General features: G+C 34.6%; 4 protein-coding genes across 7 annotated transcripts; 2 read left to right on the forward strand and 2 right to left on the reverse strand.

Annotated features, from left to right (window-relative positions):
- Positions 1-19,140: 19,140 nt before the first annotated feature.
- On the forward strand, positions 19,141-173,488 carry LOC123536112 (LIM domain only protein 3-like). The gene is made up of 5 exons (XM_045318936.2): positions 19,141-19,938; positions 36,887-36,937; positions 164,173-164,404; positions 166,617-166,742; positions 170,078-173,488. Exons 1-5 carry the CDS (start codon positions 19,728-19,730, stop codon positions 170,265-170,267), a joined length of 810 nt encoding a protein of 269 aa, XP_045174871.2. The 5' UTR covers positions 19,141-19,727; the 3' UTR covers positions 170,268-173,488.
- A 13,204-nt stretch (positions 173,489-186,692) lies between these two features.
- LOC123536191 (uncharacterized) lies at positions 186,693-194,072 on the reverse strand. The gene is made up of 7 exons (XM_053528304.1): positions 193,956-194,072; positions 192,672-192,833; positions 191,980-192,161; positions 190,975-191,046; positions 189,907-190,006; positions 187,649-188,328; positions 186,693-187,118 (listed from the first exon to the last, which is right to left on the reverse strand). The coding sequence occupies exons 2-7, from the start codon at positions 192,820-192,822 to the stop codon at positions 186,978-186,980; spliced, it is 1,326 nt and encodes a 441-aa protein (XP_053384279.1). The 5' UTR covers positions 192,823-192,833; positions 193,956-194,072; the 3' UTR covers positions 186,693-186,977.
- Positions 194,073-194,170: 98 nt separating this feature from the next.
- LOC123536190 (protein YIPF3-like) lies at positions 194,171-215,764 on the forward strand. Of its 4 annotated transcripts, none has more exons than XM_045319148.2 (11): positions 194,171-194,317; positions 196,787-196,859; positions 197,155-197,252; positions 198,598-198,704; positions 198,935-199,073; positions 201,766-201,897; positions 202,460-202,582; positions 203,083-203,206; positions 206,115-206,213; positions 209,538-209,723; positions 211,614-215,764. In XM_045319148.2, the coding sequence occupies exons 1-10, from the start codon at positions 194,282-194,284 to the stop codon at positions 209,702-209,704; spliced, it is 1,098 nt and encodes a 365-aa protein (XP_045175083.2). In that variant the 5' UTR covers positions 194,171-194,281; the 3' UTR covers positions 209,705-209,723; positions 211,614-215,764. The 4 variants fall into 4 exon arrangements, with proteins under 4 accessions (XP_045175083.2, XP_053384281.1, XP_045175086.2 ...); XM_045319149.2 differs by having other exon boundaries at positions 194,296-194,419; XM_053528306.1 differs by lacking the exons at positions 209,538-209,723; positions 211,614-215,764 and adding an exon at positions 208,098-209,518.
- Positions 215,765-218,648: 2,884 nt separating this feature from the next.
- LOC123536545 (uncharacterized) lies at positions 218,649-231,732 on the reverse strand. The gene is made up of 3 exons (XM_045319817.2): positions 231,234-231,732; positions 229,066-229,413; positions 218,649-223,354 (listed from the first exon to the last, which is right to left on the reverse strand). Exons 2-3 carry the CDS (start codon positions 229,239-229,241, stop codon positions 222,070-222,072), a joined length of 1,461 nt encoding a protein of 486 aa, XP_045175752.2. The 5' UTR covers positions 229,242-229,413; positions 231,234-231,732; the 3' UTR covers positions 218,649-222,069.
- Between the last annotated feature and the right edge of the window lie 9,324 nt (positions 231,733-241,056).

Below are 241,056 nucleotides of genomic sequence, written 5' to 3' on the forward strand. Positions count from 1 at the left end.
TCATGTGGGGTCAAATGCTAGATTATCAGGTCAAATCACAGAAAATACTCACTTATACTCAAGATTATAGCTCCAGTTTTAATGATAATTGGTCAGAATGTTTATTTCCATGAAATCACTAGGTCAAACATGTTTACACTGTTATTTTGTGTTATGGTGTGTTTCTCAGGTGATTTCATTACTTGAAAAGTATTAAAGGGCCAAAATTTGCTATTTTGGCTTTTGCCACTATATAGAGACTTCATTTATGGTTTGATTTGATACAAATTTGCAAAATATCTTTAACAACAATAGATCTTGGATTCCATGATGAATAGGTCAGATCCAATCATAGGTTCAGGAGTTACAGGCCCTGATTGACTTCTGAAAGAGCCAAAATTTGTTAATTTTTACCTTGTGAAACACGATAGAAGTGACACTTTACATTTTATTTTAACTACACTTACACACAAGTCATAATAAGATCTTGGTTCCTTTGAAAAGCGGCTAGATTCCTTTATAGGTTCTAGAGTTACTGCCCCTGATAGGGTCAAAATTTTCTATTTTGGCCCTTTCAGCCATATAGAGGTTTCATCTATGCTTTGATTTGACACAAACTTGCACAGAATGTTTATCTTTATCTAGGCCAAGTTCAAAACTGGGTCATTTGGGGCCAAAAACTAGGTCACCAGGTCAAATCAAAGGAAAAGCTTGTTAACACCCTAGAGGCCACATTTATGATCCTATCTTCATGAAACTTGGTCAGAATGTTTATATTGATGATTCCTATGCCAAGTTAAAAACTGGGTCATATGAAATATCCTGACCCTCTTGTTTGGAAAATATAAACTATGATTCAACTGCCTGCTAATGAATGAATTTTAAGAGTTTAAATATTGCACTACAGTAGTGCTGTTTTTCACTTATGATCTAAATAGACTTTTTTGTTGTGAAGATAATATGGAGAGGGTGTTTGTTAGTGGAAAGGCATTAATTAGGGAATATACGGTATGTGATGATAAGTAGCAGTACTGTTAGTACCTGAATATTCTACACCTCAGCACAATTAGCTTATAATCCATAGATATAGATATTTTTAGAATACTAGAAATACATTAAACTTGAATATATATAAAGAAAAAGGGTGTATAAAAGTGGACAAGACATTAGGAAACTATGTAAATGATCGAGCAATATTCCCACCAATATTCAGTCAGATGCTCAAATGTGAAAAGCCAGATAAACGGTTATGTTATTTTTTAGTGCCCCCTGGCTTGCTGACTGACACATCGCATACTGATGAAAATGAATGAGTGGTGAAATTTTACAGATTGTTCACAGCTTAAAACATTTTTTTTGCAGTTATTCACGCATGTTGCAATGATTAGTTGTTTTTTTTATAATTTTTTTGTCATATATTAGAATTGTTTGCTCACTTAACACCATTGTATTATGTAAGACAATTGACACACAGGTACGTCTCATTTATGTATGGAAGTTGTCAGTTACCGTAAATTCAGAATTTTTTCTGTCTGTAAATGCTGTATATTCCCTTTTAAACATTCACAGGGGGGATGGGGTTGATTTTGTGAAAGTTGAGGGAGCGGGGGGGGGGAGGGGGGGGGGGTTAATTTTATGGAAGTGGAGGAGGGGGGTGGCATTTATTAGGGGGAGTCCTTTATCAGGAAATATGTGCTGTTACTGTGTTAATAGACTAATGTGTTTCACAAGATTATCCTGCCAACTTTTAAAAGATAGCCTTGTCATAGAGCACAGAACACAAGAAGGCTGTCTGGTGTTGGAGGTAGCAAAAAACATCATAAAAACAAAATTTTGGGAAGTTAGGATAGATGAATTGCCATATCGAACTTTCTGTATTAAACACGATTGCTGGTAAGCCTTGCTGAAAAAATCGATAATCTTGTAACTTTGATCATTATCTTCCGTACATTTACCTCCATCTCTGAAATTCAGTGGGGGGGGGGGGGGGGGGGGGGGCCATAAACCTTGTTTTCAATAAAATCGATATTTATTGCCTCAAGCTATATCTAATTAATGGCTCAATGGACACTTGTTTTTACTGGTGGTAGAAAAACGTCAGTAAATATGTAGGCAAAAACATCTTACTGAAGCCATGTTTTTCTCTGTCTCTCTCTTTTTAGCTCACCTATCACATAGTGACAAGGTGAGCTTTTGTGATCACCCTTTGTCCGTCATCTTTGCGTGCGTGCGTCAACAATTTCTTGTCTGCAGGATAGTGGTTTCATTTATGATTTTATTTTAACCAAACTTGCACACAACTTGTATCACCATAAGATCTCGGTTTTTTCTTGAACTGGCCAGATCCCATTATGGGTTCAAGAGTTATGGCCCCTAAAAGGGCCAAAATTAGCTATTTTGACCTTGTCTGCACAATAGCAGCTTTATTTATGATTTGATTTTTACCAAACTGGCACACAACTTGTAACACCATAAGATCTTGGTTCCTTTCTTGAACTGACAAGATTCCATTATGGGTTCCAGAGTTATGGCCCCTGAAAGGGCCAGATTTAGATATTTTGACCTTGTCTGCACAATAGCAGCTTCATTTATGATTTGATTTTAACCAAATTTGCAAACAACTTGTATCACCATAAGATCTTGATTCCTTTCTTGAACTGGCCAGATTCCATTATGGGTTCCAGAGTTATGGCTCCTGAAAGGGCCAGATTTAGATATTTTGACCTTGTCTGCACAATAGCAGCTTCATTGATGATTTTATTTGAACCAAACTTGCACACAACTTGTATCACCATAAGATCTTGGTTCCTTTCTTGAACTGGCGAGATTCATTTATGGGTTCCAGAGTGATGGCCCCTGAAAGGGCCAAAATTAGCTATTTTGACCTTGTCTGCACAATAGCAGCTTCATTTATGATTTGAATTTAATCAAACTTGCACAAAACTTGTGTCACCATAAGATTTTGGTTCCTTTCTTGAACCGGCTAGGTCCCATAATAGGTTCCAGAGTTATGGCCCCTGAAAGGGCCAAAATCAGCTATTTTGACCTTGTCTGCAAAATAGTAGCTTCATTTATGATTTGATTTTAACCAAACTTGCACACAACTTGTATCACCACAAGGTCTTGGTTCCTTTCTTGAACTGGCCAAATTCCATCATGGGTTCCAGAGTTATGGCCCCTTAAAGGTCCAAAATTTGCTATTTTGGCTTTTGCAGCCATATAGAGACTTCATTTATGGTTTGATTTGATACAAACTTCCAAAATATCTTCAACAACAATAAATCTTAGATTCCGTGACAAATCAGATCCAATCGTAGGTTCCAGAGTTATTTTAGATTTGATTACTTCCCCTGATTGTAAACAAAATGGATTTATATCAGTAAGTACTTATAGGACTTATTTGAAATTTCATTATTGTCATGAGTTGGACTGAGGCAATCAGGGTAGATAACTATGGACTGATTTTATGTCAAATTACCTCCCTTTATTTCAAATTAAAATGGGTATATCTCTGTAACTAATGAAGATACTTCTTGTGTTCACTTACAATAATTTTTTTTTAATTACTTCCCTTTTACATTACTATAAATAACTTATTTTTAGTAACTTTTTTATTATTGGCCGTAGGGAAAAACCGAGACCACTTTTCTGTGGTACAACATGGATGGAACCTCCAATTTTTAGGTGCATTTTGACATTTCTGTACCTTGTAAGAATTGTTTTTTCTTTTTGGTTAAATTTCTTCCTTTTGTTGTTCCTGTCCTTTGGACTTAGATATTTTTTCTGAGGACCTTCTTGTCCACAAGTGCAATGATAACAGGTGAGCAATATAGGGCCATCATGGTCCTCTTGTTTGTTTTTTTTTTTTTTTTGCTATAACTATAATAACTATAGATATTAAATTGTTAAAAACACGTTATCTACCTCCTTCTTTTTCGTTATTTGTATAAAACAAATTCTATTCTATGAAAACTTAACTTGAATAATTCTTCTTTTTCTCTTTTTAATTGATAAAAACACGTGCATAAACTGTCTGCGTTGAAAAATGAAGATTTATCAGGTTCTAGCTTTTGCATACAATAAAATCAGTTACATCATTTATTAATAATACTGTTGGTTTAAACGCTTTCTTTTTCATGTTTTAATTAAAGTGTCCTAACAGACTTATTAAAAAAAAAAATTATAAAAAGCAATAGATCTATTTATATGCCGATAGATTTATTCGTTCCTTCCACATTTATTTCTATAACAATAAGCGTAGGTATGATTATGAGATGATTAAATCCAGATCTTGCAAAATAAAAAAAGAGAATCTTTTCATATATATCAGAAAATTACTACTTTTTTTTCATAAGTTATGGAAACATACAAGAATAAGCTGCATTTAGAATTGAAAGGCGTTTGTAATGGGATACGCAGGTAAACTGCCTTATAATCATAATACTTTTTTTTGACATTTTTAAGATAGTCAAGAAATAAAATCTGTGTTTATATGTTCATCATATACCAGTATTCACTTTTAAAGAAAGATCATTTAATTTTTTAGCCTAAATCTTGAAGCCAGTGACTTTAGATTTGACATAATTATGTCATTTACTCCTTTGCAGTAGGATTATGTTACTCCGCATTATATAATTTAACATGAGCATATATTATTTAAGAATCTTTATTTGTTGCGAGGTATAACTCTAAAATTGAAGTAGCCGGCGAAAAGCATAATTTGTTTAATTAAAGAATAAAACATTACCATTACTATTTTATGGATTTTTATTTCATCGCTGCAATTAAATATTTCCTTTCTTTCAACGAAACATGTTCATTGTGTACAGTGTCATAAAGGTGCAAAATACCCGCTCTTAGTCCCCATCCTTACAATTTACCCCTAATATGGTTTCTAGATTATTTCGGCAAAAGGTAATAAAAGTAACAAGCAATTGATCACTAATTAAGTAACAGTGCGTAAGCAAAATTGTGTTTGATTTGTTGTACCTGTTTGGAATATTTAAACATTTCAACAATTTTGACAAAACAATAAATTGAAAATGAAAAATTATTTATTTGTCAACTATGTTGTTTGAAAAGTGGATAATTTACACAACATCTTAAAATTCATCAGATACATAATTATATGCCCGATTCGGAAAGCAAGAATAGTTTGTTTAAACAAAGAACTATAAAATACAGTTTTATATTACATTGTTATATTATATCATTTTATTGCTCTTTGGTTTAAAATTGATAATTTAGATAGATGTCTCACTGCCTATACACATTTTCATTTTTCGATCTCTCTAGTTGTGGAGATTCTAATGTACATGTGAACATGCTAATGATACGGTTCAAATATAATCCAAAATCAAACGAAACTTACCTTGTTGATGTTTGGTTGGGATTCTGTGTAGTCGTACTCACACACTGAAGGGCTTATATGAGATGCGCGCCAAACCGTGACCGTGATAATCAGTCTTTAAAGCACAGAGTAACACAAAAAATTGTTTACCTGTACTAGAAAAGCAAGTACTTAAAACAAGTACTTAACAAACAATATTATATAATAGTACAAATCAAGCACTAAACAAATAATAATCTGTAACCTTGTTACAGAAGGGAGATCTTACTGGGTGGGATATAAGCCCTTCAGTGTGTGAGTATGACTACACAGAATCCCAACCAAACATCAACAAGGTAAGTTTCGTTTGATTTTGGATTCTGTTACGTCATACCACACTTCCGTGCTCATATGAGACTTCAAAGCCCAAAAAAAAATATATAATTTTTTGTGCAATTAACAGAAGTACAATTACCTTTACAAGGTTTTTCCCAAACTACTTGATATCACTGCATCAGCAAAGTCTGGTTCATCCTGTACAATGTTCTTATCATAAAAGTTAGCAAAGGTCTGTTCACTTGACCATCCTGCAACTCGGAGTATTTCATGAATTGGAATGTTACACATTTTTGCTTTAGATGCTGCCGCACTCTGAACACTATGTGATTTAAATTTATTACAGTCTTTTCCTGCAAGTTTCATTAAACTTTGTAACCATCTGCTTATTGTAGTGGTACAAACTGGACCATATGGTTTCAGATAACTGACAAAAAGAAATTTGGAGTTTTTCCTCAAACTCTCAGTTCTTTTCAAGTATTCACCCAAAGTACTATACACACAAATTCTTCTATCTGGAAGATATTTCTTCAATTTTACAACTGGTAAAGGCCTACCTGGCCTTGACTGTTTCAAAACACTATTGAACTGCAAAACATAAAAGTCTGGACCTTTCCTAAGGCCTTCCATGGACTACAAATGTAAAGACTGAGAGCGGCTGGCCTGTGTGAGTGCAATTAACATTGCTAATTTAAACGTCAATAATTTCAATGACAAATTCTCATTTTCTGACAAGGACTTAATGTATGAAAGTATGACTGATACGTCCCATATTTCACTGTATCTAGATTTTGGTGGTCTTAAATTAAAAACACCTTTCATAAATTTTATCACTAAGGGATGTTGACCAACAACAAATCCATCCAAAGTAATTCCCAGTGAAGATAACGCACTAGGTACTGTGTTCATAGTTCTATAGGCCAAATTAGTTTTGAAAAGATCAGACATAAACTGAAGCACAAATTTTAAAGTTGGCTGAATTGGATCAGTCTGTTGTTTACCACAGAAAACAAACCACTTTCTGATGTAAACAGAGTACTGAGACTTTGTTGAATCCTTCCAGGCTGCCATAATGACATTGGTAGCCTCTTCTGGAATCTCTCTGTTTCTAAGTGATTGCCTGATAAACGACATGCCAGTAATTTCAGTTTGTTCTGGAGAGGATGCACTTTGTTTGTGTTTGGAATTGTCAAAGTTCCTTGTACTACCTTGAAAACACGAGGCCTGTCTGTTAACAGTTCTATTAATGCACTCCACCAATTTTGTGTTGGCCACAAGGGAACTACCATGATGCATTCTGCTTGGTCTGCTCTGATCTTCGCAATCACACGGCCAGTCAAACTGAAAGGTGCAAATATATACATAAAATCATTTGACCAACTTTGTGAAAAAGCATCAATGTATTCCGCTTGAGAATCAGGCTTCCAAGCTACATATTTTTTCACCTGCTTATTGCACCTAGAGGCAAACAAATCAATTGAGGGTTTCCCCCAAATGTCAACAAGTTTCTTGAAAATCTGCTTATCCAATTTCCATTCTATGTTATCATTAAAATGGCAGGAACCAAAATCAGAAATATTATCTCTACCAGCTACATGACAAGCTGAAAGCCAAATATTCCTTTCAATGCACCAGTTCCAGAGGTCTACAGCTAACTCATTCATTTGTAATGATTTGCAACCTCCCATTTTATTGATGTAAGCAATAGCAGAGGTGTTATCAGACAAGACCTGAACATGCATATCTTTTCTAGACTTACAAAACGCTTTAACTGAATGGGAAATAGGTAATAACTCTATATAGTTAATATCGGTAGCCACATTCCTCAGCTAACCACCTACCTCCACTCTGCTCACTGTTACAAATGCCTGACCAACCCAAAGCAGATGCATCAGAAACTATGGTCAAATCTGCATTACCTCTGTCTATAACACGCTTCTGAGAATGCAAATTCTCAAACCACCATTTTAGGTCTATTTTCATAGCCTCAGTAACACACATTATGGCATTGAAATCACCTTTAGAAACTTTTAAAGCCTGTATTTTTTCTCTTTCTAAATTTCTATAATGCAGAGGTGCATAATCCACAGCTGAAAATGTGGATACCATGAGACCTAACACTCGAGCTTGTTGTCTAATAGATACAAATTCAAACATTCATTCATAATGTTTTGCACCTTTTCTGATGGCAAAGTGACAATCATCTTTTCAGAGTCTATATCATTGCCTAGAAAAGTAAGCTTCCATGTAGGTACAAGTACTGACTTCTTTTCATGTATGATAAAACCCAAACTTGTCATAAGATCAAATGTATCTCGGACATTTTGAACACAGTTCCTGAAAGTACTGCCAACTAAAAAGGAATCATCAATAAAACCAGAACTCGAGTGTCCCAACATTCGTAAGGTGGCATACACAGGTTTCATCAATTTTGTAAACAGCCGAGGGGCACTTGCCACCCCATTAGGAAGTGCAACATACTGGAATAGTTTTCCTGATTTTTCAAAGCGAAATTTCAACTGATGAACTTCTGATATGAAAATTGAATAATAAGCATGCCTAATATCAATCGAGGCAAGCCAACAATTTGGTTTAACTAATTTAATAGCGGATTCAAAAGTATCCATTTTGAAATGTCTATAAACTATGCTTTCATTCAATTCTTTTAGATTCGGTATCATTCTATATTCACCATTCTTTTTATTTACCAAGAAAATTGGAGAAATGTACTCATTTGGGTCATGATCTACTTCTTTGATCACTTTCATGTCTAACATTTTCTGAATTTCTTGATCTACTAATAAATCCTCACTTTCTGAAAAATAATTGCTTTTTCAAATAGTCTGAATTGGGTTCATTCCATCATAAAATTCAATAGGACAATGCCTCACAATGTCCAAAATAGTTTCATCAGAAGTGATTTTTCTCCAATTTTCTTCATAAAAACGAAGTCTACCAGCTTCAAACTTATTCTGTATGTTGCTTACCTCATTATTTACTTCTTGTGCCCCACTCTGCTGTTTTTTGTCAAAAGTGATGCCTGTTCCACACCATCATAACTCCGGTAGAAACCTCTACCTCTTCCAGGGCGAGTCATTCCACGTCTACCACCACGTCTACGACGATTGTAGCCTCTTCCATGAAACTGTGGTACACGACCAATGTTTCGACCAGTCTTACTTATGTCCTGAATATCTTTCACATTTTTGTTTATATCATCACCATACAAATTTTCTGTGTAAGGCTGACTTGATGAAGTCAACGGGTAGAACTTTGGGTCCAAGTCATTGCGGTGGCTCTCTTTGCGTTTATGGCTGATAAGTTTAAAAAGAATGACCCAATAATGCAAGTGCATTGGTTCCCCATTCCACTGAATTTGTATCTAAATTCTCACTCTCTTTGTCTAGCTTTTCGGCAACATTAATTGACGCTTTGACAATAATGTTCTGAATTTGCTGAAATTTAACATCATCACTTTGTGTTTGAGGTTTAAGTAGACGCCAGATAGCATTATTTACTTTTGTTTTCGTTAACGCCTCGCAGTTAACTGGTCTGTTAATGTCCTTCAACAATTCAGACAAGGTTTTCTCATTCATACCGTTGCGAAAAGCATTGTTGACAAAGATCGAGAGATCTTCATTTACCTCATTATCAACTTTTTCTCTACATTGGAATTTCTCTGTTAAATCTTTAAATACAGATGAATCAGTACGTTGCCTTTTTAAAGGTGGCTCTGATCTGTCAGTGACTTCAGAACCTGGAGAATTTTGCAAAAAGAGATTGTCAGCAGGATCCGGGATCTCAGAATCATTATCATAGTCAAAACTGTAAGAATCGTCATAATCATACAGCTCGTCAACTTTCGGAGAAAGTGATGCTAACTTTTCCCCTTGCTTGTTTACGTTAGAGTCCAGTTCTTTCAAAATTGAAAATAACTCTTTGTTTAGTAAAGGACCGGAAGTATTCGTTCCTGGCTGATTTTTCCGACCCTCGGACGAAGAACCAGAACTTCCTTGAGATTGAGAATTAGCAACGGTTTCTTGGGTTTTCTTACCACCTTTCTCCGGTGCCTTTTTAGTTTCTTTGTTAGCATCTTTCACCACATTCACATTTGACTCTGACTTTTTCTGCAGCATGGCGTCCGCCATGATTTACGAAACTAATGGCGAAAGCTAGCACTCAAAAATAACACAGGATAAAATATTTGATTTTCTGCCACGCAGAAATTAATTTTATCAAAATCAATATTTTTTCAATAAATTTAAGAATAACCACGTTATCCTAATAAAAATTGTACGCTAGGTTGAAAAAACTAAAAAGTTTATTCAACGGTAGAAAAAAAAAAATCTACGGTCACTTGTGCAAACCACATCTGCACTCGGTAAAAACCTACAGCGCACTGATTATCACGGTCACGGTTTGGCGCGCATCTCATATAAGCACGGAAGTGTGGTATGATGTAACAGAATTATATATCCATGGGTGATATTTTGACGGTCTAAAGAAAACAAATAAAATAATCAAGGTGACACTTCCTTTTAAGAACACACAACTTCATCCTTGTGGGTGTAATTTTTTCACTAAAAACCTGTGTATATCTATTGTTCCTTCTTTCAGTCGAAATATGTGATGATAAGACATTTTGTTTTCAACAAGTTTAAATCAGTCTAAAAACTGATAAATAATGATGATCTAAAACATTAAATGACTGGGACATAGACATTTATCTTTAGATCACAAAGTGTACAGGTTAAAATTAAACGAGTCGTCTGCTTAGATATTACCTCTCGCATTCGGGAAACTTCGGAAATTTCCGAGCCGGTCCGAGTCTCAATTTTAAAAGTAATAGTGATTGTATAAAAAGCACAAAAGGTAAGCGAAATAATGGAAATATTAATTTTATTTATACACAGTTGAGTCGAGCACTAATTTTTCTTTGCAACATCACCGAAGCAAAAACGATTATTTTTTTCCGCTTTCCTAATTTTGAGCGATATATCACTGAAAATGACCCTAAATTTTGTCCAAAATTAGACTTTTACTATTGACTTCAATGGATAATAAGGGTGGTAACATAAATGGTTCAAAAGGTAAGTGAAATAATAAACTTACAATTTTTAAAATTATATCATCATTTAGAGAAAGATTAAATCAACGATTGCCGCCAAAGCAAATTCATTATTTTAAACCATTTAAAAGAAATAACGAATATTCAAATTTATCCTTCTTTATTTAATGTGTCAAAAAATCGATAATACCGATTATTGGAAAAACTGAAAGTTCAATATGGCACTGTAATGACTAAAATAGGGAAAAAATTGCATACTAATATAAAAACCATAATTCCTATTAATATGTTACAGTGAAAAAGAAAATGACTTAAAAACCATTGTCTTATGTTTTAAATTGTATAGTTTACTTAATTATGTACATTTACTTATAGTTTTGGTGGTATATTTAAGAAAAGATATTGGAGGGGAATTTTTTCAGAAGTGGGGATAAAAATATACTTTTTTGAGACAGGAATGGAGCCATATTTCTGATTTCTAAAATGGCCGCAAAAACTACTCCAAAAGACACGGGTACTAAACAGTGCCTGCGGCACTGCCTGTGCCGACGAGGATTGAAGGCACTTCGCTTCCCTAACCGCAGGTACTTCGTCAATATTTACAAAACGAGCGAGATCGGTGAGTGATTTTTGTCATTTTTATCATTTTGTAACTGCATGAAGCATTTTTTCAAAAATCGGGGAATGTAGCGGGGTGTAGATGTATCTTATCTACATATCCGTGCTAAAATTTGTGCAAAAGATCAATTTCCTAGAAACGTAAGGACAAATAAGTTGGGAATGAAACCTGATTTTTTCACATCAGTGACTGTTTAGACTCGATTTCTTTTCGCTGACCCAAACAATGTCGTTTCTGCCGACGTAAATTATATTTATAAATGACATGTGATCTGCTAAAACATAAAATGTGTCCAGAAAATTCCGAATTTGAACGTTATGCCAATTTTGGAAAAGTGCCGCAGGCATTTCGACGATGCCGCAGCCCCTTCGAGGTGCCGCAGGCACTTTCAAAAAGTATCGGGACATAAATTTGGCCGAAACTAGACAAATGGAAGACTGTAACAGAGAAACAGAAGGGCAGAAACTAAATGCACCCATGATACTGTAGTAAATTGACTTAATAGTTGTAAAATAAAAGGGACCAAACCTTTGTAACGCTTTAAATATCAATCCATTATGGTGGTATAGGCTATATACCAATAAAAAAATTCAGATAAAATTCAGCTACTTCAGAACAATTTTGTTACAGTTTCTAGATTTTCACTCCGTCGTAGACGTATTTTCCACAAGATACCCGTACATTTCCTTCAAGTAAACGAAAAGAAAAAGGGATGTTTAATAGTAGACCTTTCTAACGTAAACGTAATTACGAAACGGAATACTGAATCCGTAAAATTTTAGGCTAATTTGTGGTCAAGGGGAGACAATTTCATCCAATAGTAATGCAATAATATCTCCCTAAGACCACAAATTAGCCTAAAATTTTACGGATTCAGTATTCCGTTTCGTAATTACGTTTACGTTAGAAAGGTCAAGTATGCAGTGAAATGCAAGTCAACTGAAGTCAGGTACCCTCATATTGCCGCATTTCAGAAAGCGGTCAGCAGAATAAAAACCCTACTTTGTTTTCACGTAAAACAACTCGAAAACATGCGAGTATTAGCATGAAAAGTGTCCTATTTTATTTAAAATTCATTCCACGAGTGAAATAATGCTCATTTGGCTCCCGATTTACGCGCAATTGCGCGAAAAATGGAAAAATTAGGATCTATTTACTAGAGACTTCTTTCGACTACACCACGGAAGCACATTTTTGACCGAATTACTGCATTATAACCTCTGCCATGAGATAGGCAGGTAGCTGTCGCGATACTTCAAGAAATAACGTGATAAAGCGAAGTTTTCTAATAAGAGTCTCAATAGTCAGAATTTTCCTGTAAATATTATTGCGATGATTCACATTATAATCTCGATACCATTTGTGTAAGAGCCCATTGTGGACAGCTAACACTTACTAGATGGACAGTTATTTCGGTATAAAATCCGAAACTATATTGATGTTGAAATTGTCTGTAGTTATTTTAATAGCCTAACGTTTCCTGGAAATGTTAAGTATATCAACAAAAAAAAAAATATATATATATATATATATTGTAAAAATGTTTTCAGAAAAATGGAGAACTTATATAAGTATAGCTCATAAACGATCAAACTGGAGAATTTTTACATGTACGTAAAAACCTATTCGTTTCCTGCAAACAAAACTTTGAAAAAAAGAATAACATATCGGGCAGCATAGGACGGACAGAGAAGGCAATTTTCAAAAAGCATAATGTTTGGGAAATTAACTGACAGGAACAATCGCATACTAGAGTTTAAGATTACCCGCGAAGATAAACCGATTGCTATACTTTTTATATTTGTGAATATAAAATATAATCGTACGAATGCGAGTTATTTGAGATTTGGTTAGTTATGGGCCAAATTTATGAAACTTTTAGAAGTGCCTGCGGCACCTCGAAGGGGCTGCGGCATCGTCGAAATGCCTGCGGCACTTTTTCAAAATTGGCATAACGTTCAAATTCGGAATTTTCTGGACACATTTTATGTTTTAGCAGATCACATGTCATTTATAAATATAATTTACGACGGCAGAGACGGCATCGTTTTGGTCAGTGAAAAGAAATGAGTCTAAACAGTCATTGATGTGAAAAAATCAGGTTTCATTCTAAACTTATTTGTCCTAACGTTTCTAAGAATTTGATCTTTTGCCACAAATTTAAGCATGGATATGTAGATAAGATACATCTACACCCCGCTACATTCCTCGATTTTTGAAAAAATGCTTCATGCAGTTACAAAATGATAAAAATGACAAAAATCACTCACCGATCTCGCTCGTTTTGTAAATATTGACGAAGTACCTGCGGTACAGGAAGCGAAGTGCCTTCAATCCTCGTAGGCACAGGCAGTGCCGCAGGCACTGTTTAGTACCCGTGAAAGAACAAATGAACAAATTAAGTTAATAAATGCATACTGATATTCCATTTTTTATCACTAGATTTATATAGTTAATATCATTTATGAAGTTCTGTTGGGGTCAAAATAATGTATGTTGAGATCAGTGTGAAGTTATGTTGAGGTCAGTGTGAAGTTTTGTTGAGGTCAGTGTGAAGTTATGTTGAGGTCAGTGTGAAGTTACCTTGAGGTCAGTATGAAGTTATGTTTAGGTCAATATGAAGTTACATTGAAGTCATTATGAAGTTATGTTGAGGTCAATATGAAGTTATGTTTAGGTCAGTATGAAGTTGCGTCGAGGTCAGTGCGAAGTTATGTTTAGGTCAGTGTGAAGTTATGTTGAGGTCAGTATGAAGTTACGTTGAGGTCAGTGTGAAGTTACGTTGAGGTCAGTATGAAGTTATGTTTAGGTCAGTGTGAAGTTATGTTGAGGTCAGTGTGAAGTTACGTTAAGATCACAATGAAGTTATGTTTAGGTCAATATGAAGTTATCTTTAGGTCATTATGAAGTTATCTTTAGGTCAATATGAAGTTATGTTTACCGGCCTGAAAGTTATATTATTGTCCGTAGTATTGACCTGTCACATGTGAATATTCTGTGTGTTTCCGTAAATTAATTTTCTGTTTCTGAACTGAAATAACAGTATAACTATAAAACCAATAAATTAAAAGCCTCAGGTCGCATATGCAGACATAGCTGTACAAAGAAAGCATTTAGCTACCAATCTCAGGGTTGTAGGTTCGAGTCCTCTTTTGACCATATCATTTTTGTTGAGCCAGCTTGCGGTGAGCTCGATATAGTTGTCACTTTTGGCGGGTCGGTGTATGTGCGTGCGTGTGTCCGTCCGTCCATGCGTCCGATTTTGTCCAGACCATAACTTTGACATGCATGGATCAATCTTGTTTATATTTAGCATGAATGTTTACCTCAATGCGAAGTTGTATCATGCACAAACCCATGTTCCTATCTCAAAGGTCAAGGTCACAGTTGGAGGTCAAAGGTCAAATTGAAGTTTGTCCGGAGCATTTCTTCTTCATGTATGGTGGGATTTTGATGTAACTTGGCATGAATGTTCACCATTATGAGACGGAGTGTCATGCGCAAGAACCAGGTCCCTAGATCTAAGCTCAAGGTCACACAGCTGGCGGGCTCGACATTCTGCCCGTGGGCATACTTGTTTATTTCATCTGTAAACTTAACAGATGGGAGAATTGTCACACTTATCATGATTTATCGCTCATTTATTGAAAGAAATACTCTGGTACTATGTTAATGACAGTTAAGTTTTCTATAAAATGTCAACTAAAATCTTCAGGACTGGACAAGTGTTCATTCATTCAACGTTTAGTCAACAGACATAATAAAATTTCAAGGAATTGGCGTCAGTTCAGGAGAAAAATGAGATGTTTCATAAAAAAATGTTAGAGTAAAAGTAATATTGATGCGTTACATTGAATTAAAAAAATATGGTCTGAACTGAATTTGAACCCATAGTAACATGCATAGAAATCAAAGAGCTAACCACTACACCACCCTGCCATTAGTTAACTATATTTTAATTAACTGAGATATTTTAAGGATAAAGCTATCGGTGAAATAACAAAAAGCACACAAAAATACTGGCAAATGGCTAGATTCTCATTCACATGTGAAAATTGAATGAGCCACACCATGAGAAAACCAACATAGTGGCTTTGTGACCAGCATGGATCCATGCTGTTCGCTTTCAAAGCCTATTGAAGTTGGAGAAACCGTTAGCGAACAGCATGGGTCCTGACCAGACTGCGCGGATGCGCAGGCTGGTCTGGATCCATGCTGGTCGCAAAGCCACTATGTTGGTTTTCTCATGGCGCGGCTCAAATAGGTTAGTTATTATCAATATTTAGAGTCATTATTAGTTTTCGCAGACCAGGAAATGCAGCACTCAAATTATGCATTTCAGTAGGGTATATAAAATTACTTAATAGTTACGCATTATACCATTAAATGATTAAATGTCAGTTGAAGTACACATAATATGGTGACAGTTTGCGAATTTTCGCCTCCAGAGGTTTGATCAACCGTTAAATGATATTAGGGGATAATGTAACAACAAATTTCACATCCACAGATACATATCTGATTGAACATATTTTTTATAAGTTAATAATTTACATTCATCACACAACCTTAAGGCTGTAGTAACTTTATATGAAGTTTATTGTACTAGTACAGTAAATTTGTAAAAATCGTGTTTTATTTTCATTAAAACATGGTAGTATTGACATATCACAAACATACTATTTGGCACCTGTATATTGGCACCATACAGGTGCTTAGAAAGAATGTATTAACCGGGAATTCTTCTCCCTTTAATTAATGCAATATGACAATATAGTAAAAAGAACGTCAATCAACTTTTATAAACTTGCAAATCCTTTGGGCAGTATCAGTTGCAATTTATCTCATAAAATCATTTAAAGTTGATAAATAATTCTGTCTGATTCTTAACATCTTTTAATAGGAATTAAATTAAAAGGACTTAAAGGAGTAATAACGTCTCACTTTCTTGGCACTATATTCACTTATCCGAATTTGTTTGTCCGAAATATTTTATAGTTTCTGACATGAACTCGCCAATTTCTGCTAATTTATGGTCGATTTTTGCAGTCTGTGCAAGTATTTAAATTAAAAAGCATAATCTTGGGATAGGCACTAAACTGCCTCATAAACAAATGTCTCTGTTCCAATGTATATCCTCTCAAAGCTCGAGAAATACTGATGTCAGCGGAATTGAAAGTACACTTTGGCAGGTCGCGATAAAATGATTTTAAGACCGGTTCACATATTGTTTTTAACATTTCGGATCAGCGAATTTGATGCTATTGGATCAGTCTAAAAACTTGCGTGCACATGGTTTTGTAAACACTTGCCTCCAGGTAAGATAAACAGTTAATTGTTTGCCGATTGTGACAATAGGTAGTAAGATGATTAACACCTCCACATGTATCACTCCATAAATAAGGTACTGTCAAAATTATGTTTCATGTTGCCTGCATGAAGACTAGAGTATTAATCCCAAACCAAAATGGCAAGCTTAATTAAGCTTGCATTAAGGCCACAGCAAGATTGCAGTTGCAGTCTTAACAAGTTTGCAGCAAACTTGTTTCAGCGTGCAGCAAGATTGCGATTGGAACCATCGCAACCATTATTTAAGCTTGTGCAAACTAATTAAGCTAGCGGTTTCGCGCGCTTCCTGCAACCTATTTAAAATCTTGCAAGCTTGTAAGCTTGTAAGGTTACGCATGCTTGCGTTGGAACCCTAGCGATCTTAATTGTGACCTTGCAAGTTTGCACAATCATAACAATGAAACCCTGTACCATATTTGATCTACTGTTTTCTGTAAAAGACATTTCATGATCAAAACCTGCATTAAGCAGCCAGCCAAGGGAGTGACATAATATGGTTGCTTTATTAGGTAGATGGCTTCTTAAGCAGGTTAAAACTGGAACAGAAAATCAATCTGGTAAATCAGCTGACTGGCTGCTTAAGGCAGATTAAAACTGGAACAAAAATCGATTTTGGAAATTCAGGTGACTGCTGTTTAAGATAGGTTAAAACTGGAACAAAAATCAGTTTGGAAATACAGCTGACTTAAGGCAAACAGCTGCTTCGTACAGGTGGCAGTTTAGGCAGGCTCAATTGTATAACTTAAGATTTTTTGGATGCTATATTCTTCCTTACAGAAATTGTTGCCCATAATGTCTGGGAGATGTGTTTCACTGTTACGGTATATATGATGCATCACATTTATAAGTTAATGAAAAGAGACAACTATGCAATTGAAAAATATTAGCAAACCTTTTATTCATTTTCTTTTATCATTCCCAGAAGATTCCTTTTTTTTTAAACTTACAATTTAAAAGGGAATGGAGACAAGAAAAGAACAAATAAAGGATTTTAAGTGCCCTCATAAATCTATTCATACACATGTCTTAGTAAATGTTCCAACATAAAAGACCCTACTGCATGACTAATTTAGTTTTTTTAACAGTTTAAAGCGCTTTTCTTTCTGTGTTAGGAAACTGTTTAATTTTTCAGTATTTAAAATCTGCATACAGTTGAATCTGCCTTAGTAGCCACCTGGCTTAAGCAACCACATTGTGCTTCTCCCTTGGCTGGCTGCTTATTATAGGTTTGACTGTATATAATGTCAGTTGATATATTTTCTGAAAAAAAAAATGTTTTGTGAATGGCAGCCTAATACCTGAATTCAAACTCTCATAACCCGAAAAAGATGTACAAGTAGTGTCCATTCACTGACAAATATACATTGCATTTTTTGAAGTACAATGTATTATAAAGGTTAAACATTTTAGTAAAAATTAGAAGCAACTTTACGTTGAACATAACATGTTGTTTTTTTTTTCCGTTATAGCAGAACTTGTTTTTATTGTACTGATAAAATAGTCAGTTGACAGGGAATGTAAGGTCAGGGTCAAAGGCCAAGGTCATAGATTCACAGCTGTAGGTCCCCAAAATAAGAACATGAACTAATTCCTTTTTTTCTGAAGAAACTCTCAGAAGCTTAGTATACAAAACTTTTCAGAAATATCTATGATTTAGTTCACAATGATTGTCTGTAAAGTTTTGTTCAGGACAGACTTGGGTTCTTTTAACACTTTTTCCTAGCTAAGAACCTAACTATAAACTATTTAGGCCTGAATATAGTACATTTTGTATTGCGATTTAGTTTGCAGTGACATGTTGCTGTGAAGTAGTATTAGCAGTTGTGAATTTTATAAATGTCATTATACTTTCAGTTGTACATAAAACTGCTTGTTTCTGTTGCATGTTGTTAGATTTCCTGCGGAGTTAATACCTTTAAAATCTTGGAACTACTGCAATAGAAATTTATATCAAATACTTTAACAGACATACAAGTAGTTAGGGCTATATCGAGGTTGTGTACTAATCAGTCAGGATAATGTGTCAGATGGATATAAACACTTTTATTTGATCTACTGGTCTGACAATTGTTTGCCAGTAAATGTGAAGTTTTTGAGTCATTGGTTGTCTCAATATATTGATCTGTTTGTTTGCTTGTTTTGTTGGGTTTCACGTCGCACCAACACAGTAATAGGTAATACGGCGACTTTTCAGCTTTGATGGTGGGGGAAGACCCAAAGTGCCCCTTCCTGCATAATATTTCAGCACACTGGCGGGCACTTGGTTAGAATCACCGACCTTCCGTAGGCAAGCTGGATGGCTACCTCACATGAAGAATTCAACACCCTCAGTGAGGTTCGAACCCACATCAGTGAGGGGCAAGTGATTAGGATCAGGGACATTAACCACTCGGCCACGGAGGCCCCTTTATTGATCTGTTCAGCTGACACAATATCCTAGATAATTAGTAAAACTGTATTCATTTATCTGCAGAAATAATAGACTCTGCCAGTTTAACAATTTAACCAGTAATATAGTAATTAAGTGATAATAAAATTATGGAAATTAATGCATGTAAGAGTGTATTTGATACCAGTTGATAATTACTTACAGTTTAATGACAGCTTATACCCTTCAAACAGACACTAAAATTGTAAAATCAGTTTGTGGAGATTTGAAGATAATCTGGATTAAGGCAGGATTAACATATATAAGTAGTGTTGTGTTTTAGGAAATAGAAATATTCTATAGATAAACTGAAAAAGTCACCATGATATTAGCTCCTTAATGTTTTCAATTGAATAAAAAAATCTCTTAATATATTAATATGAAATTGTATGGTCGCTGATTGGGCGGCATAAGAAAATCTGGAAGAAGATCTGAAAAACCTTTACTTTATGATTGTTTTCAAATGCATCTATATTATATATAACAGTGTTTGAAGTGTAGTTTGCAAGCAATTTGTACTATAGATGTGTTAGTCATTTGTGATTGATTTCTGAATGAGCTAAGTGGATTTTAATTACCTGCAGTTCATTTGAAAAATACACAGAAAATATCAGCAAAAATGGAATTAAATAAAAATGTATCAGAAAGTGAGCAGGAAATTTGCTTTGCTAAACTTGAGCCTAATATGACATCATCTGACCTTGACCTTTGTTCCAATTTTGTTGAAGGTCAAATAGATGTTGCTATAGAAACGAAGACAAATTATTTGGATGAAAGTGCTTGCCTGGAGACAGAACAATCAGTGCAAGCTTTGCTGGATCAAGAAAAAGGTATTTTGTGTTAAATATAATTGCAAGCTGTTATTTCAAATGGAGAAATATGCACGATTTCTGCAGTGTTTTCTAAGTTTTATTTTTTTATACAGTAAAATATATCTGTTAAGGATCATGTAAAGCTTTTTAGACCATTCCTCTGGTAAATTTTCATTTTGAAATTTATACCTGACAGACCCGTAATATTCATAGCTTATACGGAATTGTTCAGAAGAAGTAAAAAAATACTTTCTATGGAGGTCACCTTGTTTGGTAATATGTATTTTGTCTTACAACAGACGTACTTTGACTGTCCGCATTCTATTTTGTAGAAGATATCAAACTTCTTTTTCAAACATTTTTTCTCTAAATTTGTTTTTTTGTGTGTCTTTCATACTTGTCTGGAACTGCTGGAAAGAAAACTAGTTATCTTAAATATTTTTTGAAACATTGCAGTTTTTTTGTCATTTTGACAGCTGTACTTTCACTTTCATTTTGCAATTTTTGCATTTTTTTTAAATGTACATGGTTTGTAACACTTACAACTCCCGGAGTACCTGGAGAAATATGTTAGACACACAATAATCATAAAAGTAATGATAAAATACTTTTAAAAAGATGTTTGATATCTTCTGCAAAATATAATGTGAACAGTCAAAGTACATTATGACAAAATGTGTTGTTAGATTGAAAATAGCCTGCCTTGAAAGTTTCTCCTACTTATTATGAACAGCTTGGTGTATTCTTTATGAATAACAAATGCCCATGTGGCGTAAAAAACTAAAACAAAAATTCACCTGAAGGGAGGTTCCAAACCTTTACAAGAACCTTAATTTCGCATATTGAAAAATATCAAGCGGATTTACTGCTACATGGGTCAAATTTGGTATAAAGTATTGATAAAAAGAATGTTTCATTGTTTTTAATGTAAAATTAAAATACCTTACTCTGTTGAACATGTACATATTATACATTTTAAATGAATACAGTATAATATTAAAATTCACTACATGTTTTGCATAGATAGATAAAACATTGGTGCAGTAATATCAGGAGTGGCCTTTCTGGAAGATTCACATGTGATCTGACGTCATTCATTAAAGACATTAACAAAATGGCCTTCTTCTAAAAAAATCTTTCAAAATTGGAGCTCAAAATTTCAAAAAGCACATTTGGTACAAGCTCAAACAAGTTCTTCTGGTGTTAAAGATCAAAACTGAATACATGTATATGATTTTATTTCCTGGATTTAAGGATATTTCAAATAATTATCAGGAACTGTATTAAAATTTATTGGAAGAGAGGGGATATTTTTGGTTGTTCTATGAAGATGTTGAAAAGATCAATATTCAGACGTTTATTTTGAATTTCTAATGGAAGCAGACCTTTTATTTTTGTAGCAAACTACTATAAAGATGTAGATATATAAGGACTGAATGTTATTTTTTGTGCAAATAGAACGGTATAAACCACTTTTGGACTTCTTTCAAATCATCCAGGAATATTTAGTGCAATTCATGGCTTTGCAATAGGTCCCAGTGTGGTTTGAACCCAACTAAACACATAAAATGTTTTTAAATGATATCTTACTGCAAAGTTAGCCAATTTATTACATATGGGCTGTTAGTGCCCGCCCGCTTAGCTCTGTAGGTAAGAGCGTTTGTCTACAGATCACAGGGTCGTGAGTTCGATCCTCGGGCGGGCCGCATGTTCTCCTTGACTATTTGATAAATGACATTGTGTCTGAAATCATTAGTCCTCCACCTCTGATTCATGTGGGGAAGTTGGCAGTTACTTGCGGAGAACAGGTTTGTACTGGTACAGAATCCAGGAACTCTGGTTAGGTTAACTGCCCACCGTTACTTGACTGAAATACTGTTGAAAAACAGCGTTAAACCCAAAACAAACAAACAAACATATGGGCTGTTCCATGAGAAAACCTGTATTAGTGACATGATATAATTATTGCATAATAAATCGTTTAAAATACTGGAAAATCATTGTTTTTCTTATGTTCATGCAGAAACTAGAAACTGTATATTGTAATTCATTTATCTAACTACCCTATTTTACAAATAAATGTTATTTGTATTGTGATGGCAAACTAAATTCAAAAGCACCCATCATGCACCATGAGAATTATAGAGGTGTATAGGTAAAAGGCTTGTGATGAAACCAGAATACACGGTTAAGTTATTTTTCAGTCAATCATTTTAAACTGTTTGTAAATATTCAAACGTATGATGTTTAGTTAGTGATACGCATAATATGATATGACTTGAAAAATATATGCCAAGTCCGACAACATCATACTGCTTTCATGACGTTCTTAACGTCACATCTCTAGATGCTTTAGGTGACTGTAAGTTTTGAAATAGTGAAGATAGTTTCTTCAAATTTTCAGATTTTAAAGGTAAAACAAATTGTTCTTTACGATTATTTTGTTATCACAATTTTAATTTTTTGTCACTTATACAGGTTTTGTCATGGAACAGCTCACAAGCTGACAGAACAGGTGAAATTGTAAAATTTATCTCTAATTTAGGTGAAATTTTTCCCTAATTCGGGTGAAATTGTGAAAATTTTCTCTAATTTAGGTGAAATTGTGAAAATTATCTCTAATTCAGGTGAAATTGTGAAAAATTTTTCAATATAGGTGAAATATATTCCATATCACTCAAAACAGCTAATTTTCTTTTTATTTTATGCTTAATTACATTGAAATGCACATTTTGCAACAAAATTCAACACCGGAAACAGACAGGCATAAACAAAAATGACATTGCACAAGACATGTTCTCAACTTACAGACGTTATAAAGACACACATTACATAAAGTTCCATTTTATTTTATTATTAATTTGCATTATAACATAACGTACTTCTAGTTAATAGTTTGAATAGAGAAATATACTATCACGAAAAAGTGGAACTACATTTTTCATCTGTTGTTCACATGCTGAAAGATATTTGAGGCTAACACTGAAGCAAACAAAATATTCTATATACCTGTATATAGAATTATGACATCATATTAAAAACCCTTGACCTGTTGGTGGCAAGTGATTCTGCCTTTGCGACCATTATATAAGTGTGGCTACAGACTAGATAATCTTTTTGTTTTTAGAAAAAATAATTCTGTTATATATTCTAACTTCATCAGTCTTGGCTCTGATTATCCAGTGTTTTGAGAAGAAAAGGGACATAATTATACAAAATTTGAATAGCCTCAGGAGTTATCTCCTATGAACAAAACACAGGGTCTAAACACAGACCGTTGCGACCAGTGCAGACCAAGATCAGACTGCACAGATGTGTCTGCACTGTTCGCCATTCAGTCAGTATCTTTTTGGTAAGCACCCCTTTACTGTCCAAACTGAAATGTGGAAAAGTTCATTGTAAAAATTTAGCAGGGTACGGGTTAAAAAGCTGTTAAACTGATTGGATGGAAAAAGAAATTGTAAATTCTAACATGGCGCAATTTGATTGCCGGTTAAACAAAGAAGAAAGTCATCTGCAATAAACAACAGTTGACACACAGACTGGTAGGAGAGCATTATGAGTTCAATAATGGCATTAAATGGTCGCATGACGTCCACTTCATTACTAATCGGAAAAATTAAGTCGAGCATAATTCTTAAAAATATTTCATTGAAGGATGAAAACAGTCAAGGCCTTTTTGTGGTTTATCGTCAAATTAATCACAGTTTATCATTCAGATGCTTAGCTATGGAACGGCCTGTGCTGGGTTAAATCATAAAGGGAGACAACTGCCTAGATTGCTATTTCTATAGAAACCTGTTTTCATTGTTCACATATTCCTCTCTCTGAAATAAAACTTATTCTTTTATTTGGTTTACTGTGAGGTATAAATTTAAGCAAAAGTCATGTTGCAGCTGATGATAGATATGTGACTGTGAAAAATTGGGTAATATCTTCTTGTTTGCACACAAATTACAAAACCGCACATGATTTATTAAATTAATTAGTTATTATAGGTAATATGTATTCATAAATTCTAAAGCTGGGCAAAATTGAACATTGTATATATCATTGATGGGCGTCAAATTCATGTAGGTTTATTTTGCTGCAAACCTCTTTTCTCTTGTCTTTAAAAATATATTAATATTGCAGCTGCATTTTCTGCAAAAGCATGTTTTCGTCAACGTTGTCTGAAGTGTCTGAAATTTAGGGTTGACTTTAAAGTTATTATTAAAATTAAAATTGCCTTAAACCTCTTTGCCTGTATCTTTTATGATGGCCTGAAATAGATGTAGATGGAGAAATACAGAACCCCTGTACCTTGCTCTAAATCCTGAAGGATCATGTATATATTATAAATGTTTCTTTACAGATTTAATGTAGAAAAGGCTTAGGCCTAAATTAAAATTAAGTTTGTTTGACCTTTACCGACCCAGTATTTTTACAGTGGGTAGGTAGGTAGGTAAATAATTTTATTATATTTTAGTTTTTTAAATGTTTGTTGCCTCAGTAATAAAGTCTATTAATACCTATTGCATGCAGATAATCTCTGCAGATGCTCTGTTAAATGTATGCTTGCAATATATAAACCCCTAGCCCTATTCATGCACACACAATATGGGCACAGACTTAATTTGCACATAAGGCAAAGTTCACCAAGTCTTTGAGTATCTTTCATGTCTACACTTTTTCTTTATATATATATCAAAAGTGTTTTCATGATTGTTTTCACTACATCTGCGCTTAAATGTACAAGCCCCATGTGGTTCTGGGACGATCTGTGTATGAAAAGAATTGGAACCACTGCCTTACCCATGCATGATCGTAAGAGGTGACAAATAGGGTCTTAACACTTGGTTTTGCAGTAACTCTGTGATTCCAGCAGGTATGCAAATTTTGATTCCATACCTCATGTTCTTATTTCGATGTAAATGAGATGTGGAACCAAAATTTGTAGTCCTGTTTGGCACCATATAACCTATACTGTGTTGGTGCGCCGTAAAACCTAAATAAATAAATAAATTAATTAATTAAAAGTACACAACAATATAGTCGTGAAAATACGCGATATTTGGCATCTAAACGCACTATTGAATTACAGCTTATTTTCAACAAGTGTTTGATGCTTAATTCAATAGATAATAACTTTTTATGAGTTTTAGAAGGTTTTTACAATGGTTATGGCAGTATGCAAGCATAAGTGATGATTTTTTAGCTTCAAGCTACTTGCACATATTGGTCATGTTACTAAGAACAGAAACAAGATTGGGTTTTCCGACATCAGACATTTATTATGCCATTGTCCTGGCAAAAGAAGTATAAGATTTTTATAGCTCTTTGTTCTGGCATAAGAAAATTAAAATATTTAAACTATCTAGCCTGTAATATTTCAACACATTTACGCTCTTGTCAATTTCTTGAAATTTTGATTTTCTCACTTCGAACAAATGCATTTCAAAACGATATCTGATTAAAGACATTTTGAAATCAACAATTAAGTCAGTTTATAATATATTTTCACAGATAATTAAATTTCCCATCACACTCGCCGCAATACTGTCACTGTTATGAAAGCAGTATTATGTACAAGCAAATTTCAAATATAATTTAACACATAGTAGACAAATAATATTCTCATGTACACTATGTTTCCTTTGTAATCAATCATATTTGTTCTTCTTAAATTTCCTTTTCAATGCAGACATTTTTTTTCACTGTATTTTTGTAATCTCCACCATCTAGTTGCTCTCCATAATGACTGCATCGATAGTATTAATAATCAAAGTCTAGCCCCTACCGTATTTTCCAAAAGTGTTAGGACTAGCTATTTTCACTTGCTCAAGACTTATTTCCCGAAAAATGATTATTTTGTAAAGTGTCTCAAAAATATCGACATAAATAATCACGATCCACCCAATATTGAAAGCGAAATAAAAAGCGTAAACGATTATCGGTAATTATTCTGTTGATAAACTTAGTCATTGTCCTTGTTTTTATCATCAATTAACACCCCCTTCGAAGAGCTAAAAGAAGTGTGTCGGTATCATGGCATCTAGCGGTATAGTTGCCCGAGATTGTCATGGAATTACGTCATGTTTTCGCGCCATATGACACATCACTGTTTGATCATACCGCCTCGGTTCTTTAAATTAATCAATAAAAAAGTTTCTTCTTTAATTTGTTAAAGCGAATTCAATATCCTGTATGAATTCAATATCCTGTATAAATTGACAGGTAAATCACAGGTGGTAAACGCGCAATCCAATTCCCGCTGGGAATACGCTTAAAATGGGTTGCGCGACGTCCGGTGCTAGTGTTGTGCGTAAAAAAAGACGAAATTAAGGTATGTGAAGTTATGATTTTGCTTAGTATGAGACAAGAATAATTTTTCTCGAAAAAAAGGAAAATGCTATTCGACACAAATATGATGATACATCATATATGTAAAATATCTGGTTTGTAATTTATGATTCGGCTCTATTGTCACAAAAATTCTGGCGACACGAAGCGTGAAAAAAGTATGAAACCAACAAAAATAGCAGTTTCTGACTTCATATCGCGGGCTTAGCGCAAAACGGTTGTAACTGATATGAAATAAAGAAGGAGTTACAACCGTTTTGCGCTAAGCCCGCGATATGCCTAATCTGAGGACATCTGATGCTTTTTATGATAACTCAACTGTTATGAAGTAACGGATATCAAAATCATTTGCTTCAAATCCTGCTTACGGGGACATAATTGACAAAAAAATCATTGGGGATGGGGTTGCGCACCGGGAGTGGAGTTGCTCGTATACATCATGATGCAACCCCATTCCCGATTGTTTTTTCGCCAATCTTTCCCCCAAAAGCAACATTTAATTCAAGTGTATGTAATATTCGTGACTGTTTTACACGTGTTTGTAAAACGTGTTTGATCATTAGAAGCGTCACATTTCCGGAAAAAAAGGCACAAGAGTTAGAAAATTAGCTTTTTACGTGATTCCATACTTTTTGACAGTTACAGCCAGCAGAGTTTTCGTGATATCAGGGCTGATTCTTAAATTAATAATTTAGTATTTCAAACATATGATCTTTGTTCATTTTTGTGTCGAATAGCATTTTGCTTTTTACGAAAACACTTGTAAATGTGTCATTATTTACAAAAACAAAAACCCACCTACCTCAATTTTGTATATATTCATGCGCAACACCAGCACCGGAAGCCGCGCAACCCATTTTAAGCGTATTTCCAGTGGGAATTGGATTGCGCATTTACCATCCGTGAAAATGTGTCAAACGATAATTGTGGATATCCTACCTATTTTGCCGTACTAACATAAATCTGTTTGCCAAAAATCGTTTTACGCCATGTATTTTAATTGCTGACGCTTTTTCATTATTTAAGATTTTTTTTATTCTGTTTTTTGTACTTTCTGGTCAAAAGTCTGAACTTTATGCCCATAGAATTTATCATTTATTTACCCTTAGAAAGAAATAAATAATTAAGATCGCACTGTTTGAAATTTTACAAAGAACTAAATTTGAATTTGACCGTTTTGATAGAATTTTGCTTACATTCCTGTTGATATCTTATTAAAATCGTTATAGAATTCAAACTATATTACTTCTTAAGCGGTGCTAAAAATATTGTTGTGATAATAACAAAAAATGAATGCACTACGCGCGTTTTTTGTGTATGTGTAAACAAAAGTAACGTTGAGCGATGGAAATTAGATATTACGATAGGTGGCACGTGCTCGTGGAATGGAAAATTACCGGCATGACGTTTTGGTATACTTTACGTTTCGCGGGTAAATTAGATACTAGATTTGTAAAATTATGTCCTTTTGTCAGATTGCCTTCCGGTTATAAGTGGTTTGATTGTCGTCTGCATCCTATGGTCTTAGGCAGTGTTATCGGCAAAGTTGACATGTTTTGGGAATACATGAGATAATAAACATTCTGCTTTATCGATTCTCACTTGCCATAATTATTTACGCATTTATATAATCGCCAGTTTCAAGCACCAAAATCAGTTTTTCCCTCTGATAAGAAAATAAAAATATTTTTTTTCTCTGGAATGCAATAAAATTATTTGAGTCGGGGCAATTTTATCGGGTCGGTAGGTAAAGGTCAAACAAACTTAATTTTATTTTAAGCCTTAAAAAAAACATGTAAGTTCACGTCAAGATAAATATATTAGCTTCAGCAAATGGAAAAATTTGTTTTTCTTATATTATTTTCTGATATTAACAGTTTGTCAGTTTTTCGGACTTTTATTGCTGGAGTGAAATGAAAGTGATATATTTACATCACAATATAGACTACCTACTATCAGGCTCAATATTTTGTTCACATGAGTTAACTCCTGTGGTTATTCATATTTGATATGCCTCTTTTCTTCTCAAAGCATACATAATCAGAGCTATAGGAGTGAATTTGCTGAGACAGAGAAAATAAAAAAGTAGAAATTAAAAAAAAAAAAGATAAAATGTTTAAGAATAATTATGACTACCTACTGTCCTACCCTGGAAGTGCCAGTATAAAATTGGGCCGCACGATGAGAAAACCAACATAGTGCATTTGCGACTAGCATGGATCCAGACCAGCCGGCGCATCTGCGTAGTCTGGTCAGGATCCATGCTGTTCGCTAACGGTTTCTCTTATTGCAATAGGGTTTGAAAGCACACAGCATGGATCCTGACCTGACAGCACGGATGTGCAGGCTGGTCTGGATCCATGCTGGTTGCAAAGCCACTATGTTGGGTTTCTCATGGTGCTTATAACTGTGCTTGCAGCTGGTGCAAAATTGTGAAAATGACTTCACAGTGTAAAGTAAGCTAGAGTTGAAATTAATGACATTTTAGTGCCATGTGAAAATTTAGGGCTAAGTAGATAATGATTGGGTTGAATGATGTGGATGACAATGATTCTCACATAATTATGTGGTATTATAGTGAATTATACCCTACCTCTCAGCTTGGGAATCTTGCAGCTTTTTCCATAAACAGAAATAAATAGTGAAAAAATAAGAAAGATTCAGTTTTGAAATGAGTCTACTGGTGTAAATTTTTTTATAGATAAGTATTGAATTTAATTAAATATATTTGTTTTGCAAATTTTAAGCATGTATGTTTCAATTACTACATTGAACTTGTATTTTAAATTCTGTTGGAGTTGTCTTTCTTAGATCTGTTTTTTCACTTTTATGAAAAAAATACTCACATATTCTCTAAAATATGTTGAAAACCTGTCAGTAACAATAGTCATGCAGTTGAAACCTCAAATGGAGTGCAGAATTCTTTCATGTGACAAATTTTATGTCAATCAGGTTTGTGGTTCTATCCATGAAATGCTGGAAAAGTCGCTATATAACCTATAATTGTGTTGGTGTGACGTTAAACCTACCCCCAACCCACCCTCAAACCAAAAACAAATAAAAAGTGTAAGATTTTATATAAATGCCACATCTTTATTGACTTAACACACTTGATTTGATTTTTATATCTTATAGATGCTTTAATCTCTATAGAAAATTTTAATTCTCAGTATAGAAATATTAGTAGGACCGCAATCATGACCAGTGTCTGCAGTGGGATGTACTGAATAAAAAAAAATAAGAAAAAACTTACAACACTGCCTCATGGATACTCGATTAACTTTGTCACCAGCTTCTTGCATGGTCCTTTCCCAAGACAATTCAAATGAATCTGTGAGGCCACAGTAACTGTTAGACTTACCAACATTTTTTAGGAGCCTCTTTTAACCAGTACCCTGCGAAATGTCTATAATGAACTGGTCCATCTTTCAATTTGGACATTATGTTTAAATGTGAAAGGGGATGCGTACCAAAAATATACTGACTGAATGCCGAACAGTGCAGATCAGGATCAAACTGATCATGATCTACACTGGTCGCAAAGGCAGAATCATTCGTGTCCAGCATGATAAGGGTTAAAGAATTGCTTGATAGATGCTTACAAAACTTAGTCAGAATCAAGGTCAGGGGTCAAGATCAGGTGAGCTACTTAAGGTCAATTTGTACAGTGAGATCAAAGGTCATTTATTTGTAATTTTATATCTATACAGCATCTTTTTAATCCCTTCAAAGATTATTATGTCTCCCCCAGGAGACATATTGTTTTTGCCCTGTCCGTCCGTCCGTCACACTTCATTCCCGAGCAATAACTGGAGAACCATTTGACCTAGAACCTTCAAACTTCATAGGGTTGTAGGGCTGCTGGAGTAGATGACCCCTATTGTTTTTGGGGTCACTCCATCAAAGGTCAAGGTCACAGGGGCCTGAACATTGAAAACCATTTCTGATCAATAACTAGAGAACCACTTGACCCAGAATGTTGAAACTTCATAGGATGATTGGTCATGAAGAGTAGATGACCCCTATTGATTTTGGGGTCACTCCGTCAAAGTTCAAGGTTACAGGGGCCTGAACATTGAAAACCATTTCCGATCAATAACTAGAGAACCACTTGACCCAGAATATTGAAACTTCATAGGATGATTGGTCATGAAGAGTAGATGACCCCTATTGATTTTGGGGTCACTCCGTCAAAGGTCAAGGTCACAGGGGCCTGAACATTGAAAACCATTTCCAATCAATAACTAGAGAACCACCTGACCCAGAATGTTGAAACTTGATAGGATGATTGGTCATAAAGAGTAGATGACCCTTATTGATTATGGGATCACTCCGTCAAAGGTCAAGGTCACAGGGGCCTGAACATTGAAAACCATTTCTGATCAATAACTAGAGAACCACTTGACCCAGAATGTTGAAACTTCATAGGATGATTGTACATGCAAAGTAGATGACCCCTTTCGATTTTGGGGTCACTCTGTGAAAGGTCAAGGTCACAGGGGCCCGGACATTGAAAACCATTTCCGGTCAGTAACTTGAGAACCACTTGACCCAGAATGATGAAACTTCATAGGATGATTGTTCATGCAGAGTAAATGACCCTTATTGTTTTTGGGGTCACTCTGTTAAAGGTCAAGGTCACAGGGGCCTGAACATTGATAACCAGTTCCGATCAATAACTTGAGAACCACTTGACCCGGAATGTTGAAACTTCATAGGATGATTGAACATGCAGAGTAGATGACCCCTATTGATTTTGGGGTCAGTCTATTAAAGGTCAAGGTCACAGTGGCCTGTTCATGTAAAATCATTTTTTGGAAATAACTTGAGAACCACTTGACCTACAATGTTGAAACTTAATAGGATGATTGGACATGCAGAGTAGATGACCCCTATTTATTTTGAGGTCACTTGATCAAAGGTCAAGGTCACAGGAGCCTGAACAGTGACTTGAGAACCACCAGGCCACGAGTGTTGAAATTTAGCGGGATGACTGGACATGCCAAGTAGATGATCCCTATTGCAGCCAATCATCAGTGTCTCTTTGACTTTCGCTCCTGACCCCTATTGACTTCTTGCCTATATCACTTTGCATTGGGGGAGACATGCGCTTTTTTACAAAAGCATTTTCTAGTTATATTTGGTTGAAAATATTCAACCCATTGAGACAACATTTAGGTTCATTCTGGTTCAAGTTCATGGATTACCAATAGGTTAGAGGTCAAGTGGATAGTTTCTCTTTTTGTCATAGGCAGAATTTTTGAGTGGGTGGGACATAATTTATATTTTAGGTAAAAGAACAATCATGCATTTTTCAGATGAATAAGCTGTTTTGTAATAAGGTAACATATTTAGAACCTACAGCATCAAAAAACAGAATGTGCAAGGAAAATTCTTTGCAAAATTGACGTATTTTGAGTGATGCTGTGAATTGAAAGTTAACAATTTACAATGGATAAAAACTCCTTTTAATAAAGAAAAAATGTCAGTATTTCATGAAAATAATTTTCCTTTAAATTATTGTTTATGGCTCATTTTAATTGCTATAAACTGATGTATTTGGTTTTAAAATTAATCTACCCAGGAAGTAAATTAGCTGAATAGCAGATTTCATTCTTTTCACCGTTAGATATTTCCTTTTTAGGAATAATTATATTTTCATCGCAGCTTTATATATTACAGTATTTATAGAGAATATGATTGACAGTTAATTAGATAAATAAATCATAGCTATGTTATTAAATTTGAAGAAAACTCGCATAATTTACGCCTGTCTAAACAAGGAACTTGCAGGTGATGGGAGAAAATATTGCATGTTTAGTTTGCCATAAATCCATAGCATATTGCAAAAAACCTGATTAACTCAAAGTTTTATGACTGTTATAAATATTCGCCATCATTTATAAGATTGTTATCGCAAATTAGAAAATTTTCTTCGCTAATTCACCGATTAAGCCCACCGATGATTATATTGGGACGGCTATATTTCTTGCCGCAAAAGCTGATACAAAGACCTTTCACTCTGATTGAAATGGTCCAAATTACGAAAAACAGTGTTCATTTCGAGGAAATTAGTTGGAGCATTATTAATGCAAAGAGAAGCAACCCAATTTCCTGTTTCGCATTCACGTAAATGCGGGAACTTTTTATAATCACATTATTGAGTGGTAAGATTCCGTGTTTGGATATTTATTGATATATTGTTATTAAAGAATTTAGAATGTATTATTGAGGGACGTTATTACTTTCTTATAAGTTCGCAGAAAGGCAATTATGCTAATTTGTTGTACAGACATTCTATGTACAATATATTCTGAAAAAGACAGATTTCATTCGAAACTTTTTCTTTCAAAGTTTGTAAAGAATTTTAGCTTGATGGCTGTAAATTCAGAATTTCTTGTGAGGATTTTGTTTTGTTCTATTCCCAATACTCCGTATTTATTATAAGGTTATTTAGATTTATATTGAGAAATTATGCAGTCAAAGTTTGTGCAACTTTTGGAGGGCAGCATAATATTCTGCAAAAGAAGAGTGCATATTTCTTGATGCAAATCTTTTAATCTTCTTTTTTTTTACATACACATATGTACATGTAATTATGATATATTAAAATGATAAAAAGTTGTTCTTCTTGGTTACATTGTTATAAATGCATTTACACACATGAAATGGATGTCACAAGTGATGTTATGCACCGGATATGAAATGTGTGTCGTAAGAAATTATGTCACAAATGACATCATGCACCGGATATGAAATGTGAGCATCATAAAAAGTGACATCACAAGTGACATAATGCACCGAATATGAAATGTGAGTTTACATCAGGTTTTTATTCCTCTTTGCCCAAATAGTAAATACCGAGCTATTTTTCCCCAAATTACAAGCCTGGGCCGCTTCCCCTCCTGGTAAAAAAATCCCCTGCCTTCTCCAAATAAAAGCGCCCCACCCCAGTTTTCAAAAGAAAAAAAAATTAAGTCACTGAAGATCATAACTGAATGCCAGCAGTATGGTAGTACCATAGATACCCATGTATAATGCGCAACTTTTTGACCCTCCGGGACCATCCCCGAATCATGGGTGCGCATTATACACCTTTTGTTATCGGTTTGAATTGAGAAACTCATGTCATTTTGAAAGATACTATTCCAAAATATTGAAACAATTGCTTTCTATTCATTCATAATATTTTATTTAAAAAAAAAAGAAACAACAAACATAATATTTTATTTTCGAGAAAACAAAAATCGATAGTACCTGTGAGACCGATGCTGCTCTCCGCCGCAGAGGTAAATTTATTACCAGTGGTGATGTAAACTCTACTTTCATTTTCTGTCCACCTCAAAAATTGACCAACAATTTTTTTCCCCAGGAATTTGGGCTAAAATCAGGGGTGCACATTATACATGGGTATCTACAGTACTATAATTGTTAAAACTTGCATCTTAAAATAATAAATTAAATTTAAATTAATAAATAATAATAAAGTTTAGTTTATATTTACTAAAAACCATAATATCTCAGTTTTTGAGGGCTTTAATAAGGAAACGACATTATATTGTGAGTATTTCCAAACTAATTCAATTTAAATGTAGGGAACTTCTAAGCCTTGCAAAAATTTGACACAAGATAGAATGTTAACAACCTATATTTTCGTTGCACATTACATTTATTTGACAATCCTTTTCTTTGTTTGTTAATTTTGTAAAGATTTCAAGAAATATAGTTTACAAATGCATATCTTTTGATGAATATGTATACTGTGATTGCAACACATTTCCCAGAAAAATGTTGATGTAGGTGCATGTGCTATATCCAAAGAAAGACAATAGGTGTATCTTGTCTATGAGACAGAGAGTGTAGGTATGTCATTTTAAAGAGAGAGAGATCATAGGCGTGTCATGTATGCAAAACAGAGTGGGTAAGTGTGTCACATTTAATAGATAGTGTTACCAGAAAGAGTGTACAAATGTCATATTTGCAAGACAGAGAGGGTGGGTGTGTCATAGAGTGTTTAAAGAAAGTGTATTAAAGACATATTTGCGAGACAGAGAGGGTAAGTGTATTATATCCAATAGACAGAGAGTGTTAAAAGAAAGAGAGTGTATAAATATTATATCTGTGAGACAGATTGTAGTGAAAACTTTGGCTGGGTTTAAACGTCTCACTGATACAGTTATATGTCATATGGCCACTTTCCAGTTTAGACCACCAGTTTCCCATCCGAGCATTATTTCAGGCGCAGGCAGTCACTTGGGTAAAACCATCAACTTCCTGTAAGCCAATAGGATGGCTTCCTTACACCCCAAGCAAAATTTTGAACCCAGTGCAATAGTGAAGGACAAGTGATTTGATGTCAACAGACCTTAATCATTCAGGCAGAGACTCCACCTTATTTTACAAGAATCATTTACAAATCTAATAACACATACTTTCTAAAGCAAATATTTTTCCCTGCTTTTCTAAAAATTACTGCTATAATATAGCTCACATAACACATTTGAAGAAGAAGAAGAAGAAAAAGAAAATTACAAAAAAAGTAATTGGCAATTATCAATTGAACATTTATACATCTGCACCAAAGTATTTTAATTTTATCTTGCCAGAACGCAGTTTAAGAAATGATTAAAACTGCCTGCAGAGTTGTGTTTTATTGCTTGACTTAATTTGTTTCTGCTTTCAAAATATCTGTCTGCTTTTAACGAATTTTGGCCTGTTTTAATAATCTTTGTAAATGGTAATTCTCACTTTATTAAAGGCATACATCATTTATAGACGTGTTCATGTAGGTGTCGCATGTAACTATGGTAATTTTGAAAGTTAGCTCACCTGTGCACACAAAAACTTTACAAAAAGATTTGTTTAATATTACAATGTGTTAGTTTTTTATTTACTTATTAAGTATATAATGTATGTAATTAATCACGTAACAAGTTAATTAAGAGGATAGTATTATCCAATGCCATTAGTTTTATTTTTGTCTCTAATAACTAATTTTTTATGTCTCAACAAATTTCACTGGAAAACTTAACATTCCGAAACTTGACATCCAGAAATTTGACATTAGAAACTGAAGATTTAAAAACTGTATATTCTACATTCAGGAACATAAGATTCAAGAACTGGCATTCTGAATGTTAAAATTTATTGTGTTGACAAGGCAAAAACATGCCAACTCAACAACACAACAAAATTAGTAGGTTATTTTGCCAGTTTTTTTATTGTCATATTTTAGCTCTGACAACAAGATAACTCCACAGTAATCAGCCAGCATATTTATATTGTCTTGTCTTAGTTATGATTTATGCTTTTGCTCTGTTTGTCTCAACTATGCCCATTGATAATTTATAATTCTGCTAAACTGTTTGTACATATTAATGTGCTATGTCTTTGTGATATTTGATAACTGGACATACATAGCTAATGTTATTTATGCCTGGATACATAGCTATTGTTACATATTCCTGGATACATAGCTAATGTTACATATTCCAGGATACATAGCTAATGTTACTTTTGCTTGGATACATAGCTAATGTTACTTTTGCCTGGATACATAGCTAATGTTACTTTTGCCTGGATACATAGCTAATATTACTTATGCCTGGATACATAGCTAATGTTACATATTCTTGGATACATAGCTAATGTTACTTTTGCCTGGATACATGGCTAATGTTACTTTTGCCTGGATACATAGCTAATATTACTTATGCCTGGATACATAGCTAATGTTACTTTTGCCTGGATACATAGCTAATGTAACATTTTCCTGGATACATAGCTAATGTTACTTATGCCTGCCTGGATACATAGCTAATGTTACTTATGCCTGGATACATAGTTAATGTAACAGATTTCTTGATACATAGCTAATGTTACTTATGCCTTGATACATAGCTAATGTAACATTTTCCTGGATACATAGCTAATGTTGTTTGTACTTATGCCTGGATACATAGCTAATGTTACTTTTGCCAGGATACATAGCTAATATTGATTGTACTTATGCCTGGATACATAGCTAATGTTACTTTTGCCAGGATACATAGCTAATGTTACTTTTGCCTGGATATATAGCTAATGTTGATTATGCCTGGATACAAAGTTAATGTTACTTTTGCCTGGATACATAGCTAATGTTACTTTTACCAGGATACATAGCTAATGTTGTTTCTGCTTATGCCTGGATATATAGCTAGTGCTACATTTGCCAGGATACATAGCTAATGTTAATTGTACTTATGCCTAGATACATAGCTAATGTTACTTTTGCCTGGATACATAGCTAATGTTGATTGTACTTATGCCTGGATATATAGCTAATGTTACTTACACCTGGATATATAGCTAATGTTGATTATGCCTGGATATATAGCTAATGTTGTTTGTACTTATGCCTGGATACATAGCTATTGTTGTTTGTACTGGATATATAGCCAATTTTACTTATGCCTAGATGCATATATAGCAAATGTTGTTTGTACTTATGCCTGGCTTTAAATAAAATTTTGTATCTTGTTGTTATATCTTTTAGGTTAGATGACTTACCTCAGTTTGTTCTCTGTATTGTTCAGGTAGATTGCTGGTTATAATAGGTTTAAACTGTTTTTATATTTTCCAGATGAAACAACTGAAGATAATGAAGAATTTATGCAACAAGATCATGTTGATGGTGAGTGAACTTTTTCTTTGTGCATAAAGGGAAGTAATATAGTTACATTTTGTGGCATGAAGGGAGGTAATACTGCAGTTTGAGTAAGGGGTGTAATATAGGTAGTTTACTGTATTTTTGCTATAAAAGGAAGTAACATTGTTTACAGTTACTGTATTTAAGCCATAAAGGGATGTAGTGTAGTTTATATTTTAAGCTTCAAGGGAAATAATATAAACCATGAAAAAGTAAGTGTTACTGAAATATTTCTTCATGTGTTGTTTGAGAAAACAGGAATTTTGGCTCAATACATAAAGTAATTAGATACTAAAGGAGATGATAAACATTATGAAAATGTAAGTAATTTTTAGCTCGACTATAAGTAGTATATGGAGAGCTATCCTACTCACCCCGGCATCGGCGTCAGCATCTTTCCACGTCCCCATCTTGGTTAAAGTTTTTTTACACTTTCTCTTTTTTCTCCTTATCTCTGTAATTACTTGATGGATTTGCTTTAAACTTAAAATAGTTATTCCTCATCATCACCCACATCATATGGCACAAGGGCCATAACTCTCACACTTTCATGAATTATCCCCCATTTTTACTTAGAATTTCAGGTTAAAGTTTTGATGCACTTTCATTCTATCTCAGTTATTCCTAAATGGATTTTATTCAAACTGAAAGTAGTTGTTCCACATCATCTCCCACATCATATGACACAAGGCCCATAACTCTGGTACCAATATTTAATGAATTATCCCCTCTTTTACTTAGAATTTCATGTTAATTTTTGATGCACTTTCACTATATCTCAGTTATTATGTCTCCCCCACCCCCTCTGGGGGAGACATATTGTTTTTGCCCTGTCCCTCCGTACGTCACACTTCATTTCCGATCAGCAACTGGAGAACCATTTGACCTAGAACCTTCAAACTTCATAGGGTGGCAAGGCTTATGGAGTAGACGACCCCTATAGTTTTTGGGGTCACTCCATCAAAGGTCAAGGTCACAGAGGCTTGAACATGGAATACCATTTCCGATCAATAACTTGCGAACCACTTGACCCAGAATGTTGAAACTTCATAGGATGATTAGCCATGCAGAGTAAATGACCCCTATTGATTTTGGAGTCACTCCGTTAAAGGTCAAGGTCACAGGGTCCTGAACATAGAAAACCTTTTCCGACCAATAACTTGAGAAGCACTTGACCCAGAATGTTGAAACTTAACAGGATGATTGTTCAGGCAGAGTAGATGACCCCTAACGATTTTGGGGTCACTCCATTGAAGGTCAAGGTCACTGGGGCCTGAACATGGAAAACCATTTCCGATCAATAACTTGAGAACTACTTGACCCAGAATGTTGAAACTTCATAGGATGATTGGTCATGCAGAGTAGATGACCCTTATTGATTTTGGGGTCACTCCATAAAGGTCAAGGTCACAGGGGCCTGAACATGGAAAAACATTTCTGGTCAGTAACTTGAGAACTGCTTGACCCAGAATTTTGAAACTTCATAGGATGATTGGACATGCAGAGTAGATGACCCTTATTGATTCTAAGGTCACTCTATTAAAGGTCAAGGTCGCAGCAAACAGAACATGGAAATGCATTTCTGTTTAGTTACTTGAGAACCATTTGACCCAGAATGTTGAAACTTCATAGGATGATAAGACTTACAGAGGAGATGACCCCTATCATTTTTGGGGTCACTCTATTAAAGGTCAAGGTTGCAACAAACAGAACATGGAAATCCATTTCCAGTCAATAACTTGAGAACCATTTGACCTAAAACCTTCAAATTTCATAGGGTGATAGAAGTTACAGAGTAGATGACCCCTATAGTTTTTGGGGTCACACCATCAAAATTCAAGGTCACAGGGGGCTGAATAAAGAAAATTCTTCTCAATCAATAACTTGAGAACCACTTGACCCAGAATGAAACTATATAGGATGATTGGACATGCAGAGTAGATGACCCCTACTGATTTTTGGGTCACCCAATCAAAGGTCAAGGTCACAGGGGCTTGAACTTGGAAAAAAGTTTCCAATTCATAACTTGAGAACCACTTAGCCCAGAGTGTTGAAACTTTGTGGAATGATTGGACATGCCAAATAGATGATTCCAATTGCTGCAAGTCATCAGTGTGGCTTAGACTTTTGCTCCTGTCCCCTATTGACTTCCTGCTTATATGACTATGTATTCGGGAGGGGGAGGGGGGGACATGCACTTTTCTACAAAAGCATCTTTCTAGTTACTAAATGGATTTGATTCAAACTTGAAATAGTTGTTCAACATCATCACTCACATCATATGACACAAGGGCCATAACTCTTGCACCAGTATTTCATGAATTATCCCCCCTTTTTACTTAGAATTTCAGGTTAAATAGTTGTTCCACCGTATCACTCACATCATAATTATGACACAAGGTGCATAACTCTGGCACCAATTTTTCATGAATTATGCCCCCTTTTGCTTAGAATTTAAGGTTAATTTTGATGCATTTTCACTATATCTCAGTTATTACGAAATGGGTTTGATTCAAACTTGAAGAAGTATTTCCACATCATCACCCACATCATATGACACAAGGTGCATAACTCTTGCACCAATATTTTATGTATTGTGCCCCCTTTTTGCTTAGAATTATACTTATATAGTATTTTGATACACTTTATCTTTTCCTCTCTTATTACTTGATATTTTTGACACCGACTCCAGCTATTGGAGTCATTAAACACTCCAGTGACAGGTCCAGTTTCCTCAGATGTGCCCAGTTTCACTATCCAGCATCGAAATAGTCGAGCGCGCTGTCTCCTGTGACAGCTCTTGTTGTTAAAGACATGTTTCAACATGTTACAGGCTTTCAGCTAAATGCTTAACATGTTTTGCCTTAAAGGGAGGTAATATAAATTTTGGAAACATTCTTTTGCTATTAACCTTTAGCCTGCTGGCTTCAAGTGATTCTGCCTTTGCGACCAGTGTAGACCATGATCAACCTGCACATCAGTGCAGTCTGATCAAGATCTGCACTGTTTGCTATTCAGTCAGTATCTTTTTGGTTAGCACCCCTTTTAACAGTTAATGGTACTGTCCAAATTGAAAGATGGACAAGTTCATTATAGATATTTAGCAGGGTAAGGGTTAAATTATTTCTTCTTGTAACTTTGAAGAAATCAGATTGCTGGCTATTAAAAACAAAATTTATTAAAACTATTGATGCATTGTGATTAAATATGCATTAAGGTCACTGACTTTGAATCACTTGCCCATCACCTTATTGGGTTCAAACTTTAGCTTGGGTCTTCAGGTGAGGAAGCCATCCAGCTGGTTTACGGAATGATGGTGGTTCTACCCAGGTGCCTGTTCAAGAAATAATGCTTAGAGAGCACATGTGGGGGTCTAATCCTCCACCCTTAAAGCTAGTAAAAAACAATTTGATCTAAATAGTGTTAAAATGACTTAAACTCCAACAAAATTAACAAGCATTTATTGAATGGGAGAGGTTTTTGTCCAAGGCAAATCCTGTATTACTAAATTCAGTAATTCTCTATTGATAAAAATTTTTTTTTACATTTTTGCACAACTCTACAGGATATTTCTCCAGGGTTAATTGGTAATTTTGATTGGAACAATTAAGGGTAATTTCAAAGTTCCTGTTTTCCCTATAAGTGTCTTCATACCTTAATTAAGATATTGTCCCTGATTGGTGGTAAATTACGGTAACCTTAACCTATTTCATTGTAAAGATAGCCACAATTGTCCTAATATGATGATGAACATTAATGTCTGTGCTCGTTAAGCCTTAATTGAAAGTTCCTGCTTCGAGAGGGTTGTTTAGTGTCCCAAGATGGTGCACGAGATTCCTCGTCTTGATTAGAACGAAATAAGGTAACCTTAACCGACTTTGAATGAAGATATTCGGAAATTGTCTTAATTTGGAATGAAATTTAAGCCCTGTAGTGTGAAACATTAATCATGTGGGTGTCCAATTGGTAAGATTTAATCCATTGAATAAATACAATTAAGAAAGTTTAATTGCTGATGTGAGAAAAGTTGCTTGTTTTCAATTTACTTTTATTGACTCGAATACTCTTGCGAAGATATGTATTTATCGAAGATTGTGTAAATTGTCGAGGATGGCTATTAGCCTGGAAGAAGCTGGATCTTATCTGCACCATAGTGTTGATTAAATTTGACAAAATGATTTGCCGAAGTGCTGAAAATTACCACAAGTTAATTATAAGGTGCGATAAATTGCAACCATGGTTCATCCCCACTTCGATTGCAACTTTTGTTAGGATGCGGTTTATATTATCTGAGACTGAATGTGACAGATTTAAAGGAAGTGTTGCAGGGAGAAATATGTCTTCCCAATTTAGAGAAATTGAAAATGTAGACAGAACAGTTTCTGGTCTAACTTTAGAGGTATAGGAAAAATAAGAGTATTCACATTTTTGGGGAGTCCTCTTTACAAAGCAGTATCTGGGGGTATTAATCACATTTAATGATAGTTCTAGTTTAAGAAAGTTCCAGTTGTAGTAGAAAACTTTAAATTGTTTCCGTAAAAGAGATCTGTTAACTAAATAGTTTGAGCAATTTAAAAATTCATTTCGTTTCTGTGATCCTGGAATTCCCAAATAATGATCTCTCTACAAAACCTTGTCAAGGAGCATAATTATGTCAATATTACTGTGAGCGTTGTTTTAACAGTGTTCTCCTTACAATGTAAAAGGTGCTTTTTTTGACAATTATATATTTAGCCGAAATGCATTAGAAATTAAAGTTTGTAAATTTTTTATTACCTCCCTTTACCTATCTTGGTTTTGCAACCGAGATAGATTGTAGATAAATGAATTCAGAAGATCTATACTGTTTCAAATCTATTACTTCATTTTCTGATATTTGGCAATTTATTTTACAAAAATAAGTGTGCGACAACCGTTTTAACGACATTATTCGTAATGACGTCACTTATATAATGAAGTAATCACCGATGCAGTAATGTGGTTACAATTAAAAATCGCTATAACTTCTTCGTTTTTGAATAAAAACTCATTATTTGACCACTTATTGACATTAAGTTCAGACATTTCCAGCATAGTGGTGATGGTTTCAATGCAAAATTTCTTATGACAACAATATCGATCATAAGGTCACATGATCAACTGACCGTATATCACTGGTCACATGTCAACTGACCGTATATCAAGAAAGATATACGACACCCTCATATCAGGTCAAAAATACTGCAAGTGACAGGATAAATTACAAATTACCTGTAGGGACAAATTCAATTTTCTTTATAGCAGTCCCTTGTTCTAACCTCTGTTCGAAACCTGATCTCATAATGTGATTGTTCCTTTCCTTTTTCTTTTTTTGTTGCTTTATCGATGTGTCATATTTGAAACTTTTACAATATTTATATTACAGTCTACTTTTATTCTTTTGGAAGTATTATGACGCTTTCACACACACTATTCAAGAAATAATATATATTCTATCTCTTGATTTATTTTAGATACATTTTCTAACTTTACTGTTGCACAGTGAAATACTGCTTCATTGGGCATCAGTGGTTCTAGCACCAAGGCTCACTCTATTGATTCTTGTGATCCCGAGACTGTATTCATCAAAGTCTGAATCTTTAGTTTTGGAGAAATGGGGATAGGTCCATTAGGAGGGTAAAATTATGCCTTAAATGTTAAAATATAGAGAAAATCACATCAAAAAAGAGTTATTGTTTTATAACCCGTATGTTACATTTCAGAAAACATTGTTTGAAAAGCCCAATTCATTGTGTTTCAAATGTTAAGGCTTATATAGGGTACAAAGTTTAGGCTAAAATAGATAATTATGTAAAAAATGGTGGGTAATGTTAGTAAAAATTTTGGAGAAAAAGTTTTAAAAGTCCTTGAGAGGGGAATTAAGCTGGGTCTCGACACCAAAAATGTCTGTAAAGAAAGACCCTTTAAATGATTGAAAATGGATCTTGAAATTGTCGTTATCAAAGAGTTAACTAACAATACAAATTGACAAGAACAATTAGAAACAAATAATTTTATCAGGTAATTGACTTTTATTTCAGATAGCTTTAATTGGAATTAATTGTCTTTGCAATCATATATGACTGGAAAAAAGTGTTTAATTGATTCAGTTTTGAGTTTTCATGAATTTGTTTTTCTCCAGTATTTTGAGCAGAAGTTGTTGGCCTGTGCAGGGTTGTAAATCTGTAATATCATAATATGCAAACTAAGTATTCTCTGAGTGTATTTTCTGCTTTTTAGCTCACCTGTCACAAAGTGACAAGGTGAGCTTTTGTGATCGCGCGGTGTCCGTCGTTTGTCCGTCCGTGCGTGCGTCAGTCCGTAAACTTTTGCTTGTGACCACTCTAGAGGTCACATTTTTCATGGGATCTTTATGAAAGTTGGTCAGAATGTTCACCTTGATGATATCTAGGTCAAGTTTGAAACTGGGTTACGTGCCTTCAAAAACTAGGTCAGTAGGTCTAAAAATAGAAAAACCTTGTGACCTCTCTAGAGGCCATATATTTCACAAGATCTTCATGGAAATTGGTCAGAAGGTTCACCTTGATGATATCTAGGTCAAGTTCGAAAGTGGGTCATGTGCAATCAAAAACTAGGTCAGTAGGTCAAATAATAGAAAAACCTTGTGACCTCTCTAAAGGCCATATTTTTCATGGGATCTGTATGAAAATTGGTATGAATGTTCATCTTGATGATATCTAGGTCAAGTTCGAAACTGGGTCACATGCGGTCAAAAACTAGGTCAGTAGGTCTAAAAATAGAAAAACCTTGTGACCTCTCTAGAGGCCATATATTTCATGAGATCCTCATGAAAATTGGTCAGAATGTTCAACTTGATGATATCTAGGTCAAGTTTGGAAGTGGGTCACGTGCCGTCAAAAACTAGGTCAGTAGGTCAAATAATAGAAATTCCTTGTGACCTCTCTAGAGGCAATATTTTTCATGGGATCTGTATGAAAGTTGGTCTGAATGTTCATCTTGATGATATCTAGGTCAGGTTTGAAAGTGGGTCACGTGCCTTCAAAAACTAGGTCAGTAAGTCAAATAATAAAAAAAATCTTGTGACCTCTCTAAAGGCCATATTTTTCATGGGATCTGTATGAAAGTTGGTCTGAATGTTCATCTTAATGATATCTAGGTCAGTTTCGAAACAGGGTCATGTGCGGTCAAAAACTAGGTCAGTAGGTCTAAAAATAGAAAAACCTTGTGACCTCTCTAGAGGCCATACTTGTGAATGGATCTCCATAAAAATTGGTCAGAATGTTCATCTTGATGATATCTAGGTAAAATTCGAAAGTGGGTCCCATGCCGTCAAAAAGTAGGTCAGTAGGTCAAATAATGAAAAAACGTTGTGACCTGTCTAGAGGCCATACCCTTGAATGGATCTTCATGAAAATTGGTCAGAATGTTCACCTTGATGATATTTAGGTCAGGTTTGAAACTGGGTCACATGCCTTAAAAAACTAGGTCAGTAGGTCAAATAATAAAAAATCCTTGTGACCTCTCTAGAGGCCATACTTTTCATGGGATCTGTATGAAAGTTGGTCTGAATGTTCATCTTGATGATATCATGGTCAAGTTTGAAACTGGGTCAACTGCAGTCAAAAACTAGGTCAGTAGGTCTAAAATTAGAAAAATCTTTTGACCTCTCTAGAGGCCATATTTTTCAATGGATCTTCATGAAAAATGATCTGAATGTTCACCTTGATGATATCTAGGTCAGTTTTGAAATTGGGTCACGTGCACTCAAAAACTAGGTCAGTAGGTCTAAAAATAGAAAAACCTTGTGACCTCTCTAAAGGCCATATTTTTCATGAGATCTTCATGAAAATTAGTGAGAATGTTCACCTTGATGATATCTAGGTAAAGTTCAAAACAGGGTCACATACCTTTGAAAACTAGGTCAATAGGTCAAATAATAGAAAAACCTTGTGACCTCTCTAGATACCATATTTTTCAATGGATCTTCATGAAAATTAGTCAGAATTTTTATCTTGATAATATCTAGATCAAGTTCAAAACTGGGTCACATGAGCTCAAGAACTAGGTCACTATGTCAAATAATAGAAAAAACAACGTTATACTCAAAACTGGGTCATGTGGGAAGAGGTGAGCGATTCAGGACCATCATGGTCCTCTTGTTATAGAAAGCCATGTGTGCGATTGCATCCACATTTACATTCAAAGAGCCCCATGTGGTTCTGGGAGGATCTGTTTATGAAAAGAATTGGAACCACTGCCTAACCCATCGTAAGAGGCGACTAGTAGGGTCTTAACACTTGATTTTGCAGTTACTCTGTGATTCCAGCAGGTATGCAAATTTTGTTTCCATACCTCATGTTTTTATTTTGATGTAAATGAGATGTGGAACCAAAATTTGTAGTCCTGTTTGGCGCCATATAACCTATACTGTGTTGGTGCGCCGTAAAACCCAGATAAATAAATTACATCCAAAGAATGTCAAATTGCATAACATTAAGTCTTAGAATACATAGTTGTACAGTGTCTGTAAGGTAACTGTTCACAGCTAGACAGTTTGATCAGAGCAGTTATGAGCTCTTTTTGATTTATAACTTTTTAAAATATAACCACTTGGAACGATCGGTTGAAACAAAACTTGGCCAGAATGAATTACAGTCTAACCTGTCTTAAGCAGCCAGCCAATGGAAGCAGACAATTTGGCCGCTTAAGCCAGGTGACAACTGATCGGAGGTGCAGCCAATATATGTATTTTTCAGACTTCTGACCAGTTTAGCCTTTAGGCCCATTTCTTTTTGGGTTTTCCATTATTATTTTACCAGGATACAATGACGTGCATTTGCCTTCGCAATACGAATGGTCTTCTTAGCAATCTAAAACTCCGGCGTGGTTTTTTTACTACAGACAATTTTCTAACTTCAAAACAAGTTTGTTTACAATTTTCGCCATTTTGGTAAGGGAAGCTACTCTCCGCGCGTATTGTCTACGCTAAAATCTAAGATTTACCGTTATGTTCCGTAAAAGATAGAGTGGTTTATATTTTTTTCAAACACAATTCATTTCGTATAAATTTTAATAGTATTGTGATGACAGAAGTATAAAAAAATCACAAATATTATGCTACTAATTAGTTATCGAGTATTATCTTTAACCGAGGTCAAACTGTGAACAACAAAATTGACACGAGGTGACACGCTAATTGCCGATAATTTCTGGCCATTTGATCATAACAAAAAGGGGATTACACCTTTGGTTATCAGTTTTAATTGAGAAGCTCAGGTCATTGTGTCGTTCTTATAGTGAAGTCACGCGAAACTTAGCAATCACGTGCTTCTCAAAAATTGAGTATCTTCAGCGATTATTGCCTAAAAATAATAGGTTTTGGAAGGAAAATGGCCGCTGAAAGGGGTCAAATACGGCGGTCAGGAGGCAATTTCGGTGGCCGCTGGCCGCGGATGGCAGGTGGCCACTGAATAAAGTGATAAAATAGAGGAAAATCCGTCGGGGGCGTCATAAAATGGCCGCTGAACGGAGGTGACTGCTGATCGGAGGTGACCGTTAGTACAGGTTAGACTGTATATTAAAGGTTCTGATGCAAATGGTCAAGGTGAAGGTCACCATTACATAAAAACAGTGTCAGCTCAATATTCTGTAATCATTAATTTTCATAGGGAACTTACTTTTATGGGTATTGTGTTTGTGTCAGTCCATGAAATTTAACCCTTTCTCTGCTAAATTTCTATACCGAAGTTGTCCATCTTCCAATTTGGACAGTACCATTTACTGTTTCAAGGGGTGATTGCATGGATGTGCAGGCTGATCATGATCTACACAGGTCGCAAAGGCAGAATCAAACGTGTCCAGTATGATAAGAGTTAAAACCCAATGAACTAACAGAGATCCCAATAATTGTATCTTTAAAATTTGAAATTCATGAATTCACATTCCCATGAAAAAGTTACTTTTTCCTAAAACCATAAAAATTTTATACACACAAAATTTTGTTTACAGTAACTCAAATCAAATGAAATTTCCATAATGCTGTTGATTTTATGTCAAAAATAGATAGAGCAGCTATCAAAATGCAGAATATTCATAATAACATGGTTAGAAAAGCACTTTTTTTCAATATTGCATGCAAGCTTGCACAATTAAGAGTCATAAAGGGAGGTAATAAAAAATGGTGAATTCAGTATGTTCATACTGTGTACGTGTGAATCATCAGACAAACCTTAGACAAATGTGTGAGAAAACAATTATCGAAAATAAGATTTAACAGGAAATAAGTAATTATTAGCTCACCAGAGCACAAAGTGCTCAAGGGGAGGTATTGTGACTGGTCATGTCTGGCGATGTGCATTGTCCGTCAACGTTTGCCTTGTTTACACTCAAGAGGCCACATTTGTGATCCAATCTTTATGAAACTTGGTCAGAATGTTTGTCTTGATGATCTCTAGGTCAAGTTCGCAAACTGAGTCATGTAGGATCAAAAACCAGGTCACTAGGCCAGATCAAATGAAAATCTTGTTAACACTGTTTAAGTTTGAAACTCATGAGGATTAGTCAGAATGTTTGTCTTGATGACCTCTAGGTCAGGTTTGAATCTGGGTCATGTAGGGTCAAAAACTAGGTCATCCGGTCAAATCAAATGAAAAGCTTGTTAACACTCTAGAGGCCACATTTATGACCCTATCTTCATGAAACTTGGTCAGAATGTTTGTCTTTATGATCTCTAGGTCAGATTTGAAACTGGTTCATGTTGGGTCAGAAACTAGGTCACTAGGCCAGATCAAAGGAAAATCTTGTTAACACTCTAGAGTCTACAGTTTAAGTTTGAAACTCATGAGGATTAGTCAGAATGTTTGTCTTGATGACCTCTAGGTCAAGTTCGAATCTGGGTCATGTGGGGTCAGAAACTAGGTCACGTGGTCAAATCAAAGGAAAAGCTTTTTAACACTCTAGAGGCCACATTTATGACCCTATCTTCATGAAACTTGGTCAGAATGTTTGTGTGGGGTCAGAAACTAGGTCACTAGGCCAGATCAAAGGAAAATCTTGTTAACTCTAGAAACCACATTTTAAGTTTGATACTGATGAGAATTGGTCAGAATGTTTATCATGATGACCTCTAGGTCAGGTTTGAATTTGGTCAAAAACTAGGTCATTCAATCAAATCAAAAGAAAAGCTTGTTAACACTCTTAGAGGCCACATTTATGATCCTATCTTCATGAAACTTGGTCAGAATGTTTATCTTGATGATCCCTAGGTCAAGTTCGAATATGGGTCATGTGGAATTAAAAACTAGGTCACATGCTCAATCACATGAAAAGTTGTTAATACTCTTGAGACCAGATTTATAATCCTATCTTCATGAAACTTGGTCAGAATGTTTGTCTTGATGATTGCTAAGTCATGTTTGAAACTGGGTCATGTGGGGTCAAAAACTAGGTCAGGAGGCCAGATCAACTCTGGTGAGTGATATAGGGCCATCATGGCCCTCTTGTTTTATGTTCATACAAACAAAATGTGGCAGAAAAGTTATAAACAAAGGGATTACGGCCCTTTAAGATACAACAAGCTTATGCCAGGTCTGGAGTTACATAATTATATGGTGACACTGGGGCCATTTTCACCGGTACTAAATGGTAGAAAAAATCAGTGTCCTCTCAACTTGTTTTGGATTGATATATTGAAATGAAATGAAATTTGGCATATAGGTATAGTTTAAGACCAAGAATTGGATTGCATATTTAAGGGCCTATGGGTCAAAGTCAACATCAAGGTTAATAAAGATGTAAAAAAAAAAACACAAAAAAACAGTACTCGCTCAGTAACCCTTTAGTTTTGATAAAGTGAATTGATTGATTGACATATATATTTAATAACTTTGTCCCCTTACAATTCTTAATAAGTACTCATTACTTGTGGAAACCATTTTTCGTAAGTACTTTTCTTCCTAAAGAAGAATAATAGGGAAATATGCTATCAGCAAGCTTTTCATGTCTTAAAAGGTATTAGGAAATATTGATTGAGCTTTCTTCAAAAAGTTATCAATAACGTTCATTACAATAATTGCATCGCGAAAATAAACTTTTCAATTTTCCAGCAACAATCAACATTTAAAATAATTGCAAAAAATTGAGCCGTAATTGGAAAAGTCTTTTCATCATGGGGGTTAAAACATTCCGCAAATTGGACTCTGCAATCAGCAATTGGGAAAATGGAATCGTGGGTAAAAGGTATTGAACCAATCACGTCCATTCATCTCTATCATTCTATGGTTGTGCACATTTCCACCGGCGATTTGGTTAATTTTCCGACAATTTGGTGAAACATGAACATATCCCATACAAAACTGATTGAAACGAATGGCCGATTGATTGCGGCGGACCCGATCACTGCCTTCTAATTAACAAATTACTTATCTACAATTATTATCCTATATATCATAACATTTTTGCAGCCTCAGCAACCAGGAGTGTGATTCGTTTTCTATGTAATTGGTGGGCCGGCAATTTTCTGAAATATTGATAAAGTAGCATTGTTGACAAGGCCATGGTATTTACTTCTGAGAAATTAATCACTAAGTTGTACCATCTAATTGTATTGGGTCGGATAGGTAATTTAGACAAATTGTTCCCGGGATTTCAGTTTTCCCTTCAATCTCTGATTGGGTCTTTAGTGGCTTAGCCCGACTTAACTTTGATGAAGAAGTGTTAGACACGGGAAAGGAAAGGGGAAAATGACAGAAATTGTTATTAGAGAGAGAGAAGAAAAACAGCTTTTGATGAAAAGAAATTAAAAATTACATGAAGAAAGAAAAAGAGAAAAAAGGGATGAAATTATTTTTGCGGTGTCCAAGCAAAATTGGCTTTATTAAGACTTAGTGAAGAGAAAAGGTATAAATTTAAGTAACCTACTGGTTGAAAAAATACCTGAATATTGGAATTCTGTAACTGCCCAAATGAGGCTCACACCTACAATAATTGGGGGAATTAGATATTGACCACTTAGCGACCTAGGCTTCCTTATTCATGACATGACATAAAAGTTGACCAAAGATTATATGTTTTAAAAAAAAGTATATATAAAGGGAGGTAATTTTAATTACAGCTTATTTCTCAGTTAATATGCATAATGGGATATATTTAATTATACAGCCTAATAATTTCACAATTTACTTAAAAAGGTAGGTAATTAATTACTGCCCATTTCACAATTTACATAAGAAGGCAAGTGATTTATTTCAGCTTATTTTCACAATTTATATATAAAGGGAAGTAACTAATAATTGCTTTAATATGAAAATAATCAGAAAATTTTATATTGTAATGGGATTGCTTTGTTACTCTTTTTGTTGACATTTTAATATTTACAGCATTATAATTTGAAATAAAAACAAATTTACTCAGAAAGTTCCCCGTATTACAATGTAACCCTGAAAATCTGAAATCCCTTCAAACCATTGAACTGTTGTCTTGGTCCTGAATTATGTTCTTTTTTATGCCCCCGGCATCTACTGATGCGGAAGGCATATAGGGATTGTCCTGTTCGTTCGTCCGTCCATACGAGGTTAACCAAATGGGACCGTTTCATCTAGCATCAATACCCCTTACTAGAATGACTTGATACTAATGCAAATGTAACCTGTGACCATTCCTCATCTTCAAACATCACCTGACCTCAGTTTGACCTTGACCTTGACCTCGTTTTGGACTTAGGTTGCCTTATATGGGCCATCTCTTGGTTAACCAAATGGGACCGTTTCGTCTAGCATCAATACCCCTTACTAGAATGAATTTATACTAATGCAGATGTAACCTTTGACCATTCCTCATCTTCAGACATCAGTTTCACCTTGACCTTGACCTCATTTTGGACTTAGGTTGCTTTATATTGGCCATCTCTTGGTTAACCAAATGGGACCGTTTTGTCTAGCATCAATACCCCTTACTAGAATGACTTGATACTAATGCATATGTAACCTGTGACCATTCCTCATCTTCAGACATCACCTTACCTCAGTTTGACCTTGACCTTGACCTCATTTTGGACTTAGGTTGCTTTATATGGGCCATCTCTTGGTTAACCAAATGGGACCGTTTCGTCTAGCATCAATACCCCTTACTAGAATGACTTGATACTATTGCAGATGTAACCTGTGACCATTTCTCATCTTCAGACATCACTTGACCTCAGTTTGACCTTGACCTTGACCTCGTTTTGGACTTAGGTGCAAAATCTATCGACAAGGATGCCACCGGGGGCATCAAGCCTTTATTGAACGCAGCTCCGTTTTTTTTTTTGCAGTTAAAAAAATCTTCTAGATCTTCTGACCCTTATACCCTGAAAACTGAACAGATTATCAGAATTGCTTGTATATATAATAATTCTTTGTATATTGAACACTGATTAAAAGGATGACAAATGACACATAAATGTAATTTGCAGTCGTAATTTTTTTACAACTTGCTGGTGATGATTTTCTACACTTTAAGTTTATATCTGATAATAATTTAAACAACTTGTGAGAGATATAATGCATGGTAAATCCTTAAATATAAACCTCATTAATAGGACTGTATTTGCAGTGTTTGAAATTTTAAAGGGGCTTATGTCTGTGTTGAAAAATCTGATATTGCAACATACAACTCGGGCTGTATTAGTTAAACTGCATGTAACATAACTAAAGGCATGCCCCTTTAAAGAAAAACTCTCTTGTTTAAAACAAAATGTTCCTTTATCATTAGGTGTAAAGTTATAACAAAATGTCAGATTAGGTTAAAAAAGATGCTACAATTACTTAGTAATACAGAGGAAATTAGCTGCAGTGTTCTGCAGTTTAATCAAATTAAAAATTTCAACAGATGGTGCCATAATAGATTTTCCAGGAGGTATGCCAGAACCTTGACGAAGATTAATGAATGAGTGTCTTAGAAATACAATAATTTTCAATGATAATTGCTTGAAAAAAAAATCAAGTGAATACTTTGGAGAATTGTTCTTGGGGAATTTTCTAATCAAGTAACGTTTTTTTCCAATTTTGTTGCAATTATATTTCCCAATTTTTTTCATTGAGTCGTCCATTAGTGTTTTTAATATTTTATATAGTTATTCGCAGACATAATTTGGGAATAGTCTTCACATTTTAATCGGCAAATATTGTTCCATTTGGGCTCGACATCAGTCTGAGTTTCCCTAAGGATTGTGGGAAATTAATTTTGTGTTTTATGGTGTGATAATAATTATGGTTTGGTAATTCAGTTATTGTACGAATGAGATGATTATTGTTCCAAATTTTGCAAGCTGTGTCAACAAACGGGTATTATTGCCGAGTTACATGGGAATAGTCCTGTCTAAAGACTTTCTGCTGAAGTTCGTGATATCCTTTGACCCCTTCTCTAAAATGTCTACAGAGGAAAGATATCTGTGCATAACGGATCATTTTAGTACAAAACAAATATAAAAAAAGATTATTTTGAATTCATTTATTGGAATTTATTCATTTTAGTCCAATCTTTGCCCAGTTATCTTGTTGGCACATCAACTGTGCACGATCCAGCATGAGTTCACTTGTCATAGGAGGCATTCTCTTCAGCAGAGTTCAAGCCATACTTATATGGGGTAGCCAACCCGTGTGACCATACACACTGAGAAAATGTCACGATTCAGATTTTGCCTATATTTTCCTTATTACTTGATGGATTTTCATAAAATGAAGGTGCATCTAAGGTGGCAAATTGAGTGCTTTCCTCCGCACAAAGCATCTGCCATCAGTTCTCAGTACTTTTCTCAAACACTTTGCCCAACTGTGTTTCCTGGACAAGTTTTATAGAAAACACGCACTTTTGCAGTAGGTCAAAATGTTTGAGAAAAGTACAGAGAAATAATTGCAGATGTTTTGTGAAGTAAGCACTCATTTTGCTGTCTTTGATACGCTTTATTTTATAAAAACTGTCAAGTAATAATGAAAATTTAGGCAAAATGTTACCTGAATTAGGACGTTTTCTCCATGTATACGGCATCCAAAAGTCACATGGGTTGGCCACCCTAGTCTAAATTACATATGGAGAACAAGTCAGTATGGGTTACTCTTTAGGTAACAATAAGTGAATGCTGTTACATATTGGAATACAGTTGAAAAATTGTTTGTAACCTATTTACAAGTCAGCTTCTTGGGAAAAGCCTGAACTCTGTAATGATGCAACATGTTTATGATCCCACTGAGATTGAAAGTCACAACCTCTTAGTTAAGGTTGACACGTCATTTTTTTCTACTACATCTATTGCTTACTTATTAGTTTTAAGACGGATTTATTTAATAAAGCAAGTATTTAGTGACGTCAGCTTGGATAATCTACTTGTAGAACAGATCCTTGTTGTAAAGTGTGCCATCTGTGAAAAGGAAGTTGATGCAATTATTTGTTTCTTAGTCCCACTCTATGCGAGTCAGCTTCAGAAGGGAACTTGTAATGTTTTAACCCTTAGCCTGCTGCAGGCGAATTTAACAGCCTTTGCAAACAGCTTGGAACCAGATCAGACGCCGATTAAATCGGCGTCTGATCAGGTTCCAAGCTGTTTGCTACTCTGACAATATTTCTTCCAATTTTGGAGCAAATTGAATGAACTTTACAATTTTAGCAGACGACATTTCCAGCAGACGACAATTTATCTAGCATGCTAAAGGTTAAAGGCTCATACTGCCTTTGATTATAGCATACTAAGTAGCTGCACATTTTTTTTCAATATTTTGAAGATGGTTAAGTTATCTCATGGATTTATAATTAATTTGAATATTTGATCAGCACTAGAAAAATTATTATTAAATCTATTGTTAGTGATTACCTACCTTTGATTTGAGTATTTGATCAGCACTAGGGAAATTATTATTAAATTTATTGTTACTGATTACCTCCCTTCATTGCCTTGACACTTTGAGATGGTGTCTATATTAAACATTAGACACTTGCTATTTCTGTAGTATATCTGTATAAACAATTACTTTATTTAATTGAAATTTATTATTTAAGCATTTGGATATAATTGAACTTTGGTAGGAAAGAAATTATCAGTTAGGTAGTTTATATATCACTGATTAAAATTTCAATTAATATGATTAAAGTTACTTTATATGAGATTAATAAATATTTTATGCAATAATTATAGTCACTATGCTTCAAATCAGAAAAAAAACAATTAATGAAATTAAATATTTTGTCTGTTTCCAATGTAATCAGCTCAAATAATGAATTTTGTACAGATTGTGCTAGGTGATAGATTTAAAGTACTTGAGTTTGTTCTTTGATAAATTGTATGGAGTCCTGTGAATGCCATCATTTGAACATGTCGAGTTAATTACTGAGAGGTTAATAAACTGCTGTTAATTGTGCTTTCTAGTCAGAATGGCATACCTGATGTAATAATGGCTTTAAGTGGCAGGGGCCAGTTTCACATTTGGCCCGGGTACGTTTTTTAAATAAAATAGACATATGTACTTTACAGGCATATATATTCAACTGGTTATTTATGATGTTTATAGAACTAAGAATTCCTGCATACGAGTGATTATTGTGTAAAATAAATACATGTGATTTTTTAGGCCGGTCAATTTTGCGAAGTAAATTGAACGGTACACCAGGTCGCTCAAAGGAAGTTGAACTTTCTTCCCATTTTTTGTCCTTAAAATATATTAGTTAGTCATCATGCAAAACCTGCGGTGTTTGCATTGTTTTTTAGTCGAACTGTTATCGCAACAGAAGCAACAGAATCGGCAGACTGAAAATGTCACATAATGAAGTGCGTTGTCTATGCGAGACATTCGCTCAACAATTGCCTTGAATTTGTCGAAATTGGATTTTTTATGATTTTTTTCGCACTGGTATCAGCGCAGAGTTGTGGAGTTTTCAAATTTACTGTCCCTTGCCCCCCATAACCTGAAGGCCATTGTGTGCCATTATGGCCGTAAGTCAACTGCAGCTGTTTATTGATCTTGATTGAACTCAGCAGGACTGCCAAATTTATTCAAGTAAACAGAGGTTGGGCAGAGGTGTCATGACTGTCAACTATTTCTGTAGAACTTTGTATGTATTCTTGTATGCTTTTAATCATTCTTCAAAAATAGCTTTCACAAGCATATTTCTTAACAACCAAAACTAAAAATGGTCAAAATGGAATATTGAGAAAAGGTTATTCAATGGAAATTTCTGTTTATCCACTACAGTAATTGTAAAAGTATTTATGAGCAACAAAAAAATTCTTTGATCATGTAAAAAGAATCTGAACTAATTTAAACAATAGCTTTTTTTTGGTCATCATTTTTTGCAAGAAACTAAAACAGTATTTCCATATTAATCTTCTTACATTAAATTTGTCCACAGCATTCAAAAATACGAAAGCCGTGTTTTTAAGCTCCCTTTATCCATGGGAGATCAGCTTAACTTGTAAAAAAACACATGTTACCGAGCAAGCTGCTTCGATATTTAGAATATTGCTTGCACGTTATTATAGCGGATGGGTTTTAAGTTAGACCCTTGACACTGAGTCACTATCATTTCTCGTGCTGCTGCTTTCATTCGCCCCCAGAACTTTCGCAATTTGTATTAATTTGCAAAAAAAAATTTGCTCTAAGATAGCGCACAAGTGATGTTAATTATTAGAATGCAGGTCCATTAAAACAATCCTCAGAAATCTTTTCTTTTGATATTCTGAAATTGATTGTAATATCAGATTTTGTGACTGGAAGTGAAAATCATTTTTACTCCTGTTTCAGTTAAGCATTAATTTGTATTAATTAACAAATACAGTCACACCTCTATGTTGAGACCAGATTCTGGAAAGCCAAAGTAGTCTTCGTTTGTATGTGGTCCTTATTCAGGAGTCAAAACACAATGGAAATGATAATTGGTCTCTGCAGCCAGGTAATCTTTGTTCAGAGGTGGTCTTTACAGCCAGGTAGTCTGTGTTCACAGGTGGTCTTTACAGCCAGGTAGTCTGTGCTTACAGGTGGTGTTTACAGCCAGGTGGTTTGTGTTCACAGGTGGTCTTTACAGTCAGGTAGTCTGTGTTCACAATTGCAGTCTTTACAGCCAAGTAGTCTGTGTTCACAGTTTAGGTCAATACAGCCAGGTAGTCTGTGTTCACAGGTGGTGTTTACAGCCAGGTAATCTGTGCTTACAGGTGGTGTTTACAGCCAGGCAGTTTGTATTCACAGGTGGTCTTTACAGTCAGGTAGTCTGTGTTCACAATTGTGGACTTTACAGCCAGGTAGTCTGAGTTCACAGTATAGGTCAATACAGCCAGGTAGTCTGTGTTCACAGGTGGTCTTTACAGCCAGGTAGTCTGTGTTCACTGTTGGTCGTATAAGCCAGTTAGTCTGTGTTCACAGTTTAGGTCAATACAGCCAGGTAGTCTGTGTTCACAGTTTAGGTCAATACAGACAGGTAGTCTATGTTCACAGTTTAGGTCAATACAGCCAGGTAGTCTGTGTTCACAGGTGGTGTTTACAGCCAGGTAATCTGTGCTTACAGATGGTGTTTACAGCCAGGTAGTTTGTGTCCACAGGTGGTCTTTACAGTCAGGTAGTCTGTGTTCAGAATTGTGGTCTTTACAGCCAGGTAGTCTGTGTTCACAGTTAAGGTCAATACAGCCAGGTAGTCTGTGTTCACAGGTGGTCTTTACAGCCAGGTAGTCTGTGTTCACTGTTGGTCATATCAGCCAGGTAGTCTGTGTTCACAGTTTAGGTCAATACAGCCAGGTAGTCTGTGTTCACTGTTGGTCATATCAGCCAGGTAGTCTTTATCCGCAGTTGGTCCGTACAGCCAGGTGGTCTGTGTTCACAGTTGGTGTTTACAGCAAGGTGTTCTCTTTTCACAGTTAGTGTTTATCACAGCTATATTTCATAATATACCAACAACATTTTCTTTAACTATGATCCCTCATGATCCCTTAAAAAGATATAGGTTGAATGAAATTTCTAGTATCATTTCCCTTGATTAAAAGTCCTTTAAGTTCTTTAAGGGCCCTTGAGTTTGTTAAAGTGTTTTTCTGCAAAGTCTCCACAAGTGTTTTAATATTTCAATGAAATTTCAAGTACCCTACATCCGATTTGATGTGCGTCATTTTATCTATTGACACTATTCATTGCCTAAACTGACAATACTTTAGTGATCTCGAGCCTTTTTTGTTGAAAAATTGAATGTTACGCATGTTCATGTTGGAAGTTAGGAAAAGGGATACATCTCAAAAGGAAGGTTTGGTATCTGTTTTTACTTCCCAATTTTTGAAACCTGTTTCTTATATATGGTGCCATAGAAGGTACATGGAAGATTATTTCATTTTGCATGTATACAGTTTCTGAGTCGGCTAAAGGCTGAAAGCCTTTTGATGAGTCCTTGCTATCCAACGATTCTCTAAATGGACCAAATAACACAGTGAAGGATGTAGTTCCATTAGATTTCTCAAACTTCAAACAGTTCACTGCATGAATGAAGTTAAGTTGTGTCAATTCCCTTTGCTATGACCAATATACGATGTAATCTGTCATATTTATGACTTGTAATTGTGCAATACTCGAATGTAACTCATTAAGCATAAATGTGCATTTTAAGAATTGCGCAGGCTTACAAAGCTTGGGTAACATCCAGCGAAAGACAAAAAATAGTTCCACAGGGCTCCAGATAAGATGCGTATTAGCGTGAATTACGTATAGAAATAATGCAAATACGCATGTCTAATAATTTCTAAGCGTATAAAAACGTATATAAAATTACAGAAACGCACACAATGCTTTTTTAAAAACAAAATCTGAATCGTCTGGATGCGTTAGGTCACATAGCCGATCAGCCTTAATTCTCCCACATTGAACGTAAACACGCATTGTATGATTTCTATAAACTTTGCGTGGGTTGAATTTTGCAGTCAGTAAACGGATAAATTATCAGAACAAGAAGCTGTTACTGGTTTGTTTAGTTACTACTGATATTAAAAATGATTTTAATTCTTATTTTTCGAGAAATAAACAAATCGGCGAAACATTAAATTGTATTTTCTTGTAGTTTTTGAAATCGAAAGTAGATCGTCTATGTTTGGCTGCTTTCACAAAACAAAACAACTTTTTTATGAAAAGATTTAAATAAGAGGTAATTTAACCGTAAACTTCAATGTCAGATACTGCCAATTGCTGCTAAATGTCTTCGTATCATCACAATTTGTAAAATATATTGTTCAAACTGGAGAAAAGTGTAATCGTATCCGGATATAATATTTTGGGTAAATATCGAGCTGTGTTATGAAATTTTAAGAAAAAGACTAAAAACAAACTGAAACTGGTAGACTATACTGTCAGTACATCAATCATTAGCCGACTCAGGCCATTCAGGCCTTTGATTTACATTTACACAGAATACTTTTAATGGATGTTTGTTTCCTACTTCATACATCTTTTAACCTTTACCCTGCTAAATTTCTATAATGGACTGATCCGTCATTTAATTTCGGCAATACCACTTATCATTTGAAGGGGTTTTCACTGAAAATTTACTGTCTGCACTGGTCGCTTTCCGGCAGCAGGCTAAATGTTAAAATGTTTTTTGGAGACAGTAAAAACATCAGGTATTTTGATAAGGTTATTTTAGAATCAATATTTTAACTGTTGCACCTTTAGATAGATTCATTTTTCAAGAAAAAGTAGAGGATGCCAATTTGATATTCAGCATTTGAAGCTTGGCATAATGACTTAGAAAATACTAAACGTACTCAGGGTAAAAAACCTGTTACGATCTTCTGTCAACATCAGTTCCACCAAAACCAAAGTCTTGACAATGTGCCAGTCATGTCTTAATTGCCCTTAATGGTTTGTTTACTAATTTAATTTATTCAGTATTCCCTTAGTCCTTATTTTGATACACGCATGTATAAGGGTTTTTCCAATTGTCATGCTAATCTGAGCATTGATTGGTCAAGTGACATGGACAATGAACCAATCAGAATTCAATTAGTGGATCTTTGTATTTTGTCAAGACGTCCCTTATATGCAGTTGATAAAAATCAAAAGAAAATATTTTATAAAGCAAGATCTTCTTCTTAGCTCTTTCAACAATGGCAATCATAGAAATTATTGGAAAATAGCAGTTTTGCAATTTCATCCGATTTTTCCAATGAAACGGGAAGAGGGTTAGTGGCGTATTATTATTGATACCAATAGCTGAGACTTCCAATTGCAATATTAAGCCTGTATGAAGCATCTGGGCGCTGGAATTGAGTTATTATTTTGTGTGACGGTCATGAAATGTTGTCATTTGATTGTTGACCAGCGATGTGACAGTTCAATTTTGTTGTATTACCTAACTTCAGTTAGACAGTAGATTGAACTTTTATCAGTGTGACGTTGGGGATTTTCAGGTCTATAACTTTTTAATTAGTTCTTCAAGAAAGTTTCAAAACTCGGTGAATTTGTGATGTACATGCTTCCATAGTGTAAAGTTATGACAGAAGAAGGTAAGTGAATGACAGTTTCTTGTGTGACAGTAGTAACACACTCCTCTTTGATTCTAATATTTTGTATTTTCTGTTTTATGTTTTATTACAAAATGGCTGACAGTTTAGTTTTTCATTCAAAGTAGATCTCAAAAGACCCAAACTAAGAAATGTTTGTTATTATTATCTAGCTTTGAACAAGGGCAAAATATCAAGAAAAAATGTTGTACCATATTTTCATATACATTCAGTCTAAAGTTACTTTAAAGAAAATTAGATATGTAAAATTTATAATGAATTCTTTGACCACTTTAAAGAAATGATATACCCAAATTTTATATTTGAAAAAAAAAAGATAAAATAATTATTTCACAGTGTCTGATTGATAAATAAATAAATATAAAATTTTCTTGTTTGTGTAAACAGTATTATGTGTTAGGTTTTAAAAATATTATACACTTAATAAATAGTATTAATTTGTACCTCCATTAAAAAAACTGGCAGTTCTTTTAACAAATCACTATCGCTACATGACATTTGTTCTGCATATACACTTAGCTTCTATATTTTAGCCAAATTGAATATACTTGATGAAGATTTTAAAGTTAATAGCAACTGTGAAATATTTTAGTATTTAACATATGCATTATGTGTTTAGAATATCTTTAATAAGTTTGAAAATGGAGCTTTGATAAATATGCCTAGGTTTGACAGTCTGTTTTAACTTCCTGAGTACCTTAAACTGGCGATATTTTTTAGAAAAATTACAGTTGTATGCTACTGTTTAAATTAAGTGTCACAGTTTCAAAGGAACATGCCTCCAGAATTACGTCAGATTATTCGAAATTGAGAAAATGTTTTCTTTTGGTATTAATTGTATATAAAAAGTAAAAATTGAGTTATCTTGTGATTTCTTGGCAGTTCTGTTATTTATATAAACACTGAAGTTACCTAGAAATGTGTAGCATATTAGTAACACATTTAAAAAGCATAATTTTAAATAGAATGAATTCAGTTATACTTTACATAAACTCCAAATGTGACCACTTTGGTGGTGTTATTTTTTTCCAAGATTTAAATATGTTTCTTTTTATGTTTTGAAAATTCATGTATTGTTTATCATAAGACATGCCCCTTTAAATTTGTATACATGTAGAAAGAAATTTGAATAAAAGTCATATTTAAGACCAATGTTAATTTCAAACAAATCTTTATTTTTAAATTCATTGAAATCCAACTTAAAATAGTTGTGCATGTTCAGATCACAAATTTGACTAAATCACAATTTTTCAAAACATACAGATGAACTAAGAACATTCGACCAATAAAATGATAGGGTCTTGCAAAGATTTTCTGTAAAACATGATATGAAATTCATTTGAGCCGTGCCATGAGAAAACCAACATAGTGGGTGTGCGACCAGCATGGATACAGACCAGCCTGCACATCCGCACAGTCTGGTCAGGATCCATGCTGTTCGCTAACAGTTTCTTCAATTCCAATAGGCTTTAAAAACGAACAGCATGGACTGACCAGACTGCGCGGATGCACAGGCTGGTCTGGATCCATGCTGGTCGCAAACCCACTATGTTGATTTTCTCATGGCACGGCTCATTTCTGCTTATGTTTTTAAATGTTTGGATCATATTTTTTTTAGATTATAGATAGTTTGTATGTCTTCATAATTATCAATTATAAAAGTAACAGTCTTAAATATTTTAAAGTTTTTTTTAAAGATATCCATTGCCCATCTCTCACAAAAATATTTTATCTTCAGATGTAGAAAATCCTCATCTATTTAGCTTTACTACATGTGTTAATTTATTGTGTATATAGAACTTCATTCATTATTAAATAACATGCAGTAAAAGTTATTTCTTAAAAAAACTTCCAGTTTTTTAATAGTGCTATACATTTATAATGTGTTTAGCTGTATGTAGAAAGTGTGTACTATTTTAAACATTATAATCATTTAATTTTATGTTTATGTTTTATGTTTTTTCCTATATGTAGTAATTTTTCATAATATGAAATTGGGGTGTAGTACACCTTAAAAAACACACACACTTTGAAAAGGTAAATGTAAAATTAATGCTGATGATATAAAAGCATTTGTTCCGAAATGCTGTTTTGTAATTAATTTTAATTGATAAAAATCTCATCTAAAAAACATTAGCGAAAGCGATGCCTGGTTTACAGGGATACAGAAATGATGAACTGAATCTATTTCTAAAGTACTGTGTTTGCTGTAATAGCATTAATTCATGTATATGCGGGAGACTTCTTTTCATGGTTTTCAGGATTACGACTCGGCCAGTGAAATTAAATCATAACGAAAGAGTATCCATCTATCGAGATAATTTTGAATGTAGGAAACTTTGTCCAAATGAAATTCTGCCATTTTGGCTATAATCGCAAAACTTTATGCCATCAAACCACAATCATTTTACAGCTTAATCTTCATTACTGTTAATGTGTTTTGATATTTAATTACAACAAAATGCGCGTTCTTTGGTAGAGACTTGGTAATGATGTTTGTCGTAACATGGTACCTCTTGTAATGAGAGAAAAAAAGAGAAAAGCTCATTTTAATAATGCACCGTTTTCATGAAATATTTTTGGAAACGCATTTCATTAATTAAAGCCATGATGCTGCATTTTATGTCCCAGTAAATGTCAAACAATAATGTACCATATGCACTGTAAAATTTTTTAGTTAGTGCACCACTGGGCAGCCGAAGCTATTTCCGAAATATAGTTCAATCAATGATTAGTGGCAATCAATTATGTATGACAGGCTGTTTTTAATGCTACTATTTCATAATGAATCATGGTGGGGAATTAACTAGATGTTGAAGGACAATAGGTCGAACAAGGGTATAAGGAATTCTAGAATTGGGCTTTGAGTGGTGTCATGCACACTCATAAAATCTTGCATTACTGTATCAGGGATGTAATATGGTCTTTTGGGTGATGACACATTAATAACAGTACATACGATCCTAGAATTTCATTTTTAGTGGTGACATCCTGACCAGGGTGCACAGAATCCTTAAATTGCTCTTTGAGTGATGACGTGCTTACAAGGGTATGCATGATCCTAAGAATTTCTTTTTTGGTGTTGACACAGTAGTCCTTATATAGTTCACCAGTCCATAGTTTGTGCAGTATGTTTTGGTGACTACATTCAACACATGTTTGTCAAGAATGTTAAAAATAAAGCTGTGATAATTAATTTCTGATGTCATGTAATACAAAACACTTATTGAATGACTTGCCAGTCAGTAAGTGTATACTATACAGCCTCTCATATATTAACTTTAATGATGATTTGTTTGTTTGTTTGTTTTGGGTTTAACGCCATTTTTCAACAGTATTTCAGTCATGTAACGGCGGGCAGTTAACCTAGCCAGTGTTCCTGGATTCTGTACCAGTACAAACCTGTTCTCCGCAAGTAACTGCCAACTTCCCTACATGAATCAGAGGTGGAGGACTAATGATTTCAGACACAATGTCGTTTATCAAATAGTCACGGAGAACATGCGGCCCGCCCGAGGATCGAACTCACGATCCCAGTATCCGTAGATCAACGCTCTTACCTACTGAGCTAAGCGGGCGGGCTACTTTAATGATGAAGACTATTGAATAGTCGAAACATTAGTATTATATTAAAAGTATTGAAACCTGATCCGTCTTGTCTTTGTGTTCCATGTACCTTATTCTTTTTATATCATATTAACTTGAAGTATGAGTGCAATGACTTCTAAATGATTACAAAATCATTTTTTGGCTAGAAATAACGCATTGATATCACTGTTTAGGCATGAACATTAATTATTTGTCATGAAAATAACAGTTGATGGAAAAACATGAACATTTCTAATAGGTTTTATAGTATTCATCTGTCTCAAAAATGTTTGTGTTGTTTGTAGAGGATATACCCCCATTGCAAACTTTCCATTCCAATTTGCACTAATGGCGAAAAACTTTTCCTATGTTTGTAATATCACAACATGCAGCCATTCTTCTGGTTTATTGCAATCAATTAATTTAAAATGAAATGGATCTAACTGTCCCATGGCTGCTTTATCAAAAAATAAAATGCTCCGTGAGTTGGTTTTACCTCATTTGCTAAAAATGTTATGCTAGTAATAGTAATCCATGGTTTGGATTTGTAACCAGACTAGAATTAGTATAGTTCTTCACCTAAGAGTCACTGAGCTCTGAATACTTAAATGCTGGCAACACCAGTCTAGAACAAGTTAGTCCTTGAACTTTGGGTCTTTGAAATTTGAATACTTAAGTTCTGGTGGGAAATCAATGGTATGTGTGAAATTGTAACCAGTCTAGTTCACTGCCGAGTCTGTTAGCTTTGAATACTTAAGTGCTTATCAGTAGTCCATGATATATACATATATGGATTTATTACCAGTCTAAAATAATGTGGTTCTTACTATGGAATCAGAAAGTTTATGGGTAAACCATGGTATGTAGATTCATACCCAGTTCTGATTCAGTTGCTGTTCAAATTAGTTCTGATAAAATGTTCAATTATTCAGTTAAGGTGGTTGATCCATAATTGCTTCGAAAGTTTCTGTACAATTATATATCATACAAGCAACTGGCTGTTACTTAACTGGCGATCAGTGTTTAAAGGCAAACAAAGAATACGTAAACACACTAAAACTGATGATTTTCTTCTCATGTCTGCCACCTTAAAAAGTACCACCTTAAAAGTATCACCTTAAAAAGTACCTTTTAGTGGAAAAAAACAACATTTTTTGGTTTATAATTTGGTAAAATCAGACTGTGAATGACGTTACCTATTCGCATTCATATATTTTTGTCTGGTCATCATTTCTGAGCTAAACATGCCAAGAAAGGGTGCAGAGCCGCAGATAATCATAATTATATTGTAAGTACAGTCATTAAAATATGCAAGAGTAATGGTTATGTAAATCAGTATTATAAACAGATGTATTATCACCCTAACATATTATTATTGTTGAGAATTGATTAGGTGTTGTCTCAAGTTCATACCTTAAATGTGTGTGGATGAAAGAAAGTTACATTTTAGGTTGTATACCTGTAATTAGAATTTTCAGTTTCGTTTGTTCATAATTATATGCTATTTCAGCATTCACTGGATGATTGTGTGGCATTTTCGGTACTAACCGAGAAATTCCGAAATTGCAAACTTTAGGGAGAACTCATAAATCACACAGAAATTGCCCAATTGCTTATGTACAATAGTGGTTAAGAGCACGTGCATAAGTGTGACCTTCATGACAAGTATTTTCTTCCTTGCTGTATTTTCAATTGTCATAATTCCGGAGTTATATAGACTTTATTTTCCAGTTTTTCAATGGTGATTTTGGTATACAGTGTGTATTCTGAGTGTCACATCCAAAAAATCTAAAAAATGCTTATATAAAATTATATATATATAAAAGATCTTTGTCGCCCATTTTTGTCAAGCCCATTTGCCTCTTAGTAATCAAAATGTTTATGTCAGTGTATGTTTTAGTTCATTCATTGGTTGCATGGATCCATCTGTTCATCACTCGGATGGCATTTACTGACCATTTATTCTTAACATTTCATTTTAGATATCTGCGAGACCCTGTGTCTCGTAGTGTGCTAACAGAAGACATTGCACACTTTAACTTGATCCTTATTTAGACACGTTCTAGCACAATATATACAGTAGTTACGGGAAAATGTTCCAACACACCAGACATTTTGGTGATATCTAGAAAAATTGATATCTCACTCAGGTCTGCAGGTGCCACTTAAAGGTGGAAAAACTTGACAATACGTGACATAATTTTTCAGATAAAAGTAATTTATCTGTTCCTAAACGCAGGTCTAATTATATTATATTATGAATTGTCGGAATTTCATTTATACAAAAAAGGATTGGAAGAAATTGAACTATTGTCTGGTGTCAAAGGAATGGAAAGTGCGAATTGGAAAACATCAGTCCCGTTTTTAAGGTGTTTTAGGTAATAGACCTTCTGGAGCCTGATGGAGCTGGGTAAGAACTGATATACCTCAAATATGTCATTGATAGTACAAAAAATAAATTCATGTGGGTGTGATTTTTCCTTTTCCATTTTTGAGTTTTTTTGTCTGTCATTTAGAAGCACCTCTTAATTATAACCTATTTATGTAGATAGTAGTTAAGAATGCTTTAATTTAAGAAGGAAATTCAGTTTTTATAGTCTTTAGAAAAGATAAGTTTTCTGTTATCACCTGCGACGGCAGTTGGGCTGCTAGCTAGTTGTATCCACTAAAGTTGTCTACTCTCTAACTTGAGCAGTTCTTATCCAGTATATACGAGCATAATATCTCGGCAAAGTCTGATAACCAGCTTGATCCTCCCAAGTTTTTCTTGGGTTATGGCCCTTGAATTACTCAAAATTGCGAAATTTGACTGTTTCTAACTGAACAGTATTTATCTAGTGTTCACCAAACAGGGTCACAACGTTTTTGGGCATATTAATATCTCAGATAATCCAGTGTTCACTAAACTTAGAAGTTTATGGGCATATTATCTTGGACAAGTTCAATAAGCAGATGAATAGTCTTTGCTGCTCAGGAATTACAGCCCTTGAATTAATCTGGCACTCTTTGTAATAGTCTAGAATACAGTCAAACCTGTCTTAAGCAACCTGTCAAGGGAAGGGGCAAAAGTGGCCTTTTAAGACGGGTTGTTGCTTAATTAAGATAAATTTGCTTTTGAAAGTATTTGAACTTAGAGCAGGCTGCTTTAGACAAGTGGCTGCTTAATAGAGGTGACAGCCTACACAGGCATGACTGTGATTTGTTATTGTGTCTGTAAAATGTGTGACCTTAAACTCAAGATATCGCCTGTAGTACTGATGTTATGATTTTTTCATTCCAAATTTAGATTTTTTCGTGATTTTCAACAGGTGAGATATTTCCCATAATGCTTAAGAATACAAACTTGTATACATTTTTGCTACAACATTGATGATTTTTTTTGTTTGCCATATTTAGATATTTTTATGGTTTTAAACAGGTGAAATGCTTAAGAATACAAACTTGTGCATTTTTTTCTGCGGCTTTAAGATAGTTTAAAAGTTGATTATTTGAAACATTATAAACCAGATCTTTCCCTACTACCACTTAAAGTCATCTTGTATTTGTGAAGAGCACTTCAGTTATGATACCTAGTCTTCTAAAATATCGCCCCATCGCTTAAGGACCTTATTCCGTTGCTAAGTGTCAATGTAAAGAAAAAGACAATAGTGAATTGCTTTGTTTAACATTTTAAAGGGGCATGCCTCAGTTATGTATGTCACACTGGAATATCATATAAGCTGCCATCATTTCAAAAAGTTTACTATTCGATACAGAGAAATGAAATTCTTCTGTTTTATATCGCATTTCAAAACTCCTGTGTTTTCATTAATAAACACTGCAGTAAGATCTCAAAAAATTATTTTGATTTTACTTTTCATTTATAATGACTGACAAATTATAATAGTAACTATATCAAATTTTTGAAAAACAAATTGCTATCAGTCAGAAGTTTAGGCCCCTTTAAAGTAAATTTGTAAAGATTAATTTTCATTATTTAATGAATACAGTCAAACCTGTATTAAGCAGGCAGCCAAGGGATGGGCACAATCAGGCTGCTGATGACAAGTTGAAATTAGAACAAAAAAAAACAATTTGGAAAGTAAGCTGACTAGCTGCTTAAGACGCATGGCTGCTTAATGCAGGTGTCAGCTAGTACAGGTTCAGCTATATTCACAATGTTAAGGTAGTTCTGCACGTTTGGATCAAAGTTTTTTTCTAAAATATAGAATTTGATTAAACTCTGATTTTTCATAACTTCAGAATATACCTAGAAAATTCAGCAAATAAAAAGGATAGGGTCGTGTGCTTGATTTTTTGCTAGACTGATTTGAAAAATTTGGCCCTCGCGCAATTTTTCATGATGGGAGTCTGTGGGAAAATAGCAACTTTCATAACATTTTCGTGAATAGAAAATTTTCTACAATGTAGATTTTAATGAGTAAATAAACATATGGCCTATAATATAGTGAAATAAGATGTATAGGTCTGTGTGCTTATTTCTGAGATATTTGGCCATGAACCGCCTATTTGAAGCTAATTTTAAGACATTATTTTGAATTCTTTAACGTGTTAGATGTTTTAATATCATATTTTAACATAAGAAGGATAGAGACTGTTACAATTTAATAAATTTATTCACAGGTTGCCTTTAATTCATAACTGATTTTCATTTCCTACGCCGAATCCAGGCTTTATTCTATGCTTTCCGGATAAATGACATTACGCCATTAGTTCCGGTTTATCAAATGTTCAGAACTACCATAAAGTTACACAAACCAAAATAAGTTGAAAGTAGAATCTCAAAATTTTTAGTATTTAGTATGATTTGATGTACAATCGTCTTACTTGATAACCTTTTTTGACATTTTCTAGAATGTCAGATTTTCATAGAATTATATTCCTGTCAAGAAATATATTTCTGCAAAAGGAAAAGAGCTAGAAGAAGGTTTGTTATTTTTTACACTTCATTGACTACGCCCACCAAAAGTTCTTTCAGTGTCAATTTGTGGGACTAGAGACTGATCGTGCTCTGCAACTGCCATGCAATGACAAATTGAATATCATTCACACAAGTATCCATACATATATTTTATCAGTTCTGTTTTTACGTCAGAATTTTTACGACATGACTAACACGGTTTACAGCTTTCCGACGTATTTATAGACCTAGTGTCTGTGGTCCTTACTTATATTTTTTTATCGTCAGACTAAACTTATTTCATCATATAAATCCATAAATATGAATTGTAGTAATCAATCTGCCGCAACTTCCTTTATGTTGACAAAGAAATTTGTCTATATTGAAACATCTTGTGTATGGAATGTCTTCCTACCATCCCCTGCGGTGGAAAAAGCAATCAGTAAAAATGCCGTGCAATTTTCAATATGTAATAGCTACTCCGCTACATAAATATTTACCCATAAGAAAACAAAATTACCAGTTTTTGTCGGTAGAAGTGACTGTTTCCAATTATCTAGGATTACTCTATCTTGATTGTAGTAATGGTGTATGAAATCTTTCATCAAAAATGACACGGATCTTGTGATTTATTGTTTTAAAATGACGACAGATTGATCTGATTGGTCAAGATGGTGACACTAGTGTCAGTCTGGTCATCGTTTTAATTATCGTACAGTTTTATTGAAAACAATAGCTGTATTGATAAAAAGTAATTGGATTTTTTCTCAGTTCTGTTATTATTAAGGGACTTATAACCTGCCCGCTTAGCTGAAAAGGGAGAGCACAGATCTATGGATGGCGGGGTCTTGAGTTCGATCCCCAGGCAGGTAGTATGTTCTCCGTAACGATTTGATAAAAGACATTGTGTCTGAAATCATTTGTCATCCTCCTCTGATACATGGCGGAAGATGGCAGTTACTTATGGAGAACAGGTTTGTACTGGTACAGAATCCAGGTATACTGGTTAGGTTAACTGCCCGTCGTTAAGTAACTGAAATACTGTTGAAATGCAGTGTTAAACCCAAAACAAACCACTGTTTGAATTAGGTGTCACTGTTGTGTTGTAGGGCCATAAGAATTTCACTAAATGTGGTCTAAGCATTTAGCTTACTAAGACGTCATTAAGATATTTTGGTCCATCGGATGCATGGTAACGAGAACTAAAAATAGAAATAGCCAGATAACTTTGACATCTTATATTAAGCGTTTGATAGATTTTCATCAAACTTTACCTCTCGTGAACAGATTCTGTCAAACTGAGTCTGTTATTGTTTTTGCTTGGATGATATTTTGCTGCAGTATTGATGTGTAATGTGTAGCCCTAAATCTCCCAGAACTTGGACACTTTTTTCTTATATTTTCTGGTCCTTTGGGGTCATATGAGTTCATTCTATGTGGTAGAATTCTGTGACTGAATAATGTTTCTGGTTTAGAGTTTGTTGCTCCACAGAAATATAATTTACTAACAAAGTGGAAGATATAGTATAAAGTAAGAAATGAGGGATGTAGTAATTTATTAGCTTGACTATTCGAAGAATAAGTAGAGCTATCCTACTCACCACAGCGTCGGCGTCGGTGTCGGCGTCGGCGTCACGCCTTGGGTTAAGTTTTTCGTACCAGTCCATATTTTGACAAGGTCTTTTGAGATAAAGCTTTGAAACTTTCAACACTTGTTTACCATCATCATGGCCATTTATAGGCAAGAGCACATAACTCAGTCAAGGATTTTGGCTGAATTATGGCCCCTTTTGACTTAGAAATCATGGTTAAGTTTTTCGTACCAGTTCATATTTTGACAAAGTCTTTTGAGATAAAGCTTTGAAACTTTCAATATTTGTTTACCATCACCATGTCCAGTTATAGGCAAGAGCACATAACTCCATCAAGGATTTTGGCTGAATTATGGCCCTTTTTGACTTAGAAATCTTGGTTAAGTTTTTCGTACCAGTTCATATTTTGACAAAGTCTTTTGAGATAAAGCTTTGAAACTTTCAACACCTGTTTACCATCACCATGTCCAGTTATAGGCAAGAGTACATAACTCCATCAAGGATTTTGGCTGAATTATGGCCCCTTTTGTCTTAGAAATCATGGTTAAGTTTTTCGTACCAGTTCATATTTTGACAAAGTCTTTTGAGATAAAGCTTTGAAACTTTCAATACTTGTTTACCATCACCATGTCCAGTTATAGGCAAGAGTACATAACTCCATCAAGGATTTTGGCTGAATTATGGCCCTTTTTGACTTAGAAATCTGGGTTAATATTTCGTACCAGTTCATATTTTGACAAAGTCTTTTGAGATAAAGCTTTGAAACTTTCAACACCTGTTTACCATCACCATGTCCAGTTATAGGCAAGAGTACATAACTCCATCAAGGATTTTGGCTGAATTATGGCCCATTTTGACTTAGAAATCTTTGTTAAGTTTTTCGTACCAGTTCATATTTTTTGTAAAGTGTTTGACATATGGCTTTGAAACTTTTATCACTTGTTTAGTATAATAGTCTCTATCTGTAGGAAAGAGAACATAACTCTGTCATCTATTTTGGCTGAATTATGGTCCTTTTTGGATTTTGAAATTGGTTCTGTTTTCATACAAGTCCATGTTTTGTCAAAACTATTTGACATATGGCTTTTAAACTTTGAACACTTGTTTATCATTATGATTTCCATCTGTAGGCAAGAGTACATAACTATTTTGACTGAATTATGGCCCTTTTTGGACTTTGAAATTGGCTCATACATTGCCATTTAGTGCAAGACTTATCGAAATCAAAGTAATACAGGAACATTGTTTGTCTAATCTATTTATTCCTTTTGTCTGAATATCCGTGGAAATATTTTGACCCAATTCTTCAATCAGTTCTTCGAATAGTCGAGCGCGCTGTCATCAGACAGCTCTTGTTTACTAGGTTGGACTACAGTGCCAGCAATCAGGGTCTGATACCTGTCGGCGGCTGTTGTCCCAACTAGTGTTCAGTGATTGGTGATTTATACTTTAATTGGTACTGTTTCCAGCAGTATTTGCTGGGTCTGGATGCTGGGGAGGTAAATGTGATACCTGCCATGGGTTTGACTGGAAATAAGTTGTTCCATCCATTCCAGCGGAGACTTTCGTCAAGTAAACATGGTTAGTATACCTTTATGACAAGAAACCCCACTTTACAAATAGAGGGGCCTCTGTGGCTGAGTGGTTAAAGTCACTGACTTCAAATCACTTGCCCCATACTGATGTGGGTTCGAGCCTAGCTGAATTTTGAATTCTTCATGTCAGGAAGCCATCCAGCTGACTTACGGAAGGTCAGTGGTTCTACTCATGTCCCCGCCCATGATGAAATAATACACTGAGGGGCACCTAGGGATTTCCTCCTCCATCAAAAGTTGGAAAGTTGCTTTATGACTTATATTTGTGTTAGTGTCACATTACACCCACTAACAAGAACAAAATACACTTAACACTTGTTGAATACGGTCCTAATTGTGTTGGTGTCCCATTACACCCAACAACAAAATTCACTTAACACTTGTTGAGTACAGTCCTAATTGTGTTGGTGTCACATTACACCCAACAACAACAACAAAATACACTTAACACTTGTTGAGTACAGTCCTAATTGTGTTGGTGTCACATTACACCCAACAACAACAACAAAATACACTTAACACTTGTTGAGTACAGTCCTAATTGTGTTGGTGTCACATTACACCCAACAACAACAACAAAAATACTTAACACTTGTTGAGTACAGTCCTATTTGTGTTGGTGTCACATTACACCCAACAACAACAACAAAATACACTTAACACTTGTCGAGTACAGTCCATCTTGTATTAATGACATGGTGCGTTTGCTTAAATAGACAGATGGCTGCTTAAATCAGGTGGCTGTTTCAGACAGTTGACTGCTTAAGTTAGGCTGTAATTAGAACAAAATGTCAATTCAGTAAGTTTGCTGTTAGTCTGTGTAATGCCTGTGTCTACTTAATACAGGTGTCTGCTTAATGCAGGTGTCTGCTTGATACAGGTATCTGCTAAATGCAAGTGTCCTCTTAATGTAAGTGTCTGCTTAATACAGGTGTCTGCTTAATACAGATATCTGCTTAATGCAGGTGTCTGCTTAATACAGGTGTCTGCTTCATGCAAGTGCCTGCTTAATGCAGGTGTCTGCTTAATACAGGTGTCTGCTTAATGCAGGTGTCTGCCTAATGCAGGTGTCTGCTTAATACAGGTGTTTGCTTAATAAATGTGTCTGCTTAATGCAGGTGACTGCTAAATATAGATGACTGCTGAGAAAGGTTAATTTATGCGGCTACTCGAGACTGGTGGCTACTTAAGTCTTGAGGCAATGAAAACAAACTGTAAGTTCAGTAAGTTTGCTGATTGGCTGCATTTGCAGGTGTCTGCTTAATACAGGTGTTTGCTTAATGCAGATGACAGCTAAAACAGATTCAACTGTTTAACTGTTGCCCACCATTTATAGCACAAAAAAGTTATATTTTATATAGAAGCATCTTTTTTCAAACCAGAATGAATTTTAATTAACAAAGTGATGTATTATCTAAGGCTTGTGCTTGGAATCTGTATTAAGATGCGAATCAGAGACAATGAAATTAAACATTTTTCATCTTGGGTCTTAATTCCAAGTAAAACAAATACCAATTTTGAATCTGCTTAGCTCCATGAGAAACCTCTGAAGTATTAATACTGTGGAGTTTGGCACGTGAAAATTAAGAACTTTACCAGCAGATCAGATGAAAATTTCAATATAATCAAAAAAAGTAATTTGGTTTTCGTGAGTAATTTTCACATCTAATCAAAGACGACTCTACCAACGAAACATATGCTAGCGTCAAAATAGAAATTAACTCGTGTAACACCGAAATCAATTGATGAGGAAGAAGTCCTTCCAATTCAGATACAAAGAAATACGATAGAAGTAAGCTGATAATTACTAAGGAATGATGCCAGAGATTTTTTTGGCGTATAAGAGGAAATTATTTTGTCAATGTGACAAGTTTTTACCCAAATGAATCTTTTATAAGAGTATCAATTGTTCTCAAGTCTGTTTCTTTTGCTTTTCTAATTACTGCCCTAATTAGCTAGTGTTCTTGAGATATTTTCTTAGGAAAGGCTTATATGTTTTGTAGGAATTTGAGCCCCTTAAGGTGATTATTACCTCTTTGCTCTGAAATTAGTTAGTAGCTTTGATAATGACATTGTTATATTGGTTTCACTAAATGAAGCCCTTAAGGTAGCGGACTTGTAATGACAGTCAGTGATTTCCATGCTGTTTTATTTTCTCTGTATGGTATTTTCTGCATTCAGCAGTAGTGGACCTTTAATTGCAATCAGTAATTTTCTGTGTGATTATGTATTTCCAATATGCGATTTAAGCATTTTTATGCTATAACATGAAAATTCTTTTTCTTGAAAACTGCAGACTGATAAAACTGTGACTATTACGGCCGATCTATAATCAAAAAGGAAAATGCTGATTTGTCATTATAGATTGACTACCTTAAGAGGATTTAGTATTTTTCATAATTTCTCTACTGAAAAGAATAATTCTGATGATTCACCATGTTAATTTTGATATATTCAGTTTCAAGAATGTGTAGTACTACCTTAATGATAATGATAACTAGTATGATTTATTTATGTTACGGGTGACAAGAAATTATAATGAAAAAGATCAAGTTACTTCTGAATATTTACAATATGCATACACTGCAAGCAATGAACTACTATAAATTGCTTCTGTCTATTTACATTATGCTTACACTGCAAGCAATGAACTACTGTAAATTGCTTCTGTCTATTTACATTATGCTTACACTGCAAGCAATGAACTACTATAAATTGCTTCTGTCTATTTACAGTATGCATACTCAGCATGTGTTGAACTACTATTACTAACAGTATGCATATACTGCCGCAGTTTTGAGCCACATTAAACTGCTTCTTGATATTTACAATATGCATTTAGACAGCTCATGTTAAACTACCATAAATTGCTTCTGAATATCTAAAGTATAGGTAGACTGCATGTGTTAAATTTCCTTAAATTGCATCCGAATACTTAAAATATACATAGACTTGAAGTATCTTAAATTGCATGTGAATACTAACAATATATAGACTGCCTGTGTTAAACTTCCTTAAATTGCATCTGAATACTTACACTATACATAGACTGCCTGTGTTGAAGACACAGTCTGTGTTGAACTACCTTAATTCTAAACTATTGTTTTGACAATCCACTATGCTACATAAGTCCCACACAATAACTCAAAAGATAACATGTTTGATAATTATGATTTTTCTTCATTAAAAGGTTACGATCAGTACAGAAATAAGTATAAGAAAACAGTATAACATTACAGTATGCACTTAACTTCTATCATTGACAACCTTTTTGAGCTCAACGATGCATGAGAACTATAACAATCAAACGATAATATAAACATGCTGTCGTTTAAATTATCGTGCGGGAGTAGTAGTTGTGCTATGCTGTTAAAACCACCTAGAATTGCTTCAATATTATCACTACTTAGAAATTGACTGTGATAAACTTCCTTTATTCTCAATGATTGTTCTCTTCGCTTCTCATTGTTGCCAATCAAATATGTTATCACACGGCTACTAAACGCTAGCGCCACCACCAAATTGTGGTGATAAGGAAAAGAGCTATTGACATTTCCGTGGTGCAGCTATCGCCCATTTCTACTTGTAAACACGTGAGTAAAATTTATATTTTATCTTATATTTTCATTGATAGAACTTTTTTCGAAAATCGGAGAATGTAGTTCCGTGTAACAACACTTTTACTACAGGTTGGCTGTAATTTTATTAAAATATTATGCAAATTGTGGTGCCAGGAGCTTTTCTCCCGAATTTGACAGTGGCATATTTTCATATCGGCCAGTATTCGAACACCATTCCGATGATTAGACACACTGTAAGAACATACCTGCGCATGCAAATGGTGTAGAAATGAATTACACGTATTCCCATACACCAAACAATTACGAAAAACACAGTAAAAAGTTAAAACACGACTATTTTTGAAAGTGGTGGCGCTATCACTCAAGTGGTGGCGCTGTACGGTAGTGGTGGCGCTATTGTATATGATTAGTGGCTGATATATTCACTTTTAATATATAAAAATATCTGTCTGCAAACCATGGAAATTTCTACAATAATCGATGTTATCAACCTATCCCACACTACACCCAGATTACGTTACTAGACAAAATACATGTAGTAACCGCTACATGATCGCAAAATAATCTACATGTATATGGATTCAGACTGTACATCTAAGCTCTAATGATTAATCATATTTAATCGATTGGAATTGAAAATGTACTGTATTCACTTTTCAGAAAGGACTTTTGTTTACAATGACATGCAAACGACGTATAAAAACAAAGGGGAGTAACTTTCAGAATCTTAATAATTATAACAAATAAATTCTACACTATCTTCAAATTATTTCCTGGACACAAATCTTTGTTTGAAATAAAAGTATTGCTACTATTTTTTTACCTGAATTTAAAGTACACTTACGTTTGTATTTAAGTAAGTAAGTAAGTAAGTAAGTAAAGACTTTATTTAATGAGGCTACACATTTGGTTTCCCAATCTTCCATGTGGGCCTCAACATATATACATATAAACAACAGAGCATTACACAAAGTTACAATACAAAACAAATAAGAATGGTACATAAATAAAAGTTTTGTACAAACTGAATAAGAAATGTGGCATTGTTAACATAATTTAAAGATTGTCATACTCAAATAATTAATATCAAGTTTAACACAAAGCAAAATATATTTTTGTTGGAACATGTAGATTATAATTGCATTATTCACATATGAGAAGAGAATTTCCACTTAACGTATGAAGCTTGGAATTCCTTAAGTGTTTCAGACTTTCGTATATTAAGTGGAATATCATTCCATAGTTTGGGACCTGAGTACACCAATGATTTACGAAAGAGTTCTTTCTTCGGTTTTGGAATGACTATTTCAGAGTTATTTACAGATCTCAAGTTATGATGATGCCTTTGATTAATATTTTGAAATTTATCTTTCATATACTCAGGAAAGGAGTCAGCATTGATGGATTTGAACATCATTATTGCCTTTTTGTATTGAAGTCTCTCGTCAAATTTCATCCATTTTAATTCGCTAAATAAAGCATCAGATGGAGTATCATAGCTTTTATCTAGAATTATTCTTGCTGCTCTTTTTTGAAATTTGATTAGATTTGTGGTCAACTCATTGTTGCAGTTACCCCAAATTGTACAACAATAGTCCAAATGTGGTAAAATATAGGCATTATAGAATAACTTCCTTGTGTGAATTTCAAGATACTGTTTGATTCTCAGCAGTAAATATAATTGAGAGTTACATGTTTTAAGTACTTTTTCAACTTGAGTCTTCCAGTTTAGATTATCATCCACGTAAACACCTAACAATTTTTCAGTTTTAGAAAATTCAATGGCTTGATTTTCTAAATATAGATCTGAATTGCTAGTTGAGTCTGTGCTTCTTGAGGATATATACATTGCTTTAGTTTTTTGCGCATTTAAAATCATCGCGTTTTGTTTGCACCATCTGTTTACATTGTCAAGGTCAGCTTGAAGGTTTTGGCATAATTCAGGAACACAGTATCCTGAGGCTGTTATTGTAGTGTCATCTGCAAACATATCTGTGGTAGAATTGTCTACATGAAATGGCAGGTCATTTATGTAAATGATGAACAGTAAAGGCCCTAAAACTGATCCCTGCGGTACCCCGGACAGAACCTCTTCAGGTTCTGAAAGGGTACCTGAAACACTGACTCTCTGTGTTCTATTGGAGAGGTATGATGTAATCCAGTTGATTGACTTTTGAGACAGATGATAAAAGTGGAGTTTTTCAAGAAGAACTCTGTGATTTACTAGGTCGAATGCCTTTGAGAGGTCAAGAAATATTGTCCCAACAAGTTTACCATCATTTATTGCATTGATCCAGTTGTCAGTTATATTAATCAAAGCTGTTTCACATGAGTGTTTAGTTCTAAAGCCAGATTGCCTGTTAAAGATCAATTTATGAGTTTCTAAAAATAGTTTCAAGTGATCTGATACATGTTTTTCAAATATCTTAGAGAGGACAGGCAATATTGATATAGGTCTATAATTGTTTTTGTCAGATTTTTGGCCTTTTTTGAATATTGGTGTTACTTTAGACTGTTTCAGTGAGGATGGAAACTTTCCAGTTTGTATGCTCATATTAATAATTGCACACAATGGTTTGCATATCACAGAGGAACTAGTTTTAAGAAATTTAGCACTGATACAGTCAAGCCCTGTGGCCTTGGTTGTATCAAGGGAGTCTAGTGCTTTTTTTACAGAGTTTTCATCTATTTTAGGTATTTCAAATTGTGTTGTGTTGTTTTTTATTTTATGTTGCATGTTGTCTTTTAAGACAGATTTAGTTTCATAACTGAGAGTTGAGATTTTTTCTGCCTTTTTAAAGACATTTGAAAAGAATGCGTTGAATGAGTCAGCTGTTATTTTTGTGTCAGTAATGGGGTTTCCTTGATCGTCATTTATATAGTTTGTCTGGTAAGTTTCTCTTTTGCCTGAAAGGTCTTTTAAATTTTTCCACAGTTTTTTTGGATTTTTGTTGTTGGAATTTATCTCTTGGTTAAAAAAATCCCTTTGAGCTTTGTACGAAAGTTTTTTAACTTGTGACTTCCAGTATTTGAATTCTTCTGTTTGATGTTTTTTCTTAGCATAGTCCCTTTTATTTATAGCACTTGCAATTTCATCATTGAACCAATCCTTTTGATTTATTTGCTTTACACGTTTTTGCTTGTATGGTGCATGCGTATTTAGAACTTGTAAATATATTTTATTAAATGTATCTAGTGCATCATCTGGGTCGCTATACATGTCGATGAGTGACCATGGTTGATTTGATAGATCATCAATAAAATTGTCTGCATTGAATTGTTTAAGGTTTCTGTAATTAATTGTTATATGCAAAGGACCTTTTTTTAGCTTAGCTTGTGTTTTCCTTGTGAAGCATATAGGATAATGGTCACTCAAAGATAGTATAGGGACATCAGTGAAGATTATGTTTTGTGGCTGATTTGTATATAGGTGGTCAATGATAGTTGATGACAATTTCGTGACTCTAGTAGGCTTGGTAATAAGTTGTCTTAAATTGAAAGTGTTAATGATGTTATTCCATTTTGTATTTGTGGAGACTGATTGTTGAAAATTGTAGTTAAAGTCCCCAAAAATTATAATTTCTTTGTTTTCTGCATAGAGTTTTTCTAGTATTTCTTCAATTTTGTCATTCCATGTAGATGGGGATGATGGTGGCCTATAGATGTATCCTATTATGTAGGGCTTTTGCTTGTTGCTTTTCATTTCTAACCAGATAGCCTCAAGATCATTTGATTCGAGATCAGTTCTTTTTTCGCATGGTAAACTAGACTTAACATACAGGATAATTCCACCACCATTTGATTGCCTATCACGACGGAAAAGTTGATAGTTGTTCAAATGAAATTCATTGTCTGAAAATGCATCATTGAGAAAAGTTTCTCCTAATCCAAGTATATCAATATTTGGAAATTTATCTATCAAAAACTTGATTTCATTTAATTTTGGATACAGATAATGAATATTTAAATGCGTAAAATTCAAGCCATTAGTGTCAAATTTGATATCCTTCATAGAAACATCTAGTGAGGTATACTGGTCATCATTTTGGTTTACATTTATATTTTTGTCACTAGTTTCACTACTGGTTGTCATTATGCACTTGTAAGAGTCACACAATTTGTCAGATTTCCTGTTAGTACAGGTGGATACCTTCAGTTGTTTTTCTTGTGATAAAGATGAGGTGGAACCCAGGAGTGTCCCATCCGCACCCAGGCTAACGTCAATTTGGTAATTTTCAGTTTCTAGTATGGGTGTAATAAGGTTAAAAATAATTCTACATTAATATTTTAAACAAAGGAAAATATTTACTTTGACTACAAGAATCCCAAGGGTCTGTGCGTATTTTGTTCTTTTTTTGGATAGAGAATGTTTCATAATGGTAAGTAAACTATGATCGTGTTTTTCTTTCTGTAATAACATAATTCCTTGCAGGAAAATTATCAATTAGAGAATGTTGGTGTTTGTTTTGTTCCGGATGCGTCAGCAGTTCGTATTATTAGATGCCGTAACAGCGCCACCACTACTGTATAGCGCCATCACTAGAGTTATAGCGCCACCACTTTTTAAAATCCTGGTATATTTCTTCTATCCCGAAATTCTATTATTCATGGTGTGTGCGTATATAATTATTTATCATTTCTACACCATTTGCATGCGCAGGTATGTTCTTACAGTGTGTCTATTCATCGGAATGGTATTCGAATACTGGCCGATATGAAAATGTGCCACTGTCAGATTCGGGAGAAAAGCTCATGACACCACAATTTGCATATTATTTTAATGAAATCACAGCCAACCTGTAGTAAAAGTGTTGTTACACGGAACTACATTCTCCGATTTTCGAAAAAGGTTCTATCAATGAAAATATAAGATAAAATATAAATTTTACTCACGTGTTTACAAGTAGAAACGGGCGATAGCTGCACCACGGAAATGTCGATTGCTCCTTTCCTTATCACCACAATTTGGTGGTGGCGCTAGCGTTTAGTAGCCGTGTATCATTGCACTATGTTCTTGAAACCATCTTAAATTGCCTCAATATCTACCATGCAAACTGTCAGTCTGTGTTAAACCACCTTAATTCTCAATGATTGTTCTCTTCATTTCTCATGTTGACAATCAAATATGTTATCACTGCAATCACTCTATTATGGAAACCCATAGAATCAGCTGACAGCTTCCCGTCACAATGAAATGAATTGAAACTCATCAAGGCTTAAGTCGCAGAGATCCCTTATTAGACACACGCCTCACAATATTGTGTAAATTGGTTGGAAATTTAAAGTGCTCTAACAGTGGTAGAAGTTTGTTCAAGTAATTATTATTGTGGAAATTGCCTAAGGAATGCCTCGCTAATCGCGCGTTGATTACTTTCACAGAGTACGACAAAAGAAGTAAGAGGAATAAAATACTCTCGCTAAATGAAGGAGCTATTGTGACAGTAGGTTTAAGAAAATTTGTGCAATGTTTCTGGTAGTTATGTGAATTAATTAATCGTAAATATTACTAATGAATGCCATTGGTAAATTATAAAAAAACTTGAGTTTAATTTGTTATATTTATTGTCTTGCAGAGGATCACCATGATATTTAGATGTATTTATTTTATCAAGGAAGAGTTATTCCCCTTTTCACCTGTCATTGCTCTTTATAACACAAATGTTCTCCATTCCTTATTTATATATATTTCCGAGCATTTCATATGCTGCGAAGTCTTTAGTATTGGTGGGGTACTCACTTTGGTGGATTTCGCAGCTGAGTAAGTCCATATTCAATCCAACAAATTTAAAAGTCTTATATTCACTTTATGTTTTGATGTTGTAATCTGCAAATTGTTATACTCCTGAATTAGCCATTTTAGCCAAAACCACAAAGTTTTCTGCCCACAAAATTAAATTATTTTACAGTATATTTGCCATTACATTGTGTGAACCAAATAGCCTAAATAGGAAATTTCCTTCTGAACAATGATGCTCCCTTGAATTGGCCGCCGTTTTTCATGATACATGATGCACTAATCACTAACTGCATTAATAATACTGAAGTACCAGTTGATATTGGTTCGAATTAAAGTCGAGGGTTTTTATGCAGACTTAAACATTTATGGGCAACAGTGCTCATTACTGTAAAATGGCATGCGATATTAGAAACTTCCAGACGGCAAATTACAGAAATTGGACTATTGTCGGAACAGAAAACATCGAAAACAAATAGGATAAGAATCTCCTCAAAAGAGGTAATTTTGGTGTAATTTAGTTAATTTTAAGCAGGTTATTTTCCTAATACAAAATAGTTTTTTCAGTTTATACGTCTGTACAAGAGAGATGTTTTATGTTAAAGATGCTGTTGCGTGTTGTTTGAGGGATTGCTAGAACACACTGTGTTTTAGGAGATTTAATTTAAGCAGGAAGTTAAAAATAAAAGATTGCGGTTGTCATAGGGACAAAGGCAAGAATTTCCTACAGCTTTCTTAACCCCAGGACCTTCCCAAATGTTAGTTTGTTGGGGCCTTTGTGGCCGAGTGGTTAAGGTCATCAATGTGGGTTCAAGCCTCACTCGGGGCATTGAATTCTTCATGTGAGGAAGCCATCCAGCTGGCTTACGGAAGGTCGGTGGTTCTACCCAGGTGCCTGCTTGTGATGAAGTATTATGCATGGAGGGGCACCTTGGGTCTTCCTCCACCGTCAAAGCTGGAAAGTCGCCTTATGACCTGTAATTCTGTCGGTGCAACGTTAAACCCAACAAAATGAAATATGCAAGTTTGTTTATCCACCCTATGTTAATGTTCTTGGCTTTAGTATATTAGCTTCAAACCAAAAAAAAAGGAAAATGGTAAGTAATAAGGGACCAGTCATCACTTCAGCACAGAATTTGGTTTGTGGTTATCTGCAGAAAGAGGTTATCTGCAAAAAGTGCTTAACTGCAGAAAGTGATTAACTGCAAGTGCTTAACTGTTTCTTATGACCTTTAAAAATTGCACCAGTTTGATGATTAAATATGATTTCAGGTGCATGTCTTCTCTCAAATGATGATGGTGAATGTTAAAGTTTGACTTGCCTAAGGATTGGTTTTCCTGTATTGTTGCTTCCAAGCTGATGGAATGGAGTATTTTTAATACCTTTCTAAAGTCCATGTCTAAGTTTCTGACTTTAATTGCGGATGACTTTGTACCCTGGGGCTGAAGAGAAAACACTAGAATTATTGCAGTAATGTTTTGTATACTGTGAAATCATTAGTATTCATGAGGGACTAAATTTTGTGGAATTCTTGTTGTATTGTACCACAAAATTTAATCACAGCGAACTAAAAATAAATTTCTCCAAAGGATGAATTCCAAGAATTGATATCTCATCGAAATAGCTTAACTGCTCAGTTGAAATTAAATGATTGCTGAGAGTATGCTTACATCTTTCCAGGTTTTTAAAAATGTTTGATGAAGATGACGTTTTTCAGAGGTCCCTATGTAGACACTGTCATTGTCAGGCAACCATCTTTGATATTTGATGTTGCTGAATGATGTTGCATGAGAAAGGCATAATATTAACTTCAGTGATATGCCTTTTTGAAGATCAGTGGCCAGACATATATAGGTTTTTCGTCTACAAATTTTTTTAATGAAGCTACATTAAGTTGACACAGTAATAATTATTCTTCATCTCAGTGCAAAAAGAGATTATTTACAAAAAGTGGCTAACTGCAAAAAAGTGGTTAACTGCAAAAATGATTGACTACAAAAAATGGTTAACTGCAAAACATGGTTAACTGCAAAAGATGGTTAACTGCAGAGTGGTTAACTGCAAGACATGGTTAACTGCAAAATATGGTTAACTGCAGTAGGGTTAACTGCAAAACATGGTTAACTACAAAATATGGTTAACTGCAGTAAGGTTAACTGCAAAACATGGTTAACTACAAAATATGGTTAACTGCAGTAAGGTTAACTACAAAACATTTTAATGAAGCTACAAAGTTGACACAGTAATTCATCACCTCAGTGCAAAAAGAGGTTATCTACAAAAAGAGGCTAACTGCAAAAAGTGGTTAACTGCAAAAAATGGTTAACTGCAAAAAGTGATTTACTGCAAAACATTGTTAACTGCAAAATGTAGTAAACTGCATAAAGTTAATAACTATGTTTTAGTACCAGTGAAGTTAACCAATTTTTGAAATGATGACATTTTGTCATTAGCCATTATAGCAGTTATAGAAGAAAAAGAGAAAAAAAATGACCAAAATATATTTGTCATTCCATTTACAATGCTTATAGTGTGGTTAAAAATTACATCAGAAAAAAAGGAAAATAATTCTGTGGCAGAGGAATTGGACAGACTTCTACATAAACATTTGTGTTTCCTCTGAGGGATTTTGTACATATAGATGCAAATAACGCTCTCAGACAGATTACGGTATATTAAAATTACTTCAGTCAACTTGGCATAATATATACGGTATATATGGCGAGCTACAGCAGAATTTGACATTTCTTGCTACAGAAAATGTCTTACAAGTGACCAACTGTATACATAAATATCATACTACTTATTTTTACAGTGAAATTGTTTAATTTCATGGGTATGAAATTTCATCATTATGGCCATAATGGCCTATACTACTTGCTCCGACACTATCTTGCACATCATATAATGTAGGAGACATAAGATTTTCCACAAATTTTGTATTCAATGTACATGTACCTAAAAGTGAAATATGCTTTTTACTTGTATATTTTTCCCCAGTTTCATGATTTTCATGCTGATGTGTATACCTTGTTGATCTTTCACATTTTTAAAGCAAAAATCAGTCATTTTTAGAGAATTCATATTTTATCGATATCATGTTGCAGAGTTTTTCAGTATTTGAAATTATTAGTATTTTATCATGTTATTAGCATTTTTAAGTCTTTGAAAGGGTTTGTGCTTTTATCATGTTATTAGCATTTTTCAGTCTTTGAAATGATTAGTATTTTATCATGTTATTAGCATTTTTAAGTCTTTGAAAGGGTTCATATATTATAATGTTGCAGCAGTCTTTGAAATGATTAGTATTTTATCATGTTATTAGCATTTTTAAGTCTTTGAAAGGGTTCATGTATTATAATGTTATAAACATTTTTCAGTCTTTGAAATGAAGTATTTTATCATGTTATTAGCATTTTTAAATCTTTGAAAGGGTTCCTGTATTATCATGTTGCAACATTTTCTAGTCCTTGAAATGATTTGTATTTTATCATGTTATTTAAGCATTTTTAAGTCTTTGAAAGGGTTCATGTAATTATTATCATGTTATAAACACTTTTCAGTCTTTGAAATGAAGTATTTTATCATGTTACTAGAATTTTTAGGTCTTTGAAAGGGTTCCTGTATTATTATGTTGCAGCATTCTCCAGTCTTTAAAGTGACTTGTATTTTATCGTGTTATTTCGGAGAAAAAGTAGAGCTATTGCACACGGCCCAGCATGGCCATCAGCATTGCCGTTGGTTAACATTTTTGATAAAGTCAGATACCTCTGTTACTATCAATGCTATTTACTTGAAACTTAAAATGGCTAAACAATCCCCATAACTCCAGTTTGAATTTTGACAGTGTAAATTATGCTCCTTTTTTTGTCCCCACTTTGTGGGGGGGGGGAGCATATAGATTTGCCCTTGTCCGTTCGTCCATCTGTCCTTCCATCCTTCTGTCCGTCCGTCCGTCCTTCCAAGAATGTTGTGTCGCTCCTAGCTCCAAAAGTATTTGACGTAGAGTCACAAAATTTTACAGGAATGTTGGTCAGCATGTGTAGTTGTGCACCTGGGGTTCCGCGTCCAGATTCATTCAGTCGTGTAGGAGTTATGGCCCCTGACTTAGTAAAAAATTGGTCATTTAAATGTTGTGTCGCACGTAGCTCCAAAAGTATTTGACCTAGAGTCACCAAAGTTTACAGGAATGTTGGTCAGCATGTGCAGTTGTGCACCTGGGGTTTTGCGTCCGGATTCATTAAGTCATGTAGGAGTTATGGCCCCAGACTTAGTTAAAAATTGGTCATTTTAATGTTGTGTCGCACGTAGCTCCAAAAGTATTTGACCTAGAGTCACCAAAGTTTACAGGAATGTTGGTCAGCATGTGCAGTTGTGCAGTTGATCTGTCTCCTTTGTCATGTAGTGGGGGCATCTGTGTCCCATGGACACATTTCTAGTTAACTTAGAATTTTTTGGGTAAAGTTTTTGATTAAGTCAAATACCTCTGTTACTATCAAAGCTTTTGACTTGAAACTTAAAATAGTAATTATGTCTCCCATACCACTGTTGCGAGAGACATATTGATTTACTCCTGTCTGTGTGTCTGTCACAAATCTTGTCTGCGCTCTAAGTTGAACATTTCTCATCTGATCTTCACCAAACTTGAACAAAATGTGTTTGCCAATAAGTCCTCGGCCAAGTTTGATAACTAAGCCAAATCGGCCAAAGCACTTCAGAATTATGGCCCTTGAATTACTGAAAATACTGATGCAAGTGATACAGGTCTTGGTGCATACATATTGGAGAAGAAATGCCGATCTAAATGATTATAGGCAGTTGTGGGAGACATGTGCTTTTCTCAAAAGCAGCTCTAGTTTACTATCAAAGTCCTCACCAGGAGAAACAATCCCCATAACACTGATTTGAATTTTGACAGAGTTATGCCCCTTTTTAACTTAGAACTGTTTGGTTAAAGTTTTTGATAAAGTCAAATATCTCTGTTACTATCAAAGCTTTTGACTTGAAACTTAAAATAGTTATTTATTATAAAAAAAAGTCTACACCAGGAGAAACAATCCCAATAACACAGATTTGAATTCTGACAGAATTATGCCCCTTTTTAACGTAGAATTATTTGGTGAAATTTCTATAAAGTTTTTACTTGCAGAGCTCTAGTTCAGAGTCAAGCACTGAGAAAAAGTGGAGTGTGCTGTCTTACTGACTGCTCTTGTTTATCATGTTGCAGCAATTTCCAGTCTTTAAAATGATTTGTATTTTATCATGTTATTAGTATTTTGAAGTCTTTGAAAGGGTTCATGTTTCATCATGTTGCAGCATTTTCCAGTGTTGGAAGTCACACCCAGTTCATAGTTTATTATGTTGCAGCACTTTCCAGTTGTAGCATTTGACAGCATTTGGAAGTTTTTTTTTTTTTTTATTCTGTTGCAACAGCTTTTTCTTTTAAACCAGTACGATCTTTTTTAACAAAGTGAGCTTTGCTTAAAGAAATGGGCCATTGTTTTTCTGTAGTATAACTGTCATGTTGAGGGAAGAAGTCATATTTTATCATGTGCTTAAACGGTAATTCTTTCTATTAGTCAACTGAAAAAGATGGCATATTTTATCATGTAGCATAACTGTCGGTTCTGTGTGAAATTGTTCACTGGGTGCTATCAGGGCTTGTCATAATCAGTACTTTCGGTTGTCAGCTACAAACTTGATCAAATAGCAGGAGATAAGCATTGACAGGTCTGTAGAATATTCTCCATTCCCATTTATCTCAAATCCTTAATAAACACAGTCGTCAACAATTCTTATTAAGGAACCAGTGTCTTATGTTGCCGTGGAAGCCAGTTTGATCAGATAATTTCAATTTTTCTTGATTGAAAACTAATGATTACAGAGAACTACCAACATATGTCACCCTGTTTGGGATTTAATTCATCTTCGAGATTATTTTGTGAGGTATTTGTAATTCAGTCAAGACATAAAAATGGCTGATCATGCCTTTTCTAATTTGTTCTTACATCAAAGGAAGTCTGTAGCCAGTTTCCAGTGATATAAAAGACTAGTATAACACATTAGTTCTGTTCATTTCATTCCACCCACATCAAGATTGGCTTAATTAATAAACGAAATTAGGTGGTGAATTAATTTTGTTTTGTTTTCTATGTAATGAAGAACAGCAAGAATTAAAGTCAGTCCGCCTCAGCGCAAATAGCGGATAAGTGCTTGTTTATGTGAGTGTAGTTATCCGCATTTTGTGCTGATTTGATGGATTATTTTTTTAAGAAAAATAAGATGGTCAACCATAAGAACAGCCCAAATTTGATCATGTGATAGGTATAATTATGTGGCATTAGCAACGTAAACAATTAGCATGTAATTCAGCAAAAACTTTTATTTCCCTTTTGTCAAGTCCCCTTGCGGAAGCGAAGACATAGTCAACCAAATGACTGTTCGGTGTATGTGCGTCCCTCTGTGCGTGTGTCAGTCCAGATTTGTTTGTCCGGACCATAACTTTGACATGCATGGAGCAATCTTGTTTTTATTTGGCATGAATGTTAACCTCAGTGAGACGGAGTGTCATACGCAAACCCCAGGTTCCTGTCTCAAAGGTCACAGTTGGAGGTCAAAGGTCATGTCAGATCTTGTCCGGCCCAATTGACTGACATGCATTGGGGAATCTTGTTTATATTTGGCATGAATGTTTACTCAATGAGACGGAGTATCTTGTGCAAACCCCAGGTTCCTATCTCAAAGGCCAAGGTCACAGTTAAGGGTCAGAGGGTGGGCTCGACATGTTGTAGGCGGGCATCTAGTTTAAATTGCACCTTAGTTTTTAAAGTCTCATTTTTGCCGAGTAATTACACAAGATGCAACGTAAATTATACACTTTCCTTTTACAGGCTCAGACAGTGGTAATTAAGGAGTGGCGGTATTTAACCGTGTACCAGTCTTACTGATGTTTGTTTATCAAGGTACATACTGCGTAATGCAAATCATGTATTGCAATATAATTTCAGATAGGCTTATATTAGTATCAAGTACAGTAACGAAAATATGTAATTTCTGACATTACTGTATAATCATTTTATTTCGTTGGCATGAAATTTTGTGGTTTAGGCCAGAACGGCTAATTGGTGTGGACAAGAATTTGTGGATTTACACATTTGAAGTTTAAATGAATGGGAGTGTTATTATTTTGTTTGGATTTAATTTCTTGTATTGATTCAACCACGAAATCTGCAAAATTCATTCCCCCACGAATATTAATGATTTCACAGTTATACAAGAAAAACTTTAATAGACAATGAAAAATGCTTTTCCTTATAATGTGTTGAATTTTAATATCGTTGATATTTAACAGTGTTGATACAGAGTGTTACTTTAAATATTTTCGCTGCTAAAATCAACCTGGCAAAACTACATATTCAAGTTAAAGGAACACTTTAAATAAAATCATTAATGATACAAACATTTGCTGCAATTATGTTGAAGCATTTTATTTTATTGAAAACATGTAAATATTGACTAAAATCGATATATCCAAACCAAAAGTTGAAATTCCCAGGTGTAGTGCCATGCAGGTAAACACACAACAACTGTGCGTTATATGAAAGTGTGCAAGAGGGAGTAAAATTTAATATAGTGGGTATTTTTCAATATTTTGTATAAGAATTACAGAAATCTTTTTACTTTTTATTTAGGTTTAGTTGCTTTTTCCCATGATTCAAAACTAAGTTGCCTATCAATTACATGTTTATATCCAATTAGAGATATACAGGTATTTTAACCAGTCGCAGTATAGATAACAAAATCACTGTATATTTAACAAATTCATTCTTTAACCAATCACTGTACAAATAACAAACTCAGTAGGCAGTATAAATTACAGACTCAGTTTTTAACCAATCACTGTACAGATAACAAACTCAAAAGGCAGTATAAACAACAAACTCAGTTTTTAACTTATCACTGTATAGATAACAAACTCAAAAGGCAGTATAAAAAACAAACTCAGTTTTTAACTAATCACTGTAGAGATAACAAACTCAAAAGGCAGTATAAACAACAAACTCAGTTTTTAACCAATCACTGTATAGATAACAAACTCAAAAGGCAGTATTAACAACAAACTCAGTTTTTAACCAATCACTGTATAGATAACAAACTCAGTAGGCAGTATAAACAACAAACTCAGTTTTTAACCAATCACTGTATTATAACAAACTCAGTAGGCAGTGTATATAATAAACTCAGTTTTTAACCATTCACTGTATAGATACAAACTCATTTCAGCTTTTCAAATTTTGTTGATCTAGCTTTTAACTTGTGATGTGATTTGTCACCTAAATAGAAGCTCTGGTGATCTTTGTGGCAACACATGAATGAGCATGTACTGGAAAAAAGCAAGTTTGTTATTTAATCTTTTATTCATTTGTTTGTTCTTTCATTCACTCCTTCCTTTCATCCAATTTGTCTAAGGACTTGTTCGTTCATTCATTCCTTATGTATTTATTCAATTTCAAAGTCATAATTTCCTCAGAAATCCTTCAATATCCCATCCCTATCTCATAAAGGAAAACTTTTGTGATAAATGCCAAAGATTTCAATTTCATGGTCCAGAACCGTGATCACTTCTGCAGTATGGCAATTTTCTCTATTCCTAGTTCCCGTTGTTATGATCACGACAGGTAGCGATTGCTTTCTTTTCTATCCGTTATGATCAAACTTAATTGAGTGAAAAATTAATAAGAGGGCTATCATAGAAATGACTTAATTAACTTCGCTGGTCTATAATACGCTATGCTAGCTAGCTTGGAGAAATTTTATTACTTTCTGCGGCAAGAAAACAAATATTTTGTGTGCACATGGACTTTGTGTAGAGGAGACTCTAATTTGATTATTTGTTACTGTAGGTGATTGTGTGATTTTTGAGATAGGATCTGTTTAATTAATTAGTTCCATAAAGATTGCGATATTAAATAAAATGTTAATTAGTCACAATACGAGAGTTGACATTGATCGGGAGGTAGACGACGGAGATCAGGTACCTGATTAGAGAACAAGGAAGGACGGAGGAATCACATTTTATTTCAAGATCAAAGTTTTACTTTCCCTTGGAATTGACATTAAATTTGATCTCTGCCTACATACAGGTAATTATTACAGTCACATAAAACAAAAACTATGTTTTGTATAACTTTGTGATATGATATTAAGCTATGGTATAAAAATGTGATACAGGAATAAAGTTAGGCATTATGGAAAATGTCAGTGAATGCCATGAAAGTATTATATAAGTGCAATTTTTACATAAATTGGTATTTACATGAATCGATTCTTACAGATATTAATTTCATAATTTTATGTATAAATTACTAAAAGTGCCATCCTCTTATGAAGGCAGTATTACGGGTAACAATTTTAAATATTTTTGGTGATTTTTTTTAATGACTATCAATCATTTATTTATTATTTATTTTTTTTTAATCCCCCGCCATGGCGGAGGGATTATAGGAATGGTCTGCGTCCTTCCGTCCATAACAAAATCGTGTCCGGTCCATATCTCCCAAACCCCTTTAAAGGATTTTCATGAAACTTGGGTCAAATGATCACCATATCAAGACGATGTGCAGAACCCATGAGTCAGCCTTGTCGGTTCAAGGTCAAGGTCACAACTCAAGGTCAAAGGTTTGAGCCTGCCATTTTGTGTCCGCTCTATATCTCATAAACCCCTTGAAGGAATTTTATAAATCTTGGGTCAAATGATCACCTCATCAAGCCGATGTGCAGAACCCATGAGTCAGCCATGCCGGCTCAAGGTCAAGGTCACAACTTAGGGTCAAAGGTTTTGAGCCTTCCATTTTGTGTCCGCTCTATATCTTCTAAACTCCTTGAAGGATTTTCATGAAACTTGGGTCAAATGATCACCTCATCAAGACGATTTGCAGAACCCATGAGTCAGCCTTGTCGGCTCAAGGTCAAGGTCACAACTGAAGGTCAAAGGTTTGAGCCTGCCATCTTGTGTCCGCTCTATATCTCCTAAACCCCTTGAAGAAATTTTATCAAACTTGGGTCAAATGATCACCTCATCAAGACGATGTGCAGAACCCATAAGTCAGTCATGCCGGCTCAAGGTCAAGGTCACAACTTAGGGTCAAAGGTTTTGAGCCTTCCATTTTGTGTCCGCTCTATATCTCCTTAACTCCTTGAAGGATTTTCATCAAACTTGGGTCAAACGATCACCTCATCAAGGCGATGTGCAGAACTTATGAGTCAGCCATGTCGGCTCAAGGTCAAGGTCACAACTGAGGGTCAAAGGTTTGAGCCTTCCATTTCGTGTCCGCTCTATATCTCCTAAACCCCTTGAAGGAATTTTATAAAACTTGGGTAAAATAATTACCTCATCAAAACGATGTGCAGAAATTATGAGTCGACCATGCCAGCTCAAGGTCAAGGTCACAACTAAGGGTCGAAGGTTTGAGCCTTCCATTTTGTGTCCACTCTGTATCTCCTAAACCCCTTGAAGGATTTTCATCAAACTTGGGTCAAATGATCACCTCATCAAGAACTCATGAGTCAGCCATGTCAACTGGTGAGATATTGTGCATGGTGTATGATAACTTGCAGAATCGGTCATCCTTCCATTTAGTAGTGAAGATAAAGACTGTGTTCCTTGAGCAACCTAAACCAAACTTGGTCAGGTTGTATATCACAAACCTCAAAATCTCGAACACATTTGATAATGGGCCTAATATGATTAGTAACACCAGAGTTATTGCCCTTGAAGTAGCAACAATTGCATGATTTGCTTTGTGAACACAGAGTTTATTTCTTTAATAACCTTGACCAAACTTGGTAGGATTGCATGTTAAAGCAAACTTTCTTTCAGTGTATATGATGGGACTGATCAAAACTGGATTTACAAATACCGGTATGAGTTTTGGCCCCAGAATTAGCAAGTTTCCCTCATTTTCACAATAGAGACTATTTCTTGAGCAATCCTTTTCCAAACCTGATCAGAAAATGATGATGTACCAAATAAGAAGGTGACTAATTAGGAACATTAGAGTTAAGTCCCTTGAGTCACAGAATTTTGACTGAGTTATCTTAATTACCTGTTGAGTATGTTGTGTTAGATTAAGTAATACTTTGTCATTAACTTAGAGAGTTCTGCTAGATATACTCAGTTAAAAATTACAGGGTGGGGCTGTGGGGGAAGGGGAGGGAAAAGTAACACTACAAACATACAAACTTTGGTATCTTAGTTAATTCAGCAGATGTTTTCATTAAACATATTAATGACAAAAATATTAAATTAATGTTAATATATTCTTGATAATTTAATGATTAAGATATAAAAAGCGCCCCACCCATTAGGTAAAGACCAAGTTAACCTTTCATTTCTGTCGAATCAATCTAAATAATTACAACAGCAGTCTTTGCTGTCGACAGATCTTGTTAATTAAATAATTGTATATGAAAATTTTATGCTGTTGTAACTCATTGTGGAATAAACTACCAGTTGTCACACAACATTAATTTCTATCAGATAGCGCAATTGATGAACAATTGTTGTTTACAACAAGTAGATGCCGCGCTGATGGTGGTTGATCGTGTCTGATTGAATAGTGGCTCGAGTGATTTATGTGGCTGATCTTGGTGGCGATTTGTCATCTGGATAAATAATAATTAACTTAAATGTTAATTTTGTGGCTTTCTCTATTTTATATAGAGACAATGTGTTTTTTTTATTGATGAAAGGTATGTTTAACAATCAGTTGGTCTGCCACTGAACTGTTTGAAGATAGCTCTAGAATTGACAGTTACAGTACTGTGAATTTTGCCAGTTTTTGTGACCCCAAAAAATTGGTAGTTCAATACTGTGAATTTAGCCAGTTTTGGTGACCAACAATTTTGGGGAGGGAGGGGGCCACTTAGGAAAATTGCCTTGTCCATATGATTGTCTGTCTGTCCAAATTTGTGTCATGCATATCTAAAAAAGTATTTCACCTAGAGTCATCAAACCTCACAGGATTGTTGTTGTGTGCCTGAATGCTTTAATAATGGTATTTAACATATCCAGACCAGAGTTATAAGTCAAAAATATGCATACAGTAACAAGAGTGGGGACACCAGTATCCTATAGACACGTATCTAGTTTTCATATTATTGTGTTAGTCAAATATATATTTTTGTTGTTGTTGTTGTGAATAAATCATTAAAGTTATATGTTACAGACATAACTTGTACATTCGGATAAAAAAGTATACAGTCAAAAGGAAGCAACACAATCTGGCTTCTTAAGGCAGGTTTAACTCAGGGGACAAAAAGTCATTTTGGATAGTTAGCTTACTGGTTGCTTATGCCAAGTGGTCGCTTAATACAGGCGGCTGTTAATGACAGGTTCAACTGTATTATTAGGAGATCTATTTTTAGATTGATTTTTAGTGGGGTCTATTTTTGTACAATCATTAATTATTAGAAAATGAGTACTAGTGCAGGAAAATTAAGTAAAAGCCTGAAATTACTCTAATGTTATAAATCCTCTGATAGGCAAAGTAAAATTAATATGTCTAGCCATGTACTTTGCATAGGGCTTATTGCGTTAAATAAGTTACAAATGTATATATATAAAACTTATCTAACGCAATAATTTATTATATATTAGTACTACAATAGTAATTAACAAATAAATCCAGCTTTTGTAGTTTTCCATCTATGTATGAAATACATCAGTTGTGTAAAAAATGTGTGGAAGCAGCTATTTTATATCCAATTGAAAACTCAACAATCAGACATTCATTTTCAGCTCGACTTTTCGAAAAATAGGTAGAGCTATTGGAGTCCCAACCGTTCATTGGCATCCACGTCTGCGTCCCCATCATGCAGTGTCCCAATTTTTTGAAGTTTTTGTTTGTAAGCTGGTATCTCAGTGTGGGAATTGAAACTTCACACACTTGTTCACTGTGATGATCTGACATACAGTGCACAGATTCTAAGTTTGCAGTTTTACAAAATTATGCCCCTTTTTCGACTTTTATATTCATTCAAGTGACAAGTGTTGAATAGTCATTGCTCTTGTTTTGTATTTACAGTTTTCTGTCTGACATCTTACATTGTCAGAATCTGATGGTATTAGCTTATCCTCCTTAATTAATTTTGAAGCTGTAGATCTGTAAAGGATTTAAATCAATGGCTAAAAGTGTCTCCATGAGTAGATACATTCTAATGATGCTTTCTGTATATTGAGGGTTGAACTGAAAGCTCATAGCAAATAAAGAACTTGTTACGAAGTTTTCTGATCAGTCCTAGATTGTTATATAGCCTAGTGGTAGAGCATCAGCTTTGAGTCCTGGAGGTATGTGTTCACTCCCTGTCCACTTTGTACAAAGCACTTAAAGTAATGGTACCAGTACCTCCATTCCTTGGTGCTTAGCTTTAAAAAGGAATCCAACTTATATTGTACCCTCATGGAGATGGATACCATCAGGAATGAGGTGTGTTGAAAGGGATTAATATATGTCGTAGGACTTGTTTCACAATCCATCTAAAATAGATTAGCTATAAACTTCAACATTCTGTTAATGTCACTTCATGTTGCTGACGATCTCTGGTAAAATGTGTGTACCTATATGATGACTAGACATAATTTTGTAAACAAGAATAACCAATCAAGTGCTGTGACCTCAGAAATGCTCCACCTTCAAGGTCAAGAATAACCAATCAAGTGCTGTGACCTCAGAAATGCTCCACCTTCAAGGTCAAGCATGACCAATCAAGTGCTTTGACCTCAGTAATACTCCACCTTCAAGGTCAAGCATGACTAATAAAATGCTGTTTCCTCAGAAGTACTCAACCTTTGAGGTCAAGCATGACAAATAAGATGCTGTTTTCTCAGAAATACTCCACCTTCAAGGTCACCTGGGGCGATTTGGGTGGTTATCGAACTTGGCCGAGATATTATGCCCACAAACATTGTCAGCAAGTTTGGTGGAGATTGGATGAAAACTGTTCGACTTAGAGAGTGGACAAGGCTAAATTCTCAGTTTTTTGGGTAATTCAAGGGCCAAAATCCAAGAATGCCTGGGGCAATTTTGGTGGTTATGGAACTTGGCTGAGATATTATGCCCACGAACTTTGTCAGCAAGTTTGGTGAAGATCAGTTGAAAACTGTTTGAATTAGAGAGCGGACATGCTTTGGACGCCGCCCGCCCGCCACCTGCCACGGGTGTTCACATAATACGCCTTGCTGACTTTCAGAGACGGGCGAAAAAAAATTCAGAACATTGTAAAAAATACTCCAGTATCCAGTCAGTTAAGTTTTATTTTAATAACTACATACAATAATGCACAATATTTCTTCCCCTTTTATTATGCATTCTTGTAATAAAACCATAAAAAGCACATTTCAGTAGCCGAACATAGCAAAAAATAATAGGATTTATGGTAGAATTGCCAACCCCCAGCCTATTTTGGCAAAGTAGCGGATATTTTGTTAGACAGTCATTTGATTTTCATATAATTTCTCGGAATTGTGTCCCCAGGCGTAATTGGATGATTAGCTAGATTGGGCCTTAAATGCATTGAGTGGATGAAGGAGGGAAATTGAACAAATGTTAGATTTAATGGAATATTGGAACATAGTGGAATTGATATTGAAAAGATATTAAATTGTGATGGATATGAGTTTGTATGATAATAGGAAGATAATGGATTTCTCCAATTTCTAGAGAGTAACTTTTCTTGTTGTCATTTGTGTCCGTACACTCAAAGGCTTTCAGAACGGGATTGTTTGACAACGGTTTTAAATTTTCTGTTGACAATTACCATTCTGGCTGTCTGTTGTGGGATATTGTCCATTTGGTTGCGTGTTTTCTTGTTGGATAGAGGATATTGAACTGGGGCGGTAAGTGTTGTGTTTTTCCGCATTATTCTAGGATGACATACCGGTATATCTTGTTAAATTTAGAATGGAACTATTTTTTTTAATTACCTGATCCTTCAACTTTAATTAAGGTAGTAATTCAGAAATTTAAGTGGAATTGAAAGTAACTTTTTTCGTGAAAGTTTTTGATTTCAGAATAAAAACTTTTTTCTAAAATATCCACAGAAATGCTTTACTTCAGGTTGTAAACCTGTAATGACTGTGAGTGACGGTGATTTCTGTTTGTTTACATACTCTCAGTATCTCCGATTGTTATGAAAAATAATTTTCAGTAATTGCAGAAAGATGTAGAAATAGCACGGAAATTAACGATTGCAGTTTAGGAGTCTACTTTATAGATTATGTATCCATCATTATTCTTTAAGTTATTTATCAGTCCTTTATGCTATGAATCTATCTCGAAGGAACATTATAATCAGGGCCTCCATGGGTATATTCTTGGGCCTCTATGGGTACATATCAGGGCCTCTGTGGGTACATATCGGGGCCTCTGTGGGTATATACTGGGGCCTCTATTGGTATATATCGGGGTCTGTGTGGGTACATTTTAGGGACACGGTGGCCGAGAAGCTTACAAGATCATAGCTATTACCATGTTCGAATACCGACCACTCAGGCTGGATCATGTTGGAGGGATTATTACCAGTATGAATCAAGCCTTGGTAAAGATGTTTTTAATATACCATGGTTTAAAATGGTCTGGTTCACTTTTCACAGGGTTTACTTACAATAAATCCATCACACAGCCTGCAAGAAATGAAATACCAACCTGTTGGACTCTTCCAATTATGTAGCTGCAGTTTGACATTGATCATGTTAACTTAATTAATACCTGTAATTCTGATGTCCCTAGGTGATATTTCCTTGAAAACTGGACAAAAAACATGAGAATATTACCTGACATAAAAATTTAAACACGTAATTTCAAATGGAGCTGCATTTTTAGCTCACCTGAGCACAAAGTGCTCGGGGTGAGATATTGTGATCGCTCACCGTCCGGCGTCCGTCCGTCCGTCCGTCCGTCCGTCCGTCGTCCGTCCGTCCGTCGTCCGTCCGTCCGTCCACACTTTCCTTTAAACAACATCTCCTCCTAAACCACCAGGCCAATTTTGATGAAACTTCACAGGGATGTTCCATGGATGGTCCTCTTTAAAAATTGTTCAAAGAATTGAATTCCATGCAGAACTCTGGTTGCCATGGCAACCGAAAGGAAAAACTTTAAAAATCTTCTTCTCAAAAACCAGAAGCCCTAGAGCTTAGATATTTGGTGTGAAGCATTGCCTAGTGGATCTCTACCAAGTTTGTTCAAATCATGACCCCGGGGTCAAAATTGACCCCGCCCCAGGGGTCACTTGATTTTACATAGAAAAATCTTAAAAATCTTCTTCTCAAAAACCAGAAGCCCTAGACCTTAGATATTTGACATGTAGCATTGCCTAGTGGACCTCTACTAAAGTTGTTCAAAGCACGACCCCGGGGTCAAAATTGACCCCGCCCCAGGGGTCACTTGATTTTACATATGAAAATCTTCAAAAAATTCCTAAAAATAAACCAGAAGGCCTAGAGCTTAGATATTTCACGTGTAGCATTGCCTAGTGGACCTCTACAAAATTTGTTCAAATCATGACCCCCGGGGTCAAAATTGACCCCGCCCCAGGGATCACTTGATTTTACATAGGAAAATCTTAAAAAATCTTCTTCTCAAAAAGCAGAAGGCCTAGAGCTTAGATATTTGACATGTAGCATTGCCTAGTGGACCTCTACAAAAATTATTCAAATCATGACCCCGGGGTCAAAATTGACCCCGCCCTAGGTGTCACTGGATTTTACATATGAAAATCTTCAAAAATTTTCTTAAAATAAACCAGAAGGCCTAGAGCTTAGATATTTCACATGTAGCATTGCCTAGTGGACCTCTACAACATTTGTTCAAATCATGACCCCCAGGGTCAAAATTGACCCGCCCCAGGGGTCACTTGATTTTACATAGGAAAATCTTCAAAAATTTCTAAAAATAAACCAGAAGGCCTAGATCTTAGATATTGACATGTAGCATTGCCTAATAGACTTCTACAAAATTTCTTCAAATCATGACCCCCAGGGTCAAATTGGCCCCGCCCCATGGGGTTACTTAATTGTACATAGAAAAATCTTCAAAATTTTCTAAAAATAAACCAGAAGGCCTAGAGCTTAGATATTTGAAATGTAGCATTGCCTAGTGGACCTCTACAAAATTTGTTCAAATCTTGACCCCCCGGGGTCAAATTGACCCAGCCCCAGGGGTTACTTGATTGTACATAGGGAAATCTTCATAAATTTGCTTAAAATAAACCAGAAGGCCTAGATCTTAGATATTCGATATGTAACATTGCCTAATAGACTTCTACAAACTTTGTTCAAATCATGACCCCCGGGGTAAAATTGGCCCCGCCCCAGGGGTTACTTGATTGTACATCGGAAAATTTTCCAAAAAATTTCTAAAAATCATCAGTTTGACATTTGAAACATGTAGCTCATATTACTCTGGTGAGCGATCCAGGGTCATCATGACCCTCTTGTTTAACTGATTTTGGTGTAGATAGAGAGATGCCCAATTAAGATGGGATTTTGTGTGATGTTAAAGAAGACAGTTAGTTGAAGGTTGTCATTTATGAGGGAGGTTCTCAATAATGGGTATAAGGCACAGACTTTAAGTCTTTAATTTTGTTTAATTAGAGAGGTTGACACACATGTAGGAGTTTTCTCATATATTTAAATTAGCGTCTTTATTGTCAAAATTCAGAAAAATGCAGTTTTAACTAATTTCATAATTACAGTTAAAACTCAGTATTGTGAATTTCAAGGGATGAAGCATTTTTCTTTAAGATTAGGAAATTCAACTTAAAATATTTTTGAGCATGTGTTTTCAGACAGGATTTGAAAATGTCTTCAAGACAGCTAAAATTTTGAGATAAAAAAGTTTGAGATATCAAGTTTCAACTGTATTATCTCGTATGGCTTGTATAAATTAAGTTTTTAAATACAGTGGAACCACGTTCGCATGAGCACCAATGGCTCAAGAACCAATGCTGAGGCAAATCGTAAGAACGAATTCTCAAGCAAATCATAAAGAATGAATTCTCAAGCAAATCATAAAGAACCAATTCTCATGCAAGTCATGAAGAACCAATGCTCAAGCAGATCATAAAGAATGAATTCAAAAGCAAGTCATGAAGAACCAGTTCTCAAGCAATTCATAAAGAATGAATTCTCAAGTAAGTCATAAAGAATGAATTCTCAAGCAAATCATAAAGAATGAATTCTCAAGCAAATCATGAAGAACTCTCAAGCAAATCATAAAGAATGAATTCTTAAGCAAATCATGAAGGACCAATTCCCAAGCAAGTCATAAAGAATGAATTCTCAAGCAAATCATAAAGAATGAATGCTCAAGCAAATAAAAAAAAATGAATTATCAAGCAAATCATGAAGAACCAATTCTCAAGAAAATCTTAAAGAACAAATTCTTAAGCAAATCATAAAGAACGAATTCTCAGACAAATCATAAAAAATGAATTTTCAAGCAAATCATGAAGAACCAATTCTCAAGCAAATCATAAAGAATGTATTCTCAAGCAAAGAACCAATTCTCAAGCAAATCATGAAGAACCAATTCTCAAGCAAATCATAAAGAATGTATTCTCAAGCAAAGAACCAATTCTCAAGCAAATCATCAAGAATGTATTCTCAAGCAAAGAACCAATTCTCAAGCAAATCATGAAGAACCAATTCTCAAGCAAATCATAAAGAATGTATTCTCAAGCAAAGAACCAATTCTCAAGCAAATCATGAAGAACCAATTCCCAAGCAAATCATAAAGAACCAATTCTCAAGCAAGTTCTCAAGCAAATCATGAAGAATGAATTCTCAAGCAAATCATAAAGAACAAATTCTCAAGCAAATCATGAAGAACCAATTCTCAAGCAAGTTCTCAAGCAAATCATTAAGAACCAATTCTCAAGCACATCATAAAGAATGAATTCTCAAGCAAATCATAATGAATGAATTCTCAAGCAAATCATGAAGAGCCAATTCTCAAGCAAATCATATGGTTCCAAGTCATTTCGTTTTCTTTCATCGGATCGCTTGAAACCTGCGATATCTCATGCATTTTGCTCATTTCCTAAATGCGATCTTGAACAATCGATGTTCACTGTACTGATGTAACTCACTTGCTTAATTTTTAGCAGACATTTATCATTTATAATGTATCATGGATTTACTATACATTTTTAAGTGACCAGTAGAGGATATGTCACTTTGTAGATTGTATGGTAGTTTGCTTCAGCCGGAAGTTACCTAGTTGTGCGCTAGAACAAATGGCTTAAATTTATCACAGACAGCAAGCAAAAAAAAAAGACCCAGAATCCTTGGTAAATGGTTACATATTACTAAGAAATGATTCACTGTATTTTGTTGTTTCAGTCAAAACAACAGTTTTGTGGAGATGTAAATTTTTGGGTTTTGAACATCAAACATAAAACAAAAAATTAATGGGAATTTTTCTCCATCATTCGAATTGAATTTTGTGGGTTGACTGAACCATGAAATCTATGAAAATTAGTCACCCACGAAAATTAATGGTTTCACATTATGCAGATGTAGTTTGCAAGCAGTTTTGATCTAAATACATTCAGATACCACATGACAGAGAAGTTATAAAATCTTGTAATTATTTGTCTTTAAGGCAAAAATTTATATTCTCACATCCATGACAATTCAGAAATTTCTGATAGTAACTGTTTGATTTACTTAAATACGAATTGACTTTTGTTGGAATGTGTCACATTGGCTGACACAAAGGAAGGTTTTGTGTCACTTTTTATTCTTTCAGATTTGTGGCAGTACTGCCGTGGATCTTGTCAAACCATCACGTTTCTTGAAAATGTTGTCATACCTTGTTTAACGAGAAGGAAATTCTTGATCAATATTTTATACAGCATCACTCCCTGTTGACTTTAATTCATGTAATAATTATCAATTTTATGTGTAATACATGAAAAGTGAGGCATTAAATTTAATTAATTCTGGTATTAGAGAATATTCTGTCAGTGATGGTTTACCTCCCTTGCAAGGAGTAACGGAAATATTGTCATTTAATAGAATTTAGATCATAAAGGAAGAATTCTGTATTATTCTAAATGAATCACAAGGGCGATATGTTCAAATTTAGTGCCCTGTCTTCAGCGAATTATTAGTTAAGATATTTCCCAGAGGTTTTTAGCTTCGAATTGCTGGTATGGTGTTTTAAATGAGTGGAAATTTTAATTTGGATTTCAATATCTGACAAAAATCTCGAGGGAGTAAATTTTGCTAAAGGTTGGAATTTACTGAAGGAGCAATTCAGTGATGATTTGTCAATCGCTTAGCAAAAATCGTTTTCAGAAGCTAAAATTTTGTCAGTGATGAAGTACCTTATGATAGCGAGGTCAATTAGAAAGGATGAAAGCTCGAAATTTACTATAAAAAAAGTGCAGACATTCACTTCACGTGCGTTTTTAAGATAGGAGTATAATTGAAGCATTTTGCTCCAAGAATTTGTAGCCTTGATCTTTGAAAGATGAAATAAATAAGAATTATTAAAGCCACAATATCAAGCCAAAATTTCATAAATTGATAAGAAAAATTGGAAATTATAAATTTCGCCAGCATTTAATTTTTTTCAACTGATAGTGGGGTTAAGTTATCAATTTATATGAACCTCTTAGCCAATAATAATTTTGCACAGGGTATAATATAAAAAAAGATAATTTTTTAACCATAATTATGTTCTTTGAAGAATTAAGTTTTATGTTGTATTCCTGGAGTATCTTAGTTATACATTAACAATTCATCTTCAGTGTATCAAGGTTAGGCTGATTTCAAGTCACTTTTGTAATTTAAGGTCATTTTTTAAAATTTAGAGTTATTTTTTTGTAATTCAGAGTCATTTGATAACAGTGCAGATCTGTATTGAAAGTTGAAAGACAGAAAGACAGACAGATAGGGTCTTTTTGACACAGATTGTAATATTGTAAAATCTTTTATTTTTGTTGGCATGAAATTTCGTTGTTGGCCAAAAGGCCAATTTCTTGGGGATTTATATTCGTGGATAATCAATGTTAAAGAATTGTCACAAAATCCATGAAAATAAGTCAATCCCCCACGAATATGAATAGTTTCATGGTATACTGTCATACCTCATGATCTAGCATATATATGTCTTAAAATACTTGTGTGTGCATGTTCTTCCATTTTCAGTTTTCATGCATACCCACTTAATCTCATTTAGCTTCCCTTCCATATACCAATCTATCAAATGCAAAAAAAAAAGTGAAAAGTCAATTTCTTATATAATTTGTAATATAAAAGGTGCTATCCAAATTCTGTTTCCCTTCGGACTAAAGCAATCTTCGAAAAACTGGGAGAATTTCAGAAAATAGATTGTATACCAGTCGGAGGAAGATGGGTTTAACACTTAATAAACTGTGACACAGTCTGAACTTTTTGATTACTTTCGCAATGGAATAAATGAAATTTTCTGATTAGTAGGATACCCCATGGATGAGGCAATATCATCAATTTCTACATAGTGTCCATGCTGGTAGTGGCAGGCAATCTCGCCCCCTTATTGAATATTGACATGACTTCTGCTGGCTCTTCCCTAACTAATCAAGCTAACGGACACAGTGAAAAACTATTTTCATTTTCAGCCAGGTTTTCACACCGTTTATAGTTTTCTAGTATATTAGCTGTTATATTTGGATATGTTGCTTTTTGCCGGAGCAGGATGTTTCTGTGTTTCTGTTCTGGCGCCAATATTATTTGACCAAACATAATTAAAGCGAACTGAAAATTTAAAATGTATGAAAGAAAATATAACTATGAATTAATATATTAGAATAGAATAGTATATATTTTATTAACCAAGTATGGGCCATTGCTGGCGGCATATAAAGTATGAATGTAATTTGTACTTATTACACAGACACGTATATGATATGTTGTAAAAGTTTAAGCAGTCATAGATGCATCATCAAGTAAAATATTTTTGTTTTTACAAAGATTTCAAAATTACTTCCATGTTCAATATTTATAGTCACATCTTTTTCTATAGTGTTATAAAGGGAGATAATTCAATTCTCATTGTCCTTGGGGAGTGCGAGGCGACGTCCCATTTGACACCTTCGTATTAACGTAATTGTTAAGGAGAAAATTTAGTATGGTGGGGATGATATTCATCATGGAAATTCATAGATCAGAACCAATGCCGCTAAAGAAGCGCTTGTTTGGAATAAATCACGCAGAATAAGAATAGAATGGTGGTCAAGATCACACTCGTAAAGAACATAAAGAACATAAGTCTTTCTTTCTTTGAGTTATCTATTACGTTTAATTGAGTAGAAACATTCTTGATTGATATGAAGGGATTCACCGTGTGTTTGGCGAGCTCTTTACCACTATTCTCACTGTATCATTAAGACGCGTCACATTCATCTAATTTGAATACTGGGTGATTTGTGGATGACAAAATACATTTATCTGTATCTGATTTATCTAAAGCTGTTCTATGAGCTGGATTTAACTTCCTTCATCAATGTCAATAAAGGCTTGCGGTTGGGCCAGAGTTTTTTTATCTTTCGTTTTACGGGAGATTTTTGAAAAATGAGCAGGGGGAGGAGGGAATAAAAATAAAAATAAAAAGCTTGAAAGTCAGCATCTCGGAAAAAAATAAAAATAAAATAGAATTTTTTAAGATTTTTTTTATTTTGATGAACTTTCGTTTCAAGTTTTGTTTACTTGTGTTTGTGTCCAGTATTTAATATTGTGATGTATTGTTATGTTTTAAGACTATAAAAGCCATTTATACAGTATGAACATTGAATAAAAGTTTCATGCATACTTGTGAATAAACTGCGTCAGGCACTGTAACTCACACTGGCAAGTCTTTAAAATTCAGAAAGCTTGTTTTACTTAATTTAAGTGGAAGACAAAAATTATTTTATCTGTTACAACAGCCACAGTAAATTTCAGTGACAGCAAGTAGAGACTAAACACGTCTGGTATAAAGTGGCTTAGTAGTATAGTAGTTTTGGTGGTTTGGTTTGCTTGCATCTTCTGCTGTGTAACCTCTGCTTTTTTATACATAATATTTACTTATTGTATCTTTCACCAATATCATCTTTAACGAGCTAACTTTACAGTTTATGCCAGCTCATAATATACTGGATTTTATCAGCAAAATAAAGTATTTAATAACTTTGAATAACAGTCACAGTGCAGAGGGCAAGATTTTTTTTTTCAGTGATGAAAAACGAAAGATAATCTAGCAAAAAGTAATCTGAAAATTTACCTCATTTAACTCATTTGCACCTTTTTATAATACACTTAGTTCAAGTACTGAAGTTGCTTCTGTAATTTGCACCTTTTTATACTACACTAAGTTCAAGTACTGAAGTTGCATCACTTTTTGTCAAAATATTGTCTCCAATAAAAAGTATTCTTTATTATTCTTTATACACTTATGAATTCTATTGAAGTTACAAAAGAAATGGACCATCTGTCTGAGATTTTGCCAACACTACCAGCTGCTTTATGCCAGACAGTCCCAAGCCTGTGTAAAGTGTGAAGGGTCACCATTGAAATAAAAATGTAAAAAAAATCTGCTGTTACAAACATTTATTTGTTCTGCAAACAACTAATTAATGTTTTGAATAAAATTTAATGTCAAAGCACCTTTGATATTGTATTACCTTTCTATGGCAAACTTGTAAGTTGAATCTATTGAAAACAAAATGTGAGTAAGACAATCTTTAGATAATTTAATACTTTTAATATTGTCACTTTTATGAAATGAGTATTATGTACAATAGCATTATTTCCCGAAAAATATATATTTTGAAAAGTGTCTAAAAAATTTTGGACACAATCATCGTCCATCCACCCGTGTAGAAAGAGAGAGAAAAAAACGTTAAAGATTATCGGTAATTATTCAGTGATAAACTAAGTAATGTTGACCTTGTTTTCATGATCAATTTACACCCCCTCTAAGAGCTAAAGAAGTGTGTCAGTATCTTGACATCTGAAGCGGAGATCAAAGCGTATTTCTGCTTGAGATTGTCATGGCATTACGTCATGTTTTCGCGCCATGTGCATGTATCACTGTCTGATCGTACCACATCGGTTCTTAAAATTGCTGAGAAATAGAAATCAATAAAAAATTTCATCTTTAATTTGTTATCAAAAGCGAATGTGCTATATCCCGAATAAAAGGTAAATGTCTCAAACGATAGTTACTATAGTGGATATCCTACCTCTGTGACCTATTTGCCCTCGAGGAATTTACATTATTGTTTGACAAGAAAAACTTTTAAATTGTTGGTCAAAAAAATACATGTACAAAGATTCATTTAAAACTTATTAAAACCCGCAGTGACATCACATTGCTTTATTTTAAAATCGTATTTCTACTTACGTTCCCGAGGTCACGTAACCTATTCTGCCGCACTAACAGAAATCTGTTTGCCAAAAATCGTCTTACTCCATGTATTGTAATCGCAGCCGCTTTTTCATTATTTAAGATTTTTTTATTCTGTTTTTTGTACTTTCTGGTCAAAAGTCTGAATTTTAAGCCCATAGTATTCATCATTTATTTACTTTTAGAAAGAAATAAGTAACTAAGATCGCGCTGTTTGAATTTTTACAAATGATTATATGAAAATTCGACCGTTTTTATAGAATTTTGCCTACATTTCTGTCGATATCTTATTAAAATCATTATAGAAATCAAAAAGTATTATTTCTCAAGGGGTGTTTGAAAACTTGAAGCGAAAATATTAAATAATGAATGCACTACGCACGGTTTTTGTGTACGTGTCGATGTAAATTAGATGTTACGATACTAAGGTCACACGTGCTTGTGGAATGGAAAATTACCGGCATGACGTTTTGATATCTTTACGATTCGCGGGTAAATTCCAGTCAGTCCGGGTAGCGACTGAACCATCTCAAAGTTTGTTGACGTTTTGTAGATGTAATTTCTGAATTTTGGTAAAGTAAGGACGTAAAAAATCCACTCGCCCGATCGTCCGAGTACACAGCGAGGTCCACTCGTCCTACTCAGACTTAACTCGCCAATGCGAGCAGGCGAGTGGAATTTTACACCCTGTTAATGCCGATAAATGTGCGGCAAAACACGATATTTTGCACGCGTTAAACTCCCTTCCTGTGAAATTACATCCAGGTGAATACACTAATTTTATTTTCTTTGGGGCTGTAAACAGCCGACCGGCGGAAAAAATAAAATAAAACTCTGGAAAATGAATTTTAATTTTATTCCACTTTTGCAATATTTAGGACCGGCGCTCCCGTAAAACGAAAAATAAAAAAACTATGGCCTTGTGTTTGAGTGGCTCAGATTTTAATATTTTCTCTTAAATGGATCTATAGACTGGACATATTTTAATTAGGAATAACCTTATATTACTCACCAACCATTTTATATTAATTTTCATCCTGAAAATAGACTGATTATTTCTGTTTAATAGTTTTTATTAAATATGATACTTGCATGATAAATTTTAGGTGAATTCAATTTGTAAAAGCTAAGATTAAAATTGGCTTAAAAAATCTTAGGAATTAAAGCACTTCTTTTGATACTTCTAATAAACAAAAGCTTACTGAAGTTTAAATGCTATTTTTGACTTCTCAATTTGTGTTTTACAAATAAAACCACTCTCAGTTGACTATAAATTAATAAATCATTATCAAAATACAGTCAGTCCTGTATGGAACAGTTAGCCGTCTGGCTGCTTAACCCTTACCCTGCTGAATTTCTATAAATGAACTTGTCCATCTTTCAATTTAGACAATACCATTAACTGTTAAAAGGGGTGCTTATCAAAAAGGTACTGAGTGAATGTCGAACAGTGCAGATCATGATCAGACTGCATGGATGTGCAGGCTGATCATGAGCTACACTGGTGGCAAAGGCAGAATCAATCTTGTCCAGCACGATAAGGGTGAAGGCAAATAAATTTAGAACGAAAATTTAATTTTGGAAATCTGACAGCTGCAGACTGGCTGCTTCAGACAGACGACTGTATAATAAATGTGGTCAAAAAAACAGGTTCATCTGTAAATTACAAAAAGAATTCTACTGCTCTTGTTTGATACAAAGTATGATGATTTACGTTTTACCTTACATGTAAAAGGATAAATAGAATAGTGTAAGCTTCAAGCCTAGTAATTTTGCTAGAAATGTTTTCATTTTGTTTACCGCCCACTTACAAAAATTTTGATTAAATGAAAGATTTGGTTTTACTTATCAGATGAAAATTCCTATCTCAAGGCATGTAGGAAAATAATAACTTCCTTGTTCTGCCTCAGCACTTGCTAATTGTTGCATTATTAATAAGGGCTGTAACTCACTCATAACATTAAATAAATGTTACATTATACACAAGGGCAGTAACTTAGTTAATTAAATGTTACATTATGCACAAGGGCAGTAACTCAGTCAGTTAAATGTTGCATTATGCACAAAGTCAGTAACCCGGTTAGTTAACTGTTACATTATGCACAAGGGCAGTAACTCAGTCAGTTAAATGTTGCATTATGCACAAGGGCAGTAACTCAGTCAGTTAAATGTTGCATTATGCACAAAGTCAGTAACTTGGTCAGTTAACTGTTAAATTATGCACAAGGGCAGTAACTCAATCAGTTAAATGTTGCATTATTAACAAGAGCAGTAACTCAGTCAGTTAAATATTATATTATGCACAAGGGCAGTAACTCAATCAGTTAAATGTTGCATTATACACAAGAGCAGTAACTCAGTCAATTAAATGTAACAGTATGCACAAGGGCGAATCTCAGTCAGTTAAATGTTGCATTATGCTCAAGTCAAGGGCAGTAACTCAGTCAGATAATTGTTACATTATGCACAAGGGCAGTAACTCAGTCAGTTAAATGTTACATTATGCACAAGGGAAGTAACTCAGTCATAAACACTTGCTACATTGTACATTATATACAAGGACAGAAACTCATTCACAAACACCATTATGCACAAGGGCAGTAACTCTATCACCAAACATATATTTAAAGGATATATCCGTAACAGACTGAGTTTTTTTTATGTCAGAAGTTATGAATGAACAAAAAATTCATGTTGAGTAAGCTAATATATATTAACAACAGGTTTCAGAAACAGACATTGTCTGTAATGAAGTAAAACTAGCTGACATAAAAATAGCAAATAAAACATGAATTTCCCATTACTGATAATCTACAGCTTTATGAAATCCGGAATGTTTTTGACATGTATATTATTAAATAAATTGACATAGCCAGGCCTTCCCAGCATCAGTTTATTGCAGGAACAGTTATCTCCGGAGGGCTTGGGTTACTGACGGCAGAATTTATTTATGAATATAAATCTTGTCAATTTAATGTCTGAGTGTTTAGTAAATATACTTAATGAATGATTAAATACAGGATTTTAGCTTCATTTTGCATGATTCAGTGTGCCATATTTTCAAGTACCTGTGATAATAGAAAAGTTGTGGCTATAATGAGCTCTTTAGGTTTACACATTGGCAATTTAATGCTAGGAATTATACATTAATGTTTAATTGGACCACTCAGAACTACTAGAAAGTGAAATAAAACAAATTGCAGGTAAATTGTTTTTCTCTAATTGAATGAATGTACATTATAAGCTAAAAGGCAGAATATTTTAGGTCAGATAGGTACCATGTCTGTTTTTTCTTTGGTTATACGCAATTTGTGCTCTTTTTTTTCGATTTTAATTTGTTTATTTTTATTGCGCCTGGTGCTGAGTTGTGTTCTACTAGCATTGTAAAATGATTATAGTTCATGGGGGACTAATTTTAGTAAATTTCTTGGTTGTGTTAATACACAAAATTTAGTCCTCAGGAACAAATAAATTTCCACTTATTTTATATTTATTATTTGAAGTACAAGGGAAATAGTCATTGTGGTCAAAACCAAACAATTTTTTTCGTCCAAAAAATTAAACAATTTTTAAATACAGTATTTGTCATATTCCTCACATGAAGTTGAGATGATCCAACCACATTCTTAAGGTAGTGGACACGCGATGACAATTAGTAAATTATGAATTCGTCGAACCAATGATATTATTTATTATTTCGCTATTTTGCAATTTTCATGGAAAGCCAGGTTTGTGTTGAGCTGTATTGACATCGGAAGAGGGCGGAAATGCCTAACGAAAATAAAGTAGTCATACAGAAATTGCACGAAATGTTAGTAATTAATATGGGTTCACAACATTGAAGGATTCAATGTTTATTAGTTATCATGATCATTGTGTGTTTATATAACAGCAAAATTAAAGAAATAAAAAACAAGGGACAATTTTGCAGTCTTTCAGTTCATGAATGGTACAGCGTAACACTGTGTTAAAATAATGGCTAAAAATCAGCCTGTTCTGATAATTTTGTAAAAAAAAAAATATTTTAAAGATATCCAGTGCTTGTCTTAAAAATCTCTTAAATATGTTAACATTAGATGTTTACTTTAGATGTACATAATCCTCATCAGAATGAATTAGTTTACTAAATATTAATTTTTTTGTGTATGTAGATCAAGCTACATTCTTCATAAAATGTCATACAGTAATAGTTGTTTGTTAAAAATACTTCCATTTTTTAGCAGTGGTACACATTTGTACTGTGTTTAGCTATATATGTGTTAAGTGTGTACTATTTTAGACCTTATGTGTCTTACTTACTAATTTTATGTTTATACATAAACAACATGCAGACTAGTTGTTCATATTTTCAGATATTAAATTTGAGTCTATTTTAATTTTAAATGTATTGTTAGCTCACCTCAACAGAAGGTTCAAAGTGAGCTATTAGTGTAGGGTGGATGATCCATCGTCCACATTTTTACTTAAACATCTTCTCCTCTGAAACTACTGTTCAGAATAACACCAAATTTGGTCTGTAGCATCCTGGTGAGGTCCTCTATCAAATTTGTTCAAATGGGGGCATTTGGCCCCTTAAAGGGCCGCTAGAGCTAAAAATAGAAAAACCTTAGAACGACTTCTTCTCATGAACCACTTGATGGATCTGCATCCAACTTGGTCAGAAGCATCATTATAAGGTCCTCTTTCAAGGTTTTACATATGGGGGCACTTGGTCCCTTTTAGGGGCCGCTAGAGCTAAAAATAGAAAAACTTTTAAACGACTCCTTCTTATGAACCGCTTGATGGATCTTCATCAAACTTGGTCTGTAGCATCATTATAAGGTCAACTAACAATTTTGTTCAAATGGGAGCACTTGGCCGCTTTTAGGGGCCACTGGAGCTAAAAATAGAAATACATTTAAACAACTTCTTAACATGAACTGCTGGATTGATCTTCATCAAACTTAGTCTTTAGCATCGTTATATGGTCCTCTATCAATTTTGTTCAAATGGGCTCACTTGACCCCTTTTAGGGGCCGCTAGAGCAAAAAATAGAAATACCTTTAAATGACTTCTTCTCATGAACCGCTTGATGGATCTTCATCAAACTTGGGCTGTAGCATTGTTATATGGTCCTCTATCAAATTTGTTCAAATGGGGGCTCTTGACCCCTTCTAGGGGCCACTAGAGCTAACAATAGAAAAACCTTTAAACGACTTCCCCTCATGAACCGCTTAATAGATCTTCATCAAACTTGGTCAGTAGCATTATTATTAAGGTCATGTCACAAGTTTTTTCAAATGGGGGCACTTGGCCCCTTTTAGGGGCCGCAAGAGCTAAAAATAGAAATATGTTTAAAAGACTTCTTATCATGAACCACGTGATTGATCTTCATCAAACTTGGTCTGTAGTATCATTATATGGTCCTCTCCAAAATTTATTCAAATGGGGGCATTTGGTCCCTTTTAGAGGCCGCTAGAGCTGAAAATAGAAATACCTTTAAACGACTTCTTCTCATGAACCATTTGATGGATTTTCATCAAACTTGGTCTGAAGCATCATTATATGGTCCTCTCCCAAGTTTGTTCAAATGGGGGCACTTGTCCCCTTTAAGGTGCGGCTAGGGCTAAAAATAGAAATACCTTTAAACATTACTTCTTACCATGCACAGCTTGATGGATTTTCATTAAACTTGGTCTGTGGCATCATTATAATTATGGTCCTCTCCCAAGTTTGTTCAAATGGGGGCACTTTAAACAACTTATGATGGATCTTCATCAAACTTGGTACGTAGCATAATTATATGGTCCTCTCCCAAGTTTGTTTAAATGGGGGCACTTGACCCCTTTTAGGGGCCCGCTAGATCTAAAAATAGAAATACTTTTAAGTTAAAATTTTTAATCCCCCGCCGTGGCGGAGGGATTATAGGAATGGTCTGCGTCCGTCCTTCTGTCCGTCCTTCCGTCCGTCCTTCCGTCCGTAACAAAATCGTGTCCAGTCCATATCTCCTAAACCCCTTGAAGGATTTTCATGAAACTTGGGTCAAATGATCACCTCATCAAGACGATGTGCAGAACCCATGAGTCAGCCTTGTCGGTTCAAGGTCAAGGTCACAACTCAAGGTCAAAGGTTTGAGCCTGCCATTTTGTGTCCGCTCTATATCTCCTAAACCCCTTGAAGGAATTTTATAAAACTTGGGTCAAATGATCACCTGATCAAGACGATGTGCAGAACCCATGAGTCAGCCATGCCGGCTCAAGGTCAAGGTCACAACTCCAGGTCAAAGGTTTGAGCCTTCCATTTTGTGTCCGCTCTATATCTCTTAAACCCCTTGAAGGAATTTTATAAAACTTGGGTCAAATGATCACCTCATCAAGACGAAGTGCAGAACCCATGAGTCAGTCATGCCAGCTCAAGGTCAAGGTCACAACTTAGGGTCAAAGGTTTGAGCCTTCCATTTTGTGTCCGCTCTATATCTCCTAAACCCCTTGAAGGATTTTCATCAAACTTGGGTCAAACGATCACCTCATCAAGGCGATGTGCAGAACTTATGAGTCAGCCATGTTGGCTCAAGGTCAAGGTCACAACTGAAGGTCAAATGTTTGAGCCTTCCATTTCGTGTCCGCTCTGTATCTCCTAAACCCCTTGAAGGAATTTTATAAAACTTGGGTCAAATGATTTCCTCATCAGAACGATGTGCAGAAATTATGAGTCAACCATGCCAGCTCAAGGTCAAGGTCACAACTAAGGGTCGAAGGTTTGAGCCTTCCATTTGGTGTCCACTCTGTATCCCCTTTAAAACCCCTTGAAGGATTTTCATCAAACTTGGGTCAAATGATCACCTCATCAAGAACTCATGAGTCAGCCATGTCAACTCAAGGTCAAGGTCACAGCTGAAGGTCAAAGGTTTCAGCTCTGTATCTCCTAAACCCCTTGAAGGATTTTCATGAAACTTTGGTCAAATGATCACCTCATCAAGACGTTGTGCAGAATTCATGAGTCAGCCATGTCAGTTCAAGGTCAAGGTCACAGCTAAAATCAAAGGTTTACCCTTTCACTATCCATAGCAGTGGCAGGGGATTTAGCTGTCTTTCAGACTGCCTTGTTTTTAAAAAATTTAAGTTCTTTTTTAAATTTAGTACTTTGACACAAGCAAGATCTAATTAGGTCAAAGTCGGCTTCAGGTGAGCGACTTAAGTGGGCCTCTTGTTTTAAAAATTCATACTATTGGTGCTGTTCCTCCACCTCTGCTTCATGTGAGGAAGTTGCCATTTACTTGACGGAATCCACAAAAAATAGTCCCGTTTAAAAACTTATGATTTAACAGTATATGCCACAGAAGTAGCTAGGCTGACCAGTAACAGCCCCTGTAACAAAAGATGCTAAACTGACATGTAACTTAAGAGCTGAATTAGAATTATGAATGGTACTGTTTACCCTGGGAAAATGCTGTATTCAGCTGGTTTGTTCATTATGTCCTTTAGTGAAGTGATTTAGAATTAATTGAAGCTTAACAACAAACTGACCACCCCAATCAGCGACAGAATAAACCAGTTGTCCATTCTATTTCCTGCCTAGTGTTGCCTGTGGTTAGTTTGGCTCTATACAAGGATTCTGGATATTTTAATGCTGTCTTAATAATGGACAGTCTCTATATACAGTTAATGAATATTTAAGATCTGAAATGTGTCATTAAGTATTTATTAGTTTTGCTGTAATTTCTATTACACTGGGTTAGAAATACTGGAACATTGTCAAACCTAGATAATTTCCAACCTAGTATTTCCATCTCAGGTAATGTCTACTTGAATATTTCCACCCCAGGTAATGTCTACCTTAAGTATTGTTCATCAGATAATTTCTGCCTCAGTTAATGTCCATCAAAGTATTTTCACCTCAAGTATGGTTTGCCTGAGTATTTTTGCCCGGAGTGTTGTCCACCACATTGTATTGTCCAACTGAGCATTTCTGCCTTAAGTATTGTCCACCAAAGATTTTTTCGCCTGAAGTAATGTCTGCCAAAGATTTTTCCACCAAATGTTGTCCGCCAAAGACTTTTCCCCCTCAAGTATTGGCCACCAAAGATTTTTCCAACTCAAGTATTGTATTTCCACCACAAGTATTGTCCACCAGAGCATTTCTGCCTCAGTCAATGTCAACCAAAGTATATCCACCTCAGTATTGTCCACCAGAACATTTCCACCTCGGTTAAATTATTATGTCAGCAAAAGTATTTCCACCCCATTATTGTCCACCAAGTTTTCCGCTGCAAGTATTGTCCACATGAGCATTTCTACCACCCAAGTATATCTGCCTTAAGTATTGTCCAACTGAGTATTTCCACCTAAAATATTGTCCATTTTAGATATTGTCTTTTATGAGAGTATTTCCACATCAGGTATTGTCCGCCTGAGTATTCTGCCAAATATATTTATGTCAGCCTAAGTATTTCTGTCTCAAATGCAGTCAACTTAAATATTCCACATTAAGTATTATCACCCCAAGTATTTCAAATTCAAGTATTGTCCACTCAACGTGTTGTCTAAGTAACATAAGTATTTCCACCTCAAGTATTTTCTTTGTGAGTATTTCCACCTCATGAAGTTTCAGTGTATTTCCACCTCAGGTAGTTTCTATGTGAGTATATCCACCTCAAGTAGTTCCTGTGTATTTTCCCCTCTAGAAATTTCTTTATGTATTTCCACCCCAGGTATTTCGTGTGTGAGTATTTCCACCTCATATACCTAATGAGTATTTCCACTTCAGGTATTTTCTATGTGAGTATTTCAACCTATAGTACTTTCTTTGTGAGTACTTCCACCTGAAGTATTTTCTTTGTGAGTACATCCACCTTAAGTATTTCCCATGTGAGTACTTCCCCCTAAAGTAAGTTTTGTGTGAATACTACCACCTATAGTATGTTCTATGCGAGTACTTCTACCTAAAGTATGTTCTATGTGAGTACTTCCACCTAATGTTTTTTCTATGTGAGTACTTCCGACTCGAGTAACGCAGCTGTGTGAATACTTCCACATAAAGTATTTTCAATGTGTGTATTTCCTTCTGAATTATTTTCTATATGTGTACTTCCACCTGAAGTATTTTCTATGTGAGTGCTTCCAACTCAAGTAACTTCTGTGTGAGTAACTTCCACCTAAAGAATTTTCTATGTGAGTATTTCCACCTTAAATATTTTTCACTTTTTGACTACAAATCAAAGATATTGCTAAAAGTGATCACATAGGGTTGGCAAATGTAATTCATGCTAAAATGTTTTCAAAATAATTGTCCTCCAATTATGGTTGTGGAAAGTTTCAGTTCTTTGTGAGTTATTTGTGAAGAAAAGATAAGTACTGGTAAGATAGTGTGAAGAAAGGAGGAGAAAAAAGAAAATGAAATCGCTTATTTTACAACACCACAAAAAAACCTGACATAATATGTTTTCGTGCCAATTTAATCTAGTGGATTTATATCCACTTTCAGACATTTTTCACAGATTTTTTTGGCCGCTGGAATGGGCGGAGCTTCCGAACAGACAAGTTAACTTTTCTTTTGTTTTCTCAAATTATTATCATCAAATTTGAGTGATTGGTCATCTATGTAGGAATAGATACTTCTCTACACAAAGGGAGATTTGGTTGCACTTGTGATTTTAATCTGGAAAGGGCCTGGTGTCAGTATTAAAAAATGGGTTCTGCCGAGTTTGGTAAGTACTTTCAGTGAACCTTTATGGGTATAATTTATCTGAGTACTATGTTTTTAAAGGTATACTAAACCCAGATTTCATGTTTAAAAATATGAATAGTTAATTACTACATAATTTTATAGTTTTTGTGGTCATAAAATTTTATGTTTATTAATGGTACTATGCATTAGATTTAAAGAAGTACTCACTTACTACAAGTATAGTTAAATGTGGCATAAATGTGTATTATTACTAAGAAACTGGAAGTTTTTTTAGAAAATGACAGTTACTAATTATGAATGTAGCTCTACATGTGCTATTTTTTTAAATATTTTAGTAAAGTAAATACTTGATGAAGATTTTCTATATTTGAAATAAACATCTAATGAAAAATAGGCATTGGATACCTGTAATTGTTTTCATATTGATATAATGTTTGATATAATGTTTGACATGAACATGATCTTCAGTACGCTGTTATTGCGATAAATGATGAAAACTTTTGTAAAATAGTATAAACCTGTATTATAGATACGATTGAAAGAAGTTAATGCGATAAACTATTATTCTAGAGAACTTTAGAGGTCCTTTGATATGGTAAATGTTGTGTAATTCAATAAAAACTTAAAAGACAGTCACTAGAGTGTAGTGATACAATATATAATTATTATCACCTCAGCAGTAATCAACAATAAAACATTTCAGAATGAAAAATATAAACCATTTCCTCAAAAGAGCTAGAAAAGAAATTTTTGTTCATTTTATAGATGTTATATACTTAAGATATATACCGATAATTGTAATTTCACAGTGAGTCTGTTTTCATACAGACAGGTCTGTCAGGACGATTATGGATGCATTTTTGGAAAAACATCCATCTTATAAACTGTCTGTTTGTATCCTCTCCTCTCAAAAACCCATCTTCCAGCTGAAAGTAAAATGTGATAAATGAACAATTTTTATAATAACATCCCATTACCGTAATAGCAGCGTATAAACGATGACGGGCTAAAAGCTTTACGCTGCTTTGGTTAAAACACCGTCATTATGATGTCCTATTGACAAATGTGAAAGATACCTAAAAGATCAGTGCGCTAACACGCTCCTAAATACTTAAAATTTCCATTAAAAGCATTCCAAGGGTTCTAAAACGTTACAAAGTCCAAATTCGTGTTCACAGTTAATTGGGATACTCTGCTATCAATGTTAATACTCGGTTTCAAAATGCACCAGGGAAATGGCTAGGCTTTTTCGCTCTCTGGAAAACATTTTAATGTACCGAAGTAAATTGCACTTCCATCCATTATAGGATCATGGATGTGTGTTATGCTTTTACGAAGTAACTGGTCAGAAAATACTGCCATCCATTTTCCCTGGGAGTGTATTCAAAATTAGAGAAAAATAATCTCAATCATTGTGAAAGCTTGTCTCGCTAGGATAAATTTAAAACATCTAACAAGTGTAGTGATAGTGTTTCAGCCCAAAACTTCAAAATAAGACAGTTTTCTAGTATTTAAGTGTGTGGATGCAGAATTATTTTTTTTTTCAAAATCAAATTTGGGATGTAAGGAATCGATAGTATAATTACAAAGATGCTTTAAACTTGATCATTTTAAAAATCTGATAGCCGATATTTCATTGGAAAATCTAATAATAATAATGCTAATATATAATGTTGTAATAAAAAAGACTTTATTTAACCCTAAATGATACCATGCTAGAAAAGATTGATAATGGTACCGTCCAAATTGAAAGATGGGCAAGTTCATCATAGAAATCTAGCAGGGTAAGGGTTAAAGCAGACCATCCAGCTTGCTTATTTAATGCCATTTATTGTACCCAAATGCCCTTCCATACCTGGAATATTGCCTGGAGGGGCACCAGCGTCCTGTGGTCTAAAACTCCTCTACGTCAAAAGCTGGACAGCTGCCCAAAATATGACCTTAGTAAGTGTCAGTGTGACATTAAACCAAGTCAAGAAAAAAAAGAAAAAGAGGAGGTGCTGTTAGTCACGACAACGGACCTGAGACTTCCATGCGGACCTCGTAAAGATATGCTCCCAGATGTCAGATCATTTACTTTTTAGCTCACCTGAGCACGAAGTGCTCAAAGGTGAGCTTTTGTGATCGCCCTGTGTCCATCGTCCCGTCGTCGTCAACAATTTGACTGTTAACACTTCAGAGGTCACAAATTTGAGCCAGTCTTAGTGAAACTTGGTCAGAATGTTACCTTCAATGAAATCTTGGATGAGTTCGATATTGGGTCATCTGGGGGTCAAAAACTAGGTCACCAGGTCAAATCAAAGGAAAAGCTTGTTAACACTCTAGAGGTCACAATTTTGGCCCAATCTTAATGAAACTTAGTCAGAATGTTACCCACAATAAAATCTTGGACAAGTTCGATATTGGGTCATCAGGGGTTAAAAACTAGGTCACCAGGTCAAATCTAAGGAAAAGCTTGTTAACACTCTAGAGGATACATTTTTGGCCCAATCTTAATGAAACTTGGTCAGAATGTAACCCTCAGTAAAATCTTGGACGAGTTCGATATTGGGTCATCTGGGGTCAAAAACTAGGTCACCAGGTCAAATCAAAGGAAAAGTTTGTTAACACTCTAGAGGTCACAATTGTGGCCTAATCTTAATGAAACTTGGTGAGAATGTTACCCTCAATAAAGTCTTGGAGGAATCTGATATTGGGTCATCTGGGGTCAAAAACTAGATCACCAGGTCAAATCAAAGGAAAAGCTAGTTTACACTGTAGAGGCCACATTTAGGCGTAAAAAAAAAATTGTTTGTTTCCGGTATCCCGACCTACCCTAAATTTTTGGCCCGACCCTAAATGTTTTTATGGCCTTGGAGAATATTTTTTTCAACTTTTTAACAAAAAGATGCAAAACTGCACTTTTTATGCTTTAAACATGGTCAGTGATGTTAGAAATCAACTTACTGATGCTCTAAAGGCATAACCCCCTTATTTGTAATCGTTTTTTGACAAAAAAATAATTTTCGAAAAGTCTCCCTTAATAAAAAAAATTTCCAAAAAAAAAAAAATTCCAACCTACCTACCCTAATTTTTTTGAGCATGTTACCGGAAACAAAGAATTTTTTTTTTAGGTCTTATGACCATATCTTAATGAAACTTGGTCAGAATGTTAGTCTTGAGGCTGTATCAGTCAAGTTTGAATCTGGGTCAGGTGGGGTCAAAAACTAGGTCAGTCTAAGGTCAAATCAAAGGAAAAGCTTGTAAACATGCTAGAGGCCACATTTATGACTGTATCTTCATGAAACTTAGTCAGAATGGTAATCTTGATAATCTTTAGGTCAAGTTTAAACCTGGGTCATGTCAGGTCAAAAACTAGGTCACCGAGTCAAATCAAAGGTAAAGCTTGTTAACATTGTAGAGGCTGCATTTATGACTGTATCTTTATGAAACTTGGTCAAAATGGTAATCTTGATATTCCAATGTCCAGTTAGAATCTGGGTCATGTATGATCAAAAACTCGGTCACCAGGTCAAATCAAAGGAAAAGCTAGTTTACACTGTAGAGGCCACATTTCTGACCCTATCTTAATGAAACTAGGTCAGAATGTTAATCTTGATGATCTATAGGTCAGTTTCAAATCTCGGTCAGGTGGGGTCAAAAACTAGGTCACTAGGGCAAATTGAAGGAAAAGCTTGTTAACACTGTAGAGGCCACATTTATGACTGTATCTTCATGAAACTTGGTCAGAATGGTAATCTTGATGATTTCAAGGTCCAGTTTGAATCTGGGTCATGTCGGGTCAAAAAATAGGTCACTAGGTCAAATTAAAAGAAAAGCTAGTTTACAATTTAGAGGCCACATTTATACCATACCTTAATGAAACTTGGTCAGAATGTTAATCTTGATGGTCTTTAGGTCAATAGGTCAGGTGAACAATACAGGGCCTTCATGGCCCTCTTGTTATACTGTGCTCATTGGTACTGTACTCAGAATGTTTTAATCTCCACCCATTGCTAATGGTCAGATAAGTATAAACAAATTTATGATACCTCTGCAAGCATGCAAATCCTGTTGGGATTCCACATTAAAGCTTTATCAGACCTCTGTGCAGTATTGAAGCATTTTGAGCTCTCTTAGCAAGCAAAGATGTTAGATTGATTAAATAAATATATATCATTTTAGAGTTAAACAAATGACTTTAATTTGCACACAAAATTTCATTAAGAGATACAAGCATTACAACAAGTAAATTAGATTAATTACAGCAAAGTAATAAAACTTGAAATGTGCATTTTAATCAAAGATTTTTTTTTATACTGTAAGAGAATGTAAAATGAAAAAAAAAAATTGTATGGCTTTTCTTTGTAAAAAAATTCAACGATTGAAAACCAGATTTTAGCATGCTATGGTTGAATATTTTACAAAATAATTAGAATGTTGCATGGTCTTTGATAAATTGTGATGCATGATCTCAGAAAAAATTCGCAAAATAAAGGTACCTCCTAAATGGTTGGTTAGGACTGTGCATATGCTGGTGCCCGGTCTCCTTTTATTAGCAGTTGATGAAGCCGGGGTCAATATTATTTGAAAATAAAACAGTCACTGTAAAAATTTTGCTTAAAGCTTTTGATTTTATATGTTCAAAACAGATAAATCGGCTGTCCAAGAAGACAGTATGCATTATGATGTGATTAGAAAAGCCTACTTTCAATATTGCTTATATGATCTAATACGATCAGCACCATAAAGGGAGGTAATAAAAAACAACAGATTACATAATACTTTCTACTAACTGAACCAAATATTCAAGTCTTTGACAAATATATGAGAAAGCAATTGTCATCAGTAAGATAATGCATAATAATGTTCATTACAAAAAATGCGGCAGCCACACCATAAACAAAGTCATTATGCACCTTTAAATTTCAATCTTTAAACAACTTGTTGAAGCATTTTTTATTTAAGTGCTTCAGTGCCACCAATTTTTTTTACATAATCTCATAACCTTTCAAAAATTTTAGTTTTAAGATGGGTGCAGTTTTATTAGACAGTAATACACTCTATTGAATTAAACAGAGACATTGCATAAAATGTAGTCATTTTATCTCTTAGCTTTTCATTTAAAAGCAAACAGAGTGCAGCTTTGGAAGCTGGCTTTAGATTGGATAAAACTTTCTCCAATTTCAACGTTAAAGTTAAAAGGTTTGAAGTGACTTAATTGACAAAACAATTACAGTAGCGATGATGTCAGGGCAATAAGAGTTTATTGACTGTTGACGGTGACATTTCACACTAAACTCAAACGTTTAAATTAGATCAAAGCTTTGGAGGTTACAATGAAATGCATTTTCCTCAAATTAAAGGGAAAGAAATAATTACATGGTATGAGACAATGTGTTGTTTTAATGAAACCAAAGGCAGTTAATGGAACAAAAGGCAATTAAATGGTTGATATATATTTGCCTAGTTAGCACCTGTAATGCAGTGTGGTGTATTATTTTGTCTAGAGGGGCCAATTAAGAAAGCAGTGGTAGTTAATCTAAAAGCCAGTTTGATCTTTTGAAACATGTAAATTTAATACATATTTTTGCAGTTAGATACCAGTGCATTTCTGGCAATGATGAACGTAAAATTTGGTTAATTTAAACTACTGCATATTCGATCCCTTATAAACGCCCCTTTTGGCATTATATTTTGCAAAGGGGGTGGATTTGTTAAGGCCTGAAATAATTTGTTCAACTGAACAGTGTGAAAATTGTAAATTTTGACACCTCATGCAGACTAATTAAAAACGTACAGGTACCCGTATCACAAGTACAGAATTTAGCTATCTCTCTAATAACTTCCAACTTTTTTCATTTTGATGTGTGTAGAACTGTGTGTGTGAATAAGTTTATTTATATTTGCCACTGTTAACCCATATGGGCAACTCCTCCAGAAGACTGTTATTAATGTTAGTAGGAGGATAGTGCAAGATACAGAAGACGCTCCAATTCCAGAAGCTTCCCTGGTTCTTTAGCGTGCCAGGTGTAAAGCACCTATACATGGGACTCTTATCCCAATGTTAGAAATTTTTAGTTGGAGAAGCGGGGGCTCGAACTCACGACCCCTGGTTTCGTAGTCAAACAGTGTTACCACTGGACCACTGCGTCTGCTCCATGTAGCATTGAAACTTAGTTCAAGGTTATAAATGTTTAAGTTTGGAGACCAGTTTGTGAATAATGTGTTGCCATTGGTCAAATCAGAAGAATGGAGCTCAGTGTCAACCAATCAAATGTACGAAATGTTTACACTGGTTCCCAATCTCACCAATCTCAATTTTAAACCTCACTCAGCTGTACTATTTAATTGTTTTTTTAAAATGCTGATCAGACATTTCCATAATGCTAAAATTTTGCATAAATTTAAAATAAAATTGGTTTACGAGATAGAGTGTTTGCGTTGCATGGCCATCTCATGAAACAAATAGTATGGTCATATAAGGTTGTTTACTTTCATGGTTTAAGGGGATATAGCAAAAAATAAATCTGTCCGATATTGCAATACCATTTACTAAGACTGACTGTTTCCTTACCTCGTGATTTCTCACTTTTTCTCGACACAAATGTCAACTTTTTTTTCTTTTTTAATTTGTGGAAGAAAACCTGAGATTCCTACGCATTGCTTTTAGGTCAGGGTTCCAAAACTTCTTCTCAACACCTTGACTTTCATTATGATTGGCTTGGAACCAGTCGATTCCGCCTTTAAAATATGAACCAGTCTGACCCGGCTGTCCATTTCACACAAATGTGTCTGACAATGTTGCCAACTTTCATATTAATATTGACTTGTCAGATATCATTGCCAACCGTTGTTCCAGATTCAGTTTTCAAGAACATGTCAGCCCATCTTTCCATCACTAGCCTTAGTTCGTATTTCCCTTTTAGTTTGGTATGAGTATGATCTCCAGATCGTACAAGAACCAAAAAAAGAAAATTTTTAGATATCAGAATGTTATTGCCATTTATCTTTAAGAGCGTTTTGAAACTAATAGTTACAGACAGATTATATGTTATGGAAACGCATAAGAATTAGTTGGTTTTACTAATTTTTCCATTCAAAATTCAAAAGCATTAATTTTGCAACAGGGTACTGAAGGTAAGCTGTCTTAATTATAAAGCTTTATATTTAACAACAGTTAATTACGTATTTCTCCTTAGTGTATTGGTCAGGAATGCAGGAAAAATTTCATTGCCGCAGCGGCTCTGGTTCACATCTCAGCCAGGACTTGGGCATGTTTTTTAAACCCCCACCAAACATGTTTGGAGGGTTGCTATATAGGAGTCAGTTTTGTGGCGTCCCGTCACATCGCGAAATCTATTATCTCAGTTATTACTAAATGGATTTGATTCAAACTTAAAATAGTTGTTCCATCTTAAAACCCACATCATGTGACACAAGGTGCAAAACTCTGACACCAATTTTTCTTGAATTATGCCCCCTTTTACTTCGAATTTAAGGTTAATTTTGATGCATTTTCACTATATATCATTCTGATTGGCTTAGAGCCAAAGGGAAATAACCTTTTTTATGCCCCCCTTCGAAGAAGTGGGGTATATTGTTTTGCAGATGTCTGTCAGTCTGTCGGTCGGTCGGTCGGTCGGAATGTAGACCAATCAGTTTCCGGATGATAACTCAAGAATGCTTGGGCCTAGGATCATGACAGTTGACAGGGAGGTTGGTCATCACCAGCAGATGACCCCTATTGATTTTGAGGTCTGTATGTCAAAGGTCAAGGTCACAGTGACCCTGAATAGTAAAACGGTTTCCGGATGATAACTCAAGAACCTGGACTAGGCCATGAAGTGAGGAGTTCATGACCAGCAGATGACCTATGATTGAGGTCTGTATTAAGTCAGGTCACAGGACCTGATGTAAGGTTCGTGATAACTGAACGCAAGCCTAGTCAAAAGTTGAAAGGTGGTCAACCATACCCTATTGATTTTGAGGTCAGTATGTCAAAGGTCAAGGTCACATTGACCGGGAACAGTAAAATGGTTTCTGGGCAGTAACTCGAGAACGCTTGGGCCTAGTGTCAGGAAAATTGATAGTTAGGTTGGTCATGATCAGCAGATGACCCCTATTGATTTTGAGGTCATTAGGACAAAGGTCAAGGTCACATTGGCCAGGAACAGTTAAAATGGTTTCTGATCTTATCTAAAACCACAGAGCCTAGGGCTTTGATATTTAGTATGAGCAAAATCTAGTGGTCCTCTACCAAGATGATTCAAATTATTGCCCTGGGGTCTAATATGGCCCCGCCCCGGGGGTCACATGGTTTATATAGATTTACAAAGGGAAAAACTTTGAAAAACCTCTTGTCCAAAACCACAGGGCCTAGGGCTTTGATATTTTGTATGTGACATCATCTAATGGACTTCTACTAAGATTGTTCAAATTATCCCCCTAGGGTCAAATATGGCCCCGCCCCAGGGGTCACATGGTTTACATAGACTTATATAGGGAAAAACTTTGAAAATCTTCTTGTTCAAACCACAAAGACTAGGGCTTTGATATTTGTAATGTAGCATCATCTAGTGATTCTCTACCATGTTTGTTCAAATTATCCTCCTAGGGTCAAATATGGCCCCGCCCTGGGGGTCACATGGTTCATATAGACTAGGGAAAAGCTTTTAAAATCATCTTGTCAATAACCTACAACATTTAAATTTTGACCACATGTATGGTTTTGAGTGGCAAGATGAACCTTGACATGAGTTGACCTTGACCTTGACCTAGTGACCTACTTTCACATTTCTGTAGCTACAGCCTTCACATTTGGACCATATACATAGTTGATTTTGACCTTGAAAATGACCTAGTGACCTTGTACAGACTTCAGATTTGGACCGCATGCATATTTTTGTGTTCTGAATTGAAGTTTGACATTCATTTTTACCTACTACTTACTTTCACATTTCTCAAGCTACAGCCTCCAGATTTGAAGCACATGCATATTTCTGTCTACTGAAATGAACTTTGACCTTGATATTGATCTAGTCACCTTCTTTCACATTTCTCAAGCCACAGCCTTCACATTTGGACCATATACATAGTTTTGTGCACTGAAAAAAAATTTGACCTTGACACTGACCTAGTGACCTGCTTTCACATTTTTGAAGGTACAGGCTTCAAATTTGGACCACATGCAAAGTTTTGTATACCAAAAAAAATTTTGACCTTGAAATTGACCTAGTGACCTACTTTCACATTTTTGAAGGTACAGGCTTCAAATTTTGACCACATGCATAGTTTTGTGTACCGAAATGAACTTTGATCATGAGATTGACCTAGTGACCTACTTCCACATTTCTGATTGTACAGACTTCAGATTTGGACCGCATGCATATTTTTGTGTTCTGAATTGAAGTTTGACATTCATTTTTACCTACTACTTACTTTCACATTTCTCAAGCTACAGCCTCCAGATTTGAAGCACATGCATATTTCTGTCTACTGAAATGAACTTTGACCTTGATATTGATCTAGTCACCTTCTTTCACATTTCTCAAGCCACAGCTTTCAAATTTGGACCACATAAACATTGTTTTGTACTGAAATGAAATTTGACCTTGATTTTGACCTTGAGCTAGTCTTGAAATTTGGAACATTCAAAAATGGCCCAGTGGATGGCACCAAGATCACTTTGTATTCTCTTGTTAGGTTAAAGGTCAAGGTCAGATTAAACCAGAATAGTAGAACTTTTGTTTACAGTGAGCATATAATTTCTGTTCCTTGTGCAATTACTAAATGCATCAAGGGGGGCATTTCGTGTTCTTTGAGCTCTTGTTTAATTTTTGTACTGAGTTACTTCCCCTTAAATTCCAAGAGTTAGTCTATTCAGTTTAGAAATTCTATTTTAAGATTTTCAGTATTTTAGGTATTTTTCTAACTTTTTTATTATTATTCCTATGTAAAAAGTAAATACGTTTTTCTGTGGTGCCATTTGTTGGTAAGACACTTTTTTTGTATTCATTTTTAGTGTATCTCTAATATTTGAGATTTTTTATATTTACCTCATCCCTCATCCTGGGCACATATACTAGTATTACTTATATATGTGCCGCGGAAGCCCTGGATGAAGTACTCCAAAGACAAGTAAAAAAGTTTTAAGTTTTTTTTTTTATGTTTTATATTATTCTAAATATTCTTAAAATTTCTTATGGTTGCCATTCTTCTGTGACTAGACCGTATTGTGGGGGTATAAGTCACTCCTGTGACAGTTCTAGTTTTTCTTGATTTGGTATTTTTTAGAAAGTTTAGAAACTAAAACTCGTGTTTTAATGTTCATAATATGACCAAACTTCAGTTTTAAAGAAAGTTCATTTTTAGCCAAAAAATTTAAAATCAATTAATAAACATGCAGTGTCTCAAGTATGTAGCAAAGGTCCATCAACATTTTTTATTGGGCTTGTTCAGTTTGCAGCATGCCTGTCACCTCCTGGCACTGGCTTATTTTAGGGGAACTCTGTTTATAACAAAGTAACATCAAATAGAACCCAGGAACCTGATGGAAATAGAACTAAAAAAAAACACTGAAGAACTTCTTGAAGTTAAAATGAATTTTAGCCCACTTTTAAGTGAACTTTGTTGCCAACTTTCATTTGGCTCTGTGACTTATTGTAATTGTGGCTTCTGTACAGACTTTGTTCGCAAGGATATGTCAGACTTTGGGGCATTAGATCTAGCAGCAAACTTGGCAGTGTGGCAATAGTTCAACTAAATAACAAGTGGGCAGACTTGGAATTTAGATAAGATGGACTAAAGAGAAACACCATTTCCAGCCACCGTGAAACTTCATCGATGGCTTTGACATGAATTAGACTTACACAGCCTAATCATGGAGTATGTTAGGGAAGAAGTTTTAGAATTCAAGTAAAGTATAGAGAGCAAGAATCATAATCTTATATTGATTAGGTTTTATTTATCTCCCCTTATTATATGCTTTTGTGTTCAGTTTCTCACCTTTTATGCTTTACAGTTTCAAGTTTCAAATTAAGCTCAGTATCAAATTTATCTCCCCTTTTGTCCTTTAGTCTCTATACATTTATGTCTGTTTGATAACCTTTGTGACTGGAGAATGGGATTTAAATGGCAATATGTTGCTGAGCCATAATTTTACTTTCATTTGTTATGTCCCTTTCGGCAACCGCTTAGCTGAGTAGGGAGAGCACAGATCTATGGATCCTAGGGTTGTGAGTTCTATCCCGGGGTGAAGTGTATGTTCCAATTTGACAGAAGACATTGTTTCAGGAGTTATTTCGTCCTTCACTTCTGATTGATGTGGAGAAGTTGGCATTTGCTTGTGGAGAACAGGTAGGTACTGGTACAGAATCCAGGAACACTGGTTAGGTTAACTGCCAGCTGGTATATAACTCAAATACTGTTGAAAGACAGCACTAAACTCAAAAACAACACGCTATTTAAGACAGTGGTTAGTATCATAAGACTGTAGCCTAGTCAAGTAGATCAGTTACAAGTCAGTGGTAGCAGGCTGGACAATACTGCTATTCATATTATGAATTGATTTCACAGATTTTGCAAATTTTGTGACATATTTCCTTGGGATGAAATTTTGCACACTGACTCAACCACAAAGTCCAGCAAAAATATTCCATAACAAATAATAATTGTTCGAAATTGAAATTAGCTTATTCAAATTTTCATAAATTCTTTCAATAAAGATAATACTGAACAAAATATAATAAAAAAGGACTTGTTTAAAAAAATTGTAGATTTCTTAATGAAGTTAACATGACAGAAAAAAAAACAACGTTATTTCATTTATCTTATTTTAGCTTTCTCTTTTTTCCCACCTGTATATGGCTTCACGAAAATGAGCACTTTATCCAGGGAGGATTAATAATTAATCTAGTTTTCAGTGAAAACTCCTGTAGCTTTATCATCTCCAATCAGTGGCTTTAATGCAGCCTTTAAGTGGCTTCTAATGATCCACTCTCCAGTAAGTACAAACAGTGAGATTTGTAGCCATTTCAGATTGTATAAACAATTACTTAGCATCAGTTATATGGACACTGTCAACATCAAACATTAACCATTAGGGAGACAGCACCGTAATTATCTGCTGTAAAACAAGTAAGTTTTGTTGTATTTTTATTTCGAAGGGGAGGTAACAAGTTAATTTAGGTAGACCTGTTAGACTGATAGTTGGAAATTTCCTTGTAATGTTGCAGATGAACTTACAATTTCAGTCAGATTCATAAAGGGAGGTAATAAAAACAATATTAAATATGCACGCTATTTACAAATATCTGAGATAATAGTTACCAAATATAAAGATAACAAGACATTACTATATTTAATTTCCGTAACAAAAAATGTATGTGGCACCCACATTATGTCAAAGCCATTATGTCTGCACTGAATGACATAATTAAAGAGACATATATCAAAATCTGAACCTGTTTACCGTATTTTGGTGTGTATAGGTCGCGGTATTAAATGTATAGTACGCATCTAATTTTTGCCCTGGAAATGGTCGGAAAATTGAAGTTCTAGCGTATTAGTCGCAGTTATATTTCAGATTTTTATCGGCAAAAAAGTTATGGCTGCGGCCATATTGCTGCCGCGGACTGAATCATTATTAGAACCTGATTGGTGGAAATCGCACAGTGTTATTTTCGATCCCAACCATTTTGTACCAACGGTAGTATCAGTAATAGACTGCACCTCAAATCAAAGAAATGCGGCTTTTTGACACTAGCTGGCAACAGTCGATTTGTGTTTACATTCTTCAGTTATCAAGTTAAAGTGTGAATTGTTTGCACAGCAATTATAACACCTTTCCGCGTCATGTAATTAACTACGTTCTTTTGATTCCGAGTAAAACGATTAACAAAATATTTCTTTTTTGGAGTTTTTTTTTATTATTTAAAAATTAAAAGTAAAAGAAAGAAAATATCTTTCAAGCTTTTTATTACGCTAAGAATTAGTATAAACAATGTCTGGAAGAATTGGAATATGGATCTGTCCAGATTTTATCCAACCCGGAGTACATGTACCTGTCATGGCGTCCAGTAAAATGAAAGTAGAAACTAACGTAAACATCATTGAATTAAAGTCATTCATAATTTTAATAGTCTGCATGGGTTATTTACGATATATTTTATTGAAAATAACCGCTATTGGTTGAAAAGCCACCAATATTGATACTTTTTATCCATTTTGTTCGTTTGTAACAAATGCACGTAATTTTGCGAGCTACGGTCAGAAAATTGGCCCGAACAAAAAATTCTGCTGGCAATGTTCTGTCGTATAGGTCGCAGGAACTTTTTCAGGCAGCAAAATGGGTAGAAAAAGTGCGACCTATACGCACCAAAATACGGTAGGTTTAAATTTAGATCATTCTTTGTTTCACTTAAAAAGAAATAATTTGTATTTTTCTTAAATTTCCAATTTGCAATTTTAGAGCGAGTGAAAAAAATCTACTAGTGGAAATTTGAAGCTTTACAGTATTTCATTTCTAAACTACTAATTAACAAACTTGAGGCAGACAGTGAAATAAACATGATTTTAGTTTGTGTGAAGTATTTCTGTAGTTGTGAAGTAAATTGGGAATATAAAGGAACTTTTAGGTAAGGGACCTATAAGAATTATTTTTTGAAAGATGTTTTTTGTTCAAACAAGGTGCATTATGCTTAGAATTCATTTCTAATGAGTTCTACAAATAATAATCAAATATTGATTAAACCTTGGGAAATCCTTCTTAAACAGATTTAACTTGGTTAAATTTATAAAATTATAGAGCAGAATGATGCAGTGGTCGATAGGTAGCACTGCCTGACTACAAAACCAGGGGTCATGAGTTCAAGCTCCCGCTCCTCCGACTAAAATTAATTAAAACTGGGATACGAGTCCTGTGTACAATAGCTTTTACACCTGGCAGTTTTTAAAGGTCCATAGTTATCTTCTTGTAGTTGCCTTTTGAGCATCATTACATGAAAAAGAACAATCTGGCAAAATGAATTTTTATTGACAAGCTACCTTTTAAGATACTTTCATTCAGTTATTTGTTAAATTACACCTTTTGTATAGCTACTTCAAATTAAATTACTATATCTTTTATGCCTCGGTCACAAAAACCATACTACAGTTTTAAAAAATGGTACGTGTCCACTAAGTTTAGAATCCTTACAATCTCTGTACAGTCGTAGTGTCTGGTCACAGTACTTATGGACCCTGTACGATCTTTAGAGGATGCAATCCTAGGATATCTGTACGGACATCGCAGACAAGTCGTGCAGAGCTCCAAGGAGCCTGGCTGTACCACATACGGTGTTTGTGGTTTCATACAGCTCTCGAACAGCACTCCGCACAGTGTCCTTAATATTGTAAGGACGATTCGTACGTTGACCGTGCAAGTCCCCTGCAGTAGTCGTGCGAGCATCTCTGAGGCCCGTGTTGTTCCTGTACGGGGCTCTTGCGAGCTGCTTCTAACTTTGAAAATCTCTACGAGCTGGTAGAGAACACTGGAGCTCGATGAAACATTTTCACTGAGTATCCTAGTCCTCTACGAGTTTGAAAAATCCGTACGACACAGAGTCAATGATGTCCATACGTACGCCGTATGAGTTTGCCAAAATTCGACTGAAAACCTACTCGTACGGAGCTCGTAGCGTTCTTGTGACCGGGGTTTTAATTATATGTTGTTTTTTTCTCAAATGAAGAGATAATCCAGTCTTCAAACATTTAACCAGGGATGGTTTATCTTTTATTTCTTCTTGCAGTAAACTCCAACAAGTTGTTATATTTAGACTTACAGTAACTCTTGAAGTTGGCTATGTTTATAATAAGGTCCCAAGATCAGCCAATAACTGGTTAATGTTGCAAGGAAAATTAAAACAAAAACTTCTAGGGTTGGAGGAAAAAAATGCGTAGGGTCAGTTTGATAATGAAAAACAAACAATATTTTATTTAATGCCTTAATAAGTTATTTTTGTTTTTCCTTTAGAAAAAAAAATCTGTTGATAATTGTGTATTTCAAGCAAGATTGTGAGGGAGTTCCAGTATTATAACTCAGACCTATAAGTCAACATACATCAAACAAATGGACAAATGGACAAACCGTGTTTCAAACTCGTTATTGTATTGTGTAAATGTTCGACGCTCATATTCTGTATTTGAATAGTATTTCCATAATTTCTCTCACTGGTTCGTATAATGGCTGTTTGTACTAAACGATTATCCTTTTAAAATAAGTGCACTCAATGGATTATTTATGTATAGCTACTACTAATGTTCTATTGTTTTAAAGCTGGTAAGTACGTTTCAATTTAATGTTTTAGCAGCTTACGTTGGAGAAAGAGCTAATTGTTCTGAAATTGTTGTGTTTCAGAAAATAAAGCTACTGGCCCATAGATGTGGGGTGAAAATTTTCAAAATATTCATTTCAAAACCTCAGCTACTATTCTGCCACAGTTTGGGCGAAGTTTTTTAACACGTTCATTTCAGAATTAAAGCTATTCTGCCACAGTTTGGGCGAAGTTTTTTAACACGTTCATTTCAGAATTAAAGCTATTCTGCCACAGTTGGGGTGAAAATTTTCAACATGCTTATTTCAGAATTAAAGCTATTCTGCCACAGATGGGATGAAATTTTTCAACATGTTCATTACTTTTCCACAGTTTGGGTGAATTTTTTCAACATATTCACATCATAATTTAAAGCTGCTCTCCCACAGTTGGGATGAAAGTTTTCAACCAGTTCATTTCCACCAAGTTTGGAATAGAATGAATATATGGCAATGAACATTGATGAAGTGAGCCAATATAAATGTTAGATATTAGTGAAAAGTCAGGAAGAATGTAAGATTTCTCCATTACTTCAAATAATTTTATTTATAATTAAGTGTATATTGATAAATGCAGATATATGATGTCATGGCTGTGAAATGAAGCCATTTCATAATTTTGGTATCACACTAGTGTTTTAAAGCCTTGACATTAACGTCATTTTAAGTATAGAAGATGTTGGTCAAATTGGCTTGATCTATAATAGGAAAATAAAGATTTTTTTTTAATTTATGCTTTTCGATGACATACCGGAATATATCAGTGAAATAAAATTGATAATTTTCACTGTTTCCAAGCAGTGAAAGTATCAGTTTTATTTTTCACTGGTACTGAACTACACCAGAGTGCAAAAGAATATGAATGATATAAAAAATCAGATATTCTTTACAAAATGTACATCAGTATGATTAAGATGTATATAAATACATCTACGAACATAAAAATAGATGCTCCACCCTAATAAAATGTAAAAGAATTCTGGAAGGTTCTTAGAACTATTTGACAATTTGTGGCGTCACGAAAATAATGACGTCATGATGCAATACACGTGACGTTGCATGGGTTAATTTGGTATAGTTTGGTCAAAACCACTGAAAATCATAAATTAAAAAGAAAATTTGTTTGTTTCACATGTAAAATAGAAATATTTACACTCACAAAAATATTAATTTACATTTTTACTTGTGACTGCACCACTCGTGAAAATATTGCATATGATGTTTACTCGGTGAAATATATTTCGATCTTACTCTGAAACAAACAAAATTTTAATATCCTCTATATGTTTGTGTAGGAGAAGCTAATATGTGATAAAAAGAATATTACATTAATTTGTGTCTTTTAATGATGAATTTATTAGACTCATTGAATAAAATTGATAAAATGCTCGGTAGAGCCTCAAATCTTATTAATATTATTCAACTTGTCTCATAAATTCAGCATAAAAAGACACTTACGTAGTTATAATCCTTAATATAAAATATCTTGTTAGTATTGTCTATCTAGCGAAAGCCCCTCCCTAAGAAACATTTTCTACTCTCCCATTTACAGAAAAGTTGTATAATTGCTCAATAATTAATATGATATAAGCAAGTTCTGTTATAATATTTCAAACTTACAAAAACACTGCACAGCTTTAGGTTATTTCGAGAATAAATAAAGCATTTTTATCCCCAGCATGTCCCTAATTATATGTGTTTCACTGTTAACAAGGCTACTTTTTACTCTCATTAGTATAGTTAGTGTAACTTTGCAAAGTTTTATGATGGTTTCAATTCTGCAGCGAAATCATGTTGTAAGATAACGGCAGCCCTAATGAACAAAATCTAGAGAACTTGTCAGAGGAAAGCTCAGATGAGATACATAATTTTGGAGTTTGGATGATGTTAATGATCAATTTGGCTGTGTTTTTTGTGATCGGAAATTGGAAATCAGCTGTCGTAAGTTCCTGAGCCCTCTTTCAAGCTCTTCGCTTACATTAGTTCCGAGTTTTATTCCTGTCTGTTTCATTTACTTTTATGGTGTTTATAGTTTCGTTTTCATTGAATCTTCCTTGGAGAAACAGGATTTTGATTAAAACTTTGTGGATTTATCAATAATTGGGGACTATAAATGCTAATTACTTCGCTAATTGTTTGTTAAAGGTAGGGAACTGCTTTTGATTACATTGCCAACTATTGAATTATCCCTTATTTAGCGGCATGCAATTTGTGAAAGATTAACGATGCCTAATTATTGTCTGTCATTGTACTTTCATGACAGAAGTTACCGTAGATTGGGTTAAATATTCATGATGGTTTTATTTTTGCGAATATCCGCTAAAATTTCACTCACGAATTCAAAGTACGGTTGAAACTCATACTCTCAAATTCCAGGAGGTCAAGCGTTTTACTTTGAGATAACCAAAATGATAATTTTGTGCATGTTTTCAGACAAGACTTGAAAGTGTCTTTGGTAGGCGGAATTTTGAGATATATGCAAGTTCGAGTTTCAACATGTATTCCTGAATATAATTATGCAATACTTACGTCATATTAAGCACAAACATTCATGGTTCAAAACTTCTTAACCTTACAAAATAAGACCACTCGAACGCTGAAAAAAATGCAGAGGTGAAAATTACCTAATCCACAGTACTTATAAGAATATGTGACCCTGCTTGTTTGCTTACATTTGTTTTAACATACCACAGAAAGCTTGTATTGTGACACAGCTGTTCCACAAACACTGTTTAAAAGTTTAGGAATATTTTTACCTGCACAAGTTACAAAATTGAAGTATAGCAGTGAGAATGAAAGAGGACACGAAACTTTTGATATAAGATAGGAATTGCATTTTGAATGAGTAGAACTGGTGTTTATATCAATTATGTTAATTTAGTTTATACTAATTAATTCTAGCTCAATTATGATGAAAGTTTCAAGCTTATTTGAACCACTCTAGTCTAAGTTCCTTGAAAACTTATTCCTGTGAAATGTTGTTTTGACCCCAGTATTGCTCAAACCCAGGACACCCAGGTTGAGCGGCTGACACATTAAACCACTAGCCTATCTATATTACTTTTGACTGAACTTACATCACAGTTAATAGTTTCCTAACAATTAAACAGTATTAACTCCAAGCTCGTTTGGGAATATATCACAAACATTTGGGAATATATCACAAATAGACAATACTTTATCATTACTAATGAGTTTTGTGTTACATACTATATCAAAAATAATTTTGCTTTGAAAATTTATTTTTAAAAATACGATATCGCCATGGTGACAGCTTGATTATTTTATAAAATAATTATATTGGATTTTATATTGATAACGCAAGTCAGTATGAATATATCCAGTAGATTTCATTATTTAATAAAATAATTATTAAGGATTTAATATTGATAGTGCCTCTGTATATTTGGATATCTCTGGAAAAATCTATTTTAAAGTCTCATCAGCGGATACCTAAGTTCCAGTCTCTGTCATTAGGGTCTCAAACCATTGTTTGTTATAACTCAGTTTAATTTAACAAACAATTCCTCTGCTAGACCAGTGCTTCTATTATTTATGATATAAGTGATCAGCCAAAATGTTTTTCTTTTTTTACCAATGCAAATGGTTATTAGTTGAGATGAACTTGTGTGCATTGTTAATGCATATAAAGTATTATGTTACATATATTTCAAACAGAATCCTTTTAGATATTGTGCTAAACAGATTCCTGTTACATCAAAAAAAGGTTCTTTTTGCATTATTATGATAATTATTTTTTCCTTTTTCTTTGTTATGATAAACAGAAAAATGGGTTCCTTTCGCAGTTATTATGATAAACGAGCTCCTTCTTCATTATTATGATAAACAGGTTCCTTTTGTATTATTATGGCAAACGGGTTCCTTTTGCAGTACTTTGATAAACAGTGTCCTTCTGCATTATTATGATAAACAGGTTCCTTCCATATAATTATGATAAATAGGTTCATTATGATAAACAGCTAGGTTCCTTTTACATTATTATGATAAACAGATGAAACAGATTCCTTTTACATTATTATGATAAACATATTTCTTTTTTATTATTATGATAAATATGTTGATATAACATTATTATGATAGATTTTTAAGTAATACAGTCAAAGAGGCATTTTGTTTGCAAGATGAGTACATTTACAGGTCTTCCAGCTGCGGGACTACCTACTTTCAGAGAATTTGTAGTGTTGACCTGCAGCTCAACCTTTAGCCTGCTGCCAGCAAGTGATTATGCCTTTGCGACCAGTGCAGACCAGGATCAGCATGCACATCCGTGCAGTCTGATCATGGTCTGCACTGTGTTCGCTATTCAGTCAGTAAATTTTCAGTAAACACCCCTTCGAATAATAAAGTGGTATTGCCCAAATTGAATGACGGACCAGTCCATTTTAGAAATTTAGCAGGGTAAGAGTTAATAAACCTTGTCTACTTTCTTGTCACAGGTAATGTTGCTGGTGCAGAAATGAGTGTGTCAACATTTTATATTAACAGTCAATAGCTAATAATTATTATCAGCAATGATTAATTGTTAATCAAATATATCAGTCATTTAAAGAAATGATTAAGAAATGTAGAATTAATTTGCCTGATAGAGGTATTTCTATTGAATTTTCTAAATGTTAATGGTACTCTTAATTAACAAAAAGTCTCAGAGATTAATTTAGTTGTTTTAAAGACAGTTCATCATGTATATAGTTTGTTCTATTTATAACTCACAGACACTTTGGGGTTCAGACGAACTATGAAAGTCCCTAGAAAATCTTGACTTTCCTCTTGTACCATAATTTATTATGGACAACTAAGAATAATATCAGAAAATATTTTCAAGCTAGTCCCTAGCATGTTGACTTTGACCTCATACTATAAGTACAACTAACAGTAATTTCAGAAAATGTTTTTAAAATATGGCACCATTTACCGTTGTAGTTCAAATTCATAATTATTTTCTGTAAGTTACCGGTATATGAACACAAATTTCACCTCTAAGATATAGTTTAGTCATATTATAATTTATTTCAATTAACAGAATGTTAAATATTTGATTTAGAGAAATAATGTAAGGGTTAGCAATATTTACAGTGACATGCAAATGGCATAGTAGGCACAAAGGGGAGTAACCCTTACTATCTTGGATAAATCCAAACCCAGCTGTGATTGTCTGTACCTGCTTAATTTTTGGTACTGAAAGTCAATTTTTGTTTTTACTTAAGGTTTTTATCTCTGATAGGAAGGAAAATATCCGCTTTTATAGAGAGATGTTTGTTATTTAAAGGCGTCAGTAAGGTACTGTACACTAATTAAGTGCTTTTGAAGAAGATACAGGGTGTTAAATTGATGCATAGCATACTGGAAGAGATCCCTTGAAGAGATGGATACCCAGTCTCCACAAGTCATCCTGGAGGAGCCAAGTACTCTAAGAAGATATCAGAATTAATGAGCTGTTACAAATCTTTAAATACAGAAATACTTTGTTCTTTTGTACATTGGCAGGCAAATGTTTATATGCACATATATATTTAATGAATTTCGTTTTCAATATATTTGAAAAATCTGCAATGAAATTATTTGTTTTGTTAATTCAGAAAATTGATTTAAATTAATTCTGGATTAGCAGCACTGAACTAGGTTAAAATAGGCTGTTTCAATTATTACTTGGTGCAAATATTTTTTCCTTGAATTGATTCTAATTTGTAATTACTGTAAAATCATAAATATTCCAAGTAGGTTTTATTTTGGTAGATTTCATAAATGCATCAATCCATGAAAATAAATCCCAACAAACATGAAATTCTCATATGTTTTACCTAAAAAATTGAAATTCATATCCTCACAAATTGCTGTTTTGGAAAAAACACGAAATATTTTACTCATGAAATTATATTATTTCACATTTTCAGTAGTTATTCAAAGCTGACTGATTAAAAACAAAACGGCAGAAGAGTCTACTGGGGTGTGGCAATTCAGACCTTCAGCATTCATTGGTAACAAAAGAAATGTACAGTATATTACATATTTTCGTATTAAAGGGAGGTAATTAAACAACTACAGACAATAAAAGCTAAATGCAGCTCTGTGTAATGAACATAGATTTTTTTGTACCTTAAATTAATTTCAAACATAATACAAATGAAATAAAATTTTGTTAAATGTGATATATCTCCTTGTGATAGGAATGTAGTTGTCAACATAATTTGTGGTGAATGTTTAACTGGGTGGTTAGTTTTTGTTAATGTTTATATAAAGGAGATAACATTTACAACTGATATCAAAGATGTTCAGTCTGATTTTGGCCAGACTTTTTTACAACCGTTCGTTTGCACTTACTTGTATTCATTGAACACCTAAACATAATATACAGTGTCGACCTCAGCTGTAATATAAATTTGATAAACTTGCTTTGCATAAGGACTGAAAGGAATATAAGAACAATTTTTATTTCTTTTGTCAAATTACATGTTATTAATAGAATTGCGTATAAAAATGCAAGTTTGTAAAATTATGTTACCTCCCTTTTATCTATTGCTAAATAGAGTGCAAATGAATTAATCCGAGGGTCAAATCGATTTTAAACTGGCATTTTGTTTAACCCTTAGCCTGCTAAATTTCTATTATAGACTGGTCCATCATTCAATTTGGGCAATACCATTTATAATTACTAGGGGTGTTTACTGAAAATTTACTGACTGAATAGCGAACAGTGCAGACCATGATCAGACTGCACGGATGTGCAGGCTGATCCTTGTCTGCACTGGTCGCAAAGGCTGAATCACTTGCCGCCAGCAGGCTAAAGGTTAAGATTGTTGAATTATCACAGTATCTATCAAATGAAGATAATTATACTAGTATGCCTGAACATTCTATAGAAATCAACAGAAAATACATTTATTTAATAATTTCACATTAAAGGGAGGTAATAGAAAGTAATTAAGTAAACTATGCAGTAAAATGTTGCTTTCCTTTAAAGTGGCGAAAGATTTATGAGACCTACACTTTCATATATAAAGGAGATTTTTTACTTGAAAATGTTATATTAAAGATTTTTAATGTCTATGATGATTGCAACTGGATAATGGCATATGGTCTCGACAATTTAGTATGTAATTTTGATCTGTCACAATAAGTACTGAAATCAAATTTGTAAGAAAGGGAGTGAAATTACTTGGTCATGCAAAATTGATAATGAGGCCATAAATTTACTGGATATGAATTTACTCTGATTTAAATGATTAAGTATTTTGAAATTAAAGTTGAATATGACACTATATATTGATAAATTGTTTCAAAATCAGTTAGATTAAATATCACTGGGGATATGACTTTAGTCAGGGAGGTATATCTAGATAAAAATTATTTCTTTTTGGTGCATATTACATAAATATAATTAATGAACCTTCTTGGAAGAGTGGTTAAAATAGCTGATTTTGAAACACTATCTTGCCTGTTTAATATCTGTGTTGGAACTCTGTTGAAGTCTCTTGAAGTCTGTATGGGAAAGTGCAGAAAGTTTGTGAATTTGCTTGGATGCTTATGTGACCTAATGGGCATGAATGGGGTCTCCTTACAGTAAATCAAAGCTGAATGGTAGTTTTTGAGTCAGCTAACGCTGAAAGCGTTTGACGAGTCCTTGCTATCGCCCGATTTCTCATTCACATTAAATGGCCTCACAACACAGCGAATTGATGTAGTTCCATTAGATTGTCTTTAATTTCAAAGAGTGTAATTGTGCAATACTCGAATAAAGCCACGTACTTTCTTCCGCGGTAACTCATTTAGCATAAACGCGCATAACGATCCTGCGGGATTTGGTAATACATTTGCGCATATATGATTATGGTGACTAATTTTATGCCCTTTTGTCACAAAATAGCAAATATGATGTTCACAAATTCAAATAAAAACTGCATATTAACTGATTAGCCAAATTATCCATTTGTTACTCTGTCCGTTTCAAAAAATAATTTTTAAAATCATTGCGCAAGTAACAAATTTATTGCGCTGTGCATTTCATGAATTGCGCAGGGTTACCAAGCTTGCGTAACATCCAGCGAAAGACAAAATATAGTTCCAGAACATACTGCTAGTATTTTATTGAGTCGGGTACCTCTGAAAGCATTGGAATGTCTCTTATCAAAGAGTTTACCACATCGATGAAATTAAATTATGGCAGCTTCATTTTAAATGACCCGAATAAGATATGTGCAGTACGTTAATTTTTCCGCGAGACTTCGCGGATGAATCCTAACTACATTCTGGGCACTTGTCGGCGAACACACGTGACCTGTTTATAACAACGCTTCTACGACTTTGCGTTTGAAAATACGGACTTTGGTTTACCGAAAAAATACTAAGATCGGCCAGATAAAAATGATGCAAAATCGCGAGTGGCAAAATTGCAAACGTCTATAACTTCGTTCTAAATCGTAACCTTTCCGGAATTTTGACTGGTTCGGATAATTTGCTTACGATTCAGGTCGCAAAAAAATGAAACCGTCACCCATTCATAATGACACATGGGTTGAATTTTGCAGTCAGTAAGTGGATAAATTATCGGGAGAAGAAGCTCTTACTGTTTTGTTTAATTACTACTGATTTTAAAAATGATTTTATTTCTTATTTTTCGAGAAATAAACAATAGGTGAAACATCAAATTGTATTTTCTTGTAGTTTTCGAAATCGAAATTAGATCGTCTATGTTAGACTGCTTTGACGAAACGAAACAACTTTTTATGAAATGATTTAAATAAGAGGTAATTTCACCGTAAACTTCAATGTCAGATACTGCCAATTGCTGCTAAACTGTCTTCATATCATCACAATTTGTAAAACATATTGTTAAAACTGGAGATTTTGGCAGTATTTAAAATTAAGACAAGTGTACGTATCCGGATATAATATTTTGGTTAAGTATCGAGCTGTGTTATAGAATTTTAACATTCAAGTAACAGACATGATAGATATTATTGTAACAGAAATGATTCTAGAATTTAATTTTATAACACATACATAGAATCTATATCAGACTTATATTCTAGTCCTGAGGCATGACTTGAAAGTAAAAATATGAAGTGACAGTCATTCATACTTTGGATATTGTAATACTAAAAAGAATCTAGGTAATATTTAGAAATTGAAACATAAAATTTTCAGTTTGCACCAAAGGCTGTATCAAGGGTGTACATTTTCAAAATTTTCTTGTGGTGATACCCCAAACCCTACTTGCAGGAGGGGGTATCCTCCCACACCCTCCCCCCATATTGCCACTTTACAGTTTGATACATTTGCCCTTTTACCACCTGCCACAATGCCCATTTCAAAATCTGACTGCAATTCAAAGGAACACCCCTCCCCACACCCAACGTAAAAATGGCTCAAATATTTTTCAGCCCAGTCCAGGCCTGTCTGTCTACATGAATCAAAATGGATAATTGAAAGTGCATGTACTTGGGACTACTGACATGGTTTTGAAGGGGTTAACAGGTCTGAAATAGAATAAATGATGGTTTTAACTAAAAATGAACTGCATTTATTAATATCGGTTTTCTTTTCCGAAATTGATAGCTAGTCCGAGTAACTTCCCTTAGTTTCGAATGCGCAATTTTCCTGTCAGTGTAAACATTCATGACACTCAGCAACATTTACATATTTTTAAACGCAAAAGTAAGTATACTTTAAATTCACATCACTTATAATATGATTGAACAATACCTAATGTATGACACGGTTATCGCCAGGCCCGTTATATGTGAAATATATGAACAGTTCTTTCGTCCATCCATTACAAACTGTATGTGGCAGTCCGCGCTATAAAATTTCAATATATAAATTGTCATATTAAATAAATTTTATCATGTGCGAATATATACCAGCCGATAATTGCCTGTGTTTGGTAATGCCAGAGGCAAATGTTTACTGGAAAAATATATATAGTCATGGGCAGTATCTTAGTGTCAGCTGTCAAATTGTAGTTTATACTTTCAACATTTTAATTTTTGCGAACCACTCTTCAATTGTAGAGAAATACATTGGGTTTAAATACGTGTATAATGTCAATCAAGGTTTTACTAGGCATCAATTGAATCTCCATTTCATCTATTGTAACAAAATCTCTGTTCTGTTGGGAAAAAAAACTGAAACTGGTACACTATACTACCAGTAATCAATCATTAGCCGACTCTCAGGCCCTTCATGCCTTTGATTCTTGACCTTAGTAGGTGAGATGAGTCAGATCACGCCCTTGACAGTAGACCAAAAAAACAGGAAGACCCTTTTGAAAAAAGAATCCTTAAATTTCTGTTTTGTTTATAGTCAGCCTTAAGAAAAGGTAGAAAGCTGAAGATTAGGTAAGGTCTTCACGATGTTTCATTAGCAGGGCAACACTCAGATTCAAAACTCATGTGAACATTTAACAGTTAAAAAACAACTGCGAAGCATAATTCTTTACAGTATAAATGAGTAAGTTGATTATTATATTGTGAAATAAAAATGATGCGAAAAATACCAGATCTACAGTAATTCTGTTCTTTTGAAAAGGTGGGACATTTCATTAATATAAATATGGTATAATATATTTATTCCAACAGTTAATTTGAAATTAACTTTATGGCTATTTATTATACTGCCAGGAAATGTTTTCATATAATTCTTTAGAGGAAGGCTGAATTCCATATTTACCTTAAACCTAAAAAAAATGCGGGCACTTAAATGTTATGGCGAATAAAATGGAAATAAAAAAGAATGAAGTGGTATAAAAAAAATTTATCCCAGTGTTTAAATCACCGTATTAAATGCAATAAATGCATGGCATTGTGTATTATGGAGCATGTTGCCCTGCATTGGATCACAGAGGGTTTATGTTTCCAGTATTTGTCTGAAATTTACATTAAGTTCCAACCAGATGCACTTCCATTATATTGAATGTCTGTTAAAATACTCAGAAATTCTATTAGAATAATTGCATATTTGTTTGTGTTGAAATGTGCAACTAAGTTAAGCGCACAAGATAATTCGATGATACTCTTTGACTGGCGGGTTGATCTTTGAAGTGGAAATTTTGTTTTTTTTACAAACGCATTTGTTTAGAGAGTTTTATATTTAATTTGGTATATTATATCCGCATTGTGATAGCAGTACTCACTGTAATGAATTATGAAAGTATGATTTAAACAGAGTTCATGGGAATAGAATTTCGGAATGTAGAGCTGATTGCATGATTTGAATACAACAATTTTTTGTGTGGGTGAGTGGCAATTTTATGTCTCTCTCTTTCTCTCTCTTGCTTTCTAATATTTTGAAATCATTTATTTTTGTAGGCAAGAAATTTCGTGGTTTTAAGCAAAAAAAATATTTTTGTCTTAAGGATGCAAATTTGTGGATTTTAGAATTTTGTTGGAAAAAAATGAGTGGGAATTTTACTTGGCTGTTGGGATTGAATTTTGCAGGTTTCATTCATCTGAAAAATGTAGGAATATTAGTTCCTCATGAATATTAACCCTTACCCCATCTAAATTTCTAAAATGAACATTAACTGTTAAAAGTGGTGCTTACCAAAAACATACTGACTGAATGGCAAACAGTGTAGAACATGAACAGACTGCTCAGATGTGCAGGCTGATCATGATCTACTCTGGTCGCAAAAGCAGAATCAATTGTGTCCAGCATGATAAGGGTTAGATTTTGTGACTTCGACAGAAACAGCTATTCTCATTACAGTATAAAATACTGGAAAATCTTTTAATTTCCAGGTCATAAAATTTCATTGGCAAAATCAACTTTTTCTTGGGGACATGAAATTTGTGGGTTTCAAAGTTTTTAAGATAGGATCAAAGGAAAATTTGTTTATTGATATGGATTTTCTTTTCTGGATTACTGCAGCCATGAAATACATGAAAATTAGTCGCCCATGAATATAAATGATTTAGCAGTATTTAATCTTGTAACTAATCTGAGTTTCTAGTGCCTAGTTATATAGTCAGGAGTTCATGCATATAAAGAATCATTTGAGTAATTTTGTATTATTTTATGCACTAATAGACAACGCACAAGCCTGTTGTCTTGTAGTAAGCCATAAAGCTGACAAAACGGGAGCCAATTCAGAAGTCCATTTGCTTAGAAATCATAATTTTCATTGTAATAGACAATGGTAATGGCACTCAGAATCTGTCATTATGTCAAATCGGATCCATTTACTAGCAGAAAATTTCCTACTTTTATACAGACCTACATGATATGAACGATTTTAATGTTTATGTACGCAAAAACATCTTCTTCTTCATCTGCATAAATGCAAAATATCCCAAAACAGCATGAAATTTATATTTTGAATCTATCGGCAGTATGTAATAAATTGCTATTTGTAATAAACTCTTCATAGAGTTGATATTGCTCTTACATTAATATGTTTTATTTGAAAGTTTAATTCTGACTGCATTAGAGAGAATTCTGCAATTAGCGATATGTCTGTTTTAATGTAGTAGATTGTGGCGCTTCAATAAATTATGCATGTTTCATTTTATAAATGTTTAATACTTGAATCGTTTAGTGGTTCAAGGTCTTGGCTGCTGAACCTTGTCAGGTTCACAACTTTCCTAGAGTCCTGGAGTGAGTCAAGCTAATGTAATTATTCCCACCTAATCACTCTTGCTCAGCCCTGACAATAGCTAAAACTGCTGTAGCCCTTCTCATTCTGCATGACCATTACAAACCAGGAACCAGTCAGCTGTTCCTCAGAGCAGAGTTAGTGGCAAGTTCTGATGAAAAATAGGGTAGGCTGTCAATCATTATATAATACCTCCCACCTATAATTAACTGACCAGTCGAAGTCTAGGTCCTGACAATAAGTAAAATTGCTTTAGCCCTGCTTATTATGCATGGCCATTACAAGCTGGAATCCAATCAACCATCCTCACAGAAGAGTTAGTTACAGAGTTCAGCTCTTCGATGCAGAAGGTATAGGATTATAGGAGATACTAGAGTTAACCCTAGTCTGTGAGCTGAACTTGCTGTATACCTCTTTTTATCCCTTGCCGATGAAATCGGGAGGGGGGTATTGAAATGGCGTTGTCCGTCCATCAGTCAGTCAGTCCGTCCGTCCGTCCGCAGCCATTTCTCAGTAACTACTTGGTAGAATTTCATGAAACTTGAAATAAACATGAACCAACATACTGCGATGATGCCCGTCAAGTTTTTTTTTTGATTGGTCAATTTCCCTCAGAGTTATTGCCCTTGATTTAATAAAAAATGTCCGTCTGCAGCCATTTCTCAGTAACTAGCAGGTAGAATTTCATCAAACTTGAAATAGACATGAACCAAGATACTGCGACGATGCCGTTCAAGTTTTTTTTCGATTGGTCAATTTTCCATATAGTGATTGCCCTTTAATTGTTTAAAAATCCACAGATCTGTACATAACAAACCAACCAGTTGGAAGAATTTCATTAAACTTCTTTCATTCTTTTCCATGAACATTTATTATTAACATGTGATGTTGTGTACCCCCCCCCCCCCCCCCCCCCCACCCAATCTCACTTTTTTTTTTTTTTTTCATTTTCGTTTTCTATCAAATTTTATAATCAACATGTAAACGTTGTATCCTCACCAACCCCCGACCCAAACAAACCATTCATTTTCTTTTAATTTGATTTTGACTAATGAAATCATTTGCTTCTTGGTAACATTCTTAACTTTTTTGCTGGATATGTTTTTTTGCCGTTCCTCAACTCTGACCCTTTCGGCGGGGGATTTTAATTCATTGAATTTGCTTGTTTTTTCTTGAATATCCTTCAGTAACTATACAGCAGTTAGCTTAATAAGTGAAAAATAAAATCTGATCACTTTGAAACTTTAATCAACATGGCATTAGTACTTTTGAAAAAGCTTTTAATTTTATCAGCAGTTGTTCAAATACAGGGTTTGCATAAATTATGACATATAGTTAAAAAAAGTACTACTTTCAATTTGCACATATATTAAAAAAGGGAGGTAATCAGAAACAACAGTCACGTATATGGGTTACCATTGAATGGCAACTATGAATAAGCTTACAAATAACAGGTTCAATAAAACTTCCTTATAACTGAGCTAAATATTCAAGAACTTTGAAAAATATAATGAGAAAACAATGATCAGAAATGAGATTTATTTTTATGTTCCTAACAAAAACTGTTGCAGCCACATTTATAAACAAAGTTATTATGAGCCTTTAAAACTGCATTTCCAAAATGGCTGGAACTATTTCCAAAACAATCTCATTAAGAAAGCAACAAATCTAGTATGCTGTTTTATCTGTTGAGAAAAACAACAAAACACAACAACATTAATCCAATAAAACAAACAAAAGGACAATTGTCTATCTTATAAATAATTTTTTATCTTAATTTTAGATCTTCCTGAAACTTTTATGAAATTATAATCACTTTCTACATCACCCTGCCAAGTTTAAGTTTTACTGCCACAAGATTAATTTTTCATGCCAAAAGAAAAAACAAATTATTGTCTTAAACTGACATCAAGGTCCGTTTTCCCTGCCAACCAGTTTGTCTCGGAATGAAAATGAAAGATATGAAATGAAAGCAGATTTCAAGATTTACGATAAAAATCTTAAATCCTGGACTAGAAGGCGAATTGTGATGTTCAGACTATTACACCTAGACTAGTTTGTTGCTTTTGCTATTTCAGTTTTACCCAGTTCTTATAAAAAAATTCATGGTAAAATCATCTCAAACAAATATCATACTGTTGAAGTTCTGATACAGAATTGTATGCTGTTAAAAATTAATAATCACATATGATACCATCAATAAATGGTAAAGTTACTTTGAAGCCATATTATTTAGAAATCATAACTTGAACATGTATTTCTTTTTGCAATTTTCATATTAAAGTGTTGGGGTAAAATTTCAAGCATGTTCATTTCCATCCAGTTTGGCATAGAATGTATATCAAAATGACTTTGAAAAAATGGTTGAGTGAAAATGTAAATGTTAGATATTTGATAACAAAGCAGAAACATTATGTAGATTTTTCTACGTTATTTCAAAATCGTTGTAATGGTTTACTCCCCTCTAATATCTGTTTGAGGTATCAGGTGAAAGTCATGTGTCAATAAGTTTGTACCACTGCCCCTGTGAAAAAGGTTCATGAACTTCATGAATTTATTCATGAATTTGTAAGAATTCATGAATTATTTCATGAATTATATATATATATTTTTTTAAAGTTCATGAATTACAAGGAAAAGTTCATGAACTTAAATTCATGAAGTCTCAAGTTCAAGAATATCACTTTCATTTCATGAACTTGTAAAAGTAGTTCATGAACATTTCAGAAAATCCATTAAATCATTTAAGGAATTCATGAACTTGAAGATGAAATTCAGATAATGACTGAAATTGTGATTCAGGAACTACAGGGTTATGACCCTGTAAAAAATGTTCTAGAACTAGTATTAAGTTTTTGAACATTCAAGAACTTCTGAAGAACTTAGAGAACTGTTCTTGAACCAGCATAACAGTTCTTTGACCGTGATTCTAGAACAATGATAGTTCTTAAACATTGGTTCAAAACTGCAAAATTTCAAGAACTTATAGAACTATACCAGTTCCTGAACAGTTACTGTTGGTCTAGACTAAGACTAAGAACCATAATTGTTCATGAACACAGGTTCATTAAAAGTGCTTAACTACTCAACATTTGATTGTAATTTCAGACAGTACATTTCGAACTTTTCGTCTCTTCTGCCACGGTGAGTTTTTAAGATTAAAAATTTATTTCAACACATCAAGCATGTTAAAAACTGAAAGTGCATCCACTAAAATTAACTACTCCAGATTTCGTTGTAATTTCAAACAGTGCATTTTGAACATTCCGACTCTTATGGCACGGCGAGATTTCAAGATTAAAAATGTATTTCAACACATCAAGCATGTTAAAAATTGAAAGTGCATCCACTAAAATTAACTACTCCAGATTTCGTTGTAATTTCCGACAGAGCATTTCGAACTTTTTGTTTTCTTATGGCACGGCGAGTTTTTAAGATTAATTTCTTTGTCATCGTCACTTTGCTCGTTCCTTTTCGACATGGATAAGCTGACGTCAGAATTTGGGTCCAGTACATTGGACACCTTTTTACGGATTTTATCGTTCAAGCGTTTATACTTTCTGACAGCAGTAACAGATCTATGACCTGTCCTGTCCATAATATCCTGCTCGTCTATACCAGCTTCGTACATGCTGGTTGCACATGTTCGTTTCCCACTATGATTGGAATATACACCTTTCAAAGATCCCCTCTGACTTATTTCTTTCATGAATTTAGTGAGAGTGTTCACACCGACTGGCTGATGTCCATACCGGATCGAGTTTCTAGGCATAGCAGGAAGAGGCCTCTTGTAGAAATCACCGTCGTTACCTACGGCATTTATATACGTTTCAAAATGCGTGGCCATGCAGCGTGGACCTGTGAATTAAAAACAAAATTAGCCTAGAGAGTGACATTTTATAGTTTATGGTCAATGAATTACTGGGGTTGCAATAATTAAATTCCTATCACTAGTCTGGTCCAACCAATTTCCAGACTCTGGCGGTTCCAGCGGGGTTCAGAGGGATCCACGCAGGTAGAATTTGGTAGGAATCCCCTTCCCAAGGAGAACTTTCCTGGATCCGCCCCTGCCCACCAAGTCGAAGTGTTTTTACATCCCTAGGTCTTAAAATGGTAAAATGAGCCGCGCCATGTGAAAACCAACATAGTGGTTTTGCGACCAGCGTGGATCCAGACTAGCCTGCGCATCCGCGCAGTCTGGCCAGGATCCACACTGTTCACTTTCAAAGCCTATTGCAATTAATGAAACCGTTAGCGAACAGCATGGATCCGCGTATGCGCAGGCTGGTCTGGATCCATCATGGTCGCAAAACCACTATGTTGTTTTTCTCATGGCGCGGCTCAAATATGCTTTTAAATGTGCATAAATGACAAGGAATTGAACGGTAATGCAAGAAGTAGGCTGACTTAATAAATTAACATAAAATAATTCAGCCAAGTGTTTAAGCAATGCGTAAAATTGTTTACATACTGTAGAAGGCTCAATAAAAATTTGCATACCTGGTGTACAGTAGTGTTTTATATCTTTGTTATTTATAGACATCTGGCCTAGTCCACCATGGTAGGTTTTAGATCCTCGGCCAATGAATCGTATGAATCGTCCTTCACTATCTTCACCAATTTCAAACTGGTCACATTGAAGACCACGGTGTTCATCACGACCTCTTAAGCCAAACAACTTGCATGCATAAAAAAACACAGTCAGCTGCAAAGTTTTAGAGTCTTTCAAGCCAAAAACACCGGACTCCCATAATTTGTTTTCATCATCACCAGAAATTGGATCGGCTTGTTTTGTGTCAGTGCCAAGGCCTTGATCTAGCAGATTTTTCATTTTACTATCCAGTACAGAATAAAATTCAGCAAATGCGGGATTGTTTTTATCAAGAAAGTTCATGTCGTGCACTCCATGCTCGCGTAAATGCCTTAAAAGTCCACACATGACAAGATACAAAGATTTCGGGGGGTAATCCTCTCCTTTTTGGTTTTTTATTTCCATTACGAAACGTATTAACCAATATGACAACACTGATTTGTCCATAGAATGAAGTTCTGGTATGTTATTCGAATCACGGTGTTGTCGCCAGGTTTCGAAAACTTTATACGCCCACCGAGTGTTTTTGGCGGTGTTTTTGTTTCGTTTCAAGGATTTAAGCTCTTCAATTTCCTTGTCCGTGACCGGTTTGCCGAAACGGTCATCACTTTCGCATTTCATTTCCGAACTCTGTGGTTTTAGCAACGCGCTGTCGTCAGATACTGCATTTTGTTCAGTCTCGAACAGAAAGTCTAATCCAAGATCAAAGGAAGCTTCAGCAATGTTATTATCCTGTTTAATATCGTAACAATCCAGAGGTACTTGAGATAAAAATAAATTGTCACTACTTTCATTTAGTAACTCATAGTAGTTTTTTTCCGCGGTTTCTGCCACCTGACTCAAAATTGCATCGAGCCCGTCGTCCATTTTGTCATAAGTAAATATTCACCTTTACTGATCAAGTGCATAACTCTAAATGCCGGTGTGTCTGACCCATCAGACAGCAAACTGTATCGTATTAATTTTCTGCTCTTGTATTGGTTTAATTTACCTGGGGTTTACACATTTGTAAAGCAAGGATTATAAACACTCATTGAACTACTGTATATGGCAAGGAAAACGCCTACTGAACTACGCTATTGGCTATGATACAAAACAGAAAGAACATCAAAACTCGGGTAAACTATTTATACTCGGGGGCTACGCCCCCTCGTACAAATCGTTTACCCTCGAGTTTCAATGCTCTTTCTATTACTAAAATTCAAACCTTTTTCTAGTTCAGTGTAACCAGTTCTTGAACCCAGTTGTGAGTTTCTGAACTGTTCATTCATTAAACATAAAACTTAGGTTTATTACATTTTACAATAAATGAATAAGTTCATGAACTTTTTGGAATGTTCATGAACATTAAATTCATAATGTCACATGATCAGTTTCCATTATTTTTGTTGCATGCTGGGAAATGTTTTGCACATGTGATTCAGCAACTTTTGAGAAGTTTGTGCAGCAAAGAAGGAAATAACTATCATACTACAGTTAGGAATTGTTTACAAGGATAATGAGTATACTGAAAACCAAATAAGTAATTATGGTGTTGTCACAAATCATTCATTTAAAAAAAAAATCCTTTTAAAATGTTTCAAGTTTTCACGATCCTGAAGCAAAGCTAGTACATGTATCTGAATTTCAATCTTGAGATTAGAGTAATTTATACATTGTTTAACTTAATGTTTTGTATTTTATACAGCAATTGTTTACTTCTTATTATGCTCCCAATCTCACTCTAGTTTACTGTTTTACTCAACATGTCATTTGTCAAGGGTGGAAAATGTCATTGTCACAGTGACTCAGCAGAGACTAAAAAAGACAGTCTCTGGCCAGGCTAACTGAACGTTACACTTTGACCTACAGGATTTTTTCTTGTATCAAGCTATACCGAAATTGTTAAAAGAATTCCATTACATGCAGATCTCTCAGGTTTCATAGTGTTACACTCCTACCAGGTTTCCTTGACTAGTTCATGAATTTGTTCATGAATAAGTTCATGAACTTTTCTCTCTCTCTCTCTCTCTCTCTTTATATACACAAATAGTTCATGAATAAATATTAATGAAAGTCAAAATTTATGTTTCATGAATTTCAATATTCATGAACTAGTTCATGAATTAAAATTCATGTATGATTTTTTATTTCATGAACAAGTTCATGAGAATCGAGTTCATGAATAAAAATTCATGAGAATCAAAACTTATGTTTCATGAATTTCAATATTTATGAATTAAAATTCACGAATAAATATTCATGAGAATCAAAATTTATGTTTCATGAATTAAAATTCATGAATAAATATTCATGAGAATCAAGATTTATGTTTTACGAATTTCAATATTCATGAATTTGTTCATGAATAAATATTCATGAGAATCAAAAGTTATGTTTTATGAATTTCAATATTCATGAACTTGTTCATGTATTATTTTAAAATATGAATGTAAAGAAATTGATATAATTTCTTTTTGTTGAAAGAAAACACACTCTCCTTATATCTTTTCATAAGTTAAGAAACACTTTTCTTCCAAAACAGGTTAAGATCTAGGTTAATTAGTAAATGCGTCACTATAGAAAAGCATGTTGTTTTTCTTACCAAGTGCACATAAAATGCATTTAAAGTTATTGGTCAGGTAATATAAGTGTTATTTCTGATGTAAAATGATGGACATTGTGTGTAAATTGAGTGACAATTTATCTATATTTTACGAGAAATATTTTTATTGTTTATTACTTTCGGTTTGTACCAGAATTCATTAATTTTGCTTATGTAAATGATGTATTTGACCGATCTGTATAAATATGGAGACAAAATGTGTATTGTTGGACTTAGCTGAAAGGGGACGCCCGCTCACACAGCAACCACGTGGTGGCTCGGAAGCCGGCCATGGTTAAGGCCTTGCGCTGTGCACAGCCCGAGAAGGACTGAAGACGGAGATGGAGAATTATGAAATGCTTAAAGGCTTATTTTGTGCTAGTTGGAATTTTGTTAGCTCTGTCAGTCTGAAGTTATACAATTGGTGACGGAAAATAAAATAGATAGAAACGAAAAACAAGTGTATTAAGTTATTTATCCAGAGGACTTAAGGAGTGGCTACGCTACATGAACAAGTTCATGAATGCCGAAATTCATGAAACATAATTTTTTTTGTCTCTCATAAATATTTATTCATGAACTATTTCATGAATTTGTTCATGAATAAATTCATGAAGTTCATGAACCTTTTTCACAGGGGTAGTCATTTTCAAAGTACAAAATGTACCTACTTTCAGAGAAAAAAATATTTGCCTAAAATAAGTCAACCAGTTGCTTTAAAACCCAACTGCTTATTTTTTTTTAGCTCACCTGAGCACAAAGTGCTCAAAGGTGAGCTTTAGTGATCGCCCTGTGTCCGTTGTCCGTCCGTCGTCAACAATTTGACAGTTAACACTAGAGGTCACATTTTTAGCCTAATCTTAATGAAACTTGGTCAGAATGTTACCCTCAATAAAATCTTGGACGAGTTCCATATTGGGTCATCTGGGATTAAAAACTAGGTCATCAGGTCAAATCAAAGGAAAAGCTTGTTAACACTCTAGAGGTCACATTTTTGGCCCAATCTTAATGAAACTTGGTCAGAATGTTACCCTCAATAAAATCTTGGACGAGTTCGATATTAGGTCATCTGGGATCAAAAACTAGGTCATCAGGTCAAATCAAAGGAAAAGCTTGTAAACACTCTAGAGGTCACATTTTTGGCCCAATCTTAATGAAACTTGGTCAGAATGTTACCCTCAATAAAATCTTGGACGAGTTCGATATTGGGTCATCTGGGGTCAAAAACTAGGTCATCAGGTCAAATCAAAGGAAAAGCTTGTTAACACTCTAGAGGTCACATTTTTGGCCCAATCTTAATGAAACTTGGTCAGAATGTTACCCTCAATAAAATCTTGGACGAGTTCGATATTGGGTCATCTGGGGTCAAAAACTAGGTCACCAGGTCAAATCAAAGGAAAAGCTTGTTAACACTCTAGAGGTCACAATTGTGGCCCAATCTTAATGAAACTTGACCAGAATGTTAATCTAGATGATCTTAAGGTCCGGTTTGAATCTGGGTCATGTAGGATCAAAAACTAGGTCACCAGGTCAAATCAAAGGAAAAGCTAGTTTACACTGTAGAGTCCACATTATGACCATATCATAATGAAACTTGGTCAAAATGTTAATCTTGATGATCTTAAGGTCAAGTGTAAATCTGGGTCAGGTGGGGTCAAAAACTAGGTCACTAGGTCAGATCAAAGGAAAAGCTTGTTAACACTGTAGAGGCCATATTTATGACTGTATCTTCATGAAACTTAGTCAGAATGTTAAACTTGATGATCTTTAGGGCAAGTTTGAGTCTGGGTCATTTCGGGTCAAAAACTAGGTCACCAGGTCAAATCAAAGGAAAAGCTAGTTAACACTTTAGAGGCCACATTTATGACCACATCTTAATGAAACTTTGTCAGAATGTTAATCTTGATGATCTTTAGGTCAAGTTTAAATCTGGGTCAGTTGGGGTCAAAAACTAGGTCACTAGGTCATAACAAAGGAAAACCTTGTTAACACTGTAGAGGCCACATTTATGACTGTATATTCATGAAACTTAGTCAGAATGTTAAACTTGATGATCTTTAGGTCAAGTTCGAATCTGGGTCATGTCTGGTCAAAAACTAGGTCACGGGGTCAAATCAAAGGAATGGCTAGTTAACACTGTAGAGGCCACATTTATGACCATATCTTAATTAAACTTGGTCAGAATGTTAATCTTAATGATCTTTAGGTCTGTAGGTCAGGTGAGTGATACAGGGCCTTCATGGCCCTCTTGTTGTATTAACCCTTATCATACCGGACATGACTGATTCTGCCTTTGCGACCAGTGTAGATCATGATCAGCCTGCACATCCATGCAGTTTGATCATGATCTGCACTGTTCGCCATTCAGTAAGTATCTTTTAGTAAGCACCCCATTTAACAGTTAATGGTACTGTCCAAATTGAAAGATGGACTAGTTCATTATAGAAATTTAGCAGGGTAAGGGTTAAATGGATGGATTATTAAAGTCACTTTTCATATTTAATGAAATTCTGATTGAATTCTTATTAGGATGTATTATTACCAGACACTCATTGTATTCATATGTTATTATAATTTTGTTTCTGTAAAAAGCGAGTTATTTCTGGAATGTTGGCAGAAGTTTTCCATTTGTAACTGAATATTTCTACTTCTTCCATCTAGAGTAGAATGTCTGGGCTGGAAATGGGCAGTGACAGGTTATTAAGTGAATCAGACATTTAAGCTTTTAAAAAGAGACGTAACACAAAAGCTGTGTATAAAAAATGCCATGCGTGTAACATGAATATTATAGAAGAGGAGTACCATTATATGCAACTGGCAATATATATGTGTGTGGAAAAATGTCATCCTTTGAAGAAAAAGTATCAATATAATGTAATTCTTGTAAGAAAGAGTGATACCAGTAATTAGAAGACGACTAACAATGAGCAACAGGCAGTACAATATGTAAAGTGCTTTGAACATGTTTTAATCATGAAAAGGGAGCTAATATAAATCTGGTATAATATATAACATACGGTAATATAAATATATATAATATATACATATCAGATGGAAACAATGTAATACTTTTAAGAAAGATTGATGTAGAAGAAAAATTACATTGAGCAACTGAGGCAATACATATATGTGTGGAAAAAATGAGAAAGAGTGATATAGATGAGTAACATGGAGCGTTACATGCAATACATACCGGTATATATGTGTGTGGAAAAACTGCCTTACTTTTAAGAAAGAATGATATAGAAGACAAATAACAGTGAGCAACAGGCAATATATGTGTATAAAAAAAATGTCTTACTTGTAAGAAAGATTGATATTGAAGACGAATAACAGTGAGCAACAGGAAATGTATATTTTTATGGGGAAAAAATGCCACGCTAGTAAGAAAAAGTGATATAGAAGATAAATAACATTGAGCAACAGGCAATACATTTGTATGAGAAAAAATGTCATACTTTTAAGAAAGAGTGATAAAGAAGTCGAATAACATTGAGTAGCAGGCAATATATCTCACAGTTTCTGACCAAGAGGCTTGATTTGTCTAGTGGTTTGATAATTCTGTCATTGACAAATCCTTATTGACAATTATGACACATATAATGCTTTTATTTTAAGTAAGAAATCACCTTAATCATTAGACCAGATGCCATTATGAGATGAACTGAGAATACTGGATCATTTGTATACAGTTCTGTCAGTTTTCTATCCTTTTGGGGACAGAATAAGGGGAGAAAATGCTGATGTAAAAGAAACAATTGATATTGGAAAAGACAGTGTAAGGAAGGTGAATAAACAATGGGACCTGACTTAGATCATCTGTAAATTATAGGCTGGTCATACACTAGTCAAATGTGATTTTTGTTGAAATGATATTATATACCGTATATCTCTGAATAAATGCTCCCCTGGCATTGGAGGTGGGGAGGGGAGTAGATTAGCGCCAATTTAATTGTTTTGTAAATTTCATATGTGTAATTATTTAACATAATTTAACTTATAATGTTAAATAGCTTAATAATATGAGCTTTATGAAATTGGAGGTATCGGAGAGTTACACATCAAAAGATAACATTTTCAGAGAGTAACTCATTGGAAGGTAATACATTTAGATGGTAGCACATCAGAAAGTGTTATATTCGTATAGGTTTTAAGTTGAATATAGCAGTTTTAATATATCAATTTGAGCGAGCGTTAGCGAAGTGAGAAATTTTTATCTTAAAACTGCTGTATTCAACTTATAACCGTCTTACAGTTGACCATTAAATTTAATACATACAGTTGATGTGACAACTGTATGTGAAATAGAATGGCCAGGAGCGATTCCATTGGCGGAGCAACTTAGGCAAACTGTAAAGATGGTTACACAACAGAGGGCAACATATGAAACATAAACCATCACATCAGAGGATAACACATTGCAGTTACACATCAGAGGGTAACACATTGCAGTTACACATCAGAGGGTAACATGAAACATGAATTATGTAGAATATTGCATTAATAAACTACATATAAATGTTTTTTTAAGAGAAATTGAAATGTAACTCTGCCATCCATAAAGAGATTTTGAAATTACTTGGCACTAATGTTCACCATAATGAGATGATGTGTCATAAGCAAGACCCAGACCCCTTGCTCCAAGGTCAAGGTTACACTTAAAGGTCAAAGGTTAACAGCATCTGTTTTGTGTCCGTCCATAACTCTGCCATTCATCAAGAGAATTTGAAATAACTTTGCATAAATGTTCCCCATAGTGAGACGACATGTCATGCACAAGACCAAGACCCCTAGCTCCAAGGTTAAGGTCACACTTAAAAGTCAAAGGTTAACATGGTCTGTTTCTTGTCTAGTCCATAACTCTGCTATTGATGAAGGGATTTTAAAATCACTTGGCATAAATGTTCCCTGTAATGAGATGACATGTCATGCTTAAGACCCAGACCCCTAGCTCCAAGGTCAAGGTCACACTTGTCAAAGGTTAACCTGGTCTGTTTCTTGTCTGGTCCATAACAACGCCATTTATCAATGGATTTGAAAATAATTTGACACAAATGTTAACCATATTGAGAAGATGTGTTGCACTTATGACCCGGGTCTTTCAGGTCAAGGTCACAAAATGATTCATACCTAAACTGTTCTGACATATTCTGCGCAGACAACTGTAGCATTCTTCCAGGGCATGCTTCAGGGGCATTTGTCACCAACAGTGACAGCTCTTGTTTTCATTTAACTTGCTATATAGATAGATGGCGCAATGGAGAATGGTTCTGTTTTGGTGCTGTGTCATAACTTATGGTTGTTAAAGCAGCATATAATCTAAACATGTGACAGAAGATAGATTCTGTGCTAACTTCGAAGTACAAGATTTTTTTTTCATGAAAATTGCTATACATAGAAAACAATATGGTGAACATGAACGTCCTATAGGAAATATGTGGCTGCTGTACTTTTATCCGAGGTAAGTCTAACAGTAACAACTAATGGTACTGTAACGGGACTTTTACTGCTAGGCAATAGTCTTGGACTTAATATATATGCCAAGACTTCTTGTGTAACATATATGCCAAACTTTCTTGAGAGAAAACATGTCTGTCTATCAAAATATAGTTACATTCTGCATGATGGCCATTACTTACAATGTATTTATGTTCCTAATAAAGTATTTACACAAAATAGAGTGGTTTTTCACAAACTCAGACAGGCTGTATCAAGAAACTCGACAATATCCGTGATTATTTTCCTTACTTCAGCTCTCCTGCTCGTGCCGTTAGTGTAAAAGATTTATTTCGCCCGATGACAGTTAATCTTTTAAGCCCCATCACAGAAATGTCTGATATGATGGTAGCCTAATGATAAGTGTAAGACGGTTCTGTATTCGCAAAAACTATTCAGATGCGATCGGAATTAAGTTAATTCATGCATTAAGTGTAATTTCGGCAAATTTTGTGCTTTCAAACAATTTAGTGGTTAAAAGAGAAAATTGCTATGTCGTGATGCAATCAGGGTTATCCCAAGTGTGGACGTCTTGGCGTAAATTATTGCCCTATAGGTTTGTTTTTCGGATTACATATAAATGGAAAGTGTAGGTCCGTCAATTACATGGAAATATTGCTGAGATGATGTATAAACCTCGAGTATTATGTTTCGACAGGATTTTCTGTACTCTGACAGTAAAAGAGAAGTAGACGCTCAAATGGAATATTTTGTAATTTTCGCCAGTGATTGCTTTGAATATTGGACGACTGCATCATTTACTTTTATTGCAAAAACTTGTTATTTGACTTAGTGAGGCGTAATAGTAATAATCGGATTGGGGAAATCTAAGCAGTTTTCATGATTGTATTCCAATGTCGTTACTGTCAATGAGACGTATAGTAATTGTATAAAGGGTTATAAATTTTTAGTAAGTTTTGTATATTGAATTTTGTAGTTCAGATTAGGATGACGGCCGAATTGAAAAATATTTGTTTGAAATGGATCTAAAATCATTTGGGAATGAGAGCAATTATCTGTTGCAAGTGTGGTATGATAATAGTGGGATACAGTAAAACTTCTTTATTAAAAGACTGCTGCATAGACCAAGAAACCACTTTACAGATGGTGTTTTTTTCCTGAGATGTTCCCTCTCTACCTTTATGTAATGGATACACACTGGCCTTCTGGAGATGTTCCCTCTGTACCTCTATGTAATGGATAAACATTGGCCTTCCAGAGATGTTCCCTCTTTACCTCTATGTAATGGGTACAGTCACAGCCTTCTGGAGATGTTCCCTCTTTACCTCTATTGTAATGGATAAGTTTGACCTTTTGAGATGTTCCTGCTTTACGTCTATGTAATGGATACAGTTTAGCCTTTCTGAGATGTTCCCATTTTACTTTCATGTAATGGATACAGTCTGGCTTTCCTGAGATGTTCCTTTTTTATCTCTATGTAATGGATACAGTCTTGCCTTCCTGAGATGTTCCCTCGTTACTTCAATGTAATGGATACAGACTGGCTTTCCTGAGATGTTCCCTCTTTACTTTTATGTAATGGATACAGTTTGGCCTTTCTTAGATGTTCCCTCTTTACCTCTATGTAATGGATACAGTCCGGCCTTCCTGAGATGTTCCCTTTTTACTTTCATGTAATTGATACAGTCAGGCCTTTCTGAGATGTTCCCTCTTTACTTTCATGTAATGGATACAGTCTGACCTTTCTGAGATGTTCCCTATTTACCTCTATGAAAAGGATACAGTTTGGCCTTCCTGAGATGTTCCCTCTTTACTTTCATGTAATTGATACAGTCTGGCCTTCCTGATATGTTTCTTCTTTACCTCTATGTAATGGATACAGTCTGGCCTTCCTGAGATGTTCCCTTGCTACCTCTATCTAATGGATACAGTCAGGCCTTCCTGAGATGTTTCCTTGCTACCTCTATGTAATGGATACAGTCTGGCCTTCCTGAGATGTTTCCTTTCTACCTCTATGTAATGGATACAGTCTGGCCTTCCTGAGATGTCCCAACTTTACTTTCATGTAATGGATACAGTCTGGCCTTCCTGAGATGTTCCCTTGCTACCTCTGTGTAATGGATACAGTCTGGCCTTCCTGAGGTGTTCCCTCTTTACCTCTGTGTAATGGATACTGTCTGGCCTTCCTGAGATGTTCCCTTTTTTACTTTCATGTAATGGATACAGTCTGGCTTTCCTGAGATGTTCCTTCTTTATCTGTATGTAATTGATACAGTCTGGTTTTCCTGAGATGTTCCCTCTTTACTTCCATGTAATGGATCCAGTCTGGCTTTCCTGAGATGTTCCCACTTTACTTTCATGTAATGGATACAGTCTGACTTTCCTAAGATGTTCCCTTTTTACTTTCATGTAATGGATACAGTCTGGCCTTTCTGAGATGTTCCCTCTTTACTTTCATGTAATGGATACAGTCTGACCTTTCTGAGATGTTCCCTATTTACGCTATGAAAAGGATACAGTCTGGCCTTCCTGAGATGTTCCCTCTTTACTTTCATGTAATTGATACAGTCTGGCCTTCCTGAGATGTTTCTTCTTTACCTCTATGTAATGGATACAGTCTGGCCTTCCTGAGATGTTCCCTTGCAACCTCTATGTAATGGATACAGTCTGGCCTTCCTGAGATGTTTCCTTGCTACCTCTATGTAATGGATACAATCTGGCCTTCCTGAGATGTTTCCTTTCTACCTCTATGTAATGGATACAGTCTGGCCTTCCTGAGATGTCCCCTCTTTACTCTCATGTAATGGATACAGTCTGGCCTTCCTGAGATGTTCCCTTGCTACCTCTATGTAATGGATACAGTCTGGCATTCCTGAGGTGTTCCCTCTTAACCTCTGTGTAATTGATACAGTCTTGCCTTCCTGAGATGTTCCCTTTTTTACTTTCATGTAATGGATACAGTCTGGCTTTCCTGAGATGTTCCTTCTTTATCTCTATGTAATTGATACAGTCTGGCCTTCCTGAGATGTTCCCTCTTTACTTTCATGTAATGGATCCAGTCTGGCTTTCCTGAGATGTTCCCGCTTTACTTTCATGTAATGGATACAGTCTGGCCTTCCTGAGATGTTCCCTTTTTACTTTCATGTAATAGATACAGTCTGGCCTTTCTGAGATGTTCCCTCTTTACTTTCATGTAATGGATACAGTCTGACCTTTCTGAGATGTTCCCTATTTACCTCTATGAAAAGGATTCAGTTTGGCCTTCCTATGTAATTGATACAGTCTGGCCTTCCTGAGATGTTCCCTTTTTACTTCCATGTAATGGATCCAGTCTGGTCTTCCTGAGATGTTCCCACTTTACTTTCATGTAATGGATACAGTTTGGCCTTTCTGAGATGTTCCCACTTCACTTTCATGTAATGGATACAGTCTGGCCTTCCTGAGATTTTCCCTCTTTACTTACATGTAATTGATACAGTCTGGCCTTCCTGAGATTTTCCCTCCTTACTTTCATGTAATGGATTCAGTCTGGCCTTCCTGAGATGTTCCCGCTTTACTTTCATGTAATGGATACAGTCTGGCCTTTCTGAGATGTTCCTTCTTTACCTCTATGTAATGGATACAGTCTGGCCTTCCTGAGATGTTCCTTCTTTACCTCTATGTAATGGATACAGTCTGGCCTTCCTGAGATGTTCCCCCTTTACTTTCATGTAATGGATACAGTCTGGCCTTTCTGAGATGTTCCCTCTTAACCTCTAGTTAATGGATACAGTCTGGCCTTCCTGTGATGTTTCCTTTCTACCTCTGTGTAATAGATATACCTTACCTTCTACCAAATATGTACTATAAAATCATTCTATTTCATTTAAAAGCTGCTGAACAGGGCTAGTTTTCCCTATATGTCTGTATCGGTTTGCTTGAATGATATAATTAATACCACACCTAGTTTCCCTTATTGTATATTCACCCAATATTTTCTTTCTTAATAAACATTTCTTAATGAATTAGCAGAACTAAATTATATCATTTCCCATAGCAATCAAATCATTTCAGTTGTATTATTTCCAGTAATTGATTCAGTCTTCAGGGGGGAAAAACATGAAAAGCAGAGAAAAACCTTTTTTGCCGTCTTTTTGTAATTGTTGCATGTGTAACTACAAAGTAGTTTCCTCAGAAAACTTTCGTACAGAACCCAATTCTACTGCTTATTAGCAATTTTGTATACGTTCTATTCATGGAGGAGCCAATTACGCTGCCTTCCTAACTTCAATTTCTCCAGTAATTGACTTCTTATTCTTTTTGGCAATTTGATGCAAGACATTATAATTGACTTGTTAATTCGAAACACAGCTGCCAGAAATATAGTTAGGATGTCTACTGTTTCCCTTTCGTTCAATTACAGGAACATGAAAATCATTCCTGTCCAGAGGCCGGCATGGATAGTTTCTCTATGAATATTTGGATAGCTTAAGTTAATATAAATTTGAGTAAATAGAGATCTTTGTAATATTTTGCTTGAAAACTAGTGTAAATGGATTTGATTTAATTGAAATCTTTTGTAAGTTGTATTGTTTAATTTAAATTTTATTTTTCTGTTGGATTTTGCCAATAATCATGGCTGATATTACTAACGATGAAGACTAGTGAAACTTTAAATACTATTGTGGAATTTTGATTATTGTAAAAGGTTGTTTATATTCAATTGGAAAGATCAAATGACTGGACGAAAAGCTGTGATATTTGCAAGAGTGTGTTCACCTGGTTGTGGCAAGACATCTTTGACATTGTCTTTCTCAGAAATCTGGATAGTGAAATTGTTTATTAACTAGTCTAGTAAGTTAATCATTGCATATTACAGAGATATAACCTCCACCATTGATTAATGGTTGCATTTCATAGAGATTTAAACTTCTCCATTGCTTAGTCATTGCATTTGACAGAGATATCAATTCCTCCATTGATTAATAATTGCATTTGACAGAGATATCAATTCCTCCATTGATTAATAATTGCATTTGATAGAGGTATAAACTCCTCCATTGATTAATAATTGCATTTGATAGAGGTATAATCTCCTCCATTGATTAATAATTGCATTTGATAGAGGTATAATCTCCTCCATTGATTAATAATTGCATTTGATAGAGGTATAAACTCCTCCATTGATCATAAATCATTGCATTTGATAGAGGAATCAATTCATCCATCGATTATTCATTGCATTTGATTTTGGTAAAGGGAAACTACTCCTCGCGCTTACTGACTAAAGTGCATCTCCTATTACGCTACGTATAGGATCTGACAACGAGCTATTGATGGTCTCGTTCTGACAACCCTTCCGCTAGCCAATCAAAAGTTAACTTACAACATTCTGCAAGCTTTAAAAAGCCTTGGCATTTGATATTAACAATTTTTATGTAGAAAAATGTCAGATACCCAGTTAGCTCAATCGGTACCGCACTTTCTCTGTAAGCGAGAGGTCCCGGGTTCGAGCCCTGGATTAACTGCAAATTTTTCTTACTCTTTGACATTCGAACAAGTTGTCTGATTGGTTCAAACAAAAATAGATTTGCGCAAATAAAAATAGCGATCTTGGAAATCCAAAATATACAGAAGACGAATGTGAATGGGTCGTTCTCAGATCTTCGTTTAGAAGATCAAATACTTTAGTCAGATTGGCTGTTACGTTCCATAAAAGATCGAATGGTTTATTTTTCTTTGAAACAAAATTAATTTCATATAAATTTAAAAGTATTTTGATGAAAGAAATGTTAATAAATCACAAAAATTATGATACTAATTAAAGATCGAGAATTATCTTTAACCGAGATCAAACTGTGAACAACATAATTGACACGAGGTGACACGTTAATTGGCGGTAATTACTGGCTATTTGATCGTGACAAAAAGACTATCACACCTTTTGTTATTGGTTTGAATTGAGAAGCTCATGTCATTTTGAAAGATACCATTCCGAAATATTGAATCAGCTGCTGTTTATTTATTCAAAATAGTTAATTAAAAAGGTAAAACAACAAATAAAACAATATTTTACTGGTTTTATTTTCGAGAAAACAAAAATCGATAGTACCGCGAGACCGATGCTGCTCTCCGCCGCGGAAATAAGATTTGTTACAGGTGTCGATGTAAATTCTACTTTCGTTTTCCATCCACCTCAAAATTGACCAAAAATGTTTTTTTCCCAGGATTTTGGGCCAAAATCGGGGGTGCGCATTATACATGGGTATCTACAGTATTTGATAGAGGTATAAACTCCTCCATTGATAAATTATTGCATTTGATAGAGGTATAAACTCCTCCATTGATTATGCATTGCATTTGATAGAGGTATAAACTCCTCCATTGATTAATCATTGCATTTGATAAAGGAATCAATTCCTCCATTGATTATTCATTGCATTTGATAGAGGTATAAACTCCTCCATTGATTAATCATTGCATTTGATAAAGGAATCAATTCCTCCATTGATTATTCATTGCATTTGATAGAGGTATAAACTTCTCCATTGATTAATCATTGCATTTGATAGAGGAATCAATTCATCCATTGATTATTCATTGCATTTGATAGAGATTAAACTCCTACAATTTGATTAATAATTGTATTTGATAGAGGTATAAACTCCTCCATTGATTAATTTTTGCATTTGATAGAGGTATAAACTCCTCCATCCATTGATAGAGATATAAATTTAACTGTTGGTTATTATTAAGTTTTGTATTTAAATATTGAATTTTAAGTTAGGAGGCTGAAGGTGGTATAGTTTGAACTGTAATATAACATGATTTGCACTATAATTAGTGGTGAAAATGTAATTCATTGGAATTGAGTTGGGAGTCACTGTATATGATACCATTAAAGAAAATGTAGCTTTTCTTAATGAATTATGACTACATGCAAAACAGGACTATATTACTCCATCTCACAAAGAAACAAGACAATATTACTCCGTCCTACATACAAAACAGGACAATATTTCTCCATTCTTTGTACAAAACAGGACAATATTACTACATCCAGTGTAAGAACATGACTATATTACTACATCTCATGTACAAAACAAGACAATATTACTCCATTCTTTTTACAAAACAGGGCAATATTACTACATCTCACATACAAAAAAAGGACAATATTACTCCATTCTTTGTGCAAAACTGGACAATATTACTACATCCACAGCATACAGAACATGGTTATATTACTACATCCCACATACAAAACAAGACAATATTACTACATTCCACTTACAAAACAGGATAGTATTACTACATCCCACATAAAAACCAGACAATATTACTCCATTCTTTGTACAAAACAGCTATCTTATTACATCCAGCATACAGAATATGACTATATACTGCATCCCATATTCAAAACAGGACAATATCACTCCATTCTGTGCACAAAACAAGACCGTATTACTACATCCCACATACAAAACAAGACAGTAATTAAACAAGGCTGGGTCTGATCCTCTACATGATCATGCAGTGCCAATTAGAGGCCTGAGATGTCTATATTTAACTTATTGAAAATACTACTGAGTTAATGAAAGTGATATGGATTTTCAGGCTGGTTTAGTATCACATTGAGGCATGTCACATTGAGGCATGTCAAGAGTATTGATGCCATTGAAATATTAACACCTCTAGCACATTGCTGTTTGAAATCTGATCTCACAACAAACTCCAACACATTGTTACTACCCCTTATTGGTACAGTAGACACTACCAGAACGTATAAATTGGGCTGAATTTCAGCCGAGTTATATTTTTCAATATTTTAATTTTGTTGCACAAAGTTTTTATCTCAGTAGTTAAATATGATATATTTTGCCTGTAAATTAAGCAAAAAACTAAAAAATAATATAGTAATACTAAAATTACTTCTTTTTCTGGGGTTGTGACGCACGCACCTGCTAAAATGTAAACAAAGAAATTATTTGACGGTATTTTGAGTACAGTAAGATAATTTGATGAATGGCATACTGCAAAATGTAGATAAATTAAACACTTTTATTATGTTCTTAAAGGTTGTGACATAAATGTCAATTTGCCTTTATTAATAATTATGGCAAGCATTTTTGATTTACCAGGCGTTGCGAAGCGTGTCGCCATTTTACGATCACATGGTTGAACTATCATCACGTGATTTGCTTGGAGGCAGGGATGATTGTTTGACAATATTCCTGCGTGGAGGTTGATCTCATAAGTGTGCTACTACACTTTTTACTAAAAATTCAGCTGTGTCATATTATAAATTTATTTAATGCTGATATTGACTCTGAAATTTGACACAGTATACATAGTTGCCAGTCTATGCATTTTGTCAACTTTGTACTTGAACTTGTTAAGGTGATGAATTTCATTGTTTGTTGGATTGTGTTAACAGTTGTCACAAGTTGACTATGCTGTTTTACTAGACATTCAAATTCTTTTTAGAATCAAGTCATCTTATGAATATAAAGTGTTAGAAGCCAAACTTGCTAAAGTTCCACATGGCTGTGTAGGTTTGAACAGTACACTTATATAGTAGCAAACTTAGAGTATATATGTATAAAATATGGAACAACGGAGTGTTCCGAACAAAGAACCAGTGGAAGATAATGTTATTTGATATTGCTTGCCTCACTCTGGTCATGGACTACTATATTCAAATAATCCAGCTACTTGGCAGGTGCACAACTTTTGCCATAAAGGGCATGGAAAAAAACATTGAAAAATTAAATTTATAACACCCATTCAGTTGTGGAAAAAAAAAATCACATCCCCAGGGTTCGAGATATGTACAGAAATTTAGCAGAACCTCATTTTGAACAAATCACAGCCTTGGATAGGATTTTTCTATCTACAACTCCCGGAGCGGTAGATTCACTTTGTTTTTGAGATGCTAAGAAAGTTTTATAATGCAGAATTCAGCATTTTTTTCCTTTATGGTTTGTTATTATCTTTCAGAACATAATTATATGATAATTGTTACTATACTCTACAGAAATGTCATCAAATACCTTTTGTATATTTTCAGGTGCAATGCAGATTTCCCAGGAGCCATCTGGGATGGCAGGCACCAATCAGAAACAACAAGAATGTTCTGGTTGCAAGAAGAACATCATTGATCGCTACTTGTTAAAAGCGCTAGATCAGTACTGGCATGAAGACTGCTTGAAATGCTCGTGCTGTGATTGCCGTCTCGGAGAAGTTGGGTCCACGTTGTTTGCTAAAGCAAATTTACTTCTCTGTCGTAGAGATTATCTCAGGTAGGTCAATTTTTGGGCATGTTTGTTACAGTTTCACTTCTGAGTCTCTCTTAACAAAAATGACAACAATATTTACTGCAATGGCGTGACAGTCCTTTGAGTATTGAAGTACAAACTTCAAACTTGGATTTTTAACATGTAGGAAATCATGAAATTTTGTGTGCATTAGCCCCTACCCTGATGAATTTCTGTAATGAACTTGTCCATCTTTCAATTTGGACAGTGCCATTACCTGTTAAAAGGGGTACTTACCCAAAAGATACTGACTGAATGGTGAACAGCGTAGATCATGATCAGACAGTAGACTGCACGGGTGTGCAGGCTGATCATGATCTACACTGGTTGCAAAGGCAGAATCAATCGTGTCCAGCATGATAAGGGTTAGATTTTGTGGCTTCGACAGAAGCAGCTATTGTAGGAACATAAATTTGTGGATTTAATAGATAAAACTAATAGAATTTTTCAGTTGTTCATTGGTATTTAATTTCATTGATTGATAAAAGTTACAGAAGTCCACGAAGACTTATGTCCCCCACAAATAATGATTTCACAATATAAATATATACACCTCTGTTGGTTGACGGACCCATTCATTAGTGGAACACCACTCACTTGAGCGTCTATAGCTCCAGCATCCAGGCTTCCTTGAACAAATTGATGTGGTCCCTGGTTTATGTTTTGGTTGGTGTTGATAACACAGTTTGTAGCCAAACTAAGTGTTGTTGCAAATTGCCATCTGTTCAAGTCTTCAACTAGGCTTTTGTTAAAATAATTGTGTCATGCAGGTTTTTGTAGATGTTTGATAAAAGTTATCAGCAACTCGGAGAAAAAATGTCTAGAAACACATCTCTGGACTTACAGTCAAACCTGTGTTTATAGACCACCTCTGAACAGAGACCACCTGGCTCTAAAGACAACATGTTTTGTTTCCCATTTTAACATTCATAGTGTATTTAAACCCGAGACCACATTTTGGCTCTCCCAAGGGTGGTTTTTATAGACAGGTTTGACTGTATTTTAGGTTAGCAGCTACAGTTGTGTAAGAGCTCTCGCATCAAAAGATTTTATTTCAGGTTTTAATGAAGAAATGATTACAAAAACATTTTCACATAAATAATTTACTATTTCAGCAATAAATTTTGCTGTTTGGCATTAATGCTGATGACAAAAACTCATTAAAGTGTTAATAATGATACATATTATTCCCATTTCATTAGGTAAGATTGTACTCCTATTGCAGATTTCTCAGGCTGTCTAAAGGGTCTGCTATAAATTGTCTTCATGACTAAACAAATTGGTTTCCATAACAAATATCATATTGAAAATGATAATAATAATAATGAAAATGGTAAAAAAAATTATTTAGTGAAGGTGACATACATTGTGTACTAAGGATAGTTTGTAAACTCATTTTTGGTCTTAGTTTAACAATTTAAAAAAATGTTAATATACAGATCATTTACTTGAGGACATGTTTTCCATATTATATATATTTCATTCATTTGACAGACACTCATAAACATGATAATATCAGTTGAAAATGCATACAAGGTAAAAAATAAGGAAAAGTAAAATGAGCCGTGCCATGGGAAAACCAACATAGTGGGTTTGCGACCAGCATGGATCCAGACCAGCCTGCGCATCCGCGCAGTCTGGTCAGGCTCCATGCTGTTCGCTAACAGTTTCTCCAATTCCAATAGGCTTGAAAAGCGAACAGCATGGAGCCTGACAAGACTGCGCGGATGCGCAGGCTGGTCTGGATCCATGCTGGTCGCACACCCACTATGTTGGTTTTCCCATGGCACAGCTCAAATGTTTGTGAGCATTTACTGGTATTATTTTAGTGGACTATTTTAGAGTCCTGCACAACAACCAGTTGGTCTGTTATTCATTTCTGCAGGCATATCAAAAACAAGATATATACCTGACCCAGGTTACTAGACGGAAGGTCAAGGTCATACATGGAGATTTAAGGTCAAATAACTTTATTTCGTATTTACTTAATGTTTTGGAAGATACGCTCATTGGGAAAGTTTTGAGTGCATCTTGGCTACCTATGAAAATGATCCTTGTACATGTAGTGGCAATGGTTAAAATTGTATTCCTCTGTCATGCAGTATCAATCAAACATGTGAGAGTAAGTAAAAAAAAAATTGACCTGTTACAAGTTATATAAAGCATTTTAGGTAACTGGATACTTTTTGCTTTTCAGGTTGTTCGGTACAACAGGTTATTGTTCAGCTTGTTCTAAAATGATTCCAGCATTTGAAATGGTGATGAGGGCAAAAAACAATGTGTATCATTTAGAGTGCTTTGCTTGTCAGATGTGTAATCACAGGTGAGTTAATATGAATTTGTCAGATGTCTAATCACCGGTGAGTTAATACAAAATTTGTCATTTGTCAGATGTGTTATCACAGGTGAGATGGTTCAAATTTATCATTTATCAGATGTGTTATCACAGGTGAATTCGTACAAAATTTGCCATTTGTCAGATGTGTAATCACAGGCAAGTTGGTACAATATTTGTTGTTTGTCACATGAATAATCACAGGTGAGCATACAAAACTGTCAGGTGAGTCTAGGCAAAAGTTGTTATTTGTCAGCTGTGTAATCACAGGTTTGTCCTTACTTAATTTGTCAGCATTTAGGTGAACCAATACAAAATCTGTCAGCAGTGTAATCACTGGTGAGTCAATACAAAATATGTTTGTATTTAGATATGTAGTTACTGGTGAGTCAGTGTAAAATCTGATATTTAATCAAATAATATTATGTCATTTGTCAAAAATAAAATTACGGATAGTAAGAAAACAAAATTTGTCATTTGCCAGTTGTGTAATTACAGGTTAGTGAATACAGAATCTGTCTTTTGTCAGATGTGTAGTCATAGCTTTGTGTGATATATAATCAAAGTCTTTAATACAAATCAAAAGAAAATCTTCTTTCTCAGACGTGTAGACAAAGGTGAGTCAATGCAATATTTCTCAGTTTTCAGCAGTTTAATCACAGGCGAGTCAATACAAAACTTGCTGTATGTCAGATGTGTAATCACAAGTTAGATAACACAAAATTTCATTGTGTAGTCACAGGTGAATTAATAGAAAAATATGAGTTAATCACAGGTGAGTCAGTATGGAAACTGACAAATGAGGCATGTGGAAGGTTTGTTTTGATATATATAAAATTTATCGTTTGTCACATGCATAAGCTATAAGGCATTTAGTTGCCTGTGGATACAAATTTTACATAAATCTGTCAGATGTGTTAGATTGGCCAGTACTTTATCATTTGTCAAGTGTGTAATAGTAAATGCATGAAATGCAGTTTGTCATTTGCTGGATGTATGACCTTTTGTGAGTCATTATATAGAAGTTGTCATTTGTTGGATGAGCCAGTATAGAAGTTGTCCTTTGTTGGATGTGTAACCTTAGATGAGCCAGTATAGAATTTGTCATTTGTTGGATGTGTAACCTCATAGGTGAGCCAGTATAGAATTTGACCTTTGTTGAATGTGTAACCTAAGGTGAGCCATTATATAGAATTTGTCCTTTGTTGAATGTGTAACCTTAGGTGAGCCATTATATAGACTTTGTCCTTTGTTGAATGTGTAACCTTAGGTGAGCCATTATATAGAATTTGTCATTTGTTGGATGTGTAACCTTAGGTGAGCCATTATATAGAATTTGTCATTTGTTCGATGTGTAACCTTAGGTGAGCCAGTATAGAATTTGTCATTTGTTGGATGTGTAACCTCATAGGTGGGCCAGTATAGAATTTGACCTTTGTTGAATGTGTAACCAGGTGAGCCATTATATAGAATTTGTCCTTTGTTGGATGTGTAACCTTAGCTGAGCCATTATATAGAATTTGTCATTTGTTGGATGTGTAACCTTAGGTGAGCCATTATATAGAATTTGTCATTTGTTGGATGTGTAACCTTAGGTGAGCCAGTATAGAATTTGTCATTTGTTGAATGTGTTACCTTAGGTGAGCCAGTATAGAGTTTGTCATTTGTTGATGTGTAACCTTAGGTGAGCCAGTATAGACTTTGTCCTTTGTTGAATGTGTAACCTTAGGTGAGCCATTATATAGACTTTGTCCTTTGTTGAATGTGTAACCTTAGGTGAGCCATTATATAGACTTTGTCATTTGTTGGATGTATAAACTTAGGTTAGCCATTATATAGAATTGGTCATTTGTTGGATGTGTAACCTAAGGTGAGCCATTATATAGAATTTGTCCTTTGTTGGATGCGTAACCTTAGGTGAGCCATTATATAGAATTTGTCCTTTGTTGGATGCGTAACCTTAGGTGAGCCATTATATAGAATTTGTCATTTGTTGGATGTGTAACCTTAGGTGAGCCATTATATAGAGTTTGTCATTTGTTGAATGTGTAACCTTAGGTGAGCCAGTATAGAGTTTGTCATTTGTTGGATGTGTAACCTTAGGTGAGCCAGTATAGAATTTGTCATTTGTTGGATGTGTAACCTTAGGTGAGCCATATATAGAATTTGTCCTTTGTTGGTGGTACCTTAGTGAGCCAAGTATAGAATTTGTCCATTTGTTGGGTGGTAACCTTAGGTGAGCCATATATGAATTTGTCATTTGTTGATGTGTAACCTTAGGTGAGCCATATAGAAATTGTCTTTTGTTGATGTGTAACCTTAGGTGAGCCAGTACAGAATTGGTCGTTTGTTGGATGTGTAACCTTTGGTGAACCAGTATAGAATTTGTCATTTGTTGGATGTTTAACCTTGTGTGAGCCATAGTATAGAATTTGTCATTTGTTGGATGAGCCAGTATAGAATTTGTCATTTGATGTTTAACCTTAGGTGAACCAGTATAGAATTTGTCATTTATTTGATGTGTTACCTTAGGTGAACCAGTATAGAATTTGTCTTTTGTTGAATGTGTAACCTTAGATGAGCCAGTATAGAATTTGTCATTCGTTTGATGTGTAACCTTAAGTAAGCCACTATAGAATTTGTCATTTGTTGGATGTTTTACCTCGTGTGAGCCATTATATAGAATTTGTCATTTGTTGGATGAGCCAGTATAGAATTTGTCATTTGTTTGATGTGTTACCTTAGGTGAGCCAGTATAAAATTTGTTATTTGTTGGATATGTAACCTTAGGTGAGCCAGTATAGAATTTGTTATTTGTTGGATATGTAACCTTAGGTGAGCCAGTATAGAATTTGTCACTAGTTGGATGTGTAACCTTAGATGAGCCAGTATAGAATTTGTCATTTGTTGGATGTGTAACCTTAGGTGAGCCAGTATAGAAATTGTCATTTGTTTGATGTGTAATCTTAGGTGAGCCAATATAGAATTTGTCATTAGCTGTATGTGTTCACTTGTTGAAGGTAAAACAAAAGTTTACTAGTTTTCTTATCAGACATCCATGTTCCAGCAAGTTGAAATGGAATTCTTTGTCAGATATGCTAATTCAATGGGTTATTGTCACATGTATTATTACAGTTAGAATAATGGGTGAATCTTAATGGCACAATTTTGGCCTTTCAAAGCTTCTTCTTTGACAAAGTAAAGATATTTATTACATCAGATACGAGCAGTTTTTGTGTTTGCCAATGACTGCATCCCCTTTATATATAACTTTTTGACACTTTTTATTCACTTTTTCCATTTCTTTTTTTTTTTTTTTCCAGGTTCTGTGTAGGGGACAAATTTTATTTGTGTGATAATAAAATACTGTGTGAGTATGACTATGAAGAACGTATGGTGTTTGCGAACATGACTTACAACTATAACGCATTATCGCAAATCAAGCGACAGACCAACAGTTTGAGTGACGATCTATCGAGCGGGTACGGGAGCCCAAGTCCAGGATCGTTATAGTTCTAGATCTCTTCAATGGGTTCAAGAGTCCCAGCCACTTGATCATAATGTAAAAGACATGTTTTGCTGCACGAGAAATGTGTTTAAATCGTTACGTTGTTGGGATCACCGTCAGTACAGTATATAAAACATCTCATTAGTGTCGAATATTAGTGATATTACATCTAGAAACAGAGACCTGAGTTCAGGATATTTTCACGATTTGCTAATTATTTTGTTGATCGTTACACTGCAGGTATTGTAAAGGAGATTTCTATCTTCTTTTTAACAAACACTTGACAATAGTGTGTATCATTGTTGTAAATGCATTAAACACATGTTCCTGGTGATATTTTGTGTGTATCTACAAAGAGGAATCATCAGTTTTTACATCTGCCTTTATTCAAAGACCATGTTTTCATCCTCAACATGGAGGCAAGAATTTACACCACCAAGCAGCATACATCTTGTTAAAATGAAAAATAGGACGTAACATGTTTTTTTTTAAAAAAAAAACAGCGGAAAAATAGTTCATGTATTATGTGCATAACACAATTTTTGTATATACTTGCACAACTGCGATTTTGAAGTCCTTCCATTGTTTTCTTAAGTGACTGTAAAAATTCAGCTTTAAAATTTATTTGATGTGCGTTCATGCACAAAGACAAAGATATTACTTTTATATCATTCCTAATGAATAGTAGTGATGTATTTTGAGTTACAGTTGTACATGTGTTAAAGGCCACCTCTATGTAAAGTCTAGTACAAATGTACTATAAAACATGCTTATGAAGGCCACTGTTTCACCTTCCTGTTAAGCTATAGTCAGTGTAAGTTCACCTGTACTGAGAGACCACCCATCAACAAAGACCACATTTTTCATTTCCCAAGAGTGGTATTTACAATCAGGTTTGACTGTACTTGATTGAAAAAATCCACTTAATGGACACAATGGTAGAGAATAGTGCTTGCTTGCAATTGGCTTTCAGTGATTAATCTTTGTACTGGGCTAGTCTTTATACTGGACTAGTTTTTGTACTGGGCTAGTCTTTATACTGGGCTAGTTTTTGTACTGGGCTAGGCGTTGTACTGGGTTAATCGTAGTACTGGGCTAGTCTTTGTACTGGACTAGTTTTTGTGCTGGGTTAGTCGTTCTGCTTGGCTAATCATAGTATTGGGCTAGTCTTTATACTGGACTAGTTTTTGTACTGGGCTAAGCATTGTACTGGGTTAATCGTAGTACTGGGCTGGTCTTTGTACTGGACAAGTTTTTTTTACTGGACTTTATAACTGGTTTTCCATTTGAGACAAGTTTTATGGATTAAGTATTTACACTGTCAGTAAAGCACCTTTTTGTCTGAGATTTTTTTTCAACATAAAATGTAGCCATGCCAGTATTGAACAGAACAGTACAAACATATCTGTATGTGGGCATGAAATTGAAAATTGATATATTGTCCAAGCCCATCAGTAAATTTCCTTTAATGAAAATGCACACTTTCTTATTTATTGATCTTGTGAGTGACCATGTTACCCCATTGAAAGAAGAGTTAACTTTTAGACCAACTGAAAAGGAAAATTTATTTATATTTATTTTTGGACCCTGCTGAAATAATCATTGATTTTTGAATCCACTAAAATCAAAAATACTATTGCCTCATTACAGTTATATTAATGAAAGATACTATATATTATGTAGGTTAAGGGTATACAGTATTTACTCACCTACAAGACAAAGTTTTTCTCATTAAAAATTAGACTTTATGTGTTGCCTGAGCTAATAAGCAAGTCATTGTCATTCGGCTAAAGTATTTATAAAAGTGTCTGCAAAATACTGCCAATAGGACCCCGTCATAAAGAAAGATCGTCTAATAGATGGGCAATTATGGTACAAAGTTAAATGAGCCGTGCCATGAGAAAACCAACATAGTGGCTTTGCGACCAGCATGGATCCAGACCAGCCTGCGCAGTCTGGTCAGGATCCATGCTGTTCGCTTTCAGATCCTATTGCAATTAGAGAAACTGTTAGCGAACAGCACGGATCCTGACCAGACTGTGCGGATGCGCAGGCTGGTCTGGATCCATGCTGATCGCAAACCCACTATGTTGGTTTACTCATGGCGCGGCTCAAATGTACTAAGACGGTGTTTGTATTATAAAATTAATTGTTAATTATACATGTAGTTTGTGATTTAAATCATATATTATTTCATTTGTATATATTGCACATGAATTTTATCAGATTAAATTTTGTTGATGGAATTATAAAAGCGACATTGTGAATATCAAAGTGTGATTGAGACAGATACAAATCCGGTCATATTGATTTTTAAGGTGACCAGCAGTAAATCCCTCCTTTTTTGTAAAATTCCAGGCAGAATTTTATTCAACATTCATTACTTTCTAACTGCCTTTTAACCTATGCCAGTCAGATAAAGTGTATCGGTGTATAGCACCGATACAGGCGAGGCAGTCTTTCCTTGGAAGAACCAGTACAGGCCTCTAAGTAAGGTGGGAGACACTCAAGAGCATCTCAGAAATTTCCAGTGTCTGGACCGGGATTCAAACCACAGACCTCTGGATTGACAGTCAAGTGTGTTACCGCTAGACCACCGGCTCACCCAAATTTACATCCAATACAAAAAAAACAAAACATAAAGCATTCCTTAATTAGGTTACCTAAATGTTAATCAGAGGCATTAACATACAGTTGAACCCGTTTTAATGGCCACCTGTATTTAGTAGCCACTTGTCTTATGCAGCCAGTCAGCAAAGTTCCCAAATTGATTTTTATGCCCCCGAAGGGAGGCATATAGTTTTTGAACCATCTGTTGGTCTGTCAGTCTGTCTGTCAGTCTGTCCGCAATTTTCGTGTCCGGTCCATATCTTTGTCATCGATGGATGGATTTTCAAATAACTTGGCATGAATGTGTACCACAGTAAGACGATGTGTCGCGCGCAAGACCCAGGTCCGTAGCTCAAAGGTCAAGGTCACACTTAGACGTTAAAGGTCATTTTTCATGATAGTGCATTGATAGGCGTGTCCGGTCCATATCTTTGTCATTCATGCATGGATTTTAAAATATCTACGCATGAATGTGTGACACAGTAAGACGACGTGTTGCGTGCAAGACCCAGTTCCGTAGGTCAAAGGTCCTAAACTCTAACATCGGCCATAACTATATATTCATTCAAAGTGCCATCGGGGGCATGTGTCATCCTATGGAGACAGCTCTTGTTTGTTATAAGTGTCAGTGCCTTGACTGGCTGCTAATACCAGTTTGACTGTACATGTTATACACATAACCTTACATCAGACCATTGCTTCGGCTTGGACATTTTCCTATTGAGCCAGTTTCCCAGTGAAACTCTGTAATATATTCACACATGATTGCTTAGATATTCTTTATGATTTACCTATTTGACATACAGGACAGGCCTATAGTATGGCACAGTTTAGGACACAAAATTAAACTTGTATCAAGCAGCTTTTTTAAGGCAAAGGAGCCACACAATCTGGCTGTTTAAAACAAGTTGGAATTAGAACAAAAAATCAATTTCTGAACTTGGCTGATTGACTGCTTAAGACAAGTGGCTGCTTAATGCAGTTGAACTCTTTTTGTATAAATGTCAAAATGGCTTGATATTTAATAGTTCTGTTTAAGTTTAGGACTATATGTCATAGTTGTTTAAGTATATTTTTGCCAAATTTATGAATGAGTTTAAGAGGTTTTTATCATAGTGCTTTATTTTTAAATTCAGCATAATTACATTGCAAAGTATTGCAATACAGAATTGGTGATATTTCGTGGGCTGAACAGAAAACTGGTATAACTTCTTTATTTATACGAGATACACCAGTTTTCCGTTCAACCATGGATTTATCGTAGTATGATTAATTTGGGATATTATTATGAATTGAAAAAAACTGTAATTTCCGCTAGTATCACTGACTGTCCTTAATTTGATATTACTTAGAACGCTAGATTGATGTGAAATCCATATTGCTATTAAATTTTTGATTAGAGAATACTTTATTAGAAAAATAGATGAAAAAAATATTTCTGAAGTCATTTTCATTTAATTCATTATGAATTTTTTATTGTTTATTCAAGAAAATATGCTTCAGCTATATTGCCTTTTGTTAAGGGCTTCCTTCTTCATAAATTGTGATACTGTAGATTTGGGTAACTTTTGCATAGGCTCTATTTGGCGATTTCTTGGTTAACAGCATTTAATCTACAGTGTTAAGAATTCGTAAAACGTGAATGGGTTTTAGGACATGATGCAGATATTCTTGATTATTCAGAATTTGTGAGTGGCATTATTCACAAATATTTTGAATTCATGAGTGGCATTGTTATTCACGAATATTCTGTATTCGTGAGTGGTATTATTATTCATGAATATTCTGAATTTACATGTAGTTTTGTTCACAAATATTCTGAATGCGCGTGTGGCATTTTTATTCACAATTATTCTGAATTCACAAGTGGGATATTTCACGAATATTCTGAAGTCATGTGTGGCATTGTTGAGGTCTATTAGCAAAAATAAAGCGTTGCAGATATTATCCAATCCACAGTATTGCTACTGATTTAGGGAGACAATACTTCTGTAGAAAAAGGTAGTGATATGATTTTTGATATAGGTCCTGGGGGTATCTTGGCAAAATCCACTTATATCTATCTCTCTTCCACAGAAAAAATTTAATTTCCTCCTATTATTTTTGTGTAGTAAGGGGACATAATTTCCCCCATCCATTTATTTGCTTTTAAATGATCCATGATATGGAAAAAGTATTTTTTGGTCATTGCATAAATCAGTTACCGTTTATTTGGTACTTTTGCTATTTTTTTTGGCTTTTATTGAGGGGAAGAGGAGACTTGATTTATATTTACGAAAGATTTAATTTATATTTACGAAAGAAATGTAAAGAAAATTTTTTAGGGCTTAAATACATGCCCCGTTTTTGCAAATTAGAGAAAACACAGTATTTGATGTATTTTCTTCATAACAATTACATGCATTTGATTAAAGTTTGAACTGTTTTTGGGATTCTCCATTCACGTCTAGAGCAAATGAATCTTTAGAATTGGGTTTCATCCTTTTACAGTCTCTTCAGGATTTATGTATTAAATATCTGTAAAGAAAATTGGAAACATGTACTAGTCAAGATTTTAATTAACTATTCAATCCTTTCAAACAGTAATCAGTGTATTTTAATAGACAGAAACCTAATATTTTCTGAGTTCAATAGAATACCTGCCTTTAATTCCAAGTAAACACCGTATAATATGGCAAAAATGTGGTCAAATGTGAATGCATGTTTTATAAAGTCAGTGAGTAAATTTAATGTGTTTTAAATTATACTCTGCTAATTAATTTAATAAATCTGAAATCTAATTAATTTTAAGGTTTTTGTTTCATTTTTGACAGCACACTCGATAAAAAAATTTTGTTTATTGGAAAGAAAAACGAATTGAATGCACCATGTTTTCTATGCGCAAAACATTTTGGATCAAAATATCTTGTTAAAATAAACAGGCTTTTGATAGATCTAAATCAGAATAAATAATACAGGAAAATAACATCTGTACCAAATTTTATGAGAATCTGTCTAGTATAATGGCTGCAAGTTAAGAGATATGTATTGTAATTTATTGTTTTATTAATAAAAGGGATAACATTTTTTTCCCAAGAATATATATTCTGAATGAAAGAAATATCTTTACGTTCATCAGAGATATTATGTTATTTACATACATTATACTGTAGAAAAAATAATGTATTTCACATAATGTTTATTATATAAAAAAAGCTGAAATCTGAAATGCTGTGCAGGTATTTTGAAGTTCTTCTTCAGTAAATTATTTTCCTGAAAGGAATTCTGCGAAGATGTAGAAATATATCTACAGTAGAGAAAAATATATTAAAAATTTAATTATAGTGTCAGTAATTATTATTGACCCCTCATTTCACAGAAAACTACTTGATACTGCAAAAAAACTGTGCATTTATTTATCATATTCATAGTCATTAAAACAGGACATTGAGGACTGAATGTCATTGAAAAACTGTGTACTATTTTTAACTAGTCAACTGGCCATTAAGGAATCATACATTTATGTCTGTTAAATACGTTACAGCTAAGCATTGGGGTGTGATATGCATAAGAAAATACATATTTTTCGTGGCTACGTCCTTGGTCAATAATATTTTTCCTCGTGCATATCACCTCATATTGCACAGCTGAATAGCCTGTAAATGTATAATATTGATACACATAATGTCGCAAAATTTTATTAACAGAGCTATATTTAGATTCTACATTTTGTAATTGTTCACTCCCTTAAGGCAGTGGATCTGTAATAACAATGGGTAATTTTTGTTTAATAATGTTTCCTTCGTTTGTGAGTTTGGCATTTTCTGGCTGTCACTAAACCATTACTTGTAAAAGTTACATTTACGGCGGAAGCATGTCAAAATTACAGATGTGAATACGAAATAGGATGGAAATTGCAGAATGTTATTACGGGTGTACTAATTTAAGGAGCCTATGCCAACATGTGGGGAAGTTGCTGACTTAAAAGCTTGTTTGAATTTTGCGTATTTTCAGGAACATAACTTAGTTTTGTGGCTGCTACAGTTACGCAAAATAACTGGCTGTTGTTCGATAAGACTGTAGCTTGTTTGAACTAAATTACAGTGTCTAAAAATCTTTGGAACACACTGTATATAACCTAAGTGAATAAATCATAATGTAGTATTTTAAGATATCTATAGAATTGCAGAAATGAGAAATTGTTAAGGCATTTTTTTGTTGTAGTTTGTAATAAATCTTGGTGTCTCTGAAAAAATTCTAGTCATATAATGTATTGTTAAAAGTTAATTTTATGATGCACAGTTTCATATATACAGTCCCTGGCATTACCACTGTCAGTCTGATTTTAAATGTCACAAAACACCAAATATATATAATTAGCCACATAATGTCATTTCATATTTGAAAGTGAAGAAAATGACTGTTACAGTTAAAACGAGAACACATACACATCTATACATTTTTGTTTGTTTTTTGGGGCTTTTTTTTAACACACAGGTAAATGTTTTTGCACCAAAACTAAAACAGCAACAAATTATCTTGGCCCCTCTGTAGCAAGACAAAATGGTTTAATTTCATAACCATGATAGCTATATTTTTAGACACATACACACTGTATTTCCTTCATGTGTTCTTTTACTGAAAAAAATTCTTTGCACACACACAATTTAAAACATATTACGTACTGTGCAATTATTAATATCTGTGGGGACTAGTTATGTCTCCCACCACACATATTGATTTACTCCAGTCTGTGTGTGTGTGTGTGTGTCTGTCTGTCACAAAGCTTGTCGGCACTCTAAGTCAAACATTTCTCACCCGATCTTCACCAAACTTGCAGAAAATGTGTCTGACCATAAGACCTTGGCCAAGTTTGATAACTAGCCAAATCGGCCCAGGCACTTTGGAATTATGGCCCTTGAATTACCGTAAAATCCTCGGAGCGCATGCGCTTTTGTGCACCCAAACCGTACCCTATACTACTTTTATTAGTAGTATAGGGTACGTTTTGGGTGCAAGAAAGCGCATGCACAAGTAGTATAGGGTACATTTTGGGTCCAAGAAAGCGCAGACTGACTTACTATTTAGATGATTAGGCAGTTGTGGGAGACATGCGCTTTTCTCAAAAGCATCTCTAGTTTTTTGTGGATTTCGTGGTTGAGTAATTTCATGAAATTAAATCCCAACAAACAAGTGGAATTCCCTTTTATAAAGCCACAAATTTTCCCTTTTATGAATCCACAAATTTAATCACCTTGAAACTGCTGCTCTTGCCGAAACCACACAATTTTGAGCCCATAAAATTAAATGGTCTCAGTATCAAATTTCACTAAAATTCTTGGAGTAAAAATTTCCTGTTTACAGTCATTTCTTTGTTGCTTTTATGTATTGTCTTGAAAACAAGATCAAATTGTTGAGAGAAAATGTGAATGTATCTGTAAGAAATGTGAACTGTGTTATCTAGACTTTATATTTAGGCAGGTCCAAACTTTACCTTTTATTCAGAAATTCTTTACATGTATAATTAGAATATGAGTATATTTATACTGTTAGCATAATAGATAAAATAGTTCCATTTGCTTGTACCTATATATATAGCTATATCAACTGCATAGTTTTCTTATGTAGTTGTAAAATTGCTTGCCAAAGATTCTAGTCAGTTACTGATCATTCAGGATAATGTGTCAATTGAGTTGATCATAATTTATATATATTATATATAAACAATTATATATAAACACATTTATTTTTCATATTTGATATGGGTGAACACTGCTTTCTTTCTAGCATTGAACTGTCAGTTAGTACAATGTAACTTGATATTTTCTTGTTAATTAATTTGTTCATCCATATGAAATAATAAACTTTTTTACATCTTCACAACTGGCACATTATCCTAGATTATTTATACAATGTATTATGGGTAGTTTACTGCTTGTGATAAAAGGAAGTTGAAATCCATTAATTAAAACTGTTTTAATTAACAATTTAGTATTTGACTTTGTGTAGGAAAAGTATTTAACAGTACAGTTCAGTTCCTTGTTGTTGAAGAAAGATCATAATATACAGATATTTCTGTCTTATTTTTTGTAACCTTATTTCTATATCTTGGGTTAAGGATGCAGATATGCACATGTACAGTTAATCAGTTGATTAAAATGACCCATACAACACTGGTTCTCTTTAGGATATGTGCGGTACGCAGTTAAATTGTGAAATGTCTATTTTTTCATATAAGTATCTTCATATGAAACTTTCTACAGCAGTAGTTAACTTATAATAATGAAATATGTTGCCAGATAAAGTTTGATGTATACAGACCAAATGTATGTGTTTAGAAGGACTAATAATAATAGAGTTTAGATTTATACATAATGACTAAACTTGAAGAAATCCTGGTTCCAAGATTTTAAACTTGAGTTTGCAGACCAGTCTAAAACCTCCAGCATCTGACTGGTTGATTCTGAATTCAATTTTGAAATTGACCAATGAAAAACTGCATTTTTAGTCTGGTTATATTTTATAACCATGAACACTGCTCTGTTTGTAGGGCAATTTTGACATGTGCATGCATACTGCATACATCAAATAGACTGCAATGTTAACAATTTATGAGCTATAATGAAAGTACTTGGGAACCTTTCCTGGTTCTTGTCTAGTTCTAAGATGAAATTTTCATGTTTGTTTGTATTAGAAAAAACACAAGATTGTAATCAGATTTATAAAGCTATATACAAACTATGACATGCATGTTTATATGAAACTTGATTGATTCATTATGAACATAAAACACCTGTTCTTTGCTAATTGAAGTTCCCATCCAAGTTTATTGATATTATCAAATATTTGGAAACCCTCTAACACCAAGAAATATTAAATCTTATAACATTTCACTTTTAGCATAGAAAAATGTAATTAACAAATAATTACTGAGTTATGTTAAACATTCATTGCCAGATTTTCAAAACTACCAAGAATTGGAAATTATTGGAAAACACATGTATTAATTAATTTTAGTTATGCCTTTCATTTTAATTAGTGTTGTAAATTGCAGGACGGGCTTTAGAAATTAAGTTTTATGAGAAAATTGGAAATTGTTTAGCTTGAAGCATTTTAATTTTAATGGGGAAAAAATAGAGCCAGGATACAAATGCTGTGTTATACTATCAAGATATTCAGCTTGATGCATTCTGCTGTTTGTCAGGACTATTTCTTTGGGAATTGAAATTGGAAGAAGGAAACAAAAAACAAAACTACTCTGCCCTGTATTTGTAGTAAAACTCTTGGTGATAATGTTTGTGAAGTTTGTTTATTTCTTAGAATTTAGGAAGGACAAATTCAGTATTACAGCCTTTTGGTAATATTTAAGAAGTACTACGATATGAAAACAGTTTGTGGGCAAGAAATTACATGGTTTTCACTAAAATGTATGTTTTATTCAGACACAAATTTTTATGCCCCCAAAGGGAGGCATATAGTTTTTGAACCGTCTGTCAGTCTGTCCGCAATTTTCGTGTCCGGTCCATATCTTTGTCATCCATTGATGGATTTTCAAATAACTTGGCATGAATGTGTACCACAGTAAGACGACATGTCGCGCGCAAAACCCAGGTCCGTAGCTCAAAGGTCAAGGTCACACTTAGACATTAAAGGTCATTTTTCATGATAGTGCATTCGTGTCCGGTCCATATCTTTGTCATCCATGGATGGATTTTCAAATAACTTGGCATGAATGTGTACCACAGTAAGACGACATGTCGCGTGCAAGACCCAGGTCCGTAGCTCAAAGGTCAAGGTCACACTTAGACATTAAAGGTCAGTTTTCATGATAGTGCATTCTTGTCCAGTCCATATCTTTGTCATCCATGGATGGATTTTCAAATAACTTGGCATGAATGTGTACCACAGTAAGACAATATGTCGCGCGCAAGACCCAGGTCCGTAGCTCAAAGGTCAAGGTCACACTTAGACGTTAAAGGTCATATTTCATGATAGTGCATTGATGGGCGTGTCCGGTCCATATCTTTGTCATTCATGCATGGATTTTAAAATTATTGGGCATGAATGTGTACCACAGTAAGACGACATGTCGCGCGCAAGACCCAGGTCCATAGGTCAAAGGTCCTAAACTCTAACATCGGCCATAACTATTCATTCAAAGTGCCATCAGGGGCATGTGTCATCCTATGGAGACAGCTCTTGTTTAATTTGATTTTAAAGATATGGTTAAAACGAATTTTATCAGTCTGTTGAGATTAATTTCGTGGATTCACATAATTATGAAGTCACGAAAATTTGTCCGTCATGAATATTAATGATTACACAGTATTTCTGTTAAAAATTCTCAGTATGTTTTAAATAGATATGGAAGCTTACTACATGAGGGAGACACATTTCCCAGGGTTCACTTAGTATTGACAATGTTTTATCATTTACCATGTTATTGAAGGATACAAAATTAATAAAACCCTACAAGTTGCTAACTATCAGACTATATCTCTGTTTACATACAAAGAGTCTTTCAAAATGCATAATACATTCTCTAGAAGAAAAAGGTCATTTCAGTAAATGATTTTCACCCGTTTTCATAGTTTCAGTGAAAGATCACACCAAGAGAATATTAGATGCAATGAAAATAAAGATGATGTTAAGGAGTGAATAGAGTTTGATTTTACTTTCATATTCTTTCTATGGTTTAAATATTATTTTCCCATTTTATGTTACCCAAAGTCACCCCATCTGGTCTTATCAATGTCTCAACTGAAACACCGCCCCCATACAGTTGGAACCAGCTGAGACACTGCACCAAGTGTCTCCTATTCCATCAGAGTAAAACCCCTCCCCAACCAATCTCAATTATTGAAAACCAACCTTATCCAGTCTCCCAACCTTTCTATAAGTGACTGGATTTTCTATGAGAAACCAACTCCACAGAATTATAATTTCTGGAATGACACTTCTTAAGATAAATTACAGACAAGTATAATAATGACAAAATGCATAGACACTTCCTGTAGGGTAAATTAAAGTCACCGCTTTAAAGACAAGATGCATAGAGCTTCCTTGTAATTCCGTGTTACATAGCTATCCTTTATTTTATAATTAGTATTTCATTGAAATTAATGATTTACTCTGCATTTACTGAGTGCTACTTTTGCCATAATGAAACCACATCATGCAGTATTTTCATTAGTGAATCTTCAAAGAAAATTGCACATTGGTAATTATAGGCAAAAAGAGAGGAAATAACAGCAAAATAGGCAATCGTAAATTCATGTGCACGTCACTTTCAAATTTAAAGTTTTACTAATGACGATGTACAAATAGAAGATCTGTTATCAGATTTAAGAAAATTTGAAAATGAAAGGTAAAAAATTCCTGTTTTACATTGAAGAAGGAATTAATAAAGAGCTGAATTTGATGTTCTACATTTTCTTTTCTTGACATGAGGCTGATTTGGATGTATTGATGTATTCAAATTAGTCTTGTATTGTATTTTGATGATCTTAAATATTCCACAAAAAAAAAATTAAAATTAAATATTTCTGGTACTTTTATTTTCTTTATGTGGATTTTTTACAAATAAATCTTGCAGTTTTATATCAGTTTGTCCAGTGTAATTGGACTTATTTATGGCCAGAAGCATTCAATAAACTTTAATATTTGAGCACAGGACTAAAGTTGATTTTGAAATCACATCAATTTGTCATATAATACATTTTTCTCTTGCTGTTGTACATTGTATTTTCGGTGGGGAGTTGTGATTGTGGTTTATATGAGGGGATAGGGCAGGACTAGAGGGTTATATAGGAGATGCAAGGAAATGATGTACTGTTTCATGCACAGAATGATTCAGTGAATTTTCACATGATGATCAGGATTGTAAGCAGAATGTTAGATTTTCATTGAAGTTGTGCAGTGTATAACATAACTGGACAATACATGTGCTAAAGATTTTTGAATATTTATAACCAAGGGGTGTAACTCAGTTTTATTCCACCATTATAATGTATCAGTTTCCTCCCTTGAAATGTGTTTTTGTTTGGGACCAATAATGTTGTGTACTGCCATGTGGTAAAACTTGGTTTATGTTATTGCTTAGGCTTATCTTTAGTTATGTTGTCCTGAAGAAAAAAAACATAGTCTGTGTAATGCTAACATGTAAAGTTGTGTGATGAAAAGAAGAAAAATTGTATTTTCATCTTTAGAATATCTTTGTGTTACTTGTTTAGTTGTTATATTTACCAATGAATAAGTTTGACTGCTATGTTTTGCAATATCAAATTTTGTTGGCACATTTTTCTTCAAAAATATTCATTTACTAATGATTTTTTAAATCATAAAACAGTAAATATCAGAATCAGACAGAACTTGAGGAAGCTTTGTTCCACAAACGCTACAGTTACGTGCCAAATTACACTTCACAAAACAGTTTTTTCCCAGTTAAAACTACTACGACACTGTATTTTAACATGCATTCATAAAAAAGATGTAAGAAGGAATAATACATTTTCTTATCTATGAAATTTACTTCCTTCGTTATTTTTCATGAAGTAAATTTTTGCACATAACTGTAGTTTAGTGTAATTCTGTGGAGAATATTAAGAAAAAAAAACTGTTAATAATCTAAGCATAATTAACATTGCTAAGTCTGTGTACAGTATGTTCTGTTTTAACTATATTTTAAAGGCATGGTAAAAAGCTTCTTTGATTTTAATGTTTGAAATTATGTGATGTATATTGAGACGCGCCATGAGAAAACCAACATAGTGCATTTGCGACCAGCATGGATCCAGACCAGCCTGCACATCCGCGCAGTCTGGTCAAGATCCATGCTGTTCGCTTTCATAGCCTATTGCAATTAGAGAAACCGTCAGCGAACAGCATTGGATCCTGACCAGACTGCACGAATGCGCAGGCTGGTCTAGATCCATGCTGGTCGCAAAGCCACTATGTTGGTTTTCTCATGGCGCGGCTCATTTTATCTTTGATAGTATTATTCTTAGGATTTAATGTATTTAATTAAAAAAATATTGGAATTATGGATTTGTGAACTTGTTTTGAAATAAAGATATTGTTTTAATTGAACAAGAGATTTTATCTTGTATTGCCAACATATTTATATATCCATCTACCACCCAGCCAGTGAGTCATAACAGCCAATAAGTAGACAAATGGCCTGCCGACTGACTCCTTGAACATCTTTGCCTGTTTGGACAAACATATTTCTCATGAAACTCTTGGTATATGCTTGCCTGTTCTAACACAGCTAAAATACTTCAAACGTAACTTCAGCCCTGCAAGTGCCATAGAGCTTTATGTGACACACGTATCGTACAAGTGGGGAATTCCCATAACTATATTTATACAATTAGAAATACCTTTTAATGAATTCTCTAAGCAATATCTATTATTCAGATCTGAGATGCTAGGTGCATAGTGTGGCATACTCAATGAGCTGTCAAACCCTAAAAAATATATACTTTATAATAGCTAAAATGCCAAAAGAAGCAGTAAAAAATGCCCAGGAGTCTAAAACAGGCCAGCCGCATATGTGTATTTTGCTTTATAATTCCAGTATTTACCAAAGCATATCGACTGGTTTGGCCAAGATGTTCATACTTTGACGAACCCTGAGTTTATCATTTTCGTAGTCCAAGCCCTTGCTAACTATTCTGCTAAAAGAAGGAAACGGTTTAAAATGTCAACAGAAGAGACTTCATTTCTGTCTGTATTTTCTGGTCTTAACCAGCAAGAGGGAACTGTGTCTCCCATTCCAAACCTTCCCCTTGAGTAATTTCAAAATTGGTCACTATGTTCCTGAAGGCTACCCGAACATCTAAACATAAAAATATCTAAGGTAAAGGTCTTGACCAATCACCATTCGGATCAAACAGAACAATCTGATTCCAGCAAAGCCAAAGGTAGGTGTCACATTTGCCTCCCCTAGCTAGTCTAGGCTGATACTGCTGGAAATGGTACCAATTAAAGTTATCACCCAACACTGAAAATAGGAAGGGAAATAAGTCACAACTGGGAGTCAAGCTAGTCAAATATTCAAATCAGTTCTAAAACTGAAGAAAGTATAAATGATAAGAAATGAAAGGTATTTATTGCTTGGTATATGGTACAAGTCCATGGTATGAACAAAGGAAATATAGAGGATATAAAAAATCAGTGTATGATCGAAGTGTTGATCACAAAGTGAACACCACACACATCATTGTCATCAGTTGGTGTTCAGAAGTAAAAGATATTTTGAGCTTACATGTACATAAAAAAATTCTTTCCACTGCATGATTTTTCAGTGGTTTTAAGAGTTTTTTTTCCTATTTTACCTGTGCAACATCACGTACAAGGTCAATGTTGTGCACTAAGTCATGGCATCACAATGTTTGCGATGAAAAAACTTAAATAGGTTTATGATATTAATAGATTTCTTTCACAATTTAATATGCCAAGAATATATTTTATGCACTCTTTATCCTCTAGGATATTATACGAGTGTCTTTTTCATATTGAATTTATTAAATGTGACGCTCTGCCGAGCATTTTATCAATTTTATTCAAGGGATTTAATAATTCAATGTGGAAAGGCACACATATATTATTCTTTTTATCACATGTTAGCTTTTCCTGCTGAAACATCAAAATTTCCTCTTTCTTTACCTATCAAAGATAGGTCAATTTGAACTTAAAACAGCTTTATTACACTAATGTAATATCAAAATTATGCAATGGCTTTATTTCACTCCCACAGGGTCAATTATGTGATAAATTATATTATTATGTAGTATTTTGTTACATTTATGTCTTTACTGCTTATTATTTTAGGTAAGAACTAAGATTATTTTCAATCCCTATTCTTCTATGTTTGAGTGCAGTTCTGTATCAGTGAAGTTATGTTATATTCTAACACGATTCGATTTGTTTCCTATTAAACAAAGAAGGCAGAAAACTGTGTGTTATTTTACAACAATTCACAGTTCTGACGTCACAATTATTACATCATACTATCCAACAGCATAGCGGCGCGTTGGAAAAGAAACCAAAAAAAAAACAGGCAAATATTTGATGGACGTCGTCAAGGATATATGTAAAAATCCTTGGTAACGTGTTAGAATCGAAATAGTATATCTCATTTAGTGATTTGCTCTTGAGTAAAATCATTGTTTGTCGTTCAGATGCATATTATTATATCACTTGGATATAATTCCTTCGCATCTGAACTCCAAACAACGATTTTATTCAACAACAAATCACTGGATGAGATATATTATTTCTTAAATAATCTCACTGTTTGAAACAGTTAAATTATCAAATATGTTACAATAAAGCACTGACAAATACGAAATAACACTGTATTTTCTGCCAGCAATCTTCCTCACTTCTCAGTAACTGTGTAATCATTATTTACCCTGCTAAATTTCTAAAATGGACTGGTCTATCATTCAATTTGGGCAGTACCATTTATTATTCAAAGGGGTGTTCACTGAAAATTTATTGACTGAACAGCGACTAGTGTAGATCAAGATGAGCCTGCACTCATCTTGGTCTGCACTGACCACAAAGGCAGAATTAATTGCCACCAGCAGGCTAAAGGTTAATATTTATGGGGAACTAATTTTTGTGGATTTCATAATTCAGTTAATCCATAAAATTTAATCTGAGTGAAAAAGTACATATTTCTATTCATTTTATGTTCAAAAGTTGAAATCCATGAACTCATTTCTCCATGAAGAAGGCGTTTTGACCAAACCAAGAAATTTCACCCCCATGAAAATGAATCTTTCACAGTTTGTGAATGTAAAAAAAAAACAAAGAGAGAACTACAACAGAACTTGGCTTTCCTTCTTTAATTAAATATTATAACACAGAAAAAAAGGTAAAATATCAAAATAAGTGTTCATAAACAATTCAAAGTCCAAACTATAAAACTAGACAAAATAATGATTATAATAAAAATGTTTGCTTTTCAGCTTGAAAATAAATAATAATGATGGTGATGATGATGACAATGATAACATATATTAATACAAAAAATCAAAGACATTCCTTCCTTCTGCACGAATAATCACAAGTTATGTTTGGAATGTACATGTTGCTAGTGGACACATAAGGTAAGATCACATTACCACAGTTTGTGGTTTCACATTCAGTTTAAACTGTTGTAAGTCCTCAGAACTAAACTTTGGTGCAAGAACAACATTATCGTAGTCAAAATCCTCGTCTAGCTTGAACGGCTGTATGAGATCTGTGCTCTCCACCTATAACATACATGAACATTTTTCAAAGTCTATTTAGACGTAAGTTTTGAAAAAATAATTACCTCAGTTTTGTATAAAAGTAAACAGAATAATAAAATATGAAGCCATGATAAAAGGTAACTTTTCGGCAGAAAAAAAATCTTCACATTCTGGAGCTATGTAAGAAACTTCAAACATCTGCTGTCTTAATTTCCTACTTATGCCTTTATCGTTATGTTCTATTTTCTGATATTCACATGGTCCCTTGAACATTAAAGACTTATATAGAGAAATATAGCTACCTGTCTGTAGGATAAGTCTTGAAGTCCTGATAAATGCCCATGATTAAATACTGTAAATTTTGGTAGTCATAATAATATATGTAAAGGAGGCCAATGGTGAATTTTTATTCTAAATCTTGTGAAAGGATAATGACATACGATTCTATGGCAGCCTCAGTATTTTGTTTTTATTATTTTTATTTTTTTGAGAAAAAAAGTCCATATATTATCAGTGGCTTTAATATCTGTATGCCTCAGTGATATAATTACCTGTGTGTCTGTACTTGTAGATGTTTCCCTGAAAGTTGCTTTAAAGTCGAGCAATCTGTCATTTTCACTTCCTGGTTCATCATTCCTTTCTTCTACCTGACCAGGAAACACTATCTTATCTATATCTATATCTCCATCCACAGCTTTCTGTTCTACTACACTTTCCTCTGACTGAGCAATTTGTACATTACCCTCGGAATCTCTCAAAGTATTTCTATAAATATCATCCAATCTGGAAATTCTATCTTGCTCAGCCCTAACATTTGGTCCAGCCATTGTCTTTAAATCCTGTTCACTTATTTTTACTTTCACATCATTTTTCTCAGAGTCATCATGTAAAAGACTAACTGCATCATTTTCATCATCATCGTTAAAGTTCACTTCTTCAGAATCTGAAACTTGTTGACTTGGTTTTTTATTTTTATGCAAAAAATTTTGAATATCCATTTCTGAATTACTTGCTCCACTCTGTGATGTATCAACAGGTTTGCCCTCATTTAGTTCATTCTGTAGATCAGCAAGAAAATTCATCAGTAATTTGTCCGTTGATTTCTCATCTAGTGACAGCTGTGTCTCCAGCATGTTTGTGGCATCACTGTCATCCTGAAGTCTACTTGACGCTGCTGTGACAGCAACCTCATTTTGTTTCTCAGATGCTGCAGTGTTGCTAGTAGATTTACCTGTTGTGAAAATATGTTAAGTATCAATATACAAACTTCGACAGTACATATAAAGTCTGCATATACCCCCCCTCCCACTGACTATTACAATTCTTCAACACAGTCAAACCTGTATTAAGCAGTTGGCCAAGGGAGTTACACAATGCAACTGCTTAAGACAGGTGACTGTTTAAGACAGGAGGATATTAGAACAAAATGTCAGTTCTGAAAGTTAGCGGATTGGCTGCTTATGCAAAGTGGCTGTTTAATACAGGTGGCTGCAAAGGTAAGATTAACTGTATTTCTTAAAATGTATTAAAAAATTTTGAAATGCATATACTTTAAAGACAGAACTTGCTTCCTTCCTACCTAGCAGGAAAACAGCTACATCATACATGCGCGCCTTCTGACATCATAATTTTTAAATCAAAAACTACATGCAGGAGTTTCTAATTAACAATGTCTTTAAATATTTCCTCATTGTTGGCAAAAAAATTATCTTATGATGGTATGTCTGTCTTTGTCAGACAGGTATTTTCACAACCCACAGGAAGGCCAGGATAAAAAATGTTGCTTAAGCTTGATTTCTCATTTCATGCTGTTCCTTCGGTTGGGAAAACCTTGTCTTACACGGACAAACATATAAAATCCTTATAGTGGTTTTAAATCTAGGGACAAAACAAATATTGTATAATTGAGCTTAGAGGCAAAAATATCAATTCTGTATAATATGGCAATAAATTTGGACCAACGGCTATTCAAAAAAGCATATCAGACAAGTCAATATACAATTCCAGTTTGCTGGAACAAGTAATGAGAAAGAATCCAAGTATGGATAGTACAGGTAACAGTTTAAATAATCATTTTATTCTTTGTCTACATTTTCATGCCAAAAAAAGGTCAAACAACACATGCAGGTGACTGACGTGACTTGTAACAAAACATTTATACAGAAACAGTGTGGCAGATATTTACTGACCTTGAATTTCATGCAGATAGTTTTATTAGTCAACGTTTTTTATCTGTTATTTGTAACAAAGCTACTGAATCACCTAATATGCAACATTTCTTATCCAATGCAGAAATTTATTAAACACCTTAGAATATTCTTTTGGAAATACAGCATGCATTTCACAGATGAATATAAAACCTTGTATTAAACTTCCATTGGATACGGCAAAATTTTCAGTGGTGGGACTACTTTCTTTTGATCTGACGTCAGATATGATGTAAAGATAAGGTGTCAGTGTTCCATGCCTCAAAAGTTCACTGTTTCAAATAAGTTTTTCAGTCTTTTTTATCTAAATTATAGTCACTTTTGGCTGACAATACACTAGAAAAAGCTGTATGTATATGATAAAGTGTCATTAAAACAGCACCTTAATCTCAAATGATGTACTGGGCTCTCATGGAGTTTGCAAGGCCAGACCACACTCTGCACAAGCATCTCCTGGCCAAGCAATTTTACTCAAGTGGAATACAACGTTGCAGACCAAGACACTGTTTAAATAACTCTATCATATTGTATGGTCATGTCATGCAAATGTAAATAGCCGACTGGAACAGCAAACAAGCTAAAGAATAAATACAGAAATTTACCTGTAGTAAAACTAGCTGTATAACTTACAGCTGATAAATCATCAATTTCTTCAATGTCATCATCATCATCATTAGCTACAGGATCTACAAAGTTATCGAACTGCAACACAAAAGCATAACTAGTTGATTTCTTACTTATTTTCATGATATTGCATTTTGTAGAAAGGGAATATCAAATTACTATATCCATAATTCATACATCATCATTAAAATTACAAGTTGCAAGAAACATTATGTTTTCAACAAAAAAGTATTTTTGTTTACAAAATGTCATAAATACAGAAAATAACTGAAAAAAAAATTCTGCTTTCTGTCACTATAACATTAAAATTTCATTTGTTTGGTTTAAAGTTATGTCAACACAATTAAGGTCATATGGTGACTTTCTAACTTCAATGGTGGAGGAATACCAGTACTTTAGATGCCCCTTTGGGCATTATGCCCATTATTTTAGGCATAAACTGGTACACTGGTAGAACCACTGGCATCTAACAAGCCATGTAGATAGCTTTCTCATACTGTAAATTCTAAATCTAAAATTGGGTTTCAAACCTACAGTGGTGATGGACAAGTAATTTGGAGCAAGAAACCATGGCCATTTGACTATGGACAATAGCAATGCAGCAGTACACTGGAACCCTTCTTAATCAAACAGCCTCCGAACCAGAGTAAAAGTTAAGTTTAGAGGGGTTTTAGGTTCAGCAGGGAATTCTTGGTGGACTGTAAGCTGCATTATATAATCTGTTACACAATCACCAAGCAACATGATTCATTCTAAATCCTGACCTTGTTTAGTTACTGTATGAAACAAAATATCAAAGTTTTTATGGATATATTCTACCAAATAGAGTAAATTCTGGTAATCAAGGTAAAAGGTCAGGCCAAAACGCTAATTCCTTCAAAATGTTCAGCTTTCAGCAGTAATTTTGTTGCCAAATTTCAGGAGCCACAAAATTCATTCAGTTTGGAGAGGTTTCTGGTTTTCAGGGGTTCCAGTTTAGAAGGGTTTCACTTTATTTTATCTGTTTTTCCTCAATATATATCCTATAATAAAGGCAACTACTTTACCTTGACTAATGAGCCAGTCTTGATGACTTTTGTCTTGGTCATTCTACTGGTAATGTCTCCTTCACACAGTATCTGTAATATACACATAAAATATACCCAGTGACAGTTCTTGTCATATCCCTCTTTGAGGCCTATCATTAAAATATCTTATTTTCCAATCTAACGACCCATGCCACTGAAGGCTGGGTAGTAGGTAGGTAGGAAAGTAGGGACATTTTAATACCATTCTTTGCGTTTATACACCTTCAATTAAATACTGGCATTATGTAATGTATGATATAATATCGTTCTCCACCTCATGTATATCTATAATAACATGTTTTTTTCAGCCAAAATATCAGCTCCCGAAAACAACTGATTCTCCTCTAACAATTTATGCTGTTAAGGGCTGGGCAGGTAGGTAGTCCATTCTATTAGTTTATATACCTCCAATTACATACAGCCTTAATAAAATGTATTCAAGAGAAGCAGTAGTGGTTAAGTTGTCAGCTCCTCAACCCGGGGGCCGTGGGTTTGAGCCCTACTGGGGGTCATGATCACACCTCACAAGACACCAGTATTGGTTTTTTCATTAAGCAGACTCTAAGAGTGTTTCAAATAAGCTTGAAGCTGTCATCACAATCAAGCTAAAATAAATTAGTAGATACACTATAAATCTGTTTCCACCTCCTACATATCTAATAACACCACCTTTTCAGCCAAAAGCCAGCTCCTGAAAACAAGTGTTGAAAAGGAAATCAAGGAAAAACCTTGATACAGAAACAGTAATGCTACGAGGCAGAAGGTTTTTGAAATATTAACCCTTACATTTCTAAATTTCTATAATGAGCTTGTCCATCTTTCAATCTGGACAGTACCATTAACTGTTAAAACGGGTGTATACCAAAAAAATTAATGACTGAATGGTGCACAGTGCAGATCATGATCACACTGCACTGATGTGCAGGCTGATCATGATCTACGCTAGTCAGAAAGGCAGAATCAATCCCAATTAATTTACGGTACCTCCTCCTCTATATCACATGATGATGATGACGACACCTCTGGTTTACTTTCTTTATACACTGCCTTGCTGCCATCCTCTGGCTTTGGCAGTTTCACACTGGCAGAGGTAGATGTGGTTTTGTTCATTTTATTTGCAGCTCTCTTTGGTTTGTCTTTCTTCCCATCTTGTTTCTCTTGTAGACCTGCAATAAATGAACATGTATAAAAATAAAAATATGCTTTTGTCTTCATACTGTTAAGCTTGATATACCAGAAGTAAGATAAGTTGTCTGGAAATTATAAATCATTTTTTGTACAGAAATAAGAAAATTTGAGTGGAACAAATAAATTTATCTTTTTGTCTGGAAAATAATTAAAATAAACCTGTCATTTTTTTCTGGAAATAATAAAATTTGACTGGAAATAATAAATCAGTCAATTTTTTGTCTGAAGTAATAATTCAGTCAAATTTTCAATTGGAACAATAAATGATTAAAAACCACTAATTTTTTGTCTGAATTATTTATAATAAATCAGTCAAATATTTGTTTTGAAATAATAAACCAGTAATTTTTTTCTAGATACAGAATCTGCTACGAGACATATTGCTGAAAACAAAAACTAACATTAATAATCATATGAAATATAACTTCTTTTGTAATCAACCTAAACAAAATTAGTTACATACTATTCATGTGTATAAATACAAATACCTTTTTTCAGGTAGGTAAAGCTGTTGAGAAAGTCATCATAACTCTGCACAGAATTTCCCATGATCTTATCGAGGGCACTATACATTGTATCATCCCGGTTATTCTGACGGTTGTCCTCTGATGGTGTTGGAGATGGAGTGCTTGTTGCCATGGTGACTGAATCTAGTAACAGGAATTATTTTATGTATGGTTAGTCCATATAAAATATTAAAAAATAATTCTAGCATAAATATCTTTTGCAATGAGCAATCAAACTCTTAATAGGAAAAACATCTGGGTGGCTCTCTCTCGTACTTTTAGCCTAATTCGCACGCTTGCTCTGTAAACTTAACCTACGCAAAAAAAAAATCATGTTAAATTAGGTACGAATTGCTGTGTGTACGAAACGACCACTTATTCTAACATGTTACATCTACATCTACATCTACATGATACTTCCAACAATCATTAACGATTATGACTGGAAGGCGCTTGTCTGGGCAGTGTTAAAAATGAGAAAACTCATTAGGTGCAAAGAATAAAAATTACTACAGGTGCTAAGTTAAAAAACATAGTGAAGGAAGTTACTGCAGATGTACAGTGGCCAGCCGCTCAGCAAATATGTTGAGGCTGGGGCTGGACTGTACATATTGGGGAAGGCCATTCCATAGTCTGATTGTACGGGGGAAGAAGGAATTCATGTGGTATTGAGTACGGGACTGTGGAATTAGGTAGTTCAGGTTTCTGGTCGGAGTTAGATGGTTATGGTCGATGCATACATGATTTGTTCGGATTTTGTAAAAATAGATGAGAGAAGATTGTATGCGCCGTTGTTCTAAAGTTTGCCAGTTTAGGGTGTTAATCATCTGGGTTACACTGCTTGTATAGTTATAGTCGTTAAAGATAAACCGTGCAGCTGATCTTTGCACTTTTTCGACTTTGTATGAGAGGGACTTTTGCCAGGGGTGCCAGATGGATGAGCAATACTCGAGTTGTGGACGGACATAGGTGTTATAGGCTTTCTCTTTGACCTTTTTGTTTGTTGTCTGAACATTTCTTTTGATGAATTTAAGAGAGTTGTTTGCTTTAGAGGAAATAGTATTAATATGTTCAGACCAGTTTAAGTCTTTAGTTAGTGTAACACCTACGTATTTAGCGGTATCGGTAGATTTCAGTTCCTTGTCATGCAGGGTGTAAGGAAACATGACAGGGTTTCGTTTGCGTTACGCATTTAAAAGAATATTATGTCATAATTTTGCCATTTCATGAAATATTATTTTTTTTTCAATTAAATTTTACACTTACAAGAAGGTTTACGATTTAAAAACTGAACCCAATGCGTACTGGAAGAGTAAAAATGCGACTAAATTTCAAGGCCCAAGTTTGAATGTCACTTGGCAGCCATGTTGTTTACATCTACAGGATAGTTCAACATACAGATTTTTCATTTCATGTTTTTAATAGAAAGAGAAAATATCTGAACAAGTTTTGTTCAGAATACGGTTTTCTTTTACTTTTGACTTTATTTGCTATCCTCATTTAAGACTTTTGTGATAATAAGTTTATAAAATTTACATTTTTATTTCTGTGTAAAGAACTATCCTTTAAGGTCAATAACAACAACAACAAGGATGGCTGACACGTCTCAAAATTGGCAAACACAGCAGGTTAAAACTTGTTTAGTACTGTAATTTTATTGTGTCGTTTGTTTTGTTTAGTGCAGTTTCAATTAGTTATCAATGTGGAATAAAATAAGCTCATATTTCCAGGTAAACAATGCAGAAATTCTACACAATACACAGTTTCTGATATTCAGATCTTGGACCTTCATGGAACCTTTCTTCTTCCTTCAGTTATCTACCTATATATCTGTCTTGATAAGACAAATATATCTAAACTCCCCTACATGTGAAAAATGTTGCCAACTTTGATCTGCCATGGTTTTCCTTGACGCACAGTTTTGTGCGTTTTAGCACACTGATTTTCAACAGTTCAAAATGACCCTCAAAATAATTCTGAACGCGTCATTGTTGACGCAACTCAACTACCAGCCGAAATTACGGCGACACGAATTTTCGTACCCAATATTGTAAGTAAGTACTGATTCACGCGAAGGTACGAAGTAGACTGCATTCTACGTTTAATTATCAGCTCAATATTGACATCTCTTTATACGGTAAACCATTCAACAAAATGGTGCATCAACAAAAGATTATGTTTTTCTTGTCATCTGCATGGACGAAAACTCTGTTGAAAGGTCCTCGAACAAAAATGTAAACATTCATATACATCATATGTCATCACTTCGAAATGAAATGCTGGCCATGTATCAAAGATTCAAAACAATCCTTTTGTATCGGGCTATGAAAATTTTTGCAACACTGCACTTAGGCAAAAATTTCGTCACGAAACTTGTCGAAAGATCCCTCCGTCAAGCAGATGCACTCAAAAGGTTGCAATTACTGTCTGATTTCAAAAAAGTGTAAACAATTAATTTGTTGATGTTTCTTTTGGATTTTTTATATAGATTTTAATAACATTTTATTCATTTTTTTTAAAACTTAAAAAAAATGACCCCTTGAAATTGAAAATGACCCCCAGAGTCAAACATGAAGGGGTCATAATTACCCCCTATCAAAATTTCCGAGGGAAAACCCTGATCTGCCCTTTACGAAATGGGCGAAGATATGTGACTTGATAAAAGACATTGTGTCTGAAATCATTCAGCCTCCACAGTTTCATGAGGGTAAGTTGGCAGTTACTTGGGGAGAATAAGTTTGTACTGGTACAGGATCCAGGAACTCTTGTTAGGTTAACTGTCCGCTGTTTCAAAACTGAGAGACTGTTGAAAAATGGCATTAAACCCAAAACAAACAAACAAAAACAAGAAAATGTTTTGATATGTGCTATTTCCATATCCAACTGCGCATTGCAATTTTAGGCACATGCAGATATACCAAGTTAAAAGTCATTTGGTACATTGATGAACGAAATGTCTTACAAAATGTACCTTTACTGTGGACAAAATATTATCTTGTCTCTATTTCTGTATCATTTGAACATGCTTTTTTTAGAATTAACCCACCTTCAGTGTCTGTTTAGCAGATCTGTGAATTTAATCATTCGGAACATTTTACAATGACATCATAAAAAATCGAAAAACGGAAGAATTCAAGTCAATTTTAATGTACTTTTAGAACTTAAAACGGTAAATTTCAACAATATCCTTGTGTTGAAAGTGAGATAAATGTCAATCATCTACTGGTATCTTAAATGTTTATTTCGACCATCTATGGGTGTTTAATGAGCTTTTACATATATGTTTTAAACAAACATTTGATTAAAAAGAGATGGTGAAGCCACTGAATTTCCATGCATTGAAATAACACTTGATGGTTTAACAATGAAAAAGTATCTGTCTATAAAGTGGTCAAGCCTGAATGTAAGATGAATTTGGCTGCTAAGTCGGGGATGTTCCCTTTTAAATACTGAGTGCTAAGCAAAGGAGCTACCAGTACAAGTTTTATATATCATATCATTACATATTTACATTAAATCTTGTTATGCCACTGATTACCAACCAGTGTATTCAGAGAAGAATTTTAATGTAATGTGGTAATTTGTGTAAAAGGTCAAACATGTGAAACAGTATTGTGTTTAGTTGGCCTGGTAGCTTTGGAATGATATTCCTTGACTATGGTTTAGTGTCCTTGGCTAGTCAGGCTTCACATTTTTCACAACTGTGTCATCAACATCGAACAAGTTCAGCTCGGGTTAAGTCTAGTAACAACTGTCATACCGTCCTGAAAGAAGACATGATGTCTTCAAGTCTGCTTTGAGGCAAGGTTGACTGGTTCCCAGTTTGAAATGGTCATGCAGAATGAGGAGGGCGAAAGCAGTTTTAGTTGTTGCAAGGACCAAGACTGTGATTGGCCAGTTATAGGTGGGAGTAATTATATTAGCGTGACAGCCTACCAGATACTAGAGTGTTCAGCTGAAGTGAAGTAATGGTTCCATGTATATTCATGTTACTAGATGCCTGATATATCTGACCAGCAAGCAACTGAAAGCCTGTCATAAGCGGGTGCTACATGTATCATATGTCTGCAATATATTTTATTCTTTGTACATTTCAGACAGCTGTATTGGATATGAATGACATGGACACAGGGGGAAGTGATCACTCGGATTATGAAACAAATTTTACAGGTATTAACCATGGCAACAAGACTCCCTGTTTATATTTACTCTCTGTATAAGAATTTGATGCTTAGTTTTATGCAAGAAATCCAAAATTTGAAAAGGAATGGAATGCAAAGGGTTGAATGCTACCAGATCTATTTCTGTTCAGGAAATGAAAAAAGCTGATTAGTTAGTCTGTTTACTTGTACATTTCAAATTATTTGTCTATGTAATGAATGATTTTTATTATGTTGTGTATGTGAAAAGTATAGTTAGGCTAGTGGAATGTAGTGGTAAGATAAACGATACTTTCTCATTCTAGACTCTAAATCAGGACCCAAAGAAGAGCGAGGTCAGGGACCAGGTGGGACCTACATGGATGCCATGAAACAAAGATTTCAGGAAAATGTCACCAGTATGGTATGTTAAACAAATATCTTAAATTATAATTCCTTTCTTAATATAAACTTTTCATATTGATGTACCCAAGGTTGCCACACATGGTTACTCCACCAGGCTTTCTCAGCAGGGAGACCGGGCAATGTCCTGTAGTGAGCAGTAGGCCTACTGGACAGTATTACGTTTTTATAAGTAAAATACAGTGATTTATTGCTGTTTTACTGTAGTTAAATTTTTTGATTAATTACATGGTATTTTAAATCAGTCACCTTTATACCCATTAGGTTGTGTGACAAGAAATATCCTTCTCCACCCCCCACACACCTCAACACCCCCCCCTCTACCCCCTAACTCCATCTCTATATTAATTTACAACACAGCTGTCTGAATGACTGTCTTTGACTCTCTGGTCTGACCTTGACCTTTGGGATAGGGACCTGGGTCTTGTGTGCAACATGCCATCTCATTGAAACAAATATTTCTGTCGAATATGAATGCTCTCATTATCTCCAACTTACAGTCAGCACAAGATGAGAAGGTTGCATGCACACATTATTGTAGCAGTGCATGTATACTGTAACAAGCTCTCACATATATGCCAAACACTGCAAACAGCCATTTTGATAACTATGTCAAGCACAGTGCGTGGGGACATTTAAAAAATTAGGAAAACTCTTGACTTGGTGAAGATTTCCAGAGGGAAAATTTTCTGTTACACAGGACTTTATGCCAACCTTGGATGTATCTTAGTGATATGTACTTTCTGATGATGTTGAATCTGCCCTGCTGGTCACCTGTATTATTACCTGTATTCATACCTGTATCACATGTATTATCACCTGTATGAAGCAGATGCCAGTACTTGCTTTAAAGCTATTTCCTACAGTTTGGGTGAAATTTTTCAACACGTTCATTTCCACCTAGTTTGGCATAGAGTTTATATATATATGACACTGAAAAATGATAAAAAGGTCGAAAATAAAAGTTAAATATTGTTAAAAATGCAAGAAAAATATAAATTTTCTGCATTATTTCAAAAGCTTTGCAACACTTTACTACCTTGTGTACAACATTTTTGGTTATTTGTAAGAATATCTTGAAAAAATCTTATGTCGATAAGTTTATACCACAGTCACTTTCAGAGTACTCACTTTTTATGGATTTTTGAGAGAAATTATTTCCCCCCTTAAATGTGTGGGTTAGTTCCTTTTACAAGCAGCCAAATTATGTCACTCTTTGGCAAGCTGTTCATCATGGGTTTGACTCATTTGTGATCATTTCCTTAAAACAATAATTTGTAATATGATTTTTAAAAAGTTTGAATGGGAACTAGTGTATTACATACAATTAAACCTTGTTTAAACAGATGTGGCAGTCAGGAAAGCAGAAGGCAACAAAAGCATGGAACGTATATGGGAACATAGACTTCCTGAGACCGTACTTCAATGTTGAACCACATGAGGTCAGGTCTAGGTGAGATTGTTTGATTTATTTTAAACAAATTCTTTTATTTTAGTTATACAGTTTACATTGGGTGCGCCTCAAAAAATCTTTTTATCAGAACCTTTTGGTAATTTCACAAAGATGTTTCTTAAGAGACATGACCAAAAATGTTCAAATTCGGATTCATCAAAAAAATGTAGCTGCCATTGCTTAAAATAGAAAAAAAAGGCATCTTCAAAACTAGGTAATTTGTTTTGCAGGTTGCTGAATTCATTCATTCCACAACGTCCAACAGAACAGAGACAGAAGGTACATAGAGAACTATATGGACCTATGATGATCATATTTACTCTGATTGCACTCCTGCTGTTCCAGATGAAAACTGCAGAGCATAGAGTGGTATGTACACAGTCAGCTATATAAGGGGAATTCTTATGTCAGTGGGTAAGAACATGTACAGTGGAACACCTCTAGACGAAAGGATCTGAACAGAGTACAAGTTCAGTTTGAGGGGTTTTGTATAGAGCGGGTTGTCAGGGGATGGACACAGTACTTAATGTTATACAAAAAAAATTTCAAGAAAATTCACTTGTTTAAACCATATCTGAAATTTAGTACTTATGAAAAAAGCTTTTATGTTGATGACCATATGCACCAATGGTTAAATTCTCGCAGGAGACGATGTCTAATGCAGTGCCATATGGCTCTGACTAGATTCGGTTTTAAGTATGTGTTTATTGCGTTTTCTGTGTAAATTTTTGATTATTTGGTAAAGAGTCAATTACCGGTGTATATTTTGACTGGAAAGAAATATCCCCCCCCCCCCCCCCCCAACGCTATACCACTATATTATGTTCAGTTTGCAGGGTTCAGAATCCTGATTTACGGTCTTATGGTTACCTGCCCTTTTGGACCAGACTCGTCAACATGCATTTTGAAAACAAAATTTTCTGTCGACTTATGAATGCTTTTATCTAAATTACAGATTTGCAAAGTATGAAATCTGCATTTGCAAACTATTTTTCATGGATTTATAGCTGTTAAAACCACACTTTATGCCAACATGAAAAGCATTTTGTAACTATTCTATGACAGTGCCGTCGTGGGATATTTTATTGGAAGATTTACTTTGTTTTCAGTAGGAAATTTCGTTACACATGTTTATTAGTCAATGAATTAATCAAAATTTGATATGTATTTTGATAGTGAATACTCCCTTGGGTGTTGTAATACCTGTGTTTGTTTATACATGTATTTGAAATGAAGCATCATATTCTTGAAAAGCATTTCCATAGGTTGTTTGGAAATTTATTACATTCATCACCTATTGAAGTGATTAATATATAGACAACTGAACACAATGATTACAAGGTGAAAATCACTGTTTAATAATATTGTTTTTAAAAATCAAGGAAATTATTTCTACATTATTCAAGTTTGACATTTCCCTAAGTGTATAAATTTTGGATTTAAAATACTTGAAAATTTGTGCGATAATAACCACATCATTTCAGTACCTTTTTTTTTAGAGATTATTCCCCATTACAATGTGTGGGTTTGTTCCTTTCAGGGTCCATTATGTCACTCTCTGCGCGTGTCATCATGGTTGACTGATGTGATCATTTCCTAAAACTTTTTGTAATAGATTTAAAAAGTTTAATGGAAGTGATACTATTAATGTTTAAAGTTGTGGTCAGGAAGTCATGAGGCTAATCAAAGAGCATGGATTCGAACATACTTTGAGGACCGTCTTCAAGTGAACACAGAGGTCAGTCTATGGATTAGAATTTATTAAACAAATCTTTATTTTAGTAGCAGTATATTGTTCACAAATCTTTTTCAGAACCTTGGTGGTAATTTCCAATTGATGTTCTTAGAGTGATAAAAATGTTCAAATCGGATTCATCAAAAAAATGAGTGTCTTATAGAAAAATAGGATTCAAAACTATTTTGTTTAGCAGGGCTATCATATTTCACAACGTCCTAATCAGACAAATGGTATGAGAACGTTATCCTATGATATATTTTACTCTGAGTTGCACACTGGGTTCAGTGAAAATAAGCATAGGTGTATGTACACAGTACTAATAGGAAACCCTTGTGACCTGGTAAGGAACATTTATCATGGGAATATAGACGAAAGGTCTGAAATGTTCATTTGATTTTGATTTAGGGTCATGGATTGTAAACATTCGGTCAATGTCAGGACAAAAAACATTCCAAGCAACAGATATTAAATCCGTTTGTTCTCTAAGGCACATTAGTTTTTATGAATCTATATGTACAAATTAGAGTCAATCGTATCATGATTGATGAATTCTGATTGTTCGTTTGTTGTATAATGGGTCATCTGTGAACTTTTTTTTGAAAAACAGAGGGTCCAATATAAGGAGATATTACCTTGGACATTAAATGCCATATTTTTGGGATCTGTAAAAATTGGTCTAGTTGTTTCCATCTTGATGTATTAGGTTCAGTTCGAAACTGTTCATGTGCTGTCCAGAACTACGTCGCATTTGGTAATATAGACAAAACCTTCTGTCGGCTTAGAGGCATTTGTGAATATTCTCCAGAATTGTGAATTTATTTATGATATCTAGGTCATTGGAAACTACATGGATTCCTCATTGCCAAACAAAACTTCATAGCAGAAATAAATATTAAAATCTTTGTGGACCTCTAGGGATAGTTTTTCTGGATAGGTATTAAAATTGTTGGTTACATGTATCTTGTATGTTATTAGTCAAGTCAAAAAAAATTAAAAACTGGGATATTGTGGATCAAAAATCAGGTGTGTCTAAAAATTTATTATAAAGTATTTGTTGAACCATTCTAGAGAACCAATTTTCAAGGATTTATATAAATTGAATACAGAATCTTGTATCGATATAATATGCATGACGACAAGTTTTCAAATCACTGGGTATCATTGAGTCATACACGATAGTCACTATGCAGATTAAATTATTAAATTTAACGTTACTTCAAAACTGAGGATTCATATGGGAATGTGCTGCATTACAGGCCCATCAGGTCTTTTCTTTAAAAGGAAAAGAGTTCGGTCATGTTGAAATAAATCATAATATTTCAGGAGGAAGGTACATTGATGGGTACAGCGTTTGGAGTATGTTTTACATACTGGCTTGGTGCCTCAGGTTTGGTTTGGGTTCTCACGTACGTCTGTAATACTCATCTCACATTGATACAGATCTTATCTATGATGGTAAGTACAATGTAAAAAACTCATCTGTCCAGTCTCTCTTATTTTTCGTCCCAGAATAATAAGGGTTTCAGTAGTTGGGGTGGTTAAAGCGGCTGACTTCGACTCACTTGCCCCTCATCACTGTGGGTTTGAACCTCGCTTGAGGCATAGAATTCTTCATGTGAGGAAGTCATCCAGCTGGCTAACTGAAGTTCGTTGGTTCTAGACAGGTGCCTGAAATAATGCACAGATGGGCACCTAGAGTCTTCCTTTGCCATTCAAAGCTGGGAAGGTACCATATGACCTAAAATTGTGTCAGTGTTACTTTAAACTTAACAAAATAATTTTTCTTTACAACAGATTTAATGTTGCCATCCTACAAAACACTCTTTTATGTGGCAACACTATCATTTCTTAGGCAGAATTGGTGTCCTCATGGTCGTGTAGATCCTAATTACAGGAAACAAAAAACTTAAAATTAGGTTTGCAATAAAATTAAAAATCTAATATTTCAGACAAATGTAATCAATCGATATTTCATCCAGTTTTTTCTTTGTCTATTGGATGTTCCTTCTGTTTTCAGGGCTATGGTTTGGGCAGCCATTGTGTTGTAATATTCCTAGGAACTATGATACATACATCACATGATCATCTTTTCTTCTATGCTCTGTGGGCCATTGTTTGTGGTCTCTCCACCCTCAGAATGGTGGGTACTTTTCCTGAGAAAAAGTGAAAAAAACATATTTAAATTTTTCACAGACAAGAATTTTATATGCATCTTTTTGTATGACATGTGTCTCTGAAGGTTTGTTTTTTGTGTGTAAATATGTGTGTTGGCTTGTCACTGATGGTTTAGATTTACCACCAAAACAATTACAATTTCCCTACAGCACCTACAGCCTGTGAAAGATTATTCTTCTTGCATACTATTAATAGAAAAAACAAAACCTAAAACTTCCTTTTAAGGTTCGTTTTCTTATAGTAGCTTATTAATTTACATACTCATTCATAAATTTAGTTCTGTTAGATGTCATATATTGCTCAAGCCTAGAATGTTATATGAGTTTGCCAGCACAGGTGAAAGTACTAGAAACCCTCATTCCATATGCAAGAAATTTAAACTTAAATGGTGTCACAAATTATTAAACCTTCTATTAGAAAGGAAAGTTCTTTTTCACATCTATGACTATCTCCATTTCACAACAGGTATCTATAATCCTGTCACGGACACACGGACAGACGCAGAGGATGATTGTATGTGGAGCCGTGGCAGCCTTAAATCTCTTGTTTTTGTTGTATCTTCATTTTGCGTATCATCAGATTGTTGAAGGTATGTGCAGTAAATCGTTTACCGTATTTACCCATCAATAAGATGATTCTTTTTATATGACGGGTTCCTTCAATTACTTCAGTATGGCAGTATTATCAGTACTCTTTAATATAAATACTTCAGGTAGATGACAATGATTCACTTATATGATGACACATCTGATTTTAAGGAGAAAGACTTGGTTTTATTGGCAAGTAAATACTGGTCGTACTATAGCTTATGTTGCTTTTTAAGACATATAAACTTAACACATTGCGTCAGAAAAATCTGTTTTTGAACAGAAGGTGAACGAAATCGTTAATGCTTTGAATTTGTTGATGTATAGAATAGTAAGTAACAAAGGTTAACAGACTAAACATCATTGAAAAGTGGCGTACAGTAAGATGCTGTCAGGCAGTGGTTCAGAATATTGCAGATGTTTTTAGCTTGAATATTTGAAGAATAAGGAGAGCTATCCTACTCACCATGACGTTATGTTTTTCGTATCAGTCCACATTTTGACAAAACCTTTTGACATGTAGCTTTGAAACTTTCAACACTTGTGTAACATCACCATGTCAAGTTTAAGGCAAGAGTACCTAACTCCATCAATGATTTTGTCTGAATTACAGTCCCTTTTAATTTACAAGTCTTGGTTAAGTTTTTCGTACCAGTTCATATTTTGTGTAAACTGTTTGACATGTGGTTTTTAAACTTTTATCTCTTGTTTTATTATGACAGTCTCAATCTGTCAAGTATTTTGGCAGAATTATGGACTATTTTGGACTTGGATATTGGTTCAGTTTTCATACAAGCCCATGTTTTGTCAAAACTATTTCAAATATGGCTTTGAAACTTTGACCACTTGTTCATTGTCATGATCTTCATCTGTAGTCAAGGGTATGTAACTATGTCAAAGATATTTGGCTGAATTTTGGTCCTTTTTGAAATCAGTGAAGTGTTTCGTACCAATGCATATTTTGTCTAAACTGTTTGACATATGGCTCATTTTGATGAAATTATCATGGCCTTTTGTTTAACTAGACTATTTAAAGAAAAGGTAGAGCTGTTGCATGTGCCCATTTGTCAGTGTCCCATTTTGGCAAAGTTTTTTAGTAATCTGATTATTGAAAACTATAGAATGATGATTAATTCATACACTTGTAGCCGTTGTGACGCATCAGGCGTCGGGTCTGCGTCGTACTTTGCATTTAAATTATTTTTTAGGTCAAGTTATTTTTACGTAAGCTATCAAGTATCTTTGAAAATTGGAAACTTTTACTCATTAGTGACCTGTTACAGGACATAACTCTTTTGTATTTTCGCAAGATTTATGGCCCTTTTTACTTAGAAATGTGATTCATGAACTTTCTTGTAAAGGGTTTGAATTAGTCAACTTTCTCCCAAACAGTCTTGTATTAGTGGAACTGAAACTTACCCCGATCGTGACCTTGTGCTTATATACTAAGAGGCAAACATTATACATGGTTTTTTGAAAACATGCCCTGAGATGGACTATAAATTTGTAAATATAAATTTGTATTGGAAGTTTTATGTTTAGTAGTATATTATTCTATATCACTTTTCAAACTATTCCATATAAATTACAAGCTTGTCACCCTAAGTGACCCTTATTCATAATGAAATAATCATCTGTATCAAGCTTATGGTCACCATGGACGGTCAATTTCCTACTATAACGTTTATCTTAGGAATTTTACTTAAACCAGTTAAAGCTATTGTTTGTAAATTGCAAACATGTTCAAAAAAGTGACCCATAAGCAGCAGGTAACTCCATCTGATTTTGATTCAAAATTATTCTTTTGACAGAATCATTTGACTTTTGATTATTTGTTTTTTGTTAATTTTTCTCAGTAATTTATCTGAAGCTATTGTTTTAAAATGCAACATTGTTACCATGATAAGGGACACTGTACATTCAAGAAACTAACACCTGTATCGTGCTTTTTGCAAGTATGATATTTTTGACTAGAAATTCATTAGACAATATTGTCTATTACACTAAAGAACACGTGTTTTGCTCGACATCCGAGAAAGGGGAGCTATGTTGTGTGTAAGCTGATTTAGGTACACCCACTATTGAGATATATTGAAATTTCATACTTGTTACCACATGATGATCGTATTAATGCAGTGCAGGCTCATAAATTGCATTTCACTAATTATGGCCCTTTTTGTCTTATATTATTTTATTTGCGTACACCCATGTATTCAGTACTCACTGTTGGAAATGGATTGAAACTTTACTCACTTGTTCACTGTACAGGTTCCATAACTCTGTTTTGTATGTTTCCACAAGTATGCCACTTTTTCGACTTTTAAAAGTGTGCATTCAATTAACTTTCTTTAGTGACAAGGCTGTTGAATAGTCAAGCGTTGCTGTCCTCCAACAGCTCTTGTATAGTGGACGCAACTTGACCCCGATGGTTGACCTTTGCATTATAATACATAATGAGGCACAACCTATTATTGAAAAGGAGTGTTCGTAAAACACGAGCTGCCCGAGAAAATGGAAATATAAATTTGTGTAAATATAAGTTAGTGTATTGGAAAGTTTTAACTGATTAAATGTAAGTATATATACTTTGATACTGCACTGTATACAAACTAATTCCATATAAATATACAAGGCTACCCTAAGCACCCTTAATTTCTATAATGAAATAATCGATATGAATAATCAGCCTAAGGTCAACCATCGCGGTCAAGTTGCGACTACTATAAACTTTACTTAGGAATTTACGTAGTACCAGTTACTAAGATTTTTAATGTAATGTGAAACTGATATCAAAGAAATAGATGCAATAAGCAGGAACAGTAATATTTATGATTAAAATCTTTCTTTCTACAGAATAATTGACTTTTCGTCATTATTTTGTTTTTTGATTATTATTTTTTCAATCCGTAGATTTATCTGAAGTGTTTGTGTCACATACAAATCCTGTACCAGTGGATAAAGCAGAGAATATACTTACAAAGGGAGCTAACCCACCTGTTGTGGCTTCAGGTATGTATTTTGTACAGTTTCATTTAACACATTTGGGTTGTTCTGAATTGACACTAAAGGAACACGTGTTTTTAGCTCGACTATTCGAAGAAAAGGGGAGCTATCCTACTCGCGTCGGCGTAAGCGTGAGCGTACCACCCCAAAAAAGTCCATTGAGATATTACTTTGATATTTTGCATACTTGTTTACCATCATGACCCTAGTCTGTATAAAGGAGGCAGCTCTATCAAGCATTTTGACTGAATTATGGCCCCTTTTCGACTTAGAATAAATGTTAAAGTTTGCGTACCACCCCAATTATTTTCAAAGTCCATTGAGATATTGCTTTGATATTTTGCATACTTTTTTACCATCATGACCCCAGTCTGTAAAAAGGAGGAGGCAACTCTATCAAGCATTTTGACTGAATTTTGGCCCCTTTTCGACTTGGAATAAATGTTAAGTTTGCGTTCCACCCCAAATATTTTCAAAGTCCATTGAGATATTGCTTTGTTATTTTGCATACTTGTTTACCATCATGACTCCAGTCTGTGAAAAGGAGGAGACAACTCTGTCAAGCATTTTGACTGAATTATGGCCCCTTTTCGACTTAGAATATGCTTATTGTAATGTTATAGTTTTACTCATACTTATATTATACTATCAAGCACTGAGAATAGTCAAGCGCGCTGTCCACTGACAGCTCTTGTTGTAGATAAGAGTGTTAAGATTCACTGCGGGTTTTGTTTAAGTTAGTTTGCGGGAATGGTCAAAACTTTAGAAAATATATTGTAGATTGTCTAATGTTCATGTTGGTTTTATTTTCATGTATATTTTGCAATGCGAGAGACACCTAAGTTAAAAACTCTCTTGTAACACAGAATTTACAGTGTAATCAGCTGCATATCATGCCATTATGGCTGTTTTCTAAAAATCCTGAAAAAGCAATGGCATAAAAGTTACACTATCTATGGTTATTGAAGGTTTCTTTTTATGATTGAAGGATACAAGGCGATATTAAAACTTCTTATGTAGACTGATTTTCTTTTAAAATTCATTAATCTGTTGGTCATTTTAAGTTACTAGTTACAGTTAAAGTTACTATTATTTTGTTGTTCAATGCACAAATACACATGGGAGGCAAGTTGAAGTGTATATTTTTACATAGACAATAGGACTGGACCACACGTTATAACATCAGAAGTTGGTCCCCTCTTGACCGTCCTGAGTATTAGAAACACTTTAACAAAATGGCTAATGCAAACATTCAGGGATAGCTGCTGAAATATATCCAGTTTTGTGCTTAACAGATTAACTTACTCTTCAGTACCCACTATCTTTCTGTTTGTTAATTTCCATATCTTCCCTATGTGTTGGGTCAACCTAACACTTTCATACCCACTTTCTATCTGTTTTGGTTAATTTCAGTAGTTCCCTAAGTGTTGAGAAAGCCTAACACTTCCATACCCTCAGTCCTGAAAACTTACATCTATTGTCTTATAATAGTTTGTAATACTGTAAATTGGATAATATATGTGATGGTTTTATTTTCACTAATATTTGTGAACAGTGCCTCTGGAAATCAAAATATTTGTGAATATTGATCTGCGTCATGTCATCAGAGAAGCATTTGTGTTTTGCCAATTCGTAAAACAGCGATTTAGGCAGCTTACCATGAAATCACTAAATAAAGCCTATGCAAAAGTTATCTAATCTACAGTAGCAGTTCATTTAAACCCATAGTTGATTTACCAGTATATTAGGGATTGTATGCTGGTATTAACTTCGTTATCTAGTTAAAATATGTTTTCCCTTTCAATACTTTTGTTCTTACTAAAAATTATGTTTTTACTCTGCATTGAGAAGATAGGAGAGGAAAATTAATTCACCCTTTGGCTCTTGCAGGTGCTAACGTAAACAGAGGTACTGGACTACTAGTGCATGATTAGTGTTCAGTAGAAATTTAATAAAACTTCTTACACATTTGTGTAGAATATTGTAATACTATCTTTATTTGCATCTAAAGTTTAGTTTGGTAAATGTGTGTATTGTCTTTTTTTTTTCTCAAATGTAATTACTAATTAACTGCAAGCCGTAATTAAAAAAAAACAACAAATGCATGTGTAACAATTAAATGAAAAAGAACTGTTAAATTATTTAATTTCATGAGCACATAGGTCAGAACAGCCATTCCATGGGGATATGCATTCATCAATTTCAAACTTTGAAGAAACATAGAATTTGACTGTTATTTGTTCTTTGGGATTTCATTTCCTGGATTGACGCAAGCATGAAATCAAAGAAAATTAGCGCCCATGGAATATTAATGATTTCACAGCAATAAATTAGCAACATTTTTTTCTATTTCAGAATTTGAAGTCAGAAATTGTTTGTTTGTTTGTTTTGGGTTGAACGCCATTTTTCAACACTATTTATGTCTCCCTGTCTGTCTGTCACAAAGCTTGTCCGCACTCTAAGTCGAACATTTCTCATCCACTCTTCATCAAACTTGAACAAAATGTATTTGCCAATAAGTCCTCAGCCAAGTTCGATAACTAGCCAAATCGGCCCAGGCACTTCAGAATTATGGCCCTTGAAACTTGTTTTTAATAATCAAAGCACTCAAAGTCTGATAAGGCAGTTGAGGTCTTGGTGCATGGTTGACTCATATACTACTATTCAGATGATTAGGCAGTTGTGGGAGACAGATGCTTTTCTCAAAAACAGCTCTAGTTCAGTTATGTAAAGGCCGGCAGTTAACCTAACCAGCGTTCCTGATTCTGTACTAGTACAAACCTGTTCTCTGCAAGTAACTGGCAACTTCCCCACATAAATCGGTGTTGAAGGACAATGATTTAAGACACAATGTCTTTTATCAAATCATCAAGGAGAACATATGGCCCGCTCGGGGATTGAACTCACAACCCCACAATCCGGTGGGCTTGAAGTCAGAAATGACCAGCAATAATTCAACATATCTTTTCAAGATTGAACACCTATATAACTATAGCGGAAAGTGAATAGATTTTGATAGAAAACAGTTGTTATGTAATAAAACACTAATTAAAAGGCTTGCTGGTCTATATTAAAAACTGTTTCCCTTGGTCATTTGGACTTAGGCCAATAGTTTCGACTGTTGACCAGCAAGCTATCCATTTACTGTATATTATCTGATTTGTCTGTTAGATCAAGCTATACCTTGACACTCAGTGGATGAAAATTATTTAGTATTCTTGTTCAGTTGCACTATTTACTAATACAAAATATCTTATCACTGATTGATACTTTCCCTGCACTCTCTTTTAACCTGCACTTTTAATGGCAACAGTCGTATTCTAATTTTAGAATTGGCCCACCAGGCTAAAAAGGTTATTAAACCAATGGCAGACACTGTTGTAAAATCAGTAAACAAAACAGTAGGCGGTGCTGTAAAACATTTAGCCAATCAGAGCGGTCCTCTCTTGAATGCTCTCAAAGATGGTGCCAAATTATCCAATGAAAAACCAGTTTAGAGCTGCTTAATATCTTGAGGTATGTCTGCACTCTTTTAATATCAAAATCAAATCTGGTTAAAGGTTTTTTCTTCAATGGTGGTTGCACTGCACATGGCGGTCAGGTGTGTGAAACTTGTCTGGTGTGTGAAAACTCCTCTTTGACATTGCTGTATGTTTTTAACCATAAATTCCAGTTCAGTAGTGCCAGAAACATCTTCAGTCCATGTTAAATCTCATGCATTTTACCATCCAACTGATATCTTTCTAAACATAATGTATGTCGTCATTTGTTTGTTACTGAAAACCTGTCTTTATACAGGTCTGTATATGCATGTACAATGTAATACAGCAAAAATTCTTTTATATTCTTATTTAAATGCTTTATTTCAACTTTTGCATGTACTAGAAGAAGTATGTATCATCTGAAGACATTATACGTATATAGCAGGATATCCAAATATTTATATGTGTTGCAAAATGAAGTTATATTTGTTTTACCAGTTCACAGAAGGTTTTTGACGCTGCCAACAAAATCTTTTTTATTACACTACCATTCTGATTACTGTCGGAAACAGTCTAGTATAAGCAACAGTGATATTCAAATAATTTTCAATATCTTTTGCACAAAGTCATCCATTTGCATCTTCATTCGTTTATTCTTTAAAGTAATTTTCAGAGTTTTCTTTCAATTCTGAGGACTGCATGTGTATGAATTAAGTGGTGTATGGAGTAATTTAAACTTCTTCTGCATGTTCCTAATTTGCTAGATATAGGAGAAGTAAATGCATGCTAAACATCCTAAACCCTAAACGGTCTCCTAAAATGATTGCTTGAAAATCTTTTAGATGCTATATAGTTAAGGTCTGCTTGCTTAAAGTTGCAGTAAAAATGTATATAGGTAATCTCTGAACATCTATATAATCTCTGAACATCCAGAGGGACCTCCATGGCAGAGTGGTTAAGGTTGCCAACTTAAAATCACTTGCCCCTCATCGATGTGGGTTCGAACCTCACTCTGCAAGTTGAATTCTTCATGTGAGGAAGCCATCCAGCTGACTTACAGAAGGTCGGTGGTTCTACCCAGGTGCCCACTCGTGATGAAATAATGCACGGAGGGGCACCTGGGGTCTTCCTCCAACATCAAAGCTTGAAAGTTGCCATATGACCTATAAATGTGTCGCTGTGACGTTAAACCCAGGAAAATAGATAAATAAATGAACATCCAGATAATAATTTCAAACAAAACACATTGTCTCATACTAGCTATGTGCAGATTAGTATTTGCTGGGATATAAATGTTGTCATTTCTTTGCGACCAGCCTGAGAACTAGTATGCATAAATCAGCTATTTGATGAATTTGAAATTTCATGTCACAGTCTACTGTAAAATCATTTAATTTCGTGGGCATGAAATTTCGTTGTTTTGGTCAAAACCGCAATTTCGTGGGGATATGAATACAAGGATTTCAACTTTTGAACATAAAATAAATGGGAATTGTACTTGTTCGTTGTGATTAAATTTCTGGATTGACTCAACCACGAAATCCATGATAGTTAGTCCCCCACGAATATTAATGATTTCACAGTATTTTATCTACCATTACAAAAGTTCTCGTTCATATAGTAAATGTCATACGGTGTAAAGAAACATGCAGCCAGACCAGAATACCGTTCCATTGCTCTACTGACTTGCCTACTGGGCCAGCGTACTGTGAATCAAGTCTGAAACACAAAATGCATTATGATATCAGATGTAGGACTGTGTCATTGGGACTTTCATTAACAATCAAGAAACACTTCCTTTTTTTAGGAATGCTTACTACTTTGATTGATGAAATTATATTTGTCTAAGCATTACCAAACTATTAAAAAAGACAAGATTTAGGATGAAGAGCGACTTATATTTGAATCCTGTTATCCATTGCAGATTGAAATCCTGCAGATGGCAGACATCAACAGAACCATTACATGGATTATCAGCAAGGAAGTTACTGTCAGTCAGTTTATCTATCTGTCACACATAGTGGAATGTGTAATTACATGTTGGGACAGATACTCATGTGTCATGATACCTTCATTTAATTGAGTTACACTGGGACTTCTCTTTAAGAGAAACGATATTCTTGAAATAGGAAATGAACAGATTATAATTATGTTGCTGTGTGTTCATGAGGGTAACTTTGTTTTTGATAAACAATATCTATTTTCTGAAATTTCATTATTTATTGACTGCTTTACTAGTGAACTCGTAGTGGTCTATCGATGAAAGTTCCAGTCAGGAATGAAGGGGTGGTAATGAATATTGTTACCCAGCTGCATCTGTTGCTGTAGTTATGAAATGATACATGCTAATTCAGATCTCTTTCTAAAAGTTACACAGTTTAGTAGAATATATTACCATGTAAGGGACTGTGTACCATCTTAGGATAACTCTACATCGTGAACTAAGCAGCCAGGTAACTCCCACTGTTAGTTGGAAAAGTGATCTGTTATGATTCTTAGTGTAGAAGTAAGTCAGTAATGCACTAACAACACATTAATAGAAACTAAAGCTTGTGATGGAGATCTCCAGTGATGAGGGACCCCCTCCCCACCCCAGTGAACCTTACCTGTATGTTGGATAATATGTTTTCAGCTTCATGTGATTCCAAAGAAAAATCATAGTTTTATTAAACAAATGCACAGTTATACTTATAGTGATGTTTCATTTTAATCTGTTACTCATTAAGGGACTAACCCACACATTTAAGGGGAAAAATGATTTACCTAACAAATCCATAATAAGTGAGTACATGTACTCTGAAAATGGCTAGTGGTACAAACTTCTAGACATAAGATTTATCTTATAAATAACCAGAAATATTGTGCATCAGGTAGACTAGTAAACCATTGCAATGCTTTTAAAATAATGAAGAAAAATTACATTTTTCTTGCCTTTTACCCATATCTAACTTTTATTTTTAGCCACTTTATCATTTTCCACTGGCATATACACATTATGTACCAAACTTGGTGGAAATGAACATGTGAAAAAATTCACCCAAACTATGAGCAAGTAGCTTTAATAGTTTGTGTATTCTTATATTTTATATAAACTTTCTCTCTGGAAGGGGTACTTGTTATTAACCAGGTTTTCAACGAAAACCTGAGTTATTAGATTGGGGTATGTCGTTGGTCGGGCGGGTGGATGGGAGGGCGGCGGCGTCAAACTGGTGTTTCCGGTCAATAACTTTTGTTTCGGTAAAGATATTTGAATAAAACTTGGTATGTATGTAGCTTATATCAAGACAAAGGCTGGGATTGATTTTGGGGTTTCCGGGGTCAAGTTCAAGGTCACTGTTACTTAAAATAGAAAAAGGGTTTCCGGTCAATAACTTTTGTTTCGGTAAAGATATTTGAATAAAACTTGGTATGTATGTAGCTTATATCAAGACAAAGGCTGGGATTGATTATGGGGTTTCTGGGATCAAGGTCAAGGTCACTGTTACTTAAAATAGAAAAAGGGTTTCCGGTCAATAACTTAACTTAGGAATGAGCTATCATGATGAAACTTGGTGTATAGAAAACTTATATAAAGTTGTAGCTTGGGATTGATTTTGGGGTTTCTGGGATCAAGGTCAAGGTCATTGTTACTAAAAATAGGGTTAGGTTAGGGTTAGGGTTGTGCTTTAAAGTGGTGCACTGTGATTCAGTATACTTCTTTAGCTCACCTGTCACAAAGTGACAAGGTGAGCTTTTGTGATCGTGCGGTGTCCGTCGTCCGTCCGTAAACTTTTGCTTGTGACCACTCTAGAGGTCACATTTTTCATGGGATCTTTATGAAAGTTGGTCAGAATGTTCATCTTGATGATATCTAGGTCAAGTTCGAAACTGGGTCACGTGCCTTCGAAAACTAGGTCAGTAGGTCTAAAAATAGAAAAACCTTGTGACTTCTCTAGAGGCCATATATTTCACAAGATCTTCATGAAAATTGGTCAGAATGTTCATCTTGATGATATCTAGGTCAAGTTCGAAACTGGGTCAAGTGCCATCAAAAACTAGGTCAGTAGGTCTAAAAATAGAAAAACCTTGTGACCTCTCTAGAGGCCATATATTTCACAAGATCTTCATGAAAATTAGTCAGAACGTTCACCTTGATGATATCTAGGTCAAGTTTGAAACTGGATCACGTGCCATCTAAAACTAGGTCAGTAGGTCAAATAATAGAAAAACCTTGTGACCTCTCTAAAGGCCATATTTTTCATGGGATCTGTATGAAGGTTGGTCTGAATGTTCATCTTGATGATATCTAGGTCAAGTTCGAAACTGGGTCACGTGCGGTCAAAAACTAGGTCAGTAGTTCTAAAAATAGATAAACCTTGTGACCTCTCTAGAGGCCATATATTTCATGAGATCTTCATGAAAATTGGTCAGAATGTTCACCTTGATGATATCTAGGTCAAGTTCGAAAGTGGGTCATGTGCCTTCAAAAACTAGGTCAGTAGGTCAAATAATAGAAAAACCTTGTGACCTCTCTAGAGGCCATAATATTCATGGGATCTGTATGAAAGTTGGTCTGAATGTTCATCTTGATGATCTCTAGGTCAAGTTCGAAAGTGGGTCACGTGCCGCCAAAAACTAGGTCAGTAGGTCAAATAATAGAAAAACCTTGTGACTTCTCTAAAGGCCATATTATTCATGGGATCTGTATGAAAATTGGTCTGAATGTTTATCTTGATAATATCTAGGTCAAGTTCGAAACTGGGTCATGTGCGGTCAAAAACTAGGTCAGTAGGTCTAAAAATAGAAAAACCTTGTGACCTCTCTAGAGGCCATACTTGTGAATGGATCTCCATAAAAAATGGTCAGAATGTTCACCTAGAAGATATTTAGGTCAAGTTTGAAACTGGATCACGTGCCTTACAAAACTAGGTCAGTAGGTCAAATAATAAAAAAAACTTGTGACCTCTGTAGAGGCCATACTTTTCATGGGAACTGTATGAAAGTTGGTCTGAATGTTTATCTTGATGATATCTGGGTCAGATTTGAAACTGGGTCAACTGTGGTCAAAAACTAGGTCAGTAGGTCTAAAATTATTAAAATCTTTTGACCTGTCTAGAGGCCATATTTTTCAATGGATCTTCATGAAAATTGGTCAGAACTTTTATCTTGATAATATCTAGGTCAAGTTCAAAACTGGGTCACATGAGCTCAAAAACTAGGTCACTATGTCAAATAATAGAAAAAACGACGTCCTACTCAAAACTGGGTCTTGTGGGAAGAGGTGAGCGATTCAGGACCATCATGGTCCTCTTGTTATTCTTATGAGAAGTGTTGAAAACCTGGTTTCGTGGCATTGCCGCGTTTCTTGTTCATCTTTTTACTTGCAAGGCAACATGCAGATTGCTGTGCATGGTGAGATTTTGAATCGCCAGAGCAATATTGTGTCATGTGCATGACTTCCATCTCTAGCTTAAAGGTCAAGGTCACACTTGGAGGTCAGTATTTTAGGTTCTTTTTCTTGTCTGGTTGATAATGCCTTTACATATGGATGGATATTCAAATAACTTAATGGCATAAGCATTTGCAACAAAGAAGGGAAATGTCCCTTGCAAGTCCTTGAAAGGTGTGGAAAATGTGTCAAGCGTACATAGTGATAATTCTAAGTACCTTGACCACCCAAGCAAGACAAAGGACATACATGTACACTTCTGTGCCTTAGAATTACATACATTGTGACATGGGCATTTTTGTCTACACATTACTTCAAAATAAACATAGCTTGGGCATTTTTGTCAACACATTTCTGGAGAAAAGTTTTCGTTATATTATTTAAAAGACTTTAATAAAGCATACTGAGGGACTTCTCATATAGTAGAAATCTGTAGTTGCCTGGTTTAAAGAATATTATTTGCCATTTTTGGGAGCATAGAATCTGATGTGTACATTTTATGATACCTTTAGTCACTGTGATATTTGTTGTTTGAATGATTGTATACTATGTCAGCTGAAATTTCAAGCCATGAATTTGCATAGTGTATATTTAACAAATACATAAATTATGCACTTGCTTTATCTGATTAAACATTTATATATGTGTCTTATTGTCTGATTTTCATTTCATTTTGTGAAATGTTTCTGAATGACAAAGTTTTCTAAAAACTGCACTCTTCTAGTGATGAGGTGCTGCCCCTTAATTCTGACATTACATAACTATTCTTATACTTTATCTATGGTCAGTCTATGAGCAAATCCTTTCAAAGGGCAGTTTCTTAACAAGCGGAGATAACTGAAACAGAGCGACAGTTTCCATAAAAATGGCTATTAAAATGATACAGGAAAATAGGTCAAAACATTCATCGTAGTCCAGTTTCATAAAAATTCAGTAAAGAATAACCCAAGGTCATGAAAGTGACTCTCTGGTAAATTGTTTTCAAAGGTTAACACTGCCAGAAAAAATAATAAATATTTGTTTAAGGTTGAGGAGTATATCACCAAAACACGGAAATATTTTATAAACGAATAACATCGTTACCAATATTTTACTTAACCATTGCATATTCTGCCGTACTGTCCCGTACTGAAAATATTCTGAAAAAGTTGTCCCCCTTTGAAAATGAATGCCATTTGTAAAGAAATAAAAATAAACAATTGCTGAAAACTGTGTTCCACTTAATTATGTGAAATTTCAACACTCGCATGCGATTGCAAATGAATCAAAACTAACATGTGTAACAGTTCTTTGAAAATGGTGAGTTTTTGAAGGCGTTTGACTGCCCGGAAGTGGGTCCCATTTAGGCAGTCTTTTTTTCGGAATTCAATGTTTATATTAGTATACTGACACTTGTTTTGTTGTTTTTGTAATGATAGCGTGTATATTACTTATATTACTCTACAAAACAAGTGTCAGTATACTGATATAAGCATTGAATTCCGAAAAAAGAACTGTTTAAACAGGCCCCACTTCCAGACAGTCAAGCGCTTTTAAAAACTCCCCATTTTCAAGGAACTGTTACACATGTTTATTTTGATGCATTTGTAATAGCGTGCGAGTGTTGAAATTTCACATAACTAGGTGGAACACAGTTTTCAGCGATTGTTTATTTTTATTTCTTTACAAATAGCATTCATTTTCAAAGGGGGGCAACTTTTTCAGAATATTTTCAGTACGGGACAGTACGTCAGAACATGTAATGGTCAGGTAAAATATTGGTAACGATGTTGTTCGTTTATAAAATATTTCTGTGTTTTGGTGATATACTCCTAAACCTTAAGGTAATCCCTACCTAAAACTGAGATGTTATCCTAAACAGTTTCTTTTTTTAGACCCAAACGTATTGCTGAGCAATATTAAATAGCTTTTCTAGTTTAACACCAGTCTGTTTTAATATGGTTTTAACTTTTATCCAACCGTCGGTAGCCTAGTGGTAGAGCACCCGCTTACAGTGCGGGAGGTCGTGGGTTTGATCCCTGGCCATGTCGTACTAACGACGAAAAAAAATGGTACTAGTAGCTTCCTCGCTTGGGGCTCAGCATCAAGAGGATAGTACTAGGACTGGGTGGGGTATCATGTCCCGTGTCTACGGCGTGATATTCCAGTGAGGCAGCCTATAAAGTTGGGCATTGTGCTCACTGCTATAAGTAGACACCATCATTTATATGGCTGAAAAATTGTTGAAAAAGACGTTAAACCAGAACACACACGCACATAACCCTGATCCTGCTAAATTTCTATAATGAACTTGTCCATCTTTCAATTTGGACAGTACCATTAACTGTTAAAAGGAGTGCTTACCAAAAGATTTGACTGAATGGCAAACACAGCAGATCATGATCAGACTGCACGGATGTGCAGGCTGATCATGATCTACACTGGTCGCAAAGGCAGAATCAATCATGTCCAGCATGATAAGGGTTGATTATAGGCATCAAATCACTTCAAGAGCAAGAATTTACTCAAACTTGCCTCACAGTCTGGTTACAATATACCAAACCCAGAACTGTTTTTAGTAAGCCTGTACAGAATATCCAACTGTTTTCGATATGTGTTAAATGCCATTCTTCAACAATATATCATTCCAGTAATGGCAGTATTAACCAGAAAAGTGTGTCTTGCATTTTCACATCTGAATCTGAGATGGCTGACAAAATTTAATGACTTATTTTGGAAATTCTTGCATACAGTAACTCAAATAAATAATAAAGGCAGAGTGGACTATAGATGAGTGGTTAAGGCTACTGACCAGATAACTTGCCTGTCATCATTATGATTTGAAATCTTGCTAGAAGAATAGAATTCTTTCATGTAAGGAAGCAGCCATCCAGCTGGCTTGAAGCTCTATTGCTCTTCCTAGGTGCCTGCCTCTGATGAAATAATGCCTGGATGGGCACCTAGGGTTTTCCTGCACCAGCAAAAGCTAGAAAGTCACAGTTTGACCGAAACTGAGTCACTGTGTTGTTAAACCCAACAAAGTAAAGGCAGGAGCATAAGATATAAAAATATCTTACAGGCATAGTGTATGACACAAAGTCCACTAAAAATTTTTGTCAGGGCTATGATACTTCTAGGTATGACAATCTGCTAACACGATAATGTTTTAAGTGAAAAAAATATTCTTGCCTAATCTTAATGTTATACATGACAATGTAGTAATTGTTTAACCATTCAAAATCACTGAAGGTATTCCATCCATCATAGACCATGTCTTCAATGCCTCAGAAATGATCATTTCAATTTTCATATTCTTTAGCCCTGATTTTCTTATAAAAATTTAATTATCTGTCCAAATATGGTTATATCGGAGTCTATATAAATTAATGGCATTTGAAGAGTATTCAGTTTAAGTTTTCACAATGGATGAAATATCTTGCGGAATTTTTTGTTGTTGAGATTATGCATATCTGAGTGGTTTGTCCTGAAATTGGTCTGTCTGTTGTAAAGTTCCCATGAAAGAGTTGATAAAAGTACTAAAGAGCATTTTTGAATAATTCAAAAAGATAATTGATTTATTCAATCAATCGAAAACATTACATAAAAATAGTGCATTTACATTTCGAACAAACAAATCAATACATTTTATTTTCAAATTTTCAACAAAAACATTTATATTCTACTTTTCTTTTTTTGAATTAGATTGATTTTACAACAGTCAAAGTAGGTTCTTAAGATTTTGCTGGTCAAACTTATACTTGGACGATTTGTCACCTGTTATGTGACTCCGTGTATTGTCAGGTAGTAATGCAACACGAAGACTGTTTTTGATAAAACAAAGGTTTCTTTCCCTTAACTGAGTAAATTGTAACAAAGAAAATATGGATCTTCAATGTACTTCAAGACAAAAAATAAAAAAACAAAAGATTAAAAGAAACAGGCTTTGAACTTAAAGAAGTGTTTTTAAATGGATTTCAGTTTAGCTTTGGTCTCAAACAGTGCAAAATTCAGGACATAGATAATTAATTGGACAGGTTTCTAAAGATGCCTTAATTTGAACTGTTAATCTTCAAAGTGTTTGTTTCAATTAAATCTGGTGTTACGCTGTATCAAATCACATTCCTAACATCAAAAACATACATATAGAAAATTAGATCCTAATGCTTTGGACAATGTTTGTCCTTGTAAAGAAAACTAACAAAACTAGAGCTATCACTAAAGGTGATGAATGTACCCCCCGCATGCACTGACACAGTACATTGCAATTTGACGAACACAAGATTGCATAATTATGTGGACTTTATGTATATAGACTGTATGTATACAGTATAGTAACAAACAAGAGGGCCATGATGGCCCTATATCGCTCACCTGTTATCATTGCACTTGAGGACAAGAAAGTCTTCAGAAAAAATATCTAAGTCCAAAGGACAGGAACAAAAGAGGAAAGAAATATAACCAATAAGAAAAAAAAATTCTTACAAGGTACAGATATGTCAAAATACACCTAAAAATTGGAGGTACCATCCATGTTGTACCACAGAAAAGTGGTCTCAGTTTTTCCCTACAGCCAATAATAAAAAAGTTACTAAAAAAAGTTATTTATAGTAACGTAAAAGGGAAGTAATTAAAAAAAAATGATTGTAAGTGAACAAAAGAAGGATCTGCCAAATAAATCTGTTGACATAAATGAAATTTCAGATCAGTATCTTCATTAGTTATGGAGATATACCATTTTAATTTGAAATAAAGGGAGGTAACTTGACATAAAATCAGTCCATAGTTATCTACTCTGATTGGCTCAGTCCAACCAATGACAAAAATGAAATTTCAAATAAGTCCTATAAGTATATATAACTTACTGATATAAATCCATTTTGATTACAATCAGGGGAGGTAATCAGATATAAAATAACTCTGGAACCTACGATTGGATCTGATTTGTCATGGAATCTAAGATTTATTGTTGTTGAAGATATTTTGGAAGTTTGTATCAAATAAAATCATAAATGAAGTCTCTATATGGCTGCAAAAGCCAAATTAGCCAATTTTGGACCTTTAAGGGGCCATAACTCTGGAACCCAAGATGGAATCTGGCCAGTTCAAGAAAGGAACTAAGATATTGTGGTGATACAAGTTTTGTGCAAGTTTGGTTAAAATCAAATCATAAATGAAGCTGCTACTGTGCAGACAAGGTAAAAATAGCTAATTTTGGCCCTTTCAGGGGCCATAACTCTGGAATCCATTATGGGATCTGGCCGGTTCAAGAAAGGAACCAAGATGTTATGGTGATACAAGTAGTGTGCAATAACTCTGGAACCCATAATGGAATCTGACCTGGTCAAGAAAGGAACCAAGACCTTATGGTGATACAAGTTTTGTGCAAGTTTGGTTAAAATAAAATCATAAATGAAGCTGCTGTTGTGCAGACAAGGTCAATATAGCTAATTCTGGCCCTTTCAGGGGTCATAACTCTGGAACCCATAATGGAATCTGACCAGTTCAAGAAAGGAACCAAGACCTTATGGTGATACAAGTTGTGTGCAAGTTTGGTAAAAATCAAATCATAAATAAAGCTGCTATTGTGCAGACAAGATCAAAATAGCTAATTTTGGCCCTTTCAGGGGCCATAACTCTGGAATCTATAAAGGGATCTTGCCAGTTCAAGAAAGGAACCGAGATCTTATGGTGACACGAGTTGTGTGCAAGTTTAGTTAAAATAAAATCATAAATGAAACCACTATCGTGCAGACAAGAAATTGTTGACGGACGGACGGACGAAGGGTGATCACAAAAGCTCACCTTGTCACTATGTGACAGGTGAGCTAAAAACAAAGTGCCATAACTATGCAGAATATTTATCTAAAAGAACGTAACATGCACCATGCACAATTAGGGTTGGCACCGATCACTTGTGTGAAGTTTCATTAAGTTGTGTGCAAGGGTTTGAAAGATTAGGCGCGCACAAGATTGCATATGCAGACTGTATGTACATAGTATGTTAACAAGAAACAAAGTCCCAAAACTCTGCAATTTTTGTTGTTGAAAGAACGTGACATGCCCGATGCACAACTAATGTTGTTACTGATCACTTGTGTGAAGTTTCATTAAACTGTGTCAAGGGGATGAGGAGAGACGGTGCCCACAAAATTGTGTCTATGTATATAGTATAGTGACAAAAAAAGTCCCGTAACTCTTCCAAAAAAAATTCTGAAAGAACCAAACATGCCCCATGCACAACTACTGTTGTTACAGATCACTTGTGTTAAGTTTCATTAAATTGTGTCAAGGGGATCAAGAGAGATGGCGCGCACAAGATTGTGTCTATGTATATAGTATAGTAACAAAAAACAAAGTCCCGTAACTCTGCAATTTTTTTTTCTGAAAGAAACTAACATGCCCCATGCACAACTACTATTGTTACTAATCACTTGTGTGAAGTTTCATTAAACTGTGTCAAGGGGATGAGGAGAGATGGTGTGCACAAGATTGTGTCTATGTATATAGTATAGTAAAAAAAAAAAACAAAGTCCCAAAACTCTGCAAAAAAAAATTCTGAAAGAACCAAACATGCCCCATGCAAAACTACTGTTGTTACTGATCACTTGTGTGAAGTTTTATTAAATTGTGTCAAGGGGATGAGGAGAGATGGTGCGCACAAAACTGTGTCTACGGACAGACGGACGGACAGACAGACAACCTGAAACCAGTATACCCCCCCTTACAACTTTGTTGTCGGGGGTACAAAAACAACATTTTAATTCTAACAGTCACTTGAACAATTACTTGGTAGACACATTTATATCTATCAATATCTAAAACCATTAAGGCAGATTCCAATACACCAAAAAATATGCTCTGTGACAAAACAAATAGTCAGACAGTCAATACCAGTCAGTTTTTCCTTTCATTCTTTTTTAGTCCACAACAGTAATACAACTTGAGGAATTGTTTGTTATCAACAGACAGTTCTTTATGTAGTCATACAACAGTGCCACTGGGCCTTTCTCAGACATTCTATTTGCTGAAACCGTTTCCCCCCAAGACATTTTCCATCTTTGTTGAACACGACAACATTGTTTGACTGTGAACCAGACAGGAATACAGTACCTCGACTGGTTACACACACTCCCCGTGTAAATCTCAGCCTGTGATCCTGAAGTTCATATTTCTGGGAACCATCCTTGTCTAGACAAAGAGCTCCATCACAGCCATTAGTAACAAAAATTGAATCCTGGCCCGCAGCAAGGTGAACAGGTGACAGCTGAATAATGCCATTGAGACCCTGCACATGAGTAATGTTTCTTTTCAGAAGGCCAGACATACTGTAAACTCTAACACCATGTCTGTATGACATCCACAAGTCTCCTGCAAAATAGGCCAATCCCCAAAAACCTCCATTTTCTATTGATATCTTCTTTCTTATATGTACATGCTTTTGATAAATAGCATCACAAACAGCTAACACTAATACCTCGCTATTCATAAATTTCACTGCCACTTTGTCTTTACCTGTACAACAGATACCCGTTGGAACCCTACCAAAGTTACATAAAAGTTTTGCCTTGTTGTATTGATCTAGTTTCTTCAAGCTACAGCTCCTTTGGTCAATTAATATGATAGTACCATCATGTAGTTGACATAAATCAGGTATTAAACATTTTAATTCATCACAGTCTTTCTTCACATCAACTGTTTTGATTACCAGCGTCTTCTGTCTCCCATCTATATCTATCTGACCAAATGATTGTTTTGCCATTACTGTATCACTTATGCCTTCATCTTCAGTAAATGTAATATCTTTCAGACTCTTTGAATCACTTTCCTTGCACAATGTTTTCGCATCATCAGCAGCTTTTTGTCCAAGTTTAACTTGAACAAATCTTTGACCTTTATTCATATGTAATGCCATAGTCACTTTCTTTTTTCTCTCTTCCAGTTTTCCAGTCATCTTGTTCACACTGGTCTTATCTTCTTCAAGCTCAGTTTTAACCTCACTGTACTTTTCCTTCAATGCATCAGTTGATGCTCTTTCCAATTTTTCTACGTGATCTATTATTTTCCTTTTCATATCTTTAATCCTACCAAGTATACTGGTTTTCTGCTCTTCAGTTTCTGCAAGAATCTTTTCCTTTTTCTTAGTCACATCAACAAGCCGCTCAAAGATATCATTTATTTCAGACTGTAAACCTTGTAGCTCATCCATGCTGTAACTACCTTTAGTTGCATGATCTATATCTGTTACTCCACTACAAGACCTGAAAAAAATAGTTTTTATCAATAAAATAATCCCATGCCGTCAGTGTAAACAAGAGCTGTCACAAGAGACAGCACGCTCGACTATTTCGATGCTGGATAGTGAAACTGGGCATATTTGATGAAGCTGGAGGTGTCACTGGAGTGTTTAATGACTCCAATGTGGATGAAGATATTGGATAATAGCTTGAGTCTGTGTCAAAAGTGTTAAGTAATAAGAGAGATAAGGATCAAGTGTATCAAAACATTAAGTAAGTATAATTCTAAGTAAAAGGGGGCATAATTCATGAAACATTGGTGCCAGAGTTATGGACCTTGTGTCATATGATGTGGGTGATAAGGTGGAACAACTATTTTAAGTTTGAATCAAATCCATTCAGTAACAACTGAGATATAGTAAAAGTGCATCAAAACTTTAACCTGAAATTATAAGTACAAGAGCCATGTCAGACATGGCTAATCCCCCCACCGGGCATATCATAATTGAAGGATGTGGTCCGCATCAGGGGTTTTAAGATGTGGAAGAAAGAATAAGTCAGTAGTGAGGTGGTTTACTGCTAAATTTTATTAAGTTTCATGAAGAGTATAGCTATGATGTTTTTCTATATGGCTACTGTAAAAAGAAGGAATGGAAAGCTAACAGGGAACAAGAGTGCCAGAATGTCACAATATATGCCCGTCAAAGCAAATTTCTTTACTCTAGCAGCTGTATTTGTTAATTTTGTGGTTGTTTAGTAATCATTGTAAGTCTTTTGTTTTTTAAAGTCCACAAAAAAACTCCTTACTAGGTAGAGATACCTTATGTATAATAAAATTAATAAAATACACCTAAAACTGGAGAGTAACATCTATGCTGTACCACAGAAAAGTGGTCTTGTTTTTTCCCTAGGGTCAATTATAAAAATGTTACAATATAAGTTATTTATAGTAACAACTAAGGGAAGTTAACCTTTAAAAAAAAAAAAAAAAAAAAAAAAAAAAATTGCAAGTCCACACAAAAATCTTTATCAGGAAGAGACTGGTCAAAATACACCTCAAAATTGGATTTAGCATGTTTGTTGTACTACAGAAAAGTGGTCTCGCTTTTTCCCTACGACTAGTAATGAAAAAGTTACAATAAAAGCTATTTAAAGTAACAACAAAGGGAAGTAATTCTAAAGAAGGGAACTGCGCATGACACTTCGTCTCATGATGGTGTATAAATGTGCCAAGTTACATCAAAATCCCTCCATGCATGAAGAAGAAATGCTTCGGACAAAGTCATTCTTGTATCTGACCTTTGGCCTCTAAGTGTGACCTTGACCTTAGGCCTAGTGACCTGGATCTTGCGCATGACACTCCATCTTGTGGTGGTGAACATTTGTGCCAAGTTATATCAAAATCCCTCAATGCATGAAGAAGAAATGCTCCGGACAAGGTTTTTATTCTTGTATCCTTTGACCTCTAAGTGTGACCTTGACCTTAGACCTAGGGACCTGATTCTTGCGTACGACACTCCGCCTCGTGGTGGTAAACATTTGTGCCAAGATATATCAAAATCCCTCCATGCATGAAGAAGATATGCTCCGGACAAATTTTTTTAAGAAAATATGATAAAGGGGAATAACTCAAAAAATAGGCAAGGTAGAGTTATTGTTCTTGCACACTGCACTTCCTCCCAATGTGTTCTATCAGTGTATGAAGTTTGAAGAAAATCCCTCCAGTACTTTTGGGGTTATGCTCCGGACAAAATGTTTTAAGAAAATATGATAAAGGGGAATAACTCAAAAAATAGGCAAGGTAGAGTTATTGTTCTTGCACACTGCACTTCCTCCCAATGTGTTCCATCAGTGTATGAAGTTTGAAGAAAATCCCTCCAGTACTTTTGGAGTTATGCTCCCCACAAAATTTTTTAAGAAAATAAGATAAAGGGGAATAACTCAAAACAAGAGCACCGCCTTGCGGGTGCTGACGCTCATCTGATTTTTTTTGTGTAATAGAAATATTGTCCTACCCACGATTTTCTAAGTATAAAATGGGCCATCATTCTTGCAAAAAGCAGGATAGAGTTATGTTTCTTGATGTACAGTGTCCACTTATGATGGTGAAAAACTGTTGCAAGTTTTAAAGCAATAGCTTTGATAGTTTATGAGAAAAGTCAACTTAAACATAATACTCAACCAAGAAAATGATTTTCTAAGTCCAAAAGGGGCAATAATTATTGTAAAAAGCAGGATGGAGTTATGTTGCTTGCTATACAGGGTCAGCTTATGATGGTGAACAAGTGTTGCAAGTTTCAAAGCAATAGCTTTGATAGTTTAAGAGAAAAAGTTGACCTAAACATAAAACTTAACCAAGAAATCTGATATTTTCTAAGTCCAAAAGGGGCCATAAATCTTGCAAAAAGCAGGATGGAGTTATGTTTCTTGCTGTACAGGGTCAGCTTATGATGGTGAACAAGTGTTGCAAGTTTTAAAGCAATAGCTTTGATAGTTTAGGATAAAAGCTGACCTAAACATAAAACTTAACCAAGTAAACTGATTTTCTAAGTCCAAAAGGGGCAATAATTCTTGCAAAAAGCAAGATGGAGTTATGTTTCTTGATGTACAGGGTCTGCTTATGATAGTGAACAAGTATTCCAAGTTTCAAAGCAATAGCTTTGATAGTTTAGGAGAAAAGTTGACCTAAACATAAAACTTAACCAAGAAATCTGATTTTCTAAGTACAAAAGGGGCCATAAATCTTGCAAAAAGCAAGATGGAGTTATGTTTCTTGCTATACAGGGTCAGCTTATGATGGTGAACAAGTATTCCAAGTTTCAAAGCAATAGCTTTGATAGTTTGGAAGAAAAGCTGACCTAAACATAAAACTTAACCAGGCAACGCCGACGCAGACGCCGACGCCGACGCCGACAATCGCTCAAGTGATGACAATAACTCATCATTTTTTTTCAAAAAATCAGATGAGCTAAAAGTAGGCAAGGTAGAGTTATTGTTCTCGCACATTGCACTTCCTCCAAATGTGTTCTATCAGTGTATGAAGTTTGAAGAAAATCCCTCAAGTACTTTTGGAGTTATGCTCCGGACAAAGATCGTTGCGGACGCACGGACGGACGGACGGATGCACGGACGGAGAGCATTTCTAATATCCCCTTCACCTTTGGTGGGGGGATAAAAAAAGGGGGGGGGGGGATAATTCATGAAATACTGGTGCAAGAGATATGGCCCTTGTGTCATATGATATGAGTGATGATGTTGAACAACTATATTAAGCTTGAATCAAATCCATTTAGTAATAACTGAGATAGAGTGAAAGTGCATCAAAACTTTAACCCGAAATTCTAAGTAAAAGGGGGATAAATCATTAAATATTCGTACCAGAGTTATGGACCTTGTGTCATATGATGTGGGAGATGATGTGGAACAACTACTTTCAGTTTGAATCAAATCCATTTTGTAATACCTGAGATAAAGTGAAAGTGCACCAAAACTTTAACCTGAAATTATAAGTAAAAAGGGGGGATAATTCATGAAATACTGGTGCAAGAGTTATGGCCTTTGTGTTATATGATGTGAGTGATGATGTTGAACAACTATTTTAAGTTTGAATCAAATCCATTTAGTAGTAACTGAGATAAAGTGAAACTCACTGTGAAAGTGCACCAAAAGTTTAACCTGAAATTCTAAGTTAAAAGGGGGGATAATTTATAAAATAATGGTGCCAGAGTTATGAACCTTGTGCCATATGATGTGGGTGATGATGAGAAACGACTATTTTAAGTTTTAAGTAAATCCATTAAGTAATAAATCAAAGGCCTGAATGGCCTGAGTCGGCTAATGATTGATGTACTGACAGTATAGTCTACCAGTTTCAGTTTGTTTTTAGTTTTTTTCTTAAAATTTCATAACACAGCTCGATATTTACCCAAAATATTATATCCGGATACGATAACACTTTTCTCCAGTTTGAACAATATATTTTACAAATTGTGATGATACGAAGACATTTAGCAGCAATTAGCAGTATCTGACATTGAAGTTTACGGTTAAATTACCTCTTAATCTTTTCATAAAAAAGTTGTTTCGTTTCGCCAAACATTGACGATCTACTTTCGATTTCAAAAACTACAAGAAAATACAATTTAATGTTTCACCGATTTGTTTATTTCTCGAAAAATAAGAATTATAATCATTTTTTTTATCAGTAGTAACTAAACAAACCAGTAAGAGCTTCTTCTTCCGATAATTTATCCATTTACTGACTGCAAAATTCAACCCAGGCAAAGTTTATAGAAATCATACGATGCGTGTTTACGTTCAATGTGGGAGAATTAAGGCTGATCGGCTATGTTACCTAACGCATCCAGACGATTCAGATTTTGTTTTTAAAAAAGCATTGTGTGCGTTTCTGTAATTTTATATACGTTTTTATACGCTTAGAAATTATTAGACATGCGTATTTGCATTATTTCTATACGTAATTTATGCTAATACGCATCTTATCTGGAGCCCTGCTGGAACTATTTTTTGTCTTTCGCTGGATGTTACCCAAGCTTTGTAAGCCTGCGCAATTATTAAAATGCACATTTATGCTTAATGAGTTACATTCGAGAATTGCACAATTACAAGTCATAAATATGACAGATTACATCGTATATTGGTCATAGCAAAGGGAATTGACACAACTTAACTTCATTCATGCAGTGAACTGTTTGAAGTTTGAGAAATCTAATGGAACTACATCCCTTCACTGTGTTATTTGGTCCATTTAGAGAATCATTGGATAGCAAGGACTCGTCAAAAGGCTTTCAGCCTTTAGCCAACTCAAAAAGATAAAGTGCATCAAAACTTCAACCAAAGTGTGGACGCAGAAGGACGCCGATGCCAACGCCAGATCGAGTAGGATAGCTCTTCATACTTCGTATAGTCGAGCTAAATGTCTACAGCAATACATAATTATTATGCTAATACAGTAAGTCATATAGGGATAAGCAAAATGTTTATCCTTGGGTTTAAGTGATCCAAACACTGAAAACAAGGAAAATTGCTGCGGGACAAAATAATTCCTAGAGTCCACCCTGGTGCTAGAACCAATTATGCTTAAGCAAGCGCTGTTTCACTTGCCACTTTCATATGTTTGAATAGCATAATTACACTGTCATATATATATTTACTCATCATCCACTATTCTAGGATTCTTACTGGCAGAAAACAATTTTCTCAGTAAAAAGAGCATAATTATTATACTTTTATTGGACAAATGATTTAAACTTGAAATCTCAAAACACTACAAGAGCAAGGTTACATCTGTACTTATAAACATAGATATTAATTTTCACCATTTATCAACGTAGATTCAACCTAAATTTTACATTAAGCCAATGCCTTGACCATTTTTCAATGTGTTCATTGATTCAACGTTGAATCAACCTCAATTCAACATATAGCCATGTCCATAACTTTTTAACAACATTGAAACAAACTATGTTTAATCCTTAAACAAAGTCCTTGACCATCGGTGTAAAGCTGTGTCTGGGTAAAAACATAATTCTCCTATAAAAATATTTCATATCAATGAATGTTGATTTTAAGTTGATTTCAGGTTGTTTCAACTGTCAAAATCAAATATAAATCCAACTATAATTCAACACTGAAATCCGATGTTATTTCAACATTGCTACAAGCCTGCTGGGTTGGAGGTAAAGTTATATTTACAAAATGAAATAATACCATACCTATGTTCTGTTGCTATACATCTTGTGCAATAAACCATGTTGTGTGTCCTACAAAACATCTCAATATTTCTGTCTGGATGATACCAGCATTTCTCCTCAACTGTTGTACTTGCTGCCACAGGGTTTTGTTTTGCCCGCCTTGCTCCTATCAGAATGTGGCCTCTGGTAGCCTTCATTCATTGATGACAGAGCAGAGATATTCTTGACAACTGGGACAATACTTGACAGCTTCTTCTTGCGCCCCATCCTCGCCACAGGGTGAACACATTATATCAACAACAGCATCTGAACCAGTCTGAACAGACTTCCGGCCATTTCGTCCTGCCATTTTATAGGATCTAATTACTCCTGAATGAGAAAAAGAATACAGAGGTGGTGACTTTAAAGAGGCTTTCTAAAGGATACATTAATCCTGGTATTTGTTTTACCTTGGATTGTAATATGAAAAATTTGTTATAATTATTAATATAATTATTTCAGAACTCATTATTTCCTGCACTGAAACTTAGAGTCCAAATACTGCACACTGGATTGGACTTACCCCCAAGTAAAAGAAGACAAAATTTCTAAAGCAAAACAAGCAAGTGTTTACCAAGTTTGAATTTAAAATTCCCAACTTGTTGTCAATTTTCAGGTACCTGTTGTTTTACAACAGTTTTATTAAGCATTATCTACTATTTAACAATTATCACGCCATCTTGAAATATACTGTTAAATAAAAAATTTCTACAGGGATATATTCCCCGATATATTCCACTGGTATTGGTGGCATCTTCCCCCCATACTTTCATATGATGCAGCTCAAATAATTCACAGTTTATTTTATCATGATGTTCAGTTTTCGTTATATGCTGTTTCCGCAGATGTCTGTTTTAGCATTGGTTCATTTTATGCAAATTAACTACAATACCTAATGTGGAAAAAATTATTTAACTTCAGAGTAACAAAATACTATTTTAGAAAACACTGAGAGATTTTAAGACCAGATCAAAACTGTCTGATACATATTTTCTAAATAACTGAAGCATAAAACAAGATTATTGATCAGAAATGGTAACGTAACAAGTGTCAAGTATGTTACATACAGATTCCTCCATCAAATAGGTGTTTAAGCTATATTTCCAAAACAATATAGCTCTCATAATTGTTATTTTATTGATAACAATTAAATAATCACTTTATTCAGTTTTAGTGGTATCTTGTTACCTGAGACGTTGGTTGTGACAGTGGTTCATTTCATGCAAATTAGCTAAACATACCTATTTTGGAGTAAAAAATGTACCATCAGAGTTACAAAATGATATTTTAGAAAACACTGAGAGACTTTAAGACTAGATTAAAACTGTTTGGTACATTTAAATTGAATTAAAACTTAGACAATGTTATTTTCTCACAAAATTTTGTCGTTTTGTAACATTCTCATTAATATTCATAAATATGCTAATTAGTTAATTAACATAAAATACTTTTTAAATCCACAATACCCAGTTTCGAACTTGGCCTAGGAATCATCAAGATAAACATTCTGACCAAGTGTCATGAGGATAGGGTCATAAATATGGCCTCTAGTGTGTTAAAAAGCTTTTCCTTTGATTTGACAGGGTGACCTAGTTTTTGATCCCACATGACCCAGATTCAAAACTGACATAGAGGTCATCAAGACAAACATTCTGACCATTTCTCATGAGTTTCAAACTTAAACTGTGGACTCTAGTGTCAGCAAGATTTTCCTTTGATCTGGCCTACTGACCTTAGGCTAGTTTTTGAGCCCACATAACCCAGTTTCAAACATGGCCTAGAGATCATCTAGACAAATATTTTAACCAAGTTTCATAAACATTGGTCACAATTGTGGCCTCTAGAGTGTTAACAAGGCAAATGTTTATGCATGACGCCAGACAATGACAGGTCACAACAGCTCACCTTTGCTCAGGTGAGCTAAAAAACTACGAAATATCAACAGTATCAGCAACATGCTACATAATTATGATATTAATTTACTCGTTCAAGCTTAAGTAAATGTTATATAAATATGACATTGCTTGGAATGAGAGTCTCCGAGTAAATATTTCAGCATGAGATGGATATTGTCAAGAGCCTGACAGTATTTCTCCAAATGTTGACTGTCCAACCAAAAGCAATGACATACTTGCTTTTAAATACTTTACCTAAAATGGAGAGGATCAAGCAGTTCTCAGATTTTGCTCTCTGTATATCCTTTGAAGTTTCTCCTTGACTATTATGAACAACACAGTTCTGCTTAAGCAGGTGCTGGGGAGGGGAGGGGCATGAGGGGTGTTGCACATTTCATTACTTGTCATGAACAGACTTAATCAAACCGAGTCTGATACTATCTTTTTGATTGGTTGCGTTCTATTTGTTTATCTATATGTTTGGGATGCTCTGTGCCTCTGTGAAATCTACCGTTATATTTTATTTTTCCGAAGGATCTTCTTACAGATTTTATTAACTATTAACAGCAGTCTCCGGGTGTTGTGTGGCGGCCATAAAAATACTGCACGTACTTGGACTCCAGTGTTGTTATATTAACTGGTGCTATGGGATATGGAGTTCATTCCATGTTTATGGATAATAGAGTTCCACCTAAGCCGGTGCTAAGGGGCATGAGAGGTGTTGCACATTTTATGACCTCTCATGAACAGACTCAGTCAAACCGAGTCTTCTATCAAAACAATCTTCAAACAAAAGTTATACTTTGAAGAACATGAATAAATTTCCTACCATGATAAGATATGAAATTTAAACATAGCCTAACATATGACTAATGAAAACTGTTAAATTATCATGTAGTTGACAATAATGATAGATATCCTGTAATTACAAACACTAAGGAAAATAAGAAGTTTTAGGTGTTGCCATATGATAGGCTATATTTGAGATTTACAGCAAAAGTTGCTTCAATATTATCCCATATTATTCATAAATTTATCTTGGTTTAGAGATTATTTTGGTCATGTGACTCCCCACAGTGTTCTATGCTTCCAAAGGATCTTCTTATAGATTTCATTCACTGTATTTTTTCGTTTTACTGAAATCACATTATGGCATGTCTATACTTGAAAATATGTCAGTATCTTAATCATGAAATAATTGCTGTATAAGGTTTGTTATTTAAAAAAACGTCATACACCACCACAACAGTTTTGGTGTCTCACTTTCGAAAGATTTTATGACGAGTTTGATTGAAAATATTCTTCTTGTATCACGCAAGGCTGGCATACTTCTTTTGATTTTTACTCAACATTTTCAATGTTGGTAATAAAATGCAATTTACAGGTATCTTAAAAGGGTCACTGTATGTGTCCTGCAGCCATTGGCAGTTTCTCAGTTTTCCTGTGTCTGAAAAATCAGTTAAAACCTACATTCATAAATAGTCATTTTCCAGCAAAAACTAAACAATAATTTCAGACAGGGAGCTTACACAGCTACCGTGTCAAAATCATGAAACATCAGTTAATGTATATCAAACAGCACAAGATAGCTAAAACCTTGAAAATCATCCTAGTATTGTTGCAACTGAAGCAAATGTCAACACACATCACAAATTACTGCAGCCTTTCTTGCTTTTCAAAGACCACACATTAATTCTATCGCTAAGATGGGTATATCATGGCATATATAAACAGCTAATATATTTCATTATTCTGTGGATTTAAAGACTTTGCAAACTTACACATGTTTAGGTTGATATTTTGCATTTTTCAACACCTTGTCGACTGTTTGGCTTGATAAAAATCAGAAAGAGTCTGTTGCTTGATATAATAAAGATCTAGTCAGGGGACGCTGATTTGATAAAAACAGTTTGAGCAGATTAATCACCGTGCAGCCGATATGTTCAATTATTTGTTATATATTTTTACATGCTCAAAATGAACCATGACTTGAAATAAATGTAATCTAAATCATTACCAAAGAGTATTAACCCCTGGCAAGATTTTATGCATGATACAATAATAAGCTAAATGCAGAAATTCCCAAGGTTTTAAAGAAAGCGTATTCCCAGGGCACTAGACAACTTTTGGGGACAGGTACCCATACCCCCTTGGGAATGGAATTTTTCGTCGTTTTAAGAAAAAAAGGGGAAGTTCTTAGCCATATTAAATGTTACTACTTTTCACACTTATTAATGCTGTTTTCAATCATTTCTAACTAATGTAACTATATTGCAGCAGTAACCTTCCTTTGAGGCACTTTAATATAACCTGAAAGAGAGTTCATATCTAGTTGTGTCAAACAACCTAATATCAGCGGAATTTTCTTCTGAGAAAGGGGAAAAAAACATTATTTTATGAGGGGAATGTGGCCAATATTCGGCCCCAAAAACGGCCAAACGAGTGCCCTGATTCCTTTTGTAAAACTATATTATGCAAAGTAAAACAGGTCTAACTATTTTCATTCATCTTTTTCAGTAGCAACTAGATTATGATCGGAAATACCCCAGGTTTTGAAATATCTTGGCTTGTCGCGGTAGCTGCAAGTATCAGAAATTAAAAAGCATCCACTAAGCGACATTAAGCATCATAGTATGCTTGCAGTCAATCTGCAGTTCATCTACATCTACATCTATGCGGTACGTTGTCTCAGTCACTCTTGACTATTATGCGATGGGTTGTTACATGGTCAGAAAAAAGAGAAAAATAATAGGATAGGTAAAAGAAGCATGACAGATCAAAGAAAGAATACTAGTAAAAGATCTTCCCAGCTGTGTTTTCGTCTTTCTCCCCCAGGCCTCTCTGGTTATGGTAGCCACGCCGGCACAGCCCCGGGGATCATCAATGGTTTACTTACAGCTGGGATCCTACACCTTAAATAGAGAGATCAGACAGCCCCCGCTTAAAGGATACTAAGTCGGAGGCCTCTGCGATGGATGCAGGCAGGTTGTTCCATGGTGTTATCAACCTTGGAAGGAAGGAGTTCTGGTAGTAGGCAGTGGATGTTGAAATTTGACTGTACTTTAGAGAGTGAGAGGATCTGGTATTTGTTCTGGCTGGGGTCAAGAACTGGTCTGTGGGGATGTCTACGAGATCGTTGACAATCTTGAAGAACATGGTCAGTTGTGCCTTGGTTCTTCTGGCCTCCAGCGTTTCCCAATCCAGTTGGCCAAGCATGGATGTGATCCTGCTGGTGTTGTGGTAGCGGTTGGTGGCGTACCTCGCAGCTCTTCTCTGTACCATCTCTAGTTTGTGTGTTAGATTCTTAGTGTGTGGGTTCCATACAGTTCAGCAGTATTCTAGGTGTGGTCGGACTAATGAGTTGTAAGCGTTGCTCTTGACAGATTGGTTTGAGATTCTAAGGTTACGGCGGAGAAATCCCGATGTACTGTTGGCCTTTTTAGTGATCTTATCTATGTGAATGTTCCATGAGAGGTTTTCAGTGAGGTGGACGCCCAAATACTTGGTGACTGTATCGACTTCGAGTGTATGCATGGCCTTTCAATGTGTAGTTCCAATGTGACCTCCCAGTTATGATCAGAAATTGATTGTTGGGAGTATCCCTGTACTGGTACTGATGATAAACCCGGACAGATGATAAAGTCGACCACCTTGGAAACATTCGATTGCAATCGGTTATTTATAAAATTGAACACACCATCTAATAGTTTCCACTTACAACACCAACTGGTGTAAACAAAAACAAAATTGGTAAATATTCTGTATAAATAAATGATTTACATAAATTTGTATAAAAAATATTTATCCAAAATTACTGGGGAAGAGGGTGTTTTTTGCGCATGCTCACTGTCGAAACATGAAGGCCTGACATTTGTTAACTTTTGCATTACTTGATCAGGAATGACTGTTGCAGCTTTTTGGGGAAAGTTTCAATATACTATTAATACCAAGAAAATTTTGTAAATGACAAAGTGTTCGAATTTATCATCAGTCAACGTTCATACAGACCCCTTTTTACATACCCCTTTCAGGCCCTCACTTTATGTGAGTTTGCTTACTAAATATAAATTTGAATTATATAAAGTTTTCAGCAAAGGTTAAGCTTTATTGTGATACCGACCACTGATTTCAGTTTGCAGAAATAAAAAAGTTACAAGTAAAAAACCTCATTTTCTGTTCGGGTTTATCATCAGTACCAGTAGATATAGTTAAAGATGAAGGGATTTCTCTTCCTATGCACATGTAGAACAATGCAGTGTTCGGAAACTACTGGGAAACCAGTACTGTTATAGTGCGATGTCCAAAGGAGTACAGTCAACTCGCCAATAGAGAACCACTGCCAATAGCGGGTCACTTGAAAATAAAATGTGAATCTCTCTTAAACATATCAGAGTATACAATGTTTAAGTATCCAGTTATATAAACTTATCATTTAGCAATTATTAGACAAAAGAAGACGGATCTAATCTAATGAGTTTGAGTTCCATGAGTAGATAACTCTTGCAACCATGTTTCATGACTTGGATTTTAGCACTCTTGAATTCTTCAAAGTAGAATATTTTTGAGCATACCTCACAATTTCTTATATAAAACCACACAAATCTGGTATCATTTTGAAGAGAGAAACGCACACTTTCATAGGAATAATATGATTATGAATTTTAGATTGATTTCGATGAAAAAAAGTGCTATCAAACAGAGGCAGTCATTCAGCCAATAGAGAATCACCCATTTCAGGGATAATCAAAAGGTTGTTTATTTTGCTTAAAAATACAAATCAAAGGTTGATTTGATGTTGTACTGGTTTGAACTGGCAAATCTAGATAATTAAATAAGGTTCCATGAATCAATATTTTGATTTTAGTTTTAGATATAGGTGGTGATAATCATGCATAGAAATACAACTGTGAAAACTAGTGCCACATTCTTTGACTTAATATCTCCTGTTTGAAATGTAAACATACTGTCTCTCATTATATTCTGTCTTGAAATGTTTATTTCTAATACCACAGTCATGTTTTGTCAGAAAAAGACAAATTTCAAATGGATAAAAAAAAAGATAAACTAGGTGACCCCCTATTGGTAAATCAGACAGGTATAAATATTTCATCATAACTTCAGACATAAAAGAATGATTCAAATAAATCAAACATTGATATGAATGTGAACAATAGTTTTAAGTGTTAGTAAGTTTAGATATCATGAAAGTCTAAACATTCTTCACTATAATATGCTAAAAGTTTAGATAGTGACCCGCTATTGGCGAGTTATCTGTACTTTTTGGCCTTTTCATGGTACGCCGAGGATACGAAATTCTGTAAATTTATTGACTGAAAAATCTTTAAATTTATGGACTGCCCGTATATTTACAGAATGTCTGTAAAAACTACGAAATCCTAGACAAATTTACCAATTTTACCTTACCTTTTCCCTCTTTCCGGCAAATGGCGTACCTAACAAAAAGGGAGATAAGTTTAAGACATATTGATTCAGTATTAAAAAATAAAAAAATAAAAAGCACACACACTTATTCTCAAATCAATTGGATTTTGTTTTTTTTTTTTTTACTGAAAAAAAAACAAGACAGATTTTAAGTTATAATAACAGCTAAATTGTATTGCTTAAGTTTAAGTCCTAAAATATTTTGAACATCAAGTCACGCCAAAACCTCTTAAATTTGTAAGAGCTTTTTACATTTATGAATGACATTACAATGGGACATGATAATCGTAAGACACTCGATTACAAATGCAATGTAAAATGTAATGAACATTAAAGAACAATCACAAACATGTCATTGAGATTTCTGTTGATTTGTGTTTTAGATAAATGCAAGATAATAATAATGATTCAACGCTTGTTGTATAAGGCTAAGGGACTTGAAGGTTAAATGTCAAAAATAGATGTAATTTCCGAGACTATCGCAGTCTAGTCACAATAATGTCATATTAAGTAAAACACAGTTTCCATTGAAGTGTCACGTGAAAATAATTGCAAATTATCAGATATAATCAGCTACATATGAACAGAAGCAGATTTTAAGAAGTCCTATCATTGATGGAAATTCTGGACTACAATTTGTATTGAGCATTACAACAAAAAGTAATTTTAAAAAATCATCACAAATATCACTTCCCTGGAAACTGTAATGTCCGATATCAACTGTAGCGAACATTACATTGTTTGTGAATATAGATCTATGAATGTTAATTATGTAATTGTGTCAGGGAACAAATCATTAGTGCCTATGCTGTATATGTATAGATATGTTTTTTAAATAAAAGAAGAAATTACATCGTGGACCATATCAAAATATTATCCGTCACTATTTAAAAGTTGTTTTCCTCATGGGTTCAATACTATTAAGTAAATGTGAGTCACCATCAGTTACTTAATGATCCCTAAACACTACTATGATAATGAACGTTATAAATAAACATTTGCTGTTTTTAATTAGAAAACAGTTAAATAAGGTATTGAACATTACAGTGTCGTATATTACTGATAACATGTCTAATTGATCATAATTTTATGTCAAAGCATTTACGTATACACTAGTATGCAAAATGGAATTATTTCGGTATTTTTATATACCCCAAAGCTTGCAAAGGTCTCATATAATACATTGTAATCATACGAACAAATGCTTTTAAATTCTTAGTCCTTGCCATTCAAATTCTTGCATTAATTTCCAGTAAAATTACATCAAAATTACTGTGATATCATTCCTGTCATAACCAGTTACTTTAAATTACTACAGACATGTTTAACACATTATCAAAAGATATGATTATAACTCAGTCTCGAACATTAAAACGAAATTGTAAAAACAGGCGACAACCATTTCTGCAAAAGAAAACACCAAAAAACAAATAATCAAAGGGCATGTTTAGTAATTTTGTGAATTTATTGAATTTGTTTGTTTGATTAGTGATTGCGTATGTATTTTGTACTAACAATTCACTTAAAAGCACAAGAAAATGCCATACAAAACAGAACACTAAAACGCGACAGTATCGAACATTACAAATCAATCAGTTTTTGTCCTAGCGTTTGTTGTTTTATGGGTATTACTGCTCATTTTTGTTTGAAAACCTCCGCCAAAAACACCTCTCACGCAGCCACTATGACAATCTAAGATGAAACATCAATTTCCAATAAATTTGAGAATGAGTGAAATATGTGCTGCTACTAAAAGACAAACTTTAAGCAGATAAATTGTAGTGCCCATTTCTCATGGAGATGGTAAGGGTGGATTTCCCGCAAGCACTCTACTGGCACAGCAAACACAGTCAGAGCAAATATGGCAAAGAAGGCCTGCGAGGAATAGAAACTGTAGCGGAAAGATTATAGCAGACGACAGTTCCTTTAAATTTCAGAATATAGAGCGTACATTTTGTTATTAAATCCAATCTAGAATGGTGATTTCTTTGGTTGTTTTTCAAGCGTGACCATTGCTACTTGTGCAAGTGGATTTCGTGTTATAAATCATGTCATACAAAATCTTTGTATTTACAAAAATCAAATGTAAAAGTTGATAACAAATACGTGAACAACAATTTCTTCAAAATTCCCAAAACCTTTTTTCGACTTTTATTCCGTCCAAAAATAAGTACCTCAAAAATCTCTTGCTGAGGCGTTATAACCATTTCAAATGATTTATTCAGAAGAGAGTTTGTGATTTACAAACACTCATACAACCAAGGAGTCTAGTAGGCGAGATGGCTAGCCAGTATCTTCAAGGGTGGTCTTGTCAACAGCAGATTTGGGCAGTTTGTTCCATAGGATGATGGTAGCTCTGGTAGATGGTTATTCGGGAATGACTTTGGCAGTAAAACTCATTATGACCTCTGATGGTACTGGCATCCCGAAGTGGCAGGTTGTGAGTTAGGCCTATAACGTTGTTCCTTATCTTATTCCTCGTGGTTCTCCTTGAAGAGTTGCGTCGGCTTTGTAGGCTGGCCCACTTCACATCATGGAGCATATTAGTAACGCTACTAATCCGGGTATAGTCAGTTTTCACAAGTCAAGCAGCTCTTCTTTTGTCCATCTTGTGTTGGTTGATATAACTTTCGGAGTTAGGAGCCAAACTGATGAGGCATACTCCATAGATGGTCAGACGTAGGTCTTGAATGCTTAGACTTTGGCGCTTTGAGGCGGAGGACTGGTGTTAGAACAGGTGTTTCTTTTTATGAAGATTTTGGCTTTTTTTTATATTGTAACACCAAAGTATTTTCTATTGTTTGTGGTGTTCAGCTGTAAGCCATAACTGTGTGTACTGATGATTGTGTCTCTCTGTGTTGATGTGTATGACTTCACATTTGTCAGGATAAAGAGCCCTCTACCAATCATCCTCCCAAGATGCAAAGTTGTGAAAGTCTCCTTAGAGCTCGCGTGAGTCTTTCTCGGTGTTGATGATTCAGTGTAGAAAGCAGCAATCAGCAAAAAAGCAGGCTATGAAATTGACCTTGGGAGGGTGATCATTGACATAGGCCAGGAAGAGAAGAAGGCGGAGAGCGCTGTCCTGGTGGACGCTGGAAGTGGCGGTTGAGGCAACTGGAACCCTCATGGACTCTTCAATCCAGAAGTGAATGTTTCCCTAGATCCTGTAGATTGCTAGTGATTTAGTTTAAATGTAAGAGATGTGAATCAGGAACTTTGTCAATTGTTAAGCGTTTGATAAAACGACGAGGACGTCTTGCACTACAAATTTAAGACCGGGACAAACTGACATGGGCTTCGACCCAAAAATTGGCCATGACCTTGGGAGTTGCACGCGACATTCCCTCTGACTGGTGTAAACATTTCTACATAATGCAAAAATTAAGACTGTACAACGGTTCATCCAGGATAATTTTAAGTGTTAATTATAATTTACAACTGGGAATTGTAGAGGGGGTGAAAATTTAAGTGGGGGTGGAAGGGATGGGATGGGGTACAATATACAGGTAGGACACAATGCTCGTCCTATATGTTCAGATCATAATATGTAAATCTAAAGATATTTTAATGTATTTGGTTATATTATATTACTTTTTCTTAATTCTTGCTAAAATATCTTTGTAGATCTAGATCTGTCATTAAAATACAGAATGGCATCCATTTACGATCATAATATATATTTTATTGATGTCGTTTTTCCCCTCAAAAATGGACACTAATACAGGGCCGTAGGAAAAGGGGTGGGGGCAGGGGGAAATTAGTTATTAGTTAGTTATTAGTATCAAATCAAAAATGAAAAGCTGTAAAAGTTATAAAAAAAAAAGCCTTAGAAAAGCGTTTCTTTGTCGGACCCAAGCCCGAGAAAAAGGTGAGGGGTTTTATACTATACTCATAATTATACCGTATCAATTTGAAAATGTCAAAACGTGGGGTATATTGTATATAAAATTGCAGTGGTAAAAGTGTTCTTAAGTATACTATCTGAAATGGAGTTGATGGTAAGGTATATTATGGTGTCATCTGCAAACATTCTTGCGTTACATTTGACGGAATCTGGTAAGTCATTGATATATACCAGGAAGAGACATGGCCCAAGAACAGACCCCTGGGGAACTCCAGACAGTACAGGAAGTTCACTGGAAAAATGACCATCAACAGCGACTTTCTGGGAGCGGTTGGACAGGAAAGATTTGACCCATTTGGTAATTTGTGGGTTGACACCAAGGCTTTGTAGTTTATAAATTAGTCTAATGTGATCGACCTTGTCAAACGCCTTGGAGAAGTCCATGACAATAACATTTGTTTGTTGACCCTGTTCAGTGTTATTGTAAAGTTCCTGAGTGAAATTAATGAGCTGAGTCTCACAACTGTGACCTGATCTAAAGCCGTGCTGGAACTGGCTAAGTAGCTTGTGCTTGTCAAAATAGGTCATAAGATTGGAAACAACAATGTGTTCAAGGAGTTTGGAAGCAATGCAAGTTAGGGAAATTGGGCGATAGTTACTAGGTTTAGACTTGGGACCTTTTTTAAATACGGGGGCTACGGTGGCTTTTTTCCAATCACTGGGTACTAGCCAGATTCGAGAGATAACCTGTATATATGGGCAAGTACAGGAGCAATTTCATGGTGGAGTTCT

The sequence above is a fragment of the Mercenaria mercenaria genome, chromosome 17, assembly GCF_021730395.1.
Source record: "Mercenaria mercenaria strain notata chromosome 17, MADL_Memer_1, whole genome shotgun sequence".
NCBI lineage: Eukaryota > Metazoa > Mollusca > Bivalvia > Venerida > Veneridae > Mercenaria > Mercenaria mercenaria.

Excerpts from the sequence above, each read along its gene's own strand:
- LOC123536112 (XM_045318936.2), top strand. The coding sequence starts at position 19,728 with ATGGAATTAAATAAAAATGTATCAGAAAGTGAGCAGGAAATTTGCTTT. Across the intron at positions 164,405-166,616 it reads TGTCGTAGAGATTATCTCAG|GTTGTTCGGTACAACAGGTT; the intron begins GTAGGTCAATTT and ends TTTGCTTTTCAG. Across the intron at positions 166,743-170,077 it reads TGTCAGATGTGTAATCACAG|GTTCTGTGTAGGGGACAAAT; the intron begins GTGAGTTAATAT and ends TTTTTTTTCCAG.
- LOC123536191 (XM_053528304.1), bottom strand. The coding sequence starts at position 192,822 with ATGGCAACAAGCACTCCATCTCCAACACCATCAGAGGACAACCGTCAG. Across the intron at positions 190,007-190,974 it reads AGACTGGCTCATTAGTCAAG|TTCGATAACTTTGTAGATCC; the intron begins GTAAAGTAGTTG and ends TTTGTGTTGCAG. Across the intron at positions 188,329-189,906 it reads TACAGCTAGTTTTACTACAG|GTAAATCTACTAGCAACACT; the intron begins GTAAATTTCTGT and ends TTTTCACAACAG.
- LOC123536190 (XM_045319148.2), top strand. The coding sequence starts at position 194,282 with ATGGCTGACACGTCTCAAAATTGGCAAACACAGCAG. Across the intron at positions 201,898-202,459 it reads TACAGATCTTATCTATGATG|GGCTATGGTTTGGGCAGCCA; the intron begins GTAAGTACAATG and ends TTCTGTTTTCAG. Across the intron at positions 203,207-206,114 it reads GTATCATCAGATTGTTGAAG|ATTTATCTGAAGTGTTTGTG; the intron begins GTATGTGCAGTA and ends TTCAATCCGTAG.
- LOC123536545 (XM_045319817.2), bottom strand. The coding sequence starts at position 229,241 with ATGAAGGCTACCAGAGGCCACATTCTGATAGGAGCAAGGCGGGCAAAA. Across the intron at positions 223,355-229,065 it reads TGTATAGCAACAGAACATAG|GTCTTGTAGTGGAGTAACAG; the intron begins GTATGGTATTAT and ends TATTTTTTTCAG.